General features: G+C 38.6%; 1 protein-coding gene, 2 long non-coding RNA genes, 1 other non-coding gene and 5 pseudogenes across 9 annotated transcripts; 3 read left to right on the top strand and 6 right to left on the bottom strand.

The window, feature by feature from the left end:
• Positions 1–62,640: 62,640 nt before the first annotated feature.
• Positions 62,641–145,523, bottom strand: LOC143646878 (uncharacterized). 2 transcript variants are annotated; one of them, XR_013157697.1, is made up of 5 exons: positions 145,134–145,523; positions 116,579–117,935; positions 94,898–95,049; positions 76,708–76,792; positions 62,641–64,126 (listed from the first exon to the last, which is right to left on the bottom strand). It is a non-coding gene; the product is annotated as an uncharacterized LOC143646878 (long non-coding RNA). The 2 variants fall into 2 exon arrangements; XR_013157698.1 differs by lacking the exon at positions 62,641–64,126 and adding an exon at positions 74,777–75,629.
• Positions 90,994–92,510, bottom strand: LOC143646322 (diphosphoinositol polyphosphate phosphohydrolase 2 pseudogene; annotated as a pseudogene).
• Positions 145,524–157,779: 12,256 nt separating the features above from the next.
• LOC143646874 (protein yippee-like 5 pseudogene) lies at positions 157,780–161,651 on the bottom strand (annotated as a pseudogene).
• A 320-nt stretch (positions 161,652–161,971) lies between these two features.
• Positions 161,972–271,997, top strand: LOC143646870 (uncharacterized). Of its 4 annotated transcripts, none has more exons than XM_077116275.1 (9): positions 161,972–162,069; positions 180,423–180,513; positions 245,456–245,899; positions 268,062–268,147; positions 268,766–268,892; positions 269,672–269,767; positions 270,014–270,049; positions 270,385–270,467; positions 270,817–271,997. In XM_077116275.1, exons 4-9 carry the CDS (start codon positions 268,136–268,138, stop codon positions 271,921–271,923), a joined length of 1,461 nt encoding a protein of 486 aa, XP_076972390.1. In that variant the 5' UTR covers positions 161,972–162,069; positions 180,423–180,513; positions 245,456–245,899; positions 268,062–268,135; the 3' UTR covers positions 271,924–271,997. The 4 variants fall into 4 exon arrangements, with proteins under 4 accessions (XP_076972390.1, XP_076972389.1, XP_076972392.1 ...); XM_077116274.1 differs by having other exon boundaries at positions 270,814–271,997; XM_077116277.1 differs by lacking the exon at positions 270,014–270,049.
• Positions 165,154–167,911, bottom strand: LOC143646872 (E3 ubiquitin-protein ligase NRDP1-like; annotated as a pseudogene). Its single transcript, XR_013157693.1, has 3 exons — positions 167,041–167,911; positions 166,870–166,934; positions 165,154–166,139 (listed from the first exon to the last, which is right to left on the bottom strand). The product of XR_013157693.1 is annotated as an E3 ubiquitin-protein ligase NRDP1-like (transcript).
• On the top strand, positions 179,445–179,517 carry TRNAK-CUU (transfer RNA lysine (anticodon CUU)). The gene has a single exon. It is a non-coding gene; the product is annotated as a tRNA-Lys (tRNA).
• Positions 200,033–245,745, bottom strand: LOC143646877 (uncharacterized). Its single transcript, XR_013157696.1, has 4 exons — positions 245,448–245,745; positions 244,200–244,265; positions 221,642–221,751; positions 200,033–202,026 (listed from the first exon to the last, which is right to left on the bottom strand). It is a non-coding gene; the product is annotated as an uncharacterized LOC143646877 (long non-coding RNA).
• LOC143646321 (uncharacterized) lies at positions 217,892–222,696 on the top strand (annotated as a pseudogene).
• Positions 250,677–251,214, bottom strand: LOC143646875 (EKC/KEOPS complex subunit TPRKB pseudogene; annotated as a pseudogene).
• Positions 271,998–272,643: the final 646 nt, after the last annotated feature.

The raw sequence follows: 272,643 nt of genomic DNA, 5'->3' as shown, positions 1-272,643 counted from the left end.
GGACAAAGACATGTGTACACATCTCACAATTGTGCTTCGGTCTGATATAAGTCAAAGTGTATGAGCCTCTATTTCCTTGTTTGTTAAATAAGCTTTATGAGGCCTGCCTCATACATGGGTATGAAGACACTGATTTAAAATAGTTCAGGGACTATGTCCCATTTCCAAATCCACTAGCATCTCTAAAGCTGTGGCAGTGTTTCACAGCTTCCTCAGCAAGGGGCCAAAAGGCTGGTGGAAGGAGGTGGCGTAGGGATGGGCAATGGAATGCAGGCTGCTTGGTGAATTCAGAGGGTGGTGAGCAAGCCCTTAGTCAGTGTTATGCACTAGGGCAGGGACTTGCTGGGACTCTACATCCTTATTGGAATGTTTGTCAAATTACTTAGAAAGGGCAAAGGAAGTCCAGGAATTCATCCCTCTAACTCCACACCACTTCAACCAAGTGCCCAATAAATATTGATTGACAAAACAAAAAACAAAACAAAAAAAACCTTATCTGATATGTGGCTTTCAAATATTGTCTCCCATTGTGTAGGCTGCCTTTTTACTTTCCTCATAAAGTCCTTTGATACACAAAAGTATTCAATTTTGAGGAGATCCCATTTATCTATTTCTTGTTTCCTTTCTTGCACTTTGGATGTAAGGCCTAGGAAACCACCTCCTCTCACAAGATTTGAAGATATTTCCCTACATTTTCTTATAAAAATTTTATGGTCTTAAGTCTAATGGCTAGGCCTTTATCCATTTTGTGTTAATTATAATATAAGATGTGAAATAGGGGTCCCTTTTCATTCTTTTGGATATTGATAGCCAGTTCTCAAAGAATGATTTATTGAAGAGGATACTGCCTCATCAAAAATCAATTTACCATAGATGAGAGGGTTTATTTCTGAACACTCAATTTGATTGCATTGGTCAGCATACCTATCTTTATTCTGGTACCATGCTGTTTTGATTATTGTACCTTTGTAATATGCTTTAAAGTCAGATACTGTGACATCTCACTTCATTTTTCTTTCTCAAAATATTATTAGATATTTGGGGCAGCCTTCGTTTCAAAATAAATTTGATTAATATTTTTTTTTCTGTTTCTGCAAAGTAAGTTATTGGGGTTTTAATTGGTATTGCATTGAATCTATAAATCAATTTTGGTAGAATTGACATTGTAACTATATTTAACCTTCATGAACATGGTATGTCATTCAATTTACTTAGGTTTGCCTTGATTCCTTGATTTATTTTAGTTATTTTTTTTTTTTTTTGCTGTTTTCTGTGATAGGTCTGTTATATCCTTCGTTAAATTTATTCTAAATACCAATTCTTTTGGTTGCTATTGAAAATGAATTTTTTCCCCTGATTTCTTCCCCAGATTGCTCATTATACTTGTATAGGAACACTATTGATTTTTTTGAGTTGATATTGTATCCTGCCATTTTGCTGTACTCATTTATTAGCTCTAGTAGCTTTACTGTAGATTTTCAGGGATTTTCTATTTATAGGATCATGTCATCTTCAGTGAATGTTTTACTTCTTCCTTTTCTATTTGGATGCCTTTTATTTATTTTTCTTGCCTAATTTCTCTAGTTAGAATTTCCAGCACAGTTTTGGATAGCAATGGCAACAGTGTGTATCCTTGTCTTGTTCTTATCATAGAGGGAAATCTTTCAGTCTTTTCCCATTGCATATGTTAGCTGTGTGGTTTTCATATATTCCCTTTATCATATTTCCTTCTAATCCTGTCCTTTGAAGTGTTTTCATCAAGAAAGGGTGTTGAATTTTGTCAAATGCCTTTTCTGCACCAATCTAAATGATCATGTGGTTTTCCCAGTTTGATTTACTGATATGATATATTACATTAATTGATTTTCTTGTGTCTTCACAAGAAAAAAAGACAAAGCTAAGTGTCTTCAACCTTGCATACCTGGAATAAAACCACTTAGTGTATGGTGTTTAACTCTTTTAATGTGCCACTGGATTTGATTTTCAAGTATCTTGTTGAGGGTTTTTGCATCTATATTCAATAAAGAGATCATCTGTAATTTTCTTTTCTTTTAGTATCTTTTCCTGGCTTTGGTATTAGACTGATTTTGACTTCATATTATGAGTTAGGTAGGTTTCCCTTTCCAATTTTTTAGAAGTTAAAGCAGGTTTAGTACTAATTCATTCTTGAATACTTGGTGGAATCCACGTTTGAAGTCATCTGATCCTGGGCTTTTCTTTGTTGGAAGGTTTCTGATGACTGTTTAAATCTCTTTACTTGTGATTGGTTTGTTGAAGTCCTGTGTTCTAGAGTTCGTGCTAGTTGTTCATGTTTTTCTAGGAAGCTGTACTTTTCATCTAAGTTGTCTAGTTTGTTAGCATATAGTTGCTCATAGTATCCTCTCATTACCACCTTTATTTCTGGAGGCTGAGTAGCTGTGTCCCCCTTCCCATTTCCACTGTTATTTATTTGCATCCTCTCTCTCTTTTTTGTGTGTGTCTTCTGTGTCTGCTGTGGCTTGCTAAAGCTGCCAGAATGCAATATACCAGAAATGGAATGGCTTTTTAAAAAGGTGTTTATTAAGTTACAAATTTACAATTCTTGGGTCATAAAATATTCAAACAAGGCATTCAAAGAAAGATACCTTGACTCAAGGTGGGCTGATCTTGGAAGGCATGTGCCTGGTATCTGCTGGTCCTTTGGCTTCTGGTTTCAAACAGCTTCCATGGGGGCATTTTCTTTCTGCATCTCTGAATGTCTCTGTGTCAGCTCTGAAGCACATGTGTTTCTTGGGGCTTCTGCATTTCCAAACATCTGTGGCTGTGTCTGCATCTGAATTTCTCTAAAATGCTTTCCCTTTTAAAGGACTCCAGTAAAGTAATCAAGGCCCACCTTGAATGAATGGAATCACATCACCACCTAATCAAAAGACCACACCTACAATTGGGTGTGCCACACCTCCATGGAAGTAATCTAATCAAAAGGTCACAACCACAGTTGAGTGTGTCAGTCTCCATGTAAATAATATAACCAAAGGTTTTCACCTGACAATATTGAATCAGGATTAAAGGACAGATTTCTGAGGTACAGAACAGTTTCAAACCAGCACACAGTCCAACGACTTTATTGACTTTCTCAAAGAACTAACTTCTTGTGTTTTTGATTCTTCTGTTTTCATGTTCTCAGTTTCATTTATTTTCACTTCTAGTTTTGTTATTTCTTTCCTTTTGTTCTCTCTGGGGCTAGTTTGCTGCTCTTTCACTAATTCCCCCAGATGAGTAGTTAATTCCTTGATTTTTTAAACTTTTTATTGTATAGTAAAACATATATACAAAGTAAGGATTAAAAAAGCAATAATTTTCAAAGCATGCTTAAAGAGCAGTGACAGGACAGATCCCAGAGTTTGTCATGGACCACCATATGATTCTCTCAGATTTTTTTCTCTAGCTGCTCCAGAATATAGGAGGCTAGAAGGCATAAATTTGTTATCATTGCAATTGATTTTTTTCCTTCTTTTTTTGTGAAAAACAACATATGTACAAAAAAGCAATAAATTTCAAAGCACAGCACCACCATTAGTTGTAGAACATATTTCAGGGTTTGACATGGGTTACAATCCACAATTTTAGGTTTCTATTTCTAGCTGCTCTGTGGATTTTACAATCCACAATTTTAGGTTTCTACTTCTAGCTGCTCTGAGATTTATCTTCATTAAAAGAGATATCAATTTAATGATTCAGCATGTTAAATCATATCTTCATTGTATAACTCCACCATTACCTTTGATCTTTCCATACCTCTCTTTAGGAGTATTTGAACTATGGGCATTTAAAATTTTTCATATTGGAAGGGTCTGTCACTAATACAGGGTAGGGAGAATGAACTATCTGATACTCTGGAGAGGGTGGGCCCTCTAGGTTTCAGGACTTATCTAGTCCAGGGACCCATCTGGAGGTTGTAGGTTTCTTGAAAGTTACTTAAGTGAATGGAACACTTGTGAAATCATATATACTGCCCTACGTGTTCTTTAAGATTGGCTGGAATGGTCCGGGTAGGGGATTGGAAGGTTATGATAGGTAGCAAGGTCTAACTGAAGCTTGCGTAAGAGCAACCTCCAGAGTAGCCTCTCAACTCTATTTGAAATCTCTCTGCCACTAATTCTTTATTAGTTACACTTCTGTGCCCCCTTTTGGTCAGGATGTAATTGTTGATCCCATGGTGCAGGGTCAGATTCATCTGTGAGAGTCATCTCACACGTCACCAGGGAGACTTTCATCCCTGGATGTCATGTCCCATGTAGGGGGGAAGGCAATGATTTCACTTTCAAAGTTGGGCTTAGAGAGAGACCACATCCGAGCAGCAATTGATGTCCTCAGAAGTAACACTTAGGCATGCCTGTAGGTAGTCTAAGCTTCTATGCTGGCCTACATAAGCTTCACAAGAGTAAGCCTCAGGATTGAGGGCATAGCCTATTGATTTGGCTGCTCCTAAAGTTTGACACAGTATCAGGAGATTCCCTGATGGTAAGGTTTAATAGCTCCATATCCTTTCTCCCATCCCTCAGGGGACTTTGCCAATACTTTTTGATTATCTGTTTAATATACTCTAGGATGTATCCAGGAGTTACAATAATCTATACAGGATTAAAGGACCTCAGTCTTATTCTAGGGTCCCTGTGTTTCAATTGTTCAAATGAGTTAAACAGATAGGTTGAGTTAGATTTTGTGCAACAGAATATTTCAGTCCCAAACCAAATAAACCTTTCTTCCTTTGTTCTCAAAGAGTTTGTGTGGTTCTAAAATATAGACACTGTCTTCCTTGCTCCTGTGTTCTGAATTACTTTAACCCCAACCTGATTGGCTTCATTCTTATCTCTAAATATCAGGTTATATATACATATATAAAACAATTTCTCAAAAATCCACAGACAATAATCACCACCCTGGGCTTAATGTGCCTGCTCTAAAAGCTTGCAATTTAGGCCTCTGTTTTCTTATAATCATTTTCTAATGGTGACTGCATTAGGTAGGGTTCTCTAGAGAAACAGAATCAGCAGGAAATATCTGTAGATATAAAATTTATAAGTATCTCACATAACTTTTAAGGAACGTAGAGTCCAAAATCCATAGGGCAGGCTGTGAAGCTGATGACTCCAATGAAGGGTCTGGATGAACTCCACAGGACAAACTCACTGGCTGAAGCAGGAAGAGAGACTGTATCTTCTGAATCTTCCTTAAAAGCCTTCCAGTGATTAGAGTAAACATCACTCATTGCAGAAGACACTCCCCTTGGCTGATTACAAATACAATCAGCTGTGGATGCAGCTGATGTGATCATGATTTAATTCCATGAAATGTCCTTATAGTAACAGACAGGCCAGCACTTGCCCAACCAGACAAACGGGCACCACCACCTGGCCAACTTGACACATGAACCTGACCATGACAGTCCAGCTCTTGTCAACTTGGCAACTATACACATCATCTTTAACCGTACTTAATTTCTAGATAGAAAGCAATAAAAGGCACATTTTTTTCTCACCTAACTATACTCAACTGTCCATGTATAACTGGAAATACATTAAATCTCCCCCAAATAGGATGCAAGTTCTTGGGTAATATTCATTCTTAAACTTGATATCATACAACTTAAATACTGTAACATGAACAAAACAGCTTTACAGTCCTCATTTCTGTAACTAATCACATGGTCATAGTTCATATTGATCACTAACTCCTTACACTACCCATTCCATGTTCCCTTTACCCTCAGCAAGCACTTCAGCTGGCCATGGTTTTTTGCCTGCTGGGGTGACAAAAACTTTCATTCCTGAAGCTTCAGAGCCATTGGTAGTCCTGCCTAGATTGGGTTGTTGCAGTTTTCCATTAATTTTAATCATAGGGCATAGTTGTACTAAAAAATGCCCTAGGGGATCTCCTATATTCCAAGACAACTCATCTTTACCTCCATTGTGTAGCTGCAGTCCTATTTCCTCTTGATAGTCAGGGCCAATCACCGCAGACAGTAAAGTAATCCCCTTCTTGGCTTGTTGATCCTGGGGCATGAGTAGCCCAAGGTAACCAGGTGGCAGCCTTAGATTCCAGTTCAATGAAATCATTGCTGTTTCTCCTGGTGGAAGCACTCCCCCTTCTGGGACTAAAACCGGTAGGCCAGCAGAGCTCAGGGTCATAGGGACAGGAAGCAAAAATTTTCCTAGTGGATCACTAAGGGTAATAGTGAGTGGTGCCACTCCCATTTCCACTCCTTGGTTCCTGGACCCATGGATACTGGCTAAGGGAAAAACAGCATCATACAGCAGATGCTGTTTCAGAGCATACACAGCTTCCTAGAGAGCATTGCCCCAGCCCTTCAAGGTATTTCCAGCTAGTTGGCACCATAATTGAGTTTTCAAAAGGCCATTCCACCATTCTATCAATCCAGCTGCCTCTGGATGATGGGAAAAATGGTAAGACAGAGAATTCCGTGAGCATGTGCCCATTCCCACACTTCATTTACAAACGCACTTCTGGCCAGTTCTTCTTCTAAGCAAAGTGAACAACCAGGTACACTGCTCGAAGTTCTGCCCACTGGGAGGATTTTCATTGACCACTCTCATTCAGGGACATCCCGAAAATGGCTTGTACTGCTGCAGCTGTCCACTTTTGGGTGGTACCTACATATTATACAGAACCCTCTGTAAACCAGGCCCAAGTTTTCTCTTCTTCAGTTAATTCACTGTAAGGAACTTTCCAAAAGGCCATAGCTCTGGTCTGGGAAAGAGGTGATGTGGCAGGAGTGGAGACCATGGGCATTTGGGCTACTTCCTCATGTAACTTACTTGTGCCTTCAGGACCTGTTCTGGCCTTATCTTGTATATACCATTTCCATTTTACAATAGAGTGCTGCTGTGCAACCCCAACTTTATGACTTGGTGGGTCAGACAACATCCAACTTATGATAGGTAACTCAGGTTTCATGTTAATTTGGTGGCTCATGGTTAAGCGTTCAGTCTCTCCTAAGGCCCAGTAGCAGGCCAAAAGTTGTTTCTCAAAAAAAGAGTAGTTATCTGCAGCAGGTGGTGAGGCTTTGCTCCAAAATCCTAAGAATCTGCTTTGTGATTTTCCTACAGGGGCCTGCCAAAGGCTCCAGGAAGCATCTCTACTTGTGACTGACATTTCCAGCATCATTGGATCTGCTGGGTATATGGTCCAAGTGGCAGAGCAGCTTGTACCGCAGCCTGAACCTGCCACAGAGAGTCCTCTTGTTCAGGTCCCCTCTCAAAATTAGCAGCTTTTCTAGTCCTTGAAAAATTGGCCAGAGTAGCACATCCAAATGAAGAATATTTTGTCGCCAAAATCCAAAGAGACCAACTAGGTGTCGTGCCTCTTTTTTGGTCATAGGAGGGGCCAGATGCAGCAACTTATTTTTTACCTTAGAAGGAATATCTCGACATGCCCCACACCACTGGATACCTAGAAATCTCACTGAGGTGGAAGACCCCTGTATTTTTGTTGGATTTATCTCCCATCCTCTGACATGCAAATGCCTTACCAATAAGTCTAGGGTAGTTGCTACTTCTTACTCACTAGGTCCAATCAACATGACATCATCAATATAATGGACCAGCGTGATGTCTTGTGGGAGGGAGAAATGATCAAGGTCCCTGCGGACAAGATTATGACATAAGGCTGGAGAGCTGATATACCCCTGAGGTAGGACAGTGAAAGTTTTTGCTGATCTTGCCAGCTGAAAGCAAATTGTTTCTGGTGGTCCTTACAGCTATTGAGAAGAAAGCATTTGCCAGATAATAGCAGCATACCAGGTACCAGAGGATGTATTGATTTGCTCAAGCAATGATACCACATCCAGAACAGCAGCTGCAATTGGAGTTACCACCTGGTTGAGCTTAGAATAATCCACTGTCATCCTCCAAGACCCATCTGTTTTCTGCACAGGGCTAATAGGAGAGTTGAATGAGGGATGTGGTAGGACTCACCACCCCTGCATCCTTCAAGTTCTTAAGAGTGGCAATAATCTCTGCAATCCTGCCAGGAACCTGATATTGCTTCTGATTTGCTATTTTTCTAGGTAGGGACAGTTCTAGTGGCTTCCACTTGGCCTTTCCTATCATAGTAGCCATCACCCCATGAATTAGAGAGCCAATGTGGGGATTCTGCCAGTTGCCCAGTATGCCTATTCCAATTATGCATTCTGGAACTGGGGAAATAATTACAGAAAGTATCTGGGGGCCCACTGAACTCACTGTGGATGGACCTGAGCTAAAATTCCATCAACCATCTGACCTTCATAACCCCCACTCTGACTGGTGGACCAGAGTGATGTTTTGGGTCCCCTGGAATTAATGTCATTTCTGAACTAGTGTCTAATAATCCCTGAAATATCTGATCATTTCCTTTTTCCTAATGCCCAGTTACCCCGGTAAAAAGCCATTGGTCTCCTTGGGAGTGGCTTGGAGGAAGAGTTATAGCATAAATTTGTGGTAGTGTTAACAGGTCCTCCCCCAAAGGGACCTGGCCTCCCCCTCATTCAAGGAGCTCTGGATCTGAAAACTGTCTCAATTTTGGAAATTGATTAAGGGGACGTGACTCTCTGCTTTTGTAATTCAAGTTAGACTTCTGTTCACTTGACCTAGAACTCTTGTTTATACAGCTCAAACAAGAATTTAGTAGACTGTCCATCTATTGTACTTGTAAGTACCCCATGATTTACTAGCCAATGCCACAGGTCTCTGCGAGTCAGATTATTTTGACTCCTGCTTTGAGTTTGCTGTCTACTATGATATTCATGTCCACCTTGTCTTTGACAATTAGTGCTGCCACCTGGCTTCTGCCAACTCGGGATCCACTCATCCCACTGTGTTTAAAGATTCCATCTCAGTTATAGCTGTTCCCATGGTAGTATCTGACCTACAGAGAAGTGCAACTACAGAGATCTTCAAAGATGATGATGCTAGACTCACAAATTTGTTTCTCACAGTTCTGGTAAAAGGTGCATCCTCCAGACATTCCTGGGGTGTAAGAGCAGGCTTTGCATGATAAATCCACTCTAACATACCAATCTCTCTAAGCGTCTGGATCCCCTCATCTACATTATACCAGGACAGTTCTGGCATTTCAACCTCAGGTAATGTCGGCCACCTTTTGATCCATGTTTCAGCCAACCATCCAAACAAACTATTAATACCTTTTCTAACCCCTCGAGCTATAACATTGAAAGCAGGATCTCTGCTTAGTGGGCCCATATCAATAAATTCAGCCTGATCCAGCCTTAAATTTCTCCCACCATTATCCCACACCCTTACAATCTATTGCTACACATATTCCCCTGATTCTGTCTATATAAATTGGAAAACTCACACAATTCTTTTGGAGTATAATGTACCTCCTCATAGGTGGTACTTTGTATCTCACCTTTTGGGGCCTCTTATGACTTTAGTTTGGTTTTAGGTCTGGAAGAAATGAGGGGTGATGGGGTGGGTCATGAAAGGAATTAGAAGTATCTTCCAAGCTATTTGTTCAGGAGATTCATTTGCAGTTTCATCTGGTGAAACAGGATTAATCACTCTAGGGCTAATCCCCTCAGGTGGAGATTGGGTGGCCAACTCCTCAGGGAAGGCTGGAGATGAGGCAGTAATGTCCTCAGGGCAGATTACAGGGTTATCTAGAGAAGACTCAGCATGACCTAGGTTTTCAACCTCTCCATCAACATCACTATTAATCCATATGTCACCATCCCATTTTTCAGGGTCCCATTCCTTCCCAGTCAATGCCCTTACTTTAATAGCAGACACCATGCAAGATTGAGATTTCAGTGTATGCTGTAGTTGCTACTCTAACAATAAGATTCTGAGTCTGATTTTTGGAGATCTCAAGTCTACAGCTACAGGAAATAAGATTTTCCTTCAGGACACTCATAGAAATGTTTACATCTGTCAGATGGCATGTAAACCCATTCCTTTCACTTATTAATGTATACAGTGTATCTAACAACAAGCAGCCAACATCTCTATAGCTCCCATTTCCACAAAACTCTGTAAAGGTGTCAAAAACATTATCCCCCAGAGCCTGGCTTTGTACAAGCAACACATTAGAAGAATTGAATGGTGATATTTTGCCTATCTCTTTTACCAATTCACCCCATGGATTGGCAGTATCATTCTGATTATGGGAATCAGAGTTCTTAGTGCCTTTGAGTCCAGTCAGAGTAGAAAACCAATTGTAAAAAACGATTTTTAAGATTCTCTTTCTTAAAAACCACTCCTGGGATGGGCAATGGTGGTGCAGTGGCAGAGTTCTCACTCCCCGTCCCAGAGACCTGGGTTCCATTCCTGATGCCTGCCCATGCAAAAACAAACAAAAAAACCACTTGTGGTACCAAGCTGTATTAGCTAGGGTTCTCTAGAGAAACAGAAGCAGCAGGAAATATCTGTGGATATAAATTTTATAAAATTGTCTCATGTAACCATGGGATTATAGAGTCCAAACTCCATAGAGCAGGCTGTGAAGCTGGTGACTCCGATGGAGGATCTGGACAAACTCCACAGGAGAGCCTCTCTGGCCGAAATAGGAAGAGAGCCCATCCCAGAAGAGTCTGAATCCTTAAAAGGCTTCCAGTGATTAGATTAAGCATCACTCATTGTAGAAGACATACCCCTTGGCTGATTACAAATAGAATCAGCTGTTGATGCAACTGGCATGATCATGATTTAATTATATGAAATGTCCTCATAGCAACAGACAGACCAGCACTTGCCCAATCAGACAAACTGGCACCACCACCTGGCCACATTGACACATGAACCTGACCGTGACAGTGCATAAATATTTATGATTGTTATGTTTTCTCGGTTAATTGTTCTTTTTATTAATAAATAAATATAAATATTTATATTCAAATATATTTTTTATATTTGAAGTCTAATTTGTCTGATATTTCTATAGCTATACCTGCTCTTTTCTGTTTGTTTGTTTGCTTGTTTTTGGTGTGAAATAGCCTCTTTCCACCTTTCATTTGCAACCTAATTTTATTGTTGTGCTAGACTGAGTCTCTTGTAGACAGTATTTAAATGGTGGATGTTTTTTAATCCATTCTCCCAATCCATGGGAGACTTTTGATTCAGAATGTAAGCCATTAATATTTAATGTTACCACTGTAAATGCACTACTTTCTTCTACTATTTTGTGCTAGGATTTCATATGTCATATCTTATTTTTTTTCTCAATTTTTCACCCTTCCTGACGATCTTTGTTTTTACACTCTTCTCCAAACCTCTCTCTCCTGTCTGTTCCTATCTATGTATAGTGCTCCCTTTAGTATTTCTTGTAGAGCAGGTTTCTTGTTCATCAACTCTCTCAGTATCTGTCTGAGAATATTTTAAACTCTCCCTCATTTCTGAGGAAAAGTTTTGTTGAATATAGAATTCTTGGTTGGAAGTGTTTTTCTTTCAGTATCTTAAATATATCATACCATTGCCTTTTCTCCTACCTGGTTTCTGCTGAGATATCCAAATATAGTCTTCTTGAGCTTCCTTTATATGTGATAGACCACTTTTCTCTTGCTGCTTTTAGAATTCTCTTTGTCTTTGATACTTGATAGTCTGATTAGAAAGTGTCTTGAAGTAGGTCTATTTGTATCTATTCTCTTTTGGAGTCACTGTGCATCTTAGATCTGTTATTTTATGTCTTTCATAAGAGTTGGGAAATTTTCAATGATTATTTCTTTCGTTATCAGGACTGCTCAGAGGAGGCTTGGAAATAGGATGACATAGGGAGCTGTGGAATATAGTCCATCCTCCAGGGCAGCAGCTAGTAAATAGGAGCTGTCTGGAACAACAGTTTGGGAGACTTCCATGGCCAGACACACATCACACACCAGTCTGGAATGGGTGCAAGGGCCAAGTTCACAGCACAGAACTGTAAGTAAAGTGTTAAAACTGTGAAGACTGGTGCTCCTACCCCACTGTCATGGCAGGCTCTTTAAGAATCACTTTCCCATAAGGAAAAAAGAGCAGTCTCTACCAGGAGCAAGGCAATTAGAGCTCAAGCTAGTTTGAATTGTGGATTGGATTAATAAATTTGGACTACTGAATACAAGCTCTGAGGACTGATAAACCCAGAACAAGCACAGAAACCCCAAGGTCTCTCCCAGCAGAGAGGAGGTAGACTGACAAAAAAAAGAGTCTTTTGAAGTCAGCTGAGTTCAGAACCCTGAAAATGGCTGTGCTCCAAAAAAGGGGCACATGGACATGGGTAACAACACAGGCTCTTGATTGGCAAATGCAGGGGGCCCTGAAAAAGATTTTTCTTTAAACTTTTTTAGCAGCTCATTAAAAAAAGTCTTAGGCATTTTCACTTGTCAGTACTGACTCAAGCAAGGGTGAAGGTCTATCTGAGAAACAAGGTAACTAGTTAAGTGAAGGAGAAAATCCCCTAAAGGGCATCTCTTCCCCAAGAAAAGGAGGAGGGCCACAGCCCAGCACAAATAGTGGCTCTTATTCAGTGAATTCAGACCCCAGGGGCTAGAAAACAGAAACAGCTTAAGCCCACCTTCCACCTCAACCTCTGTCACTATGATTCTCCTGGTAGAGACAACGTCTGTGGAAAATTAAAGGCATCATGCCACTTTATGCCAGTGGGACTGACAAGCACCACTTGCTGGGCAGGATATTTTTGTGTGTTTTTATCATGAAAGTATCACTTTCTTCCAAATGCCTTTTCTATCTCAGTTGCAGTGATCTTGTGTTTTTTCCTCCATCATTTCGTTAATGTGATATATTACATTGGCTGATTTTCTTATGTTGTACCACCAGTGCATTTCTGGGATACATCCTCTGTTGTCATGTTGAATAATCCTTTTCATATGCTGCTGAGTTTGGTTTGCCAGTATTTTGTCGAATATTTTTGCTTTTATATTGATAAGTGAAATTGGATTCAATGTTTCTTTCCTATGCTGCCTTTTTCTGACTTTGGTATCAGAGTACAGCTAGCTTCATGAAAAAAGGTAGGGAATGTCCTCTCCTTTTCAAATTCTTGGAAGAATTCACTTAGGGTTGTTGGTATTCTTCTTTGAATGTTTAGTGGAATTCACAAAATAAGCTATCTTGTCTTGAACATTTGTTTTTGTTTGCTGATTTAATCTCTTTTCTTATTGGTCTCTTGAGATTTCCTACTTTTCTTGAGACTCTCTGAAATATGCTAGAAATTTTTCTGTTTTGTGTTGGGAGTACACTTCTTCGTAGTATTATATTTTAATATCCTTCTTTTCTCTAATATCAATAATGTTCCAAATATGACTTTTGATTTTAGTTATATGTTTCAGAAACTAAAAAGACACACCTTATTTTCCAGAATATCCTCCATGATCAAGTTCACAAATGTTCCTACTAATTCATCTCCTTATATCTTTTCAATATTGTTTCAGAATATTCTATTATATATACAGGTATTGTATTAGCTAGGGTTCTCTAGACAAACAGAATCAGCAGGAGAGATCTGTAAATATAACATTTATAAAAGTAGTCTCACATAACCATGGGGATGTAGAGTCCAAGGTCTGAAGGGCAGGATGCAAGCTGGCAGCTGCAATAAAAGTCCTCAGTGAACTCACAGGAGAGGCTGGCTGGCTGAAGCAGGAAGAGTCATTGCTCTTCTGGACTCTCCATAAAACCTTCTGGTGATTAGATTAAGTGTTGCTCATTGCAGAAGACACTCCCTTTAGCTGCAATCAGCTGTGGATGCTGCCAGTGTGATCATGACTTAAGTCCATGAAGTGTCCTCATAGCAACAGACAGGCCAGCACTTGCTCAACCAGACAGCCAGGCACCACCACCTGGCCAAATTGACACATGAACCTAACCATGACAGGTATGTTTCCACAATGATTTCTATAATCTATTACATTCATTCATTCATTCAGCACAAATCGCTGAGTATCTGCCCTAGTTCAAGCTGTTAGGATGTGATATACCAGAAACAGAACAGCTTTTAAAAGTGGAAATTTAATAAGTTGAAGGTCACAGTTCTAAGGCTGTGAAAATGCCCAAATTAAGGCATCAGAGAAAGATACATTGGTCCAAGATGACCAATGATGTTCAGGGTTTCTCTCTCCACTGGAAAGGGATGTGGCAATGTCTGCTCGCTTTTTCTCTCCATTTCAGAAGCTTCCCTGGAGCTCCATCCATTCTGTTGGCTCTGTTGGTTCTGGTGACTCTCATGGCTCTAAAGCTTTTTCCAAAATGGTACCCTCTTAAAGTGCTCCACTAAGCAACTCTACCTTGAATGGGTATAAATATATCTCCATGGAAATCATCTAATTAAAAATTACCACCCACAATTGGGAGGGTCACATCTCCATGGAAACGATCAAAGAGCTCCTACCCAGCAATATTGAATGAGGATTAAAGAATTTGACTTTTCTGGGGTACACACCAGATTCAAACTGGCACATCCCACCTTTTGGCCCCCCAAAAGACATGTTCTTTCCAAATGCAAAACACATCCTTTCCATAACAGTATCAGAAAGCTTTAAACCATTTCAGTAACAATACAGAAAAAATACAAAGTCAGAAACAGTACAAAATCTCATCAAAGTCAGCTACAGGCATGGTCAGTCTTAAGGAAAAATTCTCCTCTGGCTCTGGACCAATAAAACTCAGAACAAGTTATTTGCTGCCAACTTATGAAGGAGAGACAGTCATAGGATACATATTCCCATTCCCATAGAGAGAAATTGGAACACAGGGGTCACTGGACCCAAGCAGTTTTGAAAGCCTGCAGGGCAAACTCCATTAGATTTCAAAGTCTGATAGGCATTTATCTTCAAGGCTTGAGAAAGTGGCAGTCACACCCTTTCCAAAAGCCTACACAGAGGCCTGCCTCTCTCTGAATGCAACCTTGGGGGACACTGGGGAGACCACCTTTTCCTTGGCTTCACCCTTTCCAAGCATTGGGGCTGTACCTGGACTCTCTACCATCTCCAGGGCACACACTCAACCACTCCACAACAATGTGGTAGCAGCCAGGCTCTCCCCAATCCCCAAGGAATGCACTCCACCCTCTCCAAGGCCTGAAGCTGCACAACTGTTCTTGAGCAAGGAGGTGGAAGGCCCTCCCTCTGCCTTTAGGGCAAACCCACCCTCTGCAAGTGCTTGGTGTGTCTGCTCTCTTGGCCCTAAGTCTATTGACTTTGGACTTCAGACTCCACTGTTCTGCCTCTGAAGACATTTTAGCTTCACTTTGTCCCTTTTCTGTGCCTTTTAGTCCAGACTGGCAGCAGGTCCATTTATACAGATCCCACACTCTTGCTGGTTTTCTACACCATATGCTCAGATCATTCCCATCAGACAAAAGGAGTTTCCACAAATCCTTCCTGGATAACTCTATCTCCATTCCTGGCTTTTTCTGAAATGGCTGACTGATTCCATGTTTGGACACATCCTCATGTGGGGCACTATTCTCTGGGGTCTCCATTTCTGGAAGCACAGCATTTTACAGACCATCAATTTCTGATTTCTTCGTACCCAACAATTCAATTCTCAACCTGCCCCTTTTATGTCACATTTTGCTATAAGCTGCAAGGAGAAACCAGGCTGCACTTTCCTATTTAATTTGGAAACCTATTCTGCTAATTATCCTAGTTCATGGCTTTTAAAATCTGCCTTCCATCCAAAACCAGTCAATTTTGCCAGATTCTTTGCCTTTTTAAAACAAGGGTCACTTTCCTTTCAGTTTGCAATGACACATGCCTTATTTCAGTCTAGAACCTCATCAGAGGTATTTTTAGGTCCACATTTCTACCAACAGTCTCTTCAAAGCATTCAATGGCTTCTCTGTCAGGTTCCTCACAACTTCAAGAATCTTCTCCTTATACGTTAAAAGGCCGTTCCAATATGTTTGGTATTTGCAAACCCCAGCAACAGCCCCACTTCTCTGGTACCAAAATCTGTTCTAGTTTGCAAACTGCTAGAATGCAATATACCAGAAATAGAATGGCTCTTTAAAGGGGGAATTTAATAAGTTGCAAGTTTATAGGATGTAGGCTGTGAAAATGTCAAATTAAGGCATCAGGGAAAGATACCTTTGTTCAAGAAGGTCAACGATGTTCAGGATTTTTCTCTCCGCTGGAATAGCATGTGGTGATGTCTGTTAGCTTTCTCTCCTCATTTCATAAGGCTTCCTCAATGGCTTCCCTGAGGCTCTGTCCATTCTTTTGGCTCTGTTTGTTCTGGTGGCTCTTGTGGCTCTAAAGTTTTTCCAAAATGATTCCCTCTTAAAGGGCTCCACTAAGCAACCCCACCTTGAATGGGTGGAGACACATCTCCATGAAAACCATCTAATTAAAAGTTACCTGCCCACAATTGGGTGGGTCACATCTCCATAGAAATATTCAAAAAGCTCCCACCCAGCAATATTGAATGAGGATTAAAGAACTTGGCTTTTCTGGAGTACACAAAAGATTCAAACTGGCAAGTTGGTTAGCAAAATAGTAATGATCCTGACAAAGACCGTTTTTCTTTCTCTTGACTAAGCTGCCATCCTTACTTCTCCCCTGCCACTACGTGCTCCCTCTCCATTTCTGAGTACATTGAAACCAGTTGTGCATCTGTGGCACTGTAGAGAAAAGCAATCCAGATGGCAGAGAAAGAAAAAAAGGAATAAAGACACTTCAGATCCTAAGTATTCTAATGAACATGAAATTCTCCCCCACCCTCTTCTTCTCTCATACTGGCTACCCAGGCACATAGAGTCTCCTGAATGAGTATCTCTTGATCTCCATCCTCTCTCCTGGCCCTTATGTATGTTTTGTTTTCTTCCAACAAACCAATTGTTTGAATATAGCCAACAATGATCTGTAATATATGCCATGATATCTGAATCTTGTCCCTGGTTTATGGTGATCATCTTTTTAGAGAGTGACTGCAGGACTCTGCTAAACCAGAACAACATCAAAAGCCCCCAATTATAGTGTAATGTATAATAAATAATTATACACATATGCATTGATACTCAAACATAAAATATGCATTATAGACTTTTATTTGATATTATCAGATTATTTTCTGTGTCACAAATATGATTTCAAGGAAGCAATAGGACTAGTTAACAGAGACATAATAATAACTAGTAGTAGGAGTGATTAAACAAAAGTTATGTTTAGGATAAATATAACAATGTGTTATATTTTTACCTTGGAATATTTTCAGATTTACAGAAAAATATGAAGAGTACAGAGATTTATCATGTAAGCAAGTTCCAGTTTCCTATTTTGTCATTCTGTATTGGCATAAAGACATTTGTTACAATTCATAAGACAATATGCATTCATTATTATTAACTATAGTCCATCTTTCTCCAGATTTTCTTAAGTTTTGTTTTTTTTTTTCTATTCTGCATCCCATCACAGGACATGCATTTAGTCCTCATGTTTATTTAGCCTTACTTTGGCTGTGAGATTTTTTTGAGACATTCTTTGACGATAAGGACCTTGAAAATATTCAGAAGTATTGTCAATAATTTTTTGGAATGTGCTCCAATTGATATTTATGTGATTTTTTCCTCATGATTAAGCCACAATGTTTTTCAGGGGAGGAAGACCACAGTGCCTTCCTCATCACTCCATATCAAGGGGACATACTCTCATATTAGCCTATCATTGATGTTTACCTTCTTCATCACCTGGCTGATATGTTATGTGTTAGGTTTCACCATTGCAAATTTACTCTTTTCCAACTTTCCAAACTATATGTGCTTTATTTTGGGTGTGTGTGTGTGTGTGTGCATGGTCCAGGAATCAAACCCGGGTCTCCTGCATGGAAGGCAAGCATACTACCACTGAACCACCATGCACCCCAAACTGTATGTGTTTTTTGGAAGGAAATCACTATACACAGTCCCTTCTTCTTAAGGGGTGGGAAATTATGTTCCAGCAGCTTGATGGATAAGTATTCATATCAATAAATTGGAATTTATTTGTATGGGATAATTCTATTCTTTGCCATTTATTAATCAGTTTAATCATTTATGTTGTCATGATTGTATTAGGGTTCTCTAGGGAAACAGAACCAATAGGAGATATCATAAATAACATGAGATTTTATAAAAGTGCCTCAAGGAGTTCTGGGGAGGCGTGAGTCCAAGTTCCGTAGGGCAGGCTGCAAGCTGGCAACTCCAATGAAGGTTTATGATGAATTCCCCAGGAGAAGCTAGCTGGCAGAAGTAGAGTTGAAAGTTCTCCCTATCGGACAGTGCTGGCTGAGGTGAATAATACTTTATTCAGATCATAAGAGGCAGGGATGTTGGTGAATACAAAACTGGGGTTCTACAAGTAGAGAAAAGTTGGCTTGATGGGCACAATCCAGCCCATCAAGCCTACACTATTTCTGATATAAAAACTTAAATTATAGTTAAATTTTTGCCTGAGAATTTTCCACACATCTAGTACCTGCAGTTGTAGTCCTGGTCATAGGACTGCTGCATCAGGTAGGAAAAAATAATGTTTGGGTGATATGCTTAAAAAAATTTTAGTTCTACCACCAAATTCCTCCCTTGAGAAGAATTATACAATCATACTAACATTCTTCTCCAACTTCCCTTCCTCAGATCCCTGAGAAAACAGCACTTTATCTAATGGATATCCTCCTGCGGTCCCTCCAATGTGGAGTCTGAGCATAGACACAATGTGTCTAACCCAGCCCTTCATTCCTTTATCAAATGTTTCAAATACCCATTTCAATTCCTGATCAAATCATTACTCTGAGGATGAAAGTGTGTTCTTTAGCTTGAAGAAATCTGACTTGGTGGTCCAAACATTGACAGTATTTTCTGTTCTGATCGTTTTAGGGCATTATGAGTATTTGCATCTATCACCAGGTGTATTAGGTAGGGTTCTCTAAAGAAACAGAATCAGCAGGAGATATCTGATAGTATAAAATTTATAAGAGTTTCTCATGTAACTGTAGGGATGTAGAGTCCAAGGTCTGTAGGGCAGGCCACAAGCTGACAGCTCCAATGAAGTTCCTCAAGAACTCTCAGGAGAGGCTGGCTGCTGAAGCAGGAAGTCATTGTCTCTTCCAAATCCTCCTTAAAAGCCTTCTGGTGAGACTTCCGGAGAAGATGGCAGCTTAGTAAGACGCACGGATCTTAGTTTCTTCTCCAGGACAGCTACTAGGGGAGTAGAAATGACACAGAACAGCTCCCAAAGCCACAACAGAGATAAAAAAGACAGCGTACCTCATCCTGGAACGGCTGGTTGGCTGAGAGAAGCCGCTCGGGTGAGATCGCCGAGGCGCGCGGGCTTCACCGGGCGGGGCGGAAAGCGGCCGGAGTCACTCCCTTCCCCCTTCCCGGGCCGGCTGGGAGAATTGGAGAGGCGGTCCCCTGAAACTGTGGCGGCTGGCGCCCACACCACGCGCAGACCCCCGGACCACTGAGAGAATTGGATCGGAAATCCCCAAGCCGTGGAGAACGGTGACGGGTGGGGGAAGCCCCTCCCAAACCCGTGACTCCCGGGGAACATGCACTCTCCCGGGTGGGCCGCTGCCGCTGGCACCCTCCCGCCACACTTGGTGCCCCGGGCCGACTAGGAAATTTGGACGGGCGCTTTCCCGGGCTGCGGCAGCCAGCAACCCTCCCCGCGTTCGGACCCCAGGCCGGCTCAAGCCATTTCAGCTAGCGAACCTCCCGGACGGCGAGAGTTTTCCAAAGTTAAAGGTCCCACAGCACCTTTTACTGGTGGGACCCGCAGACAAACATGGGCCACGAGCGCCACCTACTGGGCAGGATAAGAAAAACAGAACCCAGAGATTTCACAGGAAAATCTTCCAAACTTTTGGATTCAATACCCAGGGAAATCTGTCTAAATGCGCAGACGCCAACAGAAGATAACGGATCACGCTCAAATAATTGAAAATATGGCCCAGTCAAAGGAACAAACCAATAGTTCAAATGAGATACAGAAGCTGAGACAACTAATGCTGAATATACGAACAGAAATGGAAAACCTCTTCAAAAACGAAATCGATAAACTGAGGGAGGACATGAAGAAGACATGGGTTGAACATAAAGAAGAAATAGAAAAACTGAAAAAACAAATCACAGAACTTATGGAAGTGAAGGACAAACTAGAAAAGATAGAAAAAATAATGGATACCTACAATGATAGATTCAAAGAGACAGAAGATAGAATTAGTGATTTGGAGGATGGAACATTTGAATTCCAAAAACAAACAGAAACTATCGGGAAAAGAATGGAAAAATTTGAACAGGGTATCAGGGAACTCAAAGACAATATGAAGCGCACAAATATACGTGTTGTGGGTATCCCAGAAGGAGAAGAGAAGGGAAAAGGAGGAGAAAAACTAATGGAAGAAATTTTCACTGAAAATTTCCCAACTCTTATGAAAGACCTAAAATTACAGATCCAAGAAGTGCAGCGCACCCCAAAGAGATTAGACCCAAATAGGTGTTCTCCAAGACACTTACTAGTTAGAATGTCAGAGGTCAAAGACAAAGAGAGGATCTTGAAAGCAGCAAGAGAAAAACAATCCATCACATACAAGGGAAACCCAATAAGACTATGTGTAGATTTCTCAGCAGAAACCATGGAGGCTAGAAGACAGTGGGATGATATATTTAAATTACTAAAAGAGAAAAACTGCCAACCAAGACTCCTATATCCAGCAAAATTGTCCTTCAAAAATGAGGGAGAAATTAAAACATTCTCAGACAAAAGTCACTGAGAGAATTTGTGACCAAGAGACCAGCTCTGCAAGAAATACTAAAGGGAGCACTAGAGTCAGAACCGAAAACACAGAAGAGAGAGGTATGGAGAAGAGTGTAGAAAGAAGGAAAGTCAGATATGATATATATAATACAAAAGGCAAAATGGTAGAGGAAAATATTATCCAAACAATAATAACACTAAATGTTACTGGACTGAATTCCCCAATCAAAACACATAGAATGGCAGAATGGATTAAAAAACAGGATCCTTCTATATGCTGTCTACAGGAAACACATCTTAGACCCAAAGACAAATATAGGTTGAAAGTGAAAGGTTGGGAAAAGATATTTCATGCAAATAACAACCAGAAAATAGCAGGAGTGGCTATACTAATATCCAACAAATTAGACTTCAAATGTAAAACAGTTAAAAGAGACAAAGAAGGACACTATATACTAATAAAAGGAACAATTAAACAAGAAGACATAATAATCATAAATGTTTACGCACCGTACCAGAATGCCCCAAAATACGTGAGGAATACACTGCAAACACTGAAAAGGGAAACAGACACAAATACCATAATAGTTGGAGACTTCAATTCCCCACTCTCATCAATGGACAGAACATCTAGACAGAGGATCAATAAAGAAATAGAGAATCTGAATATTACTATAAAGGAGCTAGATTTAACAGACATTTATAGGACATTAAATCCCACAACAGCAGTATACACTTTTTCTCAAGTGCTCATGGATCATTCTCAAAGATAGACCATATGCTGGGTCACAAAGCAAGTCTTAACAAATTTAAAAAGATTTAAATCATACACAACACGTTCTCGGATCATAAAGGAATGAAGTTGGAAATCAATAATAGGCGGAATGCCAGAAAATTCACAAATACGTGGAGGCTCAACAACACACTCTTAAACAACGAGTGGGTCAAAGAAGAAATTGCAAGAGAAATTAGTAAATACCTCGAGGCAAATGAAAATGAAAACACAACATATCAAAACTTATGGGACGCAGCAAAGGCAGTGTTAAGAGGGAAATTTATTGCCCTAAATGCCTATATCAGAAAAGAAGAAAAGGCAAAAATGCAGGAATTAACTGTCCACTTGGAAGAACTGGAGAAAGAACAGCAAACTAACCCCAAAGCAAGCAAAAGGAAAGAAATAACAAAGATTAGAGCAGAAATAAATGAAATTGAAAACATGAAAACAATAGAGAAAATCAATAAGACTAGAAGTTGGTTCTATGAGAAAATCAATAAGATTGATAGGCCCTTATAAAGATTGACAAAAAGAAGAAGAGAGAGGATGCAAATAAATAAGATCAGAAATGGAAGAGGAGACATAACTACTGAACTCACAGAAATAAAGGAGGTAATAACAGATACTATGAACAACTTTACGCTAATAAATACAACAATTTAGATGAAATGGACAGGTTCCTGGAAAGACATGAACAACCAACTTTGACTCAAGAAGACATAGATGACCTCAACAAACCAATCACAAGTAAAGAAATTGAATTAGTCATTCAAAAGCTTCCTAAAAAGAAAAGTCCAGGACCAGATGGCTTCACATGTGAATTCTACCAAACGTTCCAGAAAGAATTAGTACCAATTCTCCTCAAACTCTTCAAAAAAATCGAAGTGGAGGGAAAACTACCTAATTCATTCTATGAAGCCAACATCACCCTCAAACCAAAACCAGGCAAAGATATTACAAAAAAAGAAAACTACAGACCAATCTCTCTAATGAATATAGATGCAAAAATCCTCAATAAAATTCTAGCAAATTGTATCCAACAACACATTAAAAGAATTATACATCATGACCAAGTAGGATTCATCCCAGGTATGCAAGGATGGTTCAACATAAGAAAATCAATTAATGTAATACACCATATCAACAAATCAAAGCAGAAAAATCACATGATCATCTCAATTGATGCAGAGAAGGCATTTGACAAGATTCAACATCCTTTCCTGTTGAAAACACTTCAAAAGATAGGAATACAAGGGAACTTCCTTAAAATGATAGAGGGAATATATGAAAAACCCACAGCTAATATCATCCTCAATGGGGAAAAATTGAAAACTTTCCCCCTAAGATCAGGAACAAGACAAGGATGTCCACTATCACCACTATTATTCAACATTGTGTTGGAGGTTCTAGCCAGAGCAATTAGACAAGAAAAAGAAATCCAAGGCATCAAACTTGGAAAGGAAGAAGTAAAACTATCACTGTTTGCAGACGATATGATACTATATGTCAAAAACCCGGAAAAATCCACAACAAAACTACTAGAGCTAATAAATGAGTACAGCAAAGTAGCAGGTTACAAGATTAACATTCAAAAATCTGTAGCATTTCTATACACTAGTAATGAACAAGCTGAGGGGGAAATCAAGAAACGAATCCCATTTACAATTGCAACTAAAAGAATAAAATACCTAGGAATAAATTTAACTAAAGAGACAAAAAACCTATATAAAGAAAACTACAAAAAACTGCTAAAAGAAATCACAGAAGACCTAAATAGATGGAAGGGCATACCGTGTTCATGGATTGGAAGGCTAAATATAGTTAAGATGTCAATCCTACCTAAATTGATCTACAGATTCAATGCAATACCAATCAAAATCCCAACAACTTATTTTTCAGAAATAGAAAAAACAATAAGCAAATTTATCTGGAAGGGCAGGGTGCCCCAAATTGCTAAAAACATCTTGAGGAAAAAAAACGAAGCTGGAGGTCTCGCGCTGCCGGACTTTAAGGCATATTATGAAGCCACAGTGGTCAAAACAGCATGGTATCGGCATAAAGATAGATATATCGACCAATGGAATCGAATAGAGTGCTCAGATATAGACCCTCTCATCTATGGACATTTGATCTTTGATAAGGCAGTCAAGCCAACTCACCTGGGACAGAACAGTCTCTTCAATAAATGGTGCCTAGAGAACTGGATATCCATATGCAAAAGAATGAAAGAAGACCCATCTCTCACACCCTATACAAAAGTTAACTCAAAATGGATCAAAGATCTAAACATTAGGTCTAAGACCATAAAACAGTTAGAGGAAAATGTTGGGAGATATCTTATGGATCTTACAACTGGAGGCGGTTTTATGGACCTTAAACCTAAAGCAAGAGCACTGAAGAAATAAATAAATAAATGGGAGCTCCTCAAAATTAAACACTTTTGTGCATCAAAGAACTTCATCAAGAAAGTAGAAAGACAGCCTACACAATGGAAGACAATATTTGGAAATGATATATCAGATAAAGGTCTAGTATCCAGAATTTATAAAGAGATTGTTCATCTCAACAACAAAAAGACAGCCAACCCAATTACAAAATGGGAAAAAGACTTGAACAGCCACCTATCAGAAGAGGAAATACAAATGGCCAAAAGGCACATGAAGAGATGCTCAATGTCCCTGGCCATTAGAGAAATGCAAATCAAAATCACAATGAGATATCATCTCACACCCACCAGAATGGCCATTATCAACAAAACAGAAAATGACAAGTGCTGGAGAGGATGCGGAGAAAGAGGCACACTTATCCACTGTTGGTGGGAATGTCAAATGGTGCAATCACTGTGGAAGGCAGTTTGGCGGTTCCTCAAAAAGCTGAATATAGAATTGCCATACGACCCAGCAATACCATTGCTGGGAATCTACTCAAAGGACTTAAGGGCAAAGACACAAACGGACATTTGCACACCAATGTTTATAGCAGCGTTATTTACAATTCCAAGGAGATGGAAACAGCCGAAATCTCCATCAACAGAAGAGTGGCTAAACAAACTGTGGTATATACATACGATGGAATACTATGCAGCTTTAAGACAGGATAAACTTATGAAGCATGTAATAACGTGGATGGACCTAGAGAACATTATGCTGAGTGAGTCTAGCCAAAAACTAAAGGACAAATACTGTATGGTCCCACTGATGTGAACAGACATTCGAGAATAAATTTGGAATATGTCATTGGTAACAGAGTCCAGCAGGAGGTAGAAACAGGGTAAGATAATGGCCAATTGGAGTTGAAGGGATACAGACGGTGTAACAGGACTAGATACAAAAACTCAAAAATGGACAGCACAATAATACCTAATTGTAAAGTAATCATGTTAAAACACTGAATGAAGCTGCATCTGAGCTATAGGTTTTTGTTTTGTTTTGTTTTGTTTTGTTTTGATTTTACTATTATTATTTTTATTTTTTTCTGTATATCAACATTCTATATCTTTTTCAGTTATGTTGCTAGTTCTTCTAAACCGATGCAAATGTACTAAGAAATGATGATCATGCATCTATGTGATGATGTTAAGAATTACTGATTGCATATGTAGAATGGTATGATTTCTAAATGTTGGGTTAATTCCTTTTTTTCCATTAATTAAAAAAAAAAAAAAAAGGAGAAGGGGTAATTGGAGCTGAAGGGATACAGACTGTACAACGGGACTGGATATAAAAACTCAGAAATGGACAGCACAATACTACCCAATTGTAATGCAATTATGTTAAAACACTGAATGAAGCTGCATGTGAGGTATAGGTTTTTTGTTTTTTTTTTCTTTCTATTATTGTTTTAATTCTTATTCTGTTGTCTTCTTATTTCTTTTTCTAAATCGATGCAAATGTACTAAGAAATGATGAATATGCAACTATGTGATGTTATTAAGAATTACTGATTGTACATGTAGAATGGAATGATTTCTAATTGTTTTGTTAATTCTTTTTTAATTAATAAAAAAATTCAAAAAAAAAAGCCTTCTGGTGATTAGATTAAGTGTCAATGCAGAAGACACTTCTCTTAACTGATTATAAATGCAATCAGCTGTGGATACTGCCAATGTGGTCATGATTTAAGCCCATGAAATGTCTTCATAGCAACAGACAGGCCAGCACTTGCCTGACCAGACAACCAGGCACCACCATCTGGCCAAGTTAACACATGAACCTGACTATGACACTAGATAAGCCAAACACAGTCCAGAGTAAGCCTCTATTCCTATCAGGATCCATTTTTAGCCTTCAGGGTCTACTGACATCATTCCGATTTGCCTTCATGGTCTTTCCCCTGGGAAATCTGCAATATGTCTGTCAAACGTCTCTTTCTCTCTCATTGACAGGCAAAACAGTCCTTATTGGAATATTTGTATTGCAGAGTGTACAAAAGGAATATGTCTACATTCATCTCAACACCCTTCCCCACAATGTCCACTTATATCATGGGGCCTGATGACCACCTGAAGCAAGCAACAAGGACATCACCAGTTCCAATCACCTCTTGATCCTGGGAAGGGATTATTCTGATGGTCACTTTTATGTCTTGTTTGAATGCAGATTCCTAGAGTGATTTCCATAGATTCATGCCCCTTACAATTTTTCCTTTAATAGGTCAGTTTTCTGTTGACCTTCTGCCTGAACATATGAGCAGGTCATTGGCTACCACCCATGAATCAGTAAAAATCCAAACATTCATGATAATGGCATGCACCTCAGCCCACTAAGCTGACTTGTTTTTATCTTCTTCAGCCAGAGTGGCGGTCTTCCAAATGGAATGTTTTCTATTCACCTTGGAATCAATAAAACAAGCTGCTCTTTGTTGATCCATATAGGGCTGTTCAGAGGGCACCATCCAAGAGGTAATAGGACCAGAAAGGCTCTCAGGTGCTTCAAAATCAGTCTTAGAGGAAAAGAGTCTCCTTGCTCATTAGTATCTCCTTATATTCTCTCAGTTGCATACTCCTGTGTAAACAATTTCAATCTTACTGGGAAATCCTTCCAGGAACTACCTTCTCCATTAGAGCATTTCATCAGCATCATCAAAGTCATCATGGATATTTCACATTTGAGATTATTTTATGTCTTTCAGTCAGAGAAGCAGTCTCAATTAAAATCTAATACCAAGCTACTAATTATATCTCAAATTAAAATATCCTGGTCCAAACCCTAGTGATCATCACTTGACGGCACCAACAGGCTCTTATCCTAAGCACCATCATGCCCTTCGCACAGGGTTATAGTAAAGAAGGTTAATAGGGATGGGCATGGAGGAGAAATGCATGCAGGATCTCATCCGACAAAGTAATAAAATTTGAAATATATAAAAAAATTTTAGAAATCAATGGAAGATAGAAAACCCAAAAGAGAAATGGAATAAAAGTTTGAACAGACATTTCATAAGACAGGGAATGGTCAATAAGCATATAAAAAGGTGCTATGTCATTAGGCATAAGAGGAATGGAAATTAAAACCACAATACTACACACACAAGTAGGTTAATAGTTAAAAAAACAGAGCTTCCCCCCAATCAAGATAAGTTTCCATTCCTCCAAAGAAGTTTTGAACAACCAGTAAGAATTGGACTCAAGGACTTCTGGAAGATGGTGGCTTAGTAAGACGCGCGGATCTTAGTTTCTTCTCCAGGACACCTACTAGGGGAGTAGAAACGATACAGAAAGCGCCCAAAGCCACAACAGAGATAAAAAAGACAGCGTACCCCATCCTGGAACGGCTGGCTGGCTGAGAGAAGCAGCTCGGGTGAGATCGCCGAGGCGCGCGGGCCTTACCGGGCGGGGTGGCAAGCGGCCGGAGTTACTCCCTTCCCCCTTCCCGGGCCGGCTGGGAGAATTGGAGAGGTGGTCTCCTGAAACCAAGGCGACTGGCGCCCACACCACGCGCAGCCCCCGGACCAACTGAGAGAATTGGATCGGAAACCCCCAGGCCGCGGAGAACAGTGACGGGTGGGGGAGGCCCCTTCCAAACCCGTGACTCCCGGGGAACGTGCACTCTCCCGGGCGGGCTGCTGCCGCTGGGGCCCTCCCGCCACGCTTGTTGCCCAGGGCCGACTAGGAAATTCGGACGGGCTCTTTCCCTGGCTGCGGCGACCAGCAACCCTCCCTGCGTTCGGACCCCGGCCGGCTCAAGCTGCTTCGGCTAGCGAACCCCCAGGACGGTGAGAGTTTTCCAAAGTTTAAGGTCCCACAGCACCTTTTACTGGTGGGACCCGCAGACAAACGTGTGCCACGAGCGCCACCTACTGGGCAGGATAAGAAAAACAGAACCCAGAGATTTCACAGAAAAATATTACAACCTTGCTGGGTCCAACACCAAGAGAAATCTGAATAAATGCCCAGACGCCAGCAGCAGAAGATAACTGTCCACGCTCAAAAGATTGAGAATATGGCTCAGTCAAAGGAACAAACCAATAGCTCAAATGAGACACAAGAGCTGAGACAACTAATGCTGAATATACGAACAGAAATGGAAAACCTCTTCAAAAATGAAATCGATAAATTGAGGGAGGACATGAAGAGGACATGGGCTGAACATAAAGAAGAAATAGAAAAACTGAAAAAACAAATCGCAGAACTTATGGAAGTGAAGGATAAAGTAGCAAACATAGAAAAAATAATGGATAGCTACAATGATAGATTTAAAGAGACAGAAGATAGAATTAGTGATTTGGAGGATGGAACATCTGAATTCCAAAAAGAAACAGAAACTATAGGGAAAAGAATGGAAAAATTTGAACAGGGTATCAGGGAACTCAAGGACAATATGAACCGCACAAATATACGTGTTGTGGGTGTCCCAGAAGGAGAAGAGAAGGGAAAAGGAGGAGAAAAACTAATGGAAGAAATTATCACTGAAAATTTCCCAACTCTTATGAAAGACCTAAAATTACAGATCCAAGAAGTGCAGCGCACCCCAAAGAGATTAGACCCAAATAGGCGTTCTCCAAGACACTTACTAGTTAGAATGTCAGAGGTCAAAGAGAAAGAGAAGATCTTGAAAGCAGCAAGAGAAAAACAATCCATTACATACAAGGGAAACCCAATAAGACTTTGTGTAGATTTCTCAGCAGAAACCATGGAAGCTAGAAGACAGTGGGATGATATATTTAAAATACTAAAAGAGAAAAACTGCCAACCAAGACTCCTATATCCAGCAAAATTATCCTTCAAAAATGAGGGAGAAATTAAAACATTCTCAGACAAAAAGTCACTGAAAGAATTTGTGACCAAGAGACCAGCTCTGCAAGAAATACTAAAGGGAGCACTAGAGTCAGATACAAAAAGACAGAAGAGAGAGATATGGAAAAGAGTGTAGAAAGAAGGAAAATCAGATATGATATATATAATACAAAAGGCAAAATGTTAGAGGAAAATATTATCCAAACAGTAATAACACTAAATGTTAATGGACTGAATTCCCCAATCAAAAGACATAGATTGGCAGAATGGATTAAAAAACAGGATCCTTCTATATGCTGTCTACAGGAAACACATCTTAGACCCAAAGATAAACATAGGTTGAAAGTGAAAGGTTGGGAAAAGATATTTCATGCAAATAACAACCAGAAAAGAGCAGGAGTGGCTATACTAATATCCAACAAGTTAGACTTCAAATGTAAAACAGTTAAAAGAGACAAAGAAGGACACTATATACTAATAAAAGGAACAATTAAACAAGAAGACATAACAATCATAAATATTTACGCACCGAATCAGAATGCCCCAAAATACGTGAGGAATATACTGCAAACACTGAAAAGGGAAATAGACTCATATACCATAATAGTTGGAGACTTCAACTCACCACTCTCATCAAGGGACAGAACATCTAGACAGAGGATCAACAAAGAAATAGAGAATCTGAATATTACTATAAATGAACTAGACTTAATAGACATTTATAGGACATTACATCCCACAACAGCAGGATACACCTTTTTCTCAAGTGCTCATGGATCATTCTCAAAGATAGACCATATGCTGGGTCACAAAGCAAGTCTTAACAAATTTAAAAAGATTGAAATCTTACACAACACTTTCTCGGACCATAAAGGAATGATGTTGGAAATCAATAATAGGCAGAGTGCCAGAAAATTCACAAATACGTGGAGGCTCAACAACACACTCCTAAACAACGACTGGGTCAAAGAAGAAATTGCAAGAGAAATTAGCAAATACCTCGAGGCGAATGAAAATGAAAACACAACATATCAAAACTTATGGGACGCAGCAAAGGCAGTGCTAAGAGGGAAATTTATTGCTCTAAATGCCTATATCAGAAAAGAAGAAAAGGCAAAAATTCAGGAATTAACTATCCATTTGGAAGAACTGGAGAAAGAACAGCAAGCTAACCCCAAAGCAAGCAAAAGGAAAGAAATAACAAAGATTAGAGCACAAATAAATGAAATTGAAAACATGAAAACAATAGAGAAAATCAATAAGGCCAGAAGTTGGTTCTATGAGAAAATCAATAAGATTGATGGGCCCTTAGCAAGATTGACAAAAAGAAGAAGAGAGAGGATGCAAATAAATAAGATCAGAAATGGAAGAGGAGACATAACTACTGACCTCACAGAAATAAAGGAGGTAATAACAGGATACTATGAACAACTTTACGCTAATAAATACAACAATTTAGAGGAAATGGACGGGTTCCTGGAAAGACATGAACAACCAACTTTGACTCAAGAAGACATAGATGACCTCAACAAACCAATCACAAGTAAAGAAATTGAATTAGTCATTCAAAAGCTTCCTAAAAAGAAAAGTCCAGGACCAGATGGCTTCACATGTGAATTCTACCAAACGTTCCAGAAAGAATTAGTACCAATTCTCTTCAAACTCTTCAAAAAAATCGAAGTGGAGGGAAAACTACCTAATTCATTCTATGAAGCCAACATCACCCTCAAACCAAAACCAGGCAAAGATATTACAAAAAAAGAAAACTACAGACCAATCTCTCTAATGAATACAGATGCAAAAATCCTCAATAAAATTCTAGCAAATCGTATCCAACAACACATTAAAAGAATTATACATCATGACCAAGTAGGATTCATCCCAGGTATGCAAGGATGGTTCAACATAAGAAAATCAATTAATGTAATACACCATATCAACAAATCAAAGCAGAAAAATCACATGATCATCTCAATCGATGCAGAGAAGGCATTCGACAAGATTCAACATCCTTTCCTGTTGAAAACACTTCAAAAGATAGGAATACAAGGGAACTTCCTTAAAATGATAGAGGGAATATATGAAAAACCCACAGCTAATATCATCCTCAATGGGGAAAAATTGAAAACTTTCCCCCTAAGATCAGGAACAAGACAAGGATGTCCACTATCTCCACTATTATTCAACATTGTGTTGGAGGTTCTAGCCAGAGCAATTAGACAAGAAAAAGAAATACAAGGCATCAAAATTGGAAAGGAAGAAGTAAAACTATCACTGTTTGCAGACGATATGATACTATACGTCGAAAACCCGGAAAAATCCACAACAAAACTACTAGAGCTAATAAATGAGTACAGCAAAGTAGCAGGTTACAAGATCAACATTCAAAAATCTGTAGCATTTCTATACACTAGTAATGAACAAGCTGAGGGGGAAATCAAGAAACGAATCCCATTTACAATTGCAACTAAAAGAATAAAATACCTAGGAATAAATTTAACTAAAGAGACAAAAAACCTATATAAAGAAAACTACAAAAAACTGCTAAAAGAAATCACAGAAGACCTAAATAGATGGAAGGGCATACCATGTTCATGGATTGGAAGACTAAATATAGTTAAGATGTCAATCCTACCTAAATTGATTTACAGATTCAATGCAATACCAATCAAAATCCCAACAACTTATTTTTCAGAAATAGAAAAACCAATAAGCAAATTTATCTGGAAGGGCAGGGTGCCCCGAATTGCTAAAAACATCTTGAGGAAAAAAAACGAAGCTGGAGGTCTCGCGCTGCCTGACTTTAAGGCATATTATGAAGCCACAGTGGTCAAAACAGCATGGTATTGGCATAAAGATAGATATATCGACCAATGGAATCGAATAGAGTGCTCAGATATAGACCCTCTCATCTATGGACATTTGATCTTTGATAAGGCAGTCAAGCCAACTCACCTGGGACAGAGCAGTCTCTTCAATAAATGGTGCCTAGAGAACTGGATATCCATATGCAAAAGAATGAAAGAAGACCCATCTCTCACACCCTATACAAAAGTTAACTCAAAATGGATCAAAGATCTAAACATTAGGTCTAAGACCATAAAACAGTTAGAGGAAAATGTTGGGAGATATCTTATGGATCTTACAACTGGAGGCGGTTTTATGGACCTTAAACCTAAAGCAAGAACACTGAAGAAGGAAATAAATAAATGGGAACTCCTCAAAATTAAACACTTTTGTGCATCAAAGAACTTCATCAAGAAAGTAGAAAGACAGCCTTCACAATGGGAGACAATATTTGGAAATGATATATCAGATAAAGGTCTAGTATCCAGAATTTATAAAGAGATTGTTCATCTCAACAACAAAAAGACAGCCAACCCAATTACAAAATGGGAAAAAGACTTGAACAGACACCTCTCAGAAGAGGAAATACGGATGGCCAAGAGGCACATGAAGAGATGCTCAATGTCCCTGGCCATTAGAGAAATGCAAATCAAAACCACAATGAGATATCATCTCACACCCACCAGAATGGCCATTATCAACAAAACAGAAAATGACAAGTGCTGGAGAGGATGCGGAGAAAGAGGCACACTTATCCACTGTTGGTGGGAATGTCAAAGGGTGCAACCACTGTGGAAGGCAGTTTGGCGGTTCCTCAAAAAGCTGAATATAGAATTGCCATACGACCCAGCAATACCATTGCTAGGTATCTACTCAAAGGACTTAAGGGCAAAGACACAAACGGACATTTGCACACCAATGTTTATAGCAGCATTATTTACAATTGCAAAGAGATGGAAACAGCCAAAATCTCCATCAACAGAAGAGTGGCTAAACAAACTGTGGTATATACATACGATGGAATATTATGCAGCTTTAAGACAAGATAAACTTATGAACCATGTAATAACATGGATGGACCTAGAGAATATTATGCTGAGTGAATCCAGCCAAAAACTAAAGGACAAATACTGTATGGTCCCACTGATGTGAACGGTCATTCGAGAATAAACTTGAAATATGTCATTGGTAACAGAGTTCAGCAGGAGTTAGAAACAGGGTAAGACAATGGGTAATTGAAGCTGAAGGGATATAGACTGTGCAACAGGACTAGATACAAAAACTCAAAAATGGACAGCACAATAATACCTAATTGTAAAGTAATCATGTTAAAACACTCAATGAAGCTGCATCTGAGCTATAGGTTTTTGTTTTGTTTTGTTTTGATTTTACTATTATTACTTTTATTTTTTTCTCTATATTAACATTCTATATCTTTTTCGGTTATGTTGCTAGTTCTTCTAAACCAATGCAAATGTACTAAGAAATGATGATCATGCATCTATGTGATGATGTTAAGAATTAATGATTGCATGTGTAGAATGGTATGATCTCTAAATGTTGGGTTAATTTCTTTTTTTCCGTTAATTAAAAAAAAAAAGAAAAAAGAGAAGGGATAATTGGAGATGAAGGGATACAGACTGTACAACGGGACTGGATATAAAAACTCAGAAATGGACAGCACAATACTACCCAATTGTAATGCAATTATGTTAAAACACTGAATGAAGCTGCATGTGAGGTATAGGTTTTTTGTTTTTGTTTTTTTTGTTTTTTTTTCTTTCTATTATTGTTTTAATTCTTATTCTGTTGTCCTTTTATTTCTTTTTCTAAATCGATGCAAATGTACTAAGAAATGATGAATATGCAACTATGTGATGTTATTAAGAATTACTGATTGTACATGTAGATTGGAATGATTTCTAATTGTTTTGTTAATTCTTTTTTAATTAATAAAAAAAAAAAAAAAAGAATTGGACTCAAGGCTCCAAAAAAAGTCAAAGGGATTGTGGTAATGGAATGAGTGCTGAATAAAAAAAAATGACATCTTAAAAGTTGTAGGTTAATTAAGTAAAATATTGTCTTTTTCATACATGTATATTCCAGTGCAGGATGGCAACTGTCCAGCACGGATGTCCTTCCTGCACCAATTCCACTGTGCAGGTGACTTTGATCTTGAAGCTCTACTATATCAATACAAGACCTCCATGGACTATAGAAGAGACATTTGTTGCTCATCAGTTATCCATTTGCTCTCTTGAATTTTCATCCTTCTAGTTAGGTGCATTGTAAGACCAATTCTGGGCAATAGATTTGGAGCAAAAGTGATGTGTCTCACTCCTTGGTCAAACCTTCAATAAGCAGGTGTGAATTTTCCATGTAATCCCTTCCCCCATATCAGCAAATCACTGAGTACAGCTGTTGAGAGGTATATCCAAAGACAGCTATCATCTGCGTCATCTTGTGGGAAGCAGGTGCACTGGAGACTAATTTGACACATCAGATCTGGTATGAACATGAATAACCTTTCATATATTAAGGCCACTGAGATTCCAAGAGTAATTTGCTACCGCAGTGTAGAAACACCTATGTGGACTGCTACTACCAATAGTGCACAGCTGCTGAGACTGAAATGTAAAATACTGGTACAGCAGTCAGTTGGTGGGCAGTGAGGAAATTAATGAGGGGGGCTGGAAAGAAGGCAAAACGTTTGCTAAAGTTGTTGCTTATGGCTTTGTGATTACTTGGAAGACAAATCACTTATGTATAGTAAATGTAGCTGAGAAGCAAGACGTTGGAAAACAGAACCTTAGTATTCTATGTGGATGCTACTGTTTTGCAAAGGGGAGAGAGAAGACAAGAGTGAAAGTGAGAGCAAGAGGGAGAGTGTGAGAAACAGAAACAGAGAGGAGTTCAGGAAAGAAATGGCCTGTTTGCAAGCAAAGGTGAAACATAATAGAGATAATCCAGAAACCTGGAGACTTACAGATTTGTAAAAAAAACAAACTTTTTAGATCAAGTATCTGAAATGATGTTTGGTAAAAATTTCCAAAAATGCCTAGGGTGCACATAGGGACATTTATCAGTTGATGAAAATGCTTCAGGGCAAATTTCACATCAAGGGTGTAACCTTCAACTCTTTTTAGAACTTTAGAGATTTAATATTATATAAATAAAGATCCTCACTGTTAAGGAGGTGTGGGGGGATAGGGCGAGCAAGCAAAGGAATAAGTACATCTAAAAAGTTCCTCAAAGAAAACTCTCAGTGTGGTCACTGGCTTATGGAAATATCTGGAAGTAGACAGATAGGAGGAGACTGGATTTTTTCAGAGTTATGCTGCACTGCCAAAGAAATATCAGCCTGGTCTAAAAACCCCAACATAAGGCAGTGAGTGGTCTGGGAAACCAGGAGAGCCTAATGGAAGACATTATCCCCAATGCTTACTTCAAATATGACCAAGGAAGATAGAAAATGACCTCCCAGAAAGTGGGCCAAAGAGCTCTGAGAATTGCCTCACACCCCACAGGAATGGGCCCAAGAAGTCATGATGTTTGGGCTGATGTCCTAAATTTGCCAAATCAGATTCCCTCTCTCCTTCATAAATATGAGACAGGAACAGATGTTCTTTTCAGTATGAGATGCCTGCTTGTTTAGAGATAATAAAACATGGGATATGGTAAGGGTGACCATTTCTAACCCATCAAGTGTGCAAAGAATTTCTGTAGAAAAAGCTGAACTTTTCTGTAGAAATAAGAAAAAATGCTTCTTCTACAGATAAAAAGAAATTAGAAACCATATACATGGTTGTGGTAGTTAGCGTCAGTTGTCAACTTGGCCAGGTGAAGGCAATTAGTTCTGTTGCTGTGGACATGAGCCAATGGTACGTGAACTTCATCTGTTGCTGATTATATCTGCAGTCGGCTAGGAGGAATGCCTGCTGCAATGAATGATGTGTAACTTAATTGGCTGGTGCTTAAATGAGAGAGCACAATGTAGCACAGCCAAGCAGCTCGGCATACCTAATCTCAGCACTTGCAGCTCAGCCCAGGCCTTTGGAGATGCAGAAAGAAATCACCCTGGGGAAAGTTGCTGGAACCCAGAGGCCTGGAGAGAAGGCCCCAGAGATCACCCTGAGACTTCCCATGTAAGAAAGAACCTCAGATGAAAGATTAGCTGCCTTTCCTCTGAAGAACTAATGAAATAAATCCCCTTTTATTAAAAGCCAGTCTGTCTCTGGTGCGTTGCATTCCAGCAGCTAGCAATCTAGAACAGTGGTTTATTATAAGAGAGAAAGAAGTATTCTGCCAGGGTCCCTAATAGCTTTTTGATCCACAGGATCCAAGTGCTTTTGACAATGAGCTGCATTTCTGTGGGCCCCAGGAGACATCCTTGTATCATTACAGTCCATCCTCCTTGCTTGTTTGTTTGATTGAATTGGTTTCTGTCTCTTGAAGTAACAAGAACCTTAACTGAGAAAGCTCTTATATCTTATTACTGAAATATCTCCTGATGCCGAGGCAGGCCACTCCCCAGTGGCTCACTAACCCAGCACAGAGCTGGCCCATGCTTCCATTGCAGATTCTTGATCCTGGTCCTGGAGGCAGCAGAGAAACACTTGTGCAAATAGTGTCCATCTGTCCTGATCTGCATGGTAATAGCCTGAGGCAGTAAACCAGGACACCTGTCAGAGGCTCAACATCCAAGGCCTTGCCCCACATGTAGAAAACAGCTTATAGAGCACTACTGCAGAATGCTCTGGGAGAGCAGTCAGGTTGTGGCTGCCTCAGACAAGGAGTTGCTGGCTGCGGGACACAGAATGCAGTGCCGAGGAGCAGGAGGAAACTCATAGAGGAGAAGGGACATACATATCCTTATAAAATGAGGGAATTCCTACAGACACAAGTGCATGCCCAACACATGCACAGAAAGGACCAGGCAGGCACACAGGCTTTGTCCTCAAGCTATGCTCTAAACTGACTGCATGGATAAAAAACTACAAAGACTAGGAAAGGTGTTTTCTTTTTGTTGTTGTTAGTTCTTGGCATTCAAGGAAAGCTCTGCTATGATACTACCTTACTATAAGCTTAAAGAAGAGACCACAGAAAATCTAAATATGGTAAAATAGCAAAATTTCCAGATTTCAACAAAAGATAACAGAATATACAAGGAAGCATGAGGGGATGGCCAAGACAAAGAATTTCAGAGCAGAGAAACCATTAAGGTTGGAGGATCTGCCCTGGAACATATCAAAGACCTTAATAATAAGTATAAAAAGGTCCTAAATATGCTCAAACAACAAAAGGAAACTACGGACTGAGAACTAAAGGAAACCAGGAAAATGACAGATGATCACAAAGTGAATATCACTAGGGAGATGGAAATTATTAAAAGGAACCAAATAGAGTTGAAGACCACAGTACCAGAAATTAAAAATTTCCTAGAGGGATTGAACAGTGGATTGGAGCTGGCAAAAGAAAAGACCAGAGAATGTGAAAATGAAATAATTATGTCATTAAATCTGATGAGCAAAATGAACAAAGAGTGAAAAAAAGTGAACAGAGACTGAGGAAACTGTGGGGTATCATCATTTGTATCAGTATACACACTGCAAGAGGATCAGAAGAAGAAAAAGAAAGATGTGGAGAGAATGTTTGAAGAAATAATGGCTGAAAACTTCCTACATTTAACAAGCAACATTCATATTCACATCCAAGATGCCCAATGAACTCCAAACAGGACAAAGGAAACAACCCACACTGTTCCATAATAGAATCAAACTGTCTATTGCAAATGATAAAGAGAGAATTCAGTAAACCTCAAGAGTGAAGCAACTTGTTACCTACAAGGAAGCATCAATAAGATTGAATGTTGCTTTCTCCTTGGAAACTGTGGAGGCAACAAAGGCAGTGAGATGACATGTTTAATGTGGTAAAAGCAAAAACTCGCCAACTGAGAAAATTTTATATCTGGCAAAACTGTCTTTCAGAAGTGACTTAAATTTGTAGTCAGTTTAGCTGAACACCATAGGTACATGGAATCTTGAACAGGGCATGAGATTTTGTTGGTTTGTCCAGGTTAATGGGATGCCCCTATATATCCCAGAGTAATATGGGCAGTGAATAAAGAAGTATTTGCAAAGTCACCATGGGGGACTGGGGAGAAAGGAGGAAATATTCAACTTCTCCATTTGGAGAATTCCTGATAATCTCACAAGCAGTGGGGACAACCAAATCAATAGGCTGAGCCCTGAATCTTGGGGTTTGCCCCTAGAAACTTAAGCCTGCTTATAATTATGTCTAAGAGTCACCCCAGAAAAGCCCTTTTGCGACTCAGATGTGGCCTCTCTCTGTAAGCCAACTTGGCAGGTAAACTCACTACTCTCCCCTCTACGTGGGACATGGCTCCCAGGGGTATAAATCTCCCTGGCAATGTAGTACAGAACTCCCAGAATGAGTCTGGATGTAGCATCATGGATTGAGAAGGCCTTCTTGACCAAAAGGGAGAAAAGAGAAATGAAACAAAATAAGATTTCAGTGGCCGAGAGATTTCAAATAGAGTCAAGAGGTTATCCTGGAGATTAGTTTTATGCGTTATATAGGTATCCCTTCTTAGTTTATGATGTTTTGGAGTGGCTGGAAGGAAATACCTGAAACTGTTGAGCTGTGTTCCAGTAGCCTTGATTCTTGAAGATGATTGTATAATGATACAGCTTTTACGATGTAACTGTGTGATTGTGAAAACCTTGTGTCTGATGCTTCTTTTGTCCAGGGTATGGACAGATGAATTTAAAAAAAATGGATAAAAATAAATAAATAATGGGGGGGGGGGGGTAAGGGTTAAAATAAATTGGTGTGCTGGTCTGAATCTGTGGTGGACCCCAGAAAAGCCATGCCCTTTGATCCTCATTCAATATTGCTGGATGGGAGCATTTTGATTGTTTCCATGAAGATGTGACCCACCCAACTGGGGATGGTAACTTTTGATTAGATGATTTCCATGGAGGTGTGTCTCCACCCACTGAAGGTGGAGTTGCTTGCTGGAATCCTTAAAAGAGGAAACATTTTGGAGAGTCCCTTTTTTGGTGGAGCCATGTGAAAGCCAGCAGACACCACCATGTTCGCCATGTGCCCTTCCAGCTGAAAGAGAAACGTTGAACGTCGTCAGCCTTCTTGAACCAAGGTATCTTTCCCCAGATGCCTTAAATTAGACATGTCTATAGATTTGTTTTAATTGGGACATTTTCTCAGCCTTAGAACTGTAAACTAGTAACTCATTAAATTCCCCTTGTTAAAAGCCGTTCTATTTCTGGTATATTGCATTCCAGCAGCTAGCAAACTAGACCAATTGGGTAGATTGAAAACCAGTGTCAATGAGAGTAAAGCTAAGGGATGTGGGATGTATGAGTTTTTTTCTTTTTCTGGAATGATGCAAATGTGCTAAATTTGATAATTTTTAGAATATTTGCATCACTCCAGAAAAAGAAAAAAGCTCATACATCCCACACCCCTTAGCTTAGTGTGATAAGTTTGTGAGCCACTGATTGTATACCATGAATGGAATGTATGTGTGTGAAGAGTTGTCAATAAAAATGTTTTTAAAAAGTGAGTTAAAGATTAGGACATTCCTAAATATACAAAAGCTGAGGGAGTTCCTAACCACTAGACCAATCCCTACTAGAAATTTTATAGGGAATACTGTAGGTAGAAGGTAAAGAACAATACACAATATAGTGAAGCTGCATAAAGAAATAAAAACTCCAATAATGGTAATGAGATGGGTAAATATAAATTCCAATACTATTGTATTTTTGGTTTATAATGCTAGTTTTTATTCCCTACAGGTCCTAAAAGGCAAATACATAACATGTAATGATAAATCAGTGGTTTTGACCTCCTAATATATAACATGTAATTTATGACAACAACTGTGAAAAAATGGGAGGACAGAGGGATGTAGGAACATAGTTTGTGCATAGGAATTGATTTGGTATCAAATGAAACTAAATTGTAATAGATTTAGGGTTTAAAATGTAACTGCATTACAACTCCATTATAATTGCAAAAAAAAAATATCTGAGAATATACAAGCTGTTAGAGACAGAAATTAGAGTATACAGTTCCAGGGGCAGGAGAAATAGGGAATGCAGATTTTATGCATAACGGTTATAGTGTTTTTGTTTGGGGAGATTGGAAAGCTTTAGGAATGGATGATGGTGAGGATCCTGCAACACAGAATGTGATCAATCCTTCTAAATGATCAGTTGGGAGTGGTTAAGATAGTGTGGTAGTTAGGTTCAGGTGTCTACTTGGCCAGGTGAAGGTGCCTAGTTCTGTTGCTGTGGACATGAGCCAATGGCATGTGAACCTCATCTGTTCCTCATTACATGTGCAGTTGGCTAGGGGGCATGCCTGCTGTAATGAGTGATGTTTTATTTAATAGGCAGTGCTTAAATGAGAGAGCTCAACATAGCACAGCCCAAGCAGCTCAGCATACCTCATCTCAGGACTTGCAGCCCAGCCCAGGCCTTTGGAGATGCAGAAAGAAATCACCCCAGGTAAAGTTGTTGGAACCCAGTGACCTGGAGAGAAGGCCAGCAGAGATCACCCTGTGCCTTTCCATGTAAGAGAGAACCTCGGTTGAAAGTTAGCTGCCTTTCCTCTGAAGAACCAATGAAACAAATCCCCTTTTATTAAAAGCCAATCTGTGGGTGGGCCACGGTGGCTCAGCAGGCAAGAATGCTCGCCTGCCATGCCAGAGGACCCAGGTTCGATTCCTGGCGCCTGCCCATATTAAAAAAAAAAAAAAAAAAAAAGCCAATCCGTCTCTGGTGTGTTACATTCCGGCAGCTAGCAAACTAGAAGAGATGGGGAAGTTTAGGTTGTATATATGATGCCACAACTTAAAGAAAAATGAAAAGAAGAAAGAAAAACTAAAGAGAGAAAAATGAAAAAATGTAATCCTGGAGAGAATTTCTTAAAGGAAGAGAAAGGCTCAAAAGTTCATAATTGGGATATATGAATGAATTGAAATTTAGACTGTAAGCTTTATATTAATGTTAATTTTTTGAACTTGACAAGTGTGAAAAAAAGTGGTTACATAACTAAATTTCCTTCTCGTTAGGAAATGTACATGGTAGTATTAAGTGTCTAAAGGAACATACTGTATGAAACCTACTTCCAAATATTCAGTAAATTGTTAGATAGACAGACAGACGGATGGATAGATGCATGATGATTGATAGATGCACAGGTAGAATGATACTGCCAATTTGGAAAAATGTCAAAATTAGTGGATCTGAGCATATGGTGAGATGAGAATACATTGGTGTTTTCTCTAAGGGGTTTATAATATTTTTGTAACTGTCTTGTAAGATTGAAATTACTTCAAACTAAAAAAATTTATAAAATGTTACAACAGACAATACTAGGTGGAAGAATGGAAACAAGACTCTCATGCATTGTTGGTGGGTTTATGAATTGGTACAAACTACAGTATCAACTAAAACAAAAAATATGAGCACCTAAAAAGACAGTGGTTCCATTTCTAAGTCTATATCAAACAGAAAAGCACATATACATTCACCACAAATCTGAAAACAGAATGTTAAGAGCAGTACCATTCTTTTTTTTAAGATATTTTTCTTGCAACACCACCATTCATAGAAAATTAATAATTGTACTAAGAATGATTTTTTTCTAGCATCAGTATGTTATTTCCTTAATTTCTTAAATAATAAAATATACTAAGATATTACCTTTATTTTTCATATTTATTCCAGAGTCTGTCTCATTTACCTTGTTTCTTTGTCCCTTCCTTCTCCCATCACTCCAGAAACTTGTATCCTACTTTCTATCATTGTAGCATTATATGTAACATCCAAAAGGTGGGGATTACACAAATTCCCAGCCACAGTAAATGGATAAGAAAATGTGTTATAGTCTTATGTGCCGATTTGGAAGGAGTTATGTACCCTAGAAAAGCCATGTTTTAATCCTAATCAGTCTTGTGGGAACAATGGTTTCTTCTAATCCCTATTCAGTACTATAGGTTGCAAACTTGAATAGGTTATCTCCACAGAGATATGACTCGATCAATTGTGGTTATTAAACTTGATTAGACGGAGACATGTCTCCACCCATTCTATGTGGGTCTTGATTAGTTTACTGGAATCCTGTAAAAGAGAGCGTTCCCTTTTGAGAATGAGGAGAGAGATGCAGAACCATGACAGAATGATGAGAGAATCACAGAGTCCACCATCCAGTGACCTTTGGAGATGAAAAAGGAAAACTCCTCCCAGGGAGCTTCATGAAGCAAGAAGCCTGGAGAGAAAGCTCGCAGATGCTGCCATGTTTGCCATGTGCCCTTCTAGCTGAGAGAGAAATGCTGAATGTCATCAGCCTTCTTGAACCAAGGTGTCTTTCCCTGGATACCTTAGATTGACATTTCTATAGACTTGTTTTATTTTGGACAATTTCACAGCCTTAGAAATGTAAACTAGCAACTTATTAAATTCCCCTTTTTAAAAGCTGTTCCGTTTCTGGTTTATTGCATTTTGGCAGCTAGTAAACTAGAACATCTCACATTGGGCTGCTTTATAGAATTTCGAATAACGTGATAAACACCATAGATGAATTTCATGAAAATATTGAGTAAAGGATTCATACCCAAAATATTTAATACCATATGATTCTATTTATGTAAAATTCAGAAAAAAAGCACAACTGATCTATGCTGTTCAAAGACAGAACATTGCTTGCCATGTGGAGAAAGTGACATGAAAATGTCTGGGAGGATTTGGGGGAGATGGCAATGGTGTGAGTCTTGATCTGAATGATAAATAAGGGACTTCAATTTGTGAACAGTCATCAAGCTGAACACTGATGATTTATGCACTTTTATGTACCTATATTATACTTCAAAAATGTTTTTTAAATCATTTCAGGGTTACTCAGTTCCTTTCTATGAGGCATAGGTTGCTAGTGTCAACCTCATAGACCTCCCACTCCTTGTGAATAAGACGAACATGGAGCACATTGGATTGTTGGCTAAAAGAAGAAGTAGAAGGCTTTCTTTCTCAACCCACAGCATCATTCCTTACATATAAAGATAGTAACAAGTATAAATCATTGAGATCTCTGCCTTGTGGAGGAAAACAAACCTACTCAACAGAAACTGGGCAAAACTGTAAAGAAATGAAAATATGATAAGCGCTACCTTTCCCTCAGCTTTATAGATGCTAATAATGCACCTTGTGCTTTAAGCAAGAGAACATTTGTGATTATAACTATGATGTCACCTAAATTGTGGCATCACTTGGATTTCAATCATGCAGAGTTTATAGAAAAAATGATTGGATCTTTTCATTGTAGATATCATGAGCTCTTTCAATGCCACATGTGCTGGTTTGAAAGGATGTATGTCCCCCAGAAAAGCCATGTTCGGAATAATCCCTATTCAATACTGCATGTTTGAATCTGTAATTTGGTCATCTCCCTGGAGGTGTAACCCAATGAAGAGTGGTTGCTAAGCTGGATTAGGTGATGACATGTCTCCACCCATGTGGGTAGGTCTTGATTAGTTTCTGGAGTCCTATAAAAGAGGAAACATTTTGGAGAAAGAGATTCAGAGAGAGCAGAGAATGCTGCAGCACCATGAAGCAGAGAGTTCATCAGCCAGCGCTTTGGAGATGAAGAAGGAAAACGGCTCCTGGGGAGCTTCATGAAACAGGAAGCCAGGAGAAGAAGCTAGCAGATGAACCTGTTTGCCATGTGCCCTTCCAGATGAGAGAGGAACCCTGACTGTGTTTGCCATGTGCCTTCTCACTAGAGAGAAACTCTGAACTTCATCAGCCTTCTTGAACCAAGGTGTCTTTCCCTAGATGCCTTTGATTGGACATTTCTGTAGACTTGCTATAATTGGGACATTTTCTCGGCCTTAGAATTGTAAACTAGCAACTTATTAAATTTCCCTTTTTAAAAGCCATTTTGTTTCTGGTATATTGCATTCCGGCAGCTAACACACTAGAATACCATATATTATTACAGGTTTTCAAACTAGAAATAAATAAGCCACTGAAGCATTCTAGGTTTTAATTTTTAATAAGGTACACGTAGATAGCTATAACCCACCTAAACACAAAGATCTTTGAGATCTCAATATTTTTGTTAAAAGTGTAGATGTCCTTGAGACCAAAAAGCAGAAAACTACTATGGATGATCCACAGCCTAAGTTGGTCTATTTCTTATGATGTTCTCACAAGGAACCATTGTTACAGAACTCCACTCCCTTATTTAAGTCCTTGGATCTTAGGTTTTTGGTCCACTAACCCAGGAAGCTGTTTTTGGTGACTTGTGGGACTTGAACTAACCTTAGCTTGTTTATATCTTGTTCTTGTGGATTCTTTGTTTTGTTTTGTTTTGTATATTTTTTCCTTAATCATTTTTCTTATTTTTTTTACTTATTCTTTTCTTTTTGTTATTTTTTCTTTACACATTTTTCCTTGGGTTTTCTTTTGTTTCTGCTTTGTGCTATTTTTGTTTGTTTGTTTTAAATTTTCGGTTTCTCTTTCTTTAGCAATCTTTTCCTTTTTCTTTTACAATCTGTTTACTTTTTGGTTTCTTATTTATTTATTTTATTTTGTTAATTTTTCCCCCTACCGTTCTGTTTCATTGGTTGTTAGGTCACTTTATCTGGTAGGCTTCAGACAAGTTGTGTTTTTGGCAATTTTGACCAAACTGTTACCACCTCTTCCCATTTGAAAGTCTACCTAGGGACCCCAGGTTTCCAGCCCAGCAAGGAAGAGACCTACATCGGGAGATGTCATTTCCTGAGAACTATTGGAAAGGGGGGATTTTCCAAAGTGAAACTGCCATGGCACACCCACACCAGCCAAGAAGTAACTATAAAAATAATTTGCAAAACTGAAAGTGACTTCACCACCCTCCACATACTCTCCCAAGAGGTGAGTATATTGGAGACCTTGAAATATACAAGTATAATCCTATTACTTGAAATCATTGAGAATGACAAATCACTCTTTCTCCTCATGGGGTACACTAGAGAAGGAGAACTTTGTAAGTATATACTGGCTCAGGGCCCTATAGAACAAGAAGCCTGAGCCAAACTCAGACAGACAGTATCTGCTCTGCAGTATTGCTTACTGCAGCAGGAAAAACCTGCTGCTGGATGCTGATGGGAATATAAAACATGCAGATTTGGGGTTAAGCAACAAATTTACCAGTGGCAAGATGCTGGAAACCTTGTATGGCAGTCTCCATTATACTGACCCCAAAGTCTTCCTGGGGCAATGCTATGATGGATCTGCAGTGAATGTCTTGAGCCTTGGAGTCACTCTCTACATTACAGTGAATGAGGATCTACCCTTTGATTCACACAGCTTCCAGGTCCTACAGAAAAGCAGGTACCGTATGTGGAGTTCTGTGTTTCATTGTACCTGTTCATGGCCTGTGTAAACCTGATTTTACAGTGTCTTAACATAAACCCTCATAAGAAAGTAATGCTATATGACATGAGTGATCCATGGGTAAATGTGGGCTATCAGTACTGAGAACTAGAGCCTTATGTGGAGCCCCTGCCCGAATACAAGGACTCCAGTGCACAGCACTGATGGTATCCATGGAGTACACTAAAGAAGAAATCAGGGAATCACTAAGTGAGAAAAAGCATAACAAAGTCATGGCAACACGCCTGCTAGTGGGCTATAACAGATAGGAACAGAGGTCCCCACCATCACCCTGCAGTCCCAGCCCTCACCTTATCAGATACACAGCAGCACTCTGTCCCTACATGGAACACATGGAACAGCAGAATGTGTCTGCCAAGCTTATGCACTGGAGATTTAATGAACCCACAATGCTCCCCATACAATTCTTTATCTAAAAACATTCATAAATACAAGAAGTTCAATTCAGGGAGGAGGAAGTCCTGGAGCATAGCCAACAGTCCTGCCAGCCCCCTGCCAGGCCACGAATGGGAGAACCCACCCCTGTTCCCTCCACACACACCTTTCCACCTGCACTGGTTAGCCCTGCAGTACCCCTCTTCTGGAAAGGACAAGCCTTGACCTGGTCTTTGTTGAGAAGGTCAGAGATAGTCAAAGTGCACCAGAGTTGGAACCCTCCAAGACTACTGACTGCTTCAGCTGTAGACTCCCTGGCCCTGCCCCACCTGTACCAGGAACCTCAAATAGCCTTCATGAAGCCCAGTCAGGCCTCAGGGCTGTGCCCCAGTGAGAGACACTGTGAGGGATTTCATCCCAGCCTGGACTCCCAGCTTGGTGGCCTTACTGTCTGCCCACATCAGCTACAGTGATGATGGAGACCCTAAAAGAACCAATTCTCCACTAACTGTTTCCAAGAGAAATTCTCTCCACACAGGGAAACACCGTGTGACAGATAAGCAGCAGAATTTGTCCTGTGGAGTGGGGTAAGCCACCCCTTCTGGCAACAACCAAGTCGGGCAAGAGGCCATTGGGTATTTCATGAAGTTTATCCACAACAATATATGCTTTGGGTGTGCCAGCAGGAGGCACAAGAAGCGGGAGAGGAAATACCAAGGAGATGTGTTTAATCCTCAGAAGGCCCAGCCACACTCGTGGTACTTTCAATGGAGGATGAAGATCATGAATTCCCTAGAGCCACTAGAGATGATTTGGGAGATCTGTGGGATGCTTGATGCACTTGGCTGTAAATCTGACCTGACCAAGTGCTACAAGCTTCTGTGCATTTGTGGGATGCCAGGAGGACTTTCTTCAGTGGAGGATGGAAGTGTGCAGACTGCCATGGTGGGGTCTTCATGGGGTGCAAATCAAAAGGGTATTTGGTATCTCCAGTGCCTTCAAAACCATTGCTACCAATCTAGAAAATGAGGTCCACCTTTAAACAGCTCCAAGGAGCCAACTGGGAGAAAAGAGGAGGGCCCTGCAGGCCCTTACTCTCAGGTGGCCACTCAATACACCACCTGGGCCAAACTCCAGAGACTCAACTGGAATGTTTCCCCTGGGGCCCTGCTCTATCCTCTTCTTTATTCTCCCAGCCTAGTGGTGAGGACCAGTGGCCTTCATCTTGACCCTCACATGTTTCTTGGAAACCTATTAAAGCAGAAGCTCCTGTGTGATTTTGATTGTAGTGTTTTGGAAGGCTGTGAAGGTGGTGGAATCCTCCTCGGTGGAACCCCACTGAGATCATGCCACAGCATCTGCACATCTCCATCCTGCCCAACATAGCATCCCCCAGCCTAGCGTGACATGTGTCACAACAACAAGTATTGGTTGTTCAGGTCCCACTCACAGCTGCTTGCATTCGATAACTGCCAGTTTCCTATATCATTTCTTTGGGCTCCTTGCAGCTCATGATCTTCATCCTCCCCAGAATGTCTAATGAGTGCATCTTAACTTCCTGAGGACTGAGTAGCTCCTCTAGGCATTTTTTTTGAGGGTCATTGAGGTTCCCTTTGGCAAACTATGACATGAATATATCTGCATATAACTTAAAGAAGATCCCATTGGCTGCCTAATGGCACTGGCTGTTGGTAGAACAAGAGTATGGGTTTCCACTGCAGAGAAAAATTATCCTGGCCACCTACCTTTGGGAGCTCTCTAACATAAATAGAGCTCTCTTTAACTCAGCCTAAGGAATAATGGTCCCATTTGGGGGTCCATCCCTGCAGTTGGTGTTCTGAATTGAGGGAAGGCCCTGGGGCCATGCACACTTTGCTGGACCAACACACATACCAGTAAGTCTCTGTGGGGTGTGCTGAGGCCCTGATGGGCTCCTGTGAGTTGTGCTGTCAGCTGTCTTGGATTCTGGTGCTGGTAAAAGGGTCTGGGAAATGGCAGTGGAATCATAAATAAGTTGTGTTTTTGTAAACCTGAAATGAACAGCCAAAAAGGAAACAAAGAAAGCATTTACATATACAATATTATCTGGTAGAACAAAAATCTGAGGAATGAACTTTGCTAAGGCAATTAAAGATGTATCTGCTTAATACTACAAAACACTGCTATACTGTATTAAAGATGAACTAAATAAATTGAAGGACAAAATTTGTTCATTGATAATGTATTAGTTAGGGTTCTCTAGAGAAACAGAATCAACAGGCAACATTTATAAATATAAAATTTATAAAAATTTCTCACATAACCATGGGAACATAGAGTCCAAAATCTGTAGGACAGGCTGTGAAGCTGACAATGTGAATGAAGGGTCTGGATGAACTCCACAGGAGAGGCTTGCCGGCTGAAGCAGAAAGAGAACCTGTCTCTTCTGAATCCTCCTTAAAAGGCTTCCAGTGATTAGATTAAGCATTACTCATTAAAGAAGACACTCCCCTTGGATTATTACAAATGGAATTAGCTGTGGATGTAGCCAACGTGATCATGATTTAGTTCTATGAAATGTCCTCATAGCAAAAGACAGGCCAGCACTTGCCCAAACAGACAAACAGGTACCACCACTTGGCCAAGTTGACACATGAACCTGACCATGACAGATAGGAAGACTTCATACTGCATAATGTCCACACCACTCAAGCAATCTACTTACCCAGCACAACCTAATACAATTCCAAATGCCTGTATTTTTTTTAGAATTGGAAAGGCAGATCTTCAAATTCATATGAAATTTCAAAGAGATCTATATAGCCAAGTCAATTTTTCAAAAGAAGAACCAACTAGAAAAACTCACACTTCTGTATTTCACAGTTTCCTGTGAAGCAACAATAATCAAAGCATTATCATACTGACCTAAGGATAGGCATATAGAGCAAAGGAATAGAACTGATAGTCTAGAAATAAACCCATACATTGATAAATAATTTATATTTAAAAGGGTTCCAAGTCCATTAAATGGGAAATGGACAGTCCCCTTAGGAAATTATGGGACAACTGCACTTCCACATGGAAATTAATGAACATGTATACCTCTTTAATCCATGAAAAAAATTAACTCTAAATGGATCATTGGCTAAATATAAGGCTTCCATCCATAAAGCTTTTAAAGGAAGAGTTAGGAATAAGTATCAAAGACCTTTCCTTAGCAATAGATATGTGAAATCAATACCACAAGCAACAAAAGAAAATGTAGAAAAATGGTCTTGATCAAAATAAAATATTTGTACTCCAAATGCACTTGAAAAGATATTCAATATCAGTCATTAGGGAAATGCAAATCAAAATAGCAATAACATATCACTTCACAAGTACACAATTGGTGCTCTGGAAAAAAATATGAAAACATCAGATGTTGCTTAGGATGTAGAGACAGTGGAACCTTCATACTTTGCTGGTGAGCCCAGTGCCTTGTGCTGGAGTATGCAAGTGCATGGGAGGCATTTGATTATCGCATGGCTCAGGCTAGTATGAAAGTAAAGGAGGTCTGAGACAATTTCCTCCAAACAATGTCTTCTATACAGTACATTTACAAGAAGTGTAGTGTTCATAGAGCTTAAAAGGGGGAAAATCTGCAGTTGATGTGGATATCAAGATTGCATACTTGTGCTAAAGCCCCAAATTCACTTTTGTCAACAAAAGGGATACCTTGTGTTACAGTCTCTGTTATGCTGCCCCACAGCACTTCTAAGACCAAGACTGTGATGGATCCAGTTGGACATCTGGAACCTGGGAGTCATCATCTATACAAGTCTATAGATGGATCCCTGTCTTTTGATTTACAGAATTTCAGGAGCTATGGGAGCAGGTACCAAGCAGAGATCATGTTCCCTTTTACATGTCTATGAGGTGTGAAAATCTACTCAAGGAATATCTCATTCTTGGTTCCTACAAGAGAGGAACTTTGGAGCAAAGATCCATGGATGAAGGTATATCATCAAGATACCAAGCTAAAGCCTTAGTAGACTTACTCCTCTAAGGAGAAGGGTCCTCAGCACACTGATTGGATGATTTCCCAGGGTTACACACAAAAGAGATCCTGAATTGCCTAATGGACCAGTAGAGTAAGGTGTTGGCCACCTATATGTTCTGGGGTGTAGGGCATTCCACCCAGAGGTCTCCCTCATTTACCTGGAATTTCTAGCCCCCAATTATCTGAACAATTACACCAGTCCTTCTCCAGGCAACAAGGTTAAGCTTAGTATCTTTGCCAATCCTAAGTCACGTCAATTGGCATCTCCAATCAATAAACTAAGAATACTCAGAAGTATGCAGAAATAAATGGCCTATAGAGGGCAGAGGTCACATTAGTAGGCCTGGAGCACAAATTATGTGTTGCAAAGCTTCTATGTGGCTTGGAGATGAGGAAGTTCGCCCCTATTTCCTCAGGAAACAGTGACCTCAATACAAATAAATAAAAGAAGGTATTCCCCACATTTGGAAACATCCAGCCTTGGCCTCCAGCCAGAAAAGACATTCCAACTCAGTCAGTATCCAGGGTTCCAGAGTTCCTTATTTTGATCCTTAAAGAAGAGAGTGAGTGGAGATGCTCCCATTGTATGTGGTAGGCAGGGGAGGCAGCCACCAGAAAAAGAAAACATATCAAGAGGACAGGCTTTTCTCACTAGCTTTTCCATGGAGGATGAAGATCACAAACTCCATGGATCCTGAAAAGCTGCTGCAGCAGATGGACAGGTGCAGGAGAGGAAAATTTATTTTTTTTCTTTCAGGAAAGCCCAAAAGACCCTAATATTTTCATTTCCACTTCTGGCTTCCCTTCCAAATTTTATCCTTAAGCATCCACACCAGGAGGAATTAAAAGCATACTCCCTGCCCACCTGACCCTCCCCAATGGCCTTCAACAGAAGAAGAAAATTTGAAACAGAATAATTTAATTAGACCTACACTCATCCCTCTTCTGCAGGAAAAAGGGAAACCCATGAATGTATGGTTCCTCTTGTAACTCAGGAGAAAAAAATCCTAATTGCCACAAAAATCCAGAATTTGTAAGAAAATTAAGTTTAGCTTACACGTAAGATGGCACAAGGAAGGACTGCAGAATAACTCAACCAGTTTTGCAGGTAGGCAAGGAAATCATAAGCCTAGAATTGGTATGAAATAAATAGAAACAAAGTTTAAATAAGTAATGGCCAGGTCATTGAAATGTAAAGGGTAACCAAAAGTGGGAACCTTCCCCAGGAAATTTGAATTAGTTACACTATTTGGATACGCTTTTGTAACTTCTGATGTATCCAATCATTGAAGAATCAGGGAGGGGCATGCATGCTAAGCTTAGGATATAAATATCTGTGGCGTTCTATTGTTTGGTGCTGGGGCCACCATTTTCCGGTGGTTGCCCATTCTTGTAAGATCATAAATAAATTATTTTCTTCTCCACAATCAGGTGGGTGCTTATTCTCTTTCAAGTACAGTGTTTTTTCTAATAGGGTCCACTCTTTCAGTAAAGAGAAAAGTCCGTTTCCAGAAAGATGGCAGAATAGGATAGGCCAAGTTCACCCGTGCTCCAAAGAACAGCTAGAGAAGGGACTGAAAAAAGACCAGGAGAGTGATTCCAGGGTGTAAGTGACTGGGAGGGTCTGCTACACACATAGGGAAGCCCTGGTTGAAAAAGCAGGAGAATTGAAATGCAGAGAACCGGAGACTGGTCAGCTAGTGCAAACAGCCTAGCATGTCCCTTTCCAGATGGAGGCCCAGAGCTGTGAGAAGTGCACGGACAGGGAGGCAGGGACATGGACGTAAACCAAGCAGTGCTCCTTAAACGCATCATCCTCACGCTCACTGCCCCACCCCATGAGCAGCAACTCCTCCGCACCCCACCCACATGAAACTTGTCACCTGCCCTACCACCATGCTCCAAGCAGCCCTGCCCTGCCCACCGTTGCTGTGCATTTCTGCCCCACACCCCCACCTCCTTACTTGCACACAAGCCTGTCCCACACCAATCCACCTCTCCCATAAGATGCACAGTCTCGCCCCACCCCTCCTGAAAACTGCATGCCTGTGACCAGCCCGTTGACCCCAACCTCCTCCTTGCCCCCTGCAGGCAATCACCTGTGCATCCGGGCTGCAGGCACTCACCTTCATACCATGGCCACGCCCATATGCAGCCCAGAGTCACTCAAAAACATCTGGGCCCCTCAGAGATCTGCACACACGCACAGCAGCATCTGGTTCCCTGTATTCATGCATGCCATGCATCCGCTCATGCCATGCCCCCTCAGCTCTGGGCAAGAGTTGGCATGCCCATCCAGGCCACACTTGACCCCAGCTCACACTGACACAATCCCACCCTGCTGCCCCTGAGCTCTGCACATATACACACCAGGACCCTGCCCCCCAGATCCATACACCTGCCCAACCACATCCTCCCTACCAGGCACCCACATATCCAGGCACAGACCTCTTGACCCCTGCACCCCACACCCCATGCCCTACACACATGCACATCCTTGCCCTATCCCACAGCACAGGTGCACTTCTTCCACACCTACATGTGCTCTCGGCACAAATGTGCCAGATAGCCTCTGCCTGCACAAGTGGGCACCCCTACCCCACCCCACAGGTGGACCCATGCTAGGCCCTGTCTACCCATCATCACCCACCCGACACACAACCCACAACCTCCATGACCTGTGCCCCATCCCTACACATTCACACATCCCCACTGGACCCCTCCCCCTGCACAAGGACAAATCCATGCTCTAACCTACCTGTGCCCCAACTTCTGTGCCCTGTACCCTACCCCCTGACACCAATGACCCACATGCTTCATGCACCTATTCACATTCTGCCCATATACCAGCCCCCGTGCATCCCCCAGCCCCCATATCTGCCTCTTGCCATGCTGCACACTGCTCCAGGGCCCCAAGCCTTACCTGAGCTACATCTTGCCCCCACGGCTCCCACACCACATGAACACAACCCTATGATCTGCACCCCACATCACAGGCACCAGCACAGAGTCCCTAACCCATGCATATAAACACTGCAACCCATCACAGGCACCAGCATAGAGCCCTGCCCCATGCCCTACATCTTGCTCTACACTCAAGCTACAAATACAAAGCTTTAGACTGCTGAAAGAAATCAACATCCAAAGTAACCCTATCAAGAGGTTTACATGCCATGAAGACAACAGAAGATAACTAAGCATATGAAGATGCAAACAGACACAGCCCTCTCAAATGACCACATTAAAACACTGGAGGAGACACAGACTTTGGAACAGCTAATCAAAGATGTTCATGTAACTTTACTAAATAAAATCAGTGGGATGGATTAATGACATAAAGGGGATCAAGAAGACACTAGAAGAGCATAAAGAGGAATTTGAAAGAATAAATTTAAAAATAGCAGATATCACAGAGATTAAAGATTCTGTAGACCAAATAAAAAATATCCTAGAGACAAACAACAGCAGATTTGAAGAGGGAGAAGAAAGAATAAGTGAACTAGAGGACAAGACATTCTGATTTTGAATGCACAAAAGAGCAAATGAGAAAAAAGATGGAAAAATTGAATTGGATTTCAGAGAGATCAAGGACAAAACAAAGTGCACAAGTGTAAGAATCATCAGTGTCCCAGAAGGAGACACGTAATGGGCTAGGAAGATCAGTGGAGGATATAAGGGGGAAACTTCCCAACACCAACAAAAGACATAAATATGCAAATCAAAAAAGCTCAATGAATGCCAAATAGAATAAATCCAAATAGGCCTTCCCTAAGACACATACTAATCAGTCTGTCAAATGCTGAAGCAGAAAATCCTGAAAGTGACAAGATAAAAACAATCTACTACATACAAGAGAAACCATGTAAGACTGAGTTCAGACTACTCAACTAGCACTATGGAGACAAGAAGGCAATGGAGCCCAGAATAAGAATGACAGCCGTTAATCCTGTACAGCTTAGTGTAATGTCTGGATACATCCCAGAGTATATTAAACAGATAATCAAAGAGTATTGGCAAAGTCCCTTGAGGGATGGGAGAAAAATTATGAAACTAATAAACTTTACCATCAGGGAAACCCCAAACACCATGCCAAACATTTACTGCACCCAAATCAAAAGGCCAAGCCCTTGATCTTGAGGCTTGCTCTTGAGAAGCTTATGTTTGTAGTGGAGAAGCTTAGCCTACCTATAGGTGTGCTGAAGAGTCACCTCTTGAGGGCCTCTTTTGTTGCTCAGATGTAGCCTCTTCCCTCTCTGAGCCCAACTCTGCAGGTTAAACCATTGCCCTCCCACTACATGGGAAAAGTTTCCCTTGGTAGCATGGGAAATGACTCCCAGGGGTAAGCCTGGCCCTGGCACTGTGGGATCAACCATGGCATCCTGACCAAAAGTGGGAAAAGAAGTGTAACAAATAAGGTATCAGTGGCTGAGAGAGTCCAAATAGAGTTGAGAGGCTACACTGCCACTCTTAAACACATGCTTCAGTTGGACATTGCTACCGATCATAACTTGCCAACCCCCAACCAAAACCATTCCCGCCAGTCCTAAAGAATACCTAGGACATTATATAAGGTTCTACAAATTCTCCATGCACTAGAGTAACTTTCCAAAACCTACAACCTCCAAATGGATCCCTGAACCAGATAAATCCTGAACTGTAGAGGGGTCAGCCTTTCCAGAACATCAGCTAATTCCGCCCCCCTATCTCATATTATCAACAGCCCCTTCCAACATGAAAAAGTTAGGATGGGCATAGCCCAAATACCCCTAAAGGGTTTGAGAAAGATCAAAGGTGATGGCGGAGTTACACAGAGAAAGTAGGGTTTAACAAATGAGTATCAGTGCTGAATCCTTGTATTGATATTTCTTTTAGCCTCCAGTACCTTAGAGCAGCTAGAAATAAAAACTTAAAATAGTGAAACTGTAACCTATACCAAACTCTGAATTCTGTTCTACAACTAACTGTTGAGATGTACTTTGAAATGTATTGCTTTCATGTATATATGTTACTTAAAGAGGAGGAGTATAACAGAGAAGATAGGATTCAACAAATGAATATGACTGCTGAATAATTATATTGATATTTCTGTTGACCTCTAGTGTCTTGAAGCAGCTAGAAGGAAAAAAGAAAGATCATGGAACTGTAAACCATATCAAACTTTAAAATCTGTTCTATAACTACTTATTAAAATGTACTTGGAATTTTATTGCTTTTTTGTGTATATGTTGTATTTCATAAAAAAAATTTTAAAAAGAGAAAAGTCTAAGTCATAGGCAGAGAAGGAATATTCTCTCCTGATATAAGAATATATATTGCTTCTGAGAAAAAGCTATGTATGCTTTGTTACATGCCCTGGCTTCTTAGTTTATACTTGCAGCTGCTGTTCTCACAAGTGGAGAAACCAAAATGTAACTAAAAGCCATTAGAGCTTTCTCCAGCAATTAGATCTTGTTCATTACAAGTGATTGTGCCATGGAGAAAAAGTGTTGGTAGCAACAAGCTGAAGGCTCACAAGTTTGAATTTTCAAGAATATGACATTTAAGGGAGGGGAGAATCTCCCCATCCTAGAAATTTTCTGAAGAAGAATGCTTAGGTTTGCTAAGTACTGGTGGAATGCAATATACCAGAAATGGAATAGCTTTTAAAAAGAGTATTTATTATGTTACAAGTTTACCATTTTAAGGCCATAAAAATTTCCAAACTAAGGCATCCAGGGTAAGATACCTTGACTCAAGAACAGCCTATGTCTATCATATGGGAAGGAATGTGACTGATATCTGCCAGTCTTTGTTCCAGATTCCACTGCTCCAAGCCTCTGATGCCAGTGGTTTCCTCTATAGGCATATGTGGGCCTTCACTTAACTTCTCCAGAACACAACTCTGGGTTCTGGCTTGCTTAGTACCTCATGGAAAGGCACATGGCAACATCTGCTGGGCTCTGCATCTCCCATCATCCATTTCTAGGCATCTGCTCTGTCTGTTGGCACTCCAAGCACCTTCAAATGTTTGCATCTCCTGTTGACTCTGAAGCAACTCCAAAATATTTCTTCTTTGAAAGGATTGCAGAAATTTAATCAAGACCCACCTTGACTGAGCAGAATCACATCTCCATCTAATCAAAAGGTCACATCCATAACTGGGTGTATCACATCTCCATGGAAACAATCCAATCAAAGTTTCCACCCTAAACAATATGTCTACCCCTACAAGATTGGATTAGAAAGAAAATATGGCTTTTCTGGGGTACATAACAATTTCAAGCCAGCACAAAGAAGGTAGGAGACAACATAGAGATCATTCTAATCATTAGGTAAAGATTTTTTATGCCACTATCCTCATCTAAGTTGTGTTCAGTTATGTGGAAGGTACTTAAGAAACTTCCATAACCTTCCTCCATCTAATGGGCAGCAGGCTGCTAGTGGAGACAGGGCTCTGTGGCCTACCTTCTATCTTCCTCATATCCATGAGTCCAAACCTAGAGCTCTCCCTTGACCTGGGAGTCCCATAGGCAGTTTGATCTTAACAGAACTTCACTTCCCCAATCTCTCTTCACCTTCCCAAATCATCACTTTCCATAGTCTTCTTTCACTGAGTTAGGTGAAAAGATCATTCTTCCAGTTTCTCAGGACAAAAACTTTAGTCACCTTTTACACATTTTTTTCTCACACTCCATAATATTTAATTCTTTGGAACATCCTGTTGAATCTTTCTTCAAAATATAGTAAGAAACAGGCCACTTCTCATCACCACTGATGCCATTGTTCTTATAGAAGCTGTTATCTCATCTAGATTGTTGCAAGAGCTTCCTTCTGTTCTCCCTGATTCCTCACTTTAGTGTACTATCAACACAGGAGCCAGTGATCATGTTGAAATATAAGTCAAAGAAGTTTACTTCTCTGCTCAAAGCCTTCCACATTATTTAAGTTAAGTTAGACATGATGCATTAATAAACAAGTCCTAAAATATCAGAGGCTTAACACACAAAGTTTAGTGTGCTATTCATGTGCAGCCTTCTGTTCAGTGTGCTCCACAAAACTTATTCAGTAGTGGCTCCTAGACCCAAGCTGATTTTCTCCTGTAGAGAACGTGAACATTCAGGAACATGTGGTTTCCATGTAGTAATATCAGTGGATGAGAGAGCATGGAGGACTCATATTTGCTCTTCCATACTTTGTTCCAGAAGCAACAAACCTGTTGTTTAGGTCAAGTTTCATTTTTTAGGCTATGAGTGTCCAATTACTCCAGCACCATTTGTTGAAAACGCTGTCCTTCTTCCATTGAATTGTTTTTGTACACTTCACAAGAATCAGATGAGATTATCTATATACATATATTTCAGGGTTTTCTAATCTATTCCGTTGATCCATGCATCCATCACTTTGCCAACACCTCAGTGTCATGATTACTGCATGTGTATACAAAGAACATATGGAGTAGAGTGACTGCTCCACCATTATTCTTTTCTGTAAATATGCTATTCAAGGACAAGTAACTTCATACAAATTTTAGAATAAATGTGTACATGTCTACAAAGCATTGCTAGATTTTGATAGGGGTTACATAAAACCTCAAAACCAACTTGGAGGATTAAGAGCTTTGCTATATTGAGTCTTACATTAAGATATTATGTGTCTCCATTTATTTAAGTATTCTTTGATTTCTTTTGTCAGGATTTTGACCTTTTAGCAGACAAGTCCAGTACTAATTCCATCTTTTCACTAGTTATTTGTTTGTTGAGATCTTCCATTTTGTCTTAAGTCACTGTAGATAGTTTGGTTGTTACTCAAAATTTGTCCATTTCATGAATGTTGCTTAATTTTTTGGCATACAGTTGTTTTCAAATATAGCATACATCTCTATAATCACCACAATCAGTTTTAGAACATTTTCATTACTCCAAAAGAAGAAATAAAAATATAAAAGAACACCCCAAACATCCTATACCTTTTTTTTCTTTCTTTTATTACTCATCTACCCATACATTGGTTAAAGGAAGTGTCAGCCACAAGTCACATAATAAAAGCTACATCATTATACCATCATTATCAAATATCAAGGCTACAGGATTACAGTTCAACAATTTCAGATATTTCCATCTAGCCATTCTAATATACTAGAAACTAAAAGAAAAATCTATATAATAAGGCAGTAGTCATAAATCATTTATCAAATCCTAATTTCTCATTTACACCTCCTCCCTCTCATTTGATCACCTTCTCTCACACTTCAGGGATATCTGGGAATGACCATTTTAACTTCCTCATGCTGGAAAGGAGTGTTGACCTTATAGGGTAGAGGAATGAAACTGGTTGATGTTCTTGGAGAGACTTGTAACTTTTGGATTCAGGGCTTATCTGGCACAGGAGCCATCTGGAGGCTTTAAGCTTCTGAAAAAATAGCCCTAATAAGTAGAACATTTATAGGGTCTTAGAAATAGTCCATTAAATCCTTTAGGGTTTTTAGGGAAACTGTGGGTTGGGTATTGGCATACTGTGGCAATTTGCAATATCTGGCTAAAGCTTGCACAAGAATAACGTCTAGAATGATCTCTCGATTCTATTTGAAATCTCTTAGCCATGAAACTTTACTTTGTTTCATTTCTTTTTCCGTTTTTGTTCAAGAATAAATTCTCAATCCTATTGGGCCAGCGCCAGTCTCTTCCACTGGGAGTCATGGCCCACATTGCCAGGGAGACTTACACACCTGTGTGTCATGTCCCATGTAATGGGGAGGGTAGTGAGTTTATTTGCAGAGTTGCCTTAGAGAAAGAAGCCACACCTGAGAAAAAAGGAAGTTCTTGGGAGGTAACACTTAAGCATAATTATAAGTAGGCTTAACTCTGTCCTTGCATAAATAAGTTTCTTAAGGGCAAGCCTCAAAATCAAGGTCTATACATTTCTAAAATCTCCGCAATCAATCCTGTTGAACATACTGTATTCCTTCAGCATCAAATGATCAATCTCTACCTTCTTTCTGTTTCCTGATAACCTGTGTTCTGAACTTAAGTTCTCAGAGTTTGATCATTATAATTAGTTCATATTAGTGAAATTATACAATATCTATCCTTTCATTTCTGTTTATTTTGTACAATATAATGTCCTCAAAGTTCATCCACACTGTTGCATGAGTCATGACTTTATTCTATCTTAAGATGCAAAAAATTCCATTATATGTAAATGCCACAGTTTGTTCATTCTTCCACTGATGGACATTTGAGCTATTTCCATCCCTTGGCAATCATTAATAATGTCACCATAAATATTAGTGTATAAGTGTCTGTTCATATCCCTGCTTTCAAACTTTCTAAGAATACACCTAGTAAGGGGACTGCTGGATCATATGACAATTCTGTGCTTAACTTCTGGAGGAACTGCCTAAGGGCTTTGCAGAGCAGCTGCACCATTTTACATTCCCATCAACAGTAAACAATGCACCTATTTCTTCATATCCTCTACAGCACTTGTACTTTTCTGTGTTTTTGTTAATTGCCATTCTTGTAGGAGTGACATGATATTTCATTGCAGTTTTAATTTGTATTTCCATAATAACTAGCAATGATGAGCATCTTTTCTATGTTTTTTAGCCATTTATATTTCCTCTTTGGAAAAGTTCCCATCCATGTCCTTTGCCCATTTTTTCAATTGGGTTGTTTTACTCCCTGTTGTTCAGTTGTATGTTCTACAAAGGTATGTAGAATTCAGAATATGTAGAACAGAATATGTGTGTTCTACATATTCTGAAAACAATGGTCACATTTATTTCTGAGCTTTAACTGTTATTTCCAAATTTTGAGCTGATTTGCTCTTTGTATACAACCTGGTGGTTCCATTACTTTGGGTATGTATGCAACCAACCTGGGTTTCCTATACTGATGGGAATCTTATGTATAACTATGTGGACCCTTCTTATGCCTACTCTAATGATTGATGTCATAGTGGAGGTCTCTCAAGATTTACAGGGTAAGGATATCTGGTATTTAAAACCTCCCCACAATGTCCCTCTGCCTGTTACCCTACTACCTCCAAATGGAACTCTTGCATGAATATTATTAAATCAATTTTTTCCCATTGTGCTGGTTTGAAATTGTTGTGTACCCAAGAAAAGCCATGTTCTTTTAATCCAATCTTGTGGAGATAGACCAATTGTTCTGGTGGGACCTTTGAATTGGATTGTTTTCATGGAGATGTTACCTCACCTATTCTAGGTGGCTCTTAAACCTTTCACTGGTGCCCACTATGAAGATTGTAAAAGGCAGGAAATATGGGGAAAGATCAGAGCTGACACAGAAAGCAGAGAGATGAAACCAGATGCACATGCTTGGAGATGCAGAGATGGAACCCAGATGAGAGATGGAACCCAGAGTCTGCCCTAGAGATTCTGCCCCAGAGAAATCTGTTGACTACTCACAGATACTTGGAAAGAAAACCACTGGAAACAGGAACTGAGAGAGACATTTGAAACCAGAAGCTGGGAGAGATGCATCAGCAGATATTGTCATGTGCCTTCTCTGATGCCATCAGCCTTATTTTAGAGTCAAGGTATCTTTCTCTGGATGCCTTACTTCAGACATTTTCATGCCTTAGGACTGTAAATTTGTAACTTAAATCCCTTTTGAAAAAAACAATATAGTGCATTCCAGCAGCTTTAGCAAACCAAAACCCCCATAAACTTTTTCATCAATAGTGCCCTAACAAATACCTTCCTACGGTGGGTTTTAGTGGTAACTCATGCCCACAATGAAACCCAATGTTGGATTTACACATACTTGCTATCTTTGGGTGCTACTGGCCTTCCCTGGACCATAACTCCTGCTAACTAGACAGCATGGAATGCCCTGTTGATGTGGCAGGATTCAATGTTCTGACAAATGTTGTGAGACTCTCTCTCTTAAGACTGAAATCCAGTTACCATATTATAATGAGACTTAGTATAAAAGCTTCTCCTTTGTGAAAGAACAAGTAAATAAACCCCAGCCCACATTTGGGTATGCTATATCTGATTGAATAGGATGGCTGACAGTGGAAGCAATAACCTTAGACTGAATTGCCCTGTCTTTATAGGAACTGAGATGTGGGGTGGTTACCCTCAGAAGTGTGTAATTTGACCACTTAGCTACAATATGATATACTTTTGCAATATCAAAATGCTTCCATCAGAAATCGAAATGCCTTCGCCTGGGGTGGCTCTGGACGTATGTGCAATACGGATGGCCTTATTTACCTTACAATTAGACAGGGCATGGTATATGGGGGCAGCCATATGTCCTTGCTACTTTATATGATTCTTTACTACACACTCCTAACAAGTGGGAAATGTTTGGATCTAGATATCCAGTGAAGCATACCCCAAGGTGGTTTTATCCTTGAGCTATTCTTGTCCCAGCGGGAGCTGTGAAGGTTACTGAAAAGCCTTAGATAACTACACAATTTACATGCTTAATAAATCTAAATTAGCAATATTATTGTTAAATGATGAAGTCAATCAACTATGGAAAGTAGTCTTACAAAATAGAATGGCTTTAGACATTTTAAATGTGGCACAGGGTGGAGCCTGTGCCCTTATAAATTTGTAAAGCCCCAAGTTACTTTGGCAGCTTGGTTCTGTCTGGGCCAGAAGCTTCCCATTGTTCTGGTTCTGTGACATTGCTTAGATCCCTCCCACCAGGGGCTTGGGAATTTCCTCCTTGCACTTATTCCCTTTTGGTGGTTTCTCTGGAATGTCTCCTGCTGTGAGGCTGCACCCGATCTTATACTGCAAATCTGTTAAACCACTGACCTGACAATTAGCTTGTGCCTTGCTGCCATCTAATGGCCAAATATTTTTCTCTGTCAACTCTTCAATCCTAGGATTTGTCCTCATTACATCAAGCTCCTGTGCATCCAGGATCTGGTGCGTCAGCTTTTTTGTGTGTATAAGATAGTCACTCCACCTTTTTCATAAATTTCTCCTTTGTTCTAAGTAAGTTTCTTTGACATATCAAAATGGCGATACAGCCCACATACTACATTAAGACTATAATGTTTAGGAATTAAATTTCAGTAAACTATATTGAAACCTCTGAAAATTCAGGACCGTAGACTGATGGAGAAAGACCTTCAGACCTTTGTGTTAGGCATTATGTGTTAAATGGGGTCTTTACACAGTGGCCTGCAAAGAGGAGTGGACCCCAATATCTGTTCTCCCCAAGGAAGAGACTATTCCCTGAGCCCTTGGGATCAATTCCTTAACAACCTGCATTTTTATTGAAAATCTGAGGAATTTACCAGGATGAATAGGAGAGAAAGGCTAGTGATTTCTGATTCCTACTCAAATCTCTCCAACACTTAAATCATCTGGAAGGACCCACCACAACAGGCAGAGCCAAAGAGTAGAGGATGTTCCATGTGTTTTGCTGAGCATGTCAGAAAAGGGAACTTTCAAGCCCCCACCCAAGTTTTCACTGTTGACCCCCATGCCTTTCTCCTGGGACATGAGTGAAGTGACTAGTAAGAGGAGACAGACAGAGAGGCATGAAGAGAAAGGAGAAGAATCAAAGAAAGACATTTGCGAGACAGATAAAGTGGTCTACAGAGGTAGATAGGGAGAAAAAGATTGGTGGTACTAAAGATCAGGAGGTTAATCTTGGGATCCACAGACAGAGATACACACAATGAAACCAACAGAAGGAAAGAGAAACCCCCCAGTTTGAAATGATCAGTTGTTCCACATTTCTCTTTGAAGGATGTCCTCAGTCTTTCCTGAACCTGCCCTCAGCTTCAATAAACTCTGTTTCTTTCCCAACCAAAGAAGGGTTCTTCTTGGCACTAGGTAATTTGAACATGCTCTTTCCTTTGCTCAGAACACTCAGTTCCTCCCTTAGCCCTATAATTCCCTCATATTCTTCAAGTCTGTGCATAATGCTGCCTTAGTAGGGCTTGCATGACCGAGCACCATTCCTTCCTCTGAATTCTTATTGCTACCTGGATCTACCATTGGTATGCTGTATCATCAAGCCATCACAGGACTGACTTTTTGTCCAGTGTTTCTTTGCCTACTGACCTGACGTGAATTCCATCAGGACAGGCCTGGATCTGTCTCATTCTTGGTTCTACCCCTGGGGCTTAGGTCCATGCAGGTACATAGTGGATGCACCATGCATTTGTGTGCATGTAAAGAGAGGAGGCTGTCTGAGAGACCCTCCCTGTGTCCCACCCTCTTACAAGCATTCGATCTCTCACCTCAGCAGGTATAACCTTTCAAGTCTGTCTACAGGGCAAATCTCTCTTCATTGCTCCAGGCCTGTGCACTCAACTCTATGGGATTTTATGCTGAATGACAGTTTTCCCCAATGTTCCATTCATTTGTACATACACTTTTTAATGTAATGCTCCAAAAAATAGCTGGGATCAATATGTATTTAAAATGCCATCAAAGTCAGTGTTTACTTTATTTTGAGAGTACTTTAGCATTGGTTAACTTTATTTTATGTGGGAGGCATAAAAAGAGAATTTCATAGTATATGTTCTAATAGGCATCAAAAATGTTTTCTTCACAACCTGTTTTCCTTTTGACTGCATTTTTCCTTCATATCCCTCTTAATGTTTTAAAAAAATATCAAGTTATACTTTCCATACAGGGACATTTGCAGATCTCCAGTGTTTAGGTTGCTAACTTCTGACACATTCATGCACTCTTGTGAAGGGATATTATTTTCATCACTCCAGAAAATTTCCTTCTGCTACTTCCCAATTAAACTAGACTCTCCCCCTTGTTCCCTATCCTGAGATGCATTCAACATTCTGATTTCTTCCATAAATTTTAGAACTCCATGTAAATTAAATTACTTAATATATATTAGTATGGTTCTTTCCCTGGGCATAATTATAATGAGAATCAAGCATTTTGCTTTCCGTATATCATGTTTATGCCATTCCATTCTTGAGTAGTACTCAGTAGTACTATAATTTATTTATTTATTCTCCTTTATATGGATGTTTAACATGTCTTCAATTTTTGCCTATTAAAATAAAGCTCTCATGAACACTCAGTTAAAAATGTTTTTGTGGATGCATGTTTTTCCTTGAGTAAATACTTAGCAGTGCCCTTCCTGGATCACATCGATGACTTGTGTTTACAATTTTACAAATTTTTCCTAAGGAATTGTGCTATTTTCAACTTCCATCAGCAATGTTCATGATTCTTGTTGCGTCGCATCATTGTCAACATCTGGTATGGTTTGCTTTGTTTCGTTTAATTTTAAGCATTCTAGCAGACGTGTATTGGTATCCAATTAAATTGTACTTTTGTTTTCCTCAGGAAAACCATTGCAAACAGTTTTGCATGACTTCAAGGACCATTTATTTTCTCTTCTTTAGTCATGTCTATTTAAGCCCTTTGTCTATTTTTGTTTGTTTTTATAGGGTCTTCATCTTTTGTTCTTGAGTTGTAGTATTTCTTTAGGTCTATGATCAATCTTAATATTTATATGGTGTGAGACATAGTTGACATTTTTGTTTTGTTTTTTTCATATGGATAGCATCATTTCAGCACCATTTGCTGGTAAGATTTTCCTTCCCGATTGAATTGTGTTGGCATGATTCTCAAAAATCAATTTCCATAACTTCTCTTCATTTTCTCTTCCTGTTTTTCTTATATTTCCTTTCTTTCCATTCCTTTCCCATCTCTCTCATCCTGAAAGTTTTAGTAATAAAGTTATTAGTTCACTGACCACACTCCACCACAAATACGAAATTCTTGAATATAGTGTTAAGTGTTGGACAGTTAACAGGGCAACAGATGCTGCTGCCCACCCCCTACCTCTAAAATGCTCTTGATCCACATGTATTTTCCACAATAACACACACTTCCTGCACATGAGCAAACACTGACACCTCATGTTCACACTTGCATACATACAGTTTCTCCATGACTGTAAGCATTCTAACAACATTGTCTGATAATGCACATGAATACTCTGATGACAATGACACACACAATCTTACAGCCAAACTGACTCCACGTTTGGGATATCATCCAATCCCATAACATATGTATACCAGTTAATGACACAAACACATCAACACAATACATTTATACAGAGGTCACACAGTAATCATGCACCCTGTGGCCATACAAAATTGCTGGCCACAAATACACCCATTCACACTAGAATTGCATTTCTCCATTTATCTGACATGTGGGCTTTGATCATGGAAAGTTCAATCTTTCAGCATCACTGAAAATCAGTGTGTGTGTGTGTGTGTGTGTGTGTGTGTCAAGGTATGGAGACATGTGCATAGAGTACATCAGAGACCTGCAAAGCTGATACTTCAGTGGCATATGGCACAAGAGTCAGGACAGGACAAGAGGATCCAAAATGGTACAAAATGTGGATCAGGTACAAACCCATCACCAAAAATGAAAATGGAAAAATCACTGTTTTTAAAGAGCTTTGGGGTGAATGCATTATGTAATTAGGTAATTCTTGCTGAAAGTATAGTCATTATTGCTATTGAATTCCTATTTAAAGATTCTTAAATAAAATTGTAGTCAAACACTTCACCACTTTAAAAAAATTTCAGGTTCTGCTTTTCATTTAGTAGCTTGTATTGAAAAACTATAAATGTTGGACAAAATATACAAAACAACTATTTAAAGATATCAGAGAGCAGCCCATAGAGACAGGACTTAAGGGGATGCAATCTCAAGAAAAGAGAAGCAAAAGAATGTGAGCTCCATGTTATCAAATGGCTTTTCCAGTAAGCATTTTCCAATTTGCACAATGGAAGAAGAGAATCCAAGCTGAAAAGACACCCTTTCTGAGCTGACGTGAAATAGACTGGAATTTGCTGCATGCAAACCGTAACCCCTGCTTCTGCTCAGATGTGCTAGGGGCATGAAAACAATTAGAAAAATTGATTTGTTGCCTCTTCTATATTTAAAAACTCCAAAAGGGTGTGAAAGCAAAGAGAGCTAGAGGAACCAAGATTTCAGAAAGGGAAGCGCTTATAGTAAATGAGATCAGACCACCAGATACTTTCATATCTGGGGAATTTTGCTTTAGCCTGAACCCTGAGCATCAGGTTTGTCTTTAACCAGAAAACAAGAACAGTTACAATCTCTCATTATGTATCTTTGCTAAGTTTTTACGATAACAAGTTTTACCTGATTTTTTTATTGCTTCCACTACACTATAAGTTGTGTGATGGTAAAGGCATTGTATTATTGCCAGTTAAACCTCAGAACAATCCAGGATCTGGACTTCATAGGCCCTCAGTAAATATTTGTCTATTGATTGATCTTTAGATATGTGAATGAATAAGGTGATATAGACTGATGCTCCTTCTCCTATATGACACACTTATGCCAATGATTACTAGTCATTGTAAGTCACATATAACCTAAGGACTTCCAATTATTATTTACACTTTCCCTAGTTATATTCATATTAAGCACACAAAAGCATGTTACATCAAGTGCTTCATTATCCCCTTTCACATAGTCCTGTTTTATACTTAAAACTCAAGAAATATTTAAACTTTCTGAAAATGGGTCCTTCCCCACTTCTGCAATATTCCTCCATGCCCTCATTTGCTGCCATCTCTCTCTTCTTGGTGATAAAATTCCTTTGTCAAAAAGCACAAATGTAGGGAATGATCCATTGTCAGTCTCACGAGTCTATGGAATTTATTACCTAGTTATCTTCACACTTACACATAAGCATCTTTGTTTATCTTTTAGATTAGATTAATTTTTAATTTCATTTTAAATTATAATATTAAATAACATTTTAAATGTCACATATGTGCACAATTAGACATTAATTACAAATTGAGTGTTTATCAGTCTTTTCATTCATCTTTGTCATGTACATACATATTTTAATCATTATGTAATAGTTAAGACATCATTGTTCTCCAATTTTCAGTTGCAATCAAAGTTATTTTCTGATTGACTCAAATCTTTGTAAATATGTTGAGAACCACATAAAAGATAGAAATTGACTAAAGGATTGACAGTGATATAGTAATGTAATGGGACAATGGCCACATTTTTCATCAATGTATTATTTCATGCTTTTGTCAAGATAAACACAAATACACTAAATTTTTCAGCAGTGACTTTTACTGTGTCCATACATGCAAGTATGACTCTATTGAAGAGGGTTTATTTCATTGTTTTTTTTTCTTGTTTCCAAACTCTGAATTCAATATTTCCATAAGCATTTCAGAATCTTACATTTTTAGCATTCATTTAAAAATTACGTATAATTCAGCCAAGTTCGCACTCTTTGTTCAGTTGTATGCTAAAATGTTCTTTAGAAAATATGTTCCCAATGTAAGTTTGTCTGTCTGTGAAAATTTTAATCTCTTACTCACCTTTTTTTTGGGGGGGAGGAGGTGCATGGTCCAAGAATCAAACCCAGGCCTCCCACATGAAAGGCAAGGGTCTGTCACTGAACCATCCGTGCACCCTCTCTCCCTCACATTTGAAGGACATTTGGCTTTGAGGCATTTATTTATCTTGATAGGGCTATTTTGGAAGTTGACTTCCCTCAGTGGTCTAAGGTTTTGTGTTTGCTTGGATTTGTACTGAAGGTCTCCTTTTGCACTTTGTTCATCAATAATTCGCCACCATGCCAATATACAGTCCTCATGCAGAGGATGTGAATCTGAGGATCTGTTTATAGCTAGACAAGCAGGCAGTTTGCCAGACTGCACTTTCTGTTTCTTCCCAGCAGATGGTGGTTTTGGGCTTGCCTCCGCCTGACTGTGGCAGCCAGGTGAGCTGGATGGAAAATTGGCGCAATTCCAGCCACGTTCCGTGGTCCCGGTGTGTGCTGAAAGCCACCAACTCTGGGGATGGGTGGTGAGCAATATGAACCTTAGTGGAGATTCTCCTCGTGGGCCTGATGAGAATGATTGCCCTTGTGCTCCCGGTTAGAATGACCTTGCTCTTTGGGAGTGAGTATGCCAATGGCCCTGTCCACAGCCAAACTGGAAATGCCTGCCAGCTAGGTGTAGCATGGGGTGTGGGCCATTGGGAATGGTGTGGCATGGTGGCAGGACACAGCACAGGGTGGGACATGGGTTGGGGTGCTGCGTGGGGGTAGTGGGGTGGGAGCAGAGACACGGATGAGGTGCAGGAGGCACAGGGGCAGGCACAAGTCATGGTGGCATGGCAGGGGACATGGCTTGGGGCAAAGTCTGGGGACATGGTGCCAGAGTGCAGCACAAGGTGACATGGGGCACGGGGGCATGAAGCAGGGCACAGCATTATAATGTTGTCAGAGCACTTGATGGGGAGAGGGCCAGGGGACATGGGGAACGGACATGGTGCAGAGTCATAGGGTGGGGCTCGGGGTGCAGTGCAGGTGCACAGGTGTGCAGGGTGTGGGGGGCAGAGTCTGGGGTAGGACATGACTTGTGTGTATATATGATGCACAGGTGCACATGATGTGGTGGGAGTGGGAGCACAGCATAGGGGGGATGCAGGTGCATGGATGTGTATGCACATGGGGCATGGGATGGTGGTCCGTGGAGGGGTGGGTGTAGGTGCACACATGCATGGGTGTGCACTTGTGCGGGGTGTGAGTGTGCAGGTTGTGGGCAGGGTGTGTATGTGGGGGTTCCGGGGGTGGGATGCAGGTGCGCACAGGCATGGAGGATAGGGGTGAGGGGGTATAAGGACACAGGGTGCAGGGGCATGGGGTGCAGGGCATGTGTGCACAGTTGCACAGGTGTGAAGGGCATGGTGGGAACGCCAGGGCACAGGTATGTGTGTGTGCATGGGGCACAGAGGTCAGGGTGCAAGGTAGAGTGGCACGTGTTGGCACATGGGTACCAGGCAGTCACAGGGCACAGGCTGCAGCATGGCTTATTTCCTTGTCCCCACTTCCCAATCATGCAGACCTGAGGGCTTTGGGCCTCTGTATGGAAGGGGCATGGTAGACTATGCACTAGCTAGGTGGCTCTGTGAGCAGGAAAAGCAAGGTTACTGGCTTCTGGGTTCCTCAAGGGAGTTCTGGGCTGTGGAGCTGAGGGTCTGGAATCCTAAGCTAGCTGCAGGGCAAGTACTTTCCTTGGTGTGGCCTTTTGTCCCCAGTGGAGTCCTGATGGAGCCCACACACCCTGTTCTCTTCATCCCAATTCCTCAGTTTCGTCATCCAGGACCTCCCTATGTAGTGTAGAAGACCCTCTCAGGTCACATGCATCCTGGAACTGCTGTCTCAGTTGCTTTTTTGTCACTTCTCTAGTTGTTCCTTGGAGCAGGGGTGAACCCAGCCTTTCCTATTCTGCCATCTTCCTGGAAGCTCATGCCTTTTTTTTTTACAACAGACATTTATTGTCTCACGGTTCTGGATGCTAGAAGTCTGAAATCGAGACGTTGGCAGGACCAAGCTTTCTCTTAATGTAAAAATTTCACTCCCTGCCTCTCCCCTGGTGTCTGGTGAGTGGCTGGCAAATGTTTCTTGACTTGGGTAAGCATAACTCAATCTCCACCTCCATCGCATGGCTGCCTCTCTCTCTCTCTCTCTCTCTCTCTCTCTCTCTCTCTCTCTCTCTCTCTCTCTCTCTCTCTCTCTCTCTCTCTCTCTCTCTCTCTGTCTTTTACTGTGTCCAAATTCCCTCTGCTTACAGGGACACAAATCTTACTGGATTAAGGGCCCATCCTAATTCAGGTTGGTTTCATCTTAACTAATAACATCTTCAAAGATTCTATTTCCATTATTCACTGATACTTAGGATTTGAAAATATCTTTTAAAATTTATTTTACCTTATTTTTAAATTTTTATTTAAAAAAATATTTTTATTGAGAAATATCCACCAATATACAGTCCAACCATATTATAAATCAATGACTTACGATATCATCACATTTTTGTGTATTCTTCACCATAGCATTTTTAGAGCATTTGCATCAGTCCAGAAAAAGAAATAAAAAGTCAAAATAGAACTAATAGATCCATGCCCCTTACCCCTCCCCCTCATTGACCCATTATATTTCAATCTACTCAATTTTTACCCTTTATATCCCCCTATTATTTATTTTTCATCCTTATTTTTTTTTATATACATCTGTCCATACTCTGGAAAAAGGAGCATCAGACACAAGGTTTTCACAATCATACAGTCACATTGCAAAAGTAATATAGTTATACAGTCTTCTTCAAGAATTAAAGCTACTGGAATACAGTTAACTGTTTCAGGTACTTCCCTCTAGCCACTCTAATAAATCATAAACTAAAAAAGGATATCTATATGATGCATAAGAATAAACTACTGGATAACCTCCTGACTCTGAAATCTCTCAGCCACAGAGACTTTATTTTGTCTCATTTCTCTTATCTCCCTTTGGTCAAGAAGGCTTTCTCATTCTGATGATGCCAGGTCTTAGCTCATCCCTGGGAGTCATTTCCCATGTAGGTAGGCGGGCAGCGAGTTCATCTGCCAAGTTGTCGTGCCTTATTTTTTAAAAAATCCAATTTAGAAGGGTATATCTGTTCATAGCAATTCCTTTGATGGATCTGGGCAAAATAAATTGAATTCCTTCTGGCAAGGATTCACCATTCTACAAGCCACTAAGAACATTAGTGATCCATAGGAGGGGGTCAAAATATCAACATGAATAGGAATTTAGAAGTTGATTCTGACCCTCATGGATTAGTGGTCAAGGTTTCATTGGAGAAAGTAATGGCAGACACTATGGAAATGGCAAGAGAACTAGCATTAGGAGAGGAGCCTGAATAAGTGACTGAATTGCTGCAATCCTATGATAGAACTTGAGTGATGAGGTATTGTTTTTTACTGATGAATACAAAGGTTTTTCTTGAGCTGGAATCTATTCCTGGTGAAGATACTGTGAACATTGTTAAAAAGACATCTAAGGATTTTGAACATTACAGAAATGTAGTTGAGAAAGCAGCAGCAAGGTTTTGAGAGAACTGAGTCCAATTTGAAAGGAGCTCCTCTATGGTAAAATGCTGTCAAACATCAGTGCATGTTACAGTAAATATTTTGTGAAAAAAGAGTCAATCAATGAGGTCAACTTCATTGTCATCTTATTTTAAGAAATTGCTACAGCCGCCCCAATCTTGAGCAACCACTGCCCTGATCAGTCTGCAGCCACATTGAGGCAAGACCCTCCACCAGCAAAAAGATTCCAACTCACTAGAGGCTTATATGATGGTTAGCTTGTTTTTAGCAATAAAGTACCTTTCATTAAATATGTATATTTTTAGATATAAATATGCACACTTAATAGACTATAATATAGTGGAAATATAACTATGCACTTGGGATAACAAATTGTGTTACACACTTCATTGTGATTTTTTTCTTTATTGCTGTGGTCTGGAACTGAATCTACAATATCACTTCAATATGCTTATACTCAAAAGAATTGACAGCAGAGACTGAAACAGATATTTGCACACTGGTTTTCATAGCAACACTGTTCACATTTGAAACAATGTGGAAGCAACCCAAGTGTCCATCATCCGATGAATGGATGAACAAAGGGTAGTGTATACACACAATGGAATATTAATCAGCCTTAGAAAGGAATGAAGTTCTGATAATGTGGTAGTATGGATGAACTTTGAAGACATTATGTTGAGGGAAATAAGCAGACACAAAAGGGAAAATGTTGTATGATTTCATTGATACGAAATACTTAGAAGAATAAGCAAATCCGAAGTGTCTGAATCTAGAATATAGATTAACAGGTGTGTCTTATGGGTAAGGAATACAGAATTAATCCTTAAATTATACCTAGTTTCTCTTTGGGACGATAGAAGAGTGCTGGTAATGGTGGTGATGGTAGCACACCAGTGTGAACATAATTCACAGCACTGAATTATAGATTTGAATGTGGTTAAAAGGGGGGAAATTTTAGGTTGCATATATCTTATTAGAATAGAACATATTTAAAAATCCATGGGCTGATATAACACAAATAGTCAACCCTAAGGTAAACCATGGATTACAGGTAATAGCGCAATTATAAAAATGTGCTATCATCTGATATAGCCAATGGACCACAATATTGCCAAGTGTTAATAATTGGGTGGTATATGGGAACCCTGTGTTTTATACATGATTTTCCTGCTAACCCGTAACTTCTCTAATAAAACAAATAAATGATACACATAACACAAACATTATAAAGACACAATCAGTCAAACAAATAGGTCATCAAATAACTGAAGTAGCATGGAGAGAATGGGGAAAATATCATAAATTGATAATTCGATGTATATGAATAGTGCCCCTGACATCATTATGGAAATTTTGCATTGTATGGCCAACTGCTTTAGAAAAAAGTAAAATCTATTTGAGGAAAAAATATATTTTGTTTTATTCCTGACATTCATCACTCACAAACTAAAATTCATATGTAATAAAGAACAAAAAGTTTAAAAGTTACAAGTGCAAAAGAAAACACTGAAGAACTCAAATACTGAAAGTCCTGTGAATAGATTGTAATTTTGGACAATGGGATGTTTTTTCAAAGAATTTTCTCAAAATGGGAAATCATCTTATATCATTTTTAAGAAAGGGGAAAAGTAGATGCAATACAAAACCTCCCCACAAACTAGTAAGAAGTTTAACATATAGAAACATATGCATAAGATACAGAAATGTATCAGCATAAAATTTATCAACATTGCCACAATTTGTCTTCTGGATATATCTCCTATTTATTTTAATGTATTTTAAAATCACTTAAATCGTGCTGCAAATATATAAGGCACTGTTCTATTTTTGTTTAAATATAATACACATGCAGCAAAATCCACCCTTTCAGTGTATAGGACACGCTTCAGACAAAGCGTACAGTCGTGAAGCTGCCACCACATTCAATACATAAAACACTGAGCTCAATCTGAAAAGTCCCCTTGTATTCCTGTGTCATCAACTACTTCCCACACCCTAGCCCCTAGCCAGCACAAAGATCTGTCCCTGACATTTTTCATTTGCCAGAATGTCAATCAAATGAAATCACACATTATGTAACTTTTTGAGTTTTTTTTTCTACTTGCCATAATGCATTCAAGATTCATACATGCTGTATGTATCTGTGTTTCACTTTATAAGAAATCTTACTGGTTTGCAAAGTGGTATGATAACTGGCAATCTTACCATCAATGCGTATGAAATTCCCAGTTGCTCCATATCTTCTCCTCCACTTGAAATTCTTCATTTTATTTAATTTAACTACTTTAATAGGTATGTAGTTCTATCTTGTAGTTTAATTTGCATTTCTCTGAAGAATAAAGACATTAAGCATATTTCTATTTGCTATTTTCTGTCTCTATTACTTGCTTGAAAAAGTGTTCATACAAACTTCTTGTCTATTTTTTGCAGTCAGGTTATTTTTTTCTTTTTTTAGGTTTCTGAGTACTTTATTATATAAATATGTGCGGTAGTTAGGTTCAGGTGTCAACTTGGCCAGGTGAAGGTGCCTAGTTCTATTGCTGGGGACATGAGCCAATGACATGTGGACCTCATCTGTTGCTGATTACATCTGCAGTCGGCTAGGAGGCGTGCCTGCTGCAATGAGTAATGTTTGATTTAATTGCCTGGTGCTTAAATGAGAGAGCTCAATGTAGCACAGCAGCATATCTCATCTCAGCACTCACAGCTCAGCCCAGGCCTTTGGAGATGCAGAAAGGAATCACCCCAGGGAAAGTCTCCAGAGGCCTGGAGAGAAGGCCAGCAGAGACCACCCTGTGCCTTCCCTTGTAAGAAAGAACCTCAGTTGAAAGTTAGCTGCCTTTCCTCTGAAGAACTACATTTTTAAATGAAATAAATCCCCTTTTGTTAAAAGCCAGTCCATCTCTGGTGTGTTGCATTCTGGCAGACTAAAACATATGTTATTTTTTTATTGTTTTTATTTGTCTCTAAGTATTTTATAATTTCCCTTATGATTTCTTTTTTAACCAATTCTTTGTTAAGGAGAATATTGTTCGATTTTCACTTATTTCTGACTTTTCTGTTTCCTTTTGTTGTTTCTATCTTCACTTCCTTATAGTTAGAGAATATGATTTGTATGATTTCAGTGTTTTTATTTTTATGGAGATGGGCCTTAACATTTAGTCCATCCATATGAATTTTAGAAGAAGTTGTAGTATGCTGTTGTTGGATGGAGTGTTCTATGTATGCCTAAGTATAGTTGGTTCATACTGTGATTCAGTCTTCTATTTTTATTTAACCTATTCATCTTCTGTCTAGATGTTCTACCCAGTATTGTAAATAATGTGTGGAAATCTATAGCTATTACTTTAAAAATATCTGTTTCTCCCTTCAATTCTATCAATGTTTGTTTCATGTATTTTAGGGCTGTTGTTAGGTGTTGTGTTTTTTACTGTTATATCTTCTTGTCGAATTGGACTTTTAATTAATGTATAATGTTCTTTGTTGTAACATTTTTTAACATAGTCTACTTTTTCTGATATCAGTATAGAGCCTACAATCTCTCTTTTAGTAACTTGTATATATATATTTTCCAATCACTCCCTCTTAACCCACTTCCTTTGTGTCCTGGTACCTCTGATCTATTTTCTATCTCTGTAACTTTGCTATTTCTAGTCATCTCTTAGAAGTGATATCATAAAATATTTGTACTTATGTGTCTTGCTTACTTCACTGAGCATAATGTTTCCAAGTTTCCTCCATGTTGCAGTATGTCTCATAACTTCATGCTTTCTTATGGCCAAATAATATTCCATTGTGTGTATGTGCTACAGTTTGTCTGCATGGAGTACCTATTTGCATGTAATATTTTTTCCATTCTTTCACTCTGAAACTATTTGTGTCTTTGGATCTACATTGAGCATCTTGTAAAAACACACAGTTGGGTCACGCTGTTTTATCATTCTGTCAGCCCCTGCCTTACATTTAAAGTAATTGCTGATAAGAGAGATTTATTTCTGCCATTTTGTTAATTATTTTTGAACACCTTATACTATTTTCGTCCCTTATTTCTTTCATTACTGATTTTATCTTTTAGGTTTTATCTTTTTAAATCAACAATTTAAAATTATTTCTCATTTCCTTTACATAGATTTTCTAGATATCTTCTTTGTGTTTACCATGGAGATTACCTTTGCCATACTAAATCAGTGACCATCTAGGGTGTGTTTATAACAACTTAACTTCAATAGCATCCACAAACTCTACTCCTATAACCCTTAGCCCTGCCTTATGTTAGTGTCACAAATTACACCTTCGCATATTGCATATCTGAGATTTATGCCTTTTTTAATACATTTGTATTTTAAAACATAAGTATTTTAAAATGCAGAGTTACAAACTAAAATTTTTATAATAGCATTGACATTTATATTTATTCATGTACTTACCTTTACCAAAGCTCTATTTTTTTATAGGGTTTTAAGTTACTGTCTATTGTTCTTTCTTTTCAGCTTGAAGGCTGCCCTTTAGCAATTCCTATAAGGTCAGGTCTAGTGGTAGTGAAGTCCTTAAGCTTTGATTTTTCTGGGAATGTCTTAATTTAGCATATGTTTTTGAAAGGCAGTTTTTTTTTTGTATGCTGTATGGCAGGTTCACGTTTCATTATTTTTGAAAGGCAGTTTTTTAAAAATATTTTTATTGATGAATCTTAACATACAAACATATAAACATCCTTAACACACAAACATTCCATATATGGTATACAATCAATAGTTCACAATATCATCATATACTTGTGTATTCATCACATGACCATTTTTAGAACATTTTGCATTACTCCAGAAAAAGAAATAAAAAAGAAAAACTTATACATATCATACCCGTTACTCTTACTTCTCATTGACCACTAGTATTTCCAACTGCCTAATGTATTGAAACCTTTGTCCCCACTATTATTTGTTTATTTTTAATCCACATTTTTGTACTCATCTGTCCATACCCTAGATAAAAGGAGCATCAGACACAACATTTTCACAATCACACAGTCACACTGTAAAAGCTATATCATTATACAATCATCTTCAAGAAACAAGGCTACTGGAACACAGCTCTACAGCTTCAGGTGTTGCAAAATTGCTCGAGTCTGGAGCAGAAGGAGGCCTTGGGAAACCTGTATCTTTTGACTCATCCAGTCACAAGGAAGCAGATGGTTCAGCTCCTGCTTCCTCCTCCTACATTCTTTAGTTACATTTTTTACTTTCTTTACCTCGCAGCCCTATAAAATAAACAGTACTGAACCTTTCGGGTGTTTGAGTCTCCATTCGAGCTCAAAATCCCACCTGGTCCCAGCTTTAACTATACCTTTGTCTATTGTGTTTCTTTCTCAATTCCCTGTCACCTCTCTTCAGTCCCGACGCTGAGCCATGCAGGTTGCAGCAGATATCCCTAGACTGTCCATTATTGTCGTAGGAGACCTCCCATTCTAAACATATTCTGGGGCCTACAACACCAATTTTCATGGTCTCCCTCATATCTTCATCTCATTTGTTCTAGACTAAAAAATATGCCTTCATTGCTCTGATCTCTTCAGGTCTTGAAAAGTTTTCACAGTGCCAAAAATTTTATTCTACTTAAGGGATCAATACTTCCTATATGTTGCATCCATTTAGAAAATGTGAATAAAATTTGATTTACAAAAATTGAAATAGGTAAATTGGGAACAACATTTGTAAGAAGAATTTAAGTTTATTTTTTTAATGTTTCAAAATGTTCAAATCTATCCTATCAAAACTTTAAGACAATTAAAACTAACAAAAATAAATGATACCTCATTTCCTTTTATTTCCTAAATAAATAAAATTTTTTCTTGTGCTCCAGTCAATAACACACATTCTTATATCTCAGCACCTATAAAGCTAGACTGAATGAATAGCACCTGCTGAAACATCAACCTCCCCACTGAATGTTAATTTCTGCTCTTACAGGTAATCATCTCTATCATCTAAGTTCACTGCATACTTAAGCCAACTGAGGCACTGACATGATCCATGAGGGTATTATTTCTCCAATGAGGTCATGCATTGGGCGAGAATAAGAAGACATCTCTCATCTCTTTGGAAAATATGGAACCTTAATGAACAATTAAGGCTGAATGAACTACTGTAACGTTTGGAAGATTATTTATTGATGAGCCCCAAACTTACCATAACTATTCAAGGGTCTCTATAAACTAAACTGAACCTCATATCCTGGAATACCTCATAAATGGACTCAGAATGTTTAACACAATAGGAGAAAACTCACCGTCGGCTGGCAACAGTGGTGTAACTTCTTTTAAAGAATTCTTTACTCACCTTGGGTTGCATTGTCAGTAGGCCAGCTGACAACTATCTTCTTTTGGATTTTCACTCAAAATCAGCCAGCAGTAGGTAAGTAAAGCTGAGAAAGAAAATAGAAGACTTCAGATTCAAGTCTTAACCACAGTTCTCAGACTAACCTGTCAAGAATTCCAGACTGCACGCGGCGCCTGCACCCCGCAGCAGCCAGCCCGCCCGCCCTCCTCTCCCCTCTTCCCCCTCCTGCTCCAGCAGCTCTCCAACCACCACCGTGCCCTCTTCCGCCTTCACCGGTTCCTCCGCCACCGGCCTCGACAGCCTTGCCACCCTCACCTTCCCTCCTCCAGAACAGCTACTGGGGGAGTGGAGACAATACAGAGCAGCTCCCGGAGCCACGACGGAGATTAAAGGGATGGCGTACCCCATCCTGGAATGGCTGACTGTCTGGGAGAACCAGCTCCGGTGAGATCACCGAGGGGCGTGGACTTTCCCGGGCCGGACGGCAAGCGGCCGGAGTCCCTCCCTTCCTCCTTACCAGGCCAGCTGGCAGAATTGGGCAGGCGGTCCCCTTGGGCCGCGGCAGCTGGTGCCCCCACCACACGAGGCCCCCGAGACCAACTGAGAGAGTTGGGTCGGAAATCCCCAGACTGCGGAGAACGGTGACCGGGGGGTCCCTTCCAAACACGTGACTCCCTGGTACGGCTGGGAACAGTGCACTCTCCCGGACTGTGACAGCTGGCGCCCTTCCGCCACGCTTGGCGCCACGGGCCGACTAGGAAATCCGGTCGGGAGCTCTCCCGTGCTGCGGCGGCTGGCGACCCTCCCGCGTTCGGACCCCCGGGACAGCTGGCACTCTTCCAAGACGCTTCGGCTGCCGAACCTCCCCTACGGCGAGAGTTTTCCAGAATTAAAGGACCCACAGCAACTTTCACTGGTGGAACCCATAGACAAACGTGTGCCACGAGCGCCACCTACTGGGCAGGATAAGAAAAACAGAACCCAGAGATTTCACAGGAAAATCTTTCATCCTGTTGGGTCCAACACTCAGGGAAATCTGACTAAATGCCCAGAGCCAGCAGAAGATAACGGATCACGCTCAGAAAATTGAAAATATGGCCCAGTCAAAGGAGCAAACCAATAGTTCAAATGAGATACAGGAGCTGAAACAACTAATGCTGAATATACGAACAGAAATGGAAAACCTCTTCAAAAATGAAATCGATAAATTGAGGGAGGACATGAAGAAGACATTGGCTGATCAAAAGGAAGAAATAGAAAAACTGAAAAAACAAATCACAGAGCTTATGGAAGTGAAGGATAAAGTAGAAAAGATGGAAAAAACAATGGATACCTACAATGATAGATTTAAAGAGACAGAAGATAGAATTAGTGATTTGGAGGATGGAACATCTGAATTCCAAAAAGAAACAGAAACTATCCGGAAAAGAATGGAAAAATTTGAACAGGGTATCAGGGAACTCAAGGACAATGTGAATCGCACAAATATACATGTTGTGGGTGTCCCAGAAGGAGAAGAGAAGGGAAAAGGAGGAGAAAAACTAATGGAAGAAATTATCACTGAAAATTTCCCAACTCTTATGAAAGACCTAAAATTACAGATCCAAGAAGTGCAGCGCACCCAAAGAGATTAGACCCAAATAGGCGTTCCCCAAGACACTTACTAGTTAGAATGTCAGAGGTCAAACAGAAAGAGAGGATCTTGAAAGCAGCGAGAGAGAAGCAATCCATCACATACAAGGGAAACCCAATAAGACTATGTGTAGATTTCTCAGCAGAAACCATGGAAGCTATAAGACAGTGGGATGATATATTTAAGTTACTAAAAGAGAAAAACTGCCAACCAAGACTCCTATATCCAGCAAAATTGTCCTTCAAAAATGAGGGAGAAATTAAAACATTCTCAGACAAAAAGTCACTGAGAGAATTTGTGACCAAGAGACCAGCTCTGCAAGAAATACTAAAGGGAGCACTAGAGTCAGATACAAAAAGACAGAAGAGAGAGGCATGGAGAAGACTGTAGAAAGAAGGAAAGTCAGATATGATATATATACTACAAAAGGCAAAATGGTAGAGGAAAATATTATCCAAACAGTAATAACTCTAAATGTTAATGGACTGAATTCCCCAATCAAAAGACATAGACTGGCAGAATGGATCAAAAAACAGGATCCTTCTATATGCTGTCTACAGGAAACACATCTTAGACCCAAAGATAAACATAGGTTGAAAGCGAAAGGTTGGGAAAAGATATTTCATGCAAAAACAACCAGAAAAGAGCAGGAGTGGCTATACTAATATCCAACAAATTAGACTTCAAATGTAAAACAGTTAAAAGAGACAAAGAAGGACACTATATACTAATAAAAGGAACAATTAAACAAGAAGACATAACAATCATAAATATTTATGCACCGTACCAGAATGCCCCAAAATACGTGAGGAATACACTGCAAACACTGAAAAGGGAAATAGACACATATACCATAATAGTTGGAGACTTCAATTCACCACTCTCATCAATGGACAGAACATCTAGACAGAGGATCAATAAAGAAATAGAGAATCTGAATATTACTATAAATGAGCTAGACTTAACAGACATTTATAGGACATTACATCCCACAAAAGCAGGATACACCTTTTTCTCAAGTGCTCATGGATCATTCTCAAAGATAGACCATATGCTGGGTCACAAAGCAAGTCTTAACAAATTTAAAAAGATTGAAATCATACACAACACTTTCTCAGATCATAAAGGAATGAAGTTGGAAATCAATAATAGGTGGAGTGCCAGAAAATTCAAAAATACATGGAGGCTCAACAACACACTCTTAAACAACCAGTGGGTCAAAGAAGAAATTGCAAGAGAAATTAGTAAATACCTCGAGGCGAATGAAAATGAAAACACAACATATCAAAACTTATGGGATGCAGCAAAGGCAGTGCTAAGAGGGAAATTTATTGCCCTAAATGCCTATATCAGAAAAGAAGAAAAGGCAAAAATGCAGGAATTAACTGTCCACTTGGAAGAACTGGAGAAAGAACAGCAAACTAACCCCAAAGCAAGCAAAAGGAAAGAAATAACAAAGATTAGAGCAGAAATAAATGAAATTGAAAACATGAAAACAATAGAGAAAATCAATAAGACCAGAAGTTGGTTCTATGAGAAAATCAATAAGATTGATGGGCCCTTTCCAAGATTGACAAAAAAGAAGAAGAGAGAGGTTGCAAATAAATAAGATCAGAAATGGAAGAGGAGACATAACTACTGACCTCACAGAAATAAAGGAGGTAATAACAGGATACTATGAACAACTTTACGCTAATAAATACAACAATTTTGATGAAATGGGCGGGTTCCTGGAAAGACATGAACAACCAACTTTGACTCAAGAAGAAATAGATGACCTCAACAAACCAATCACAAGTAAAGAGATTGAATTAGTCATTCAAAAGCTCCCTAAAAAGAAAAGTCCAGGACCAGACGGCTTCACATGTGAATTCTATCAAGCATTCCAGAAAGAATTAGTACCAACTCTCCTCAAACTCTTCAAAATAATCGAAGCAGAGGGAAAACTACCTAATTCATTCTATGAAGCCAACATCACCCTCATACCAAAACCAGGCAAGATATTACAAAAAAAGAAAACTACAGACCAATCTCTCTAATGAATATAGATGCAAAAATCCTCAATAAAATTCTAGCAAATCGTATTCAACAACACATTAAAAGAATTATACATCATGACCAAGTAGGATTCATCCCAGGTATGCAAGGATGGTTCAACATAAGGAAATCAATGAATGTAATACACCATATCAACAAATCAAAGCAGAAAAATCACATGATCATCTCAATTGATGCAGAGAAGGCATTTGACAAGATTCAACATCCTTTCCTGTTGAAAACACTTCAAAAGATAGGAATACAAGGGAACTTCCTTAAAATGATAGAGGGAATATATGAAAAACCCACAGCTAATATCATCCTCAATGGGGAAAAATTGAAAACTTTCCCCCTAAGATCAGGAACAAGACAAGGATGTCCACTATCACCACTATTATTCAACACTGTGTTGGAAGTTCTAGCCAAAGTAATTAGACAAGAAAAAGAAATACAAGGCATCAAAATTGGAAAGGAAGAAGTAAAACTATCACTGTTTGCAGACGATATGATACTATACGTAGAAAACCCAGAAAAATCCACAACAAATTACTAGAGCTAATAAATGAGTACAGCAAAGTAGCAAGCTACAAGATCAATATTCAAAAATCTGTAGCTTTTCTATACACTAGTAATGAACAAGCTGAGGGGGAAATCAAGAAACGAATCCCATTTACAATTGCAACTAAAAGAATAAAATACCTAGGAATAAATTTAACCAAAGAGACAAAAAACCTATATAAAGAAAACTACAAAAAACTGCTAAAAGAAATCACAGAAGACCTAAATAGATGGAAGGGCATACCGTGTTCATGGATTGGAAGACTAAATATAATTAAGATGTCAATCCTACCTAAACTGATCTACAGATTCAATGCAATACCAATCAAAATCCCAACAACTTATTTTTCAGAAATAGAAAAAACAATAAGCAAATTTATCTGGAAGGGCAGATTGCCCCGAATTGCTAAAAACATCTTGAGGAAAAAAAAAGAAGCTGGAGGTCTCGCAATGCAGGACTTTAAGGCATATTATGAAGCCACAGTGGTCAAAACAGCATGGTATTGGCATAAAGATAAATATATCGACCAATGGAATTGAATAGAGTGCTCAGATATAGACCCTCTCATCTATGGACATTTGATCTTTGATAAGGCAGTCAAGCCAACTCACCTGGGACAGAACAGTCTCTTCAATAAATGGTGCCTAGAGAACTGGATATCCATATGCAAAAGAATGAAAGAAGACCCGTATCTCACACCTTATACAAAAGTTAACTCAAAATGGATCAAAGATCTAAACATTAGGTCTAAGACCATAAAACAGTTAGAGCAAAATGTAGGGAGATATCTTATGAATCTTACAACTGGAGGCGGTTTTATGGACCTTAAACCTAAAGCAAGAGCACTGAAGAAATAAATAAATAAATGGGAGCTCCTCAAAATTAAACACTTTTGTGCATCAAAGAACTTCATCAAGAAAGTAGAAAGACAGCCTACACAATGGGAGATAATATTTGGAAATGACATATCAGATAGAGGTCTAGTATCCAGAATTTATAAAGAGATTGTTCAACTCAACAACAAAAAGACAGCCAACCCAATTACAAAATGGGAAAAAGACTTGAACAGATACCTACCAGAAGAGGAAATACAGATGGCCAAGAGGCACATGAAGAGATGCTCAATGTCCCTGGCCATTAGAGAAATGCAAATCAAAACCACAATGAGATATCATCTCACACCCACCAGAATGGCCATTATCAACAAAACAGAAAATGACAAGTGCTGGAGAGGATGCGGAGAAAGAGGCACACTTATCCACTGTTGGTGGGAATGTCAAAGGGTGCAACCACTGTGGAAGGCAGTTTGGCGGTTCCTCAAAAAGCTGAATATAGAATTGCCATACGACCCAGCAATACCATTGCTAGGTATCTACTCAAAGGACTTAAGGGCAAAGACACAAACGGACATTTGCACACCAATGTTTATAGCAGCGTTATTTACAATTGCAAAGAGATGGAAACAGCCAAAATGTCCATCAACAGAAGAATGGCTAAACAAACTGTGGTATATACATACGATGGAATATTATGCAGCTTTAAGACAAGATAAACTTATGAAGCATGTAATAACATGGATGGACCTAGAGAGTATTATGCTGAGTGAGTCCAGCCAAAAACTAAAGGAAAAATACTGTATGGTCCCACTGATGTGAACGGACATTCAAGAATAAACTTGAAATATGTCATTGGTAACAGAGTCCAGCAGGAGTTAGAAACAGGGTAAGACAATGGGTAATTGAAGCTGAAGGGATACAGACTGTGCAACAGGACTAGATACAAAAACTCAAAAATGGACAGCACAATAATACCTAATTGTAAAGTAATCATGTTAAAACACTGAATGAAGCTGCATCTGAGCTATAGGGGTTTTTTTTTTTTTTTTACTAATATTACTACTTTTATTTCTTTTCTCTATATTAACATTTTATATCTTTTTCTATTGTGTTGCTAGTTCCTCTAAACCGATGCAAATGTACTAAGAAACGATGATCATGCATCTATGTGATGATGTTAAGAATTACTGAGTGCATATGTAGAATGGTATGATTTCTAAATGTTGTGTTAATTTCTTTTTTTTTCTTTCTTTCCGTTAATAAAAGAAATAATAAATAAATAAATAAAAACATATGAAAGCGTTTAGAAAAAAAAAAAAAAAGAATTCCAGACTCTTTATCTAGGAATAAATAAAGTCCAATGAGAGAAATAGGAGATCTCTCCTCTCCCAGGTTTGAGACATAGGAGGTCCCAGCTTCACTAGCAAATGGCTCCCATTATGCAAATCTAATCTTGAAAATCCCCTGCATCAGAAAATAGCAGAAATATTAGGGTCATAATGTCATTGTCATGTCTCAATCTTCAGAGGATTAGAAGTCTTCAAAGATATAGAATGAAGAGTTTTGGAAGAAAATCTGTTTGTTCACTCTGATATTTTTGTAAAGTGTAGCTGAAATCTTCTTCATATATTCATAAGCAACATCCCACATTTCATTATTTATATGTGCATAATATAAATTCTCCCCTGAAACATCATTAATGATGACATGCATTTCATGGACAAGAAAATGAAAATGTATCATAAACAGAAGTAGGATTAACTTTTCCATTTGTACCTGAAGTCCAGGATAAAAATGATTGTATTAAATATACTTGGAGAATTACCTATTTTTGAAAGGTGTAATCCTCATACTAGCCTGATGAAAAGGTCAATTTACTCCATATATTTTCTGAGAACAATATTTCTGATGTCCCTTTCAATGTTTACCCCATCAGTTAATAGGCTTCTCAGCATTTACCAAATCTGTCCCCCATGGGAGGTGACTCCAATTACCTGCTTTGTTCATTACTGCATGTGATATAGAACATTACTAAGCTATTGCATTAGGCTGAAATGCAAAGTTACAATTCCTAGTGCTTTCAGAGTGTTTTGGTTTGCTAATAGTGCTGGAATGCAATATATAAAAAAATGGAACAGCTTTTTAAAAAAGAATTTATTAAGTTAGAAGTTTTCAGTTCTAAAGCCATAAAATTTCCAAACTAAGGCTTTCAGGGAAAGATAACTTGACTCAAGAAAGGTCAATGGGTCCAGAACACCTCTGACAGCTGGGAAGGCATGTGGCTGGTGTCCACTGGTTCTTTGGCTTCTGGTTTTAAACAGCTTCCCCGGGGGCATTTTCTTTCTGTATCTCCAAATGCCTGGGTCTCATGTTGGCTCTGAAGCAACTGTTTCCCAAGCATCTGCATGAATTTTCTCCAAAATGTTTCTTCTTTTAAGACTCTAATAATCTGATCAATACTCACCTTGAAAGGATGGAATGACAATCCCATCTAATCAAAAGGCCACACACATAACTGGGTGAGTCACAACTCTATGGATGTAATCACCCAAAAGGTCACACCCATAATTGAGTGGGTAAATCTCCATGGAAGCAATCTAATCAAATATTTGTACCTATAATATTGAATCAGGATAAAAGAACATGGCTTTTCTGGGCTACAAAATAGCCTCAAACTGGCACATAGATATATCTTGATAAATGAATCATTCTTCCACATTCCATAATCACTTCAAGTCCCATAGTTTTGAATCTAATATACTCTCACATTTCACATTTTTCAACAGTTAGGATTAAAGTCATAATAATCAAATCAATGATGTAATTTGACAAATCACCTCAGATTAGCACCAAAATCTCTACAATTTTTCCTGCACTCATCCAATTAGCCGTACTTTTCATTGAAGGAGCAATATTGAATGTGGATTAAAGAACTTGGCTTTTCTTAAGTACACAACAGATTCAACTGGCACATTACCCCTCAGAGGGGAAATTGCTACAAGGGCATTTCAAACCAGCACAGTGATTGAAATTGACATTTTTACCAGCAACCTCTAATCTTATCACAATCAATTCCCTCTCTTATTTTGAAACAAAATGCCCTTGTAGCAATTTCCCCTCTGATACCTGATATCCTGTTCTTCCTTTCAAAATCAAACTGCAAGACCACTTCTACCCTTTCCTCTAACTGCTTCTAATGATTACTTACCAACATCACTAAAGATTCCTCATAAATAAATCCTGCTACCAGTTCCAATCAGCTTAAATAAATCCAGTCTGTTGGTCTCAGTCTATGACTTGGAACCAAAGAAATATTGAAACATGACCTGTTTTTGGTAACTCTCTTATTCCTATACTTCTCTGACATCTCAGACCCATGAGTGTATTCAAGCTAGTTCTAGTCACTCTTTTCTCTTGTGTCCTGCATACTACTCCTTGAACAAGAAAGCATTGCCTTAAAGGCTTGATTTGGAAATTTTCATGACCTGAAAATGGTAAGCTTCAAATTTACAAGATAAATTAAAATTAAATCCTCATGCAATGTTGGAAAATAAAGGATGATTTTTAAAGGCTTTTTAGTTTCAGAATCTAAAACTTAAAAAGCAAACAAAAAACAACACTGTAGAACCCTATTGTAAATGATGGACTATAGATCATAGTACAATTATAAAAATGTCCTCTCAAATTGTAATAAATTATCACATTAATGAAAGGTGTTAATAATAGGATAGAATATGGGAACTCTGTTCTTCATGTCTAATTTTATAGTAAATATGTAGCCTCTTAAAAAAATGTTGGGGTTGGCTGAAGAAGGAGTCAATGAACTAGAAGATAAGACAACTGAAATCACCAGTCTGAGGAGCAGAAATAATAATAAAGAAAAGTGAACAGACACTGCAGTATACGACAATTTGGTGGTTTGGAACTGTATGTACCCCAGAAAAACATGTCCTTAAAAGTAATTGTGCTGGTTTGAAAGGATGTATGTCCCCTAGAAAAGCCATGTTTTAATCTAAATCCCATTTCATAAAGGTAGAATAATCCCTATTCAATACTATATGTTTGAAACTGTAATCAGATCATCTCCCTGGAGATGTGATTTAATCAAGAGTGGTTGTTAAGCTGTATTAGGTGATGACATGTCTCCACCCATTTGGGTGGAGTCCTGTAAAAGAGGAAACATTTTGGAGAATCAAAGAGATTCAGAGAGAGTAGAACAGAATGGCATAGCCATGAGAAGCAGAGTCCACCAGCCAGTGACCTCTGGAGATGAAGCAGGAAAATGCCTCCCAGGGAGCTTCATGAAACAGGAAGCCAGGAGAGAAAGCTAGCAGATGATACCGTGTTCATCATGTGCCCTTCCAGATGAGAGAGGAACCCTGTGTTCACCATGTGCCTTTCCGATGAGAGAGAAACTCTGAATGTGTTTACCATGTGCCCTTCCACTTGAGAAAGAAACCCTGAACCTTGGACCAAGCCTTCTTGAACCAAGGTATCTTTCCCTGGATGCCTTTGAGTGGACATTTCTATAGACTTGTTTTAATTGGGACATTTTCTTAGCTTTAGAACTGTAAACTAGCAACTTAATAAATTCCCCTTTTTAAAAGCCACACCATTTCTGATATATTGCATTCCGGCAGCTAGCAAACAGGAACAGTAATCCATTCCTGTAGGTATGGATCTATCATAAGTCCCATTAGAAGTATAACATTTTTAAAATGCAATTTTATTGAGATCTATTCACACTCCAAACAATGCATCCAAAGTATACTATCCCCATTGGTTCACAGTATCATCACATTGGTTCACATGCGCATCATCACATCAATCAATTTTAGGACATTTTCATTACTCCATGAAAAAAAATAAATAAAAAGAACACCCAAAACATCACATGATGTTTATCCCTCTATTATCTATTTATTTATTATCTTTATTTCTTTACTAATCTGCCCATACACTGGATAAAGGGTTGTCAATCACAAGTTTGTACTATCACATGGTCACATGATAAAAGCTATATAGTTATACAACCATCAAGATGCAATCTAGTGGATTACAGTTCAATAGTTTCAGGTGTTTCCATCTAACTTTTCTAATACACTAGAAACTAAAAAGGAATATCTATATAATGCCTAAGAATAACCTCCAGAATGACTTATCAACTATTTGAAATCTCTCAGTCACTGAAACTTTGTTGGCTTTTTTTCATTTCTTTTCCCTCTTTTGATCAAGAAGTCATTCTCAATCAAATGAGGTCAAGGTTAGGCTCATCCCTGGGAGTCATGCCCCATGTTCCCAGGTGGGCTTACATCTCTGGGAGTCATGTCCCAGGTATGGAGGAGGGTAGTGAGTATATTTGCAGATCTAGTTTAGAAAGAGAGTCCACATCTGTGATGGTTTGAATCTGTCTGTACCCCAGAAAATCCATGTCCTTTAATCCTGATTCAATATTGTTGGGTGGGATCTAAGTTGTTTCCATGGAGATATGAACCACTGATTTCTGGGTGGAAGAATTTGATTAGGTGGTTTCCATGGAGATATGTCTCCAGCCATTCAAGTTGGGAACCATTCTGGAAAAAGTTTCAGAGCCAACACAAAGAGAGATATTTGGAGATGCAAAAAGAAAATATCCCTGGGGAAGGTCTCTGAAAACCAGAAGCCAAAAGCCCAGAAGATGCCAGCCACATGCCTTCCCAGTGGTAAGAGGTCTTCCAGATCCATCGGCCTTTCTTGAGTCAAAATATCTTTCCCTGGGTGCCTTGTTATGTTGTTATGGCCTTAGAACTGTAATCTCGTAACTTAATAAATTTCCTTTATAAAAAGCTAAATCATTTCTGGTATATTGCATTCTGGTAGCATTAGTAAACTAAAACAACATCTAAGCAACAAAAGAGGTTCTCTAGGGGTTACTCAGTCATAATTATAAGTAGACTTAGCTTCTCCTTTTCAGGAATAAGGGTCAACAACAAGACCAAGGGCTTGACTTATTAAATTCGGAGTCTCTAATGCTTATGAGAATATGAGGAATTCTCATGGCGGGAATTTAATATTTCCACATTTTTCCCCAGTCTCTCAAGTGGCCTTTGCAACTACTTTTATTTTCTGCCCCAAAGTGTAAGTATAACTTTTTGATGAGGTTTTTCAGGTTTAAGGTGTGACCCACCTCATTCAGGATGGGTCTTAATCCTCTTGTAGAATCCTGTATAAACAGACGTGTGTGTGTATGTGTGTGTGTGTGTGTGTGTGTGTGTGTGTGAGAGAGAGAGAGAGAGAGAGAGAGAGAGAGAAAGAATGTTCCAGCCCAGAAACTGAAAGAAATGAAACCCAGAAGAGGAGGGAGAGAGCACCAGATGCTACCATGTGCCTTGCCATGTTACACAGGAGCCAAGGATCACCAGCAGCCAGTCTTCAGAAAGAAAGCCTTACCTTGGAGCCTTGACTTAAATATTTTCATGACCTCAAAACTGTAAGCTTCTAAGCTAACAAATTTGCATCGTTTAAGTTGAATCATTTTATGGTATCTGCTTTGAGCAACCTAAGAAACTAAAACAGATTTGGTACTAAGAGTGGGATGCTGCTGCTGTAAGCACATAAAAATGCAGAAATAGTAAATAGTTTTGGAGTAGGGTAATGGGTGGAGGATGCAATTGTGAGCTGTTCAGTAAAGGTGATTAGATTGTTTTGAAGAGATTGTTGATAGAAATATGGATGCTAAAGTTACTTCTGATTAGGAAGATGGAAATGATGCATATGCTATTGCAAACAGGAAGAAAGGTGATCCTTAGTTTAAAATTGCAGAGAACTTGTTGAAACTGAGTTCTGATGTTGGATGGAAGGCAGAAATTAAAAGTGATGAGGTTGGATATTTAGCTGAAAAGATAGCCAAGCGAAATGTGGACAGTGAAGCCTGCAGGTCATAGTAAAATTCAAGAGGAAAGGATGAGCTGAGAACTGAACTACTGGGAATAAAGAAACCAGAAAGTGATGGTTTGTAAATAATGAGTTTTAGCAGGGCTAGTTCTCAGAGAATAGTGCTCAATGTGAGGGTTCAACTGAACATGGACCTAGTCAGCCATTTCAGTGTTAATCAGGATCAGAGGTGCAGCTATCCAGAAAGTATCCATGGAAATTCTACTATGTAATGAAGCGGACCCATGTGTACTACACACAAAACCAACAGAATTTAGGTGAGATCTGTATTAATGGAATCACTGACAAACTAGACTGCCAGGTGGACTAAAAGGAACAGAAAAGGACAGATTAAAGGAAAAATCACAACAAGGGCAGAACTATGGAAGCTGAGGCCTGTACTGAAGACATCTTTTCAATTCAAGAGAGTAAAACTAACAGGTATTAATACTGTTATGGAAGCCCTTTATAAATGGAATGATACAGAGAGAAAGAGGAAAATAAAGCCACAGAAGGAGAAGCTGAGAGCAATGAAATTCAGAAAAGATGGGAGAGACCAGCTGATGCAATCATGTGCCTTGCCATGGGGCAGAGTAGTCAAGGATCACTGGCAGGCGGTCTTTAGGGAGAAAGCATTGCCTTGATCTTGACATTTTCATGGCCTCAATACTGTAAGCATGTAAGCTAATAAATTGCCATTGTTTAATTTCATGTTATCTGCTTTGAGAAGCTTTGGAAACTAAAACAGACATCAATCATACTAACATATGCATTGTGGAAGCCTCAGAAGTAGAAGAAAGAAACAGGCAGAAAGAATATTGGCAAAAATAACGACTGAAACATCCTTAAATTTAATGAAAGACTTGTATAGACATATCCATGCTGCTCAATGAATGCCAAGCAAGATACTAAATAGAATCACACTGTGACAAGTTATAGTCAAACTGCTGGAAACAAAGATAAAAGACAAAATGCTACCAGAAAAAAATTTTTAAATATAAGAGGTAATAGCACAATTATAATGAAATCATTCCTTTAATTGTAATAAAAGAAAAAAATAAGGTAATCTGCATGTGTGTGTGTGGAAGGGGGTGGGGAGGTAAATATGGACCTGTACTTCCTGCATGATTTCTCTCTAAACTTACAGCTTCAAATTATGCCATTAGTTATTTTCTAATTTACTCTTTCCTTTCACAGCATTAATTTGTGAACTAAAGTTTATATTTAGTTCAGCTGCATTTATGGCATAAGATTTCATCTTCAAAATATGGCATGAAATTTCCTTCAGTGTGATAGCACCCAATTTTTAGTTAGCAATTATACATTTTAAAGGTTAACAATTTTTGGAACAAAGTGCTCTAACTCTAATTTACATTCACCAGTAAAAGTTTGTTTTTTTTTTTACTTTTTTATTGTATAATATGACATATATACAAAAAGAAAGAAAAAAGCAATAGTTTCAAAGGACAGATCCCAGAGATTGTCATGGGCTACCATACCATCATCTCAGATTTTTCCTTCTAGTTGCTCCAGAAAATTAGAGGCTAGAAGGAATACTTATTTTTTGTTATCACAATTGACTTTTTTCGTGAAAAATAACACATATACAAAAAAGGAATACATTTCAAAGCACATCAGACAGTTAGAGGTAGAACAAATTTCAGAGTTTAGTATCAGTTACAGTTCCACAATTTTAGGTTTTTACTTCTAGCTTCTCTAAGATACTGGAAACTAAAAGAAATATCAATATAATGATTGAGCAATCATGATCGTTCGTTAAGCCCTACCTTTTCTGTGTAACTCCACCATCACCTTTGATCTTTCTATCCCACTCTTTAGGGGCATTTGGGCTATGGCCATTCTAATTTTTTAATGTTAGAAGGGTCTGTCAGTAATATAGGGATAGGGAGATGGAACTAGCTGATGTTCTAGAAAGGCTGGCCCCTCTAGGTTTCAGGTCTTATCTGGTTCAAAGACCCATTCTTCTGTAAACCTTTTATAAAAGACTTAAGTCTACATATGGAATGATCTTTCACTCTCTTATATCTTAAAGGCTTTTCCTCCCATCTCCCCTCTGACCTGGTGGGGGAAGTGCTGGAGTTTCAGAAAAAGTACCTATGGTTTTAGGTGGGATTCTTGATTTTAAGTGAGTATAAAGGCAAGTACGAGACAAAACAATTCTTGGCACAGGATAGGTTATAGTGTTCCAAAATTAATTGTATGATAAACAGTACTTACTGACAATCTATAAAAGATGAGGCCTTCTAAGGTAACAACGTAAGCCTGTTACACTGAACAAGAAAGCCATTTTACTCAACTGTGATGCAGTCATCACTGCCTGGGCATTTAAGACCAGACTCCAATCCTGTGGCCATTGGCAGACAGGGAAGTTTAACTGAAGAGGTGTCACTCATTAAAAATAAAATATGTTTTAAAAGCCAAGTGTCTTGAGAGAAATATGATTCCCAGGGCATTCTGTATGTAGAAAGATGGATAAAGGGAGCTGGCCACTGAGCATGCTAAAACAAATTTCATGAATATAGTTTTCATGAAATGTATTTACTGCATGCATTTCGCTAACATGAAAATCACCAACCCTAATTAGTGTTACTTTGTGTTAAACTACCAGTGAGTAATGGGGGAAATAGCTATATGAGTAGCAATTGACATAATACCAGTTATGAAAATTAAGACAAACCAGTTTGACAGATTCCTGAAAAGAGCAAATTAAATCCTTTGTCAAAATAGTCATTGCACAACACAGAAATAGCTCAAATGGAATTTACCAATTAAAACTGTGATCCTAGGAAACAAATTTTGAAATGGAAGTCAGTTAACCTGATAAAATAAACCAGACTGAGCTAAACGAAGAAAAACTGAAGAAAAAAAAAAGTATATATATATATATATATAAAAGACAACCAAATTAGAACAGAATGGGAGTGGGGTGGGCACAGTTAAGGCATTAATAAGCCTCGTGGCTTTGGCTTATTAAAATATTATTACACTTAAAAAAAGATTTGAAATCATCTGAAAAACAAGCAAACTGTATAGGAAATTCAGACAGTTTGCAAGCGTCACGAAGATGCTTGTTTGCCAAGGAAAAGAAAGAAGCCTCTTTCTCCATGAGTTGGCATATGGTGGTAGAGTTCCTCCTGATTCTTTCCACTGGAGGCAACCTGGAGGTTCATGCAGCAGTTACAAACAAGGGAGGAAACAGACCGTGGAATTTCCATTGGTTGGGGTACAACCAGCTCGTTTCTCCAGATACCTGCTTTTATAGGTTTATGACACTGGAGAACTTTGATTGCATTTTCTACTTTGAATCACTCTCTCTTCCTTCCTATGGTAACAGAATCTTCCCAATCTCCTAATATTTCAGGGACTGTAAGAACATAAACATAAGTTCTGTGCTTTCGGTCTTGGTTCTCAGATAGGCCCAGGAGCCTGCCTAATTTTCCTTTGACTCCAGCCTCTTTGTAAACCTCCCCTAGGGCAGCACTGCCGGGCTTGTCCTCCGACTCATCCCTCCACCCGGACAATCCGCTGCTCTGGCTACAGCTGCTGCTCACCAAAGGACCTCGCCCCCTTGTGCAAGCACACCGTCCCCTTCCTAAACCTCTCGCGGTCACAGGCCCGCGTCTGGTTCAGCTTTCATCACAGAGGCGCGCTCTCATTGCTGCTCCTGCTCCTGCTCCTGCTCCTGCTGCTGCAGTTGCTGCTCGGCCTCCGCTGCCCCGCGGAGGAGTGGGGCGAGGGCGAGTCGGCGCGCAGGGGCCAGGTAGGGGGCGCCCCGCGGTCTGTCCCGGAGGCAGTGGGAGTCCATAGCTTGCCGGCAGCAGCTCTACCTTCACCTCCGCCGATTCCGCTGCCGCCGGGAAAGAGCGAGGCTTGAGGCTTGCGCCAGGCTGGACAGTCCGAGAGCCCTCACCAAATGGCATAGGCGCCGCGCTTTTTATAGCCACATAATGTTCCACTGTATGTATGTCAGGCTGTGATTATCCATTCTTCCATTGACGGACACTTGAGCTATCTCCATCTATTGGCAATTGTGAATAAGGCTACTATGGACATCAATGTGCAAATAGCTGTCTAGAGTACCTTTCAATTCTGTTAGGTAGAGACATAGAAGGGGTTTGCCTGGCCATATCGCCAATATCCTTTTTGGTTGTACTAAGATACAATCTGGCACCATATTGAATTTAGCAATCCTATTACCTCCATCTCAATCACCGGCTTCTGATTACAGCCAATGTCTCCTGCTGCACACACATTTAGCTGTCATAGCAGCTAATCATTTCTGGCCAATCATATTTTGTATATTATGTTGTTTTTCAGTGGCTCCTCCATAAATGGTAACCATACTGAGGAGGCTGAAAATTCTATCAATATTGTCTGTGTCTGCCATTATTAGCTTCTTGCTTATTGAACAATTACAGAGAGGAGAAGTCTCCAACTATAATGTGGATTTATCTATTTAAAGTTCCATGAATTGGCATTTGGAGAATCAACACTTTATCACTGTGCAATGTTAATCTAGTACTAATAATCTTAATTTTGGGACTCCGCCTTGTCCAAAATTTATATTGTGACCCAAACTTTCTTTTGGTCACTGTATTCATGGTGTGTGTGTGTGTGTGTGTGTGTGTGTGTGTGTGTGTGTATCTCCAAATTTTACTTTTTACCATTTGATGCATTTAAATTTAAAGTGGCTTTCTTGTAAACAGCATTTAGTTAGAATATTTTTGATGCATCAAAGAAAAAGTTTTAATTTTCCGTTTGTCTTTCTTCATGTTATAATAATAGAAGTAAACTTTTCTGAGATTTCCACGTAATCCAGTGGACCAGTAGATTTTTCTGTAAATGCAGAAAACTGGAAACTTTCTAAGGACTCATCTATAACTGATTAGATAGTGTTCTGGTTTGTTTGCTGTTGGAGTGCAATATACCAGAAACTGAATGGCTTTTAAAAAGGGGAATTTAATCAGTTGCTAGTTTACAGTTCCAAGGCTGAGAAAATTCCAATTAAAACAAGTCTACAGAAATGTCCAATCTAAGGCATCCAGGGAAAGATACCTCGGTTCAAGAAGGCTGAGGAAGCTCAGGGTTTCTCTCTCAAGTGAGAAGGCACATGGCGAATACAGTCGGAGTTTCTCTCTCATCTAGAAAGGCACATGGTAAACATGGTCAGGGTTCCTCTCTCATCTGAAAGGACACATGGCGAACACGGCATCATCTGCCAGGTTCTTTTCCTGGCTTCTTGTTTCATGAAGCTCCCCAGGAGACATTTTCCTTCTTATCTCCAAAGGTTGCTGGCTGGTGGACTCTGCTTCTCGTGGCTATGTCATTCTGCTCTGCTCTGCTCTCTCTGAATCTGTCATTCTCCAAAATTTTTCCTTTTTTACAGGACTTCAGAAACTAATCAAGACCCATCCAAATGGGTGGAGACATGTCATCATCTAATCCAGTTTAACAACCACTCTTGATTAAATCACATCTCCAGGGAGATGATCTGATTACAGTTTCAAACATACAATACTGAATAGAGATCAGAAGAAATGGCTGCCTTTACAAAATGGGATTAGGATTAAAATGTGGCTTTTCTAGGGTACATACATCATTTCAAACCAGCACAGATAGTTTCATTGTTTTATTTGTAAACATTGGAAAACCACTGGGCCTCAAAATAAATGACTGCCAGATTCCCACTAAAAAAAAAGGTGCAATCTCAAATAATTATTCTGTGAGATAGAAAGTAAACAAAAGTACAGAATGTACAATTGATATAAATTCTGGAATATTCAGGCTAAATAAAAAAAATATATCAATGCGTGCCTTGGGAAATAGTAGAAGGAAGGAATGGTTTGGAGGAAAAGAATCAAAGATGTATAAGAGGAAACTTGGAAGCTGATGAATGCTCGTTATCTTAATTGTGGTTATGATTAATGGGTATACACACATATCATTACTTACAAAATTGGAAACAAATAAATGCAGTTTACTGCATGTAAATTATACCTCATTAAACCTGTTGCAAATAAATAATGTGTTTGCACAGAAGAAGCAATAGTAAGACGTGAAATATCAGAGATTCCTGCACAGTCATCTGCATGAACCCCGGCGCTCTATATGTTCTTTAAGTAAACACTAGAATGCAGCAAAGTCACACTGTGTTCTCATTATGGGGTGGGGGTGGGTCTTGAAAAAGCTCACTTGGAATGTCACAAGCTGTCCTGTTGCTGGTTATGGGGAGCAGTCGGGTCCAAGGGTGAGGAGCACAGGCCTGGACACTGGAGCTGTCTCACCAGATGTGCGCTCTTAGGCAAATCAGATCACCCTCTGTGCTTCTGGGTGGAGATTTACATCTGTGAAATGGAGGTAAATATGGTCACCTATTTCATATGTTTTGTGGGCTTTTATTTAAAAAAACAGTATTAGCATGTTAAGCATAATATTACATTCTTTGTTTATATATTTTACTCCCAATATCTGGATCATATAGTAACCTCATTCTAATAGTTTGTCTACTCAGACTGTTCTCTTACTTTGTGATTTGCCCTAAAATTTGTGTTGAAAAATAGACATGTTGCATAAGATAGTAGATAATGTATTATTTTATCTTCTTTATTATTAATTTTTATAATTCCTTTTTTTTTTCCTGCTTCAATATGATCAGACCCTACCTTCTCCTAGGCCTTCATTGAGGGTTTTTGTGTGAGTCCAGTGTGAGCTGATCTGGAGTTTATTGCCATGCTTACCAGAGTTGAATATTTTCCGCTCTGGGCACCATGTTAGTTTTGTCTAGTGATACCTTATTTTTGTCTCCCTGTATAGCTTGGGGGCTTTTATTTGTGTCCTCCTCCATGACATTTTCCTCCTTTCAGCTCCCCCAGCTGAATTCCACCCTCGTGTCTGCTTGGTGGTTGTTAATGTGGGTGGTGGATGTTGGGCAAGGAGGCTGCCCTCTCATCTTCTGATGAAGTCTGATTCTCAGGCAGGCAATGTGGACCTGGGCTGGGGGTGAGGCCATCTATGTGTCCCTGCCTCTCCTCCTCAGAGGCAGTTTGGGGACTAGCATGAATTCTGGATCCAGAGAGTAGCGTAGTGTTTCCCTTCTCTCCCCTCCAGCAGCTGTAATGGTTTTCCTTTCACCAGTGTCCTTTGCTACTAGTATTGTTATACTACCCTGGAGATGAGGTTTTTATTCCAAAGAGGAAGACAGAGTAGGTAGTGAGAGAGTTTTCCCTTCTCAGTTTTTCTGGGATTTCACCTGTAGAATACAGGTTATGAGCTTTCCCCTTTCATATTATTTCATCTGTAGTGGAGCTAGGGGAAGTCCTGGGGCCTTTCAGCACTGTCTGTTGTTGCTGTCCCACAGACATCATGATCACAGGAAGGTGAAGGCCCTTTTGTGTGCTGTTCCCTGTCCTGGAGGAAAACTCTGCTAAAGTGTAGGAATCCATCTGCACATGTGACTCTGAGGAACTTCATTCACTTATGCCTTGACCATACCCAGTCTCAAGAAATTGATTAAATATGTTAGTTTGATCATTTAACAAAGTAAGTAACCATCTGTTGGCATCTTTCTCAGGTAAGCTAAAATTTGGATGTTGTTTCGCCCTGCAGAGATCTGCCTCTACATCTTACAAGCTTATTGTTTGTCCTGTGACTTTAATGAACTGATGTACTGAGGCCAATTATTTAACTTGCAGTTTTCCAGTTTTGTTGTTGTAGGAATAGTAGAGAATTATTCTGAGTGTCAGACATTTTTTTTTCTTTTTCCCATTAAACTTTGTTTTAATGGGTCTCAAAATTCTGTGACAGATTTTTGGTTGTTTCCATTTAAAAGGTACTGATTTTCAAAACTAATGTTCTAGTTTGCTAGCTGCTGGAATGCAATATACCAGAAATGGAATGGCTTTTAACGAGGGGAATTTAATGAGTTGCTAGTTTACAGTTCTAAGGCTGAGAAAATGTCCCAATTGAAACAAGTCTATAGAAATGTCCAATCAAAGGCATCCAGGGAAAGATACCTTGGTTCAAGAAGGCTGATGAAGTTCAGGGTTTCTCTCTCAACTGGAAGGGCACATGGTGAACACAGCATCATCTGCTAGCTTTCTCTCCTGGCTTCCAGTTTCATGAAACTCCCCGGGAGGTGTTTTCCTTCTTCATCTCCAAAGGTCACTGGCTTGTGGACTCTCTGCTTCATGGTCCTGCAGCATTCTCTGCTCTCTCTGAATCTCTCATTCTCCACAATGTTTCCTCTTTTATAGGACTTCAGAAACTAATCAAGACCCACTCAAATGGGTGGAGACATGTCATCCCCTAATCCAGTTTAACAACTATTCTTAACTAAATCACATCAACCAGGGAGATGATCTCATTACAGTTTCAAACATACAGTATTGAATAGAGACTATTCTACCTTTAAGAAATGGGATTTATATTAAAACATGGCTTTTCTTAGGGGGCATACTTCCTTTCAAACCAGCACAACTAATAACTTAAAATTGCCACATGAAAACAAATTGTCCACAAAATACCCCTTTCCTTCCAAAGGTTTTATGATGCGTTGCTATCATTAACCACTCTTTTACTATTAAACTCAATTGGGCAATTGAGAGAAGAAGTTTGGAGACCATTCCTTTACCACTAATTAAGATTAGGGTAGCAGGTGTTATGAGTAATATTCATTTAGCTTTCTGAGCTTTTTGGACAGAGTTGGTGACCTTGCTAGCTCCAGCAGCCTTCTTGTCCACTGCCTTGAGGACACCAAGTTGGTGTTGGTGAATTTGAAGCTGGTATATACAAGAAAGGGCAGACCTGTGAGCATGCCCTCTGGCTTGCACAGACAGCAACTGTCTCATAGCACGAACAGCAAACCAACTCAACACTTAGGAACTTGCCAGGAACCATATCAGTGATGGCAGAAACATAAGGTTTCAGGAATTTGGGGCCATCTTCCAGTTCCTTGTCAGAATGGCAATCAATCTCCTTCAGCTTGGCAAACTTGCAAGCAATGTGTGACAATCCAGCACAGGTGCATAGCCAGCACTGATTTGGCCTGGATGGTTCAGGATAATTACCTGAGCAGTGAAGCCAGCTGCTTCCATCAGTGGGTCATTTGTGCTGTCACCAGCCACACTGCCACAACGAATATCTTTTACAAACATGTTCTTGACATTGAAGCCCACCTTGTCCCCAGGAAGAGCTTCACTCAAAGCTTCATGGTGCATTTTAACAGACTTTACTTCAGTTGTAACGTTGACTGGAACAAAGGTGACCACCAAGCCTGGTTTGAGAACAGTCTCTGCTTGGCCCACAGGCACAGTACCAATACCACCAATTTTGTAGACAGCCTGAAGAGGTAGATGGCTTGTCATTTGGGTGAGCAGGTGGCAGGATGCAATCCAGAGCTTCAAGCAGCATGGTTCCTGCCAATTTTCATCTTTATGGGTGACTTTCCATTCCTTGAATCAAGGAATATTAGCACTTGGCTCCAGTATGTCACCATTCCAACCAGAAACTGCCATAAATGCTACTGTGTTAGTTTTGTAGCCAATTTTCTTAATGTAGATGTGGACTTCCTTAACGATTTCCTCATATCTCTTCTGACTATAAGGTGGTTCAGTAGAATCCATTTTGTTAACATCAACTATTAGTTTTTACACATCCGGTGTGTAAGCCAGAAGGGCATGATCATGGCTCTGCATATTCTGCTTCAAATTCATCAACACAAGAAGCAAAAATCAGGACAGCATGGTCAGACTGAGGTCTGCCTGTAATCATGTTTTTTTTTACATAAAATTTCTGCGTTCTGGGGCATCAATGATGGTACATACTTACTGGTCTCAGATTTCCACAGGGAGATATCAATGGTGATGCCACACTCACATTCAGCTTTTAGTTTATCCAAGACCCAGTCATACTTGAAGGACCCCTTTCCCATCTCAGCAGTCTCCTTCTCAAATTTTTTGATGGTTCTTTTGTTGATTCCACCACATTTGTAGATCAGGTGGCTTGCCAGAATCTACTTGTCCAATATTGACAGTGTTGATATGAGTCTTTTCCTTTCCTATTCTGTCTTAAGATATAGCGATGGCTTTCACGACACCTGTGTCCTGGCAGCAAACCCATTGCAAAAAAAATGACTTATTTCTAATAGTCAGAAACTAGAAAAAATCTAGGTGGATATTAACAGATGAATAAATACATTGAAGTATATGCATAAGTCAGATTATTACTCAGTATTAGAACAATGAATGGTTGGGTTCAGAACAATATGCATAGATTATCAAAAGTTATACAAATTGGAAGAGACAAAGAAAAGTACATAATATATGATTCGATTTCTATAAATTCTGGAAGTTGCAAACTAATCCAAAGTAACATAAAGAAAATCAGTTATTGCCTAGAGAGATGGTGGGAGGATGGATTAGGAGGGAGGGAGGAATTAAAAGAGGACAAGAAAAAACTTGTAGGGGTGCTGGATTTGCACACTATTTTGATTGTGGTATAGGTGGCATGGGTGTTCACATATGAAGGTATTAAAGAATTAAACACTTTATATACAGTCATCATATAGCAACTGTATTTTAAAATGAAAGTTACAATATTAAAAATTAGGTATATTGGTAAGGAAGGAGACATGGAGGCATGAATAATAACACGTGATATGCAGATTCCTGAAAAACTTTCCAAACCCTGGTCCTCTCCATATTATTCAGGTAGTCACCAGAATCCAGCAATATCACTCTAGGTTCTTATTACACAAAGATGGTTGTGGGGTATAAACCTCACTAGGCATGTTCTAGTGTGTTCTGGAGCTGGTTCAGGGCAACAGATGGGACCAGTGGTGAGGAGCACAGGCCCACACATAGTTGAACACTTAACAGTGCTCATGGTAATGTCACACAACCCCTCTATTCTTCTTTTGTAGTTTCACATCTGTGAAATGGAGGTAATGTTGATACTTCCATGTTTAGTGTGCATTTGTAAAAATGAAATTAGATTATAGGCATAAGTGTTTAACACAGCAAAGCAAAATACTATCTTTGCCCCTCAACTCTTGCAGGAAACTCTTATCTGCTTTGGCACTGTCTTCTCTGAAGGGTCCAACCTATCAACTTGATAAATGTAGGAGGAAATGCAAACAGCACCCCTTCCTCTGCTGACTAAAAACAGTCCAGCACTGACCCTGAAGCTCTGGGGTGGAGTGCCAGTCCAGGAATTCCCAGATGTTCCCAATCAGTGATGGAGACTGAACAGATGTGATTCACCATGGAGTTTGAGCTGAGCAGATACTGAAGCACTGGTTCATCATCTCAATTAGACAAGACTTAGGACACACTGTATCTTCAGATGGACAGTCTGAGAGCCAAGGACACAGCTGTGTATTACTGAGTGAGGCACAGTGAGGAGAGGTAGTTGAGCCCATACTCAAACCTCCCTTGTAGTAGTCTCCTGGGGATGTCAGGACCTCACAGCTCCAGGATCATGTGCAGAGGCAGGGGAGGGTGTCTTTGTCATCTAGAGTTTCCTCTAAGGGTCTGTGTTCCACCTTCTCTTCCAGTGAACAGTTGTTCTAAGCAGTGATCAGTGTCCTTGTGGACACCAGGAGAGTCCAGTAGCTGACAGCAGTGAGCAGTTTTGATGTCCACAGGCTCTGTTGGAACTCAGAGGAGCCTGGCAAGGGGATGCAGATGCTGGCCAGCTACAATAGCTCTAGTAACCACATTTGTAGCTCAGCCATCCATGGCCAGGACACCTGCCAATGACAGTTCCAGTTGCCACCTATTCAATAACCTCAGAACCAGACAAGATATGCTGTGTGGGACCCACAGTGCAGGGAGGAAAGTAGGAAATCAGGACTATAGCTCCCTTCAGGATCAGAACTGACTTCAGGGGCTCTTAGGACAATCAAGTCAAGGGACCAGGACCAGGGTAGGTACAGGGGGAACTCAGGAACACGCAACCCAGGGACCAGGTAAGGGGGAGCTAGAGACTACCAGACCAAACTGGCAGAACCGTCATAGGTGCAGGGGGATCTCAGAACCCCGGAGTCCAGGACCTGGGACAAGTGCTGGGAGTAACAAGGCCATGTAGCTAAGAGGACAAGATCAGGGGAAGGTACAGTAAGAGAAGAAAGGAGCATCATTTCAGCATCTGGAATTTATTTTGATGACTTTCCTATTCATATTATGGGAAGGATCAGGTAAACCCAGTTTTGAGCCTGCTACGTGGCTTAAGACAGAGGTTCAGTGAAATTTTATTAATGTGCTTATATTTGAGTAATTCCATTGATAAATAAAAGCTGTAAAGTTATGTGAAACAAACAAAATACATAGAAATTCATCCACCTGAATTAATGTAACCAAATGGCAGCTCAAATCAGTGCACCAAACAGGGAGATGTGGAAATATGTCACCCACAAAAAATGCACTTTGACCTTGAGCAGAGTCCTCACAGCAACAAAATTTATTCCACATGTGGATTTTGTTTTCCTGTCTGAACCTTTCCTCACAGCACCTCTATCCATGGAACCTATGAATGTCTCATGAACCAGGTGCTAACCTTGTAACATGTCTTACTTATGATGTTCTCCATAATCCCAAATCCTGCCACAATCACTGGGGACTTCAGGGTCCAGGCCAAGTCTTTTTAACCCCAGGTTGCTGCCTCACCAACTTGGACCCAGGATAGAGATGAATATCTTACCACATTTATTATTTAAACTTTAATTTTATTGAATAGCCATGTTGTAATATGTTGTTTTCAAGTTGTAGTCATATGTAAAGGCAGAAAAACATAACCAGAGATGAGTGGCTCAAAACCTGTCAATATTCAGATGATGAAACTGAAGGCAAGTGGTACTGACTTGCCCCAGGTGCAAAGGTGTAGGTGTGACCTGCGCAAAGTGGTATTTAGCAATCATGGTGGTGAAAGAAGAGGGCACATACAAGTCCTTTCTGGCTCCCATAAGGAATTATACCACTAAAAGCAGTAAAGAAAATATCTAACAGCACTGACAACTTACTAAAACTTCACACATGAAGTTACAATTGAGTAACAGTATCAACAATGTGGAGAAAGTGGAAGAAAACATGCTTCCCTCCCGATACTTCAAAAATAAACTAGAATCCACTATAACCAACATTCTCAGGGGATGCATACCTATGATGTTATATACATACTGGCCCAATCTGACTCCCCATTCCACGTATTCCCATCCTGAAAGTAAGGGAACCAGGGACTGGTAAGGGGGCACCCCAGGGATGGGACTGGTTCTCCAAGTGTTCAGCCAGCATCCTCCTCCCAGGGTGCCCCTAAGACAACAACCTCCCCTCATGCCTTTTCATTTTACTTAGGGTTACCTCCCAAATGTAAATGACTACATGGACAAACATGAAAATACAGTACAATTCACTTAAATTCAGGTTCCTCCTCAGTCTGGAAAATATTTACTGGGCATCATGGACGTCATCCACAAGAACATGAAACCCTTCTGGTTCTTTCTGGTGGCAGCTTCCAGATATGAGCGTACTAGGGACCTTCATACATGAAGTTAATTAGGGTGATGCACCTGAACACATGAATCACTGTGGTTCTTTTTGTTCTTAGGTGTCCTGACCCAGGAGCAGCTGAAGGAGTCAGAACTGAAGGAGTCAGGACCTGACCTGGTGAAGCCCTCATAGACCATATCCCTCACCTGCACAGTCTTTATCTTTTTATTGTGAAAACAAAACACATATACAAAAATTTCAAAGTACACCACAATTAATTATACAACAGATTTCAGAGTTTGGTATGGGTTACAGTTCCACAATTTTAGGTTTTTTCTGCTAGCTGCTCCAAGACACTACAGACTAAAAGAAATATTAATATAATGATACAACATTCATACTCATTTGTCAAATCCTATCTTCTTTGTTGTAACTCCACCTTCTCCTTTGATCTTGCTCCCAGTCTTTAGAGATATTTGGGCTATGCCCATTCTAACTTTTTCATGTTGGAAAGGGCAGTCAATAATATGGGACAGGTGGATGGGAAGTTGATGTTCTGGAAAGGCTGGCCCCTCTAGGTTTCAGGACTTATCTGGCCTAGGAACCTCTCTGGAGGTTGTACATTTCTCGAAATAATCATAGCACATAGAACCTTTGTAGTATCTCACAGAGAGCTCTAAGTGTTCTTTAGGATTGGCAGCAATGGTTTTAGTTGAGGTTTGGCAAATCATGATAAACAGTAATATCTAGCTGAAGCTTGCATAGGAGTAGCCTCCAGAGTAGTTTCTTGACTACTTGAACTCTCTCAGCCACTGATACCTTATCTGTTACAATTCTTTTCACTCTTTTGGTCAGGAAGGCATTTGTCAATCCTACAGTGCCAGAGCCAGTCATCCCTGGGAGTCATATCCCATATTACCAGAAAGACTTTCACCCCAAATGTTATGTCCCACATAGGGGGGGAAGGGAAATGATTTCACCTGCAGAGTTGGGCTTAGAGGCCACATCTAAGCAGCAAAAGAGTTCCTCTGGAAGTACTCTTAGGAATAACTATAGGTAGGCTTAGCTTCTCTGCTACACAAATAAGCTGCACAAGAGCAAGCCTCAAGATCAAGGGAGTCTTAATGTTTGTGACAGTATCAGTGTTTTCCCAGGAGGCAAAGTTTAACAATTCCATATTTTTTTCTCCCATCCATCAAGGGACTTTGCCAATACTTCTTAATTATCTGTTCAGCAAACTCTGGGATGTATCTGGTTATTACATTAAGTTATACAGAATTACGAACCCTCATTCCCATCCTGGCCTCCATGTATTTGGGTTGTTTAAATGTCTATCCAGATGAGTTGAGTTAGGTTATGTGCTACAGGAAATTTAGGCTTTGGACAAAATAAACATCTCTTATTTTGGTCTCATATAGTAGGTGAAGTACTAAAATACTGATAATGTCATCCTTAACCCTGTATCAGATTTACCTTATTCTTGACCTGATCAGCTTCATTCTTATCTCTAATTGAACCCTGATATTTTTCAATTTCTTTAACAGTTGTTACATGTGGAAATGCTGACTTTCAGACATGCAAAACTCTTATTCTGGGTTTTAGGTGTCATACAGGTACCTAAAGTTCCGGGGAATAACAAAGTTATGCATATATAACATAGTCTCTCAAAATCTGAAAATAACATTACATAGCTCTGACTGCAGTAAGAGCTTACAATCTAGGCCCCAATTTTTAAAAACTTTTTATATTGTATAGTATGATATATATACAAAGCAAAGAAATAAAAAAACAGTTTTTTAATTAAATTTTTATTATTTTTTTTAAATACCAAAAACACCAAACACAAACATTCGTAACTTTTGATCATTCCGTTCTACATATATAATCAGTAATTCACAATATCATCACATAGTCGCATATTCATCATCATGATAATTTCTTGGAACATTTCTCTGAACATCTATTCAGAAAAAGAAATAAAAAGAAAACAGAAATAAATTCATACGTACCATTACCCCCCACCACTTCTGCTCACCGATCACCAGCATTTCACTCTAAATTTATATTAACATTTGTTCCCCCTATTATTCATCTTTATTCCATATGTTTTACTCATCTGTTGATAAGGTAGATAAAAGGAGCATCAGCCACAAGGTTTTCACAATCACACAGTCACACTGTGAAAGCTATATCATTATACAATCATATTCAAGAAACATGGCTACTGGAACACAGCTCCACATTTTCAGGCAGTTCCCTCAAGCATCTCCACTACATCTTCACTAACAAGGTGATATCTACTTAATGTGTAAGAATAACCTCCAGGATAACCTCTTGACTCTGTTTGGAATCTCTCAGCCACTGACACTGTCTCATTTCACTCTTCCCCCTTTTGGTCGAGAAGGTTTTCTCAATCCCTTGATGCTGAGTCTCAGCTCATTCCAGGATTTCTGTCCCACATTACCAGGAAGTTCCACACCCCTGGGAGTCATGTCCCACATGGACAGGGGGAGGGTGGTGAGATTGCTTGTTGTGTTGGCTGGAGAGAGAGGCCACATCTGAGAACAAAAGAGGTTCCCTTGGGGGTGACTCTTAGGTCTAATTTTAAGTAGCTTGACCTATCCTTTGTGGGGTTAAGTTTCATTTGAACAAACCCCAAGATGCAGCCTATAGCTTTGATTGTCCACACTGCTTGTGAGAATATCAAGAATTCAACTTGGGGAAGTTGAATTTTCCCCCGTTCTCATCATTCCCCAAAGGGGACTTTACAAATACTTTTTTATTCACTGTTGGAATCACTCTGGGACTTATCGGGCATCACTCTGGACAAACCAACAAAATCTCATGTCCTACTCAAGGTTACATGTACTTATGGTGTTCAATTAAGCGTCTACATAAGTTATATTAGGAAATGCACTAGTCAAAATATAAATTTTGTACCAAATAAACATTTTTTGAAATGCAGCAATTTTTAAAGCACTCTTCAACAAATAGTTATAGGACAGATCCTGGAGTTTGTCATGGGCTACCATACGATCCTCTCAGATTTTTCCTTCTAGCTGCTCCAGAATATAGCAAGCTAGAAGGCTTAAATATTTTTTTATCACCAAAATTGACTGTTTTCTTTCTTTGTTGAAAAGTTATATACAAAAAAAATTTCAAAGCACAGCACCACAATTAGTTATATTTCAGAGTTTGACATGGGTTACAATTCCACAATTTTAGGTTTTTACTTCTAGCTGCTCTAAGATATTGGAGACTAAAAAAGATACAAAAGATATAAAAGACATGAGATATCAATATAATGATTCAGCAATCATATTCATTTGTTAAGTCCTATCTTCTCTGTATAACTCCACCATCACCTTTGATCTTTCTATCCTTCTCTTTAGGGGTGTTTGGGTGATGGTCATTCTAACCTTTTCATGCTGGAAGGATCTGTTGCTAATATGGGGTAGGGAGACGGAACTATCTGAAATTCTGGAGAGGCTGGGCCCCCAAGGTTTCAGGACTCATCTGGTCCAGGGACCCATTTGGAGGTTGTAAGTTTCTGGAAAGTTAAACTGCTGCATGGAACCCTTGTGGAATCTTATATATCACCCTAGGTGTTCTTTAGGATTGGCTGGAGTGGTCCTGGTTGGGGTTTGGCAAGTTATGATACACAGCAATGTCTAACTGAAGCTTGCATGACAGCAACCTCCAGAGCAGCCTCTAGACTCTATTTGAACTCTCTCTCTCTGACACTGGTACTTTATCAGTTTCATTTTTCTCCCTTTTGGTCAGGATGGAATTGTTGATTCCACGGCGCCAGGGATGGACTCATACCTGGGAGTCATCTACCATGTCGCCAGGGAGACTTTCATCCCTGGATGTCATGTCCCACATAGGGGGTAGGGCAATGATTTCTTCTGCAGAGTTGGGCTTAGAAAGAGTGACGCCATAGCTGAGCAACAAAACAGAAATGTTTTCAAGTTTTTTGTTTGTTTTTCTTTGGGTGCATGGTCCAGGAATTGAACCCAGGACTCCTGTATGAATGCAAGCATTTTACCACTGAACCATCCATCCACCTTAGAACCCTTTTTTTTTTTTTTAGCATTTTCTAAATGAGACTGCACAATATTTGTTCTATTTTTTTTCTCGCTTATTGTGCATCACATAATGTCACCCATGTTCATTCCCATCATTGCATGCCTTATGACTTCGTTCCTTTCTGTAGCAGCACAATATTCAATCATAAATATGCAATACAGAATGCCATTCTACTTCTCAGTGTATCCTTCAGCCACCTCCATCCATTGGGCATTATGTATAACATCCAAAGTCAACAGTCTTTATCTCACATTGTCCTCCCTTAGTGGTATAATCATCAACACTCTCAATTTTAGATAATCTTTGGTACTCCCAAGAAAAAATAACTGATAAATACATCCTCACCAAGTCAAAAATCCAAATATCCCTTTAACTCTTGTCCTTTCCCCCAGTTATTAACCTCTGTTGATATCTTCCGGTTAAACACAGCCTTTAGCGTGCAATAGTAGATTCCTCCTATGCTGGTTTCAAAGGATATGTACCCTAGAAAAGCTGTGTTTTGATTCTGATCCAATCATGTGAGAGTAGCCCTTTCTTTAATCCTGTTTAAATAATGTAAGTTGGAAGCTTTAATTAGATTATCTCCATGGAGATGTGACACACCCAATAGTGGTTATTAACTTTTGACCAGTTAGAGATGTGACTCCACCCATTCCAGGCAGGTCTTTATTAGCTTACTGGAACCCTTTAAAAGAGGAAATATTTTGGAGAATGATGAGAGAGCCTCAAGTGCCACGAGAGCCACACAACCAGGGACCTTTGGAGATGAAGAAGGAAAACACGCTTGGGAGAGTTTCATGAAACAAGAAGCTTGTTTCATGCGAAACAAGCTAGATGTGGTGAGAAAGCTAGATGTGGCCATGTTCACCATGCGCCTTTCCTGCTGAGAGAGAAATTCATTGGCCTTCTTGAACCAAGGTACCTTCCCCTGATGCCTTAGATTGGACATTTTTGTAGTCTTGCTTTAATTTGGACATTTTGTCAGGTTTAGAACTGTAAACTAGCAACTCAATAAATCCCCCTTTTTAGAAGCTGTTCCATTTCTGGCATATTGCATTCCGGCAGTTAGCAAACTAGAACACCCCCTTTAGGCTGATATTATTCCCTCTTTGAACAAGATTCATAACTTTATAGTAGCTCACACAAGAGCTTATTTATATTTGTAACTGGTGGGCTACATGGCTCTATATAACACCTTTCAATCATGTTTACCTTCAATATGGCAATATTACTTATGGACCCTGTTCATTAGAACTGCCATCACTTCTACCCATTCCCTTATATTTAATTTCAACCTCATTAGCTAATCTTTCATGCATCTCTAGTTTCTGTATATCTTCAGTCCCCTATATTCTGTATTATAAGCCTATGTTATAGTTTGCTCTGCCGGAATGCAATATACTGGAAACAGAATGGCTTTTAAAAAGGGGAATTTAATAAGTTGCTAGTTTGTAGTTCTAAGGCCGAGAAAATGTCCCAATTAAGACAAGTCTCTAGAAATGTCCAATCAAAGGCATCCAGGGAAAGATATCTGGTTCTGGAAGGCCAATGAAGCTCAGGGTTTCTCTCTCAACTGGAAAGGTACGTGGCAAACATGGCGTCATCTGCTAGCTTTCTCTTCTGGCTTCATGTTTCATGAAGCTCCCCGGGAGGCGTTTTCTTTCTTTATCTCCAAAGGTCACTGGCCGATGGACTCTCTGCTTCGTGGTGCTGTAGCATTCTCTGTTCTCTCTGAATCCTTCTCATTCTCCAAAATGTTTCCTCTTTTATAGGACTTCAGAAACTAATCAAGAAACACCAAAATGGGTGGAGACATGCCTCCAGGTAAACCAGTTTAACAACCACTCTTGATTAAATCACATCTCCAGGGAGATGATCTAATTCCAATTTCAAACATACAATGCTGAATAGGGATTAGAAGAAATGGCTGCTTTTACATAATGGGATTAGGATTAAAACATGGCTTTTCTAAGATACATACATCATTTCAAACCAGCACAGCCTTTAAGTTTACTATTACCGAGGTCACAAAAGCCTAAATTATACAATATCTATACTTTTCTGTCTGGTTTATTTCATTCAGCATTATGTCCTCAAGTTTTATCCATGTTGTCATATGCTTCAAGATGTTATTTCACCTCAATGCTGCATAATATTTCTTTGTATGTATATACCACCTTTTGTTTATCAACTCATCTGTTGATGGGCACTTGGATTGTTTCCACCTTTTGAGTAATATTCATGTCAGTTCTTTTTGGAATATTTGATGAAATTCTCCAATAAAGCCATCTGGCCCTGGGCTTTTCCTTCTTTCTTATATTTTTAGAGTATTGATGGTTAAAAATTCCTTTTATTTGTATAGCTGGTTCACACACACACAAAAAAAAACACAAACAAAAAACAAAAAGCAAACAAACAAAAAAACAACTCTTGTATATATGATATAATCTAATCTTTCTCCCAGCCCTTTTAAGTTCTTAGAGTAGGTATTATTCTGCCCATTTCCCACATAATCAAATTGCATATCAAATCTCCCAAGGCTCATTAGCAAAAGAGCTCCAGGTCTAAGCCACAGATTGCGTATACCATTCCGTTTTTATTCTCTTTTTTCATTTCTGTAGCAAAGGTTTGGCAGATTCCTAACATGTTGGATATGTGAACTCCTTCCTGGAAGAAGAAAGGCTATTTTTAGAGCTGTGATGGGCAGGAAGTTTGCTGAGTCTTGTTCTAAGAGAAATCAGTGTTTGGTTACCCTCTACTGGCCACCAAGCCTGGTGATGGCAGCAAAAGCAAGTGATACTGATAATGACCCGGGAAGCTCCAGAAAACAACCATTTGAGTACTATGACTGCCCTGCTGGAAAAGGAGGAAGGAGCCAGAGCCTGTTACAAATACGGAAGTTTTCTTCCCTGGTGTCATGGTTAGGGACAGGTGTCAACTTGGCCAAGTTGTGGTACCTGTTCATCTGATTGGGCAAGCGCTGTCCTGTCTGTTGCAATGAGGACATTTCATAGGATTAGGTCATGATCACATCAGCTACATCCACAGCTGATTCCATTTGTAATCAGCCAAAGGGGAGTGTCTTCTGCAATTAGTGATGCTAAATCCAATCATGGGAAGCCTTTTAAGGAGGACTCAGAGGAGACAGGTTGCATTCCTGCTTTGGCTGGTGAGCCTCTCCTGTGGAGTTCATCCAGGCCATCCATTGGAGTCATCGGCTTCGCAGCCTGCCCTGTGGATTTTGGACTCTGCATTCCTACGGTCACGTGAGACACTTTCATAAATTTTATATTTGCAAGTGTTCCCTGTTGATTCTGTTTCTCTAGAGAACCCTAACTAATACATCTTGGTACCAGGAGTGGTTCTTAAGGAACAGAATCTTAAAAATGGGTTTTTATGAATGGTTTTCTACTCTGACTGGGCTCAGAGACACTAAGGACTCTGATTCCCGTAATCAGAACGACACTCCCAATCCATGGACTGAGTTGGCAAAGGAGATAGTCAAAATATCATCATTCGATTCTTCTAATGCTTCGCTTGTACAAAGCCAGACTCTGGGGGATAATGTTTTTGACACCTTTACAGAGTTTTGTAGAAATAAGAGTTATAGAGATGTTGGTTGGTTGTTGTTAGATACACTGTCTACATTAAAGGGTGAAAGGGATGGGCTTAAGGCTTCAAACAAGAAGCTTAAGTGCCATCTGAAAGATGCAGAGGTTTCTATGAGTATCCTCAAGGAAAATTTTATTTCCTGTAGCCGTAGACTTGAGATCTCTGAAAATCAGACTCAGAATCTTATTGTTAGAGTAGCAACTTTACAACGTAAACTGAAATCTCAGTCTTGCATGGTGTCTGCCGTTAAAGTGAGGGCATTGATTGGAAAGGAGTGGGACCCTGAAAAAATGGGATGGTGACATATGGATTGATAATGATGTTGGGGGTGAGGTTGAAACCCTAGACCATGCTGAGCCTTCTTTAGATAACCCTGTAATAGTCTGCCCTGAGGACAGAGCCGCCCCACCTCCAGCCTGCCTTGAGGAATTGGCCACCCAACCTCCTCCTGAAGGGATTAGCCCTAGAGTGATTAATCCTGTTTCACCAGATGAAACTGCAAATGAAAGCCCTGAAGCAAATGGCTTGGAAGATATTTCTAATTCTTTTCATGACCCACCCCACCACCCCTCATTTCTTCTAGACCTATAACTAGACTAAAGTCCCAACAGGCCCCTAAAGGTGAGGTACAAAGTATCACACATGAGGAGGTATGTTATACTCCAAAAGAACTGTGTGAGTTTTCCAATTTATATAGACAGAAATCAGGGGAATATGTGTGGCAATGGATTTTAAGAGTGTGGGATACTGGTGGGAGGAATATAAGGCTGGATCAGGCTGAATTTATTGATATGGGCCCACTAAGCAGAGATTCTGCATTCAATGTTATAGCTCGAGCGGTTAGAAAAGGTGTTAACAGCTTGTTTGGGTGGTTGGTTGAAACATAGATCAAAAGGTGGCCAACATTACCTGAGGTTGAAATGCCAGAACTGCCCTGGTATAATGTAGATGAGGGGATCCAGAGGCTTAGAGAGATTGGGATGTTAGAGTGGATTTATCATGCAAAGCCTGCTCTTACACCCCAGGAATGTCCAGAAGATGCACCTTTTACCAGAACAGTGAGAAATAAGTTTGTGAGACTAGCACCATCATCCCTCAAGAGCTCTGTAGTTGCACTTCTCTGTAGGTCAGATATTACTGTAGGAACTGCTGTCACTGAGCTGGAATCCTTAAACACAATGGGGATGACAGGATCCCGAGTTGGCAGAAGCCAGGTGGCAGCACTTAATCACCAAAGACAGGGTAGATGCAGGTATTATAATAGACAACAAACTCAAAGGAGGCATCAAAATTATATGACACGCAGAGATTTGTGGCATTGGCTAGTAAATCATGGGGTGCCTAGAAATACAATAGAAGGGCAGTCTACTAAATTCTTGTTGGAGCTGTATAAACAAAAGAGTTCTAGGTCAACGGAACAGAAGTCTAACCTGAATTACAAAAACACAGAGTCACGGCCCCTTAACCAATTTCCAGACTTGAAACAGTTTACAGACCCTGAGCCCCTTGAATGAAGGGGAGGCCAGGTCCCTATGGGGAAGAAACCTGTTACACTGCCGCAAATTTATACTGTTAACCTTCCTCTAAGTCTTCCCCAAGGAGACCGACGGCCTTTTACCAGGGTAACTGTGCATTGGGGAAAAGGAAATGATCAGATATTTTGGGGATTATTAGACACTGGTTCAGAAGTGACATTAATTCCAGGGGACCCAAAACGTCACTCTGGACCACCAGTCAGAGTGGGGGCTTATGGAGGCCAGGTGATCAATGGAGTTTTAGCTCAGGTCCATCTCACAGTGGGTCCAGTGGGCCCCCGGACCCATCCTGTAGTTATTTCCCCAGTTCCGGAATGTATAATTGGCATAGACATACTGAGCAACTGGCAGAATCCCCACGTTGGTTCTCTAACTCGTGCAGTGAGGGCTATTATGGTGGGAAAGGCCAAGTGGAAGCCACTAGAACTGCCCCTACCAAGCAAAATAGTAAATCAAAAGCAATACCATATTCCTGGAGGGATTGCAGAGATTACTGCCACTCTTAAGGACTTGAAAGATGCAGGGGTGGTGATTCCCACCACATCCCCATTCAACTCTCCTATTTGGCCTGTGCAGAAAACAGATGGGTCTTGGAGAATGACAGTGGATTATCGTAAACTCAACCAGGTGGTAACTCCAATTGCAGCTGCTGTTCCAGATGTAGTATCATTGCTTGAGCAAATCAATACATCTCCTGGTACCTGGTATGCAGCTATTGATCTGGCAAATGCTTTTTTCTCAATAGCTATTAGTAAGGACCACCAGAAACAGTTTGCTTTCAGCTGGCAAGGTCAGCAATATACTTTCACTGTCCTACTTCAGGGGTATATCAACTCTCCAGCCCTATGTCATAATCTTGTTCGCAGAGACCTTGATCGTTTCTGCCTCCCACAAGACATCACACTGGTCCATTATATTGATGATATCATGTTGATTGGACCCAGTGAGCAAGAAGTAGCAACTACTCTAGATTTACTGGTAAGGCATTTGCGTGTCAGAGGATGGGAGATAAATCCAACAAAAATACAGGGGCCTTCCACCTCAGTAAAATTTCTAGGTGTCCAGTGGTGTGGGGCATGTCGAGATATCCCTTCTAAGGTGAAGGATAAATTGCTGCATCTGGCCCCTCCCACAACCAAAAAAGAGGAACAACGCCTAGTGGGTCTTTTTGGATTTTGGAGACAACATATTTCTCATTTGGGTGTGCTACTCCAGCCCATTTATCGAGTGACCAGAAAAGCTGCTAATTTTGAGTGGGGATCTGAACAAGAGGAGGCTCTGCGACAGGTCCAGGCTGCTGTGCAAGCTGCTCTGCCACTTGGGCCATATGATCCAGCAGATCCAATGGTGCTGGAAGTGTCAGTGGCAAATAGAGATGCTGTCTGGAGCCTTTGGCAGGCCCCAGTAGGAGAATCACAACGCAGACCCTTAGGATTTTGGAGCAAAGCCTTACCATCTGCTGCAGAAAACTACTCTCCTTTTGAGAAACAGCTTTTGTCCTGCTACTGGGCCTTAGTAGAGACTGAACGCTTAACCATGGGCCACCAAGTTACCATGAGACCTGAGTTGCCTATCATGAGTTGGGTGTTGTCTGACCCACCAAGCCATAAAGTTGGGCGTGCACAGCAGCACTCTATTGTAAAGTGGAAATGGTATATACGAGATAGAGCCAGAGCAGGTCCTGAAGGCACAAGTAAGTTACATGAAGAAGTGGCACAAATGCCCATGGTTTCCACTCCTGCTGCCACATTACCTTCTCTTTCCCAGACCAGAGCTATGGCCTCTTGGGGAGTTCCTTACAGTGAATTGACTGAGGAAGAGAAAACTCGGGCCTGGTTTACAGATGGTTCAGCACGATATGCAGGTACCACGTGAAAGTGGACAGCTGCAGCATTACAACCCCTTTCTGGGGTGTCCTTGAAGGACAGTGGTGAGGGGAAATCCTCCCAGTGGGCAGAACTTCGAGCAGTGCACCTGGTTGTTCATTTTGCTTGGAAGGAAAACTGGCCAGAGGTGCATTTGTATACTGACTCATGGGCTGTTGCTAATGGTTTGGCTGGATGGTCAGGGACTTGGAAAGACCATAATTGGAAAATTGGTGACAAAGAGGTCTGGGGAAGAAGGATGTGGATAGACCTTTCTGAGTGGGCTAAAAACATGAAGATATTTGTGTCCCATGTGAATGCACACCAGAGGGTGACTTCAGCAGAGGAAGATTTTAATAATCAAGTGGATAAGATGACCTGTTCTATGGATACCAGTCAGCCTGTTTTCCCAGCAACTCCTGTATTGCTCAGTGGGCTCATGAACAAAGTGGTCATGGTGGTAGGGATGGAGGTTATGCATGGGCTCAGCAACATGGACTTCCACTCACCAAGGCTGACCTGGCTACAGCCACTGCTGAGTGCCCAATCTGCCAGCAGCAGAGACCCACACTCAGCCCCCGATATGGCACCATTCCCCGAGGTGACCAGCCAGCTACATGGTGGCAGGTTGATTACATTGGACCACTCCCTTCATGGAAGGGACAGCGATTTGTTCTAACTGGAATAGACACATACTCTGGATATGGGTTTGCTTTCCCTGCACGCAGTGCTTCTGCCAAAACTACTATTCGTGGGCTTACAGAATGCCTTATCCATCGTCATGGTATTCCACATAGCATTGCTTCGGATCAAGGAACACACTTCACAGCAAATGAAGTGTGGGAATGGGCACATGCTCATGGAATTCTCTGGTCTTACCATGTTCCCCATCATCCAGAAGCAGCTGGATTGATAGAACGGTGGAATGGCCTTTTGAAAACTCAATTACGGTGCCAACTAGGTGGCAAAAACTTGAAAGGCTGGGGTAATGTTCTCCAGGAAGCTGTGTATGCTCTGAATCAGCGTCCGCTGTATGGTGCTGTTTCTCCCATAGCCAGGATCCATGGGTCCAGGAACCAAGGGGTGGAAATGGGTGTGGTGCCACTCACTATTACTCCTAGTGATCCACTAGGAAAATTTCTGCTTCCTGTCCCTGCTACCCTGAGTTCTGCTGGTCTATAGGTTTTAGTTCCAAAACGGGGTGTGCTTTCTCCAGGAGAAACAACAGTGATACCACTGAACTGGAAGTTAAGATTGCCACCTGGCCACTTTGGGCTACTTATGCCTCTGGATCAACACACCAAGAAGGGGATTACATTATTGTCTGGGGTAATTGACCCTGACTATCAGAAGGAAGTAGGACTGCAACTACATAATGGAGGTAAAGAAGAGTTTTCTTGGAATATAGGAGATCCCCTGGGGCGTCTATTAGTACTACCATGCCCTGTGATTAAAATCAATGGAAAACTGCAACCACACAATCCAGGCAGGACCACTAATGGCTCTGAGACTTCAGGAATGAAGGTTTGGGTCACCCCACCAGGCACAGAACCACGGTCAGCTGAAGTGCTTGCTGAGGGGAAAGGAAACATGGAATGGGTAGTGGAAGAAGGCAGTGATAAATATGAACTTTGACCACGTGATCAGTTACAGAAACGAGGACTGTAATGCTGTTTTGTTTGTGTTATACTATTTAAGTTGTAAGATATCAAGTTTAAGAATGAATGTTGCCCAAGGGTTTGCACCCTATTCTGGAGAGATTTAATGTGTTTCCAGTTATATGCTGGACAGTTGAGTATTGTCAGGTAAAAGAAAAATGTGTACTTATTTGTTTTCATTTGGAAATTAAGTATGGTCTAAGGTGATATGTGTGTGTGTGTGTGTGTGTGTGTGTGCCAAGTTGACAAGGGGTGGACTGTCATGGTTAGGGACAGGTGTCAACTTGGCCAAGTTGTGGTACCTGTTCATCTGATTGGGCAAGCGCTGTCCTGTCTGTTGCAATGAGGACATTTCATAGGATTAGGTCATGATCACATCAGCTACATCCACAGCTGATTCCATTTGTAATCAGCCAAAGGGGAGTGTCTTCTGCAATTAGTGATGCTAAATCCAATCATGGGAAGCCTTTTAAGGAGGACTCAGAGGAGACAGGTTGCATTCCTGCTTTGGCTGGTGAGCCTCTCCTGTGGAGTTCATCCAGGCCATCCATTGGAGTCATCGGCTTCGCAGCCTGCCCTGTGGATTTTGGACTCTGCATTCCTACGGTCACGTGAGACACTTTCATAAATTTTATATTTGCAAGTGTTCCCTGTTGATTCTGTTTCTCTAGAGAACCCTAACTAATACACCTGGGCTTTTTTTTTTTTTTTTGGTAGGGAGATTTTTTATGACTGATTAAATCTCTTTACTTCTGACTGGTTTGTTGAGATCTTTTATTTCTTCTTGAGTCAGTATAGTTTGCTCATGTGTTTCTATGAATTTGCCAACTTAATGCAGTTGTTGGCTTATAGTTGTTCATAGTATCCTCTTATGAGTTTTTTTCAGGATCTGTGGTAATGAACCCCCTCTCATTTCTGATTTTGTTTCTTTGCATCCTCTCTCTTTTTATAATGTGTCAGCCTAGCTAAGAATCCATTGATTTTATTGATTTTCTCAAATAATGAACTTTGGGTTTTACTGATTCTATTGTTCTTTTGTACCCTGATTCATTTTTTTCTGCTTATTTAATCTTTGTTACTCCTCTTCTACTAACTGCTTTGGTATTAGTTTGCTATTCTTTCTCTACTTCCTCCAGATGAGCAGTTAAGTCCTCAATTGTTTCTTCCTATGAAATGGAGCTCGAACGATATTAAGGAATGATGAGAAAGTAAGAAAGAAAGAAAGACAGATGGGATCGGGAATCTGAAGCTTAGCAATAAAGAAAACAGACACACTTTATTCTTAACCAGTTCCTGCTTATATACTACAGGGTTTACGTGACTAAAAGCATGCATACATTTTGTGATAAAACAGAGTGCCTACTTTTCAGTATACTACTCCCTGCATACAAGAGATAGCTAACAAGACCTTGGGGTTTAAGAAAAAACATTCTCTCCCTCTCAGGCTGTCCTCCAATTAGGCAGATAACAATCTCCTCAGTTTCCTGCCACCACCCTGACACCAGCTGCTCCCAACAAATTCTGCAGGTCTTGTTTTAACCCTTGGCTCCTACATTTCCCCCTTTTTATTTTATTAGCCGAGGTGACTGTGCCTGTTTTAGGTTGCCCTTAAGCTCTGAAGGAAGGGTCTTACCCATCATTGGCTACCAGTCAAGCTCTCTGACTTCGATTCGGGAGGGAGCCAAGGGCTTTCGCCAGAATCAGTGTTAGCATGGCTCTGCTAGTGGCGCGGCTTGCTACTTTGAACATTTGTTGTTTGACACAGCTGAGGAGGAAGAGAAAGAGTATAAACAGCCGCAAACCTAAGCCTATAGTAGTCAAAAAATGATGTGATTTCCACCAGTAAACAGGATTAAGATTTTTTTAGCTCTTGGGTAAGTGATTGTATAACATCATCTCCGTTAGTTTTATGTAAATTACTTTGAGATATTTCTAATACCCACTTTTGTAATTTTAAAATATCGAGACTTAAACTATCTGAATGCCCCAAAAGATGCCTTTTTATCTTTTCCCATTCTGTTTCAGAATGATTATATCTTAAAGGGGTAATACAAAAATTGCTCTCATTCCAGTCACATTTTAAACTTCATAAAAAATTTAAATTATACCTTTGATCTCCAATATGAACCAATGCTGTCTCTATATCATTTTTCTTCTTTAAGTAGTTTTGGAAGTCTTGAATCTACTGGACCTGGGAATCCTAAACTAGTATTCAGATATTTTGGTGAAGTTGGATCTGCCCATGTTAGGGCCTGCAGCAAAGGTGGGTTAGGAATATAAGCCCAATAAGTATAATTATGTCCCTGTCCTTCAGCAATTAAAGTTATATGTCCTATAATATACATTACCCATTTAGTTATTTTCATGTGGGTCGACCTGTCTGGGTTGTATTCTCTTCGAGGGAATCCAAACCGAGGTTCCATCATCTGCAATGACAAGAGCAAATCCCCTACCCCACACCTTTATTATGTCTGGTTTCCATAACTCATCTTTAACATCTTTCCAATAGATTGGCTGCTGCTGCAGTTCTGTTTGAGTTGTATCATTTTTCTTTTCCAAATTACTAAAATGTTGTTCTGCAGGAGTCTGTGATGAATTATCATAAATGTTTAAAAAATTTAAAGTAAACAGTGCTTTTGCTAATTGTACTTACTTTCACAACATCATCCTCCTGATCATCATCGGATCGAAAAAGTCAATGTCATCATCATCTTTACTATTTGTGTCTGCACTTCCTGTGGTGTCTTCCATATTAGTGGGTCCATACTTGCCCAAAGCTTTTTTCACTCCTGGCAGGCTGGCTTTTTCCTTTTCATAAGATTTGATGTGATTATACCAATGCAGGGCATGATACAAGTCAGCGGGTGGTGGGCTGGACAAATGTCCCTCTAACAGAGGCTTTTCCTTGGTTCCTTAATATTGTTTCAGAGTCTTCTTCTTCTTCGAGCCCCACATTGGGCGCCAGATGTTGCTTCCTATGAAACGGAGCTCTAACAATATTAAGGAATAAGTAAGAAAGAAAGAAAGAGGAAGGGGAGGGAAGAAAGAAAAAGAAAGAAAGAAAGACGGGATCAGGGAGTCTGAAGCTTAGCAATAAAGACAACAGACAGACTTTATTCTTAACTAGTTCCTGCTTATATACTGCAGGGTTTATGTGACTAAAAACATGCATACATTTCATGATAAAACAGAGTGCCTACTTTTCAGTATATTACTACCTATATACAAGAGATAGCTAACAAGACCTTGGGGGTTAAGAAAAAACAAACATTCTCTTCCTCTCAGACTGTCCTCCAATTAAGCAGATAACAATCTCCTCAATTTCCGGCCACCACCCTGACACCAGCTGCTCCTAACAAATTCTGCAGGTCTTGTTTTAACCCTTGACTCCTACACTCAATTTTTGCTCTTATTTTTTAATATGGGCATTTAAGGCAATAAAATTTCCTCTCAGCACTATATTTGCCACATCCCATAAGTGCTGATTTGTTAAATTCTCATTTTCATTCATCTCCAGATAGTTACTGATTTCTCTACCAATGTCTTTTTGACTCACTAGTTGTTTAAGAGTGCATTATTTAATTTCCGTATATTTGTAAAAGTTTTGGTCTTGGGCAGGCCACGGTGGCTCAGCAGCAGAGTTCTCGCCTGCCATGCCGGAGACCTGGGTTCGATTCCTGGTGCCTGCTCATGCAAAAAAAAATACATAATAAAAAAAAAGTTCTGGTCTTTTGGTGGTTACTGACTTTCAGTTTAATTCCATTGTAATCAGAGGAAGTGCTTGGAATAATTTCAATCTTTTTAAACTTATAAAGACCTTTTTTTGGTGCCCCAGCATACGATCTATCCTGGAGAATGTTCCATAAGCACTAGAGAAGAATGCATATTCTGGTGTTCTGGAATGTAACGATCTATATACATCTGTTAAATCTAATTCATTTTATCAGTTAAGTTCTCTAGTTCCTTGCTGATCCTCTGATTGTTTTATCTATAGAAGGGAGTGGTGTATTGAAGCTGCCCACTATTACTATTGAAATGTCTATTGCTCCCTTCAGTTTTGCAAATGTTTGCCTCATGTACTCTGGAGCTCCTTGATGGGGAGCATAAACCTGATTATTATTTCTTCTTGGTGAACTGTCCCTTTTATTAATATATAGTGTCCTTCTTTGTCGTTTATTATTTCTTTAAATGTAAGGCCTACTTTGTTTTATATTAGTATAGTTGCTTCCTTTTGGCTACAGCTCGCATGGAACATCTTTTCCCATCCTTTCACTTTCAATCTATTTTTTATCCTTGGGTTTAAAACAAGTCTCTAGTAAGCAGAATATAGATGGATCATATTTTTTAATCCATTCTGCCAATCTGTATCATTTAATTGTTGAATTCAGTCTGTTAACATTCAAAGTTACTATTGTAAAGGCATTGAACTACCATCTTATTCTTTGGATTTTATTTGTCAGACCTATATATTCTTTTCCCTTTTTCTCTTTTGTTTTGAGTTACCCTTACATGTATTCTTCAATTCTGTGTCCTCCTCCAGATCTACCTCTCCTACCTTTTTTTTTTTTTTTTCAGCCAACAGAACTCCCTTTAGTATTTCTGGTAGGGCTGGCTGGTCTCCTCTTGAAAAATACTCTCAACCTTTGTGTGTCTGGGAAAATTTTAGTCTCTCCCTCACTTTTTTTTTAGGGCTCCAACTTTTATTTTGCCAAGTAAGGATATTTAAAGCAACTAATAACTACTATCAACATCACATAATAAAACAAAAGACTTTAATATCACAGAAATTGGAGTGCCTGAAAGGTTTTAAGAAATGAGGTATCTGAGAGAAAGGAAAGTAGATGAAATGATTTTAAGTGAGCGTGCTTTATTGGCTGCGCTCCCGGGCAGAGCTCACCGAACCCAAGATGGAGTGAGGTGAGTCCACGCGCACGGGCTTTGGCGCGTGCAGTTTTTAAGGGCAGGGGTCAGGTGATGACATGAAAGGGGCAGCACATTAAGCAAAGGATTATGCAAGGGGGTTGAGCAGCAGGTGGTCAGATGTCTGTTGAGCAATGAGCGAATAGAGGTCTGCTGCATAAAAGCCTTGGTTTTAACGGTCTACCTCCCATTCTGAAGTGACGTCATGATTCCAGCCATAGAGTCCTCCTTTATTCCCTCGATCTAACAGTACCCTTATAATAAAAATTAGAGTTGATAACAGTCCTTTTTTTTTCTTTGTGGACTACTGAATATTTAGCTGAGCCTCAAACTTTGGAACAATTGCCTAAAATGTTATTTAGCACAATCAACACAATTTAAAAGGCTGAGAAGTGAATCGTTTTGCCCGAGGTCAGTCAGTGTTAGAAATGGGGAAAGAAAGCATAGGTTCTGACACCTAGTAAAGGAATACATCCTTATAGACACCCAAACATTAAACATATTGCTTAATTAGGAATCTTAGTCCATGTTTTTTTTTAATCCTAAAACAAACACCCCCAAAACTAGTATAAAATCTAATGATCCCTCCTTACTCTGTAAGAGAAATATTTGGTATACATGACTGTAATTTTTAAAATTTGTCAAGGAAATTAACCCCAAATCATAAACAAAATTATTTAATCTAAATTGTGAGCTTCTAATTTCCCAAAGGGTTTCATTCTCAATGGCCCATAGAAGATGATTAATAAATGTCTGTTGTGTCAACAAATAAATGTTACTTCAATCACTGCAAAACAAATTTCTTTACAACATGAATACCTTCTCAACCCAGCATAAAATTTTACTTAAAAAAATCACCGGAACACAATAATAAAGAGAAAAAAGATTATGTCAGTGATAGAGGGAGTGGTGGGGTGAATAGGGGTATCTATTTATCTGATAAAAAATAACAAATTTGGAAAACTATCATGTAGCTATTTCATTCAATGATAGAGCAATTATAACCTTTAGGGTAATTAGAACAAAATTATTTTGTGTGAAAAAAATTCACATTAGCCTAATTACATTCACTTCACCTTTTAGGTTATAACATGAAAAGATTTTAATATCCTGAAGGAATTCTAAATCAAAAGCATACTACAGAATTTTAACATGACCCTGAAAATACATATATCTAATTATTTTAGGCTATCAAAATGCTAAAGTAGAACCCTTCTTGTAAATGATGGACTATGTCAATAGTTCCATTATAAAAATGTTCCTCTCCCTCACTTTTTAACTTTTTTTTATTGTATAGTATAACATATACACAAAGCAAAGAAATAAAAAAGCAATAGTTTTCAGAGCACTCTTCAAAAAGTCATTACAGGACAGATCCCAGAGTTTGTTAGGGACTACCATAGGATCCTCTCAGATTTTTCCTTCTAGCTGCTCTAGAATATAGGAGGCTAGAGGGCTTAAATACTTTTTTATCATAAACAATCGACTTTTTTTCCTTCTTTTTTTGTGAACAATAACATCTATACATAAAAGCTATAAATTGCAAAGCACAGCACCACAATTAGTTGTAGAACATATTTCAGACTTTGACATGGGTTACAATTTCACAATTTCAGGTTTTTACTTCTAGCTGCTCTAAAATACTGGAGACTAAAAGAGATATCAATTTAATGATTCAGCATTCATATTCATTTGTTAAGTCCTATCTTCTATGTATAATTCCACTATCACCTTTGATCTTCCCATACCTTTCATTATGGTTTTTAGGACCATGGCCATTCTAAATATTTGATATTGGAAGGGTCTGTCACTGATATGGGGTAGGGAGATGGAACTGTTTGATGTTGCGGAGAGGCTGGGCTAGGTATCAGGACTTATCTGGATCAGGGACCCATCTGGAGGTTGTAGGTTTCTGCCAAGTTACTCTAGTGCCTGGAACCCTTGTGGAATCTTATAAATCCTAGGTGTTCTTTAGGATTGGCTGGAATGGTCCTGGTTGGGGGTAGGTAGGTTATGATAGGTAGCAAGGTCTACCTGAAGCTTGCACAAGAGCAATCTCCAGAGTAGTCTCTCAACTCTATTTGAACTCTCTTTGCCACTGATATTGTATTAATTACACTTCTTTCCCCCCATTTGGTCAGGTTGTAATAGTTGAATCCATGGTGCCAGGTCTGGATTCATCCCTGGGAGTCCTCTCCCACGTCGCCAGGGAGACTTTCACCCCTGGATGCCATGTCCCATGTAGGGGGGAAGCAATGATTTCACTTGCAGAGCTGGGCTTAAAGAGACTGCGGCCACTTCTGAGCAACAACAGAGGTCCTCCAGAACTCTTAAGCATGCCTATAGGTAGTCTAAGCTTCTATGCTAACTACGTAATCTTCACAAGAGTTCTCCCTCACTTTTGAGTGGACAATTTAACTGAGTACAGAATTCTTGGCTGGAAGTCTTTCTCTTTCAGGATCTTAAATATATCATACCATTACTTTCTTGCCTCCCTGATACCTGTCGAGCAGTCCAAACTCAGTCTTATGTAGATCACTTTTCTCTTGCCACTTTCAGAATTTTCTGCTTCACTTCAACACTGACAGATTAGTATGCATCTTGGAATAGGCCTATTGGGACTTACTCTATTTTGGGTTCGTTATTTATGCCTTTTATAATGGTTGGGAAGTTTTCCCCCATTATCTCCTCAGCTAATCTTCCTAGCCCTTTATTCTCCTCCATTTGGGAAACCAATGATTCTCATATTTGTGCACTTCATGTTGTCTATCATTTCCCTGACATCCAATTCAAATCTTCCAAATTTTTTGCCATTTGTTCTTTTGTGTGTATGAAATCAGTTCTCCTGCCCTCTAGTTCACTTATTCTTTCATCTGCCTCTTCAAATCTGCTGTTGTGTCTTTAGTATATATATACATAATTTTTTTTGGGGGGGGTGCATGGTTTAGGAATCAAACCCGGGTCTCCCACATGAAAGGCAGGCATTCTAACCATTGAACTACCCGTGCACCCTCCTCCAGTATATTTTTGACTTGGTGTACAGTATCTTTCATCTCTGGTATATCTGCTATTTTTCTATTTATTCTTTCAAATTATTCTTTATGCTCTTCTAGCATCTTCTTGTTATCCTTTTTGTCATTAGCCAATCCACTGAATTTATTTAGTAGAGTTGTATGAACAGCTTTGATTAGTTGTTCCCAAGTCTGTGTCTCCTCTGATGTTTTAATTTCATCATTAGGCTGGGCTATAACTGTCTGCATCTTCGTATGCTTTGTGATTTGCTGTTGCCATTGAGGCATTTAATAATCTTGATAGGGTTACTTTCAAGTACAGGAAGTTGATTTCCCTCAGTAGTCTAAGGTTTTGTATTTGCAGGGCAGGCAAGGGGCACAGCATAGGTTTAGGCATAGGTTGGGGGCACTATGCTGGTGCCCAGGAGCATGGTACAGGGCATGGGGATGTGAGTGGGGTGGTGTGGGGGCTATGTGTGGCTTGAGTAGACCCCTAAGTGCAGGTCACAGCATGGGGGACATGGAGGCAAGGTACAGCAGGAGGCAGATTGCCAGGGCTGTGCGAGTGTGTGGGATGTAGGGGGTGTGGATCACCTTGTCAGCCACAAGGTTTTCACAATCACATAGTCACACTGTAAAAGCTATATAGTTATATAAATGTCTTCAATAATCAAGGCTACAACTTAAAATTAGGCCTAAGAGTCATCCCCAGAGAAGTTCTTTTGTTGCTCAGATGTGGCCTCTCTCTCTCAGCCAACACAGCAGGTGGACTCATTGCCCTCCTCCTCTCTATGTGCAACATGACTCCCAAGGGTGTAAACCTTCCTAGCAATGTGGGATAGAAACCCTAGAATGAGCTGGGACTCAGCCTCAAGGGATTGAGAAAACCTTCTTGACCAAAAGGGGGAAGAGAGAAATGAGGCAAAATAAAATGTCAGTGGCTGAGAGATTTCAGAGTCAAGAGGTTATCCTGGAGGTTATTCTTATGCATTATATAGAAATCACCTTTTTATTTAAGGTATAAAGGAGAGGCTGGAGGAAGTGGCTGAAAATGTAGAGCTGTGTTCTAGTAGCCATGTTTCTTGAAGAGGATTGTATAATGATATAGCTTTCGCAATATGACTGTGTGACTGTGAAAATCATGTGTCTGATGCTCCTTTTATTTACCTTATACACAGATGAGTAAAACATATGGATTAAAAATAAATAATTAATGGGGGAACAAATGTTAAAATAAATTTAGTACATTGAAATGCTAGTGATCAATGAAAGGGAGGGGTAAGGGGTATGGTATGTATGATTTTTTTCTTTTTCTGAATTGACGCAAATGTTCTAAGAAATGATCATGATGATGATATACAACTATGTGATGATATTGTGAGTTATTCATTATATACCAAGAATGGAATGATCATATGGTAAGAATGTTCATGTTTGTATGTTGTTATGTTTTAAAAAAAAATTTTTTAATTTAAAAAAAGTATCAAGGCTACTGGAACACAGTTCAAAACTTTCAGGTACTTCCTTCTAGCCACTCCATTACACCATAAACTAAAAAGGGATATCTATATAATGCATAAAAATGACCTCCAGGATAACCTTTCAACTCTATTTGAAAACTCTAAGCCACTGAGATTTTATTTTTTCTTATTTCTCTTCTCCCTTTTGGTCAAGGCTTTCTCATTCCCATAATGCCAGGTCCTGGCTCATTCCTGGTAGTCAGGACCCCCATGTCAGGGAGATTTATACTCATGGGAGTCATGTCCCATGGGGGGAGGGAGAGAGAAGGGCAGTGAGTCCACTTGCCAAATTGGCTTAGAGAGAGAGGCCACAGCTGGGCAATAAAAGAGGTTCTCTGGGGGGTGAGTTTTAGGCATAATTACAAGCAGGTTTAACGTCTTTGCAGGAATAAGTTTCATAAGGGTGGGGTCCAAGGCTGAGGGCTCAGTCGATTGAAATGGTTGTCCCCATTGCTTACAGGAATATCAGGAATTCCCCAGATGGGGAAGTTGAATATTTCCTTCTTTCTTCCCAGTCCGCCAAGGGGACTTTGTAAATACTTTTTTATTCTCTGCCCAAATTACTCTGGGATATATTGGGGGATCACATTAACCTGTACAAACCAACAAGATCTCACATCCTATTCAAGACTCCATGCACTTATGGTACTGAAGTAAACTGACCACACATGTTAAATTAGACGTGCTACCTAAATATAAATTTTGTACCAAATAAACATCTCTCCCTTTGGTCTCACAGAGGTTGGAGTTTGAAAATATGGGCCATATCATCCTTTACCCACTATGCGGCTTTACCTTAGTCCTATCCAGATCGGCTTCATTCTTATCTCTAGATGAAGTCTGATCACTGTTTTTTTTAAACAGCTGCAGAATGGGGTAGTGCTGATGCTTCAATGTTCTAAATCTGAGTCTCAGGAGTCACATAAATGGCTGATGTTTCAGGGAATGACTAGGTTATATACAAACAGGTCAGTATCTGAGAATACAGAAATATCAGTTACAACTCCTAAATATATATTACTGATTATTCTAGTTTGCTAACTGCCGGATATACCAGCAATATACCAGAAATGGAATGGTATTTAAAGGGAATTTAATAAGTTGCAAGTTTACAGTTCTAAGACCAAGAAAAATGTCCCAATTAAAACAAGTCTATAGAAATGTCCACTCTAAGGCATCCGGGGAAAGATATCTTGGTTCAAGAAGGCCGATGAAGTTCAGAGTTTCTCTCTCTAGTGAGACAGTACATAGCAAACAGTCAGGGAGTCTCTCTCATCTGGAAAGGCACATGGAAAACACAGCATCATCTGCTCGCTTTCTCTCCTGGCTTCCTGTTTCATGAAGCTCCCTGGAGAGGCATTTTCCTTCTTCATCTCCAAAGGTCGCTGGCTGGTGGACTCTCTACTTCTTGTGGCTATGTCATTCTCTGCGCTCTCAGAATCTCTCGTGTTCTCCAAAATGTTTCCTCTTTTATAGGATTCCAGTAAACTAATCAAGACCCACCCAAATGGGTGGAGACACACCTCCACCTAATCCAGCTTAACGACCACTCTTGACTAAATTACATATTCAGGGAGATGATCTAATTACAGTTTCAAACATACAATATTGAATAGGGATCAGAAGAAATGGCTGCCTTCACAAAATGGGATTAGGATTAAAACATGGCTTTTCTAGGGTACATACATCCTTTCAAACCAGCACACTGATGTAAGAGCTTACAATTTAGGAACCCTTACAGTAAGCCCCAACTTGATAATGTTCTCAACTTCAATTCTCTAAATTTGTTATAATAGTTAATCCACAAGTGAGACATGATATGTGTTTACTTGTTTCTGACATTTTATTCAACATACTGTCTTCAAGGTTCATTCACCTAGTTGTAGTGTCACAGCTTCATTCCTTCTAGCAGCCTCTCAGTAGTGTGTTGTATGTCAACACCTCACTTTCCCCTTCCATTCTTCAGTTGGTGTATACTTTAGGCTATTTCCATCTATTGTGAATTTTGAACTTTGCGAATTGCAAACACCAGTATGCAAGGGTCTATTCATGTCCCCACTCTCTGTTCCTCCAGGTATATACTTAGCCACAGGGTTGCAAGATCAGATGGCAACCCCACCTTAGGTTTCTGTGGAATGACTGCTCTCCAGAGGAGCTACACCTCTCAGCTTCTCTACCAACAGTGAATAGGTACATCTCTTTCTCCACATTTTCTGTAGCATTTGTTTCTCTTTGTTCATTTTTAAAACAATTTTATTTGAACATCATACAGTCCAACCTGAGTAAACAGACATGCCTTTGCCACTATAATCTATATAAAGACATTTCCTTTTCCTTACATAGAATCCCCCCCATGCTCTCCGCTTCTTGACATTTACTTTTGGCACAATGCCTTTGTTACCTTCAGAAGGAAGCATATTACAATGCTACTATTGAGTATAGATCCTAGCTTGCATTGACTGTATCTTTTTCTATATAACATCCATTTCTCAGCACCTTGCAATGCTGACATTCATTTGTTCTCCCTCATGCAAAAACATTTTTATATTTGTACATTTAATCACCATTGTTCTCTAGGCATTCCTAAGTCACACCATCTCAGTCTTTATTCTCTGTATTTCCTTCTGGCTTCATATGTGTCCCCAGCCCTTAGCTCTCAACCATACTCACATTCAGCTTCTTACAGTGTACTTATATTACTGCACTACAATCAGGTAGTACTGTGCTATCCATTTCTGAATTTTTACAATCAGTCCTGTGCACAAGCTATATTCCTTCAGCACCAAATGCTTAACCTCGACCCTCTTTCTATCGCCTGATAACCTGTTCTTTCTTTTCTGACTAACTTCACTCAGCATAATGTCCTCAAGATTCATCCATGTTGTTACATGCTTCATAACTGATTGATTTTTTAAAAAATAAATTTTTAATACTTGCCGCTATATGGGTGAAAGTTGGAAATATTTTGGTAAGTGAAAGAAACCAGTCATGGTTTACCATATAATTTGTGATGAATTTCATATTAAAGCTAAGCATAGGGAAACCTATAGAGAGACAGTAGATTATTTCCTAATTAGGGCTAGATGGGAGGTGGAATGATAGAAAGGTGTTAAGTAGAGAATATGCTGTTTCCTTTTAAAGTGATGAAAGCATTCAAATATTGACTGGTAATGGTGGCATGTATTTGTGAATTTAACAAAAACCATTGAATTACATTTTTTAACTGGGTGAACTTTATGGTATGATTTATATAACAAAACGATTAATAAAAGATCAATTGTTTCCTGTGGAGAACAAAAGAGGTAAGAGGTAGGAATTATAAAAGAGCCAGTGAAAACTTTTAGATCCCTCTGGTTTGTGGTGATGATTACAAGTATGTACATATATATATATATATATATATATATATATATGAACAATTATCAAATTGTACATTTAAATATGTGAAAATTATATCAATTATAATTCAATAATGCTACTAGGAACACGCAGATAGATCAACAGAATGAAGAGATAAACAGATTGATAATGACCTCTGAAATGCCAGATTCCTTTATATAATCTGCCACAACACTGGCTGTGTCTGCATTCTCTACATAGACACTTGAGTACAGAAAAATCACACAATGTTTTTATTACAAAAAGGGATGCCGCAAATTGCATTAGGCATGTCCCACTCTGTTTTGGAGCTGATTCAAGGGAGGTGCTGGGTCCAGAGTTGGGGAGCACAAGCTAAACACTGGGGCTCATTTTCATCAGAAATATGTCTTTGAGCATATTATTCAGCCCTTTCACGCTTCCATGTGAAATTTTACATCTGTAAAATGAAGGTAACACTGCCATCTCATTGACATGGTTTCTGCATATATGCATAAATGAAATAAGATCATGGGTTCTACGTGTTTAATCTAGCACTTTCATATTGTCCCAAATGGTATCACTGCCCTTCAACTCCCCCAGGTCACTCATATCTCCTCTGGGCAAATCCCTCTCCCAAATCTTGAACTCTATAGCTTGCTATATAGTAGGAGGTCTTGCAAAGAGGGTCCCTCCCTTTGCTGATGCAAACCAGCTCAGCTCTGAATCTACAGCTAGCTCTGGGAGAGATGCCCCAAACCCAGGAATCCCAAGGGTTACCATTTGGTGATCAGAACCAAACACAGATGAATCAAGCATTTCCATGTCACCATTTAAAAGGACATTTTATGGGGAACCAGAGACATTGAGTGAGCTGATATAGGTGACAGAAACAGTGCATATGTGTGGCATTTTTCTGAACAGGATGCCTTTGTGTTTGTAGGTATCCAGCAGGTGGACTCCGGGAGAGAATTCATACAGACAGGGGGTCTGCAAGACTCTCCTTGGCAGCCTCTGGATGTACCTGTAATAACTATAACATGACATGACCAGGGTCCCCAGGCTCCAGGAAAGGGCCAGAGTGTTTCATTCATTAGTAATGCTGCCACTACTCAGACCTGTGAAGGGCTGATTCACCATATCAGAGGCTTTACAAGGAACACACCATGTCTGCAGATGGACACTGAAAGCTGAGGACATGGCTGTGTATTGCTGAGTAAGACACAGTGAAGGGACCAAAGTGTGAGCACAAACACAAATCTCCCCTACAGAATGGACTCCTGAGGATGCTTAGAAACAGTAGCTTCAGGATCAGCTGCAGACAGTGGCAAGGAAGGGGTATCTTTTGTTATCTGGAGTTTCCTCTATGGGTCTTTATTTCCCTTTCTCTCTCAGTGAACACTTGTTCTGACCAGTGATCGGTATCCCTGAGGAAGCCTACACAGGCCAGCAGCTGAGAGCAGAGTCAAAAGCTCTGATGTCCGTGGTCTCGGCTGGAACCAAGGGAAGCCTGGCAAGGGGCTGCAGATGCTCGCCAGCTACAATAGTCATATGGACCACAACTGTAGCTTAGCCATCCATGGCCAGGATGCCTGCCAAAGACAGTTCCACTGTCACCAACAACCTGAATGTGCAAGACCAGGCAAGATATACTATGGAATCTACAGTACAAGGAAGGCAGAAGGAGTTCAGGTCCTCAGCTCCCAGCAGGACCAGAAGACTGACTCAAGGGGCTCTCCGGACCAATGATTTCAGAGGTCAGGAACACAGACAAGCATAGGGAGAGCTCAGGGGCCAGAACAGGGACAGATGCATGGGGAGCTCAGGATCACAAGTGGAGTAGAGAGGTCCAGGGGCAGGTTCAGGGGAAGGATAAGGGAGTTTCTTCCTAAGACCTTCCTTTTCAGCTTTAGGTGAAGGTTCAGGTAAGTCAGGTTTTGATTTTGGAGTGTAAATTAGAATGGAAGTTCAGTGGAATTTCATTAAAGCACCCCTATTTGGATAATTTCATTGATAAATAAAAGCTATAAACTTACCTGAAACAAACAATATGCACGGAATTTCATCCACCTGATTTAATACATCCAAAGGCCTAACTCACAATGAATGTGCTAAACAGGTAGATGTGGAAATATCTTGACGATAGAAAATGCTGTTCAATTTTCAGCACAGTATCCTCACAGTGACAAAAATTTATTGCACATTTTCCCCCCTGCACTTCCTCTCTGAATGCCTCAAGTACCAGGTCCTAATCCTACACAGGGTGGAGGAAGTGACACCAGTATTTTCTCAGTCACTTTAGCAGCATCCATGTCTTATTTTTTTTTCACACAAAAGTATAAACACTTGTGCAGGAAACTATGTTCTAGCAATTACAAAACATACAGGGCATGATTCAAAAAGAAGAACAGAGCAGAGAACTTGGGAATCCTGAGGATGGGATAAGCATTGGGAGAGTTGAGGACCCTTATGATCTCCATTCTAGATCAGAGCTGACGTAAGATATGGCTGCATGGGGCTCTCCAGATATGCACTTAAAAGTAGGAGCTGATTTTTTTTTTTTAATCAGTCTTCAGTGTTACAATATTGATTTGACATCACGGCATACCAATACCATACAAACCCTCCTGGAGAGTCATCAATTCTGTTCCACTAATATCCAGGTGGTAGTATACACAGGCCCATTTTAGAGGTGAGGAATCACAGAGAAGAATCCAGTGATCTCTCCAGGCCATGCAGCTCTTAAGGGCTGAGTTTGCATGTGACCCCAGGTCTGTGGTCTATGGGGCATCTTGATCTGTACAATATGTATTGTCCCACCATTCTCCCAGGTGGTGCTGAGAATAATGTTAGTCTGAAGAAAGTGGGTGTGTGCATTACAGAACATGTTTACGACAGAGGAAATAGAGTGGCCATATTAGGCATTTCCCTATTTCTGATGGTTTCTCACGAGATTTGGGTTGAATTTTGAACAATTAAAGCTCTCTCTCTCTCTCTGAGGACTGGCAGTTCTCCTGATCTGGAACTCTAGGTCCCTGTACTCTCAACAGTAAGAGGGCCATCCCTGGATCAGTTTTCTTGTTCCAAGCTTCTGTAGTAGAATTGAGACCTCCCCTCGACCATTAATTAGTGCTGTATACCTGGGGTCTCCCTCATGCAAATGACAGTTATTTTCCAAATTATATTTAAGAGTCTACAGAAATATCTCCATATTCTGTGGTAGATTTTCCAGGAGTCACCGCAGGTAGCCCACAAATCTGGAGATTCTTCAGCTTAGTTACTGCTTCTTCCTGTGGGTGGGGTCAAAGTTTCCAAAATAGGCAACTCTATGAAGTGTCTGATATTTGTCACTATTGATAATATAAACATATTATCTGTCATCCAATGTCCTGTCACAGGTACAACTGGTGGAAAGTGTTCCAGGAGTGATGATGCCTTCAAAGACCCTGTCCTTCCCATGCACTTGCTGTGGTTTCTCTATTACAACTATTGGAAACTACTGGTACTGGCAGCCATGAGAAAAGGAGCTACAGTATAGAGGGAAACAGGTTTTTCTGGAATCACAAAATACAACCTGTCTTTCCTGAACTGTGGCCCCATCTCCAGAGACAAGTCCAATAAGCAGTTTTCCCTGTGGCTGAGCTCCATTACTCCAAGAAAACAGCCATTCATCAATGCACAAAAACACACTGAGAAAAAGGTGGTGGGAGTTCAGACACAGATCTCCCACTCAGAGTGTGCATTAAGGACCTATCAAGCACAGGGATCTAGAAGCAGGGGAAAGTGCAGAGAAGGAAAGAAATGTTTCCTTCCAGAGTTTTGGGTTTCCCTTGAAACTCTGATTCAATAGATTCAATAATAATCTGATTCAAGAGATTCAATAATCTGATTTAATAGATTCCCGTTAGACTTTTCCATTCATTTATGTAATAATTTTAAATATTAGCTAAGTGCTTCTCCCAGAATATCCAAGCTGTGGGGTTTGGAAATGTTTAAACAAATGCATTCAAATATATTAATGTAAATATAGGTATACACATAATTTGCCCAATCTCTCCTATCAGGCTGAATTTAACTCTGCACTAGCAGGAAGTAAAGACTTCTGCAGACACTGAAGTGCTGGGGCACTGAAGATATGCCGAAACACACACAGCAAACATTGGGAGCCTTACTGTTTCATGGTACTTAATCTCTGTTCTATAGTTAGGTGACCAATAAGTTAACTGAAAACAAAATCTAGAGCCTACACAAAAGAAAGACTATAGACCTTACAATATTATTCCAGAAAAATTACTAAACAATGTGCAAACACAAATGAAACAACAAAAAACTTATCAAAAAGAAATCCTGGTTTGGTAAGGGGTTGATTTCCAGATCCATACTTTATATGTGTCCAGAGACATTTAAAGAAACAGGAATGTAAGACCCATATAAAGGGAAATTGGGGGAAAAAAAGGGTATTCATTCAAAATTGTACATGAAGAATCCAAGCTGTTGGACTCACTGGTCTCCACCTTAAATTAGCCATTATAAATACGTTCGAACAACTAAAGGATATCATGTACAATGTACTAAAAGAAAGTAAAAGACCAAGTAGTGGATACCAAGAAATAGATGTATATTATAAAAAGAATCAATGAAAAAAAGGGAACAAACTAATAATTCTGAAACTGAAAAATGCTCAACAACTGAAATAGGTAAAAATATTATAGGTATCATGTACATATATAGGCACTCAAAAGAATCATTATACATGGAGACAGGTCAATTCAGACTATTCAGTATGAGGAATAGAAGGAAAATAGAATTAAGATAAATAGAACCTTAGATACTCATGGGACACTATCAAGGGCAACATTTATATATTTCCATTTCATTTACTGCATCTTATTTAGGGAGCTCCAACAAAGAAAAAATGAGGAGAAATAATTGCTGAAAATATTTAAAATCTGATTAAATTACACCCAAGTAACATGAAAAACTCCAAGTACCACATCCTCAAAGAGCAGATAACCTAGATACATTATAGTCAAACTGTCAAAAAACAAAATGGAAACAGTCTTCAAGGCAGCAAAAGAAAATGCTTCATAATGAACAAGTGTTCTTCAAAAAAGATGAACAGCTGACTTTTTATAGGGATCCTTGGAACCAGAAGACAGTAGAGTGTCATATTAAAGCTATAGGGGCAAGCAGTTAGCAAAGAATTCTATTTTCCTCAAGGATGAAATATAAAATTTGAATATTCCCATATGAGCAAACATGAGATAATTTCTTTAACAGAAATTCCCTATTTCATGAAATAATAAAAGAATAATTCAAGCTAAAATGAAAGTACATTAAACAGTAACTGGAATTCCAAAAGACTCGCTCATATTTGAATTAGAAGACAGCATAAATCAATAATTACAAAGCTTTGCCAATTAGTTTAAAGATGAAATTAGTATGAAAATAGTGACAAAAACAAGGGGAATGGACTTAAAAATGCAGAACTATTTTTTGTATACTATTGAATATGAATGTTTCAATCTGAACTAGAGTAAATTTAGATAATTTTAAACAGTAAGAAAACTACTAACAAAATAATTTTAATGAATGTAAAGCAAAAAAAAACTATAGCCAACAATCTTAGGAATTTAAAACATTTTGTATAGTTTATATTCATGTATCTATCATTATAAAATCATCAATTTTCATTTTCATATTTTTCTAAATAACAAGCTAGTAATTATGTTAACTTTATTGTGATCATTATCATGGTTTTAACATCAAAATCTAGGGTGGAAGGAAGAACACTTAATTTATTTGTTGGATAATATTTTTCATACCTCTTCCCATCCATAATTTTGTCACAATATGTAATGTACTGTGTAAGACTGTATTGTGTATAAAATGTGATGAGTATGATTTTGTTCTAAAGTGTAGAAATACACACATTTTATTCAGTAATTTCATGATGTTTTGCACATGAAATTTCTAAGATTGCACCCTGGTTCTACAAAATTAATCTTAAGGCTCTAGGCAGAACAGTACTACATATATAAGAAATTATGGTACTAGAGCTGGAAATAAGAAAGCTACTCATTCCTCAGAGATGAAAGTATTGCCAGTCTCACCAAAGAAACCAAGAGAGTCTATTGACAAAATCTATTGAAATTAATGAAAGGACTTAGAATGATCACTGGAATATGTCAACACGTGATTATCTTGTATTTTTATAACTTATCAGGTAAATTTATTACATATAAGACACATTTGTCATTACCAAAAAAAAGAATGTCTTGAAAAATATTCAATACTTGGAGGATCATTATGTGAATCATAACAAGTAGTGCCTAAGAATCTGAAGCATACTACATTAAATTAATGTAAAACATGTTATTGAGCTGGGTTCAAGACATTTCTAATGAATTTTCAAAATCATTTCATGAAACTTGAAAAGCTGTTTCTGCAAATAATGGGAACATGCAGAGCACACAAAACAAGCTACCTGGGGACAAAACAAGGAAAAGAAAATAAGTGCAGGAAGCAGAGGGAGGAGTTCAAAAGGGGGTTGGGAAGGTGGGTGGAAGGAGGACCCTGAAATATCATTGACCTCTAGCTGGTAGTATGCAGATGCATCTTCTTATGTTTCAGGAGAGGACATGAATCAATCTTGTGCTTGTGCCACACCCCATGCTTTCTGATCTTTCTCTTGACTGATCTCTCCTGCTATGGTTGGAGGGGACCAGTGGTCAGTGAATACAGAACCCAGGTCCACACTGAATCCCAGGGGAGGCGTGTCAGTATATCTAGAAGATATATTATGACAGAAACACAAACTAAAACCCATCCCTCAACAGCAGCAGCCCCATATCCAAAGCCATGGTCAAGGACCAATTATTCATGAAGCTGAGTTCTGTAACCGTTGAAGACACGATTATGTATTACTGTGCAAGGGACACAGTGAAAGGAAGTCAGGATGAGTACAGACACAAATCTCCCTAGCAGGGCAAAGGAGGGGGCTGGGCTGCAGGGGTACTCACAACCACCAGGGGGTGCTCAGGGCCATTCCCAAGGGCAAGTGCAGAGGGCTGGGAAGGAGTTTCCTGGCTTTACTTGGCGTTCCCCTTCTTGCTCCATAACCTGTAACCCCCAGAAAACTGCCATCTCTTCTAGTAGTATTAATGATGTATCCAAGATTTAAACTCAGAAGAGGTTTTGTTACTACTGTATTTTTAAAAACATACATACACATATCTTATGAATATGCCTGCAAATGTGAACAAAATTTATTTCCCAACTCTGTGAAGGTATTTCACTAAACTTTACTGTTCTGAGAATATGCAGGTAAATAATCCACTCATGTCCTTCATGTCCTAAGGGGCAGGAGGAGGATATGGGAAAAACTGGCCCTAGGTGCAGCTTCCAAGTGTCTCACTTTTTCCCCTCCTTATTATGTGGCATCAAAGACCAGTACTCTGCTCTTATATTAAGGACCCTATAAATTCTATTACATATAATGCCATCATTGTGCCACACACAGAGGTTCTCATTATATATAGATGTATAAAATAAAATAGCAGATTCAAAATGTGTTTTCTTATCCAAAGAGCATTCCTGATGCCACTTGATATCCTTCTTTTAATTTAGCAAGCATGTACCAATCATTTTACACATATTATTTTTCCTTAAAATTCTCAAATAATTTCTTTAAATGTATTATCAAGTTCCTCATTGCAGTTTTTGGTGACACAGTTAAGGTAATCAGAAATAACTTGTCACACTCCTCATCTTTTCTACACAGCCACAGGCTTCCAAAAGCAGAATTTACCCGATGGTCGTCAAAGGGAGAGAGGCAAGACCAACACAGGTATGTGCTTGGACCTCACATTTCCACCCTGGGAACTTGAACATGTCTCCAAGTACCTCAGGCCCAAAACGGGAGGAATTTGGTCTATGACAAACAGTCTCATTTTTGCCCTCCAGCTCTCAACTTCTCTTTCAAATAAGATCCCCAAATAATCACATAAGATGACTCTTAGTTAATGCTCCTCCAGCTTTACTATCAACACCTTTTATGGGAGCACACCTGAGCCTCACTGCTGATCACTATGGCACTTTCCCTTCATCCTGCTTGCCTTAAAGTCACTGCCAAATGCAAGCAATGGTTGGTGACCCACTTGCCATGGCTAGCCTTGACTCTGTTCTCATTTGAATTCGATTTATTGCTGTAGAACCAACTCTACCCTACAAGAAACAGAGGAAAAGATGGATAAGGGCAGGAGAGGGGCGCAGGACTCCAGAGGAAAACACACATCCAGGCTCTGCAGCTGACCAGATGTGGATGAGTGGGCACGTGGCAGACCTCCCAAGAGGCTCCTTACAGCCTCTGAAAGCTGAAGTCTCATGGATATTTTGGAGGCAATGCTTTTGAAGACCATGGAAGTGCAGATACCCTCTATAGGTGAATCCTGCTAAGACTTTGCCATAGCATCCACACACCTGGGTGGATGTCTGCTGACCTAAGTCCTCCAGCACTGTGTGCCACACTTGCCCAGCAGATTGAATTTGTTGTTTTGGTCCAACTTACAGAGGTTTATATCCAGCACCTGCCTATCTTCTGCATCATCGTTTTGGGATCCATGGAGCTTGTGATCTTCATACTCCATGGAAAGTCTAGTTGAGAACAGCTTGTCTTCTTGACACATTTTCTTTTTCTGGTGACTGCCTCCACTGTCCACCATGTGTGGTGGAAGCATCTCCACTGGCTCCTTCCTTTCAGGTTCAAAATCAGGAGCTCTGGAGTCCTGGATACTGGCCGGGATGGCATGTCTCTTCTGGGTGGAGGCCAAGGCTGGACCTTCAAAAAGTGGGGAATTCCTACTTTGATTTTGGTGGTGTTGAAGTCACTGTGCCCTGAGGAAACAGGGGTGGTCTTCCTTCTTTTCATGCCAAATAGAAGCTTTGCAGACAGTCTACTGACCTGACCTGGCCCTCTGGAGGCCACTTGCTTTCTGTGTATTTCTGAATATTCTCAGATCATTGACTGGAGATGCCAACTGAGGTGGTTGAGGATTTGCAGAGACACTATGCTTTACCTTACTGTCTGGGAAAGGACTGGTGCAATTGTTCAGATAACTGAAGGCTGAGAATTCCAGATAATTCAGGGAAGATCTCCAGGTGGAATCTCTTATACCCCAGGAAAAGATAGGTGGCCATCACCTCTTACTCCATTGGTCCATTAGAGAGTTTTGGATTTCCTTTGTGTGTAAAGTAAGAAAACAATCCTATCAGTGTGCTGGGGACCCTCGTCCTTAGGGGAATAGGTCTACATAAGGCTTTGGTTTCTCACCCTCATGACCCACCTTCATCCAGGATTTGCTCCAAAGTTCTTCTCTTGTGTGGACAGAGAATGAGGTATTTCTTGAGCAGGTTTTCACACTCCATGACCATGGAAAAGGAAAAATGGTCTTCTCTGTTTGGTACCTGCTCCCAATGACTCTGGCATTCTGTACATCAAAAGACAGAGATCTACTAACCATTTTACAGATGATGACTCTAAGGCTCCACATGTCCATCACAGATCAATCATAGTCTCGGTCCTAGAAGTGCTGCCAGTCAGCATAAGGGAGACTGCCACAGTTAAAATTCATAGCTTTAAACAAGTTTGCAATCTAAATGTTCATGTAACCTTCCAATTGCAGATTTTCTACTTTTAAGACTCCATGAACATTATACTTCTAGTAACTGCACAACAGACACTATTGGGAAGAATCTGTCTCAGGTCTCCTTTTCTTTCATATTGCCCTGACCCATGAGCTAATCAAACGCCTCCCATGCACTTGCATACTGCAAGACAAGGTATTGGGCTTTCTGACTAGTAACATATAATGGTTCCACTTTCCCCACATCCTCACCAACATTTTGCATTTTCTTGTTTTGTTTTTTCAGGACACCAGTTCTAGCACTTGAGAAATGATATGTTACTGTGGTTTTAATATGCATTTCCCTAATGACTAACGATATCAAATATCTTGTAAAGCACCTTTTGAAGTACACATGTTTTAGTTTTGATCAAGTCTTGTTTATCGACATCTTCTTTTGCTCTTTGTGGTTTTGATATCACATCCATTGGTAAATAGAAGGTCACTGAGATTTATTTTATTGTTTAAATGCAATTTTATTGATATATATTGTATATTCACATACCATATACTCATCCAAAGTGTACAATCAGTGGTTCACAGTATCATGATATAGCTGTGCATTCATCATCACAATAGATTTTTTTTTTAACTAGAGAATCAAATCCGGGTCTCCAGCATGGCAGGTGAGAATGCTGCCACTAAGCCACAATCGCCCACAATAGATTTTTTAACATTTTCATTACACCAAAAAAAAAAGAATAAAAGAAAAGACAAAAGTAAAATAGAATACCAAAAATACCTTCTAATCCCCAAAGCCCACTCTATTATTTTATGTCTTTTTTTTCCCTACTTATCTGTCCATACAATGAATAAAGGCAGTGTCAGTCACAAGGTTTTCACAGTCACATGTTCACACCTTAAAAGCCTATGGTTCAATCAAGAATCAAGGTTATTGAATCATATTTCAACAGTTTCAGGTATTTCGGTCTAGTTACTCCAATACATCAAAACTAAAAAGGGAAATCTATATATTGCATAAGAATAAGCTCCAGAATGAGTTCTCGATCCTATTTGAAATCTCTCAGCCACCGAAACTTTATTTTGTTTCATTTCTAGTCCTCCTTTTGGTCAAGAAGTCTTTCTCAATCCCAAAATACCAGGGCCAGGTTCATCTCTGAGAGTCATGTCCCACACTGCCAGAAAACTTACACCTCTGGGAGACATGTACTTTGCAGGCAAGAGGGCAGAAGAGTTCACCTGTCATCTGCAGGTGACCTAGAGAGAGGCCACAAATGAGCAGCAAGAGAGATTCTCTAGGGGTGACTGTTAGGTATACTCATAAGTAGTTTAGCTTCTCCTTTGCAGAAGTGAGTTTCATAAGGAAAGACCCAAGATTGAGAACCTGGCCCATCAAACTGGCAGTCCCCAATGATTGCAAGAATATCAGGCCTTAACTCTGGGAGTTAAGGTTAATAACACAAGTTATCAGGGGCTAGAAATGGAGTAGATATTGGGCATTTGGTGCTGCAGGAATACAGATTGTGCAATAGAACTGATTGTAAACATTCAGAAATGGATGGCACAATTCTATCTAATGGTAGCACAATAATATTAGTACACTGAATGAAGGTGAATGTGAGTATGGTTGCGGGAGAAGGGCTGGGGGCATGTATGACACCAGAAGGAAAGATAGAGGATAAAGGCCGAAATGGAGTAACTTAGGAATGCTAAGAGTGGACAATGATGGTGGTTAACTATACAAATAAAAGAATACTTTTACATGAGGGAGAGCAAATGAATGTCAACATGACAAGGTGTTAAAAACGGGAAAGTATATAGGAAAAAGTACAGGCAATGGAGCTAGAGTCTACAATCAACAGTAACATTGTAATGTGTTTCCAAGGAATGTAACAAAGGCAATATGCCAAACCTAAATGTCAACAAGTGGAGGATATGTACCCTAACAACAAAGCCCGGAAAAGACTCACAAGAAAAAACATACAAACCAATATCCTTTACGAACACAGGTTCAAAAAAATCTTTAAGAAAAATTAAGAAACCAAATTCAACAACATATAAAAAGAATGACAAAATATGACTAGGATTTATCTCAGGAATGCAAGGTTGATTTAATAATTAAAAATAAATTAAGGTAATGAACACCATATTAATAAGCTAAGGAAGAAACACCACAGGATCATCTCAACAGATGCAGAAAAGGCATCTGAAAAATTCAACATCCTCTCATGACAATAAACAACAATGATGGCACAGCAGCCAAGATTTATTGAGTACCAACTCCATATCAGTCTGTGCAAGTAATTTTATTTAGGTAAATTGCCTTGAAATCTTGCAGGTAAAAAATGTCAATTACAACTTGAATCAAGACTTTGATTTACACACAAGTGTGTGTAAATACATAAAATAATAAGTGGGCAGACTTCATCCTGGAATTTGATTTAAATAGTAGTACTTTAATAACACAAACAGTTCATAATTAGTTTGTTTGATTTTTTATCAATTCACTGAAGTATAAGCAAAAAATGCACTCCTATCACCTGTAATGCCAAACATTTAAGATGTCAAATATTTGAGTACTGTAGTTCCAAATAACTAAAACATCCCTGGATAATCTACAAAAGAAAAAAATCAAACAAAACAAAAATAACTTGCTATTTCCTAGCGCTATTTCCATAGACACAGCCTGAGGCATGGGGAAAAACCTCCATATCCAGAGAAAATGTAAAAATTCACCTTAAATTAATACAAAGATTATGGCTCCAAAATTAAGAGGCAGTTAACTAAAAATAAAAATATACACACCAATATTATTGTCAAATTAATATATTTATAATTTTCTAGGACATTTATATAGCAACTGCAGTTAAATTCCCCTTTCACTAACAGTTTCTAACTCATGCATGCATGGCTCCAAAACATGGATAAAAATAAATAAAAATGAATTCTTTAACTATCCACCCAATATGAATGTCCCCATACTTCATGAAAAGGGCAATTTGACATATGAAAATCAAGCCTTATTATGTTACAAAACTGTTAGACTCCCTGTATTACATAGGCCATTTCTTTAAAAGTAAAACATAAAATCACTGGTATATTTTACAGAAGGAAAACTTATGCATGTGGCATCATCTGTGCTAATTTCCATGTTCACTGATTTCAAGATATAGTGCTACTGTAGCTAAAGTAGATTAGGTCAGTTAGCTATTTTTGAGAAGTTGAAAACAGAATCATCATACCTAAATTACTATGACCAATTTTACATATCTAACTTACCTACGAACCAAGAGTTATATGATGATTTCAGAGTTTAAGACAGCCATCATTTAGGCATAATATTTACCTTAGACTAATAAATATTAACTCAAAATAAAACCACAAAAGTAACAAAATGCTTCTCTGTTAAATCTTAAGTCTCTTCAGGTACATATACTAAATTCCAAAGTATATGAACTAGATGGAATACAAAGCTATTTCAAACTTGTTAGAAATATGATAAGCAATCAAAAGATAAATATTTGAACTTAAATACTTTCAGATGTTTCTGAACATAAAAATAAATATATGCAAATGTGTCTTTATACTTAAAAATGCATAAACATGATATATTCCACAACTACTGACATTTATTTTTACACACATAATGAATTAAATATAAATAAACATTCTTAATCCATACTTAACACACACCTAAGCGCAAGAGTCTAGCAGTAACAGTGTACCTGACACATTACACATGCTCAATTGAACTGAAGAAAAATTTCCTAAAATATATACTTAGACTAGATTTTATTCATATGGAACATTCAATCCAAAGGCTTCCCTGTACACAGCTACTAAAAGCTATGTACTTTCTCCCGAGTAACAGCAATGCTTTCCCAAGCAGGCATATAAAATACAGACTGAATACACTGCCACGTTTCCCAGTTTAGAACAGATTTCACTGGTTTCAAGAATTGTACTTATTAATCTCAAAGCACAGACGTCAGTCAGTAATGAGTTTCTTGGGGCTTGAACATGCTGTTAATTTCCATAACTAAATGTGCTTGGTCATACAATTCAAAGAGGGCGGTGACCAGATGGGAAAGAGGAGAGATGCTCCAAAAATTATAATCCTAGTGCACAGTAACTACGTTTCTACTGTAGCAAGAACTGAGACTCTACAAGAGAACAGAAAACCATTTTACATAAAATGCTTTTAACAGAGTCTCTCTCTCAAAAAAAAAAAACCTTTCAAAATGATGCTTACATTCTAAATGTCTTTTAAAATCATGAGATCAGGTCATAACTTAGAAAACAATACTCAATTTTGGATTATCTAATTTTAGTAATTAAAACTTTTTTAATTTTATGACTGTATAACAAAATAAAAAGTGGTAGGTAACAAATCTAATTGGGTTACAGCTTCTGGAACCATTTTTTTGAATGCCACTTTCATCTTCCAGAAATATCATAATGAGTCCTAAATAATACAATTTCCCCTTTGGTGAAATGGCAATGACAGCAGTAAATACTTTCAGTTGGCATATTCTTTGGGAATGGGTTATTAAATAAAGATTATTTGTAAAATGAGACAAAGAGATAGTATTTTCCAAATTTGCTAATAGGGGTACTAGCAATCAAGAAAGTAAAAAATGATCTGAGTAAATCATTAGTCAAGAAGGAGAATACCTTTTGATTAACACAATATAGAATGCTTTTGTCTTTAGGAAACTAGCCTGTACTAAAACACATGCACTTTTGATATTCTACCAAACTTTCAGGGAATAGTCTTAATCTTACACAAAATCTACCACAGTACAGAAAAGGTAGGAACACTCCAATTAAATCTATGCTGCAAAAATAAATCAGATATAATAATGAGCCAAGTGGAAGCAAGGATAATTACTATCCCATTCATGAACAGAGATGTAAAATTCCCAACAAAATAATATCAAATTGCATCCAGGAATATATAAAACCTGCTTTAAAACCCAGGAAAACAAGCTTTCTTACTGTTAAAAAATAAATTAATTAATATAATTCTTTACAATAACAAATTGAAGGGAGAAAAACAAGATCTCCTATACAGATGCAGAAAAGCATTTGATGAAAGTTAACATTTATTAAAAATCTCAAAGCATGAAGAGAACACATTAAAAGGACATAGAATACAACCCGAAGTAGTTGGTCAAATGTGGAACAACTTACGCACCAAAACAAATAATGAGAACAACGCAGTATACTGAAATAAAATGAAATGACAATGAGTCCATAGAGATTAGATAGATAGAGGGGCAGAGAGAATATTTGATGAGGAATGGAATATTACATAGTCTCAATGTACCTCCCTATAAAATTATAAAAAAAAAAAAGAGTAATTCCACCCTGGAGAACCTTAATAGACACCAATTCAAATGAAGTGACCAGTTATAATCAGTAAAGGAAAAAACTGAAATCACAATCCACCAGATAGGGGGTGATGGAAAGATTTCGAATTTCATTCGTGACATTGCTGCTGAAGAATGTGTATTTGGATTTGATCATGTAAAAGTGTCACAGACACAAGCTGAGAGACATTCTACAAAATAATTGGCCTGTGATCTTCAAAAATGTCACGATTCGGAATACCAAGAAAAGACTAGGTCTTCCAGGTTGCGCTGGTTTGAAAGGATGTGTGTCCCCTAGAAAAGCCATGTTTTAATCCTAATCCCACTTTGTAAAGGCAGCTGTTTCTTCTAATCCCTATTCAGTATTGTATGTTTGAAACTGTAATTAGATCATCTCCCTGGAGATGTGATGTTATCGAGAGTGGTTGTTAAACTTGATTAGGTGACAACACGTCTCCACCAATTCGGGTGGGTCTTGATTAGTTTCTGAAGTCCTATAAAAGAGGTAACATTCTGGAGAACAAAAGAGATTCAGAGAGAGCAGAGAATGTTGCAGCACCATGAAGCCAGCTTAGCGACCTCTGGAGATGAAGAAGGAAAATGCCTCCCGGGGAGCTTCATGAAACAGGAAGCCAGGAGAAGAAGCTAGCAGATGATGCCATGTTCGCCATGTGCCCTTCCAGATGAAAGAGGAGCCTGACCGTGTTCACCACGTGCCTTTCCAGATGAGAGAAAAACTCTGATTGTGTTCGCCATGTGCCTTCTCACTTGAGAGAGAAACCCTGAACTTCACTGGCCTTCTTGAACTAAGGGATCTTTCCCTGGATGCCTTCAATTGGACATTTCTATAGACTTGTTTTAATTGGGACATTTTCTTGGCCTTAGAACTGTAAACTAGCAACTCATTAAATTCCCCCCCTTTTAAAAGCCATTCCATTTCTGGTATATTACATTCTGGCAGCTAGCAAACTAGAACACAGATTGAAGGAGACAAATTAATGATGATAACAAGCAACAAAATCTGCTTCTGAATTGGTTGGCTCCTTTTGCTATAAACTGAATTTTTGAGCTAATGAGTGAAATGTGAAGGTTTGAGGGCTAGCTGGTAGTACTGTATCGATGCTAATTTCTTGATTTTGATGTTTATATTGATGTTTATATTGCAGTTATGTAGAAGAACATCCTTGTTCACAGGAAATATAAACTATTTTAGTAATGAGGATACAAGAGGTGAGCAACTTTAAAATGCTTCAAGGAAGAAAAAGCTCTTGCAAATATGCTATAAATTTAATACATTTTTTCAAGTTAAAAAAGAAAAGAAACTTCAACTAGGAAGAAAAGGGAATCTTTAACAACATTGCTGGAAATTAGACAAGTATACAAATCGGAGGAGTTTCAAAAGTGTCGTATATTACTACTAGCAATTTCTTTTCATCAAAAAACACTCAAAGGAAAGTGAAAAGCAAATCATAAAGTGGGACATGATATTTACAGTACTGACAAAGCATCAGTATCTAGACTATATGAAGAACTATGCTTTAAAAAAGACAACGCAGGAGAAAAACAGGAAAAAGACATGAAAAAAGCATGTCCCAAAAAAGGAAACACGAAGTACCTATAAGCATGCCAAAGGTGCTCAGTTTTACTAAGAACAAAAGAAACCCTTCGAGGCCAGGATCTGGCTGGGCCATTGTTCTGGGGTATCCCTAACTGCCAGTCTTTTCTTCTGAACTGGGAGCTGCTGCAGAGGGGATACATCCTGTCCAAGGAGCCACAGAACAGAACTCTGCCCGTGGTTATCAGGCTTCTGAGCTCCTCTCTTGGGGCTCACTTTCCACTCACTGCTGGGCAGGGGTCCTGCCTGCACAGGCAGGGAGAAAGGTCTGGGGTCTCTTCCTTTCCGGGCTGCATTCTCATGCACGATGCTAATCCATTGGCCTCCACGCCCAGTCTTCTAAGGTAGCGATAACTGCCCACCTGGCTCCAGCTCCACAAGATTTCCACCTTTTTGCTCTTATGGCAAAAACTCTTTCCTATCATATTAGATGGATCTCAGGAGGACGAAGAGATAAATATCCCATGGACCAGATGGCCACCACGCTGGGCCTTTTAAAAACAGTTCAGAGACTAGGGGGGCTGGCACTGCTGCAGGCCCAGCACCATGGAGTGGTTTCACAGGCCCCGACAACCGTGTTGAAGTTCTACCTATGTGTTTCATCGAACCTACGATGCCATCAGTTTTAAGCTGCACTACTGTTTCCTGAGTCACCAGAAAAGAGAAAACGCTGCCAATTCAGCAAGAACACACCATTTATTGTGACACATTCGACTTGTTAAAAATGTTAATATACAAAGAAAACGCACCTTAAAACCCGTGAAACGTGGCGGTTCTTTCCTCATTTTTCTCACCTTGACAATTTAGGGAGAAGACCTTTCGAGGCTGAGTATATTCCCACAGCCCGGTAAAGGGTCAGTGGCGCGGAGCGAGCGTGAGTGAGAGGACACCGGAAGTGCGTGCCTTCTTCCTTCACGTCGCGGGAATAAAGTCCTATTATCGCGAGACTTCCGTTCCCCGGGCGCTTCCGCAACAGCTCGGTGGGTATGAGAACGCCAAGGGAGCCGCATCCTAGGGCGCGCAACTCGGCGGGGATGGACGCAAGATGGCGACGGCAACCGTAGTCCTGGTGAGTCCGCTTTCCCGCGGTCCTCCGATCGGCTGGAGGGAGCGGGTCGCTGACCCGGCCTTTGGGGCGGAGGGTTTCCCAGGGACGCGGCGGCCGCCACCCGGGCTCGCGTGAGCCTACGCGGCCCTTGGTCGCAGCGGGAACGTGAGTGCGCTGGCAGCACCTGCCGGTGAGTACCACGTAAAAGTTTTTAATGATAACATTTTATTTTAAATCAGTGAAAACCAACTTTCTGAAGATGTCCTCGTTCTAATAATAATGCAGTAAGATATCCAAAAGATGGTATGTAGTTAGAAAATTGTGGGTAATCTCTCGCTTATTCTAGGTGATTGAAGGAACTTTTGTTCTCTTGAATTGCTAGTTCAGTTCTTCCTTAGGGTTCTTATTGATTTGCATACGTTTTTCTCATTTGGTAAAAATGTTCCAAAGGGGAGTTAACTTTTATTTTGAACCCATGGGAGGGTTATCTTTGAATGTACTAACTCATTTTTTCTCACAAAACATTACATAGGAGGTAGTCATAATTATTGTTCACGTTGACAGATGAGAAATCTTAGGCAAAGAGAGGATAAGCAATATGAAAAATCCTGCCAGTTAACAAGTGTTGCCACGTAGAGTTATTTCAGGGAGTCTCGGGATCAGAGGTTATAAGCTTAAGTAATACATAGTTTCTTTTACAGAGGTTATAAGCTTAAGTAATACATAGTTTCTTTTACTGTTCCACTTCACAGAGTTGAAAATGAGAGCGTTAGACAGGCCAGGTGGAAATTCTCCCCTGTGGATTAAACCCTCAACATTCCAGCAGATTATCCTGCTCTGACTTTCCAAATGAATAGGTTGTGAAAGAGTTAGTAAACAAACAGTATGTTCTCTTTTAATATCTGGGACTTGCATTTCATTTACCTCAACAATTCCAATTTTGAAAGATACTAACATCCTGGATCTATGAGATAGAGTCCTCATTTGTTTGAGGTCAGGTGTGATGTTGCCTGGGAATGGGGCCATGCAGAGCACCTGCGTCATTCTGTGTTCCGACCTTCAGTGAATTTCTCCACATCCATCCCTGCACTTGTAGTTTTGTTTTGTTTTTGATGAAGGCCATTGTAGTAGGTGTGGAATATTTTTTCATTGTAGTTTTGATTTCCATATCCCTGACAGCTAGTGAAATTGAGCATCTTTTCCTAAGCTTTTTAGCCATTTGCATTTCCTCTTTGGAAAAGTGTTTGTCTATCCGTCTTTTCCCCATTTTTTTTTTTTTTTTTTTTTTTTGGCATGGATAGGCTCTGGGGATCGAACGTGTGTCTCCGACAAGGCAGGCAAGAATTCTGCCACTGAGCCACCGTTGCACCGCCCTTGCCCATTTTTTAATTGGGTTGTTTGCCCTTTTACTGTTGAGTTGTACGATTATTTTATGTATTCTGAATATTAAATTCTAACATGTATGTGGTTAGTGAATATTTTCTCCCGTTGAATAGACTGCCTTTTTATTTTCTTGAGAAAGACTTTGCTTCACAAAGGTATTCAGTTTTTTTTTTTGACATGGGCAGGCTCCAGGAAACAAACCTGGGTCTCCAGCAAAGCAGGCTGGAACTCTACCACTAAGCCACCATTGCCCTCCCCAAAGTATTCAGTTTTGAGGAGATCCCATATATCTATTTCTTTCATTTCTTGTACTTTGGGTGGAAGGTCCAGGAGACCTAATTGCCCTAATTTTCTTCTGAGAGTTTTATGATCTTAGCGCTAACATTTTAGGTCTTTGATCCATTTTGAATTAATTATTGCATAAAGTATGAGATAGGGATCCTCTTTCAGTCTTTTGGATATGTGTATCTGGTTTTCCAAGCATCGTTTGTTGAAGAGGATGTTCTGTCCCAGTTGAGTGGACTTGCCGCTAGTTAAAAATCAGTGGTGTACAGAGGGAAAACTGCTATTGCATGCTATGAGCTATGTTCAAAAGTAAACCATCAGCACTACTACAGTAGTAGCAGAGGTAAGTAATGTGGTGAGGGACAAGAGTTAAGAGGAGGTTTAGCAGGACATTTGGTGAGACAAAATAAGCCAGAAACAAAATTAACAATGGTATGGCTACCATTAGAAAATGCTTATAAGAAAACAGGGGCCTAGTTTGCAAAGCTTTTAAAGCAGACACATTAAGTGCAGAGTGGGGATTAATATTTCAGGATTTTGAGAGGTTGTTTCATATATGTAACCTGATATTTAGAGATGAGAACTAAGCCGAACAGGTTGGAGTTAAAGTAATTCATAGCATAGAGGTAAGGAAGACAGCGTCTGTATTTTAGAACCACACAGACTTTGAGACCAATGGAAAAAAGATTTATTTGATCTGGAACTGAAATTTTCTGTAGTGCATAATCTAATTCAGCCTGTCTGTATAGCTCATTTGAACAATCGAAACACAGGAAACACAGAATAAGAAAGAGGTCCTTTAATCCTGTATAGATTATTGTAATGCCTGGAAGCATCCTAGAATATACTAAGCAGATAATCAAAAAGTATTGGCATAGTCCCCAGAGGGAGGGGAGAAAGACTATGAAACTATTAAACCTTACCATCAGGGAAATCCGTGATACTGTGTCAAAACTTAGGGATATCCAAATCAATAAACTATGCCCTCAATCATAAGGCTTACTCTTGTGAAGCTTATGTAGATAGCAAAGAAGCTTAGACTACCTATAGTTATGCCTAAGAGCTACTTCTGGAGGACCTCCTTTGTTGCTTAGATAGGACCTCAGTCTCTCTAAGCCCAACTCTGCAAGTGAGATCATTGCCCTCCCCCCTACATGGGACATGACATCCAGGGGTGAAAGTCTCCCTGGTGACAAGGATGAATACAGGTGGGATCAACAATTCCATCCTGACCAAAACAGGGAAAAGAAGTGTAATTAATAAAGTATCAGTGGCAGAGTTGAGATGGAGTCAAGAGGCTACTCTGGAGCTTTCTCTTATGCAAGCTTCAGGTAGACCTTGCTACCTGTCATAACCTGCCAACCCCCAACCAGGACCATTCCAGCCAATCCTAAAGAACACCTAGGGCAATTTATAAGATTCCATAAGGGTTCCAGGCACTAGAGTAACTTTCCAGAAACCTACAGCCTCCAGATGGGTCTCTAGTCCAGGTAAGTCCTGAAACCTAGCCCAGCCTCTCCAGAACATCAGATAGTTCCATCTCCCTACCCTATATCAGTGACAGACCCTTCCAATATCAAAAATTTAGAATTGCCATAGCCCAAACACCCCTAAAGAGTGGTATGGAAAAATCAAAGGTGATGGTGGAATTATAGAAGATAGAACTTAACAAATGAGTATGAATGCTGAATCATTAAATTGATATCTCCTTTAGGCGCCAGTATTTTAGAGCAGCTATAAGTAAAAACCTAAAATTGTGAAATTGTAACCCATGTCGAACTCTGAAATATGTTCTTCAACTAATTGTGGTGCTGTGCTTTGAAGTTTATAGCTTTTATGTATATATGTTATTTTTTTTTCACAAAAAAAGAAGGAAAAAAAGTCAATTGTGATGATAAAAAAGTATTTAAGCCCTCTGGCCTCCTATATTCTAGAGCAGCTAGAAGGAAAAATATGAGAGGATGGTATGGTAGCCCATGACAGACTCTGAGATCTGTCCTGTAATGACTTTTTGAAGAGTGTTTTGAAAACTATTGCTTTTTTATTTCTTTGCTTTGTATATACTATACAATATACTATACTATACAATAAAAAAAAGTGAAAAAAATTTTTTAAAAAATCAGTGGCCATAGATAAGAGGATCAGCTTCTGACTCTCAATTGAATTCAGTTGGTCAGTACAGCATCATGCTGTTTTGATCACTGTGTATTGATGTCAGGAAGTATGTGACCTCCAAGTTCATTGTTCTTTCTCAAAGTGTTTTTAGCTGTTTGAGGCACCTTGCCCTTCCAGATAAAGTTGATTATTGGTTTTTCTGTTTCTGCAAAGGAAGCTGTTAGGATTTGGTTGGTATTGTGTTGAATCTGTTATCAATTTGGGTAGAATTGACATCTTAACAGCATTTAGCCTTCCAATCAATCCATGAACATGGAAGGTCTTTCTATTTAGTTACAGCTTTGATTCTTTTTTAGCAATGTTTTGTAATTTTCTGTATACAAATTTGAAAGTGTTGTATACCACAGAAAAGCCATGTTATTTAATCCTGATTCAATATCAAATTGAGATCTTTTTTATTAAGTTCTTTCCATGGAGATGTGACACTTACAGCAATTACATTGATTCCTGAGCCTTAAATCTTATTTCTAAATTCAAAGATTTTGTGCACTCTGTGTATTACCTGGCATTTCCCTGGAACTTTGGGTTCTTGTGTGACGCCTAAGACTCAGAATTGGAGTTCTGCCACTCAGAAAGTCAGTGTTACTTTGTACAGTAACTGTTAAAGAGGCCAAAAAAGAGATCAGATTTCAATTAGAGATAAGAACGAAGCTGATCTTGTTGGGTCTAACATAAACCAGAATGCATGTTAAAGGATGGTATTGTCTGTATTTTAGAACTTCACCTACTATATGAGACCAAAGGAAAAGATGTTTATTTTGTACAAAACTTAAATTTTCTGTACCCCACATTCTGACTTAACCTGTCTGGCCAGTTCTTTTAAACAACCTAAACACGTGGAGCCTAGAACTGGGAATGAGATCTTGTAGTTCTGTATAGCTTAATGTAATGCCCAGATACATTCCAGCGTATGTTGGGCAGATAATTAAAAGTTATTGGCAGGATCCCTTGAGAGACTGGAGAAAAAAATATAGAACTATTAAACTTCCCCACCTGGGAAATCCCTGATATTCTGTTTAATATTAGGGACTTCAAAGTTAATAGGCCAAGTCTTGATCTTGAAGCTTTCTCTTATGAAACTTATTTCTCTAATGGAAAAGCTAAGCCTACCTACAATCATGCCTAAGAGTCACAGAGAACTTCTGTTGCTCAGATGTAGCCTCTCCCTAAGTCAAGCTCTACAGATAAACTCATTTCCCTCCCCTCTACATGGGATATAACTTGCAGCAGTGTAAGTCTCCCTAACAACGTGGGACATGACTCCCAGGGATGAGCCTGTTCTTGGTATCATGGGATTGACAATGCCTACCTGACCAAAGGGGGAAAAAAATGTAACAAAATAAGGTGTCAGTGGCTAAGAGACATTCAAATAGAGTTGAGAGGCTATTCTGGGAGTTACTCTTATACATGCTTTAGCTAGATATTGCTAATTGCCACGGTATGCCAACCCCCAATGAACAGTAGCCAGAATACCCAGGTCTCTTTCTGAGGCTCTATAAAAGGTTCACTCACAAAGTTTACTTTTCAGAAATAAAAGTTCCAGAATGTTTCTATCCCTTATAAGCCCTGAAATGCAGAGACACCAGTCTCTCCAAGAACATCAGCTAGTTGCCCCCCTTCCCCATAAGGTTAACTCCCCTTTCAAAACGAAGAAGTTAGAATGATCATTGCCCAAATATCCCTGAAGATTGGGAGGGTGCTCAAATGAGAAGGAGGAGTTGTAACAGAGAAAATATGATTTATTGAATGATTGTGACTGCTGAATCATTATGTTAATATTTATTGTTGATCTCTGGTGTATTAGAACAGCTAGAAGGAAGTACCTGAAATCGTAGAACTATAACTTATGCCATACTTTGAAATGTGCTTTATAGCTACTTGTTAAACTGTACTTAGAAATTTATCATTTTTCTGCATATATGTTATATTTCAAATTTAAAATGTTAATAACTATTTATCCTAATATGCTTCCTGATATGAAGTCTGCTGTGTCTGAAATTAATATAGCTAAAGAAACTTTCTTTAGGTTAGTGTATTCATGTGTTAGTTTGCAAGCTGCCAGAATGTGATATACCTGAAACGGAAAGTCTTTTAAAAAGGGGAATTTATTAAGTTGCAAGTTTTTAGTTCTGAGGCTTTGAAAATGTCCAAATTAAGGCAAGGCTATAAAAATGTCCAAAGTAAAGCATCCAGGTAAAGATATCTTGGTTCAAGAAGGCTGATGATGTTCAGGGTTTCTCTCTGAACTGGAAAGGTACATGGCAATGTCTGCTAGCTTTCTTTCCTCATTTCATAAGGCTTCCCCAGGGGTGTTTTCTTTCTTCATTTCCAGCAGTCTCTGGCTGCATGGGCTCTGTTGGTTCTCATGGTTCTGAAGCTTTTTTCACATTTAGTCCAGTGCTATAAATTTTATTTTTAGATTTTGAGAGGCTATGCTATATAACCTGATATTTCCCTGGTTTCAGTACCTGTGTAACTCCTAAGACTCAGAGTAGGAGTTCTGCATGTATAAAAGTCAGCCTTGCCACATAAAACAACTGTTAAAGAAATTGAAAAAGAGATCAGGCTTTAATTAGAGATAAGAACAAAGCTGATCGGGTCAGGAATAAGGTAAGTCAGAACACAGGGGTATGGAAGACATTGTGTATGTTTGTATATTTTAGAACTTTACCTACTCTGTGAGACCAAAGGAAGAGATGTTTATTTTGTCCAAAACCTAAACCTTCTGAGCCTGGCCCTGGCACTGTAGGATTGACAATGCCTTCCTGACCAAAAGGGGGAAAGAATTGTGACAAATAAGGTATCAGTGAGTGAGGGAGTTCAAATAGAGTTGAGAGGTTACTCTGGAGGCTACTCTTAGTCATGTTTACCTATATATTGCTACTTATCATGGTTTGCCAAACCCAATCAAAATCATCCTGCCAACCCTAGAGAACACCTAGGGCTTAATCCAAGATTGTATAAAGGTTCCATGCGCTAGGATTACTTTCCAGAAATCTATACCCCTAGATGGGTTCCTAGGTCAGATAAGTTCTGAAACCCAGAGGGTCCAGCCTTTGCAGAACATTACTAGTTCCATTCCCCACCCCATATTATTGACAGCCCTTTCCAATGTGAAAAATTTTAAGTGGGATAGCCAAAATACCCCTAAAAGATTGGGGACATATTAAAGGAGAAGGTGGAGTTATAAGAGAGAAAATAGAATTTAACAAATGAGTATGACTGCTGAATCATATTGATATTTCTTTTAGTCTCCAGTGTTTTGGAGCACTTAGAAGGAAAAACATAAGATATAGAACTGTAACCCATACCAAACTCTGAAATCTGTTGTAGAAGTAATTGTTGTAGTGTGCTTTGAAATTTACTGCTTTTTTGGTATATGTCATTTTTCACAAAAAATAAAAATGAATAAAACTTTAGAAGAATCTGAGTATAGGACCCAGGCAGTGAATTTGTTAAGTCTCCCAGAAGTTTTCAGTGTGCAGGCAGTTTTAGACATCCATTTGCTTAGCATATGTAATGCAATATGAGGAACTTCTGCATTATATAAGTGAAAGGTCATAAGAAAATATTTGCATATTTTTTCATAAAATAAAAATTATTTTCATATACACATCAGAATAGTCTTATGTATCTCTGTTTTTCTAGCAAAATTTACAACCATGTCTACCTTTTTAGATCCATTCAAACTAGGGAATTAATAATAGTGAATTCCAATCAAATATAAATTCAAATGCTTAGTAAGAAAATGAAGCCTGTAGTACACTGTAGTAGGTATTTAAATTTTAACTATATCTCTGCAAAAAATGGGCTTCCCTCTATCTTGGGACAGTTAGTAAACATCTTTAACAAGTTCTAGCAAGTACTATATGGCCTCTGCCCCATCACTTCCCTCCCTGATCTTCCATCTCAGTATTTGATTTTTGTAACATTAATGTTTCATTTTTGTCATATTTATTTCCATCACAAATTTTCATAGTTTTCATCTTTTCTTTATTTTTAATCCTACCCTTCTTTCAAGGAATTCTAATTCTTTGTCCAGGATTTCTAATTTCCTTTTTGTATCTCCAGGACTTGTGTATTTTCTGTTATAAAGAATGTGCTGCAGATAATTATATAATTAGCTTTTAAAAGTGTCCTTTGTTTTCTAACATAGTATAAGGCTTTAATTTTTATTTATCTTGTGAATCCAATGAAGGTGAACAGGAAGTGCCCCATAAAAATGAAACCCTGATTAGGTTCAATATCTGTGCAGTCAGGGTTTGTTCCCTGAAATGTATCACTCAGATTTATTAAATGTTTTCCCTTTATGCAAAGAGAATACAGATAGAGGTTGAATTCTCCTGTAGGAATTGAAGCCGAATAGTTCAGAACTTAGCAAATCATACTATTCTGTGGAACTTGGCTATTCATATTAGTGATTAATTTTAGTTCTGAAGAAATAGGAAAGAGGACTTCAATTGGAGACAGTTTAATCAGGGGTAACTTGCCCCCTTCAATGAGAAACAAAGAGTGTTAATCGGTATAAATGTAGGAAGAATTGTAGAAATTAAATCATTCATCTGATTATAGTGAGTTTAATCTGTCTGCTTAAAGAAATGTGAAATGCGAAAGTACATGTAGTTGAAAAATTGTGGGACTTGAAGTGATTATAGAAGGTGGAAAAATGATTCAGTTATCAAGATATATCTGAAAGTACTAAGAATCATGACTACATTTCATCGTAAAGCAATAGCTAAGTAATTTGCTGTCAGATGCAGTAATGGACACCATCTATGGAGGCAGATGTGATAAATGCTCAGATGTTTATTGGCTTATGGGATAAATACAGAGACATCAGAAATATTATTCTCAAGATGTATATGGTATGTTAACCTTTATCATAATAGCTAGTATAAGGATTAAACTTTTTAAAAATATATGATTCTAAATACAAGAACATAAAAAATATTGCTCTCAGGATGTATGTGGTGTTAGTTAACCTTTGTCATAAGAGCTAGTATGAGGATTAAACTTTTTAAAAATACATGATTCTCCAAGTATATTTCATATAACTATTTTTTTTCTTTGGATTTCAGGTACAAATGGTAAGTTAATCCTGTCTATTTATGGCACATTTTCATTGTTTTTCCTTGAATAATGGATAAATTATTAATGATATTTTAGAGAAGAATTTACATTATACACATCTTTTCAACATGTATAAATAATGAAATGTGGAATGTTGCAGCTGATGATGATTAATAAGAGAAAAGATTTGTTACCACTTCATGAAAATGTCAGACCAAACAAATAAATTTCCTCATAAATCTCTTCATTATGTATCTTCTGAGTCCCCTTATCCTATGAGGATTGTAGGACATGATCATGATATTATATTCTCCTGCTGTATTCTGATGCAGGAGGTTTTTGTGATTAGATTTGCATGATGGGAGCCGTTGATCCCTCTGAATTGTTCGAGACTTTGAATAGTTCAACCCCACTTTGTTTCTTGGCTGATATCCAAGTCCATTGGATTGAGATCTAGAATTCATTGTTGAGGGAATTATATTGTTATACATCACATGTGACAAAACCAAGATGATTTAGGACAGTGTACCCAGAAGAGTATGTGTAAGTTAGAGCAGGTTGGGAAAGTCCAGAGGACAGAGAGAACCAGTGCTAGTGCATCAACCAAGAATAATTATGTCTGAGAAATTCCAGACAGCATTCTCTGATGGTAGAGACCTAATACCAGATGAGACATGGTTCATGAATTCTTGTGTTTTGGAATCAGGGAGGAAATTAAAAGTCTCTGAACAACATGGGATAAATAATACAATTCATTGATTTTCATGTTCTTATTTATAAAATGAAGATATTCATATCTTCACTATTTACTAAAGAAACCAGGCCGTCCCATGTCTTCATCCTGGGAAAGACTGCCCCCTATTTTTCTTTAAGCACACTTCATGTTCCTCTTAATTGGCCTGGGTGTACTCCCAGGTGAAGGGTTTGGGATTCATGACACAGGAATCTGGAAATTGTAGTCAAAACTTGAGTCAGGGCTTGTTTACTTTCTCAGCTTTGCTCACCTACTGCTTATCTGATTTTGAGTGAAAATTCAGAGAAAGACAGTTGTCAGCTGACCTATTGACAGTGCCACCACAGGTGAGTAGGGAATTGTTATTTAACTGAAGTTACAAAACTATTGCTAGTAGTTGGGGAAGTATGCACATTTTGAAATATTCAAAAAAAGAAAATATAATTTTCCTTAAAAACTTCATTTGCCCAACTTCAGTTTTTTTAAATCAATTTTATTCAGATTTTATGAATGGATACAATGTATAGAAGCATTGTTCCCTTAGGTAAAATAAAATTTATGGCACAATAAAAAGTTTTCAAGATTTGAAGAGACCAGAAGCAATGAAGGGGCTTCTTTTAATCTTGAACAGCAAAGTGAAGTGAAGATAAGAGGGACAATGAAAACTGGTATTGTAGGGCCTACAATATTTTAAGAATGGGTGGTCTCCTACCACAGGAATCATCAGACTAGAGCCAAAATACGAACTTCTCAAGGTTCCCTGACTTATGATCCCAAACCAGCTGTATTTGACATTATCACAAACAATTGAGTTATCTAGAGTTGAGCATGGCATCACTTACTGATCCAAAGTTCTTTCTGAAACCTGTTCAGTTCTCCAGTATTCTAGATATTGCTTCAAAGTCCTTTGTCATTTTGATGAATAAACCAGTCAATTGAATTTAGATAGGAAGCCCTTCACTTATTAGTACATTGGGTCAGTACATGTATAACATAATATTAAATTTTTTTGGAAATGAGAGGAAAGTGAGATCATCCATACACAGAAATAATCTAACCATATTAATTTTTTTTCTGCAAAGCAAGATATGCTTTATTGCAGTCACATATGCACACCAGTGCTGTAGCTAAGTTATGCTACTAGGAATCTGCATATAATTGAAGACCAGTTTATGCAAACAAATGGAAATGAAGCCAGTTTCTTAATACTTTAAGATTGAATAATTGGTAAAAGGAGGATGAGAATAATCTGTATCCACTTGTCTCAAATGCAATATTATACTTCAGCAGAGATGTATGTCTCTAACCAAAAGAGCACAAAGGCAAGTAAGAGGAAGTTAATCTTAACTGTACTCAGAAGTCACTTCTAATAGCAAAGATAGGAAGATTTCAGTAATTAATTTGAGGCACATTTCCTTTCTAGACAAAGACCTAGAAAATAGAGCACCCAAAATTCCATTCATCCATTTAAATTATTAGCCAACCTTAAGGCCATTTATTCCATTGGAAGCAAATACTAGAATATCTAAAAGTACTTGGGTAAAGAGACATTTATATTTTAATACTTTATAAGGTCATAAATTTTGGGCTCAAATAACAGCCCTGAGTCAAATTTGACTGAGGGGACCAGTTCCCTGAGGAGACCAATGTACACTTTCAATTTCAATAGCTCAGAGTCTAAGTGAAGATCTGAAAAAATGCTAATGTGAGAGATCTAGTCTATCATGAAACTATTAGGCCCTACAGACTGCCAAAATCAAAGTAAAACTGAGGGGGAGATATTTAAATGCTTTGTAAAGTAATGTTTTTAGACAGGCTGATTTCGTTTCCCCCTTCTTTTAAAACAGATGCAGAAGTTTCTGTTCCCAGAAACTTCAGGTATTTATGTGATACCTGAGACTCAGAGTTAGAGCTCTGAAGCTATGAAAGTCAGTCTTACCCCATACAGCAACTGTTTAAAAACCTGAAAAAGTGAGCAGTCTTTGATTAGAGATATAAATGAAGCTTATCTAGGTAGGACTAAGGTGAATTAGAATACAGGGTAAAGGATGATATAGTCCATATTTTAAAACTTCTGTGTGAGACCAAAGGTAGAGATGTTTATTCTGTGCAAAATTTATATTTTGGATAGTGAAATACCTAATTTATCTTGTACAGTTAGTTTAGTTGGACACCATAAGTACATGGAATCTTGAATAGGGCATAAGATTTTGTTGATTTGTACAGGTTACTGTGATGCCCCGATATATCGGAGAATAATTTGGGCAGTGAATAAAAAAAAGTATTTGCAAAGTCCCCTAGGGGAACTGGGGAGAAAGGAGGAAATATTCAGCCTCCCCACTTAGGGAATTCCTGATATTCTCACAAGCAGTGGGGACAATCAAATTAGTAGGCTGAGCCCTCCCTTATGAATCTTATTCCTGAAAAGAGAAGCTAAGCCTACTTATAATTATGGCTAAGAGTCAGCCCCAGAGAACCTCTTTTGTTGCTCAGATGTGGCCTCTGTCTCTCTAAGCCAACTCAGCAGGTGAACTCACTGCTCTCCCCTTTACATGGGACATGACTCCCTGGGGTGCACATCTCCCTGGCAAGGTAGACAGGATACCCGGGGTGAGCTGCAACCTGACATCATGGGCTTGAGAAAGCCTTCACCAAAAGAGGAAAGAGACAAATAAGACAAAATAAAGTTTCATTGGTTGAGAGATTTCACACAGGATCGAGATGCTATCCTGGAGGTTATTCTTATGCATTATATAGATGTCCTTTTTAAGTTTATGGTGTATTGGAGTGGTTGGAGGTTTTGAAATACTTGGAAGTGTTGAGCTGTATTCCAGTAGCCTTGATTCTTTTTTTCTTTTAAACTTTTTTGTTCTATAATATATACACAAAGCAAGAAAGAAAAAGCAATAGTTCTCAAAGCACTCTTCAACTAGTAGTTACAGGACCGATCCCAGAGTTTGTCATGGAGTACCATATGATTCTCTCAGATTTTTCCTCCTTGCTGCTCCAGAATATAGGAGGCTAGCTAGAGGCTTAAATATTTTTTTTATCATCATGATCAACTTTTTTCTTTCTTTTTTGTGAAAAATAAAATATATACAAAAAAGCAGTAGATTTCAAAGCACAGCACCACAATTAGTTGTAGAACATATTTCAGAGTTTGGCATAGGTTACAGTTCCACAATTTTAGGTTGTTACTCCTAGCTGCTCTAAGATACTGGAGTCTAAAAGAGATATCAATTTAATGATTCAGCAATCATATTCATTTGTTAAATCCTGTCTTCTCTGTATGACTCCACCATCATCTTTGATCTTTCCATCCCTCTCTTTAGGGGTGTTTGGGCTATGGCTATTCTAACTTTTTCATGTTGGAAGGGTCTGTCAGTAATATGGAATAGGGAGATGGAACTAACTGATGTTCTGGAGAGGCTGTGCCCTCTAGGTTTCAGGACTTATTTGGTCCAGGGACCCTTCTGGAGGTTGTAGGTTTCTGGAAAGTTACACTAGTGCGTGGAACCTTTGTGAAATCTTACATATTGCCCTATGTGTTCCTTAGGATTGGCTGGAATGGTCCTGGTTGGGGTTTGAGAGGTTATGATAGGTAGCAATGTCCAACTGAAGCTTGCATAAGAGCATCCTCCAGAGTAGCCTCTCAACTCTATTTGAACTCTCTGGGCCATTGATACTTTATTGGTTCCACTTCTTTTACCCCTTTTGGTCAGGATGGAATTGTTGATCCCACTGTGCCAGGTCAGGATTCATTCCTGGGATTCATCTCCCACATCACCAGGGAGACTTTCACCCCTGGATGTCATGTCCCATGTAGAGGGGAGGGCAGTGATTTCACTTGCAGAAGTTGGGCTTAGAGAGAGTGAGGTCATATCTGAACAACAAAGGAGGTCCTCCAGAAGTAACTTTTAAGCAAACCTCTGGGTAGGCTAAGCTTACCCACTACCTACATAAGCGTCACATCTTATGAAGACGATTGTGTAACAGCATAGCTTTTACGGTGTGTCCATGTGATTGTGAAAACCTTATGTTTGATGCTCCTTTTATCCAAAGAATGGACAGATGACCAAAAAGATAAGGAAACATAAGTAAATAAATAATAGGGGGGAATAAAGGGTAAAAAAATTGGGTAGATTGAAATATTGGTGGTCAGTGAGAGGGCAGGAGGGGTAAGGAGCATGGGATGCATCAGTTTTTTCTTTTTTTCTTTTTCTGGAGTAATGCAATGTTTAGTTTAGAGAGGAAAAGAAACACAACTATGAAAATTACTTACCAAATACTCCTCTCTTTTAAAAAGTGATTTTATAAGTAACAGAGGACCAAATACATCTAACTGTTACTTTATTTATATTATGATGCTTAAGTTACGTGAAATAAAAATACAACCAGTGGTTCTGCTGCATTTCAGAAAAACTTTCAAATCAACACTATGTGGTGACAAATAATTAGGAACTGTGACATCTTTGGTTAAGACTGAAAGAAGAATGGGCTCTGTTGCTGTGGTTCATCTCTAACAAGAATATGATGTAGTGGCCACACAAGCTATACTAACACTGAACCTTTAGCACTGGTTACAAATTCAGGTCTCTTCTGAAGCTAGGAAATCAGGTGAAATAACGGTTTTAAAAAAATTAAATGAAGTCCAAATAAGTTTAAAAACATGGGCTTGACATATTTTCCTCTCAAAGTTTACATGAGATACACTTTTTTTCATCCTCATAGCCCAGGTTTTTTCCACACGTAGCCCATAATATAGCTGCAGATAGACTATTCTGCCTCAAAATGTAAACATTGGGCACAAAATAAAGTAATAGTATCTGCCCAATATTCTCTCTACACACAGCTATTAGATAGGAAATAGAAAAATTTTTAAAAAAGGTTCCATCTTACATTCTCATAAACTCGTCTCAGTTTATGACTTCTAACCCAGATGCTAAGGTCACAATGTTTGTAGGTAGATTTTCATTTTCAGTGTAGGAAAAGATGGTATTTATCGCTTTTTCTTCAGGAGTTACCAGTTGGTACATGCTCCTCAAAGCCCTCACTCTCTCAGACTAGAGCACATTCCAGGGTCACACAACCTTCTTTATAACCCTGGCTGTCTTCATTGCAAAGTCATAGATCCAACCCAGTTTGCTTTTGCAGTTTGCACAGCTCACATCTTGAACCATGTGGTGGCCAGTGAGCATGGCCTGGTCTTGAATTTCACTGTACTGTAGATTAATTGCTGTGTTAAAAAGAAATGCTCTGCCAGTGCTATCTGTGAAACGAATAGAGATGAGTTCTAAGTGGTTTGTCAGGATTGTATCGCAGTTTTCCCAAGAGAACAGACAGGTACCACCAATATGATCAAGAAAAATTCTGCCCATTTTTATACTTGAAGTTCTAAAAACCCTGAGAGGCCAAGATCCTCAGCTCCCAGTGTCTCTTCATTCCCAGGTTGGGATGAAGCCCTTCCACTGCCCAAAGTTTCCAGGTTTAGTCAGGCCCTAGCCTTGGCCCTGCCTCCCCCTAATTTGGCCTCAGCATCAATCACCCGCTGTAGCTCCACCCCTCATAGCAGTGTTACCATAGTCATTTTTTAAATGTCTTATATCATGGATGTTCTTGCCTTATGATGAGTTTATTTAAAATTGGTAGGAAAGAGTATTTACTCACAGATGCTCTAGAGCAGGTATTAAAATCAGCATCCAGAAGTCATAATTAGGAAGCTGTTGGGAATTTTCCAAGTGTATATCACACCACATGTCATGATATTCCTTTACAATGGAGTGTATGTATTCAGATTGTCTATGTAGCTATGAGTGTATCTGAAAGGTAGATGACAGTTCAGTATTGAGTGAACTTACTTGAAAGCCAAACATTTTCAACTTTATATTCAGTGTCTGCTTCATCAGTACTATCATTTTGAGCTTCAAGACTTTGGTAAGGATGGCTTTGATGAACCCCAGTTTCTGTGATATTTTAGGAATTAATAACCTTCAAAGATGTAACAGTAGACTTCACCCAAGACGAGTGGGCATTGCTAGATATATCCCAGAGAAAGCTGTTCAGAGAGGTGATGCTGGAGAATATCAACCATCTGGTCTCAGTAGGTGAGTCTCTGACAATTTATTGTTGATATGTATCTAACCTATCTACTATTCACATATGTATCTATCATTTTCATATATCATCTCCTATTTTATTTATTTCAAGTATTTAGGTCAGCTTCTTCATATAGTTGTATAACCTTTTTATATTTTTTATGTTTTCATATTTTATATAAAGTATACATTTATTTTATAACACATGCAACCACTCAGATGAGATGTTTTCTCAACTTTTACTTACATCTACTTCACAACCATATAATTTAATCTTTTTGATAACACCTTAATGTCTTTCTTGAATCTCAATCTCTAGCCCCTCAGAGCTGTGTTGGGAAGTCTGAATAATTTTTGAGTGGAAAAATAAGTGACTAAACATTTTGTAGTAATAATTATTTTGCTCTAAGGGCTATGGTGAAGCCTCAGAACATAATAGTAAAAACACCACATACCGTTTTTCTTGTAGAATTTAGATTGCTTTAGTGACGTTTATTCTTATTGGATTATTCTTGAAAATAATAACTGTGGAAACAGAATATCTCCTTGTTTAGAATATTGAGGTTTCTGCAGTCTCTCTTTGAACTTGTGCATGGGCAGGAACAACCTGACATTCCCACTCTAATGGGAACAAGGTCAAGAGTTACACTTTTGCTGTGAAATATTACCAGTGTTCTGTGTTGAAAGTAATTGTCTTGCTGAGCTTCAGTGCTTACCTTTTTCTTTGGTACCTGCCATGGACTTGATAAGGTACTATTAACCTTTAACTCAAAATCCAAGTATTTTTTTCCTACAAACAGGGTGTCATGTCTGCAAATCAGATGTGCTTTCCCAATTGGCACATGGAGAGGAAGCGTGGAGAGAAGGAATGGGATTTATCCAAACACAGAGTTCAGGTGAGTCTAGGAACCCGTGCATCAGTAGTGGAGGGGCTTCATTAGTTATTGTGTAGGTCCTTGGGAATATCAACTTCAGGTTTCCTTAACTGAGTTTTGATTTTTGAAATGTATGCAAGGATACTGAGGAAAGTTTCTTCATATGTAGTCATTATTCTATATACTTATCAAGCTCTATTCAAATGGCTTTGACTTTGGGAAAGGGATATTCCTGTACTATTGGAATTATTCATATAAGCAGCCTTGTCCTGGTTTTACTCTTGCAAGATTTTCTCCCTTTTTGTACCTCCCTGGCATGCCAATTTCTTTTTTTGTTGTTTTTGTTTTTCTCTCTCTTTTTTTTTTTTTGCCAGTTTCTTTTTATTTTTCTCATACTTCAGTCCTGAAAATCTTCTTGATTTTTAATGTCATATAATGTTTTCTTCTGCCTTTTGTGTTCCTTAATTTGATATTCTTTCCCAGCCAGGTGTCAAAAATATATTCACAGGGATATTTGAGACTTTCTAACATTTTCATTCCCATAGTGCTTCTCTTAACAATTTATTGTATTTTTCCCCAAATAATTATAGGCAGGAAAAGTGCCGATGAATGCCATACCTGTGGGAAAACCTTCAGTCACTATTCTTATCTTAGATATCATGAAAGAGCACACACTGGAGAGAAACCCCATAAATGCCATCTATGTGAGAAAACCTTCGGTCAATATTCTTATCTTAGACGACATGTGAGAACACACACTGGTGAGAAACCCTATGAATGCCATACCTGTAGGAAAGCCTTCATTTGTTGCTCTGCCCTCAGACAACATGAGAGAACTCACACTGGAGAGAAACCCTATGAATGTAATCTATGTGGGAAAGCGTTCAGCCAATCTTCTCATCTTCAAAAACATGAGAGAACTCATACTGGGGAGAAACCTTATGAATGCCATACCTGTGGGAAAACTTTCAGTCATTATTCTTATCTTAAACAACATGAGAGAGCACATACTGGAGAGAAATCTCATAAATGCCATCAGTGTGGGAAAACCTTCAGTCAGTATGCTTACCTTCGACGACATGAGAGGACACATACTAGAGAGAAACCCTATGAATGCTATACCTGTGGGAAAACCTTTAGTCAATATTCTTACCTCAGACAACATGAGAAAGCACACTCTGGAGAGAAACCCTATGAATGCCATACCTGTGGGAAAGCCTTCATTCATTATTCTGCCCTCAGACAACATGAGAGAACTCACACTGGAGAGAAGCCCTATGAGTGTAATCTATGTGGCAAAGCCTTCAGTCAGTCTTCTCATCTTCGAAGACATGAGAGAACTCACACTGGGTAGAGTGATCATCTGTGTCGGAGAGCAATGAGTGTCATCTGTGCAGGAGAGCTTTCACTCAAAATTCTGCCCTCAGGCATCATGAGAGAATCCACAGTGGGCAAAAGCCACTAGAATATAATTTATGCAGAAAAATGTTAATTTTTATAATCGCAGACAACATGAAATTATTCAAACTTGAGAAAAGCTATGAGTGTGATCAGTGCAGGAAAGCTTTAAGTCAATATTCTGACATTAGATGGAATCACAGAACTCACACTACATATATGTTGAATGAAGAAGAGATTACAACCATAGCTTTAACCTTTAAGCACAGAAGAGAGCTCACATACTGAAGAAACACTTTGTAATCAATATGGTAGTGCCTTTGCCATCCATACTGTTACAGTTATGGAAATTCACACCAGACAATCTGTATGAATGTCATCTGTGTAGCATATTACATCTTAACAGATATGTGGTTTCCAAATATTGTCTTCCATTTCATAGGCTGCCTTGTAACTCTCTTGAGAAAATCCTTTGAGATGCGAAAGTATTCAGCTTTGAGGAGATCCCATTCATCTCTTTCTTCTTTCATTGTTTGCACTTTGGGTGTAAGATGTAGGAAACCACCCTTGCCACAGATCTTTAAGATATTTCCCTACATTTTCTTCTAAAAGTTTTGTGATCTTAGCTCTAATGCTTAGGTCTTTCATTCATTTCAAGTTAATTTTTGTATAAGACGTCAGATATGGATCCTCTTTCAGTCTTCTTGATAGGGATATCCAGTTCTCCATGTTGTTGAAGATACTTCTCTGTCCTAATTGAGTTGACTTCAACACCTTATCAAAAATCAGTTGTCCAAGACCCTCAGGCCAGCCTGACCTTGAAGCGCCAGTGCTGCCAACAAGTGTGAGACATACTACTGTGCTGAGACCAACTCAGCAAGAGGGGCCAAGGAAGGCACTACAAATCTGAAAAATAAAGAGACTCACACAGAGGAATCTTTTAAGATGAGAGCAGGGGACTCATGTCTCAAAGAACAAAAGGTTCGAGTGCTTGTTCAGCACTGTATTTTTCTCAGTGAAGCAAACAGTGCACAGAAATAACTCTTGGTATGTGTTTGTTCTCTAACTTATGTGCAGACCAAAAGACCGCCTGTTCCTTTGTTATCAGGGTAATGATTAAGGGACAAAGAGTAGGTTTTTGCTCATTCTTTTTCTGGAATGTTAGCCAAGTGGATGTTTCTTAACTTTGGCTGACTTTAGTGTTCTAAAGTTAACATTCCATCATAAACCATAGGTCTTAGTGTCCTGAGTCTGCATATGATTTTCAAAGAAGTGACTTTGACTTCTCTTATTTTTTTCTTCACTACTACTCCTCTCCCAGCCTGACAGCAGGGTGTGGCAGGATTTTGGGCCCATTTACCCTGCTCAACTTGATGAAGAAATGGCCCTGGAATTGTGCCCCAGTATTAGTGGTGCCTATCAGAAGCATAGCTGAGCCAGAAAAGGGAGCGGATAACAAGGCTTAGAAACAGGGCATGAAGACCCTGTGCCTGCTCGGGGTCTTCAGGTCCTGCTGTGGCTGCTGACTGTAAAAGAAACAGGATTATGCAGTTCACTGCCAACAAGACTGTTGTTTTTTGTTTTATCTTCCTTTTTTTTTCAAGTAAAAATTTATTTAAAAAATAATACATTTTTTATTATTAAATATTAAATATTTTAAAAAATAAAAAATTGATTTAAAAAAATCAGTTGTCCATAGACGAGAGGGTCTATTTGTGAACACTTGATTTTATTCCATTGGTCAGCATATTATGCCAGTTATATGCTTTTTTGACCACTGTAGCTTTGTAATATGCTTTAAAGTCAGGTAGTGTGAGACCTCCCACTTCATTTTTCTTTCTCAGGATATTTTTAGCTATTTCGGGGTACCCTGCCCTTCCAGGTAAATTTGGTTATTGGTTTTTATAATACTGCATAGTAAGTTATTGGGATTATAATTGGCATTGCATGGAATCTATAAATCAATTTGGGAAGAACTGACATCTATATCTTCCAATCCATGAACATGGTATGTCTTTCCATTTGTTTAGGTCTTCCATGATTTTCTTTTAGCAATGTTTTGTAGTTCTCTGTATGCAGCTTTTTTATGTCCTTAAATAAAATTATTCCTGAATATTTGTATCTTTTGGTTACTATTGTGAATGGATTTTTTTCTTTATTTTCTCCTCAGATTATTTAATATGCATGAATAGAAATATTACTGATTTTTTATGTTGATCTTGTATCCTGCCACTTATCTGTACTTGTTTTTAGCTCTAGTAGCTTTATTGTAGGTTTTTCAGGATAGTCTCTGTATAGAATCATATCACCTGCCAGCAGTTTGAAAGTTTTACTTCATCCTTTCTAGTTCACATTCCTTGTATTTCTTTTCCTTGCCTAATTGCTCTAGCTAGAATTTTCAACACAATATTGAATAACAGTTGTGACAGTGGTTATCCTTGTCCTGTTCCTGACCTTAGAGGGAAATCTTTCAGTCTTTCACCATTGAGTGTGATGTTAGCTGTGGCTTTTTCATATATTTCCTTTATCATGTTGAGGAAGTTTCCTTCTATTCCTATTCTTTGAAGTGTTTTCATCAATGATACTGAAGTTTGTTAAATACCTTTTCTACATCAATTGGAGTGATCCTGTCATTTTACCCTTTGATTTATTGAAGTTAATTGATTTTCTTATGTTGAACCAGCCTTGCATACCTGGAATAAAACCCAAATTGGTCATGGTGTATAATTATTTTAATGTTCTGCTGTATTCAATTTGCACATATTTTTATTGTTAGTGTTGATATTTTTTGTTTTTGTTTTTAAAGTAAATAAATGGCCAACATTGTTGCTGGGCTGTGAAGAATGACCATAACCAGGCCATTCTGGGAAAAGTGGAGGAGGAGGGAAATATAAACAAAGCGCAGTGGCCAAAGGAAATTATCAAAATCACTTAACTACAATCACAGACTGGAGAGGGGTTTGTATATGGGATGTATTACTGCCCACATAAGAAGCAGTGCCTACCTTATTTCAGCAAAAGCCAGAAAATAGCTCCTTGCTGAGCCTATCAACCTCAATGGACTAATCTAAATCCCCAACCCTGACATGCCCTCATTGTGAAAATATAGGGGAGAAGAGCTCGTCTTGAAATTTTCAGCATCCCAACCCACACTCCTGCAGGCCTAGCAGGAGCCTGCTGCACCTTTAGGGAATGTTGAACAGGGATATTGCTTGGCACAGATGTCCGGTCTTCCCTTACAGGCTGTTGATGATTGCCAATTACTATCTGGCTTCACTATTTCTAGGGTTTTGGTTTTACCCTCCCCATTTCTTAGGATTTCTGCTCCCCAGAGGTAACTTCTAAGTGCTCCTTTGAGTCAGTAGACCTGTCTGCCCAGAAACCCTGGTTTTGGGCAAGGAAAACAGCTAAAAGTTTCCTTACTTGACTTTGATCCTCTGGAGGAAATGGATCTCTGTCCTCTCTGAAAATATCTGGAACCAGGGACCCTAGGCAGGAAAACAGAAGAGGTGGGGACCCTCCTAACCAGATTGATAATTTACAGATATTTTAGGGGTAGAAATATGACAAAAGGAGGGAATTTGAGTGTCCCACCTGAGAGGCTGAGCAAAGTGCCCCAGTCAGAAGAGCTGGAAGATGTGTGGCTCAAGTGTAGGCCATGGTGTTTGGGGTAGGGGAGAGGACACAGGGCCCAGCTGGTGGAGTGATGAGAGTTTCTGATTTCCATCTTGTCTTGGGAGCCTATTATGATGTCCTCTATCTCCTCCACACTATGAGCAAATATGACAAGCTCCAGCTCCTGCACCATGTCATCATATACTAGTTCTCACAGGCAGTCGCAACAACCTGCTTGCTAGGGATGCACTTGGCCATGCAGTTCTCATAGTAATGCCAGTTCATCTGTCTTTAGTGTGGCCAGACCCCAGGGCCAGCAACACTCATGGGCATTTTCAATCAGCTTGTTGATAAGAGACAGGGCAGCCACTCTCCACCAGGAAGCCCTGTTACAGCCTGGAGCACGACATCCAGGGTCGAGATCATCCCCTCCCCAGCAGGTCACTCTTGCTGGCTACAGGGAGTTCACCCAATCTAGCATCTCATTGTATTCAATTGTCTTCTCCAGGTTCTGAAGGTTGGGGTTGACACTCCAGATTACATGCATGTATGCCTTTAGCATCTAGATGTCTCACTTCTTCTCTGCCATCTTGTGTTTGTGTTCAGCTGACGTCTTCTCCAGCTCTGATTTGGGCCTATTGCTACTGTACCACCGAGTGCAGGTGCTTATTGCAGTTGTGGTTTGGCATCTCCAGGCTGCGGCCCTGTTCACAGGTTGTCCTCACCATCACTGAGGTGAGACATGAGGTTGTCAAGCTGGATAATGGCACGGTTGTCAAGCTGGATAATGGCACTGCAGCCAAACAGCATTGTCATAGGCAATTTGCAGCTTTGACAACATGTCCTACATGCATGATCTGAGGTGCTGGGCTCAGGTGGGTGATTGTTACAACTTATGGTCCACTGGACACATCTGCTGCTGAGAGAACCACTGGGTGACGCAGGCATTGCAGAAAGCATGCTTGCAATGAGATGCCTGTACTGGCTCCTCCAAAACTCCGCTGCCAATAGGGCAGATAAGGTCTTTATCAATATCCCCCTGAAAACAAGTTATATCATACTCTATGTCTCATCACTGAAACCCAAGTCCTTCCAAGTGTTGGGGGGTAGGTTCCCTGTTCACAAGGCTCTAATCCCCTCATGCATCCACTCAGTGCTCCTCAGGAGATGCCCACAGTAACCCATCTTGTTGACTATTCTCTGGCTAGGGGTCCCTAATGACAAGCTCCATTGCCAAGGAGATGGACGTGATGTCACAGTCAGGAGCACTGTTCAGTATGATGCTTTAATGTTTCCAAAGTGCTTTCACATAAATTATTTCACATAACAAAATTCTGGTCCTGCGGAGAAGATGCTCAAGAATGGTGGTACAAGTGCAATTCTACTTCCCAACTCAGGATATGTTCCTGAAGGGATCAAGCTCACCCCGGACATGGTCTGGACTCAGTACCTCTGTCTAGTTGGAGCTGAGGCCACAGCGGCCACAGGGTAGCCCCAGTACCAGGTCTCAGCCTTTGTCAGGAAGAAAGGGGAAGGAGGAGAAAGAAGCCAGTGACCACTTGTCGCCATCCAAGATGGTATGTTTCAATTTGAAGGTATTTTGTTAAGGATTTTTGCACCTAAATTCATGAAAGAGATTGATGTTTAATTTTCTTGTATTATCTGATAGGCTTTTTAATCAAGGTGATGTTTGCGTCACAGAATGAGTTAGGTAGCTTTCTTCAATTTTTTTTTCAATTTTTTTTGAAGAATTTGAGCAGGTTTAGGACTCATTCTTGAATGCTTGGTAGCATTCACATGTGAAGCCATCTTGTGCTGTACTTTTCTTTTTGGGAAGATTTTTGATGACTGATTCAATTTCTTATGAGTGTTTTGTGAGGTCTTCTATTCTCAAGTTCATGTTGGTTGTTCATGCTTTTCTAAGAAATTGTCCATTTCGTCTAAGTTGTCTAGTTTGTCAGTGTATAGCTCTCTCGTTTTCTCCTTTATTTCTATGGGGTCAGAAGTTATGTCCCCTCTCCCGTTACTGATTTTATTTATTTGCATCCCCTCTCTTGTATTCTTTGTCAGCCTAGCTAAGGGTCCATCGATTTTATTGATTTTCTCAAAGAACCATCTTCTGGTTTTGTTGATTCTCTTGGTTGTTTTCACATTCTCAATTTTATTTATTTCTCCTCTGATGTTTGGTATTTTTTTCCTTCTGTTTGCTTTGTGGTTAGTTTGCAGTTCTTTTCCTAGTTCCTCCAGGTGAGCAGTTAAGCCTTTGATTTTTGCTCTTTTTTAATATAGGCATTTAGGGCAATAAATTTACCTCTCAAAATTGCCTTTACTGCAGCATCCTATACTTTTTGATAGGTTGTTTTCATTTTCAGTTGCCTCGAGATGTTTACTGATTTCTCTTGTAATTTCTTCCTTGACACACTGGCTGTTTAGCCTATATATATTTGTGATTTTTCCAACATTCCACCTGTTATTGTATTCCAACTCCATTCTACTGTGAACTAGTGTTTTGTATAATTTGTCTTCATAAATTTATTGAGCCTTGCTATAGACCTAACATGTAATCTGTCCTGGAGAATGATCTATGAGCAGTTGGAAAAAATGTATATTCTGTTGTGGGGTCTAGTGTTCTATAAATGTCTGTTAAGTCTAGTTCATTTATCATATTATTCAAGATCTCTGTTTCCTTATTGGTGCTCTGTCTAGGTGTTCTATCCATTGATGAGAGTGGTGTTTTGATGTGCCCAACTATTATTATAGAGTGTCTTCTTCTCCCACCAGTGTTGTCAGTGTTTGCCTCATGTATTTTGGGACACTCTTGCTCAGTGCCTAAATATTTTATTGTTATATCTTCTTGATAAATTCTCTTTTTTATTAGTATGGTGTCCTTTGTTTTCTTTTAATTATTTATAAAGTCTAATATGTGTGATATTAGTATAGCTTACCCTGCTGTTTTCTGGTTGTTGTGTGAAACATCTTTTTCCAGCCTTTCATTTTCAATCTGTTTTTGCCCTAGGTCTAAAGTGAGTCTTTTATAGACAGCATGTAGTTGGATTCTTTTTTTTAATCCACTCTTTCAGTCTATATCTTTTGATGGAAGATTTTAATCCAAAGTTTATGTCATATCGTTTTTCTCTTTTAGCCCATTTCTTACCCTTAATAATAATCTTCATTTTTGTACTTCTCTCCAGATGCCTCTGTCCTGTCTTTTCCTATCTGCCTTTAGTGCTCCCTATTTGCCTTTAGTGCTCCCTTTAATATTTCTTGTAGAGCAAGTCTCTTGTTTACAAACTTCTCAGTGTCTGTTCATCTGTAAATGTTTTAAGCTCTCCCACATTTTTTAAAACTTTTTAATTGTGAAATATAACATATATATCAAAAAGCAATGAATTTCCAAATATATTTTAACACATAGTTATAGAACAGATTTTAAAGTTTGGTATGTGTTACATGATTTTTCCTTTTTTTCTAGCTGCTCCAAGACACTGGAGACCAAAATAAATATCAATATAATGATTCAGCATTCATACTCAGTTGTTAAATCCTATCTTCTCTGTTATACTCCTCTTTTTTTTTCTTTTTTTGTATAACATACATACAAAAAAGCAGTAAATTTCAAAATACACTGTAACAATTAGTTGTAGAACAGATTTCAGAATTTGCTGTGGGGTACAATTCCACAATTTTAGGGTTTTACTTCCAGCTGTTTCTCCCTCATTTTTGAAGGACTTGTTTTGTGGGTTATAAAATTCTTAGTTGGCAGTTTTTCTCTTTTAGTATTTTAAATATATCATGCCACTTCCTTCTCACTTCCATGGTTCTTTTGAGAAATCATCACTTACTCTTATTGAGCTTCATGTGTATATGATGGATCACTTTTCTCTTGCTGGTTTCAGAATTCTCTTTTTCTTTGTCCTTTGACAGTCTGATTAGTAAGTATCAGACTTTGTAGTAAGGTCTGTTTGGATCTGTTCTGTTTGGGATAAGCTGCTCTTCTTGGACCTGTAATTTTGAAATTTTATTATAAAATATAACATATATACAAAGCAAAGAAAGGACATAGCAATAATTTTCTAAGCATAGATCCCAGAGTTTGTCATTGCTACCATTCCACCATCTCAGATTTTTTCTTCTAGCTGCTCTGGCTCTGTAACATGTCTTTCATACAGATATAAAGTTTACAGTGATTATTTCCTCCATTATTCTTTCTGACCCTTTTCCCTCTCCTTCTGGGACACACATAACATGGATATTCATGTGCTTCATGTTGTCATTCGGTTCTCTGAGACTCGGCTCATCTTTTTCCATTCTTTTCCCTATCTCTGATTTTGTGTGTAGGATTTCAGATATGCTGTCCTCCAATTCACTAATTCTTCTTTCTCCCTCTTCAAATCTGCTTCTGCAGGTTTCCCCTGTGTTTTTCATCTATTCTTTTGTGCCTTTCTTTCCCATGTTCTGCCATATGTTTTTTCAAGCTTTCATGTTCTTTGTGGATACCCAGTGTCTTCTTTGTAACCTTCACCTCTCTTGCCACTCTTTCCTTCAGTTCATTGAATTGTTGTAGCAGATTTGTTTGAACATGTTTAATTAGTTGAGTCAACTCGTGTATCTCACTTGAAGAATTAGTTCCTTTCACTGGGCCATCTTTTCCTCCTTCCCAGTATGAGTAACAATTTTTTGCTGGTGTCTAGGTATCTGACATTCTTGTTTAGGTTTCTGGAAGGCATTTCATCTCTTCCCTGGGGATTTCTTGTTGGTTGGCTTTGTTCTCTATTTTTTCTTTGACATTAGATTCATCATATTCTGAATGTTTCACATAACTTCTGTTTGATCAGAATTTTTCAGCTTTTGTTTTTCTGGTTCTCACGCTGCTTATTTGAAGTTTTTTGAGAGTACCCTTTTTTGTGTGTGTGCAATTCTTTCACCACCAGGAAAAGGCTCTCTCTTCTCTCTTCCTCCTTAGTGTTGATATGCTGTTCATTTTTTGTCTTCTGCCTCTTTCATTTTTTTTTAACTTCTTTTTATTGTATAGTGTAATGTATAAACAAAGCAAAGAAATAAAAAACAATAGTTTTCGAAGCACACCTCAAGAAGAAGGTACAGGACAGATCCCAGATTTTGTCACGGGCTGCCATATGATCCTCATATTTTACCTTCTAGCTGCTCCAGAATATAGGAGGCTAGAAGGCTTAAATATTTTTACATTACCACAATTGGCTTTTTTTTCTTTTTGTGAAAAATAACATACAATTAAGCAATGAATTTCAAAGCACAGCACTACACTTTGTTGTAGAACATATTTCAGAGTTTGACATGTGTTACAATTCCACAATTTTAGGTTTTTACTCCTAGCTGCTCTAAGATAATGGAAACTAAAAGAGATATCAATTTAATGATTAAGCAATCGTATTCATTTGTTAAATCCTATCTTCTCTGTATGACTCCACCTTCACCTTTGAACTTCCTATCCCTCTTTAGGGGGTTTCAGCTATGGCCCTTCTAACTTTTTCATGTTGGAAGGGTCTGTCAATAATATGGGTAGGGAGATGGAACTATTTGATGTTCTGGAGAGGCTAGATGCTCTAGGTTTCAGGACTTATCTGGACCAGGGACCCATCTGGAGGTTGTAGGTTTCTGGAAAGCTACTATAGTGCCTGGAACCCTTGTGGAATCTTATATATTACCCTAGATGTTCCTTAGGATTGGCCGGAATGGTCCTGGTTGGATTTGGGAGGTTATGATAGGTAGCAATGTCTAACTGAAGCTTGTATAAGAGAATCCTTCAGAGTAACCTCAACTCTATTTGAACTTTCTGTGCCACCGATATATTATTTATTCCACTTCTTTCCCCCTTTTTAGTCAGGATGGAATTGTTGATCCCACGGTGCCAGGGAGTCATCATACCTGGGAGTCATCTCCCACATCACCAGGGAGACTTTCACCTCTGGATGTCATGTCCCACATAGTGGGGACGGCAATGATTTCACTTGCTACTTGTGCCTCTCTGTTTTTAATAGTCCTTTTGTTTCCTCTAGCAACTTTTACTTGGAGGTATGTCTCTATAGGAAGGTCTGCCAAGATAGGATTGTCCCTATTCAATGAGGTGAGACAGATCCAGGACTCAAGATGACAGTGCAATCAGTATCAAGGTTTCCTGGACCCAGCAGGGTGCCAGTCTTTCTTGTGAAGCCTCTTGATTCTGTGGTTTTCCTGTCCTGCCTTGCAGATAGCCTTGTCAGTCCACTGCTCCCCACTGGCATAAAGTGGTACTTTTCCTTAAATTCCTAGCAGACCCTGTTCCTGCCAGAGGCAGGAAGCTAAAGGTAGGCTTAAATTGTTTCTGTTTTCCAGCAACATGGCCTGGATACTCTAAATAACAGTCTGCTGTGCTTTGCCTCCCTCTTTGTGTGGTGAGTTGATCTTATGCCCCCTTTTCCCTGCAGGCTGGAAAAGTCACAGGTCTCTTGAACAGCCTTTCTCCCCCCACCTGCCAGAAGCATGTTTGTGATAGGTTGCACTCTGCCCTTTGTAGGTTGAAATGCCTGCTGATATTGCAGCCCCTGCAGTTTAAATTATCTGAAAGACTGCAGACACTTGGACTAGGCCCACAACACCCCATTTTCTTGGGGAAGATATGCCCATTATGGAACTATCTCCTCCATCTGATTAGTTATTTTGTCTCTCTCACTCTTTAATTCTCCCCTTGCCTGAGGGAGTGCTTGAAAACTGAGAATGGGTCCTGATTTCTTTAATGGATTGCTAAAGAGTTAAAAAATAATAATAATAAAAAGAAAAAGAAGAAGAAAGGAAAAGAACAACACAAATCCTTTTCAGTATCAGTCCCTACTCCCTGTTTTCACCAATCAAGAGCCAAAGTTAGTACCTGGTTCTTTGTGCCCTTTTTCTTGGAACACAGTCCTTTTTCAGTATTCTGAGCTCAGCCAACTCCAAATGTGTCTGATTTTTTTGCTTGTTTGTTTTTGTTTTTGTTTCATCAGCCCTGTTTCCTTGCTGCCGGGAAGAGACTTGATGGTACCTTTCTTATTTGCCTTGTAGTTTTATCTGTGCTTAGAGCTTGTATTAACAGTCTGAATTTGTGACTCAAATCTACAGTTGGAGCTTGGTTGAACTCTCCTTCCCTTGCTCTTTGGTTGAGCTCTCCTTCTCTTGCTCCTAGAGAGAACTTCTGTTTCCCACTGGGGAGAAACTCCAAGTCAGTCTTGTTTGCCAGTGGGGGAGGGGCGTCAGCCTCCACAGCATGGAAAAATTTGGTTAACCGTTATGTGCTGTAATCTTGACCCTTCCACCCATTCCAGGCTTTTGTACAATGTGCATCTGGTCATGAAAGTCACCCAACTTGTTCAAACAGTTCCTGGCTATTTACTAGTTGCCCTAAGGGATGAGCTAAACCATATTTCCCTGTTTGTATTTATTTTGACAAAAGCAGGAAACAAAATGTTGAGAAAAATCTGATCATTTATCCATTAATACTACATTACTGTTGATTCTTTAGTCAATTTCTGTCTTTTATATGAAAATACTTCAGTCAATCAGAAAATAACTTAGATTGCAACTGAAAATCCTAGAACAATAAATAATGCTTTGATTATTGCATAATTATTAAAATATGTATGTACATGACAAAAATGAATATGAATATTGATAAACTCACTATTTGTAATTAAAATAACTGTGCATATATGTGACATTTAAAATGTCATTTAGGAAATTAAAAATTTAATCTAAAAGATAAACAAGGATGAGTACCTGTAGGTTTGAGGATTACTAGGTAATAAAATTCCATAGAATCCTGAGACTCGTAATGGATCATTCCCTACATTTGAACTGTATAGCAAGAGAAATTTATTACCAATAACAGACAGGGCAGTAGACAAGAACATGGAGGACTATTACAAGAATGAGGACGGGCCCATTTTCAGAATCCTAAAAAATTGAATTTTAAGTATGAAAGGGGACTATGAAGAACTTGATGCAAAATGTATATAACTTGGGAAAGGGTAATTAATATCTTAAGGTCCTTAGGTGATATGTGAGTCACAAATGTTTAGAAATCATTGGCATAAGCGTGTCATGTAGGAGAAGGAACACATCAAAGTATCAATTAATTGATGGTGAGGGCATTTGAAGTCCAGATCCTGTGGTGTTCTGAGGTTTAAACGGCAATAACACAATGTTCTCACATTCACACAGCTTCTATTGTAATGGAAGCAATAAAATTAAGAAAAAAAAACCTAAAAAACTTGGCATCATAAAAACTTCGCATAGATAAATAATGTGCGATTGTAATTGTTATTGTCTTCAGACCAAAGACAAATCAGATTCTCAGGATTCAAGCAAAAGTGAAATCCCACAGGTGCGAAAAAATATCTGGTGATGTGATTTCACTTGCTAAAGGCTATTCCCTTTATAAAGTTTTGATTCTAGTAGAATCAAAGGATGTCTTTGCTTTAACATCCTTTTGGAGTTTTAAAATATAGAGCTAATAAGTACATTTTTTTTCTACTTCTTTTCATTCAAAAAGAAGCAGGAGTCATAGTAGTCTGCTTACAACAAATTAGTGTTTCTCCTCAGCTCAAAAAAGAGTGCCTTTTCTGGGCAGGCGATGGTGGCTGAATGGCAGAGTTCTTGCCTGCTGTGCGGGAGACCCGGGTTATATTCCTGATGCCTCCCCATGTATCTTATTAATGTTAATTAATAACTCTTATTTAATGTTAGTTCACATTAGTGAGACCATACAGTATTTTCCTTTTGTTTCTGGCTAATTTCACTCAGCATAATGTCCTCAAGGATCATCCACTTGGTACATACATCATGATTCTAATCTATCTTACAGCAGCATAATATTCCATCATTTGTGTGTAGCACAGCTTGTTTAGCCACTCCTCTGCTGATATACATCTGGACTGTTTCCATCTTTTGGCAGTTGTGCGTAATGCCACTATAAACATGAGTGTGCAGATGTCCACTTGTATTCTTGCCTTTATTTCCTCTGAATAATATATTCCTAGCAATGGAATTGCTGGGTCATATAGCAATCCTATACTTAGTGTTCTGTGGCACTATCAAACTGCCTTCCAGAGAGGTTGGAACATTCTACCTTCCCACCCACAGTGAATCAGTGTGCTTCTTTCTCCATATCCTCTCCATCACTTGTTGTTTTCTAGTTTTATATAAATACATATATGTAATATATATATATAATTTTATGTATTTATATAATTTTATATATATATGTAAAATGGCCATTCTAGTAGGTGTGAGATTTTATCTCATTGTTTATGTTTACATCTCCTAATAACCAATGAAGTTGAACATCTTTTCTTATACCTTTTAGCCATTTGTATTTCCTCTTCAAAATATGTCTGTTCATGTCTTCTGCCCATTTTTAAATTGAGTTGTTGAATTGAAAAATATCTTTCTTCTAAAAATGTTATCTTAGCTCTTATATTTAGGTCTTTGATCCATTTTGAGTTGATTTTTGTAAAATGTATGAGATTTTGGTCCTCTTTCATTCTTTTGCATATGGAAATCCAGTTCTCCAAACACCATATATTGAAGAGGCTGTTCTGTCCCAGTTAGCTTGGCTTGAGTGCCTGATAGAAGATCAGTTGTCTGTGGATGAGAGGGTCTGTTTCTGAACACTCAATTCAATTATATTGGTCAATATATTTATCTTTATGTCATTACCATGCTGTTTTCACTACTGTAGCTTTGTAAGATGCTTTAAAGTTAGGTACTGTGTGTCCTCCCACTTCATTATTCTTTCTCAAAATATTTCTTAGCTACTTTAGCAGTCCTGCACCTCCAAATAAATTCTGTTATTTTTCTATTCCTGTAAAGTAAGGTGTTCAGATTTTAATTGGTATTGCATTTAATCTATAAATCAATTTCAATATAACTGACATCTTAACTATATTTCAGTCTTTCAATCCATGAACACAGTATACTGTTCCATTTGTTTAGGTTTCCCATGATTTATTTAAGCAATTTTTTGTAGTTTTCTGTGTATAGATCTTTTGTGTCCTTGGCTAAATTTATTCCTAAATATTTCAATTTTATTAAAGAAAATACTTTAGGATTTTGTTGATTTTCTCTATTTTCATATTCTCAAATTCATTTATTTCTACTTTTATCTTCATTATTTCTTTCCTGGTTTGCTTCTGTTGCTTCCTATGAAATAGAGCTTGAAGGATATTAAGGAATGATGAGAAAGAAAGAGACAGACGGGATCAGGGGGTCTGAAGCTCAGCCATAACAGACAACAGACAACTTTATTCTTAACTAGTTCCTGCTTATATACTGTAGGGTTTACGTGACTAAAAGCATGCATATATTTCGTGATAAAACAGAGTGCCTACTTTTCAGTATATTACTCCCTGGATACAAGAGATAGCTAACAAGACCTTGGGGTTAAAGAAGAAACAAACATTCTCTCCCTGAGACTGTTCTCCAATTAAGCAGATAACAATCTCCTCAGTTTCCTGCTGCCACTCTGATGCCAGCTGCTCCCAATAAATTCTGCAGGTCTTGTTTTAACCCTTGGCTCCTACATTTCCCCCTTTTTATTTTATTAACTGAGGTGACTGTGCCTGTCTTAGGCTGCCCTTAAGCTCTGAAACAAGGTTCTTACCTGTCTTTGGCTACCAGTCAAGCTCTCTGACTTTGATTCGGGAGGGAGCCAAGAGTTTTTGCAAGAATCACACTGATAGCATGGCTTTGCTTAGTGACTGTGCCTATCTTAGGTTGCCCTTAAGCACTGAAGGATGGGTCTTACCCGTCATTGGCTACCAGTCAAGCTCTCTGACTTTGATTCGGGAGGGAGCCAAGAGTTTTTGCAATAATCACGCTGTTAACGCAGCTCTGCTTAGTGACTCTGCCTGGCTTAGGTTGCCCTTAAGCTCTGAAGGATGGGTCCTACCAGTCATTGGCTACCAGTCAAGCTCTGTGACTTCAATTCAGGAGGAAGCCAAGGGCTTTCGCCAGAATCACAGTGTTAGTACAGCCCTGCTTAGTGGTGCAGCTTGGTACTTCGAACATTTGTTGTTTGACACAGCTGAAGAGGAAGAGAAAGAGTATAAACAGCCCCAAACCTAATAATGCAGTTCCAGCGACCACAGCCACTGTGATAATTCAAATGATTCCAATGAAAGCTGTAACAATGAGTCCAATTAGTCTCTTAGTCCTTTTAAGATATTCTTTTGCCAAGTGGATCAGGACTTGTGTTTCTGGAGAGGATTGCCAGGATCTTGACATCTGCACCAGCAGCCAAATACCTCTTCTTCTCCTTGCTGCTAAAATCGTCTCATTTTCCTAAAACATAAATGCTTGGAGACAAGTGAATAGAGAATAATTCTCACAATTAAAAGTTTGATTTCTTATATGCATATAGTGTTTATGGCTGCTATTTAAAGAGAAGTTATAGTTACCAGAATTCGCTATAAAAATTGGTCCCAGTCCTAGGAAAATTTCCATAAATTTTTCTGACTAATGTATTTATCATCCCAAGAATTTGACACAAATCATCCTCTATGTATTAAACTCTGATTTAGCTTGCCTGTCCATATAGTCTCAGTTATCTTCAAGTTAGAGATGGGAGACCCCACAGGGGCCACATCTATTACTATTCTGTAAGAATCATTAATTATGATAACTGCTCAATCCATATGACATAACTGCCATCCATTCCAACTTTCCTTCCCAGCTAACAGGCAAGTAACATTTGATTCCATACAGTTATGCATATGGATCGTTCTAAAAATGGAAGAGTTAAATTTGATACCATTTTTCTTCTTCCTTAAGTAGTTTTAGAAGTCTTGAATCTACTGGACCTGGGAGTCCTAAACTAGTATTCAAATATTTTGGTAAAGCTGAATCTGCCCATGTTAGGGCCTGCTGCAAAGGTGGGTTAGGAATATAAGCCCAATAAGTATAATTATGTCCCTGTCCTTCATCAATTAAAGTTATATGTCCTATAATATACATTACCCATTTAGTTATTTTCATTCAGGTTGACATGTCTGGGTTTTATTCTCTTCGAGGGAATCCAAATCGAGGTTCTGTCATCTTCAATGACAAGAGCAAATCCCCTATCCCACACCTTTATCATGCCTGGTTTCCATAACACATCTTTAACATCTTTCCAATAGATCGGCTGCAGCTGCAGTTCTGTTTGAGTTGTATCATTTTTCTTTTCCAAATTACTAAAATGTTGTTTTGCAGGAGTCTGTGATGAATTATCATAAATGTTTTAAAAATTTAAAGTAAACAGTGTTTTTGCTAATTGATCTTTAGATGTACTTATTTTCACATCATCTTCCTGATCATCTTCTCCCCCTTTTTGTTTCAAGAGCATAGACTTTATCACCCGGCTAGCTCAGTCAGTAGAACATGGGACTCTTAATCCCAGGGTCATGGGTTCGTGCCCCATGTTGGGCGCCACATGTTGCTTCCTATGAAATGGAGCTCAAACGATATTAAGGAATGACAAGAAAGAAAGAGACAGATGGGATCAGGGAGTCAGAAGCTCAGCCATAACAGACAACAACAACTTTATTCTTAACTAGTTCCTGCTTATATACTGCAGGGTTTACGTCACTAAAAGCATGCATACATTTCATGATAAAACAGACTGCCTACTTTTCAGTATATTACTCCCTGGATACAAGAGATAGCTAACAAGACCTTGGGGTTAAAGAAGAAACAAACATTCTCTCCCTCAGACTGTTCTCCAATTAAGCAGATAACAATCTCCTCAGTTTCCTGCTGCCACTCTGATGCCAGCTGCTCCTAATAAATTCTGCAAGTCTTGTTTTAACCCTTGGCTCCTACAGCTTCAGCTTTGGTTTGCTGTTCTTTCTCTAGTTCTTCTAGGTAAGCAATTAGGTCCTTGATTTTTACTTTTTCTTTTCTTTTTTTTTAATATACGCATTTAGGACTATACATTTGCCTCTCAAAACTGCTGTTGCTACAGCATCCCATAACTTTGATATGTTGTGTTTTCATTTTCAATTGCCTCAAGATATTTAATGCTTTCCCTTGTAATTTCTGCTTTGACCTACTGGCTATTTAGCTTCCATATATTTGTGAATTTTCTGGCTCTCTGCCCATTACTGATTTCCATTTTCATTCCATTATGATCTGAGAAAATATTTTGTAAAATTACAGTCATTTAAAATTTACCAAGACTTGTTTTACCCTACATATGGGTTGTCCTTGAAAATGATCCTGCTGAGAAAAATGTGTATCCTGCTGTTGTGGGCTATAATGTTCTATAAAAGTCTATCAAGTCTAGTTCATTTATCATATTGTTCAGAATCTTTCCTTATTGATCCTTTGTCTAGATGTTCTGTCCATTGATAAAACTGGTGAATTGAAGTTTTCAACTGTTGTTGCAGAGGTGTCTCCCTTCAGTGTTGTCAGTGTTCCCCTCAGGTATGTTAGGGCACTCTAGCTTGGTGCATAAATATTTATGATTGTTATATCTCCTTGATGAAATGTTCATTTTATTAATGTATAGTGTTCTTTGTCTCTTTTAATTGTTTTATATTTGAAGTCTAATGTAGCCTAACATTAGTATAACTTACCCCACTTTTTCATGGTGGTTTTTTGCGTGAAATATCTTTTTCCAACCTTTCACTTTCACTCTGTTTTTGTCCTTGGGTTTATAGTGAGTCTTGCAGATAGCATATAGATGGGTTCTGTTTTTTTAATCCATTCTGCCAGTCTGTGTCTTTTGATTGGGGAGTTTAATCCATTAACATTAAATATTATTACTGTAAAGGCACTACCTTCTACTACCATTTTGTTGTTAGGACTCTATATGTCATATGAGATTTTTTTTTCCTTTTTATCTTCACTGATAGGCTTTATTTCTACACTCTTCTCCAGACCTCTCTCTTTTGTCTTTTCCTATCTGTCTCTAGTGCTCCCTTTAGTATTTCTTGTAGAGCCAGTATCTTAGTCAAACTCTCCAAATGACTGTTTGTCTGAAAATATTTAGAACATCCATTTTTGAAGGACAGTTTTGCTGGGTAAAGAATTCTTGGATTGCACCTTTTCTCTTTCAGAACCTTAATATATCATACCACTGCCTTTTCACTTCCATGGTTTTTCTTGAGAAACCCACACATAGTATTATCAAGCTTCACTTGCATGTGACGGATTGCTTTTGTCTTGCAGCTTTCAAAATTCTCTCTGTCTTTGACATCTGACAGTCTTATTAGTAAATGTCTTGGAGTATGTCTATTTGGATCTCTTCTGCTTGGGGTACACTGCCCTTTTTGGACCTGTAATTTTGTGTCTTTCATATGAGATGGGAAATATTTAGTGAACTTTTCCTCCATTAGTCTTTGTACCCAGTTTCCCTTCTCTTCTTTTCTCCTTCTGGGACTCCTGTAATATCCTTCATTTTTTCATTCAGTCCCCTGAGATTCTGCTCATATTTATCCATTCTTTTCCCTATCTGTTCTTTTGTGTGTTGGATTTCAGATTTCCTGTCCTCTAATCCAGTAATCCTTTCTTCTACTTCTTCACATCTGCTATTGTATGTCTCCATTGTTTTTTCATCTCTTCTGTTCTGCTTTTCATTCCCATATGTTCTGCCAGTTGTTTTCAAACTTTTGAGTTCTTTTGTTGGTCCAAAGTTTTCTTTATGTACTTCATCAGTTTTGTCATATCTTCTGTCAACTAATTGATATTATTTTTGATGTGACCTTGCCTGCCTGTTTGAACATCCTTAATTAATTTTTCAACTTCTATATCTCATTTGAAATGGTGGTTTGTTCCTTTGATTGGGCCATATCTTCATTGTTCCTAGTATGATTCTTTTTTTCTTTTTTTGCTGGCAGCTAAACATTTGATTTCCTTAATTTATTCTTAAGGTCATTTTCACTCTTGAGAGTTTTCTTGTTGGTTGGCTTTGTTCTCTACTATTCTTTGGCGTTCTGTTCAACTTATTGTAGACCTCTAGCATAGCTTCTGCTTAACTGATAAGGATTTTTCAGTTCTTGTATTCTGGTTCTTGCCAGCTGCTTGGAATCTTTTCATGTGTAGGGTCTCCTCAGATCTGATTAACAACAGCCAGTTTTTCCCAATAGGTCCACATTTCATATGAAGTTCCCCTGGGGGTGACTCAGTAGGTTGTCTTATTTTCCTATGAAGCTTCTAGACTCTGTGTTTTCATGTCTCCCCTGTGGATTTGTCAGCCTAAAGCTTCCCACCTTTATAAAATGATGCAGTGCCTTTCATTCTCAACAGCTTCTCCCTCCTTGTGGTGTGGTTGAGACTGAGTTTGAAGTAGGAGGTGGGTTTAGGTTGCTTCTGTTTTCAAACTGATGTGGTCTGAATTTCCTGAAGGATGGCAGCCCCTTGAGCTGCATCCTGCCCTCCTTTTCTTGGGGGGAAAATGTACTCTTTAGGGAATTCTCCCTATTCAGCTGCCTAATTACTTTGTCTCTCAGACATGCTTTAATTCTACCCTTCCCTGGGGCAGTGATGAAGCCTGACAGTGCTCACTATTCTATCTAATGAGCTGTTAAGAAGTTACAAAAGAGAGAGAGAGAGAAAGAGGAAAAAAGCCTTTTCAAGGTTGGACCCCAGCTCCCTGGGTTTGTCAATTGAGAGCCGGAGTTGGTATACAGACCTATGTGTCCCCAGGCTCTATGTACCCACTTTTATTGGGGTCTAGTCCTTCCGTCTCTTCAAATCTAGAGCTGAAGGGATACAGATTGTGAAACAGGACTGAATATAAAAACTCAAAAATGGACAGCACAATACTACCTACTGTAATACAATTATGTTAAAACACTGAATGAAGCTGAATGTGAGAATGATAGAGGGAGGACGGCTGGGGGCACAAATGAAATCAAAAAGAAAGACAGACAATAAAGACTGAGATGGTATAATCTAGGAATGCCTAGAGTGTATAATGATAGTGACTAAATGTACAAATTTAAAAAATGTTTTTGCATGAGGAAGAACAAAGGAATGTCATTATTGCAGGGTGCTGAAATAGATGGTAATTAATATTTTAAAATGTAACCTTCTGTGTGAGACTAAAGCAAAAAATGTTTATTTGTCACAAAATTTATATTTTGACTAGTGCATTTCCTAATATAACTTATGTAGATAGTTTGATTGAACACCATAAGTACTTGGAATCTCAGGTAGGATATGAGATTATGCTGGTTTGTCCAGAGGGATGCCCTGATGAATCCCAGAGTGATTCGATCAGTGAGTGGAAAAGTATCTGCAAAGCCCCCTTCGGGGAATGATGAGAATGGGGAGAAATTCAACTTCCCCAAGTTGAATTCTTGATATTCTCACAAGCAGTGTGGACAACCAAAGCTATAGGCTGAGCCCCCAGTCTTGGGGTTTGTTCATATGAAACTTAACCCCACAAAGGATAGGTCAAGTCTACTTAAAATTCAGGCCTAAGAGTCACCCCCAAGAGAGCCTCTTTTGTTGCTCAGATGTGGCCTCTCTAGCCAACACAACGAGCAGTCTCATCACCCTACCCCTCTCTATGTGGGACATGACTCCCAGGGGTGTGGGCCTTCCTGGCAACATGGGACAGAGATCTTGGAATGAGCTGAGACTTAGCATCAAGGGATTGAGAAAAACCCTAGAATGAGCTGAGACTTAGCATCAAGGGATTGAGAAAACCTTCTTGACCAAAAGGGGGAAGAGGGAAATGAGACAAAGTGTCAATGGTTGAGAGATTCCAAACAGTCAAGAGGTTATCCTGGAGGTTATTCTTATGCATCAAGTAGATATCATCTTGTTTTCAAGATGTAATGGAGAGGCTGGAGGGAACTGCCTGAAAATGTAGAGCTGTGTTCCAGTAGCCATGTTTCTTGAAGATGACTGAATGATACAACTGTCACAATGTGTGTGATTGTGAAAACCTTGTGTCTGATGCTCCTTTTATCTACCTTGTCAACAAAGGTGTAGAACATATGGAATAAAAATAAATAATAGGGGAAACAAATGCTAAAATAAATTTAGTTTGAAATGCTAGTGATCAATAAAAGCAAGGGATAAGGGGTATGGTAGGTATAATCTTTTTTTTTTCTTTCCTGTGTTCGTTTTTTCTTTTTCTATTGTCTTTTTATTTTTTTCTGAATTAATGCAAATGTTCTAAGAAATGATGAATATACAACTAAGTGATGATATTGTGAATTACTGATTATGTATGTTGATGTTTTATTTTATTTTTTAATTAATAAATTAAAAAAAAGAAATACCTTTTCAGTAATAACTCTGAATGTTAATGGAATAAACTTACCAATTAAAAAAACAGATTGGCAGAATGGATTAAGAAACATAATCCACCTATATGTTGCTTACAAGAGACTTATCTTACGCACAAGGACACAAATAGATTGTAAGTGTAAGGATGGAAAAAGATCTTCCATGCAAGTTGTAACCAAAAGAAAGCAGGAGTAGCTAAATTAATATCGGACAAAATAGAATTTAAGTGTAAACACATCATAAGAGAGAAAGAAGGACACTATATACTAATTAAAGGGTCAATTCACCAATAAGATATAACAACCATAAATTTTTATGCTCCCAATCAAGGAACTCCAAAGTACATGAGACACACACTGGCAAAACTGAAGGGATCGACAGACTCAGCAATAATAGTAGGAGACTTCAATACACCATTCTCCTTTGGAGACAGAACAAGCAGACAAAAGATCAGCAAGGAAATAGAGAAGTTAAATAACCTGATAAATGAATTAGACCTTCCAGAAATGTATAGGTCATTGCACCCCAAAGCACAAGGTTATACATTCTTCTCTAGTGCTCATGGAACATTCTTGAGGATAGATCATATCCTGGGGCACAAAACAGGTCTTGATGAATTTAAAAATATTGAAATTATTCAAAGCACTTTCTCTGATCACAGTGGGATGAAGCTGGATCTCAATAACAACCAAAGAATGAGAACATTCACAAATATATGGATATTAAATAACACACTCTTAAACAACCAGTGGGTCATAGAAGAAATTGCTAGAGAAATCAGTAGCCATCTTGAGATGAATGAAAATGAGAATAAAACTTATCAGAACTTATGGGATGTAGCAAAGGCTGTGCTGAGAGGGACATATTAAATTAAATGCCTATATTTAAAAACAAGAAAGAGCAAACATTGAGGACTTAACAGCAAACCTGCAGGAACTTGCGAAAGAACAGCAAAATAACCCCAAATAAATTGGAGACAAGAAATAACAAAGATTAAAGCAGAGATAAATGAATCGGAGAACAAATGAACAATAGAAAGAATCAATAAAACCAAAAGCTGGTTCTTTAAGAAAATCAATAAAATTGATGGGCCACTAGCAGGACTGACAAAGAAAAAGAGAGAGGATGCAAATAAACAAAATTAGAAACGAGAAGGGATGCATTACCATAGACCCTGAAGAAAAATCAGAAGAGGATACTATGAACATCTATACGCCAACAAACTAGGTAACTTAAATGAAATGGACAAATTCCTGGAAACACTCAAACAAGCCAAACTAACTCAGGAAGAAATAGAAGATTTCAACAAACCAATCACAAGAGATTCAACCAGTCATCAAAAATCTTCCTACAAAGAAAAGCCCAGGCCCAGATGGCTTTACAGCAGAATTTTATCAAACATTCCAGAAAAAACTAACACCAATCCTGCTAAAACTTTTCCAAAAAAAATGAGATAAAAGGAACTCTACCTAACTCATTTTTTGAAGCAAATATCATTTTAATATGAAAACCACATAAAGATGCTGTAAGAAAGGAAAAATTCCAATAAAATATTAGCAAATCAAATCCAACAACACATTAAAAGAATTATACACCATGACCAAGTGCGGTTTATACAAGGAATGCAAAGATAGTTCAATGCAAGAAAATCAATAAATGTAATACAGCACATTAACAAATCAAAATGGAAAAATCACATGATCATCTCAATTAATACTAAAAAAGTATTTGACAAAATTCAGTATCCTTTTCTGATAAAAAAAAAAAAACACTCCAACAGATAGGAATCAAAGATAACTACCTCAATATGATAAAGGGAATATATGAAAAACCAATAGCCAGCATCATACTTAATGGAGAGAGACTGAGAGTCTTGCCCCTAAGATCAGGTACAAGACAAGGATGCCCACTATCACCACTATTATTCAACATTGTGCTAGAAGTTCTAGCTGGAGCAATCAGGCGGGACAAAGAAATAAAAGGCATCCAAATTGGAAAGGAAGAAGTATAGCTCTCATTATTTGCAGATGATATGATACTGTACTTAGAAGATGCTGAGAAATCTACAGCAAAGTTACTTGAGCTAATAAATTCAACAAGATGGCAGAATTCAAAATTTATGTGCAAAAATCAGTAACATTTCTATACACAAGGAATGAGCTAGCTGAGGAGTCAGTTAAGGAAAAATCTATTCAAAATAGCACCTAAAAGAATCAAATACTTAGGAATGAACTTAACTAGGGACATAAAGGACTTGTACACAGAAAACTACATAACACTGCTAAAAGAAATCAAAGGAGATCTAAATAGGTGGAAAGACATTCCCTGCTCATGGATAGGAAGGCTAAATATAGTTAAGATGTTAATTCTCCCCAAATTGATCTACAGATTCAACACTGTACCAATCAAAATTCCAACAATCTACTTTGAAGATTTGGAAAAACTAGCTACCAAATCCATCTGGAAGGGAAAGAGACCCCAAATAGTTAAAAGCATCCTAAAAAAGAAGAATGAAGTGGGAGGATTAACACTCTCTGACTTTAAAACCTATTATAAAGCCACAGTGGTGAAAACAGCATGGTACTGGCACAAAGACAGAAGTATTGACCAATAGAATCGAATTGAAAGTGCAGAAATAGACCACAAAATCTATGGTCAACTGATTTTTGACAAGACCCCCAAATCCTCTGTACTGGGACAAAATAGTCTTTTCAATAATTGGGCATGGAATAACTGGACATCAATAGACAAGAGGACTCCTATCTTACACCCTACATAAAAATTAACTCAAAGTGTATCAAACACCTAAATATAAGCACTAGCACTATAAAGCTTCTATAAGAAAATGTAGGGAAACACCTTCAAGACCCAGTAATAGGAGGTAGGTTCCTAAACTTTACACCCAAAGCGCAAACAACAAAAGGAAAAACAGATAAATGGGAACTCCTCAAAATCAAATGCTTCTGCACCTCAGACGACTTTTTCAAAAAGGTAAGAGACAGCCAACTCAGTGGGAGGAAATATTTGGAAATCAAATATCAGACAAAGGTTTGATTTCCTGTATATACAATGAAATACAAGTCAACAAGAAAAGAACAAACAATCCTATTATAAAATGGGCTAAAGATATAAATAGGCATTTTTCTGTAAAGCAACTACAGATGGCTCAAAATCAAGAGATGTTCATTTTCACTGGCTGTAAGGGAAATGTAGGTCAAGACTACAATGAGATACCACCTCACACTTATAAGAATGGCTGCTATTCAACAATCAGGAAACTAAATTTAGGAGAGGATGTGGAGAAACTGGGACACTTATGCACTCCTGGTGGGAATGTACAATGGTGCAGCCACTATGGAAGACTGTATGGCGGTTCCTTAGGAAACTAAATATCAAGCTGCCGTAGGACCCAGCAATAGCACTTCTTGGTATATACCCAGAAGAGTTGAAAGCAATGACACAGATATTTGCACACTGATGTTCATAGCAGCATTATTCACAATTGCCAAAAGATGGAAACAAACCAAATGTCCGTCAACAGAAGAGCAGATCAACAGAATGTGGTATAAACATACATTGGAATATTATGCAGCAGTAAGACAAAATGATGTTCTGAAACACATGATAAGATGCATGTGCCTTGAGGACATAATGCTGAGCGAAATTAACCAGGCACAAAAGAACAGATACTGTATGATTCCACTTTTATGACCAGCATAAAGGTATATTCAGAGACTTTTAATATAGAATACAGGGAACTTAGAGATACATAGAAGCTAGAGATGGGTGAACCATTAGCTAATGAGGTTAAACTCCAATGTAAGGGAATAGATAGGAGTGAAGGTGATTTTCTAGTGGGTTTAGAAGTAATATTACTTTATTGAAGATTAACATGCTTGAAAGGGGTTGTATAGACCTACATGTCCCACTGACTCACACTAGAAATATGAATGAGTTCTTATGAGAATTACTTCAAAGATATGATTATTTTATAAAGAGTGTTTAAGTCCAGGGTACAGAGGGAAAACTGCTATTGCATGCTTTGAGCTATGTTCAAAAGTAAACTATCAGTACAACCACAGCAATAGCAGAGGTAAATAATGGGGTGAGGGACAAGAGATAAGAGGAGGTTCAGATCTCCTATTTGGTGAGGGTGTGTTTATTGGTTTTCTGTCCCTTCGGAACAATGAAGTCATCTAAAATTGAGAATGTTGATGAATTGTGGAGTTTGGGCCCTCTACATGATGCCTGGTGAATGCAGGTGGCTGAAGGATGCCCTGATGGAGAAGTAGAATGGCGAACTATGGTGTATACTTATGAATGAAGGTTGTACTGCTACAAAAAGTAACATTGTCATGAGGCATGCAATGATGTGTATGAACATTTGGGATATTTGGTGGGACAAAATAAGCCAGGAACAAAAAAAAACAACAATGGTATTGTCACATTTAGAAAATGGTTATAAGAAAATAGGGGCCTAGACTGTAAGCTTTTAGAACAGATACGTTAAGTATGGAGTGGTGATTATTATTTCTGGATTTTGAGAGGCTGTTTTATATATATAACCTAATATTTAGAGATATGAATGAAGCCAAACAGGTTGGGGTTAAAGTAATTCAGAACATAGGTGCCGGATATCACTTCGGTCCCCCTTCCTCCAGCTCTTTACCTAGCAACTCTTTACAGCATATTTCTAACCATCCCATTGGTCCTTCAAGTGAGGATGCAAAACCAGCCCTTCCTCTAAAACCCCCGCCTGAGCCTTCCATTTATGGCAATAAAACCCGTCCCAACCAATCAAAAAATTGCTCTGAGCCCTTCTCGCTCACCCCTCCCCTAGACGCTTCACCCTATATAAGCTGGTATACTTCCTCTAATAAACGTTCTAGTGTGCGCGCCTCACCAGCCCAACTAGTTCCTGTGAGTCGTTATTTATCTCGCGCACCCTCCACACCTTCGAGCCCCCGGGGATTGTGGCCTCAATCTCCCCCTTTAGCCGCCGGGAGGAAGACCCCAAGCGGGAGACCTAGCAGAGAGAACTCCCGCACATAGGAGTAAGGAAGACAGTCTATTTTTTAGACCACACATACTCTTTGAGACCAATGGGAAAAAAGTTTATTTTATCTGGAACTGAAATTTTCTGTAGTGCATAATCTAATTCAACTAACTGTATAGCTCATTTGAAGAACTGAAACACAGAAGGCACAGAATAAGAAAGAGGTCCTTGAATCCTGTATAGATTATTGTAATATCTGGAAACATCCTACAGTATATTAAGTAGATAATCAAAAAGTATTGGCAAAGTCCCCAGAGGGTGGGGAGAAAGACTATGGAACTATTAAACCTTACCATCAGGGAACCCCCTGATACTATGGCAAACTTTAGGGACACCCAAATCAATAGGCCATGCCCTCAACCATGAGGCTTACTCTTGTGAAGCTTATACAGGTAGCATAGAAGCTTAGACTACTTATAAGCACGCCTAAGGGTTACTTCAGGAGCACCTCTGCTGTTGCTCAGATTTGGCTTCAGTCTCTCTAAGCCCAGCTCTGCAAGTGAAATCATTGCCCTCCCCCTCTACATGGGACAAGGCACCCAGGGGTGAAAATCTCCCTGGTAACGTGGGAGAGGACTCCCAGGGATGAATCCAGACCTGGCTCTGGATCAACAATTACATCCTGACCAAAAGGGGGAAAAGAAGTGTAATTAATAAAGTATCAGTGGCAGAGAGTGTTCAAATAGAGTTGAGAGGCTACTCTGGAGGTTGCTCTTATGCAAGATTCAGTTAGACCTTGCTACCTATCATAACCTGCCAACTCCCAACCAGGAACCTTCCAGCCAGTTGTAAAGAACAATTTATAAGATTCCATAAGGGTTCCAGGCATTAGAGTAACTTTCCAGAAACCTCTAACCTCCATATGTGTCCCTGGTCCAGATAAGTCCTGAAACCTAGCCCAGCCTCTCCAGAACATCAGATAGTTCCATCTCCCTACCTCATATTAGTGACAGACCCTTCCAATATCAAAAATTTAGAATTGCCATAACTCAACCCCAGTGAGAGGTACAGAAGATCAAAGATGATGGTGGAATTATACATAGAAGATAGGACTTAAGTAATGAATATGAATGCTGAGCAATTAAATTGATGTCTTTTAGTCTCCAGTATTTTAGAGCAGCTAGAAGTAAAAACCTAAAATTGTGAACTTGTAACCCATGTCAAAGTCTGAAATATGTTCTACAAATAATTATCATGCTGTGCTTGGAAATTTATAGCTTTTATATATATATGTTATTTCACAAAAAAAGAAGGAAAAAAGTTAATTGTGATGATAAAAAGTATTTAAGTCTGCTAGCCTCGTATATTCTGGAGCAGGTAGAAGGGAAAATATAAGAGGATCATATGGTACCCATGACAAACTTTGGGATCTATCCTGTAACCACTTTTTGAAGAGTGCCTTGAAAGCTATTGCTTTTATATTTTATTTTGCTTTGTATATATGTTATACTATACAATTAAAAAAGTTTAAAAAATTTATAAAATATTAAAAGATATAATTGTTCATTAAGTTTAAATGACAACAGTACCTTCCATTCATAAAAGATAGTGTATATTAAGTGTACAATTTATTAACTAAAATATTCTTATTTGACTCCTTACTCTATTCAGAAATGTCAACCTTTCCTATTTAGAACACTGTTGGGGTTTTTTTAGCTAAATATTAACCTTTTTTATTAGCTAAATATTAACCTTTTTCACTCTCCAAGAAATTTTTTCCACCTAGTCCAGAAATGCTCATTAAATATTTAAGTTACACTAAATGTACTAAGTACTAAAGTACTAAATATGTGGTCATGGATTTCCAGTTACAGAAATCAGATCTATAAGTAGATCTAATACATGATATGATATAGGCTGTTTGCTACCATTTCAATTAGTGTTTTAAATAAAATGACTGACAGAAGCTTTACTGTTGCCTTAGTGGGTATGGACAAATTCTAAAGCCTAATCTTTTCCTGTCTCCACTCTCCAAGTCATAAAATAGGAGTAGTACTATAATGCTGATTATTTTACAGAAAGATGGATTATTACTGAACTGTTATGATAAAATTTTTAAAAGTAAGAAAAAAAATAAATAAAAACTTAATGGAAGAGCAATATACATCCACCAGAATCCCTAAGATCAAAGAAAACAAAATATATGATACCAAATGTTGACAGTGATATGGAGCAGCAAGGACTTTAAACATTGCTGATAGAAATTAAAAGTAGTGCAATCGGTTTGGAAAAATGTCATTTTTTAATTGTAATCACATATCTTCTGTGTGATCCAGGACTGCTAGGTATTTACTCAAGGAAAAGCATGCATCCACGAAAACATCTGTAACTGAATGTTCACAGCAGCTTTATTTTATTAGCCAAAAATTGAATGCATATTAAACTTCCATCAACAGAAGAATAAATAAATAAATTATAGCATAGCCATATAATAGAGTACTGCACAGGAATGAATGGCATAAACATGACACCCACAATATTTGATTCTCATTGTAATTATGCCCAGGAAAAGAACGATCCTAATATATATTAAGTAATTGAGTTTGCATGAGGTTCTTAAATTTATGGAAGAAATGAGAACATTGATTATATCTGGATCAGTAGTGAGAAAGGAGGGTCTGATTTAACTGGGAAGGAACTTTATGGAGTGATGGAAATAATAAATCTTCACAAGGGTGCATAAATTCAGCAAAAGTTAGCAAGCTAAATACTGAAAAGCTGTAACTGTCCCTATATGGAATGTGCGCTTTGATATTTTTTATCACATTAAAAGGGATATAAAGGAAAAATGAAGTGATCAAAAGGAAAACTGAAGAAGACATCTTAGATAACTATTAAACCATATATTATAAAATTCTTTCTGTGCTGCCCACACATAATAAACTTATACTAAAGTAAACCCATAATAAACATTAATATTGATGGGATTTTTAATACATATTTGTACCAGTTATTTCACGGAGCATTATTTTTTAAAGTATATGCACAAGTAAATAGAACATTGGGGAAAAGAGGTTCATTCAGCATAAAATCCCAGAGTTGGTGCATAGGCCTGGAGCTATGGAGAGAGATTTGCCCTATAGACAGACTTGAAAGAACGTATTCTTCAAAGGTGAGAGACTGAAAGCTTGTAAGAGGGTGGAACACCGGGAAACCTTTACATTGGTTTTTCTATCAGACAGCCTCCTCTCTTCATCCACACAACTGCACAGTACATCCACTATCATCCACCATGTGCCTGCACAGACCTAGGGATAGAACCAAGACTATCCTTGATGGAATTCATGTCATGTCAGTAGGCAAACACTGGATAAAATGTCAGTCCTGTGACTACTAGGTGGTAAAGCAGATCAAAGGTAGATCCAGGCAGCAATAAGAATTCAGAGGAAGGAATGAGGCTTAGTTATGCAAGCCTGCACTGAGAGGGCTTCAAACCTGAAAGGACTGAGGTAATTGCAGTTGTGAGAATGGAATAGAGTGTTCTGAGCAGGGGAAAGAGCAAGTTCAAATGAACTGAGGCCAAGAAAAGCTTTGTACTGGCTGGGAACCAAATAAAAGTCACTGAAACTGAGAGGATGTTCTTACCCGTGGCCAGAGCAGTCAACAGCAGTCCAGGGATGCCTGGACGTCATGATGAGGACTAAGGACAGTCTTCAAAGGGCAAAGTGAAATAACTGATGTATTTCACACCAGGTAAGTCTCTCCTTCTTTTGGTTTCATTTTTTGTGCAATTCTGTGGATCCCAAGTTTAACCTCCTAGTCTTTATGTGCAATGACTATCTCCCTATCTCTCTTCACATATTTCCCTGTAGATTGCTTCATCTGCCTCTCACGTCTTCCTTTGACTTTTCTCTTTTATTTTCATATCTTTCTGTCTCCAGGCCTCTTACTAGTCACCTTTGCTTATGTCCCAGAAGGAAGGCATGGAGGTCATCAATGAAAACTTGGGTGAGGGTTGAAAGTTCCATTTTCTGACATGCTCAGCAAAAAGCATGAAGCACCCCATACTCTTCCTGCTGTGGTGTGTCCTTCCTAGATGATTTAAGTGATGGAGAGATTTCGGTATGATTTAAGTGATGGAGAGATTTCAGTAGGAATGCAAGATCACCAGTCTTTCCCACCCATTCTGGTAAATTCCCCAGATTTTCAAGAAAAAATGCTAATTGAGGAATGGGTCCCAAGGGCTCAGGGATGAGTCTCTTTCTTGGGAAGAAAAGAGCTTAGGGACTACTACTTTTTTGCAAAACTTGCCTCTGTATAAAGACCCCATTTAGCACATAATGTCTGAGATAAAAATCTGAAGGTTTTTGATCATCAGTCTATAGTTCTGCATTTTCAGGAGGTGTCAGTGTATTTTACTGAAATTTAATTGCTAAACACTAATAGTCTCAATGTAGTGTAAGGGTTGTATTGGCTATTTTGATAAAATCTAAGGAAACTCATTTAGACCAAAGGAGAAATTTATGAAAAAGATGGAGTAAATGCCTCACAAACACACATACACACACACACAATCAAAACAGTATGATACTAGCATAAGGACAGATATATAAAACAATAGAATAGAGGTGAGAGTTCAGAAATAAACACACATCTATGGCCACTATTTTTTTTTAATTTTTTATTTAAAAAAATTACAAGAAAGAAACACAAACATTCCCAACACATACACTCAGCAATTCACAATATCATCACATAGTTGCACATTCATCATCATGATCATTTCCCAGAACATTTGCATCAATTCAGAAAAAGAAATAAAAAGACAACAGAAAAATAAAACAAAAACAGGAAAAAAAATTTTACATACTATATCCCTTACCCCTCCCTTTCATTTATTTTATTTATTTAATTTGAATTTAGCATTTCAAACTAAATTTATTTTAACATTTGTTCCCCCTATTATTTATCTTTATTCCATATGTTCTACTCATCTGTCGACAAGGTAGATAAAAGGAGCATCAGACACAAAGTTTTCACAATCACACAGTCACACTGTGAAAGCTATATCATTATACAATCATCATCAAGAAACATGGCTACTGGAACACAGCTCTACATTTTCAGGCAGCTCTCTCCAGCCTCTATTACATCTTGGATAACAAGGTTGATATCTACTTAATGCGTAAGAATAACCTCCAGGATGACCTCTCGACTCTGTTTGGAATCTCTCGGCCACTGACCCTTTTCTCATTTCACTCTTCCTCCTTTTGGTCAAGAAGGTTTTCTTAATCCCCTGATGTTGGGTCTCAGCTTATTCTAGAGTTTTTCTCAATCCCTTGATGCTGAATCTCAGCTCATTCTAGGATTTCTGTCCCACGTTGCCAGGAAGATCCACACCCCTGGGAGTCATGTCCCATGTAGACAGGGGGAGGGTGATGAGTTTGCTTGCTGTGTTGGCTGGAGAGAGATATGGCCACTATTTTTTTTTCCCTCTATGTGCTACAATTTATTTTGCATGTGCAAATGTCCTGCACCCCCAAGAAGGTAGAATCATGTCTCCAATTTTCATTATCATACCCCACAGCACCTAGTATAACAATCTCATCAAAATGGACCCTTCAGTAGGTTCATTTTCTCCATTTCACATCCCCATCACTCCCCAACCAGTCATGGGAGGCAGCCACATGACAGAAAAGATCTCTGCACTAGCACCAGCGCCCTACTGACCAACAACTCTGAAAATGAACATACACATATAAATCTCCACAAAAAGGGATTAGAGAAGGTTTATCTTCTATTCTTATGAATGCTGCCTGATTAAGAACAAAACAAAAATAAATGCAAAAATGTCTTAAGGAATCAGTCATGAGGTTCCTCTAAGTCTGCTGGTGTTCTCTCACTTTCACTTGGCTAGCTGTTTGACAGTGTCCATCTCTGCAGGAGTGAACTTGGGGGTTAGCATCACATTGTAATCAAATTCTTCATCAAGTGAGAATGGCTGAACTTCATCTCCAAGTATCTTTTGAAATATAAGTAAAAGTGTTCAGAAATTCTTCATGTTTGCTCGTGACAATTAACAAACTTATCCAAGACTTCTTCAATTAACCGGTCTTCATCCATGATCTCCAATCCTGCTATTTGGGTAGGCATGCCTACTTAGGAGGCTGCTTTATCTCCCATTTCCTAGTTTTTCGTCTTGGCGCCCATCTAGTCACTTGACGCTTCTCATTTCTTTATTCAGAGACCCATGCGACGATTGTCCTCTCCAGGAGCAACACATATAAATTATCCAACATTCCTCAGGGAGCTGGCTCCTGGGAAATGTTGGCCACTATTTTTTGACAAGGATCCTAAGTATACTGATTGGGGAAGAAAGGTTCCTTCAACAAATGGGACCAGGAAAACTGGATATCAAGTTGCAAAGGAATGAAGTTGGACCTCTACTACACACCATATACAAAAATTAACTCTGAGTGGATCAAGGACCTTTCTTAGAGTGATACCAAAAGTACAAACAACAAAAGAAACTTAACTAAAATGGACTTCATCAATATTAACAACTTTTGAGTGGCAAAGAAGATACAACCTACAGAATGGGAAAAATAATTTCAAACCATATGTCCAATAAAAGTTTAAAATCCAGAATATATTTTTTAAAAAGCTATAATTCAGTGACAAAAAGACAAATCACCCAATTTAAAAATGAGCAAAACCCCTGCCTCAGTGGGAAAGGAGGAACTGTGATAAACAGTCATGCTGACATTAGCAAGTCTGCTATTCTACACAAGATAAGCCCATTCATACACAAAGGGACTTGCATGACTAAGCCCCATTCATTCTCTGAATTCTCACTGCCTCCTGATCCACCCTTGATATGTTTTACCACCAAGCAGTCACAGGCCTTTTTGTCTGCATCCTCACCAACACTATTTCTCTTTTGTTTCTTTAAATAATAGCCTCCAAGTAGATGTGAAGTTGTATGTCATTGTGCTTTTCATTTGCATTTCCCATGACTGAAGATGCTGAGCATTAATTTCATGTTCTTGTTGGTCATTTTTATATCTTCTTCAGAGAAATGTTTATTCAAGAGTTAAATCCCTTTAATCCTAAAGGGAGGATGAGGATGAATTTTTTATGTGTTTATTTAGTTGAGAATACATATGGGAATGTACATGATTGCTAACAATGTTGGCAAGGTTAGGGGGTACTGGAAAATGCAAAAACATTATTAGGTTGCAATCCATTCCATCCCACAACTCTTAAAATCCTTCTGCCACCTTTTCCAAGTAAGTTATCACTGAGGAAGTCCCTGAGCACAGGAATGGGAAGTTACAAGTTTACAGCTTGCAATGTTGAGAAAAGAGAATAAAATAGCATTTGGGGGAAGGAAGGTATGTTCTGGCTTGCTTAGAGCTGCTGACCCCTCTTCATTTATTTTGTTAAATGATGATGTTTCAGTTACACTTCAGTGTAAACAGCCATCCCATGTGCTGACGTGCAGTTAAATCAGAGTAGTTCTGGTGCCCAGGATGCCACCTTTAGTAGCTATTCAGAATAAGCTGTTCCAAATAGATGCCTCAGAAGGGTAGGTCGTGTTTAGATGCTGTTCTAGTTTGCTAGCTGCCAGAATACAATATAATAGAAACAGAATGGCTTTTAAAAAGGGGAATTTAATAAATTGCTAGTTTACAGTTCTAAGACCAAGAAAATGCCCCAATTAAAACAAGTCTATAGAAATGTCCAATCAAAGGCATCCATGGAAAGATACCTTGGTTCAAGAAGGCCGATGAAGTTCAGGGTTTCTCTCTAAATGAGAAGGCACATGGTGAACACAGTCACGGTTTCTCTCTTGGCTGAAAGGGCACAGCACGGCGTCATCTACTAGTTTTCTCTCCTGGCTTCCTGTTTCGTGAAGCTCCCCACAAGGTGTTTTCCTTCTTCATCTCCAAAGCGCTGGCTAATGGATTCTGCTTAAGGGTACTCCAGCATTCTCTGCTCTCTCTGAATCTCCCATTCTCCAAAATGTTTCCTCTTTTATAGGACTCCAGTAAACCAATCAAGACCCATCCAAATGGGTGGAGACACATCTCCCCTAATCCAGCTTAACAACCACTCTTGATTGGGTTACATCTCCAGGGAGATGATCTAATTACAGATTCAAACATACAGTATTGAATAGGGATTATTCTGCCTTTACGAAATGGGATTTTGATTAAAACATGGCTTTTCTAGGGTCCATACATCCTTTCAAACTATTTGTTTTTTCTCTATTGTCAGATAGCATCTGACAATAGAGAAAAAACAAATAGAATAGAGAGGAATAGTTAAAGAGATCATTTAGAATTAGGTAGTTGCCACCTTTGGGACATGGATGACTAAGAGTTTATTTTTTTGTTTAATTGAAGACAGTAGAAGAATATTTTCTGGGGAGTTAGAGTTACTTGTAGCTGGAATGCATTTGTAAACCAGGAGTCAGTTTGGTTGTGGAATGCCTTTATAACTGCAACTAAATCAAGGAAGACAGACAAACTTAGATGAAGCAGGAAATAAGCATAGGGGGTTAAATATAAATATTGAATGGGTTCCACCTGGGCAGGCACTGGGAATCGAACCCAGGTCTCCAGCATGGTAGGCTCTACCAGCGAGCCACCATGGCCCACACTATACTTGATTTTTTTTTTATGTCTTTTTGGTGAAGATGATTCTGATTTGTAGTTTTCTACAAACATTTTTGGAAAAGTATTAGAGTGAAACAACGCCATTGACAAGGAAATTTCATTATAACACTGAACATTTCTTATACAACTTATTTTAATGAATTTTACTATTTTTAGCACTTAATTTTTATAAGTGAAAGAAAATTTTTGCAACTGTTTGGAATAACAAATATCCTTTAGGGTTTGACCTTGAGTAAGTAAAATGTTAAAAGTAGTCAGGTTTGAAATACTATTTTTTTTAATTTAAAGTTGAGAAAAAGACAACTTTTTTAAAAATGAGAATTTGTTCTAGAACAACTAAGGATATGCTAATGTTGACACAAATACAAGAAGTTATTTTGACAAAATAGAGACTTCTTGCTCTTCACCAACTACTTAAGGAAAGCTTTTTACTAAAGATGGCATAAAAATTCAAGAAAACTTTGTCACTTTAACAGAAAACAAAGTTTAGTTTTGCATCAGTATATTATAAACTCATCAAACTTTTCTTAACCTTGACCATAATCTCCCTTTCTATGAACATTTTACAACTCTCCATGTTCATTTAGGTTTTGTCCTACATTTTCCTCATTTTGTAACACCCATTCATTTTATTTTAGGACACTACACTCTTTCCTTTTAATAAAATCACATTCTTTATAACCTTTATACTTCAGTTACCAATAATTTTGGAAACTGCCTCTAAGCAAACATTTCACAACATATAATTACCATTAAAATAAACCATGTCAGAACATACTTAATGCATTTTGAAACAGTAACAACGCTGCTATTTGTCACTTCATTGCTGCCCTTTTATGCTTACTTTTTTTTTACATTTTGGTGTGGGTTTACATCGCAGTGGGTGCCACTAAGGGTATGGCCTGGATTCTTCCTGATGACAGTGAGTGCTCCCCTGGGGTTAGGACAAACTTAAGGTAAAGAACTCTTCAAGATAACTTGAATTTTAGAAGATACAAGTAGAACCTGAGAATTTGGGTGTAAAGGTCTGTAGAAGAAAGCATTTTTTAAAATCAAGATCTGAATACAGCCATAGAGCTCAGGATTTTATGAAGATGTGTAAGTGTTAGGTAAGATAGAGTGTCCCAGGGATGAATCCAGCCCTGGCACAATGGGATCAACAATTCCATCCTAACCAAAAGGGGGAAAAGAAGTATAATTAATAAAGTATCAGTGGCAGAGAGAGTTCAAATAGAATCAAGAGGCTACTCTGGAGGTTGCTCTTACACAAGCTTCAGTTAGACCTTGCTACCTATCATAGCCTGCCAACCCCCAACCAGGACCATTCCAGCCAATCCTAAAGAACACCAAGGTCAATATATAAGATTCCATGAGGGTTCCGTGCACTAGAGTAACTTTCCAGAAACCTACAACTTCCAGATGGGTCCCTAGTCCAGATAAGTCTTGAAACCTAGCCCAGCCCCCTAGAACATCAGATAGTTCCATCTCCCTATCCCGTATTAGTGACAGACGCTTCCAACATGAAAATTTAGAATGGCCATAGCCCAAACACCCCTACAGAGAGGGATAGAAAGCTCAAAGGTGATGGTAGAGTTATACAGAGAAGATAGGATTTAACAAATGAATATGAATACTGAATCATTAAATTGATATCTGTTTTAGTCTCCAGTATATTAGAGCAGTTAGAAAAACCTCAAATTGTGGAACTGTAACCCATATCAAGCTCTGAAATATATTCTACAACTAGCTGTGGTACTGTGCTTTGAAATTACTGCTTTTTTGTACATATGTTATTTTTCACAAAAAAGAAGGAAAACAAGTCAAGTGTGATGATAAAAAAATATTTAAGCCTTCTGGCCTCCTATATTCTGGAGCACCTAGAAGGAAAAATCTGAAAGGATCGTATAGTAGCCCATGAAACTCTGGGGTCTGTTTTGTAACTACTTGTTGAAGAGTACTTTGAAAACTATTGCTTTATTATTTCTTTGCTTTGTATATATGTTATTACTATACAATAAAAAAAAGTTAAAAATTTTAAAAAAAGGGAATGGAGTGGAATGGCTAATTGGTTTATGCTTTTAAGATTTTTGCACTAACCAGTTAGGTCTTTTTGGCTTTTAATGGCAGAATTGGAGTATTCCAGGAAGACTTACAGAGGATGAGAAGTTTCCCACTTTAGAATTTTTTGAATGAGAGGTTGAATATTTTCTATAATTTCCTGTTTAAGGGGATACTGTCTTCTCTGGGGGACAGGCAGATCCCTTCTGTACTGGATTACAATAGGAGAAACATGAATTATCTTCCCAGGCAGGTCTGTGTTCCAGACTTTGGGGTTCATTTGACTTTTCAACCCTGAGGGGAGGGATTTTAGAGTGCTTTCAGTCCCAGTTAACACTTAACATTAAGCATTAACACTTAATGCTACAATATTTTCAAAGGGGCTTTTAGGTTCTTGCTTTGGCAAACATCTATTATTTGGATTTGAGTACTTATGGCCTTTCATATTTTCCTTCCCAGAATCATGGTGGGACACTGGTTTTATTAAAAGTTGTTGACTTAAAAGAATACTACTAATTTGATAGGGGAAAGGGAGGGTGAAGGCTCAAGCCTGAGAATTCTTATTTACTTCCACTATGGGACAGGTTTTAGAGAAGAAAGGGCCAGAGTGGAAGTTAAAACCCAATAGGTAGTTTTTGTATTAATTGAAATATTAATGGTCTTACCTGCCATGTCAAAGGGTTACCTGGGGCTTTTAGAGATCAACATTCTTCAGTGAGGTTCAAGGAGCTATTGACTTTGGACCCCTTTACTGTTGTGCAGGGCAGTCAACATGGCTCTCAGAGAGGCCTGGTTCCCCCTTGAGGGTTTCATGCATTCCCAGGCACAGTGTTCAGCTCTCCCCATTTAGGGTAAGGCCCTGGGAGCACTTTCTTCATCCTAGGGCCTTATTTCATTCTTGGGGCATTCTCAATTTCTATGCCTAAATTTTCCACATTGTTGGCAGACTCCACATGGCTTCTACCAAAGGTAGCCTTAAGGTGGCTGTTTCCCATTTACAGCTAGAGTTATGAGCCTTGCCTTATTCCCATCTCTCCCTGCTTTCTCTTTCTCTGCTATCCTGTCTTGATTATTAAAGGCAGAAAAGGCAGTATTCATAAGGGCCTTCATAGGTATTTGGGGCATGAGGACATCTTTGTAGTTTTTACTTCATAAGTCTGAAGCTGCCTGGCCTATACAATAGATTTTCAACTTAATTTACTCTTTTTTTAGAGTCTAGGTTTACACTGGTATGCTATTTTATGGCTTCTACTAGCGTCCCTTGGAACAGAACAGAGTTTTCCTGTATTTCCTGAGTTATGCTCTGTAGCACGTTGTAATTTACAGGCTTTATAATGTATTTTTTTCATACCTTCTATTAAGCAAATAACTACATGGTCTCTTTTTGCAAAACTTGGCAGAACTGCTTAGGGAGAATGAAAAGAAAGTAAGCAGAAGACAGCAAACTCATGCATCCCAAAATTACTCCTCAGGAAAAGGAAATCACTGAACGTAACAGGGAGGATATGGTGAAACTGGTTGGGGGAGGGTTTGCAAGAGGTGGTTCCAGGTAAATAAAAAGTCTAGTTCTGGCTCTGCACCCTGTGCTTCTCCAGCCACCTGGAGGCAGGTGATGGCAGTCAGTGGGGGTTTCAACCTTTCTGAGCCTGTAACCAGGCAACGCTTACAGGATGGAGTCTGTGGTGCCAAGGTAGGCACAGTTTCCAGCCTCAGATGTATGCAGCACATCCGCACAGAAACACAGGCAGCAGCTGGGGAAACTTAACTCACCCATTTAAGATGCAAGATCCAACATGGATACAGTCCAGGGAGCTATTATTTGGAATTCTGGATGCACTCACTGCCTTATATTCTGAAAGGGAGAGAGTGATGGGGGAATACTCACTCACTATAGACTGGCATTCCATGCATCCATCAGCTGACTGTATCTCTGGAACACTTTCTTGCCCTTAGGCATCCCTGTGGGGGAGAAATTCTTAAACTTAAAAGATGGGTGCTCCATGGGCACTGTGTTAATCAGGGTTCTCTAGAGAAGCAGAACCAACAGTAAATATGAAATTTATAAAGGTGTCTCAGGCAACTGTGGGAATAGAAGAGTCCAAAATCCATAGGGCAGAGCTGGTGGCTCTGATGAAGGGTCTGGATGAACTCCACAGTTAAGGCTCACTGGGTGAAGAAGCAATGAAAGAGTCTCTTTCCTTCTTTAAAAGCCTTCAACTAATTGGCTTATTTTATTGTGAGAGACACATTTTAGTTGATCACAGATGTAATCAGCCACAGATGAAATCAACTGACTGATGATTTAATATACTAGCTTTCTAGTTTGCTAGCTGCCAGAATGCAATATACCAGAAACAGAATGCCTTTTAAAAAGGGGACTTTAATAAATTGCTAGTTTACAGTTCTAAGGCCAAGAAAATGTCCCAATTAAAACAAGTCTATAGAAATGTCCAATCAAAGGTATCCATCCAGGGAAAGATACCTTGGTTCAAGAAGGCCGATGAAGTTCAGGGTTTCTCTCTCAAGTGAGAAGGCACATGATGAACACAGTCAGGGATTCTCTCTCAGCTGGAAGGGCACAAGATGAACACGGCGTCATCTGCTAGCTTTCTCTCCTGGCTTCCTGTTTCATGAAGCTCCCTGGGAGGCATTTTCCTTCTTCAGCTCCAAAGGTCGCTGGCTGGTGGACTCTTTGCTTCATGGTGCTGCAGCATTCTCTGCTCTCTCTGAATCGCCTTCATTCTCCAAAATGTTTCCTTTTTGGAGACATTTGGAAAACAAATGTTTCCTTTTATAGGACTCCAGAAACTTCTCAAGACCCACCCAAATGGGTGGAGACACATCGTCACCTAATCCAACTTAACAACCACTCTTGATTAAATCACATCTCCAGGGAGATGATCTGATTACACTTTCAAACATACAATATTTAATAGGTATTATTCGCCATTATGAAATGGGATTTTCATTAAAACATGGCTTTTCTAGGGTCCATACATCCTTTCAAACCAGCACACTAGCCTTCCAGTTTATTAACCAGCCACAAAATATCTTTGCAGCAACGTTCAAGCTGACCAGACAACCAGGTATAATCACTTGGCCAAATTGACACAAGAACTTAACCATCAGAGTCCACCCCTTGGCAACTTGGCAGCTATACACACAGCATCTTGAAACATAATTAATTTCCAAATAAAACATAGTAACAACATATATTTTGCCTAACAATGCTCATATGTCCTGCATACAACCAGAAATACTACATCTCTCCAATATAAGGTGCAATTCCTTCAGTAACATTCACTCTTAAACTTCATATTCCATGGCTTAAACACTATGGAATAATACATCTTGCATAGATGATAAGAAGAAAACAAGACATTTGCTTATGTGCAAATGCAAACATACTCATAACAAAACAGGGAGGAAATATTCATATAATCACAGTCCATGTTTCTGTAACTGGTTATGTGATCATAGTTCATATTTATCATTACCTTCTTCTACTACCCATTCCAGTTCCCTTTATCCTTAGTGAGCCCTTAAGCTGGCCGTGGTTCTTTGCCAGGTGGGGTCACCCAAACCTTCATTCTTAAAGTTTCGGGCCATTGTTAGTCATGTCTAGATTGGGTTGTTGCAGTTTTCCATTGACTTTAATCACAGGGCATGGTAGTATAAGAGATGCTGTAGGAGATCACTTGTATTCCAGGAAAACTCTTCTTTTCCTCCATTGTGTAATTGTAATCCTATTTGCCCTTGATAGTCAGGATCAATCACCAGACAGAACAGTAATGTCCTTTTATGCCTGTTGATTCAGTAGCATGAGAAGCCCAAAGTGGCCAGGTGGCAGTCTTAACAATGGAATCACTGTTGTGTCTCCTGGTAGAACCACTCTTCCTTTTGGAACTAAGACCTCTAGACCAGTAGAGCTTACAGTTTCAGGGACAGGAAGCAAAAATTTTCCCAGTGGATCACTAGGGGTAATAATGAGTGGTGCCAGTCCTATTTCTACCCCTTGATTCCTGGACCTGTGAATCCCAGTTATGGGAGAAACAACATCATATACTGCTTGCTGATTCAGAGCATATACATCCTCCTGGGGAACACTGCACCAGGCCTGCAAGGTATTGCCACCTAGTTGGCCCCATAATTGGGTCTTCAAAGGCCATTCCACCATTCTATCAATGTAGCTACCTTTGGATGACAGGGAACATGGTAAGACCAGGGAATTCCATGAGCATGTGCCTATTCCCATACTTCATTTGCTGTGAATTGGGTTTCTTGATGAGAAGCAATGCTGTAAGGAATAACATAATGGTGGATAAGGCATTCCATAAGGCCACAGATGGTAGTTTTTGCTGAAGCATTACATGCAGGGAAGGCAAACCCATATCTGGAGTATGTGTCTATTATAGCTAGAACAAACTGCTGCTGTTTCATGATGGAAGTTATCCAATGTAATCAACCTGCCACTAGGTAGCAGGCTGTTCACCTTGCAGAATGGTGCCATATCACGGACTGAGTGTGGGTCTCTGCTGCTGGCAGATTGGGCACTCAACAGTGGCCCTAGCAACGTGGGCTTTGGTGAGTGGAAGTCCATGTTGCTGACCCCACATATAACCTCCATCCCTACCACCATGCCCACTTTGTTATGAGACCATTGAGTAATGGCAGCAGTGGCTGAGGAAAGAGGATGACATATATTGACAGGATGGGTCATCTTATCCACTTGGTTATTAAAACATTCCTCTGCTGAAGTTACCCTCTGGTGAGCATTCACAAGGGACACAAATATCTTCATGTTCTCTAACCACTCTGAAAGGTCTGTCCACATGCCTCTTCTCCAGACATCTCTGTCACCAATTTTCCAATCATGCACCTTCCAAATCCCTGACCGTCCAGCCAAACCATTAGCACAGCCCATGAGTCAGTATACAAATGCACTTTTGGCAAGTTCTCCTTCCAAGCAAAATGAACAACTAGGTGCACTGCTCGAAGTTCTACCCACTGGGAGGATTTCCCTTCACCACTGTCCTTTAAGGAGTCCAAGAATGATGTAGTGCTGCAGCTGTCCACTTCTGGGTAGTCTCTGCATATCATGCAGAATCATTCGTAAAGCAGGCCTGTGTTTTCTCTCCCTCAGTCAACTGACTATAAGGGACTCCCCAAGAGGCCATAGATACGGTCTGGGAAAGAGAAGGTAATGTGGCAGGATTGGGGCCATGGGCATAAGGGCCACTTACTCAAGTGACTTACTTGTGACTTCAGGATCTGCTTGAGCCCTGTCTCTAATAGGCCATTTCCATTTTATAATGGAGTTCTGCTGTGTACACCCACCTTTATGAATTGGTGGGTCACACAACACCCAGCTCATGAAAGGCCACTCAGATCTCATGGTAACTTTGTGGCCCATAATTAAGCATTCAGTCTCTACTAAGGCCCAGGAGCAGGCTATAAGCTGTTTATCAATCACCCCTTGGACTGTCAGTGCTATCTTGGTAATTGGAAACAGAGTCATTAGTGCCTGAGTTTAGTCAGAGGAGAAAACCAATTGTAAAATGCATTTTTAAGATTTCATTTCTGAAGAACCACTCCTGATACCAAGTTGGTTTAGTGAAGGTTCTCCAGATAAACAGAACCAACGAGAAATACTTGTTAATATGAGATTTATAAAGATGTCTCACACAACCAAGGGAATGGAGGAGTCAAAATCCATAGGATGGGCTGTGAAGCTTGTGACTCTGACAAAAGGTTTGGACAAATTACACTGGAGAGGCTTGCTGGTTGAAGAGCAGTGAAAGGGTCTCTCTTCTTCCTTAAAAGCCTTCATCTGATTGAATTATCTTATTGTGGGAGGCACTCCTTAGATGATCACAGATTAATCAACCACAGATGCAATCAACTGACTGATAATTTAATACACCAGTCTTCTAGTTTATCAATTAGTGATGAACTATCCTTGCAACAATGGTCAGGCCAGTGTTAGCCTGACCAGACAACTGGGCAAAATCACTTGGCCAAGTTGACATTAGAAACTAATGATCACAGGCACCCACTAACTCGTTAATTCTTTTTTTCAAATTGAGAAATATTCACACATATACATTCTATACATGGTATACAATCAATGGCTCACAATATCATCACATAGTTGTGTATTCATCACCATGATCATTTTTAGAATATGTGCATCACTCCAGTAAAAGAAATAAAGAGAAAAAAGAAAAAACTCATATCCTTCCCCATTATTGACCACTAGTGTTTCCATCTATCCAATTTATTTTACCCTGTGTCACTCCTATTATTTATTTTTTATCCATATTTTTTTACTCATCTGTCCATACCATAGATAAAAGGGGCATCCAACACAAGGTTTTCAAAATTTAAAGAATACAAAGAGAAAGAGGGAAAAGGATATATAGAACTGACAAATAAAATTAAAAAGATAAGATGCTAGATTCAAGAAATGCCTTTTTAGTAATAGCTTTGAATGTTAACGGACTAAACTTACCAATTAAAAAATACAGATTGACAGAATGGATTAAGAAACATTATCCAGCTATATGCTGCTTACAAGAGACTCATCTTAGACACAAGGATACAAACAGATTGCAAGTGAAAGGATGGAAAAAGATTTTCCATACAAGTGGTAATCGAAAGAAAGCAGGAGGGTGGGCCATGTGGCTCAGCAGGCACAGTTCTTGCCTGTCAAAAAAAAGAAAGAAAGCAGGAGTAGCTATACTAATATCAAACAAAACAGACTTTAAATGTAAAGACATCATAAGAGACAAAGAAGAATGCTATATACTAACTAAAGAGTCAGTTCACAAAGAAGATAAAACAATCATAAATGTTTATGCTCCTGATCAAGGAGCTCTAAACTATATGAAACAGACAATGGCAAAACTGAAGGGAGCAATAGATGTTTCAATAATAATAGTAGGAGACTTCAATACACCACTGTCCTCTACAGATAGAACAACCAGACAGAAGATCAACAAGGAAACAGAGAAGGTAAATAACTTGATAAATGAATTGGACCTAACAGACCTAACAGGTCATTGCACCTCAAAGCACAAGGATATATATTCTTTTCTAGTGCTCATGGAACATTCTCCAGGATAGATCATATGCTGGGGCACAAAACACATCTTTGTAAATTTAAAAACACTGAACTTATTCAAAGTACTTTCTCTGATCATAATGGAGTGAAGCTGGATCTCAAAAGCCACCAAATGAAAACACTCACAAATATATGGAGGTTAAATAACACACTTGTAAACAACCAGTGGGTTAAAGAAGAAGTTGCTAGAGAAATCAGTAGCTATCTGGAGATGAATGAAAATGAGAATACAACTATGAGATCTTATGAGATGGGGCAAAGGCTGTGCTGAGAGGGAAATTTATTGCCCTAAATGCCTATATTAAAAAACAAGAAAGACCAAAAATTGAGGACTTAACAGCACACCTGAAGGAACTCAAGAAAGAACAGCAAACTAATCCCAAAGCAAATAGAAGAAGAGAAATAACAAAGATTAAAGCAGAGATAAATGAAGGTGATAAAAAAAAAAAAAAACAACAGAAAGAATCATTAAAACCAAAAGTTGGGGTGCCTGCCCATGCAAAAGAAAAAACCAAAAGTTGGTTCTTTGAGAAAATCAATAAAATTGATGGGCCACTGGCAAGACTGAGAAAGAAAAGAAGAGAGAGGATGCAAATAAACAAAATTAGAGATGAGAAGAGGTGTGTTATGACAGACCCTGAAGAAATAAAAGAAATCAAAGAGGATACTACGAACAACTATATGCCAACAAATCAGACAACCTAGATGAAATGGACAAATTCCTGGAGACACACAAACAAGTACACTAACTCAGGAAGAAATAGAAGATCTCAACAAACCAATCACAAAGTGAAGAGATTCAATCAATCATCAAAAATCATCCTACAAAGAAAAGCCCAGGGCCAGATGGCTTCACAGGGGAAATTTATCAAACATTCCAAAAAGAATTAACACGAATCCTGCTCAAACTTTTCCAAAAAATTGAGGAAAAGGAAGTCTAACTAATTTATGAAGCTAATATCATTTTAATATCAAAACCGGGTAAAGATGTTATAAGAAAAGAAAACTACAGGCCAATCTCCCTAATGAACATAGATACAAAAATTCTCAATAAAATATTAGCAAATTGAATCCAACAACACATTAAAATAATTACAACACTGTGACCAAGTGGGGTTTATACCAGGAATGCAAGGATGGTTCAATACAAGAAAATCAATTAAGGTAATATAGCACACTAACAAAACAAAATGGAAAAACCTCATGATCATCTCGATTGATGCTGAAAAACCATTCAACAAAATTCAGCATCCTTTTCTGATAAAAACACTCCAAAAGACAGTAATCAAAGGTAATTACTTCAATATGTTAAAAGGTATATATGAAAAACTGATAGCCAGCATCGTGCTCAATGGAGAGAGACAGGAAGCTTTCCCCCTAAGATCTGGAACAAGACAAGAATGCCCACTGTCAACACTATTATTTAACATGTGCTAGAAGTTCTAGGTAGGGCAATCAGGCAGGACAAAGAAATAAAAGACATCCAAATTAGAAAGGAAGAAGTAAAACTCTCATTATTTCCAGAAGATATGACACTATACTTGAAAGATCCTGAGAAATCTACAGCAAAGTTACTTGAGTGAATAAACAAATTCAACAAGTGGGCAGGATAAAATTAACGTGCAAAAATCAGTAACATTTCTATACACAGCAAAAGACCTAGCTGAGGAGTTAGTTAAGGAAAAAATTCCATTCAAAATATCAACTAAAAGAATCAAGTACTTAGGAATGAACTTAACTAGGGATACAAAGGACTTGTACACAGAAAACTATATAACACTGCTGAAAGAAATCAAAGGAGATCTAAATAGGTGGAAAGACATTCCCTGCTCATGGATAAGCAGGTTAAATATAGTTATGATGTCAATTCTCCCCAAATTGATCTACAGAGTCCACAAAGTACCAATCAAAATTTTAATAATGTACCTTGAAGATTTGGAAAAGCTAATTACTAAAGTCATCTGAAGGGGAAGAGACCCTGAATAGCCAAAAGCTTTCTAAAAAAGAAGAATTAACTGGGAGGATTAACATTTCCTGAATTCAAAACCTATTATAAAGCCACAGTGGTCAAAAAAGCATGGTACTGGCACAAAGAAAGAAGAGCTGATCAATGGAACTAAATCAAGAGTGCAGAAATAGACCACAAAATCTATGGTCAACTGATTTTTGATAAGACCCCCCAAATCCTCTGAACTGGGACAAAATAGTCTTTTCAATAATTGGGCATGGAAGAACTGGATATCAATAGCCAAAAGAATGAAAGAGGACCCCATCTTATACCCTACACAAAAATAAACTCAAAATGGATCAAACACCTAAATATAAGCAGTAGCACCATAAAGCTTCTAGAAGAAAATGTAGGGAAATATCGTCAAGACCCAGTAATAGGAGGTAGCATCCTAAACTTTACAACCAAAGCACAAGCAACCAAAGAAAAATAGATAAATGGGAACTCCTCAAAATCAAATACTTCTGCACTTCAAAAGACCTTGTCAAAAAGGTGAAGAGGCAGGCAACTCAATGGGAGAAAAAATTTGGAAATCACGTATCAGAAAAAGGTTAGATATTCTGTAACAAAAGAACAAAGAACCCAATTATAAAATGAGCTAAAGATATAAATAGGCATTTTTCTGAAGAGCAAATACAGATGGCTCAAAAGCATATGAAGAGATGCTCACTTTCATTGGCTATAAGGGAAATGAAGACCAAAACTACAATGAGATACCACCTCACATCTATAAGAATGCCTGCTATTAAACAAACAGGAAACGATAAATGTTGGGGAGGATGTGGAAAAACTGGGTCACTTATGTACTGCTGGTGGAAATGTATAAAGGTGCAGCCACTATGGAAGACTGGCTGTTCCTTAGAAAACTAAATATCAAGTTTCTCTACGACCCAAAAATAGTACTACTTGGTATATAAAACCAGAAGAGCTGAAAGCAATGATAAAAACTAAAAAAATTTTCACACTGATGTTCACAGCAGCATTACTCACAAGTGCCAAAAGATAGAAACAAACCAAATGCCCATCAGCAAACGAGTGGATCAATAAAATGTGGTATGTACATATAATGGGATATTATGCAGCAGTAAGACAAAATGACATCCTGAAACACATGACAAGATGGATGAGCATTGAGCAAAATTAGCAAGACACAAAAGGATAGATACTCTATGATTCCACTTTTATGACCAGCGTAAAGGTATAATCAGAGGTTTCTAATACAGAATATAGGGAACTTAAAGATACACAGAAGCTAGAGATGGGTGAATTGTTAGCTAATGAGGTTGAACTCCAATGTAAGGGAATAGATAGGAGTGAAAGTGCTTCTCTAGTGGGTCCGTAAGTAATATTACCATATGGAAGATGAGCAAGATTAAAAGGGGTGTTATAGTCCTACATGTCCCACTAATTAACACTAGAAATATGAATCAGTTCTCGCAAGAATGACTTGAAAGATATGATTCTTGTACAAAGAGTGTTTAAGTCCAGTGTTTAAATACAGGGCAAAACTGCTATTGCATGTTATGAGCTATGTTCACAAGGAAACCATCAGCACTACCACAGCAACAGAAGGGGTAAATAATGGGGGTCAAGAAATAAGAAAACAAGAGTTAAGAAAAGGTTTAGATTTCCTATTTGGCAAGGGTGTATTTATTGGTTTTCTTTCTCTTGGGAACAATAAAATCATCTAAAACTGAGATTGTTGATGAACTCTGGACTTTGGGACCTATATATGATGCCCAATGAATGCAAGTGGCTGAAGGATGAACTGATGGAGAAGTAGATTGGCAAACAATGTGTATACTTATGAATAACTGTTGTGCTGCTACAAAAGGAACAAAGTTGTGAGGCATGCAATGATGTGAATGAACATGTGAGACATTTGGTGAGGCAAAATACGCCAGAAACAAAAGAACAAGAATGGTATGGTCACCTTTAGAAAATGTTTATAAGAAAACGGGCCTAGATTATAAGCTTTTAGAGCAGACACATTAAGTCCAGAGTGGTGATTATTCTGGATTTTGAGAGGCTGTTTTATATATAACCTGATATATACAGATAAGAATGAAGCTGGACAAGTTGGAGTTAAAGTAATTCAGAACACAGGGGTAAGGAGGACAGTGTCTATATTTTAGAACCCCACATACTCTTTGAGACCATTGGAAGAAAGGTTTACTTGGTCTGGAAGTGAAATTTTCTGTAGGGCATAATCTAATTCAGCCTATCTGTGTAGCTCATTTGAAGAACTGAAACAAAGGGAGCCCAGAATAAGAAAGAGGTGTTTTAATCCTGTATAAATTATTGTAATGCCTGGATACATCTTAGAATATATTAAGCAAATAATCAAAAAGTATTGGCAAAGGCTCCTGAGGGATTGGAGAAAGAATATAGAACTATTAAACTTTATCATCAGGGAATCCCCTGATACTGTCAAACTTTAGGGACACACACAAATCAACAGGCTATGCTCTCGATTATGAGGCTTACTCTTGTGAAGCTTATGTAGGTAGTGGAGAAACTTAAACTACCTATAGGTATGCCTAAGAGTTACTTCTGGAGGACCTCTTTTGTTGCTCAGATGAGGACTCAGTCTCTCTAAGCCCAACTGTGCAAGTAAAATCACAGCCTTCCCCTCTACATGGGACATAACATCCAGGGGGAAAAGACTCCTTGGTGACGTGTGAGATGACTCCCAGGGATGAATCCAGACCTGATGTCATGGGATCAACTATTCCATCCTGACCAAAATGAGGAATAGAAGTATAATTAATAAAGTACCAGTGGCAGAGAGAGTTCAAATAGAATCAAGAGGCTACTCTGGAGGTTGCTCTTACGTAAGCTTTAGTTAGACCTTGCTACCTATCATAACCTGTCAACCCCCAACCAGAACCATTCCAGCCAATCCTAAAGAACACCTGGACAATATATAAGATTCCACAAGGGTTCCAGGCACTAGAGTAACTTTCCAGAAACCTACAACCTCCAGGTAGGCCCCTGGTCCAGATAAGTCCTGAAACCTAGAGGGCCCAGCCTTTGCAGAACATCAGATAATTCCATCTCCCTACCCATATTAGTGACAGACCTCTCCAATATGAAAAATTTAGAGTTTCCATAGCCTAAACACCCCTAAAAAGAGGTATGAAAAGATCAAAGGTGACAGTGTAGTTACACAGAGAAGATAAGATTTAACAAATGAATATGAATGCTGAATCATTACATTGATATCTCTTTTAATCTCCAGTATTTTAGAGTAGCTAGAAGTAAAGACCTAAAATTGTGAAATTGTAACCCATGTTAAACTCTGAAATCTGTTCTACAAGTAATTCTGGTGGTGTGCTTTGAAATGTATAGCTTTTTTGTATATATGCTATTTTTCACAAAAAAAGAAGGAAAAAAAGTTGATTGTGATGAAAAAAATATTTAAGCCCTCTAGCCTCCTATATTCTGGAGCAGCTAGAAGGAAAAATACAAGAGGATCATGTGGTAGCCCATGACAAAGTCTGGGATCTGTCCTTAAGTGTTTTAAAAACTACTGCTTTTTTATTTCTTTGCTTTGTATATGTTACAATATACAATAAAAAAGTTAAAAAAAATATATATGTATATCCAACCCCAGTTCTATTCCTAGTGCCTGCCCATGCAAAAAAAAAAAAATATATATATATATATATCTGTGTGTGTATATATACATATATACACAAAATAACATTTCCACATGAAATTCATCCTGAAAATTATAAATGACATTATAAAACTATAAATGTGATAGTACAATAAAGAAAATTAAGTAAATTGATACAGAGTAATGGACTGAGAAGGGGTGCCATTTTAGTTGGAGTGATTACAACAAATTTATCTAATAGGTTCTATTTTGAGAGATACAAAAAGAAAATGAGTTAGCCAGTGTCTGGTATCCGGGAAAAAGAACTGAAGCTGAAGGAAAAGCAAGTTCAAAGACCTAAGGAAGGACAACAGGGGAGGGGGCAGCAGTCTGCAAAACATCAAGGAGTTTGTTGTATTGTGAAAAAAGTGAAAGAAGAGTTATAAGGGTCAAAGGCAGAGAGACAGTGGACCCTAAATTAGGTAGGGCTTTATGGTCAACTAGGAAACCTCTGGTGTTTAGTATGAACAAGGTGGAAAGTTTCTGCAGAGTTTTGAGGAAATAAGCACCATGGTTTGTCATACATATGAACACTTTACCAAAGAGGGTCCACACTCAAGGGGAGCAATAGTCATGGAGACTACTATGAGGCTATAGCAGAATTCTATGTGATCAATATACTGGCTTGAACTAAGATGTAGAGAACCTGTTAGAGTCTAGATACAATTTTAAGGTAGAGAACATATGTTTCGTAATCTTACTATTTGTCATGGTCAGGTTCATGTGTCAACTTGGCCAGTTGGTGGTGCCCATTTGTCTGGTCGGGCAAATGCTGTCCTGTCTGTTGCTATGAGGACATTTCATAGAATTAAATCATGATCACATTGGCTGCATTCACAGTTGACTACATTTGTGATCAGCCAAGGGGAGTGTCTTCTGCAATGAGTGACATTTAATCTAATCACTGGAAGGCTTTTAAGGAGGATTCAGAAGAGACCATCTCTCTTCCTGCTTTAGCGGGCGAGCCTCTCCTGTGGAGTTTGTCCAGACCCTCTATCCAAGGCATCAGCTTCACAGCCTGCTCTATGGGTTCTGGACTCTACGTTCCCATGGTTACTTGAGACACTTTTATAAATTTTTATATCTATGGATATTTCCTGCTGATTCTGTTTCTCTAGAGAACCCTAGCTGATACACTGTTAAGCCATTATCTTTTTATTTCCTGCTACCTACAGCCAAAATAATATTGGAAGACAAATATTCAGACAGCCTAATTAGTTTTAACAAGTAACTTGTAAGATTAGGCAAGATGTGGGGATTGAAAACAAATAGACCACAGGCAAAGCAGAGATTCAGAATATGCACCATGAGACACTCAGCTACCACATGAGGGAACCAGACTGAAATACTAACCAAGAAAGTTTCAAACGTGTTAAGTGTATGATTTAATTGTTACCACTGTTCTAGCCTAATAACCCTCAAAATGAAAACAAATAGTTCAATGCCTCCTACACACTCATCCTATTCTAGAGTTATTTCCATTCAGAAACTCCATTGGAAGTGGATGTGATGCATGGCAGGAGACAACAAGAATGAACTCTGCCTTCACATCACTAGAACTTCCTTGACTTCGGCTGAAGCAGAGTTAAGCCATATTCACTGTACTCAGCAGAGGCGTATCCATTTTAATGACATCATCAGTTTGAGGACAGGAAAGTGGAAATTAATTTCCATTCACACATCCTAATCAAGTTTGAAAGTATACCTGTGGGAAACCATCTGATCTTGGGGACAAGAAGTATGGGGAGAGAGAAACTTACTACAGAACCAGTATAATATAAATGGATAAAAAATGTACCTTATACAGTGGGCCCCTATGCTGTTCACTTCTTCACAGCAGGATATTACCATTAGCCAAAACCAAATTCAATTTTAGGCATCCATTTACTTTAAATGTAACCCAAATAAGCATGTTTTTAGCCTCTTAGAGACTGTCAACTTTGCAGTTCTCCACAAGGCTGCACACATAAATCAGTCAACTGTAGATAAGACAAAGCATTAGCTATAAGACTCTAAACTACTACTGCATTTTTGGAACTCTCTGACCTACAGATTTCCCACCATGATGCTGGTTGACATCGCCTGGATACATAAATCCCCTCTCTGAATCTCCACTTCCCCAGGAGTTCTGGTACTTTCTCCCCTTTTGGCTGACAGATTCATGCCAATGTCTCTGGAAGGCTCCTGCTGGGAGGGACTTCCCTTCTCACAGCACCCTGTCCAAGTCCCACCAACATACAGCTTGTTTTGTGCTTCTGACATCGCATGATTGGGTGTTTTCTTGGATCACCTCTGACATTCCCATCTCACCAAAACTGGCTTTACTATCTACAGCTCAGTGCAGAATTTATGCCTTAAATTCATCACCCTGGTAGTGACCATTAATTTGACTCATCTGCTTGGTTATAGTGTAAATTTTTAGGAGAGATCCTGTCTTCTCTCTGTCCCTCAACATGCCAATAATTCACAGACTGACTGTTAAGCTAATTCCCTTATTGGGTGATTGGTCAGTTGGTTACTAAAGGGAAGACCTTTGTAAACCAACAAAAAAGAATTTTTTGAATATGTAGTATTTTAAGAAAGGTGGACGGAGAACAGATAGTGATTTTGACAGCTTGTACTATTCACATGGAAGTGAAGGAGCCAGGCAAAGTAGTGGTCACAGCTTTGAAACTTAGGATGCAGTTGTTATTTATCTTCAAGTGGAAGAGGTAAAGGGTAACACCTAGGTTAGGTAAATTAATCCATTTTTGCCCTAATAACAAGCAAGATACAATTTTGAGGCACTGAAGAGATTTTTGTTGATATTCTGAAGAAATAATAATACCCCAATAGTAATCTGAAGTAACAACTACAAAACATGAAGGTTTTCGATACATTCCTGAGTAGATTACTACTATAAAACATAAGGTTGAGAGTTGGATGGAATTGGTCATTGAAACTACCTGCAAGTTTTAAAATTCTGAACATTTTCTATGGGAATTTTCAGTGGTATAACTGCCAAACTTTAATTAATTCCCCATGCAACCACTGCCCAGCTTCAACAACTGTCAACATCTGGACAATTTTATTCCATTTGGATCCCTACTTTACCCGACCTAAGTTGTACTGGATGACACTGAAACAAATCCCAAACACCCTATCATGTTTGTAAATACTTAAGCACACATTTCTAAAAAATCAGAAGTTGGTTGTTTTTAAAATACCCACAATGCTATTACCACAACTAAAAATTAATAATTCTTTAATACCACTAAATATGCACTTAATGAATTGAGAACGAATCTTTTGAGAAAATTCTCCGCAATTATTTTTAAAATATTTTATTGAAAGCTCTTACAAATTAAAATTAACAGAATATTATGTATAACCATAATTATATAACGCAGTAGAGTGCAAAATTTGCATGAAACTTTTGAATTGATAAACCTTGAAAAATTCCTTCAACCAAACATATACATATTTTTAAACAAATAAATGGTATTGTATTTATTCTTTTTGGATAGGGGAGGCTTTTTATTTTCATGGCTCCCTTCTGCCCAAACACTCCACATATAGTAAACCATCAATCTAATATCTATCTCCCTTCATACATTTTTTTATCCATGTTCACAGGGTCCTTTACAACATCAGCAAAAAAGTAAATGTGCTGGTTTGAAAGGGTACATGTCCCCTAGAAAAGCCATGTTTTAATCTAAATCCCGTTTCATAAAGGCAGAATAATCCCTATTCAATACTGTATGTTTGAAACTGTAATCAGATCATCTCCCTGGAAATGTGATTTAATCAAGAGTGGTTGTTAAGCTGGATTAGATGATGACATGTCTCCACCCATTTGGGTGAGTCTTGAGAAGTTTCTGGAGTCCTATAAAAGAGGAAACATTTTGGAGAATGAAGGAGATTTTACAAGAGAGCAGAGAATGCTGCAGCACCACCAAGGAGAGTCCATCAGCCAGTGCTTTGGAGACGAAGAAGGAAAACGCCTCCCGGGGAGCTTCATGAAACAGGAAGCCAGGAGAGAAAGCTAGCAGATGATGCTGTACTCACCATGTGCCCTTCCAGTTGAGGGAGAAACTGTGACTGTGTTCACCATGTGCCTTCATGGATGAGAGAGAGACCCTCTCTCTCATTGCCTTCCTGAACCACGGTATCTTTCCATGGATGCCTTTGATTGGACATTTCTATAGACTTGTTTTAAATGGACATTTTCTCGGCCTTGGAACTGTAAACTAGCAACTCATTAAATTCCCCCCCCCCTTTTTTTTTTTAACATGGGCAGGCACGGGAATCGAACCCGGGTCCTCTGGCATGGCAGGCAAGCGTCCTTGCCTGCTGAGCCACCGTGGCCCGCCCTTATATTCCCCTTTTTAAAAGCCATTTCATTTCTGGTATAGTGCATTTTGGCAGCTAGAAAACTAGAACAGTGAACAATAAACAAAGTCCCTGAAGTATCTGAGTTTACTGTTTAGTGTTACATATATATAAACATAATATAAAGAAAGAACTCTTTCTTTCTTTTTTTTTGTTTGTTTGTTTTTGTTGTTGTTTTGTTTTAACAATAGATTTGTTTATTGTACTGTGAAAATGGCCTTGGTACACGTGAGAAACATTATATATTTTAAGGACAGCATTCAGAATTGTTAAGACAAAAAAGAAACTATAATTTTAAACTCAATCTTGATTTAAGGGAAAGATTATAAATTATTTGCTGGAATGCATTAAGCATGAACTCAGATTCTAAATGTTTGTGAACATATTAGACCATTCTCTGAACCCTGATTTTCTCCCTCAGTACCATCAAATCAACCTGTTTAATGATTGTAAAATACCTCAGTATATCCCATAATTTAACTTTTTTCTTAATGAAAAGTGTTCCAGTCATTTGCCATTTTATCTTTTTTGCCACTAGAAATATCCTTACACATGTGTCACTATATACTAGTGCTTTTATTTCTATGAATTAGATTACTTGAAGGACAAATTCTGATTGGACAGTATATTGATATCAAGAATATATAAAGATCTGCTAAAAATGGATGAAGGAGGGACACCAAGACAGAGTAGCAACCAAGAGCCAAATGGAAGTTTTCAAGGTTTGCATGAACAGTTGTGTCAACTGAAAAGTTCAGGGAGTTTAAAATGCCCAAAAGTCCCCATGGACTGAGAGTCCAAAATCTCCATTGCACCCAGATTCCCCCTAACCCCAGTAGCCTTTTATTCTGGAGAGGGAAGAGAGACTAGAGTAGGAGAGTAAGATAGCTTCCATTGGAGGTGGCTTCCCAGAACCCAATATGAACTCTGAGACAAATAATGACCTTGAATAAAAGTTCACGCATGGACAGCTTCATGAAATCACAGAGATTTCTGGTGGTAGAAGTCATTCTCCCTTACTATCAGTGAAATTTTGGGAAAACATGAGACACAGGAACTACAGAAAACCATCAAACATGCTAAAAACAAATACTTGGAAATGCAAATTGCCTTATAAAGGAATTGTCAGTGTGTAATTATCTCATTCTACTGCTCTGAGCTAGACAGAGTAGTGTATGTGCAGCTAACTGCTATAAAACCCCAAATCTCAGCAGTTGAACATCATAAATGTTTAAGTTTCATTTACATAAAATCCAGCTGGAGGTGGGGCATCCTCTACATTTCATCCAGGAATGATGCTAACATCTGCCACCTTCAACTGCTGAAGCCCAAGATCATTCAAGGAGTCAACATCTAGTCAGTAATTGTCAGGTAAGATGAAGGATCTTGTGTGGGATGTTTTCAAGTGACAGTCCTAGAAATGGTCCACATTAATGTCATTCACATTGCATTGGCCAGAATTCAATCATGTGGACTTACTCAACTACAGGAGGCTTGGGGATATAGTTCAGCTGTGTGTCCAGGAAGAAAAGGAATCAAGTTTGATGAACATCTGACACACCATCCCAGAAATCACTGTTCATGAAGTCAATGCGCATGTAACTCAGCAAGATTCCCTAAACGCAACCTGTATTTATTACCCAGGCAACTAAAATTAACATATGATTACTCAGATTGGGTTATTAACAGAAAACATGTTTTGTGTCCCCATTGTTATCAAGTTCTAGGGGAAGTCTTGCATTTGTAAAAGAAGGATCATCATGAAAATATTAAATACCTCATTCTGCCATGTTTTTTACACAGTTCTCTGACTAAGCATGTAACCAATCTGTGCATGACCAATAATTAGATCAGCTCTAATTACATCATCTGGAGCTGCTACTTGCCCATCTTTTTCTCTAATAAAACTATCAGAATTACTGCAGTTTGGCAAGACAGATTTTGGGCTGTTGGGTCATCTGCTCTCCTACTACATGCTGAGTAATAACTCTTTCTCTCTTTGAAAAGCCGGTGTCTCAGGAACTGGTTACTGAGCACATCGGGCAAAAGAATCCCTGACCTTTGTCTAGTAATAGCACTGGACTTATTATAGATGGGAAAACCTTAGTTTCCTTTCCCTCCCCGAGGATTTTTTAAATGCTACTGCATTAATTCTGATCCTCTCTTATTATTTCAGTCCTAATCTTTTTTAGCTTTACTGCTCTTCTCCTTGGTAAACTGAAACTGAGCTCACTGATTTCTTGTACATTTTTGTAATGAGCACTTAAAATCAAACTTTTCCCTCTACATGTTGCTTAAACCACATCCCCCTATTTTTGATAAGTAGCATGTTCATTGCTATTTAGGTCCAAATATTTAAAATGCCACATTATATTTTCTTTAACCTATGAATTATACAGTTGCAGTTTTTGAAACTTTTAAAATACATGAAAATACAATGGATTGAAAGACCATCCAAAGGCTATTGGCAGAAAACTTCCAAAATTTAATGAAAGACATGGATATATACATTCAGGAAGGCTGATTAAATGGGAGAAAATATTTGGAAACATGAAAAGATGCTTAACTTCACTAGTTACTAGGGAAATGCAAATCAAAATCACAATGAGATACCATCTCACACTACTAGAATGTTCACTATAAAACAAACAGGAAACTACAAGTGTTGGAGAGGATGTGGAGAAACTGGAACACTTACTGCTGTTGGGAATGTAAGATGGTACAGCTGCTGCAAAGGACATTTTGGTGGTTTCTCAGGAAGCTAAGTATAGAATTGCCTTATGACCTAAGAATCCAACTACTCGGGATATTCCCAGAAGAGCTGAAAGCAGGGATGTAAACAGACATATGCACACCAATGTTCATAGTGGCATTATTCACAATTGCCAAAAGATGGAAACAACCCAAATGTCCATCTGCAGATGAATGGATAAACAAAATATGGTATATACATATGATGGAATATTATTCAGCTGTAAGAAGGAATGAAATCCTGAAGCACATGACAACATGAATGAACCTTAAGTACAAATTAAGTGAAATAAATCAGATACAAAAGGACAAATATTGTATGATTTTACTAAATAAACTCACAGTTATAATATATAGAATATAGATTACCAGGAATTAGAATGAATTTAAAGAATGGGGAAAGGCTGCTTAATATGTACAGAATTTTTAACTAGTTTGAACTTAAACATTTGGAAAAGTGATTTCAGAACATATTAAGAAAACTGGATTTTCAAAGCAAATTTGTATTGCACCAAAACCAGTTGCAAGCTTGGCCATCCCACCCAAAAAGTGTGCTCCCAGCATTTCTGGCACGTCTTCCTGTTTTCATTTTGTCTTGCCACAAAGTAATCAAAGCCAAGCACAATACTGCCAGTTCATGGCCACAGTCTGGGAGCCTCACCCACTCTCCCCTTGCCATGGTCAAAGCCCCAGGGGGACCCAGTCCCTAGTACCCTGCTAGTGGATCAGAATAGCATCACTCTGCAGCTGTTCAAGCCTCAGCCTGTCTCTGTTTCCCACAGCATTCTATTTAGTCAGAGAACCCTACTATTTTGCCCTTGAGTCAACCCCATTGGACATATAAATAAGCCTTTTGGAACTGGAGCTCTCCCCATCAATCAGGCCTTCTATCCAGGGATGTTACCACTTCGTCAGCCTGTTGGGCCTGGAGTTCTTACCATTAGTAGGCCCATGGGATCTGGCGTCCACCCTGTGAATCACACTGTTGCCCCTGGGGTTCCACAGGCAGTCTCACTGGGGTGATTTCTGCATGTCAGACAAAGCCTGCAGGTGTCCTTCCCTCAGGCCAGAAGACTCCTGCTGGGTATCCTTCCCCTTGGATTCACAGTACCATCACGAGCTCTCTCTTTCTTGGCCAGGTAGTCCCATTGAGGGTCCTTCCCACAGGTCAGAAGGCTACATCAGGGGTTCTCCCTGCAGGTAAGGTGGTCCTGTCAGGGTTTCTTGCTCCAAATCAGATAGCCTCATTAAATATCATACCTGTGAACCAGAATGTCAATCCTGGCATTCTACAACTCAGCCAGCTTGTAATATCAGTTCTTCTGATGGGCCAATCTGTGAGGCATGGGTCCTACAACTTAATCAGTCTGTTATGTTTTATATATATGTTATATGCTATATGTTTTTCAGTCTTTTTCATCTGCGTCACAGGCAAATCAAATGCTCAGATAGGCTAAGCAATGGAAAACCTTTCTTGTGTCTTTCCTTCCAACACCTATCAGGCCCATATGGAAGTAGCTCATAAACATAGTGATCCTAAACCAGGGGAAAGACTAGAACCTGAAAAAACTTGCAGCTTGTGCACAATTTTTAAAGTGGATAAAAGAAAAGACAGTTTGGTATTTTGAGACAAATGCCTAGTGTAAGAGGACGAGCTTACCTATCACTTGCTGATGCACGGCCTGGGGTGTTTGTTCTGCCCATGCACTTTCCACGAAATCAGAGATCTTTCAGAACACAGCAGGACCATGCACCTGGGGAAGAAGTTGCCTGTGGATTACATTAACAAAGGCTTTCAGTTAGTGGATGCTAATAGCAGCTTAGTTTTCTCCTATATTGATTTCTTTACCATATTACTAAAGGAAGAGCTTGGAGAGAGCAAAGTATATTTGACTGTATAATCACTGAGATAACACTCAAAGTCACTCATACCTATGTACATCAGTTCAGGAGTGCAGCCAGCAGCCCCAGCATATAAGCACTGACCTGTCCCTTCTCCTTTGGTATCTGTGTGACCACAGAGGCACATGAAATCCATTTGAAGGAGAGGCATCACATCATGCCAATAGTACATTCAATTTTAGTTTTCTTTCAAGTGCTTCCACTACTGTGGGGATTACACGGGAAACATGATGCTGGCAGCCATCGGTGTGCACCTGCTGCATTGTAAAAGTGCACCTAAGGACAGTAGCTCAGACCTTCATGTCCAGCCCAGTGTCACTGAAAACAGTGAGCTGCTTTTAGTCAATGGGAAGAAGATACCTGATTCCACTTTTTCTGCAAAGAGAAAGCCAACCGATGGCCATTCTGGGGCCAAAAACCAAAGTAATGGGGAGGAGCAGCCATTCATCATCAATGCTCAACTAGCTCCAGTTTCAGAAATAATGGGAAATGCTGCATCTTTTTAAAGACACAAGAATGACAGGACAAAGAGAGTGCTTATAAAACATGATAGTCTTCAGATCTTAGCATTAAATGCTAAAAAGCTTGAAGACCATTCTTGTTCTAGTTTGCTAGCTGTTGGAATGCAATATACCAGAAATGGAATGGCTTTTAAAAAGGGGAATTTAATAAGTTGCTAGTTTACAGTTCTAAGGCTGAGAAAATGCCCCAGTTAAAACAAGTCTATAGAAATGTCCAATCAAAGGCATCCAGGGAAAGATACCCTGGTTCAAGAAGGCCGATGAAGTTCAGGGTTTCTCTCTCAAGTGAGAAGGCACACGGGGAACACAGTCAGGACTTCTCTCTTGGCTAGAAGGGCACATGGCAAATACGGTGTCATCTGCTAGCTTTCTCTCCTGGCTTCTGGTTTCATGAAGCTCCCCGGGAGACGTTTTCGTTCTTCATCTCCAAAGGTCACTGGTTGGTGGACTCTCTGCTTCGTGGTGCTGCAGCATTCTCTGCTCTCTCTGAATCTCTCATTCTCCAAAATATTTCCTCTTTTATAGGACTTCAGAAACTAATCAAGACCCACCCAAATGGGTGGAGACATGTTGTCCCTTAATCCAGTTTACAACCATTCTTGACTAAATCACATCAACCAGGGAGATGATCCAATCACAGTTTTAAACATACAGTATTGAATAGAGATTATTCTACCTTTATGAAATGGGATTTATATTAAAACATGGCTTTTCTTAGGAGGCATACTTCCTTTCAAACCAGCACAATTCTTATGAAGAAAAAAAGTTTCTTAAAGATTTATTTCCATAAGAGACCAGTTCTAGTTTGCTAGCTGCTGGAATGCAACACACCAGAGATGGACTGCCTTTCAATAAAAGGGGATTTCATTAGTTCTTCAGAGAAAAGGCAGCTAACTTTCATCTGAGGTTCTTTCTTACATGGGAAGGCTCAGGTAATCTCTGCTGGCCTTCTCTCCAGGCCTCTGGGTTCCAAGAACTTTCCCCCAGGGTGATTTCTTTCTGCATCTCCAAAGGCCTGGGCTGAGCTGCGAGGGCTGAGATGAGGTATGCCGAGCTGCATGGGCTGTGCTACATTGAGCTTTCTCATTTAAGCACCAGCCAATTAAGTCAAACGTCATCCATTGTAGCAGGCACGCCACCTAGCCGACTGCAGATGCAATCAGCAACAGATGAGGTTCACGTACCATTTGGCTTATGCCCACAGCAACAGAACTAGGTGCCTTCACCTGGCCAAGTTGACAACTGACAATATGCTAGTCAAAAGAAACAGAACTGTTATCTTCATCTCATGAAGTGGAAAATTGATGTGGCTTCCTTTTTTTTGGAAAAAAGGAGATAAATTTGCATGAAAGCAATAAGAAAATCACAGGCCTTGTGTGTTTTTAGGCTTGACATTTCTGAACTAAAAAATGTTAAACAGGAGAGTGCTTCCACCAGGAGAAACAACAATGATTCCATTGAACTAGAATCTAAGACTGCCACCTGGTCACTTTGGGCTACTCATGCCCCTGGATCAACAAGCCAAGAAGGGGATTGCATTATTGTCTGGGGTGATTGACCCTGACTATCAGGGGGAAATAGGACAGCAACTACACAATGGAGGTAAAGAAGAGTTTTCTTGGACTATAAGAGATTCCCTAGGGTGTCTTTTAGTACTACCATGCCTTGTGATTAAAATCAATGGAAAAGTGCAACAACCCAATCCAGGCAGGACTACCAATGGGTCTGAAACTTCAGGAATGAAGGTTTGGGTCACCCTACCAGGCAAAGAACCACAGCCAGCTGAAGTGCTTGCTGAGGGTAAAGGGAACATGGAATGGGTAGTGGAAGAAAGTAGTGATAAATATGAGCTATGACCATGTGATCAGTTACAGAAACAAGGACTGTGATGCTGGTTTGTTCTTGTTATACTATTTAAGTTGTAAGATATCAAGCTTAAGAATGAATATCACCCAAGGACTTGCATCCTATTCTGGAGAGAGTTACTGTGTTTCCAGTTATATGCAGGACAGTTGAGTATTGTTAGGTGAAAGAAAAAAATGTGTTTTAATCTTTTTTATTTAGAAATTAGGTATGGTTTAAGGTTATATATATAGCTGCCAAGTTGACAAGGGGTGGACTGTCATGGTCAGCTACATAGGTCAACTTGGCCAAGTTGTGGTACCTGTTTGTCTGGTTGGGCAAGTAATGGCCTGTCTGTTGCAATGAGGACATTTCATAGAATTAGATCATGATCACGTCAGCTGCATCCACAGCTGATTCCATTTGTAATTAGCCAAGGGGCATGTCTCTGCAATGAGTGATGCCCAATCTAATCACTGGAAGCCTTTTAAGGAGGATTCAGGGGAGACAGTCTCTCTTTCTGCTTCAGCCAGCAAGCCTCTCCTGTGGAGTTCGTCCCGACCCTCCACTGGAATCGTTGGCTTCACAGCCTGCCCTGCGGATTTTGGACTCTGTGTTCCCGCAGTCACATGAGACAATTTTATAAATTTTACATTTGCGAGTGTTCCCTGTTGATTCTGTTTCTCTGGAGAACCCTAACTAATACAGAAGCTAAACTGAAAGAACTCCAGATAGTGGAAGCCTGAATAATCTGAGCAACAAAATAAAATATATAACAGTAGTATTGGATTATAATCCATAAAACAAAATAAACGTCCATGAGTCCATGTTAATATAAAAAAAAAAAAAGTTAAACACAAATTGCATTTTGAGTATGAACTACAAAACTTGTAAAAAAAATTGAAGAACTCTAAAGTACTAGGTCATTAGCAGTATTTTCCTTGAGGTTTAAAATATGCTATTTTCTTCACTCATGTGTTGACTCTAGATTTCAGCGGTCTTTTAATTGCTCTTTAGAGTTATTTCAAATTTACTGTTTCTTGAAGTTTGTTTTCTTAACAAGTATTTTTAGTGTTTTTCTTCTGTCATGTAAGTTAAATCTTTTGATACTTCATGCATGCCTTATTTTCTCAGTAGTGTCAGTATCGTATGAGAAAAGCTAAAACCCACAAATGTTATCTGTTTTGTCAATTAAGGAAACTTTAGCTTGCTGCAGATATAGTACTTGATTGATTGTAAATTAAGAGATTGCTCTACTTCAGTTAGTGTCACATGTTAGCAAATGATAGTGTTTAGAGTTGTAGGGACAGATACCTGGGATGTATGTGGTTCCTTACACAAACTTGGTTCAGGTTCACAACTTCTTGTCCCAGTTCCAACATGTAAAGAGCTCTCAAAATAATTTCATGACAGTGGAGTTATTGACACCTGTTTTAGTTTGAAAGCTGCCAGAACATGATATACCAAAAACAGAACAGCTTTTAAAAAGGAGAATTTATTAAGTTCCAAGTTTACACTTCTAAGGCTGTGATAATGTCCAAATTAAGGCACCAACAAGAGGTTACCTTCACTCAAGAAACGCTGATGAAGTTCAGGGTTTCCTCTCGCTGGGAGGGCACATGGTGATGTCTCTTAGCTTTCTCTCCTGGCTTCTTATTTCGTGAAGCTCCCCCAGGGGTCTCTGAATGTGTGGGCTCCATTGGTTCTGGTGGCTCTCATGTTTTTTCCAAAATGTTCCCCTCTTAAAGGGCTTCAGTAAGCAACCCCACCTTAAATGGGTGGAGACACATCTCTGTGGAAACCATCTCACCAAAAGTTACCACCCACAACTGGGTAGGTCACATCTTCATGGAAACAATAAAAAAGCTCCCAGCCAGCAATACTGAATGAGGATTAAAGAACTTGATTTTTCTGGGGTACACAACAGATTCAAACTGGCACAACAGTCATTGATTTAAGGAAATAGTCACAGATTTTGTGGCCAAAATAGTAACATGTTTGATTATGGTGCACTGCTCAAGAACCCAAAGGGTAAAATTCTCCCTTTTATAATAACTTTTGACCTCCAAGTTATAAAATATATGGACCTGTATTTATTTCATGGGACTATTTTAAATGATAGATATTTGATTACTATTTAGAGCAAATGTTACCTTTTTTCCCATCTCTAGAGAAATTTAGGACTTGTGAGCAGTTACAGGAATTTAAAGAAATTTACAATTCTGTCCCACTGAGAACACGCTTCTTAAACTGTTTCATTTGAATATGGAAGTATTTTGTGTGCTCCTCAAATAAGTCAAATTTTTAAAATATAATTCTGTTTAGCCAGTGTATGGTTAGATGACTAACCCACAACTTCTCTAATAAAAAAAAAAAGGAATGGCAAAATTTTGGTTCTGAACATACAATGCATAAAGATGTAATTTGTAGAAAGTAAAACAAAAAGGTCGGAGAAGAGAGGATATAGGAACAGTGTGTGTATGGGCTATTAAAACTAAGTTTGTATCATATAAAATATTATTGTTATAGATTCATGATTTTATATTTAGCCCCCTGGTAATCACAAAGAAGATACATGATAAATATTTACCGAAAGTAATGAAAAGGGGCTACAAATGACGCAAAACAAAAAATTAAATAAGAAACACATTAAGGAAAGAGCTGAGGGGAAAAATACATGACTCACAAACAGCAAACTGCAAAACGGCAGTTTAAAGTTCTGCATTATGGGTAGCTACTTTCAGTGTAAATGGATTAAACTCACCAAAGGCAAAAATTGGTAGAATGTAAGAAAAAGCATGAACTAATTAAATGCTGTTTACAAGACAATCACCTTAAATTGAAAGACAAGTAGGTTGAAGGTGAAACAATGGAAGAAAAATAAAAAGCACAAACATAAAACAAAAGAGAGAGGGACTAGCTATACTATTATCAGATTAAAACTGTTATGATAAGCAATATTACTATATATGATAAAGGGGTTAATTAACAAGACTTAACAATTATAAATAAATAAATATATGCACTTAAGGGCAGAGCTCCAAAACAGATGACGCAACTACTGAGAGATGTGAGGAGAGAAATAATTAAACATCAAGAGCAGATCTCAAGACATCACTTTCAAAAAGGATAGAATGCTGAGAAAGAAAAGCAATGTAGAAAAGACTGGAAAGATACTATAAACCAACTAAGGCTAACAGATATTTAGAGAGATAGAACACTTTACTCAACAGCAGCATAATACATGTTCTTCCCTAGTACACATGGGTCATCTTCCAGGAGACTTCATGTTTGATCAAAAAATCAAGTGGTAACAAATTCAAAAATATAGAAATCATACAACAAACCTACACCAACCACACTGAAATGAAGCTAGAAATCAATCACAGAGGTAGAATTGGAAAATTCACAAATATGTGCAAATAAACTCTTAAACAACCGGTCAAGGAAGAAATCATAGGGGAAATTAGGAAGCATGTTCACAGGCAATGAAATGAAAATACAATGTACCAAAACTTTCGGGATATAGCAAAGGCAGTGCTGAGATGAAATTTTAGAGCTTTAAATGCTTACACTAAAAAAAGAAAGGCTCACCTCCCTAGGGAGATGTCTGCCCTGTGCAGGCTAGAATTGTGAGCAGCCTCTGCCCAGGAGGTCGCTAGCCTTGTGGGGGGTGGCTGGGCCGGTGCAGTACCTACCGCACTGCCCAGTGCTGGCAGTGCTCATGAACCTGGGGCTGAGACTCTGGAGCCAGACTTGGGGCCCAGGTCAGCCGTCCCCTCCCTGGGTCCCTGGACAACCCTTCCTAGGACTGGGACCCGCAGAGCTGAAAACCCGTGCCCAAGGCGCTGAGGGGTGGGGTGGGGAGCATGGGTGTGCTCCTGGGGCTCAGTAAGAAGCTAGAAAAAGCAAAGCTAATTTAATCTAAGGAAATAATAAACAATATTGTGGAAATCTTTGAAATAAAAGTAGGAAAAAAAACAAAGTTCTTTGAAAAATGAATAAAACCAATAAACATCTAGCTGGACAGATTAAGAAGATAAGAAACACAGTAACAGTATTGACAATGAAAGATGGGAACATAACTAGACTTAGAGTCATTAAAAGGAAAATAAAAGAATATTAGGAACAATTTATGCTGCTAAATGAAACCATTTAGACAAAAATGGAAAATTTCATTAACACACAAAAATTACCAAAACTGACAGAAGAAATCTGTGAGCTGCCCAATGAGGAAAATAAATTTGTAATTTAAAAAGTTTCATATGGAAAATACCAGGTCCAAATGATTTCTGTGTTAAAATCTATGAAACATTTAAGGGAAATATAATGACAATCATCCCCAACCATTTCAGAGAAATAAAAGGGGAGAAAATAGTTCAAAACTAATTTTATGAGACAGCCTAACTCTAATAATCAAAACTACGTAATGATATTGAGGAAAAAGGGAAATGTGGAGCTGATTAAATTTTGTATAGCTTGATTGTAGTGGTGGTTTCATGACTTTTGGCATTTGTTAAACTCAGATCATACACCAACAAAGGGTGAATCTTACTGTATGTAAATTAAAGCTCAATTAATTAAAAATGTGGTGGGGTTCTCGGGTGGTTCAGTGATAGAATGCTTGCCTTCATGAGGGTGACCATAATGCCACCAGAGAAAGGAATCAAATTCTGATAACTGTGACAACATGGATGAACCATGAAGAAATCATGTTGAGTGAAATAAGCCAGACACAAAATAAGAATTTAGAATCTAGATTAAAAGGGGTTTGGTGAGAGGTAGGGAATAGGGAGCTAAGGCTTAAAAAAAATTAAGAGAAATTTCTGAGCACTGGAAGACAAGAGATCTGTGGGCAGAAGCATAGCTTGCTCAAAAAGTGAGCATCAAGAACAGAGAATCTTGGAGACACTGATGCACAAACTCCTATCAGGACAGAGTTTCTGATTCCAAGAACTGTACTTATTAATCCCAAAGCACAGAAATCAAGTATTGATTTTTTTTTTTTTTTTGGTTAAAAACATGGTATCACCATATGCTACTACATGCTATCACTAGGCAGTGGCCAGATTGGAAACAGGAGAGATAATGCATAAAAGTTACAATCCTAGGGATTGTAACTACATTTCTACTATAATCGGAAGTGAAACTCTCTAAAGAATACAACAAAAACATTTTATATGAAATGCTTTTAACAGATTCTCTCTCTCAAAAAAATAAAACCTTTTAAAATGATGCTTACTTCTCTACATGAGACCCAGACAAGTACAATTTCCCTTTTGGTGAAAATGGCAATGAGATGGGAGGGCCATGATGGCTCAGCAAACAGAGTTCTTGCCTGCCATGCCAGAGACCCAGGTTTGGTTCCTGGTGCCTGCCCATGCAAAAAAAAAATAGAAAATGGCAATGAAAGCAATAAGTATTTTCACACTTGGCACATTCTTGAGAAATGGGTTATTAAATAAAGATCACTTGTAAAATGAGACAAAGAGATAGGATGGTCCAAATTTGTTAATGGGGATTTTGGAAATCAAGAAAGTAAAAATTATCTGAGTAACTTAAATGATCAGTCAAGAAGAAGAATATATTTTGATTAAGACAGTCTAGAATGTTTTGTTTTAAGGAAAGAGCGAAGCTATAATAAAGCCACTTTTGAGGTTCTATCAAACTTTCAGGGAATAGTCCTAATCTTACACCAAATGTATCACAGAACAGAAAAAGTAGGAACACTCTCCATTTATATCTATGTGGCAAGAATAAATTAGATATGATAATGAGCCAAGTGGATGAAAGTATAATTACTGTCCCATTCATGAACATAAATGTAAAATTCCCAACAAAATAATATCAAATTAAACCCAAAAGTGCTCTTTATAGCAAAAGGAACAAGTTAAGAATCAGATTTTGTTGCTTGTCATCATGACAACTGAAATTTGAAGGTTATAATGAGTTATGTAACAGAATATCTTTATTTACAGAAAATATATACTATTTAGGAGTAAGGATACAACAGTAAGCAATGTACTCTAAAATGGTTTAGGAAAAAAAAAGCTTTCTCTATGATACTAGAAAATTTCCTATAAATTTAAGATATTTTTTCAAACTAAAACAGAAAAGAAAAAAAAAACTTCACAAACCAGTTTGAAAGGATTTATGTACCCTAGAAAAGGCATGTTTTACTTCTAATCAATCTTGTGAGAGCAACAGTTTCTTCTAATCCCTATTCAGCACTATAAACTGGAAGCTTGATTAGGATATCTCTATGGAGATGTGACTCCATCAACTGTGAGTATTAAACTTGCTTAGATGTCTCCACCTATTCTATGTGGGTCTTGATTAGGTTATTGGAATCCTACAAAAAGGAGACATTTTGGAGAGAGTGCTTCTGAGAGGAGAGAGCCACAGGACCATGACAAAATGACAAGAGAACCAGAGTCCACCAGCTAGCAACCTTCAGAGATGAAGAAGGAAAATGCCTCCTGGGGAGCTTCATGAAACAAGAGGCCTGGGGAGAAAGATAGCAGATGCTGCCATGTTTGCCATGTGCCCTTCCAGCTGAGAGAGAGATACTAAACATCATCAGCCCTCTTGAATGAAGGTATCTTTTCCTGGATGCCTTAGATTGAACATTTCTATAGACTTGTTTTAATTTGGATAATTTTACAGCCTTAGAGCTGTAAACTAGCAACTTATTAAATTCCCCTTTTCTGGTATCTTGCATTCTAGCAGCTAGCAAACTAGAACATAGGAATAAAGGGGAATCTTTAACAAAGACTTGCAAAATATATCTATAGCAACATTAGAAGCATTCTCTTTAAAAGCACAATGTTGAGAGGCAGAGAAAGATGGTGGTTTAGTGAGGTGTGGAATTTAGTGTTTCCTCCAGAGCAGCCAGTAAATAGCCAGGAACAGTAGAGAACAACTGCTGGGGGTAATCTCTGACCAAACACACAGTGTACACCAGTTTGGACTAGGCAGAATGGCTGAGATCCCACACAGAACTATAAGTCCCCCTTGCAGTGGAGACCAGTGCACCTCCCCCATGGGCATGGCAGGGTGTTTCCTCAAGGGGAAAGAAATTAGACTTTACTAGCAGCAAGAGCATACATACTTCAACCAAGCTCCAACTGTGGAATTAATAAATTCTGACCACTGAAACCAGGCGCCTGCCACAGACAAAACTGGAGTAAGCACTAAAGGAACTAGGAGTTTTTGCCCCAGGAGAGAGGGGGAAGAGCTGACAGAAACAAAACAAAACAATAGAGGCTTTCTGAATTGGAAAGCACAAAATACTAGAAAAGGAATGGACCCAAGAGAAGAGGGCACACAGATCCTGGAGATACACAGAGCCACACACCAACCCAAGCTCCTGATTGACAAACCTGAGAAGCTGGGATCCAGTGTTCTTTTTTGTTTGTTTGTTTTACTACTTAAACAACTCATTGGATAGAATTGGAAGCACTCTCAGGCTCCAGCACTTCCCCAGACAAGGGTAGAACTGAGCTTGTCTGAAAGACCAAGTAGTCAGGTAAAAGGGGTTAATTTCCTAAAGGTGTATCTTCCCCAAGAAAAGTGGGATGGGGCCCAGTTCAAGTGGTATCCCTCCTTCAATGAATTCAGGCCCCAGGAACTGGAAAACAGAAGCAGTCAAAGCCATGCTACAATCTCATCTCTGTCTCAACCATGCCCCCAGCAGGGAAAGTCTGCTGAAATTAAAGGTACTGCATCACTTTAAGTTGGTAAGAAACCCTGGCAGACAAGCACCACATGCTGAGCAGGACAGGAAAAGCACAGAGTCTAGAGGCTTGACAGGAAAGTCTCACAACCTCCTTGGTCTCACCCTCAGGGAAAACTGATGCTGGCTACTCTTTTTTCCTGAGACATGAGACTCTCTGGTCTGGGAAAATATGACTGGAGTCTAAAAAAAAAAGTTCCATTTAGGCAGGGCAAGAAACAAAAGCAAGAACAGAAAAATTCTTATCAGTTAAACAGAACCTATGATAGGATCTACAATAAGTTGAACTGAATATCAGAGAACAAAACCATCCAGAAAGAAAACCCCAGGTAAAAGAATGAAAACAACCTCCAGAATAAACTAACTAAGGAAACTAAATGCTTAGATGGCAGCAAAAAATAACAAGTCATAGGAGAAAAACAAGAGATAATGGGCCCATCAAAAGAACAAACCAACACTTCAAGAGATACAGGACTTGAAACAACTGATTTGAGATGTTTGAAGAGACGTGCAAAATCTCATCAAAAATCAAATGAATGAGTTGAAGGAGAATAAAGAGAAGACATTGGGCGAAAGATTTTGGAAGTCTGAAAAAACAAATCACAGAACTTATGGGAATGAAAGGCACAACAGAAGAGATGAAAAAAAACAGTGTAAGCCTACAACAATAGATTTAAAGAGGCAGAGGAAAAGATTAGCAAACTAGAGGACTGGACATCTGAAATCTGACACACAAAAGAAAATATAGGGAAAAGAATGGAAAAATATGAGCAGGGTCTCAAGGAACTGAATGACAACTTGAAGTGCATGAATATATGTGTTGCAGGTGTGGCAGAAGGAGCAGTGAAGGGAAACTGGATAGAAAGACTACCGGAGGAAAAGATCACTGAATATTCCCAATCTCTCATGAAAGACATAAAATCACAGAGCCAAGAAGTGCAGTGTATTCCAAAAAGAATAGGTCCAAATAGACCTACTCCTAGGACACTTCCTAATCAGATTGGGAAATGTCAAAGATAAAGAGAGAATTTTGAAAGCAGCAAGAGAAAAGCAATCCATCACATACAAGGGAAGCTCAATAAGGCTATATGTGGATTTCTCAGCAGAAACCATGGAAGCAAGAAGACAGTTAAGATTCAAAAAGAGAAAAACTACAATGCAAATAACAATCAGAAAAGAGCAGGAGTAGCTATACTAACATCCAACAAATTAGACTTCAAATGTAAAACAGTTAAAAGAGACAAAGAAGGATACTATGTACTAATAAAAGGAATAATTCAACATGAAGACATAACAATCATAAATATTTATGCACCAAGCCAGAATGCTCCAAAATACACGTGGGAAACACTGAAAACACTGAAAAGAGAAATAGACACATCTACCATAATAGTTGGAGACTTCAAATCCCCAACATCTAGACAGAGAATCAATAAAGAAACAGAATTTGAATAACACAATAAATGAGCTTGACTTAATAGACATTTATAGAACATAACACCCCACAACAGCAGGATACACTTTTTTCTCAAATTCTCATGGATCATTCTCAAAGATAGACCATATGACGGGTCACAAAGCAAGCCTCAATAAGTTTAAAAAGATTGAAATCATACAAAACACTTTCTCAGATCATAAAGGAAAGAAGTTGGAAATCAATAATAGGCAGAGTGCCAGAAAATTCACAAATATGTGGAGGCTCAACAACACACTCTTAAACAACCAGTGGGTCAAGGAAGAAATTACAGGAGAAATCAGTAAATATCTCAAGGCAAATGAAAATGAAAACACAACATATCAAAACTTATGGGATGCAGCAAAGGCAGTACTAAGAGGGAAATTTATTGCCCTAAATGCCTATACAAAAAAAGGAGGGCAAAAATCGAGGAATGAACTATCCACTTGGAAGAACTAGAGAAAGAACAGCAAACTAACCCCAAAGCAAGCAAAAGGAAAGAAATAACAAAGATTAGAGCAGAAATAAATGAAATTGAGAACATGAAAACAATTGAGAAAATCAATAAAACCAGAAGCTGGTTCTATATCTATAAGACTGATGGACCTTTAGCAAGACTGACAAAAAGAAGAGAGAGGATGCAAATAAATAAGGTCAGAAATGGAAAGGAGACATAACCACTGACCCCACAGAAATAAAGGAAGTAAAGACAAGATACTATGAACAACTTTATGCTAATAAATACAACAATGTAGATAAAATGGACAACTTCCTAGAAAGTCATGAACAATCAACTTTGACTCGAGAAGAAATAGACAACCTCAACAAAGCAATCACAAGTAAAGAAATTAAAGCCATTAGAAGCTCCCCAAAAAGAAAAGTCCAGGACCAGATGGCTTCACATGTGAATTCTACCAAACATTCCAGAAAGAATTAGTACCAATCCTGCTCAAACTCTTCAAAAAAATTGAGAGGAGGGAAAGCTACCTAATTCATTCTACGAAGCCAACATCACAAAGCCAGACAAAGATATTACAAAAAAAGAAAACTACAGACCAATCTCTCTAATGTATATAGATGCAAAAATCCTCAACAAAATCTAGGAAATTGAATCCAGCAACACATTAAAAAAATTATACATCATGACCAAGTAGGATTCATCCCAGGTATGCAAGGATGGTTCAATGTAAGAAAATCAATTAATGTAATACACTGTGCCGGTTTGAAAGGAAGTATGTCCCCTAAGAAAAGCCATGTTTTAATATAAATCCCATTTCATAAACGCAGAACAATCCCTATTCAATACTGTATATTTGAAACTGTAATGAGATCATCTCCCTGGTTGATGTGATTTACTCAAGAATGGTTGTTAAACTGGATTAGGTGATGACATGTCTCCACCCATTAGAGTGGGTCTTGATTAGTTTCTGAAGTCCTATAAAAGAGGAAACATTTTGGAGAATGAGAGATTCAGAGACAGCAGAGAATGCTGCAGCACCAAGAAGCAGAGAGTCCACCAGCCAGTGGCCTTTGGAGATGAAGGAAAACACCTCCCGGGGAGCTTCATGAAACAGGAAGCCAGGAGAGAAAGCTAGCCGATGACGCCGTGTTCACCATGTGCCCTTCCAGCTGAGAGAGAAGCCCTGATTGTGTTCGCCATGTGCCTTCTCACTTGAGAGAGAAACCCTGAACTTCATCGGCCTTCTTGAATTAAGGTATCTTTCCCTGGATGCCTTTGATTGGACATTTCTATAGACTTGTTTTAATTGGGACATTTTCTTGGCCTTAGAACTGTAAACTTGCAACTCATTAAATTCCCCTTTTTAAAAGCCATTCCGTTTCTGGTATATTGCATTCCAGCAGCTAGCAAACTAGAACATACACCATATCAACAAATCAAAGCAGAAAAATCACATGATCATCTCGACTGATGCAGAGAAGGCATTTGACAAAATTCAACATCCTTTCCTGATGAAAACACTTCAAAGGATAGGAATAGAAGGGAACTTCCTTAAAATGATAAAGGGAATATATGAAAAACCTACAGCTAATATCATCCTCAATGGGGAAAAACTGAAAACTTTCCCCCTAAGATCAGGAACAAGACAAGGATGTCCACTATCACCATTCAACATTCTGTTGGAAGTTCTAGCCAGAGCAATTAGACAAGAAAAAGAAATACAAGGCATCAAAATTGGAAAGGAAGAAGTAAAACTCTCACTGTTTGCAGATATGATACTATATATCAAAAACCCCGAAAAATCCACAGCAAAACTACTAGAGCTAATAAACGAGTACAGCAAAGTGGCAGGTTACAAGATCAATGCTCAAAAATCTGCAGTGTTTCTATACACTAGTAATGAACAATCTGAGGGGGAAATCAAGAAATGAATTCCATTTACAACTGCAACCAAAAGAATAAAATATTTAGGAATAAATTTAACTAAAGAGACAAAAGTCCTATACAAAGAAAACTACAAGAAATTGTTAAAAGAAATCACAGAAGACCTAAATAGATGGAAGGGCATACCGTGTTCATGGATTAGAAGACTAAATATAGACGTCAATTCTACTTAAATTGATATACAGATTCAATGCAATACCAGTCAAAATCCCAACAACTTACTTTTTGGAAACAGAAAAACCAATAAGCAAATTTATCTGGAAGGGCAGGGTGCCCCAAATAGCTAAAAGTATGCTGAGGGGAAAAAATGAAGCTGGAGTTCTCACGCTACCTGACTTTAAGGCATATTATGAAGCTACAGTGGTCAAAACAGCATGGTACTGGCATAAAGATAGATATATTGACCAATGGAATCAAAAAGAGTGTTCAGATATAGACCCTCTCATCTATGGACAATTGATCTTTGATAAGGCAGTCAAGCCAGCTCACCTGTGACAGAACATTCTCTTCAATAAATGGTGCCTAGAGAACTGGATATTCATATGCAAAAGAATGAAAGAGGACCCACATCTCACACCCTATACAAAAGTTAACTCAAAATGGATCAAAGACCTAAATATTAGGTCTAAGACCATAAAACAGTTAGAGGAAAATGTAGGAAAATATCTTATAAATCTTATACTTGGAAGCGGTTTTATAGGCCTTACACCCAAAGTAAGAGCACTGAAGAAAGAAAGAAAGAAATAGGAATTCCTCAAAATTAAACACATTTGTGCATCAAAGAACTTCATCAAGAAAGTAAAAAGGCAGCCTACACAATGGGAGACAATATTTGGAAACGACATATCAGATAAAGGTCTAGTATCCAGAATTTATAAAGAGATTGTTCAACTCAACAACAAAAAGACAGCCAATCCAATTACAAAATGGGAAAAAGACTTGAACAGACACTTCTCAAAACAGGAAATACAAATGGCCAAAAGGCACATGAAAAGATGCTCAACTTCCCTGGCCATTAGAGAAATGTAAACCAAAACCACAATGAGATATCATCTCACACCCACCCGAATGGCCATTATCAACAAAACAGAAAATGATAAGTGCTGGAGAGGATGTGGAGAAAGAGGCAAAAGCAGTGCTGAGAGGGAAATTTATTGTATTAAATGCATATATTAAAAAAGAAAGGGAGACTTCCGGAGAAGATGGCGGCTTAGTAAGACGCGCGGGTCTTAGTTCCTCCTCCAGAAAAGCAACTAAAGAAACAGAAACAATACGAAACAGCTCCCGGAGTCACGACAGAGACCAAAAAGACAGCGTACCCCATTCTGGAACAGCTGAACGGGCAGGGAGAATCTGCTGCAGTGAGATACCCGAGGGGCGCGCGTTTTCCCGGCCGGGGTGGCTGGCAACTGGGGTCCCCTCCACGCACGTGGCTCCCCGGTCTGACTGGGAACGTTGGATAGCGGGGCCCTCCCGTCACGCTTGGCGTTTCGGGCCAGCTGGGCAATTAGGACCGGCACTCTCCCAAGCCGCGGCGGCCAGCGACCCCCGCCTCCACGCGCGGTTTCCCGGGCCGACTGCCGTGCAGACAGACGAGCGCCACAAGCGCCACCTACTGGGCAGGAAAAGAAAAACAGAGCCCAGAGATTTCACAGAAAAAGCTTTCAACCAGCTGGGTCCCACACCCAGGGAAATCTGATCAAATGCCCAGACACCAGCAGAAAATAATGGATGACGCTCGGAAAATTGAAGATATGGCCCAGTCAAAGGAACAAACCAATAGTTCAAATGAGATACAGGAGCTGAGACAACGAATGCTGACTATACGAACAGAAATGGAAAAACTCTTCAAAAACCAAATCAATAAATTGAGGGAGGACATGAAGAAGACATGGGCTGAACAAAAAGAAGAAATAGAAAATCTGAAAAAACAAATCACAGAACTTATGGGAGTGAAGGACAAAGAAGAAAAAATGGAAAAAACAATGGATACCTACAATGGTAGATCTAAAGAGACAGAAGCTACATTTAGTGAACTGGAGGATGGAACATCTGAATTCCAAAAAGAAACAGAAACTATAGGGAAAAGAATGGAAAAACTTGAGCAGGGGATCAGGGAACTGAATGACAATATGAAGCGCACAAATATACGTGTTGTGGGTGTCCCAGAAGGAGAAGAGAAGGGAAAAGGAGGAGAAAAACTAATGGAAGAAATTATCACTGAAAATTTCCCAACTCTTATGAAAGACCTAAATTTGCAGATCCAAGAAGTGCAGCGCTCCCCAAAGAGAACAGACCCAAATAGGCGTTCTCCAAGACACTTACTAGTTAGAATGTCAGAGGTCAAAGAGAAAGAGAGGATCTTGAAAGCAGCAAGAGAAAAACAATCTGTCACATACAAGGGAAACCCAATAAGACTATGTGTAGATTTCTCAGCAGAAACCATGGAAGCTAGAAGACAGTGGGATGATATATTTAAGTTACTAAAAGAGAAAAACTGCCAACCAAGACTCCTATATCCAGCAAAATTGTCCTTCAAAAATGAAGGAGAAATTAAAACATTTATAGACAAAAAGTCACTGAGAGAATTTGTGACCAAGAGACCAGCTCTGCAAGAAATACTAAAGGGAGCACTAGAGTCAGATACGAAAAGACAGAAGAGAGAGGTATGGAGTAAAGTGTAGAAAGAAGGAAAATCAGATACGATATATATAATACAAAAGCCAACATGGTAGAGGAAAATATTATCCAAACAGTAATAATACTAAAAGTTAATGGACTGAATTTCCCAATCAAAAGACATAGAATGGCAGAATGGATTACGACCCAGCAATACCACTGCTAGGTATCTACTCAAGGGACTTAAGGGCAAAGACACAGACGGACATTTGCACACCAGTGTTTATAGCAGCATTATCTACAATTGCAAAGAGATGGAAACAGCCAAAATGTTCATCAACAGACGAGTGGCTAAACAAACTGTGGCGTATACCTACGATGGAATATTATGCAGCTTTAAGACAGACTAAACTTATGAAGCATGTAATAACATGGATGGACCTAGAGAACATTATGCTGAGTGAGTCTAGCCCAAAACTAAAGGACAAATACTGTAAGGTCCCACTGATGTGAACCAACATTCGAGAATCAGCTTGGAATATATCATTGGTAACAGAGACCAGCAGGAGTTAGAAACAGGGTAAGATAATGGGTAATTGGAGCTGAAGGGATACAGACTGTGCAACAGGACTAGATACAAAAACTCAAAAATGGACAGCACAATAATACCTAAGTGTAATGTAACTAGGTTGGAACACTGAATGAAGCTGCACCTGAAATATGGTTTTTTGTTTGTTTGTTTGTGTGTTTGTATCTTTTGTTTTTGTTTTTTCTTTTTCCTTTTTATATATATATATATTATTAGTATTATTATTTTAATTCTCTTCTCTATATTAACATTCTATATCTTTTTCTGCTGTTTTGCTAGTTCTTTTCCTAAATCAATGCAAATGTACTAAGAAATGATGATCATACATCTATGTGATGATACTAAGAATTACTGAGTGCATTTGTAGAATGGAATGATTTCTAAATGTTGTGTTAATTTCTTTTCTTTTTTTTTGATTAATAAAAAAATTTAAAAAAAAAAAAAAAAAAAAGAAAGGACAAAAATCAAGGAATTAATTGCTCACTTGGAAGAACTAGAGGAAAAATAGCAAACTAACTCCAAAGCAAACAAAATGAATGAAATAACGAAGATTAGAGCAGAAGTAAATGAAACTGAGAATATGAAAACAATTGAGAAAATCAACAAAACCAGAAGTTGGTTCTTTGAGAAAATCAATAAGATTGATGGACACTTAGCTTGGCTGACAAAAAAATTAAAAAAATAAATAATACAAATAAATAAAATCAGAAATGGGAGAGGAAACATAACCAATGAACCTGCAGAAATAAAGGGGGTAATGAGAGAGTACTATAAGCAACTATATGCTAATAAACTAGACAATGCAGATGAAATGGACAACTTCCTAGAAAGGCATAAACAAGCAATATTGACTCAAGAAGAAATAGACAACCTCAACAAAACAATTACAACTGAAGAGACTGAATCAGTCATCAAGAAGCTCCCAGAAAAGTCCAGGACCAGATGGCTTCACAAGTGAATTCTACCAATTATGCAAGAAAGAATTAGTACCAATACTGCTCTAACTCCTCAAAAACTTGAAGAGGACAGAAAGCTACCTAACTCATTTTATAAAGCCAACATCACCCTCATACCAAAGCTAAACAAAGATACTACACAGAACAATTTCTCTAATGAATATAGATGCAAAAATCCTCAACAAAATACTTGCCAGTTAAATCCAGCAGCACATTAACAGAATTATACACCACGACCAAGTATGATTTATTCTACGTACGCACACCTAGTTCAACATAAGAAAACCAATTAATGTAATACACCATATCAACAAATCAAAGCAGAAAAACCTCATAATCATCTTGACTGGTGCAGAAAAGGCATTTGACAAAATTCAACATCCTTTCTTGAAAACATTTAGAAGGATAAGAATAAAGGGGAACTTCCTCAACATGATAAAGGGAATTGTGCTGGTTTGAAAGGATGTATGTCCCCTAGAAAAGCCATCAAAATCTCATTTTGTAAAGGCAGAATAATCCCTATTCAATTCTGTATGTTGATTAATCAGATCATCTTCCTGGAGATGTGATTTAATCAAGAGTGGTTGTTAGGCTGGATTAGGTGACAACATGTCTCCACCGATTTGGGTGGTTCTTAATTAGTTTCTGAAGTCCTATAAAAGAGGAAACAGTTTGTAGAATGAGAGAGATTCAGAGAGCAGAGCAGAATGACATAGCCACGAGAAGCAGAGTCCACCAGCCAGCAACCTTTGGAGATGAAGAAGGAAAATGTTTCCTGGGAGTGTCATGAAACAGGAAGCTAGGAGAAGAAGCTGGCAGATGATGCCATGTTTGCCATGTGCCCTTCCAGATGAGAGGGGAACCCTGACCGTGTTCACCATGTACCTTTCCAGATGAGAGAGAAACTCTCACTGTGTTCGCCATGTGTCTTCTCACTTGAGAGAGAAACCCTGAACTTCATCGGCCTTCTTGAACCAAGGTATCTTTCCCTGGATGCCTGAGATTGGACAATTCTATGGACTTGTTTTAACTGGGACATTTTCTCAGCCTTAGAACTGTAAACTAGCATCTGATTAAATTTCCTTTTTTAAAAGCCATTCTGTTTCTGGTATATTGCATTCCAGCAGCTAGCAAACTAGAACAGGAATATATGAAAAACCCAAAGCTAACATCATCCTCAATGGGGAAAGACTGAAAGCTTTCCCTCTAAGATGAGGAACAAGGCAAGGATACCCACTGTCACCACTATTATTCATCATTGTGCTGGAAGTTCTAGCCAAGAAACTAACAAGAAAAAGAAATAAAAGGCATCCAAACGGTAAAGGAAGAAGCAAAACTCACTGTTTGCAGATGACTTGGCACTATATGCCGAAAATCCCAAAACATTTACGGTGAAGCTCCTAGAGCTAATAAATGAGTACTGAAAAGTGGTAGTGATGAGCAATCTGAGAAGGATATCAGGAAAACAGAAGTATCATATATTTAGAAATAAATTTAACCAGGGATACAAAAGGCCTATAGACAGAAAACTACAAGAAATTGCTAAAATAAATCATGGGAGACCTAAACAAATGGGCATACTGTGTTCATGGATCGAAGACTAAATATAGCTAAGATGTCAATTCTGCCCAAAGTGATTAATAGACCCAAAGCAATACCAACTAAAATCCCCACATCTTACTTTACAGAAATAGAAAAACCAATAACCAAATTTATTTGGAAGGGCAGGGTGCCCCTAATAGCTAAAAATATCTTGAGAAAAAAAATAAGGTGGGAGATCTCACACTACCTGATTTTAAAGCATATTACAGAGCTACAGTGGTCAAAACAGCATGGTACTGGCATAACAATAAAGTAAAGATAGATATACTGACCAATGGAATCAAGTTGAATGTTCAGAAATAGACCCTCTCATCTATGGTCAACTGAACTTTGATAAGGTAGTCAAGCCAACCCACTTGGGACATAGCAGCCTCTTCAATAAACGGTGCTTGGAGAACTAGATATCCGTATCCAAAAGAATGAAAGAGGATCCATATCTCACACCCTATACAAAAATTACCTCAAAATGAATCAAAGACCTAGACAATAGAGCTAAGACCACAAAACTTTTAGAAGAAAATGTAGGGAAATATACTACAAATCTTGTAATAGAAGCAGTTTCCTAGACTATACACCTAAAGCATAAGCTGAAAAAAGAAACAGATAAAAGGGATCTCCTCAAAATTAAACACTTTTGTGCATCAAGGAAAATAAAAAAGCAGCCTATGCAATGGGAGACAATATTTGGAAATCACATATCAGATAAGGATTTAGTACCCAGAATACATAAAGAGATTTTTCAATTGAACAACAAACAACACACAACCCAATTAACAAATGGCCAAAAGTCATGAAAAGACACTTCCCAGAAGAGGAAATAAAAATGGCTAAGAGGCATAAAAAAAAATTCTCAACCTTACTGGCTATTATGGAAATTCAAATTAAAACCACAACAAGATATCATGTGACACCCACTAGAATGGCCATTAAAAAAACAGAAAATGATGAGTGCTGGAGAGGATGTGGAGAAAGAGACACTCATACAATGTTGGTGGGAATGTAAAATGGTACAACCACTCTGGAAGAGAGTTTGGTGGTTCCTAAGGAAGCTAAGTATAGAATTGCAATGATCCAGCAATCCCATTACTAGGTATATATTCAGAGGAAGTGAAGGCGAGGACACAAACAGACATTTGCATATCAATATTTATAGCAGCTTATTTACAATTGCCAAGAGATGGAAACAGCCCAAACATCCATCAACAAGCCGTGGCATATACATATGATGGAATATTTCAGAGCTGTTAAGACAGAATACAGTCATGAAGCATGTAACCATGTGAATGAACCTTGAGAACATTATGCTGAAATTAGGCAGAAACCTAAGAACAAATACTGTATGGTCTCATGAACATTAATGAACTAACATTAATGAGTGAACTTTGAGGGTTGAAGTTAAGAATATAGGTTATCAGGAGATAGAAGAGGGTTGAGACCAGGTACGTGGGGCTAAAGGAGTACAGACTGTACAATAGGAGTGACCGTAAAAATTCAGAAAGAGATAGCATAATATTACCTGATTATAGCACAATAATATAAGTACACTGAATGAAGCTAAACATGAGTATGATTGAGGGAGAAGGGCTGGGGGCACATATGAAACTAGAAGGAAAGAAAGAGGATAAAGGCTGAAACAGTACAACTTAGGAATGCCTAGAGTAGACAATGATAGTGATTAAATATACAATAATAAAAACGTTTTTGCATGAGGGAGAACCAAATGAATGTCAACATTGCACGGTGTTGAAATTGGATGGTATACAAGAAAAAGTACAATTAATGCAAGCAGCATCTATAGTCAACAGTAAAATTGTACTATGCTTCCACTGAATGTAACAAACGCATTATACCCAAACTAAATGTCAACGGGCTGGCGGGAGGGGGCGCGCCTGTGGGGAGTGTATGGATTCTTTGTGTTAGAAAAGGAAAAATCTTAATGTAGATTATGGTAGTGAAGGCAGTCTATTTATTTAGGTTGGATATTACGATGTGCAAATGTTCTAAAAATGATGGTGATGATGAATACACGACTATGTGATGATACTGTGAGCCACTGATTTTACACCATGTATGGACTGTAAGCACGTGAAGATCTGTCATTAAAAATATTTCAAAAAACCCCACAAAGCTCATTATCACTATTTATAAACAATGCCTTCTAGAGGTCCTAGTCAAGACATTAAATTGGCCAGATTACCATAATGCAGAGATTAAATTAATATTTAAAACACCAAAGACTCTACAGATAAATCTGTAGAGTAAGAGAGCTTAACATCATAGTCAGAAATCAGACAAGTGTGCCAGCAGGAGGCTAGTCATAATGTTTTGTATATTAATATTTGTAACTTCATGAAAAGACACTGTAAGGGAAGTGAAAAATAAGGCATAAACTGGGATAAGATATTTATACTGACAAAATACCAACATCTAGACTACAAAGAATTATAAATCACTTTAAAAATGAGAACACAGGAAAAAATGGGAAAAGACATGAAAAAGCACGAAGAGCCCAACAACATAACAAAATGGACTCAGACGACTTACTGAGAATCAGAGAAATGCAAAGGTCAGGAGATACCATTTTATACTTACCTCATTGATAAAATTAAAAAGGCTGTAGAACTCTATGACACATACATATTGCCGTTTAAAGTGGTTCTATAATTTTGGAAAAACAATTTGGTATTAATTATTTGGTATTAAATTATGATCTAAACAATGCAGAATTCATTCCCCAGCAATTCTATTACTACGGAAATACCCTAGAAAAAACCTTAATGTATAACTCAGGAGACTTGTGTAAGAATTATCTCTGTTCCTTCTGAGTCCCTCTTCCACTGTTATTTCCACTTCCCAGCTGTTTGGGATCCTGGGATTTTCTGTTGATGATAAGTGAGAAGCTCATAGTGCCTGGGGCTGTTGAATGTTGAGCTGGGCTTCCAGGGTATTCCTAACTACCAGCCTTTTCTTTTCAGCCGGGAGCTCAACCTCAGAACAGGGCCAGCTCTGTCGGTTGGGCTTCTGAGCTCCTATCGTGGAGCTCAATTCCCAGTCATTGCTGGGGAAAGGGAATGTGCCTGCCAACGACAAGGGTAGGGAGAAAGACCCGGGGTCTCCTTTCCCAGCTGCATTCTCATGCACGATACCTCAATCACTGGCCTCCACGTCCAGTTTTCTAAGGTAGCGACCACTGACCACCTGGCTCCAGCTCCACATGATGCTCACCTTTTTGCCCTCATGGGTTTTTGCATTTATTAAAACCCTTTCCTATAATTTTAAAAGGGTGTCAAGAGGAAAAGGAGGTAAATCTGCTGTATTTAACAAGAGATTTCTATATAAAAATCTAAACTTTACCAGGGTTGAAAAGAGACTTGTCCATCTGGGGAGGCCACTTTGCTGAGTTTTCACTAGCCCAACAATCTCCGGGCCTGAGCTCACAGAGTTGGTTTCTCCCAGTTCAGAAAACTGAATTCCAAGCTTGGGACTAGGTCCAGCACGTGACAACTGCCCAGAGCAGCTTTTCTAAAACAACGGATGGCTTAACTGAACCTTATAAAAACTGTTCAGCGACTAAGGGGACTGGCACTGCTGCAGACCCGGCACCACGGATTGGTTTCACACGCCCCGACAATTGGGTTGAAGTTCTACCTATGTGTTTCATCGAACCTACGATGCCATCAGTTTTAAGTTGCACTACTGTTTCCTGAGTCACCAGGAAAGAAAAAACGATGCCAATTCAGCAAGAACACACCATTCATTGTGACATGACTTTTTAGAAATGTTAAAAGGCAAAGAATGCGCACCTAAGAAATATGATGATTCTTTCCTCATTTTTCTCACCTTGACAGTTAAGGGAGAAGAGCTTTTGCGGCTGAGTGTATTTCCACAGCCCGGCAAGGTACCAGCCGCGCTTTCCGCGCCTCGCTGGTGAGAGTGAGAGAACACCGGAAGTGCGTGCCTTCTTACTTCACGTTGAGGGAATAAAGTCCTATTATCGCGAGACTTCCGTTCCCCGGACGCTTCCGCTAGAGCCCCGCGGGTATGAGAGCGCCAAGGGAGCCGCAGCCTGGGGCGCGTAACTCGGCGGGGATGGACGCAAGATGGCGACGGCGACCGTAGTCCTGGTGAGTCCGCTTTCCCGCGGGCCTCCGGTCAGCTGGACGGAGCGGATCGCCACCCGGCCTTTGGGGCGGAGGGTTTCCGAGAGACGCGGCGGCCGCCACTCGGACTCGCGTAAACCTACGCGGCCCTTGGTCGCAGCGGGAACGTGAGTGCGCTGGCAGCACCTGCCGGCGAGTACCACGTAAAAGTTTTTGATTATAACATTTTATTTTAAATCAGTGAAAACCAACTTGTGAAGATGTCCTCGTTCTGATAATAATGCAATAAGATATCCAAAAGATGGTATGTATTAAGAAAATTGTGGGTAATCTCTCGCTTATTCTAGGTGATTGAAGGAACTTTTATTGTTCTTTTGAATTGCTAGTTCAGTTCTTCCTTACGGTTCTTATTGATTTGCATACATTTATCTCATTTGGTAAAAATGTTCCAAAGGGAAATTAACTTTTATTTTGAACGCATGGGAGGGTTATCTCGTCATAATGAATCTTACTTGAAACCTTAATGTACGTCAGACAAAATTCTGTGTACTTTGAATGTACTAACTCAATATATGTCACAGTGTATTACATAGGAGGTAGTCGTAATTATTGTCCACGTTATTGATAGATGAGAAATCTTAGGCAAAGAAAGGGTAAGCAATATGTAAAATTCTGACAGTTAACAAAAGTTGCCACTTCGGGTCATTTCAGGGAGTCTCAGAGGATCAGCAGTTATAAACTTGAGTAATATGTAGTTCTCTTTACTGTTTCCACTTCACAGAGTGGAAAGTGAGAGCATAGAAAGGCCAGGTCACCCCAAAACTCGCCTGTCTGTTAAACTGTCAACTTTACAGCAGATTATCCTGCCTCAACTTTTGCAGTGGATAGGCTTTGAGAGCATTAGTACACAAGAACTCCGTTCTCTTCTAAAATTTCGTACTTGCATTTCATTTACCTCAGCCAATACCTGTTTTGAAAGACAGTAACACCCTAATTCTATGAGATGATGCTCATCATTTGTTCCTTTGAGATCTGGTATGATGTTGCCTGGGAATGGGACCATCCAGAGCAGCTGCACTCTTCTTCTACAGGTCCCACCAACAGTGAATAAATGTACCCATTGCTCCATGTAAGGAATGGAGCCTTTGTAGTTTTCTGTTTGTTGTTGTTTGAATAAGACCATTGTAGTAGGTGTGAAATGTTATTTCCCTGTGGTTTTGGTATGCATTTCCCTGACAGCTAGTGAAATTGAGCATCTTTTCCTATACTTTTTAGCCATTTGTATTTCCTCTTGTCTATCCTTGTCTTTTTTCCCATTTATTAATTGGGATGTTTGTCCTTTTGTTATTGAGTTGTAGCAATTCTTTATATAGTCCTGAATTAAACTCTTATCAGATATGTAGTTAAATATTTTCTCCCGTTGAATAAACTGCCTTTTTTTTTCTTTTTTAAAAGGTGGGTTTTTATTTAAGGCAGGACAGAAGTTCCTCATAACTTTTCTTTTTTTAAAAAAATAATTTTATTGCGATATCTTTACACATGCAGTCTCTACATAGTATGCAAGCAAAGGCTCACAATATCATCACATAGTTGTGTATTCATCATCATGATTATTTTTAGAACATTTGCATCACTGCAGAAAAAAATAAAAAAACAAAGAAAAAACTCATACATCCCACACACCTTACCCTCTCTCTCCTTGACCACTAGTATTTCAATCTGCCCAATTTTTAACCCTTTATCCCTTCCTATTATTTATTTTTTTATCCTTATTTTTTTACTCATTTGTTCATACTCTGGATAAAAGGAGCATCAGACACAAGGTTTTCACAGTCACACGGTCACATTGTAAAAGCTGCATCATACAATAATTTTCAAGAGTTTAGGCTCACAGCTCAACAGTTTCAGGTAGTTCCCTCCAGCCACTACAATACGCCATAAACTAAAAAGGGAATATCTGTGTAATGCATAAGAATAACCTCCAGAATAGCCTTTTGACTCTGAAATCTCTCAGCCCCCGAGATTTATTTTGTCTCATTTCTCTCTTTCCCCTTTTGGTCAAGAAGTCTTTCTCAATCCTATCTTGCTGGGTCCCGGCTCATCCCGAGGGTCCTGTCCCACATGGTAGACTGCCTTTTAACTTTTTTGACAAGTTCTTTAATGCACAAAAGTACTCAATTTTGAAGACATCCTATTTATCTGTTTCATTTCTTGTGCTGTGGGTGTAAGGTCCAGGAAACCACATCCTACTACGAGATTTTAAAATATTCCCTGATGTTTTCTTCTGAGAGTTTTATGGTTTTAGCTCTAACATCTTAGGTCTTTGATTCATTTTGAGTTAATTTTTCCATAAGGTATGAGATAGGGATCATGTTTCAATTTTTTGGCTATGGATATCCAGTTCTCCCAGCACCAGTTGTTGAAGAGGCTGTTCTGTCTCAGTCAAGTGACATGTTGCCTTGTCAAAAATCAGGTGGCTGTAGATAAGAAGGTGCATTTCTGAACCCTTAATTAAGTTCCATTGGTCAGTATATCTGTCCTTATACCAATACCAGAATGTTTTCACTACTACTGTAGCTTTGTAATGTACTTTAAAGTCAAGATTTGTGAGACCTCTAGCTTCAGTGTTCTTTCACAGAATGTTTTGAGCTGTTTGAAGCACCTTGCCGTTCCAAATAAATTTGCTTATTGGTTTTTCTATTTCTGCAAAGTTATTTAATGGGATTCAAATTGATATTGTGTTGAATCTAAATCAATTTGGGTAGAATTGACCTCTACACATTTACCTTTCTAATCCATGAACACAGAAGGTCTTTTCATTTGTTTAGATCTAGTTTGTTTTTAGCAATGTTTTGTGGTTTTATATTTACAAGTCCTTTACATACTAGGTTAAGTTTATTCCAAGATATTTCATTATTTTAAATGCTATTGTAAATGGAATTTTTTTCTTTATTACCTCCTGAGGTAGCTCATGACTACAGTATAGATACACTGCTGATTTGGAAATGTTGTTACTGTGTCACACCACTTTGCTGAACTCATTCATTAGCTCAAGTAGCTTTGTTGTTTTTTTTAAGGATTTTCTAACTATAGGATCATGTTATTTGCAAAAGGTAAGCTTCAGACTTCTTCCTTTCAAATTTGAATGCCTTTTATTTCTTGTCCTTGCCTAATTATTCTAGGTGTAATTTCCAGCACAATGTTGAATATAATGGTGACAGTGGACATTCTTGTCTTTTTCCAGCTCTTAGAGGGAAGGTTTTCAATCTTTCCCCGTTGAATATGATGTTAGCTGTGGGTTTTTCATATGTGCCCTTTATCATATTGAGGATGTTTCCTTTAATTCCTGTCTTTTGAGGTGTTCTTTTAATAAGAAAATCTGTTCATCAATCAAGATGAACATATGGTTTTTCCTTTTAAAATGTTAATATGGTATATTACATTAATTTATATTTTCTTGTTTTGGGCCACCCTTGTATACTGTAATAAAATCCACTTGATCATGGTGTGTAGTTCTTTTAATGTGCTGCTGAATTCTACTTCCAAGTATTGTCTTGTGGATGTTTGCATATTGTGTATATTAGAGATGGCTTTGCAATTTTTTTTTTTGTAGTATCTTTTTCTTTCTTTCGTGTTAGGGTCATTTTGGCTTTATAGAATGAGTGAGGCAGCATTCACTCCTCTTTGGTTTTTTGGAAGAGTTTGAGCAAGACTGGTATTAATTACTCATGGCATGCTTGCTAGAATTTGTCTATGAAGCCTTCTGGTCCTGGACTTTTCTTTGTTGGGAGGCTTTTATTTGTGATTGGCTTGTTGAGGTCTTCTGTTTCTTCTAGAGTCAGTGTAAATTCTTCGTGTTTCTAGGATGTTATCCATTTCATCTAAATTGTGTGGTTTGTTGGTATACAATTGCTCATACTGTCCTCTTTTATTTCTGTGGGGTCAGTAATAATGGTCCCCTTCCCATTTCAGATTTCTTTTATTGGCATCCTCTGTTGTTCTTTGTTACTCTAGCTGAGGGTTCTCAGTTTTATTGATTTTCTTAAAGAACTGACTTCTGGTTTTGTTGCTTCTCTCTATTGCTTTTGTTCTCAATTTCATTAATTCCTGATCTAATCTCTGATATTTATTTCCTTCTGTGTGCTTTTGGGTTAGTTTGGTATTCTATTTCTCGTTCCTCCAGGTGTATAGTTAAGTCTTTGTTTTAACTCTTTTTTTAATATAGGCATTTAAGGCAATAACTTTCTTTCAGCCCTGCCTTCGCTGTATCCCATAAGTTTTGATATGTTGTGTTTTCATTTTCCTTTGCCTCAAGATATTTACTGATTTCTCTTTTAATTTCTTCTTTGACCCGCTGGTTGTTTGAGTGCCTTCATTAGCCTCCAGAAATTTGTGAGTTTTCCAGTCCTGTGCCTGCTATTGATTTCCAGCTTCATTCCATTATAGGAGAAAGTACTTAGTATAATTTCAGTCTTTTAATATTTATTGAGACCTAATTTCTTACCAACATGTGATGTGGTCTGTTCTGGAGAATTATCTGTGAGCCCTTTGGAAGAATGTCTATCCTGCTTTTGTGGAGTGCAATGTTCTGTAAATGTCTGATAGGTCTGCTTCATTTATCATTATTCAAGATCTCCGTTTCCATATTGATCCTCTGTCTAGATGCTGTGTGCATTGATGAGAGTGATGTATTGAAGTCTCCAACTATTATTGTAGAAATATCTATTTCTCCCTTCATTGTTGCCAGTGTTTTTGGGCGTCCTGGCTAGGTTCATAAATCTTTATGATTGTTCTTTCTTCCTGGTGTATTGGCTCGTTTATTGATATATAGTGTCTTCCTTTGTCTCTTTTAACATTTTTGCCTTTAAAGCCTGTTTTATCTGACATTAGTGTAAATTTTTTTGGTTACTGCTTGCATGGAATATCTTTTTTTTTTAATATTGAAATTTATTTTACTATTTCTCATATTTCACAAAGCATCTTTTGTTGACATTCTACAAGTGGTACCATCTAATATTGTCCCAGTACTTTCTTCTTGTGAGGAGAGTTTATATTTCTTTTTCACTTCTGTAATATTTGTTATTTCAGGAAGATTTTTCAGAGAAATCTGATGACCATCTACCTGAGATGTTAAATATTCTTGATTTATTTGTTTTTCTCCCTCTTCAACATAAACAATTAAAATTGAAGTGTCATTTGCTGAGATACCAGATTTTTTCAAAGCCTTGGAAATGTTACTATTTGGGGAAAGGTTAAAAATAATTTCAGTAGATAGAGTTCTTGTCTTTGTTTTTCCCAGTTTGTAGAGATGAAGTGCTTTGTTTGCTACCACAAGTATCTGGAATGGATCAAGTAACTGTAGGATTTATTAATGAACCATCAATGGTGCCTCCCATGGCCGTTTTTCTCAAGTCTCCAGCATTTTTAACGTCTTTAAATGATAGAAGGGTTACTCTGCATTCTTGAAATAGTTCCAGCTGACATGTTAACTGCATTTCATAGATAAATAGGATCCATAGGGTCTTTGATGCCTGTGTGGAATATCTTTTTCCAGCCTTTCACTTCCTCCCTATTTGTGCCCTTGAGTCTAAAGTGAGTCTCTTGTAGATAGCATTCAGATGAATCATGGTTTTTCATCTGTTCTGCCAGTCTGTGTCTTTTGATTGGGATGTTTAATCCGTTAACATTCACTGGTATTACTGTAATGGCAGTACTTCCTTCAACCATTTTATTCTTTGCCTTTTACATATCATACATGTAGTTTCTTATAGAGAAGGTTTCTGCTTAACAAACTTTATGTCTATCTGTGAATATTTTAAACTCTCCCTCATTTTTTCAAGGACAGTTTTGCTGGATATAGGTTTCTTGGTTAGCAGTTTTTCTCTTTCACTATATTAAATATATCATATCAGTGCCTTCCACCTCCATAGTTTCTGATGAGAAATTCACACTTAGTTTTCTCTTCCCTCATGTGGTAGATTATTTTTATCCTGCTGCTTTTAGAATTCTCTCTTTGTCTTTGGCATTTGGCAGTCTGATTAGTAAGTATCTTAGAGAGTAGGTCCATTCTGAATTATTCATTTGGGGCATGTTGCACATCTTAGACCTGTAATTTGATCTTTCATATGAGTTGGGAAATTTGGGGCCATTATTTCCTCAGATATTCTTTCTGCCCTGTTTCCTTTCTCTTCTTCTGGGAAACCCATGGCACGTATGTTCATACACTTCATACTGTCATTAATTCCCTAAGACCCTGCTCATATTTTTCTGTATCTGTTCTTTTGTGTAAGATTTTAGATGCTTGTTGTATGTCTCTCTTGTATCTTTTACCTCTTCTGTTGTGCCTGTGATTCCCATAAATATTTTTTGCATGCTTCTGAGTTCTTCTTGATGCTCACCCAGTGTCTTCTTTATATCCTTCATCTCTTTTACCTCATTTTCCTATGTATCATTCAATTGATTTAGAAGATGTCTTTGAACTCCTTAATTAGTTGCTTCCATTCCTGTATCGCTTCTGAAGTTTTCTTCATGTTTCTTAGTGTGACTTGTGATTTTTTACTGGTGTCTAGGCATTTAATTTTCTTCATTAGTTTATTCTGAGAAGTTTTTCCTCTCTTCTGCCTAATGTTTTCTTGTTAATTGGCTTTCTGTTAAACATCTTTGACATAATGCTGGGTTCGTAGAATTAATTAGGAAGTATTCCTTATCTTCTAATTTTTGGAATGGTTTGAGAAAGATTGGTGCAAATTCTTTAAATGTTTTATAGATTTCAACAGTGACACTGTCTTGTCCTGAAATTTTCTGTTTGGAAGTTTTCAGTTTCTGATTCATTCTTTTTGGTTGGTAAAGTTTTGTTTAATATATTCTGTTTCTTCTTCAGTCAGTTTTCTGTATTTTTTGTGTTTCTAGGAATGTTTTCATTTCATCTTAAGTTATCAAATTTGTTGGTGTTCAGTTCATAGTATCATCTTTTTTAAAAAATATTTTTATTGACAGGTCTTCACACACATACAATCCATACATGGTTACAATCAATGGCTCACAATATCATCACTTAGTTATGTATTTATTATCATAATCATTTTTAGAACATTTGCATCATGCCAGAAAAAGAATAAAAAGAAAATACTCTTATATCCCGTACCCCTTATGCCTCATACTCATTGACCACTAGTATTTCCATTTATCTGATTTATTTTACCACTTATCTCCCCTATTTATTTATTTATTATCCATATTTGTTTTCTTGTCTGTCCGTACACTAGATAAAAGGGGCATCAGACACAAGGTTTTCACATTCACACAGTCATTGTTATTCAATCATCTTCAAGAATCAAAGCTCCTGGAGCATAACTCATCAGTTTCAGGTACTTCTTGCCAGCCACTCCAATATACCATAAACTAAAAAGGGATAGTTATATAAAGCATAAGAATAACCTTCAGGATAACCTCTTGACTCTGTTTGAAATCTTACAGCCATTGAAACTTTGTGTTATCTCATTTTTCTCTTCCCCCTTTTGGTCAAAAAAGCTTTCTCAATCCTAAAACCAACTTTTGGTTTTGTGATTTTCTCTATTCCCTATACTACCTCTGTCCACTCTGGTCATTATTATTTCCTTTCTTCTCATTATTTTGGGTATAGTTTACTCTTCTTTTTATAGTACCTTAGTAGAGTTAGGTTTTAAGTTACTGGATTTAAGACCTTAATTCTTTATAAAGTAGATGTTTCTACCTATACATTTCTCTCTGAAATTGTTGTTGTTTTCCCCGTATTTGTGAATTTTCCAGCTTTCCTTCTGTTATTGATTTTTAGATTTGTTGCATTGTGGTTGGAGGAGATATTTTTTGTGGTTTTAATATTTAAAAAAATTTCTGACTTGGTTAATGAACAGACATATGGCTTACCCTGGAGAATATTCCATGTGCACAAGAGAAGAATATATATTCTACTGCTATTGTAGAGTCCCCTGCATATGTCTACTAGGTCTAAATGGTTTGTCATATTTTTCAATCCCATTACCTTAGGATCTGTGATGCAAATTGCATTATTGACTTGCCCATGCAGACTCCTGTTCTTTGATTGCCTTGCATCAACATCCAGCATGGTCTTCTTTCAGATACTGGCCTAAGTATCAATAATTTGGAAACCTTCATTAAATATTCAAGTCCAGTGTTGCTGTTGCTCCAAAGCTTACCATTACCTCTGTGTTTTTATCACTGTATTTACTGCAAATAATATGAATTATTTTTCAAGCCTCCCAGACAGTGAACTCCAGAAGGTTAAGTATCAGTTCTATCTGTCTCATATTTGAACACCAGAATTTGGCATATGAAGAGACTCAGGAACTTTGTGGACAGAATGACAGACATTGGTTTTGGCTTTTGTTGTTTATTAAAGCCCAGGTTTTGGTGTTAATACTTAAGGAACCCTCTCCCAAGGGAACTATTTGAAGAGCTTGAAGGAGTCAGTGCCCAGCCAAGGAATGCTGGAGATTAATCTGGATGTATATGTGGCTACCCAAGTCCAAATCAGAGTTGATTAAACCAAAGCTGTTGATGTTCATTGACCAAAACCCTTTCACTAAAACTTGAACTGAGTTGGCTGGCAATGGTACAAAAAAAGAAAACACATAGTTCAAACTGTTTAAATTTATGAATACTTAGACATTTTAATTTCAAGTTTAAGAACATTTAAAACAAAATTTAATAGCAGCAATGACAGGGAATTTTTGCCAGAAAGTCATTTTTTTGCCAACAAGTATAGAAAGCATATTTTTGTCCTATACTCTTTAGACGCCTGTTAAAAGAGTTCATTGGTTTCCCCTTTCTCTATTGTCAAAATTGTTTTGACAATAGAGAAAACAGTTTTGACAGTAGAGGAAAGGGAAACCAATGCAATCTGATTTATTAAGAATATTTGTTGGATTACTTAGTTTAAGTTATGGCATCTATGAGTATCTTTTTAAGCTATTTTAATAGCAAATTCAGATTTTCTGATGTTGAAGATGGAAGTTTTTCCACAAAGTTGGCTCTTTTCTTAATTCATTCTGTCAGATTTTTGGTCTTTTTAAAGTTATTCTTTCCAGGAATAAATAATTGATTTTGAGACATTTGATAATATTTAGAACATTTGAAAAATTTTGACAGTTTGCCCTTCCTCTTTAAGGATTGGCTTATTGTCTATGATTGTTATATTTTAATTACTAATCAGATATTTTTATAAGGTTGTTTTCAATTTACATATAGGTTTTTCTAAATTGATAAAATATCTTTAGTACTCAAAATTTCATAATTCCTTTAGGGAAAGAATAAATGGACATACCTTGAGCTCAGAAGAACTTTCTGGCATTGAAAATAATAATGATGATGATGATAGTACTTTATTATTATAGCTAGTTAATTATTAAGCATTTATCAAGCTTACTTCTAAACACTACATGTATCATATTATTTTATTATTTATTATATATGAGTTTGTTGAAATATCACCCAGATTTTATAGATGAAGAAATAAAGACCTGTGCTCATATTGGAAACTGAATCATGTCCACCACAAAAGGCATGTTCAGGTCTCAACCCTGGTCCTTTTCGTATGAAGCCATTTGTAAATATGAACTTTAAGATGTTATTAGTAAGCTTTGACCAACTTGAATGAGGATGGGCCTTAATCCAATATAGCTGAAGTCCGTCAAAGCAAAGGAGATTTGGCACAGAAGGAGAATGCACAGGACCATTCACAAGCTGGATATTAATATACCACAGAAGAAAATGTAGAAGACACCATGTACATTGCCATGTGACAGAAACTTCAAGGAATCCCAAGGTTACTAGCCAACCAGAAGATAACCCCAGGAGAAAGCAAATCTTCAAACTTCAAAACCGTGAGCCAATAAATTCCTATTGTTAAATTCATCCCATTGTATGTTATTTGTTTAGAAGCTAGGATACCAAAATACCTTGGATACATTGATCATTTATAAATAGTGTTTGAATTTATTGTGGGGCTTTATAAATATTAGGTACATTTGACATCAGGGATCATCATATCCAATCCCAACCTGCAGGCCCAATGACCCTTAAAATCCATTTGGTCTCTGGGAGCTTGGCTATTTCTGGGTTATCCAGGAGTTAGATGTCCTCCTTGTCCTAGCTACTTATTACTGTGGATTCCAAAATAGCATGTTGAAAATTTCTGAGCCACAACTATCTATGTTAAGGCTCCACAGAAACAATTGTTCCTACAGAGATAGATCCTACAGGGTTAAAACACCTGACTCCCAGGAGGAAACAGTTCTTCCAGGGTACATAATAAGTACTGCACTGGCTCTGAGGCTATGACACCAGACTCTCTCACTTCTCAAAAATTCCAGGTAATCGTAGTAATACAGTTCAGTTCCATCTCTTTTGCTCGATAAATATTATTTTAAACCTTTGCCATGACCTTTCAGTCACCAGAGTCTTGCCCTTCTTCTCACATTAAGTAGATGGTTTGAAACTGTTTCATAAATGAAATAGATAACTTTGGAGATAGATACTTTTGACCATTAAAATTGAAAGTATTTCTAGACTGACATCTGTTATTTATGTCATCTCTCCCATAAGAGGCAAGATATTACCTTTAATCCCATTTATGTTTTTCTCTGTAAATTTGTGTATAGTTCCATAATTTCCTACAGTATCAGTAATTTGTATTTTGAATAAATTATAGCCTATATCTTAATTTACCCCCATCATTATATGACCCACCATTGTAAAACTTAAGCATGTTCTTTTATTTGCCATCCTGAAATTTGAGTAAAATTTTAAAATACTTTTGAGGGTCATCAGGGTGGGTGGAGTGCCCTGAAATAAATTTTATACAATAAACAGAGCTGGCAGAACCATCTTTTTCAAAGTTCGAGAAAAGACTTAAAAGATTACATTAACAGAGAAAGCATTCAGTCAAAGGAAAAGGCAACTTCGTAATGGTAAGATCTCATGGTGTCTTGGCTTGCCCTTCCCCAATCCCCTCACTGGCTTAGGAAGTAGCCAGCAGTGTTCCTGGGGGATTCCCTTCTTCCATTTCCAGGAGCATAATAGCCACTGTGCATAAATTAGGAACATATATGTGTGTGTCAACACTGAATACACATGTATCCTTATCAGAAGCTTATCCCAGTACTTGTCCTGCATATAATGGCATCTCACAGAGCTCTCTAACAGAGAACTATAGAATAGCATTCAAATTGCAGCTGGGGCAAAGATTTGCTGGCGGTGGGACGTACAATACAGTGCCTGGTATGTAAAGAAACATTTTTTCCTATGGAAAAAGTAAACAAGAATTTCAGATGATCGCACATGTGCAGAAATGATCTCAGAGGGCCCTATGCTTGTGCCTCAGGATCGTCTCTAAAATTGTTTTTAAAAAGCTAAGCTTTAAAGGGGAGCTTATTGCCAAACCAATTTGCAAATACTGAGAAAGGTGGCTTCATCATTTCCTTTTTCTTGGTCATAATACTAACTGGATAACAGTTTAAGTAACATGCATTTCATTGTGTAAATTTCACAGATAATACGTTAACTATCAAAATATTGAGGTTGCAGAAAAGAATTACAAAACATACAAAGAAATAGGAAGTGATGTTCTAGGCAAAGGAAAAAATTAAAACTTTAGAATTATCAAGAGGTGGGCCAGTCCTGTTATATCCCAGACAAAGGTTTTTAAAATGGTCCTAAATACATTCACACAGCTGAAAAAAATGTGAACAAATAAATATTGGAAATCAGGAAAATGATAGATGAACATAAAGAGAATGTCAATGAAGATATAGAAATCATGAAAAGTGTTTTAGTTTGCTAATGCTCCTGGAATGCACTATACCAAAAATGGAATGGCTTTTATAAAGGGAATTTATTAAGGTTCCAGTTTACAGTTCTAAGGCCATAAAAATGTCCAAACTAAGGCACCCAGAAAAAAATACCTTGACTCCAAAGAAAGGGTGAGTTGGCTTCCAGGTTGTCTCTGACATGGGAGGCACATGGCTTGCATTTGCTGGTCCTTTCTTAGCTTCTGTGGGGAACTCTGGATTTCTTCTCTTAGCTTCCATTGGCTCTCTTCAGGTTCTGGCTTGCTTAGCACTGTGTATCCTTGCTTAGCATCTCATGGGAAGGCACATGGCAACATCTGCTGTACTCTGCATCTCCAAATGTCCATGTCTTGGTGTCTGCTTTCTCTGTTGGAACTCAAACTATCTCCACATGTTTGAGTCTCTGTTGGCTCTGATTCCTATCTAGGTTCTGTTGGCCCTCTCAGCTTCTGTTGTCTACTGGGGCTTCTGCATTTCCAAACATTTGCCTCTGTATCTGCATCTTTGTTACTTCTGAACTCTTTCATTCTCCTTGAGCTCTCTTAAAGACTCCTGTAATCAGGACTCACTTTAAATGGGCAGGAACGCATCTCCATCTAATCAAAAGTTCACACCCACAATTAGGTGTCCCACATCTCCTTGCAAACAATCTAATCAAAGTTTCTATCCCAAACAATAGGTCTGCCCCCACAAGAGTAGATTAGGAAAAAGAACATGGCTTTTCTGGGGTGTATAATTTCAAACTACCACAGAAAGTAACTAAACGAGAGCTTAAAACCCAATAAAAAATCCCATAGAGCAGTTCAAGAGCAGATTGGACCTGGCAAAAGAATGAATCAGTGAACATGAAGATAGGAAAAGTGAAGAGAACCTGAGAGACTTGTGGGACACCACCAAGCATGCCAGTATACACATTTTGAGAGTCCTAAAAGGAGAAGAAAGGGAGAAAGAGGTAGAAAGAATATTCAAAGAAATAATGCGGAATACTTCCCAAATTTAACAAAAGTCATGTATTTATACAACCATTATAATGATTTCACTTGCAGGGTTCAGCTTATGATAATCAAACTATGAAATGCCAAAGATAGTGAAAGAATTCTGAAAGCCACAGGAGACAGGCAATGTGCTATGTGCAAAGGCTCCTCAAAGATAAGTGCAGTATTCTCAGAAAACTGTGGTGGTTCTAAGACATGCTTAAAATGCTGAAAGCAAAATATTGTCAACTGAGAATTCTATATCCAGCAAAACTATTTTTTTAGCTTTGTTATTGTATAGTATAACATATATACAAAGCAAAGAAATAAAAAAGCAATAGTTTTCAAAGCACTCTTCAACAAATAGTTACAAGACAGATCACAGAGTTTGTCGTGGGCTACCATGCAATCCTCTCAGATTTTTCCTTCTAGCTGCTCCAGCATATAGGAGGCTAGAAAGCTTAAATTTTTTTTATCATCACCTTCAACATTTTTTCTTTCTTTTTTTTGTGAAAAATAACATATATACAAAAGAGCAATGAATTTCAAAGCACAGCACCAAAATTAGTTGTACAACATATTTCAGAGTTTGACATGGGTGACAATTCCACAATTTTAGGTTTTTGCTTCTGGCTGCTCTAAGATACTGGAGACTAAAAGAAATATCAAAATTTAATGATTCAGCACTCATATTCATTTGTTAAATCCTATCTTCTCTGTATAACTCCACCATCACCTTAGATCTTTCCATCCCTCCCATTAAGGCTGTTTGGGTGATGGCCGTTCTTTTTTATGTTGGGAAGGTCTGTGACTAATATGAGGTAGGGAAATGGAACTAGCTGATGTTTGGAAAGGCTAAGCCCTCTAGGTTTATCTGGTCCAGGGACCCATCTGGAGGTTGTAGGTTTCTGGAAAGTTACTCTAGTGCATGGAACCCTCCTGGAATTTTATATATTACCCTAGCTGTTCTCTTTAGGATTGGCTGGAATGGTCCTGGTTGGGGGTTGGCAGGTTATGATAGGTAGCATGGTCTAACCGAAGCTTGCCTAAGAGCAACCTCCATAGTAGCCTCTCAACTCAATTTGAACTCTGCCACTGATACCTTATTAGTTACATGTCTTTTCATCCTTTTGGTCAGCATGGAATTGTTGATTCCACATTGCCAGGGCCAGATTCATCCCTGGGAGTCATCTCCCACGTTGCCAGGGAGACTTTCACCCCTGGATGTCATGTCCCATGTTTTGGGGGCAATGATTTCACTTGCAGGGTTCAGCTTAGAGTGAGGCCACATCTGAGCAACAACAGAGGTCCTCCAGAAGTAACTCTTAGGCATACCTATAGGTAGTCTAAGCTTCTCCACTATCTTCATAACTTCACAGGAATAAACCTCAGGATCAAGGGCATGGCCTTTTAATTTGGGTGTCCCTAGAGTTTGACACAGTATCGGGGGTTCCCTGATAGTAAGGTTATAATAGTTCATAATTTTTCTCTTATCCCTCAAGGGACTTTGCCAATACTTTTTGGTTATCTGCTTAATATACTCTAGGATGTATCCAGGCATTACATTAATCTATACAGGAATAAAAGACCTCTTTCTGATTCTGGGCTCCCTGTGTTTCAGTTGTTCAAATGAGCTATACAGATAGGTTGAGTTAGATAATATGCTATAGAAAATTTCAGTTCCAGAAATCAAATAAACCTTTCTTTCTTTGTTCTCAAAGACTATGTGTGGTTCTAAAATACAGATAGTGTTTTCCTTACCCCTATGTTCTGAATTACTTTAACCCCAACCTGATCAACTTCATTCTTATCTCTAAATATATGTACCTATATATAGAACAGCCTCTTGAAATCCAGAAATAATAATTAACACTCTGGACTTAATGTGTCTGCTATAAAAGCTTACAATCTAGGCCCCTGTTTTTTTTTTTTATAAGCATTTTCTAAAGGAGACTATACCATTCTTGTTCTTTTGTTTCTGGCTTATTTTGCCTCACCAAATGTCCCACAGAACTGTATGTTAAAAATGAGGGAGAGGGGTGCATGGGTGGTTCATTGGTAGAATGTTCACCTTCCTTGCAGGAGACCTGGATTAGTTTCCCGGACCACACAACCCCCCAAAAATAAATAAAAATAGAAAAAAAATGGAGAGATTGTAGCAAGATGGTAGAGTAGGAGCTTCAGGATTCATTCCTTCCACCAGAACAACTCTTAAACTGAACAACTCTTAAACAGGCAGGAACTGTCTGAAACAAATATGTTGAGACTCCAGAGGCCAGTAAAATACTGTACACATCAACAGATGAATAGGAGGAAGAGGTTGGTAAATGACACAAAAAACTGTTCTCTCCATCTGTCAGGTACCTGTGCCTGTCCCCTACCTACTCTTGTGGCTGGCTGGTTAGAATTCAGCTAAAATACAAATGAATAAAAAGGAATGATAAATCTCTGCATGTGGACGTGTAATGTACAAAGATATTATTAACAAGTAGTATAATATGTGGAGGGACAGGGGTAAAAGGAAAAGTAAATGAGTATGTTGTTGAGGAGAAGTTGATATCAAACCAAATATAATTGTTATATACTTACAATGTTAAAATTTTAAACCCATGATGGCTATGAGGAAAATATAGTAAAAGTAGACCTATCTTGTGAGCCATTGATTGTATAATATAGTTGGACTGTATGTATGTGGATACTTCTCAATAAAATATATTTTTTAAAAAAATAGACCCAGATAAAAAAAGAGAAGGCACTTAATATGGTCAGCACACACAAAAACTCCCTCTATTCTTTTAGAATTTAATTTGGTCTTCTTTTTCCAGATTCTTGACATTGAAATTTGATCACTGATCATTGACTTTCCAACATTTCTTCTTTTCTAAGATATGCATTTGAAGGTACAACTTTTCCTCTAGATCTAGCTTTAGCTGCATCGCATGAGTTTTGACATTTTTTTTTTACTTTTTTTTTTCACATGGGCAGGTACCAGGAATCGAACCCGGGTCCTCTGGCATGGCAGGCAAGCATTCTTGCCTGCTGAGCCACCGTGGCCCACCCGAGTTTTGACATTTTAATAATTACTTAACAAAATTTTCCAATCTCCATTAGAATTTCATCTTTGACCTACAAGGTTATTTAGAAGCATATTGCTAGATTACCAGATATTTGGAAATCTGGTAATCTTTGTGTTTCCAATTCTAGTTGAACTTCACTGGGTCAGAGAACATATTCTGTATGATTTCAGTCCTTTAGAATGTGTTGATACTTGCTTTATAGCCTGGCATATGATATAAATGTTTCATGTGCCTATGCATTTAAAAACAATGTATTTTCTAGTCATTGAGCTCTATGTACTCAATTAGATCAAGTTGGTTAATCATGTTATTAAATCTAAATCTTTACTGATTTTTTGACTGTTGTTAGTGAGAAAGATGTGTTAAAATCTCTAAATGTATGCCTTTCTTCTGAGAAGGTATCCTCTTATTGGTGCCTTAATTTGGACATTTTCATGGCCTTAGGCTTATAACTTGATAAATCCCCTTTATAAAAGCTTCTCCCCAGAATAATATCTCTTAGTGTAATTCTGGGTCTGTTTCCCTTTTTACTTCTGTCTTCTTTTACTTTGCCTATTTGAAGCTGTTAGTTGGTATAGATAAACATAGGACTCTTGTATCTTCCTGTTGAATTGACTTTCATTGTTATAAAATGTATTTATTCTTTCTGTAACCACACATTCCATCATATGTATACACAACAAACAGTTCACCCTTCTGCTTCTCAGTCAATGTACCGTTTGGCCATCTCCATCCATTCGGTCTCATGAATAATGTTGCCATAAACATTATTGTGCAAATGAGTCCTCCCACTTTTTCAGGATGTTTTCAGGCTGATAGAAGTCCCTTACCTTTCCAAGTGAATTTGATAATTAGCTTTTTCATTTCTGCAGAGTAGGCTGTTGGAATTTTGGTTGGTATTGTATTGAATCTGTAGATCAGTTTGGGAAGAAGACTTAAATACACCACTTTGAACAGTGCATTGAACATCTGGACACATCAATCAATAAGGAAGTACAGGGCTAGAATGATGCTCTGAACCAACTAGATTTAACACAGATACATAGAACATTACACCCAACAATAGAATATGCATTTTTCTGTACTGCACACTGATCATTCTCCATGATAGGCCATACGTTAGATTTAGAAACAAGTCCCAATTATTTCATCTATTTTTGAAATCGTGCAATCTCTATTCTCTGACCACAATAGAAGAAAGCTAGGAACCAATAACAGAGAAAGGGAAAATTCAACAAATTTGTGGAAAATAAAGAACACACTTCTAAACAACCAGGGTGTTAAAGAGGAAATTAGTAAATATCTTGAGGCTGTTAAAAAATAGAATATACCAGGAATCTAACGGCTCCACCTGCTACGCCGGCCCTCCACCCACCGCGATGGCCGCGGGGCCGCCCCCAGTCACAGCTGATGCCCGGCGGCTGCCTCTGAGACCGGCCAGGCAGCACCAAAGAGCCGTGGCGGGGCAAGCGGCCGTCAGGGTGCCGCGGTCCTGCTGGTCCCCACCAACGAGGACTTGCCGTTGGACCACCCAGCAAACCTGCAGAAGAACCAGCTGTGGGAGTTTTTTCACCTGAGCATGGCATGGTAATCCTGCAGCCTATCCCTTTTTCTGCTGATGGAAATATGGTGGTGTCCAGTTTTGTCTGTCATGAGCAATACTGCTGTGACCATTCTTGTGCAAAGCCCTCTGTGGACCTGGCTTTCATGTCCCTTCGATAAATTCCCAGGAATGAAATTGTCAGGGTATAGGATTTATCACTGTCAAGTTCATGTGTCCACTTGGCCAGGTGCTGGTACCTGTTTGTCTGGTTGGGCAAGTGCTGGCCTGTCTGTCGCTGTGAGGACATTTCTTCGAATTCAGTCACGATTACGTCGGCTTCATCCACAGCTGATTCCATTTGTAACTAGCCAAGGGAAATGTCTCCTGCAATGAGTGATGGTTAATCTAATCGCTGGAAGCCTTTTAAGGAGGATTCAGAAGAAACGGGCTCCCTTCCTGCTTCAGCCGGGGAGCCTTTCCTGTGGAGTTCTTCTAGACCCTCCATCGGAGTCCTCAGCTTCACAGCGTGCCCTACAGATTTTGGACTCTACGTTCCCACAGTTATGTGAGACAGTTTTAGAAATTTTCTATTTTCAGATATTTCCTGTTGATTCTGTTTACTAATCAAATGGCTTACTAGGTTTCAAAATAATATGCATGGAAAAATTATACAAGTATATGTTTTTAATTATATCAAGCAAAAGTGTGCAATTTTAGTTTAACAAAGCACTAGGAAGGATGGATGGAAGGAGGGAAGGAAAGAAAGAAGGGAGTGAGGAAGGCCAGGAAGGAGGGATAAGGCTAAATTTCCTTCCCTTTTACAATTCCAAAGCATAGTTACAGAATCATTGCTTCCTACAATAGCCAGTCTCCAGTATAAACCCCCACAACTCCCACCTGCAAGTACTCTCACTCTTTTATAGGGTCCTTACACATTTTGCCAAGGCTGGTTTGTGTAACCAAGTGTATTCAATAGTATATGATACAAAGTTGGTCAGGCACTTTGAGAGTAGGTGATAAAGGACTTCAGCTTCCAATGTGGGTTCTGTCTCTTTTTCTCTTCTGTCTCTCTATCTCAGTCTCTCTGCCCCAGTCTCTCTCCTTCTCTTTTTTATATCTCTTGCTCAGGGGGAAACAAGATGCCATGTAGGAAAAAACTCTTTAAAGTGGTCCATGCAATGACAACAACCATTTGACTGAGCTTGAAGCCCATTCTTCTTCCAAAGTTCAGTCTTCAGAAGAAAGCAGCCTCAGCAACTTGACTGCAGTCTCCTGAGGGATCCAGTCAGCTAAGGCACTCCTAAATTCCCAATCCTCAGAAGTTGTGGGAAATAAGATATTTTTGTTGATTTAGGATGTAAACTTTTATGGTAATTTGTTATGCAGCAAAATATAACTAATACACTAGCGGATTGTTTTTATAAATGTAGCATATCATTAAAATGAAAACCTTACAAAAGTAAATTTGTTTTATGCAACCAAGTTTAAGTATTCAAGAGGAAAATAGTTCTTTAGATTTTGTAAATAAAGTAAAGTATGTTCAAGGATAGGGCAACATGTTTGATATTAATGTTATTAGCATAATTGTTTTAAGAAGGAAATGGTTATCTTGATATATATATCAAAAGATATTTGCTAAAATTCAACAATCATTTCTTATTTAAAAAAGCTCAGTGCAGACTGGAGGAATATTTTTATAAGATGTTATAAATTTGTATTGAAGCAACACCATAACCTTATTTTTGGTGACTCAACTGAGACATTTCCCCAAAATTTCAGAATCAGAAAAGAGCATCTTTTAATTTTAAGCCAAATTAAAATCATGATATTGATATTAGGCACCTTCTGTTTCTAGAATTTCTAAAGAAAGGAAATATTCTCCTAGTGGGATGCTTGGCTCAGCAGTGAAGAATATTTACTTAGGTATAATAATGCAGGGATTGCTTACTGATTTTCATGGACACATGTAAGACATTACTGTGATTATAATACACAAGTGAAGACACGTAAAAATCTCAACATCCTTGATAGTTTGTAAAAGGAAGAATGTAGCTTCCAGTAGGGAGGAGAAAAGGGGATTTAAAAAATTCTCATCTTACCCAGAGGGGAGTTTAGATACTGAATAAAATATTTGAAAACGAAATGTAGGCATGTTTTGGTTTGCTAAAGCTATTGGAATGCAATATAGCAGAAATGGTCTCGTGTTTTCAGAGGGGATTTATTGTTACAAATTTACTGTCTTAAGGCCATGAAAATGTCCAAATTAAGGTATCCAGAAAGAGATACCTTGACTCTGAGAAAAGACCTATAGTATCTGGGTTTTCTCTGTCACATTTGAAGGAACATCGTGTCATGTGCTGTCCTTCTCTCCCAGCATCTAGTTTCAGATGGCTCACTTAAGTTCCTGTTTTCAGTGGCTTTCACCCTAAGAATCTGTGGCTCCTCTCCTAGCTTCTCCAGGATAGACTCTGGGTTTTATGTCTTAGCTTAGCATCTACAAACACCTCTGTCTTGGGTTTGTCTCTCTGCTCTCTGTGTTAGGTATGAACTGTAAGATTTCTGCCTGTTACTCTCTTCATACAGAGCTCCACAAAACATATTAAGATTCCCCTTAAAAATGTAGAGCTGTGTTCCAGTAGCCATGTTTCTTGATGATGATTGAACAATGATATAGCTTTCACAATGTGAATCTGTGATTGTGAAAACCTTGTGTGTGATGCTCCTTTTATCTACCATATCAACAGATGAGTAGAACATATGGAATAAAAATAAATAATAGGGGAACAAATGTTTGAAATGCTAGTGATAAATAAAAGTGAGGGGTAAGGGTTATGGTATGTATAATCTTTTTTTCTGTTATTGTTTTATTTCTTTTTCTGTTGTCTTATTTCTTTTTCTAAATCAATGCAAATGTTCTAAGAATGGTGAATATGCAACTGTGATGATATTAAGAATTACTGATTATGTAGAATGGAATGATATGTTAATGTTTTTCTTTGTTGTTAATTTTTTTAATTAATAAATTAAAAAATAAATAAATAAAATAATAAAAAAATAGAATGTACCAGAACTTAGGGTATGCAGCAAAGGCAGTTCTGAAAGGTAAACTATGTCTAGATGCTTTTAATAAAATGGAAAAAAGACTTCAAGTCAGAGACCTAACGTCAAAATTGGAATAACTAGAAAAATAAATGCAAACTAAACATAAAGGAAACATAATGAAGAAAATAATAATGAACATAGGAGAGATAAGTGAAGTTTGAACAAAACTAACAAACCAAAACTTAGTTCTTTGTGAAGATCAGTACGATGGAAAAAACTTGAGCTAGACTGACAAATAGAATACAGTGTCATCAATATAAAAGGGACTTTAGTTCTGTTCCCAGTGAAATAAAAATGTACTGTAATAGGAATTCTATGAAGAACTGTATGACAGTAAGATAGTCTAGATGAAATGAACAAATTTTTTCAAACAAACTACCTGTATTGAACCAGTAATAAATAAAAGACCTCAACAAACCAATTAGTATTTAAGAAATTGGATCAGTAATCAATCTTCCACACAGAAGAGCATAGGATCAGATGGCGTCACAGGGGAATTCTATCAAACATTCCAAGAAGACAACTTCAGTTCTCCTCAGACTCTTCTAAAAATATTGAAGATGTGGAAACACTTAATGCTGCCATGTACATTTCCTAAGAAATAGGATATTTGCTTATGTAACCTTAAGTGTAGTTGTCAAATTGATAATAAAGCTTACAGGCTTACTCCATTTTTTATTGCCTAATATTTTTCTTTTTAGCTTTTTATTCTCCCTTGTTAAATCACATCCAAGAGCGCATTGCATTTCATTACCATCATCTATTTGTTTACTCCTTTTTTCTTTTAATTGCAGGAACATATATACCCCATAAACTTTCCTATGTCAGCCATTCCCAAGCATAACATTTGATGGGATGAATCATATTTTTATAATATTGTGGCACCCTCACTTCCTTCCATTATTAAAACTTTCCCATCTTCCTGTCCTTTCCACCCCTGGCAACATATACTCTTTCGCTTTTTATGAGCTTGCATATTCTCCTATTTTCTTTGTGGTTACCTTGGGGCTTAAATTTAATATCATAAATCTATAACAATCCCATGTGATACTAAATTAACTTGAATATTATACACAAACCATGTTCCCTTTAACTCTGCATCCATCCACTTTTATATAGTTATTGAGTTGTACATCTCAGCCCAATGGATTTCACTATCAACCAAGAAACTTAATATGGAGTTGAGCTATTCAAAGTCTTCATCAATTTGCAGGGATTGGTGCTTCCCATAATACAAATATAATCGTGAAATGAGATGAATGTTGATTCTCAGTGTTTTTTCAATGTTGAGGGAGTTATGTTAAACATCATATGTTAAAAAACCAAGATGATTTTGGATAAGTATACCCATAAGGGTAAGTGCAGGTTAGAGCAGGGAGGCACCCTCCAGAGGACAGTGATGAATGTTGAGGAATCAATTCTAGTGCATCATCCAAACATAATTATAACAGAAATTCCAGACTGCATTCTCTGATGGTTGAAATCTAATTACCTGTGAGTCATGGGTCAGGAATGCCTGTGTTTTGGAATTAGGGAGGAAATTAAAAGTCTCTGAATACCGTGGGAAAAATAATACATACGTTTCAGTGATTCCCATGGTCTATAAAATTCATCTTTTCTTCATTATTTGCTAGATTAGCCAGGTCTCCTATGTCTTGACCCTGGGAGAGACCTGTTTCTTTTGGAGCACACTTCATATTCCTGTTGATTGGACTAGATTTACTCCCAGGTGAAGTGTTTGGTATTCATGATATGTGAATCTGGAAAATCTGGTCAAGACTTAAGTCTGAAGCCTTCTATTTGCTTTCTCAGCTTTATTCACCTACTGCTTGTCTGATATTGAGTGAAAATCCAGAGAAAGACAGTTGACAGCTGAGCTATTGACAATGAAACCACAGGTAAGTATGGAATTCTAGATATTGCTTCAAAGTCGCCTCTCATTTTAATTAACAATAGACCAGTGAATTGAATTTAGATAGGAAGTGCATCACTCATTAGTACGTTGGATCTGTGAAAATGCGTAACATAATGTTAAAGAGTTTTGGAAATGAGAGGAAAGTGAGATTATATATATATATATATATATATATATATATATATAAAACCATAGTCATTTTTTAAAAGTGATATATCGTGGATATTTCTTGCCTTATGATGAGTCTGTAGATATAATTAAAATTTGTTATAGAGTATTTTAGTTTTGGGTGCTCTAGAGCGAGTATTAAAATCAGCATCAGAAAGTCATGATTAGAATTCTGTTGGGAAATTTCCAGGTGTGTATTACACCACGTCATGTGATATTCCTTTAGAGTAGAGTATATGTATTCATAATGTCTATGTAGCTGTGAGTATATCTGAAAGGCAGATGACAGTTCAGCATTGAGAGTGATCTAACTTGAACTCCAAACAGATTTTCAGCTTTATAAACAGTCTCTGCTTCATCAGTGCTGTCATTTTGAGCATAAGAACTTTGTAAGTCTAGCCTTGTGTGAACCCAAATTTCTGTGATATTTTAGGAGTTAATAACCTTCAAAGACATAGCTATAGACTTCACCCAGGATGAGTGGGCATTGCTAAACACATCCCAGAGAAAGTTGTTCAGAGAAGTAATGCTGGAGAATATTAATCATTTGGTCTCAGTGGGTAAGTCTCTGAAAATTTATCATTAGTATGTATCTGTCTAATCTATCTACTATCTACCCTTGTATCTATCATCTGTCATGTTGTCTTCTGTTTCAAGTACTTAGGTCACCTAACCATTTTATATAATTTATGTTTTTGTATTTTCTATTGTAAATATATTTAAATTATTTTATATCACATATAACCAATCAAATAAAATGTTTTCAACTTTGTACTTACATCTACTTCAGAAGCTAGATGTAAGTATATAATTTTATATAATTTTATATTCTTGACCACAACTTATGTCCTTTTTGAATCTCTCTCAGAGCAGTGCTGGTTAGTCAGTGAATAATTTTAAAATGGAAAAATTAGTGACTAAACAGTTTTAAATAATTATTCTGCTCTAAGGGCTATGCTGAAGCTTCAGAACACAATAGTAAAACCCCCACATAATGTTTTCCATGTACAATTTAGATTCTTTTCATAGAGTTTATTCTTATTGGATTATTCTTAAATAATAACTGTGGAAACAGAATTTTCCCCCTTTAGAATATGGAGGATTCTGCAGTCTCTGTTAACTTGTGCATGGGCAGCAACAATCAGAGGTCCGCACTGTAATGTGAATGGGGTCAAGAGTTACCCTTTTGCTGGTGAAATATTGTCTGTTCTGTGTTCAAAGTACTTTTGCCTTGCTGAGCTTCAGTGCTTACCTTTTTCTTTGATAGCCTACCATGGATTTGATAATAATACACTACTAGCGCAACTCAAAATCCAGATTTCTTTTTTCCTACAAACAGGATGTCAGGTCTTCAAATCAGATGTGCTTTCCCAGTTGGTACAAGGAGAGGAAGTGTGGCAAGAAGGAATGGGATTTCTCCAAAAACAGAGTCCAGGTGAGTTCTCAGAACCTGTGTATTAGTAGTGGAAGGGCTTCAACAGTTAGTAGGTAGGTCCTTGGAAATACCAGTTTCAGGTTTCCATAAGTACGTTGTGGTTTATGAAATGCAGGCAAGGATATTAGGGAAATTTTCTTCATATGTGTTCACAATTCTATACACTTATCAGGCTCTGTTCACGTCTTTGACTTTGGGAATGGTATATTCATGTACTTTTTTTTTTTTTTTTTTTTGCATGGGCAGGCACCAGGAATCGAACCTGGGTCGCCGGCATGCCAGGTGAGAATTCTACCACTGAGCCACCATCGCACCACCCTATATTCACGTACTTTTGGAATTAAACATTCACATAATGAGCTTTGTTCTGGTCTTACTTCTGGAAAAGTTCCCCTCATCCCAACTTCTTTTTACTTTTCTTATATTTCAGTCCTGAAAATCTCTGATTTTTAATGTCATATAATGTTTTCTTCTATGTGGAATATTTCTTAATTTGATATTCCTTCCTAGCTGAGTGTCCATGTTTGAACATAACAGGGATATTTGGGACTGTCTAATGTTTTCATTCCTGTAGTGCTACTCTAACAATTTATTGTGTTTTTCCTCAATAATTATAGGCAGGAAAAGTGCCTGTAAAAAGCAAGAACTGATATTCATGCAACTTACCTGCAGGAAAGACACTTCTAACATTATGTCATTGGTAAGCATCATTGGTGTGAATCCTAGTTTTCCATTTAGATACCTGGGGATTGAGTAAATTAGGAATTCATTACAACCATGTAGCTGTAAATTAACGTTGGGGCCAAATGCTAACCCAGCAAAAATTTGTGACAATTTGAATTTAAAGAAAAAGTAAACTGAAAACAAATCTCTAAGCTGAATTTTTATAAAAACATGATTGAATAAAGTGTATATGAAGCTAACTTGGAAAAGATTTTAATTTGAGACTATCACTGAGGGATTAATCAAGAATTCTGAAGTAGGGAAGTGAAGAAATAAACATATATGGGCAAATGTTTTACAGCCTCTCATTTATTTCCCCACAGCAGATATCTCACCCTCAAAAGAATTCCTTTAAATGTAATTATTTGCAAGAAGATTCCACTCTCAGATCCACAGTGAATCTACACACATTAATTCCCATAAGAAAGAAACCATATTTAAGCAAACCACCTACAAAAGCCCTCAGTGACCAGTCATCTCTTAATCAACATAATCGGATTCACACTAGAAGTAAATCATATGAATGCCATCAAAGTGCCAAAGCCTTGATTAAAAGCTCTGGCCACAGACAATACAATATGAATAAACCATATGAATGCCTTCTATGTGGGGAAAGTTTCATTAAATTTTTTGATCTTAGAAGACACAAGAGCACTCACACTGGGGAGAAACACTATGAATGCCATACCTGTGAGAAAGTCTTCATTTCCTGTTCTGCCCTTACACGGCATGAGAGAACTCATACTGGAGAGAAACCCCATAAATGCCATCTGTGTGGAAAAACTTTCAGTCAATATGCTCATCTTGGACGACATGAGAGAACCCACACTGGAGAGAAACCCTATGAATGCCTTACCTGTGGGAAAACCTTCAGTCAGTATGCTTATCTTAGAGAACACGAAAGAGCACACACTGGAGAGAAACCCTATGAGTGCCATACCTGTGGGAAAGCCTTCATTCGTTGTTCTGCCCTAAGACAACATGAAAGAGGTCACACTGGAGAGAAACCGTATGCATGCCATACATGTGGGAAAGCTTTCATTCACTGTACTGCTCTCAGACGACACAAGAGAACTCATACTGGAGAAAAGCCCTATGAATGTAATTTATGTGGCAAAGCCTTCAGTCAGTCTGCGCATCTTCAATCACATGAGAGAACTCACACTGGAGAGAAAACCCATGAATGTCATGTATGTGGGAGAGCCTTTAGTCGACATTCTCATCTTAGACAACATGAGAAAAGACACACTGGTGAGAAACCCTATGAATGCCATACCTGTGGGAAAACCTTCCGTCATTGTCGGGAACTTAGACGACATGAAAGAACTCATGCTGGAGAGAAACCCCATGAATGTCATCTATGTGGGAAAGCGTTCACTAAAAGTTATGCCCTCAGGCGACATGAGAGAACACACAGTGGACAGAAGCCATGATAATATAATCTATATAGGAAAATGTTAATTTTTCTGTTCTTAGACCACATGAAATTATTAAAACTTTAAAGAAACTCTCAGTGTCATCAATGTGGGAAAACTTTAAGTCAATATTCTGACCTTAGATGGAATGAGAGAACTCACACTATACATATTTTGAATATATAAGAAACTTCAGCCATAGCTTTAACCTTTAAATAAAGCAGAGAACGCACATACTGAAGTAACATTGTAATTAATATGGTAGTGCCTTTAGGCATCCATGCTATTTCTGTAAATAGAAGGAAATTCACACCAGAGAGAATTTGTGTGAAAGTCATCTATGTAGCAAAGCCCTTAGGAGATGGGCTGATACATGAGATAATTCAATAAAAGTCTAATGGAAATGTAGTGTCCTCATCTCCCACTCTGGTAAACAAGCTTGAGAAATTGCACATGAGGAATTCTAATAAATCAATGTAGGAGTAACTGAATTTGTACTTTGTCCTGTAAGGAAAATAAGTGGATTCCATAGGAGTGAAATGTAATTATTGCGCACACCATTGAGTGAAATACAAACCTTGGTTTTCTAAAAACATATTCAAAATAGGAATAACCATGAAATAAGAGGAAAGTCTTTTATTAGGTGGATGATACCCCTTGGGGGAGATCCAGAAATTTCATACTGGAGAATGTTTTCAATGTAAAATCAAAGCCAATCATTTTTTTCTAGAAATTTGT

The sequence above is a fragment of the Tamandua tetradactyla genome, chromosome 9 (genome assembly GCF_023851605.1).
Source record: "Tamandua tetradactyla isolate mTamTet1 chromosome 9, mTamTet1.pri, whole genome shotgun sequence".
Taxonomy (NCBI): domain Eukaryota; kingdom Metazoa; phylum Chordata; class Mammalia; order Pilosa; family Myrmecophagidae; genus Tamandua; species Tamandua tetradactyla.
Note: the sequence above shows the minus strand (reverse complement) of the source record. Positions and strands in the feature narration are given on the sequence as shown.

Coding starts and splice junctions, on each gene's coding strand:
- LOC143646870 (XM_077116274.1), top strand. Junction 270,050..270,384: donor CTGGGTCGCCGGCATGCCAG/GTGAGAATTCTA, acceptor CAATAATTATAG/GCAGGAAAAGTGCCTGTAAA. Junction 270,468..270,813: donor CTTCTAACATTATGTCATTG/GTAAGCATCATT, acceptor ATTTCCCCACAG/CAGATATCTCACCCTCAAAA.